Source organism: Elephas maximus, chromosome 18, assembly GCF_024166365.1.
Source record: "Elephas maximus indicus isolate mEleMax1 chromosome 18, mEleMax1 primary haplotype, whole genome shotgun sequence".
NCBI classification, from domain to species: Eukaryota; Metazoa; Chordata; class Mammalia; order Proboscidea; family Elephantidae; genus Elephas; species Elephas maximus.
The window spans coordinates 70,264,668-70,508,460 of NC_064836.1; the positions used below are offsets into that span (position 1 = coordinate 70,264,668).

Genomic DNA, 243,793 nt, shown 5'->3' on the forward strand with positions numbered 1-243,793 from the left:
GACCTGCACTAACATAGACCATAACAGTCTTGCTAAAGCTGTAATCTTTGAGTGTTCTGCAGATGATTACTGAGGATCTGTTATTTACCAAGTTGCTGTAAAAGAAAACAAGAGCAATCAATCAAGTATCTACCCTCAAGTATCTTACAACCTAGCAAGACAATTGGTGTGTACAAAAAATAAGCTATCAGATGTCTGTCTGATGTGCCAGAAGGAGTGACTACATTGGGAGGTCAGTCTCCATCCTTTTGTGTTTTATGCTATCATCAGTGGCAATTCCATGCATGCTCCCTGGCAATGAGTTTCTTGGAAATTTTGGTTCTAAACCCAATATCAAACTGTGGTTTTTTGAATCCTAAGTGAAAATGGCTTGGCAGGAAGAAAAAATGAGCCAGCTGTCTTTATCCAACTGTTTAAAATATGTATTTTCCAAGCTTCCCATTCTTTCCACTATTTTTTCAACAACGACCCCACTCTTTCCCACAAAATATGTTTGCACTCAGGAAGTCCTCCTCTCCTGTGAGGCAGATGAAGGCAGCCACAAAACCATTAGTCTAAAGCATTTCTTTTATTTATGTAACAAACTACTATATGTATATCCCCTCACCCAAAAGAAAGAAAAATATTTTTCCTGAAATTTTCTGATGTAGATATTTGACCAGGTTTCTTTTCTTTTCAAGTAAAGAATTCTTGGGACATATGTGAGCTACAGAGCAGAGAGAAACAGAGACTGCTACTTGCCATTGATGTCAGGCCTGAAACGTATCTTGCACAAGTTAAGAATTCAGCAATGAAAGACAGTTCCAATTTTCTACCATTTTCTTGTTTGAAGTCAGTCATGAGCTTTTTGTTTAAAATATAATGACCAAAAAGAAAATCCTAAAAATTAACAACCAGCTTTTGAACATTACAGGGTCTATAAACCAAAAACCAAACCCATTGCCGTCGAGTCAAGTCCAACTCATAGCAATCCTATAGGACAGAGTGGAACTGCCCCACAGAGTTTCCAAGGAGTAGCTGGTGGATTTAAACTGCCAATCGTTTGGTTAGCAGCAGTAGTACTTCACCACTATGCCACCAGGGTTTCCACAGAGCCTAGAGCCTATAGCAACTAATTAATCACTTTGGAAACAGGATGAAGAGTCTAGAGATAAATCATTTTAGTAACTTGCAGAACTGCTAAGTCAATCGCCTGAATGATTCAAGTGATTTCTTACTTTTGGTATGTTATTTTTAAAAACCTTCTGTCAAATTATTACCTGAAGGGCATAGGGAGCCCCCAAAGCTTTACAATGTCTTCCCAACTGGCAGGATGCCCCTGTTTGTACTGAAAACTGCCTATAAAATTTAGGCAAGAGGTTAAAAGAGAAAGCCTCTGCTTTTCTTGGGGTCTCTAAATTATGAGGCCAGATGTCTTCAGTTATTATACTAGTGGCATCTAGCTGATTCCAAGAATCCCAGCATGAATTCTGACAAGAACTCAATAAAACATCAGACTCAAGACATAGCCCCTCTGTTATTACTCCAAGTGATATCTCACCAAACATGACCTCTCAGAAGCCTCTATCTTCTGCCTGGCAGAAATTCCCACTGGAAGTGTTCAGGATACTTACTAAGCTGAAGGCACAGACTTTCTCTACTAGTACACTTCAGACACCTCAAGTAATTATCCTTATTTGAAAATAGTTCTTTACAAAAGTGGAAGAAAAATAGAGTTCAAAACTCAATAAAATGAGTAAGAGGACCATCTCTGGTCAATTTTACAAACTTTATTAGGGTTCAAGAAAAGCCTATCCTTTTTTCTTGAGAGAAATGTTCTACTGATTATATACCAGAATCTGTTTTAACACACTGTGTTGTTTTTGTTGAGTTGATTCTGGCCCGTGGCAAGCCCATGTGTGCAGCCAGAGCTGTTTTCCAAGGCACCTCTGGGTGGGTTTGAACCACCAATCTTTCACTAGTAGTAGAACACTTAGCTGTTGGTGCCATCCAGGGACTCCAAAGCCTTTCCTTTTTATAGAGCCTCATCTCCCTTCTCAACGGTCTTTAAAATTTCACAGTCTTAGCATGTAATTGAGTCTCAATTTGTTCTAAATGTGCTGTTCGGGTCTTCCTTTAACATATTGTTCCATGGGGATAAGAATCAGCGTGTATCCTCCGTCCCTTAGCCCGCCTTACCCAGTGATGTGCATGACGGTCTGCATTTAGTAGGCTATCAATAAATAAATAAATAAAAATTCTCCAGAAAGACAAATCAACTAATTTTGCCTTCAGGTATTATATTAATTTCTTAGAGTTGCTGTAACAAAGCACCACAAACTAGGTAGTTTTCAAACAACACAAATGTATTCTCTCATGACTCTGGAGGCTAGAAATCCACATTCAAGGTGTCAGCAGGGCCAGGCTCTCTCCAGAGACTCTAGTGGGAGAGATTCCTTTTTCTCCTTCAGCTTCCAGCAGCCCCAGGCCTTCCTTGGCTGGTGGCAGCGTAACTCCAGTCTCTGCCTCCGTTGTCATGTGGTGTCTTCCCTCTGCGTGTCTCTCTTCTCCTCTTTTTATAAGGACACCAGTCGTATTGGACTAGAACCTACCCCATTCCAGTATGACCTCATATTAACTCAACTAATTATATCTCCAAAGACTATTTCCAAACAAGTTCTCATTCACAGATGCCAGAGATTAGGATTTGAATAGTATCTTTTGGGGGGACACAAATCAACCCATAACAAGCACATTTTAACTTTCTGTACTACTAACTGATGGTCAAACTATTAAATGATGAAAATAACAAAAATTCAAAAAAAAATCCTTTCTATAAAAAATATACATAGCCATTTTCTAAATCAAATAATACTTGTTTTTCAATTTCCGTCATCAAAAGAATCTATGTGATCACAAAAAAGATTGTTAAGTGGTTACTTTTGCTCTGAGACCCTCTACAGTAATATTTATTTATTTATTTATTTTCTTTCTCTTTAAGCTTTCCTGGCTTACTGTCTTTCAGTAAGACTTTCTGGAAATTTCCCCTTTCACACTGGGTCAACCAAAAGAATACCAAACCAGTTGCCATCAAGTTGATTTCAACTCATGACAATTCCATGTGTGCACAGTAGAACTGCACTCCATAGGGTTTTCATGTTTATAACATTTTTTGGAAGAAGATTGCTAGGCTTTTCTTCTGAGGGACTTCTGGGTGGGCTCAAACCGATAACCTTTCAGTTAGTACCTGCATGCTCAACAATTTGTGCCACCCAGGGACTCCACCATTGAGTCAAAAGGCTGGGGATGTCCTGGTTTCAGTGAGACAGACAACCAAAACCCAAACCCACTGCCATCAAGTCAATTCACAGTCATAGCAACCCTATAGGACAAGAGTAGAACTGTCCCATAGAGTTTCCAAGGAGCACCTGGCAGATCTGAACTGCCAGCCTCTTGGTTAGTAGTGGTAGCACTTAACCACTACGCCACCAAGGTTTCTGAGACAGACAACAGGAGGAAAATATTAGCTGACTAGGAAGAGTAGAGATAGTATTCCTTTGGAAAACTAGTTGAGCTTCAAGAGGCAGTCCTTAAGCTTATGTGGAACAACACTGTGGGGTGGTTAAGTGAAAATTGTTATTGAAAGGAATCAAGATTATAGTAGAATGTTAAAGCATTCAAATATGAGGCAATGCTGATCGCTGATTCCTTCTGGGAAGCAATTCTGATGCCACAAGCAGTATTTGCCAGTGCACATATTTTGCTTCATGCTCAGAGGTTTTTGAAAGGAGTTGATAAGAGAAGAGGCAGGATAGGAGGAGAGAAGGTGCTGAAAGAAAGTTTGCCATTATCAACTATTTTTCTCTTCCTTTATAGGTTTCCATCATTAACCAAGAAACCATGGAAACCCTGGTGGTATAATGGTTAAGGGCTATAGCTGCTAACCAAAAGGCCAGCAGTTCAAATCCGTCAGGTGTTCCTTGGAAACCACATAGGGGAGCTCTACTCTCCTATTGGGTCACTATGAGTCAGAATTGATTTGACAGCAATGGGTTTGATTTTATTTTTTTTCAATAAGCAAGAAACCATAATCCTTATTAAAGACAAATCCAAAAGGGACCATTTTCACCTGAGAAGAATTGCATTCCGGGAGTTTAAGCCACCACAGGCTTTTTCTAACACATTTGATGTTAATAACGGCCTGTAATATTGAAAGGTTTTTCTACCATCAGACAAAAGTAGAAGTGGCCACATAAGTAGGCAACACTAAAGTGAATTTTTAGCACATGGATATTCCAGTAATTGAGGTGGCCCAGAGCACTTCAGTCCGTTACTAAGCACAGACTAGCACAGAAGGGGTTTCCACGATTTGCAGATTCGTTCTCTGCCTCATCTCACGTCTACTCCCTGGGGGAAGAACACCGGGCTCGAAGTTCCAAGACCGGAAATTGAATTCCAGCTAGCATTTACTATCGTGTAATTTGGCACAAATAACTTTGTTTCTCCAAGCCTGAATTCCCGTACTTATAAAATTGGAATATTTTACCTGCGTTACCAAGAAAGAGGGTTTTTGTGAGGCTCGAAGGAGAAAGTTGATGTGAAACCATTTCATAAATGACAAAGCACTGTACGAGAGATGTGTTAAATGGATTAGTTGTTGGTTGGGGGTGCTTTGATGATCTTTGCTTGAATTCCACTAACCATAAGGGAGTTGGGGGTTCCTGACCACACCATCATCCAGTCCTTGGACAGAGCTTCCATTGCTGAATCCAGAACTGGGTGGAGCATGAGTGAGGAAACAAAGTCAAATCTATGTTCTCCTGTTCCTGGCAAATCTCCTGGTAATTAGCATTCTAGAGTTGTTTTCAAAAATAAAAATTGGAAGATAAACTGCAATTTTATTTGTTTATGTCTTTAAGCTATAGGGAATTGTCTGTTTCATGTTTTGTAGGAATTGTTTATTAAATGATTTTTGGAGAACCCAAATTAAATGATATAATCATGGTGTGTGTGTTCTATAAGAAAGTATGTACATGTTAATGTTCCTTGCTCAAGTTCTAGAAAACTTTTGTGAAAATTATTCCTTTGCCCCTTGGATTTCAGTAAAGATGTTTTATTCTTCCTACTAAATCATTTCAAATTATGGGCTATGCCAGTGGTGTACATTAGATATCCTGCCAGTCAATAGCTAGATTGCAATGGCTTTCATCCAGATTCTCATTTTTAGCATAAAGGACATTAAAACACTTTCTCTATGTTACACCCTAATCTCATTCTGGCCCAGCAAAATACACGATTCAATATCACACAAATAATATTACGATGAGAAAAGTTACCAAGGAGTCAGAATGGTGTTATAAAGTCTTACTATAAAATCATATTGTTACTCCGAAAATGTTCCACGTAAGCGTGAGAAGCTATGACAGTTTAAAGTGGTACTGAAAAGGTCAAATCAAGTAGTAGGAAGGCTGGCGAAACCAAAGCATATGCAAAAAAAATAGCCAAAAGAGTATCATGACTCCTGTAAAGAATCCTATATAACATGAGGCCCAAATTTCTAGCTCCAAACTTAATATACTTCTTCTCATAGCAAAGGCCCAATATCCTTACTAGAAACATTGGAAAGCAAGGTAATGTCGGTATTGTGCGTCTGCACTAAGTCAAATCAAAGGAAATTTTAGCCACAAAATACCTTCCTTAGAATTAATAAATAGGAACACCTAAATTTTAGATCCCCCCACATACCAAGATTTTACAAGTCCATCCGCAATTTAAGTTAGTAACTGCAATGAGACTTCTCCATGTGTGTACTTGAATAGGTTTTCTATACAAGCTGGCTGCTGGCTGTCTTAGAACAATGTTCAGACCAGGTTATTGGTGTATATTCTCATGTGATACTTTGTGCAGGAAAAATCTCTTAAAATAAGTTTTGCTTAATTAACTGAAACTTTAAATGTGCAACTTTATAAAGGGGCCCTGAAGGGTTTGCCAAGGTCTTGTAACTATTTTAAATTTATGGTTTATCACAACATCATGCCTGTATTGTACCATGTGCCCATATTCTGGAAGGAAAAATTGAGGCAGAAAAGGAGGACTTCAATTGAGAGCATCCAGTGATTGACTCCAGCAACCGAACTCACGTTTCCAAATTCCTTACTCCTATGATGATAGTTTTCTGGAGCTGCCTTCGAAGACTTTGTTCCAGGCATGATCAGGACTCTGACAAACAATGAACTGCTTTTTTAAAAAAAAGAGATATTTGACTGCTGTACTCCCTCTAATTGGCATGAGTGAAATCAAAAGCCAGTAGAACCAAATAAGCTTGGCTTGGGCTGCATGAAAATTCTAACAGTAAAATTCTGAAACACAAACATTCAACCATCCAGCACAAAATAAATAAATAGATAAAAAGCTTTAACATGTCTCTCAACTCAACATAAATCAAAATAAACAATCAAAAAGCCATGAAATGCTTTCAAACTGGGCTGGATGAAGCCAATCACTAAGCTGCAGTGTAAAACAATTGAGAAGTCCTCTTCTTGCATCTGAACAGAGAATCTCAGGGTAACATGCCTTTCCCTCTTCAAAGTTTCCTCCCAGGAACGTGGCCACCTGACTGAGTCTGAAACAGGGCTACCGCCTTGTGTGCCGGGTCCAGCTGAAAGCTGTAGCCAACCTCCAACTTCCCTTTAAATGAGAATAGGAGTCAACAAAGTATTTAATCAGACATTTCTATCTTGAGGAAAAGGACAAGAAAAAAAAAAGGACTCAGAAATCATAGGCAGAATGTCGAATATCCTAGTATTTCCATACCGTAGAATGAGAAGCTGGAATAACGACAGGAAAAGATTGAATTTTGAGGATTCTTTGGTTTTGTGGTTACTGCTAAGTATCCTTATATTTCAATTCAAAGGTTATTTTATTCTTACAGCAACATTAGTAGCAATGAGTACAAAGGAATTGGCGTTTCTTTTTTTTTTTTCTTCCAAAATTGGGAGACTGTGTCTCAAAAATTACCCTATAAAGTAGAATTATAAAAAAGCATAAAAGAAAACAATGATTGTCTCAATGCTCAGTTGTAAGCCAACAAAAATAATAGCAATAGAAATAAAAATCCTAATTCAGAGACACTATTCTTTCCCTTCAGCAATATTTGTTACAGCATAGGTATAATTTTATGTTTACCTTGTAGTGATTTTCATAACAAGTTCTATTTCAGTGGAGGTGCCATTTTGAAAATATTTTGATTTATTCAAGAATTCATCATGAATTTAAAAATCTGAAAGCAAATTTTATATGGCTCTAAGTCTTAAATCTAAACTGAGAGTCATTCACAGAAATTGTCTGTTCATTTATATACAAGATTCTGTTAAAAATGCATGAGTCTTTTTAAAGAGAACTGTCCATAAAGATCACAGACTCATAAACCTGTTAAGCTAAAGGACTTCAAAGACCACCTATCACAATCCTCTCAATGGAAAATATGAGACTAGGTCAATGAGCCAAACATGATAGCTTCAAATAGGAAAAAAAAAAATCTATTAGCAAGTTGCTAATGACTTTTTGAAAATATATCACAGTTTCTTGCTCTTCTCTCAAAGCCACATTCCAATCCTTTCTCATTAACTTCAAAAGAGAAAAGAAATCAGGTCTGACATCCTGCAACTTGCCCCCTAAACTCCAGAAGCCATATGTACGCACAGTGAGTTCTTTTTAGGTAAGATTTTCATAAATTTTTATTTCTATTTTCTTAACCCTTAAGATGCCTTTTTTCAAGTTGTGTATGTGGGGTGTGTGTGTGTATGTGTTTCAGAAGTATCATGAGCACAGGGGAACCATAAGTAGATGCCTCTTGGTGGCCACTTGTAGAGAAAAAGAATTAGTATTTGTGGCTGCATGTAATGAATTTTTACTCTGGAAATCATTGTGGCATTTTAAGCAAAAAAAAGTCTCAAAATTTCTGAGTGATTATCATAAATGCATCAGAAACAATACCGACTTGTTGTACTTTCTTCCTGTGACGAGAATGTGCAGGATTGGTGGGCATGAGCGGATATACTAGAATGTGCCAGCTCATGGATACGCTTTCACTGAAAGAAGGGATTTCATTTGGTAACTATTCTTTTGTGTCATGTAAATCCAGACTTTGAAAGTCTGTATTTCAACAAAGTCAAAGGACAGACACAAAGCAGCATGACTCCTAAAAAAGCCTTGAAAATAAATTGGAAGCTTTTCAGTCAGAGAATTATAGAACCTTAGAACTTGGGGCCATCTCGTTCAGTATCCTCATTTCAAAAATGAGAATCCTCAGGACTAGAGAGGTGAAAGGGCTTGCTCAGTGTCACAGACGATGAAGCAGAGTTTACAGTTGAAACCCTGAAAGCCAATCTTCCTCTATGGTTCTTCTGGCTAATTGGCTGATTCAATGACAGAAGATAAGTGATATGGTTTACTGCAGTTTGTTCTGAAATCAGAATGCGAGCTAGTTGTTCACTCAAAATTCCTTTCTCAGATATGATTCTGGGTTTGTAGTCAACTGTTCCGGAATGCTTAATTGTGCTTATGTGCATCCTATACAGGATCAAGAGGCAGCTGTTTGAATAGAACAAGGGGATATTGCATGCGTGGTTTAAATTGGAAATGGAGAGCAGCAGGGTTGCATCCTTTCACCTTACTTATTCAGTCTGTATGCTGAAAAAATAATCTGAGAAGCTAGACTCTATGAAAAAGAACATGGCATCAGAATTAGAGAAAGACTCATTAACAACCTGCAGATGACACAACCTTGCTTATCAAAAGTAAAGACAACTGAAACACTTACTGACGAAGGTCAAAGACCACAGGCTTAAGTACGGATTACACCTGAACATAAAGAAAATGAAAATCCTCACAACTGTATCTGATAAACAGCATCATGATAAATGGTGAAGAAATAGAAGTTGTCAAGGATTTCATTCTACTTGGATCCACAATCAACGCCCAAGGAACCAGCAATAAAGAAATCAAATGGTGTAATGCAATGGGCAAATCTGTTGCAAAAGACCTCTTTAAAGTATTAAAAAGCAAAGATGTCACTTTGATGACTAAGGTGCACCTGACCCAAGCCATTTTCAGACACCTCATATGCATGTGAAAACTGGACAACAAAAAAAGAAGATCGAAGGAGAATTGACCCATTCGAATTGTGGCATTGGTAAAGAACATTGAATATACCACAGACTGCCAGAAGCATGAACAAATCTGTCTTGGAAGAAGTACTGCCAGAATGCTCTTCAGAAGGGAGGATGACAAGACTTTGTCTTGTTTATTTAGGACATAATATAGAAAAGCCCAATCTTCAGAAAAGGACATCACGTTTGGTAAAGCAGAGGGACAGCAAAGACAAGGGAAAACCTACAGGAGATGGATTGACAGGGTGAATGCAACAATGGGCTCAAACATACCAAAGATTGTGAGGATGGTGCAGGACTGGGCAGCGTTTGGTTATGTTATACGTAAGGTTGCCATGAATAGGAGCTGACTTGACGGTAACTAACAACAACAAAGTCCAGGAAACACAGCTGTTTATTTGATTGTCTGCCTCCAGCTTCTTGATCATTCATTCTTGATTTCTTTTATTTGTGTAAATTAAGTAACATCCTTGCTGCCTGCCCATCCCTCTTGTCTGCAGGAGCATAGAGTTCTGTTTACCATCTCTAGCTCTCTCTGCACGTCAGGTCCCCTGGCTGCCCCTCTGATCTTGTCACTCATCACAATAGTTACACCCACCTTCTTTCCGATGAAGAAACACTATCCTGATCTTTTTTTTTGGGGGGGGGGGATCCTGTAATTCCCATTGCTATCCTATAGTCCAGTTCTTTAACAGCATCTCCTGCCACTAAACCTGACCCAAAGAGGACAGCTATCACTGAGTTTTTTAGCCATAGTGGTACACCTTAGTAAATGGGATGTTGTCTGGACCCTCCTGTGGGACATAGTGTCATCTGGTGGGTATTCCAGCCTTGCTTATATATCTGTTCTAGCATGCCCTCTGGGGTCATAGGATCAACCTTTATATCCCTACCTCCACTGTCTGCCACAGGCATTCAGACATTTCTGCATCACTTAACGTGGGCTCTCATTGCTCCTAAGCTTCCAAGAGCCATCTTAGCAAGATTTTAGCTCCATCTCCTGTGATGCTTGATAGGGTTGTTAAATCCTATCCCCTGGAAGAGGGCTCTCATGGAGATAAATTCCCCCTCATCCAACTCTATGTTCCATCTCTATCCCTTGATACCGCAACCTCAGGATCAGGCCCATATACAACCTCCTGGCTCTAGCCAATACATATTACGATGATACAAATGGAGAAATCTATATGCTCAAATAAAAATGTAGAATATTAAAGCTATGAGAAATAAAAGTCAGTGTAATAAACAGACAGGTGACTATATTGTTACAATAAAAAAAACGTGGAAAAATTAATGCTGATACTAGTAAATAAAAACAAGGAGAAACCAACCAAGTGCTTTGGCTAAGTGATAGACTTTCTCATAGATATTCTGTCAACTGCACAACCTCCCCACCCCTGACTCTATCTCCAGCTTTAAGATGAAGTGTTGTGCCTGTATAAATTTTTATATTCCTACCTTCCATGCTACCACCAGCTGTTCCCAGCCTCATGGGCAGGAAACAGAAATAGTGGTGAAAGATTTGGGGCCCTAAAATGGATATCATATTGTACAATTCCACCAACTACTGTTCAGTCAGCGTTCTGCTTTAACTAGGAAAAAAAACCTAGTAAAGAGAAGGGGCTTAAATTACTTGAACCCTCCTCCCCCCAAGTCTGAGGGCTATTAATCAGCATAGATGATAGAAAATATGAATTTCAAAATTTTGTGGCCTAAGTGATCCTGACTGATGACCCAGATCAGTCTTCTACATTCAACCTGGTCTGTAAACTCCTCTAGTCAGAGACCATTGAGAGCCACTGGTCCCACAGCTCCTGTTTGCCACACCAGAGGAAATGCTTAACCCATTAATGGAGAGGATAGAACCATTTCCAATAAAGGGAGCAAAGTTAGGTAGTTTCTAAACTTTGGTAAAGTCATAGATAAATCATCATGCTATAAAAAGTATGTTATTATTATTAGCTTTCCATAATATTTTTTTTTTCCGTAAAGTCAGCTCCGACTCATATTGACCCCGTGTACAACAGAACAAAATATTCCCAAGCCAGCACCATCTTCACAATTGCTGGTATGCTTGAGTTCACTGTTGCAGCCAGTACGAATTTTAAATGTCTTCCAAGCTACAGGGGAAACCCTGGTGGTGTAACGATTAAGTTCTACGGCTGCTAACCAAAAGGTTGGCAGTTCGAATCCATCAGGCACTCCATGGAAACTCTGTGGGGCAATTCTACTCTGTCCTAGAGGGTCCCTATGAGTCGGAATCCACTCGATGGCAACAGGTTTGGTTTTTGTTTTTTTTTAAACTAGGGGACTCATCTTCCAGTACTAGATCAGACAATATTCCGTTGTGATCCATATGGTTTCCATTGGCTAATTTTCAGAAGCAGTTCACCAGGCCTTTCTTCTTTGCTGTAGACTGGAAGCTCTGCTGAAACCTGTGCACTGTGGGTGACTCTGCCAGTATCTGAAACACCAAAGGCATAGATTCCAGCATCATAGCAAAACACAAGCCACCACAGGAAGACAAACTGACAGATGGGTGGTAAATAAAAACTACAGAAATTATCATATTATAAATATAACTATTCCAGTAGCCCACCCAATAGCCAACTGTCAACCCATGATGAAAACTGTCAATGTGATCTTGTGTGGTCTTTGGATTTCAATAAACCTGAGTTCTCGCCCTGGCTCTGCTACTTATTAGCTTTGTTTTCATGGGCAAATTATTTAACTTCTCTAGGTCTCTGATGGAAACTCATAGTGGTTGAGAGCCACGGCTGCTGACCAAAAAGTCAGCAGTTCAAATCCACCAGGTGCTTCTTGGAAACCTTATGGGGCAGTTCTACTCTGTCCTATAGGGTCGCTATGAGTTGCAATTGACTTGACAGCAATGGGTCTGGTTTTTTTGTCATTGTTTAAGTCTCTGTTGCCACATTCATAAAGTGGACATATTTAATGCCACCTACTTTTTTTTTTTTTTTACTTCATAGAGTTGCAATAAGGATTATTTAACAATAACATAAACAATTAGCATAGCACCTGGTGTGGAGAAAATCTTTAGTAAATGATGCCTGAGTTAATTAAAGTTATTTTTAGCATAATGATTATTACTTGTATTTGTTTCAGTCACAGTGAAGTTCTTTTTTTAAAATGCTCTTGGGTTTAAGGACACAGACTAACAGAAGCAAGGGGTAGTTTTCAGTGTTTTAAATTGTGGATCTCCAGAGGACCAGCAACCCAGTTGTGCTTGTTTAATGTGGTTTGTTCTGTGCCATATGCGTGTGGGCTTTTAATAAATGCTGTTTGATTATGATGATGAGTTCCTGGAGACAAGGCTGTGTTCAGCAATCACTACGTTATGCTTGGCCTGGCTTTCTACTACTCAACTCCAGGAATGCTCTTGTGAGCAGCACAGAAACTTCTGAAATTTCCATTTGAGGTGAAGTACCACAGCCAGCAAGCCTCATGAAGAGAGTCATTAACCCTCCCCCTTTTTTCTTGTGGCTCCTTCCAAACTGACCCTCAGAAGGGCTCTCTCAGCGGGCTGCCCTGGGTTTCTCAGCAGCCCTGTGCATTCTACGGCAGCGCTATCTCAGTGCTCCCCAAGAAAAGGGCCAACAGCCTCTGAGCTCAGTGGGCTGACTCCCAAAGTCCAAGCTATGGAGAACAGTTTATTACCACTCCACCAAAAGGAAAAACAAAACCAAGGACTCCCAGCCTACAGTTCCTAATTGATACAAAATGAGCTTACCGCTCCGGGGACTCAAACAGGGCTTAAACATTTTTGAAATGTTTGTATTAAAAACAGTCCTAAATGAAAACACTAGGCCTGAAAACTAAGATCAAAAGCAAAGCAGTTTTCTCCACATATATTAAAGTGATGGAGAGGTATGAGGAACTTTCCTTCCAATGGGGATTGGGCTGTTTTTCAAAAAAGCCCAAACTTTTTCATAGGTAACTCATTTTCCAATCCAAGATGGGCCTTTTGGCTGACTTTTTCCTTGGTAAGTTCTACCCAATATTGACAAATATATTTATTAACAGCATTTAAGCTAAATGTTTCTTTCTTTCTTTCTTTCTTTTTTCAGATGTGGCCCTTCATTTTAAAGATAAATGATTTCTTCTTTGGGTGAAGAAGTCCCTGGGTGGTACAAATGGTTAACATGCTCAGCTGATACCCAAAAGTTTGGAACTTTGAGTCCACCAAGAGGTACCTCAGAAGACCAGAAAATAAGCCATTGAAAACTCCATGGAGCACAGTTTTACTCTGACACACATAGGGTTGCCATGAGTTGGAATTGACTCCATGGCGACTGGTTACTTGGGTAAAACCTTAACTTTCTTACCTATGAAATTTCCATCCTTCTCCTCAAGAGTTGTTGTAGTTGGAAAGGATCTAGTAACCTCTGGTAAAATCTTTCCAACTAGATGCTTTGGACAACGCGCTTTAAATGAACAGTGTTTCTTTTCAGACTGCCTGGGTTCTCCAAACACAGAGACAGCTGTGATGCTTTGCCAGATCAAGAGAGAGCGCCATGTTTAACAGTGATGACCTACACTTTCAGCAACATCGTGAGCTTTGCGGACAGTCTGTGCAGGTTTACACCTGGTTTCCAAGGTTCCTTGAGACTATTGCCTAAAATCACAGGGAAGAGTAAAAGAAGAGACTCAGGTCAGAAGGACATCAAATTGCATGTGAGGGCAGAGAGGGTACAAGGGGAGGCTTAAAAAACTGTTCCTTTACTTGGAAAATAACAACAATAAGACTAAGAGTTTAGTATTGCCAAAATCACTGAAATGAGAAATCTTTCCTTCCAGCACCCAAGTTTCTGTGTTTGCTGTTACACTCCAAGTCACTCTTCCATCCATTTAATCAAGTTTTACAGCCATTTGATCACTCATTTCATCGAGATTCTTAATTCATCCACAGAGACTTTGCAATAATATTCCAGGTTTTTTTTTTTTTTTGCTTGCTTGCTTGCTTTTTTGTATTGTGGACAAGTCTGTTGTTACTGGCAATGTGTGTAGGAACCAGTCCTAGTGAACTCTCTATGAACCTACCAAAAAGTCAAAATTTGCAATTTCTTGTTCAGTGTAAAAGTGAGCTTTGACCTTGAGGACTTTGTTGTGGTGACTTTCCCTAGGAAATCAAAGAGAACGGTCATTTCCCAAGCCCTCAGAAGCAGTTCTGTTGTGCGAATCTCTCAGGGACCTCTGAGTAAATCTTCCAACTTATGGTTCAAGTACAAGTTTTTATTGGTAAACAGGTTGTAGCCTAAATCTCAAGTCTTTCAAGAGGTGGCAGGAAGACAAAGAGAGAGAGAAAAGGAAACTCAGAGGTATAAACAAGTAGTGGGAAGAGTTCTGTTTGTGCTTCATGAGCCTATCAGTCTTTCCATCTTTTTGGAACATCTCATTTCTTTTGTCAGGTCCCCTTCCATTGTTCTTGCTGGTTCTTCTCATACAGACAGCAAACGCTTTCTCTGTCAATTCCAATTCAATCTCTTACACCTCTGCTGGGAGCATTCTGTAGGTTGGACTTTATTCCAATTGACTCAGATGCCCTTCCTGATGGCCTTATTTTCCTTGTGTCTCAGTCATAAGCCCTTCCTCAGAAGTTAGGTACAGCTACCTCACTTAGACGTTGACGTAACTTTTATCACCAGCAGCTCTTCTTGTTGAAAGGAATTATGTGTGCTCTCAGATACCCAGATCCCAGAAGATCATCTTGATGATATACTTTAGTGAAATGCTCAATTTGTAGATTTATTCACCCATATCCTTCTCTGTTAGTTTGCTCAACCTCTGGAACTACTTCTCTCCTTCAAAACACTTGGCTTTGTGAGGGCCAGGATCAGTCAGTAAGTATTTATTAAATGAGAACCCATTGTAGGCCAAAATTGTGTGAGAGAAACAAAATATAAATAAGCCACAATATTTTCAATCACCTCATATGCAAGTGAAAGCTGGACATTGAATAAGGAAAACTGAAGAAGAATTGATGCCTTTGAATTATGGTGCTGGTGGAGAATATTGACTATACCATGGACTGCCAGGAAAATGAACAAGCTTGTCTTGGAAGAAGTACAGCTAGAGCGCTCCTTGGAAGCGAGGATGGTGAGATTTCATATCATGTACTTTGGACATGTTATCAGGAGGGACCAGTTCCTGGAGAAGGACATCATGGTCGGTAAGGTAGAGAGACAGCAAATAAGAGGAAGACCCTCAATGAAATAGATTGACACAGTGGCTACAACAATGGGCTCAAACATAGCAATGGTTGTGAGGATGATGCAGGACTGGGCGCTGTTTCTTTCCTTTGTACGTGGGGTCACTATGAGTCAGAACTGACTCAATGGCACCTAACAACAACAACAACAAATAATGAACATTAGAGTGGGAAAGTCTCAGAGACATTTCACGTCTCAGACAATGAAATTGAGATCCAGAAATGTAAAGTGATTTTCTCAATCATCCTACAATACTGTGGCAGATATAGAAGAAGAAAATAGTCTTATCACAATTGCTGGGCTATCACATGTCCATGGGGCTTCCAGTTTAGTTGCAATGACAACTTAAATTCCCTAACATTATAACCCCAAAACATTTCCATATAAGTTTACATGGGCCTTCTAGTTAAAAATGTCTATCCTGTTTGAAAATGCTTATGGCTTCTTCATCTTCACTAAGCCTTCCCACAAAAAACAAACTCTAAAGAGAAAGCTGATGAGTTTGCCTCAATGAAAATTTTTTGTGGAATAACTACAATGTACAGAATATGCATTGCCATTGAGTCAATTCTGACTCATAGTGACCCTACAGAATAGAGTAGAACTGCCCCATAGTGCTTCCAAGGAGAGGCTGGTGGATTCGAACTGACGACCTTTTTAGGTAGCAGCTGAGCTTTTAAATGAGAGGCATGGTGCCTGTATTAGGAGTCATCTTGCTCAGCCCTCAAACCCACCTGCCTTCATCCAAATGTTCCACCTTTAGATTAGGGTCAGCATATCCCAGGTGTTAAGAAGGAGACATAAAGAGCAGCCCCTACTTCAAATTTCTTCTTTCAGTACTTATTCTATGCTGAGGTTTTATTCTTGCTTTTGGTGTGTGGTGCCACTATTTCAGATTGTTTGAGTCATATCTTTAATCTCTTGTACAAGCTGTTGGCTTGGGCTACTGAGCTATATTGCCTGATACTGTCTGGATGCTTGAGTCCTTCAAGGTTTCTCAGTTTCCTGGCTTTGGTCACCAGTCCCTACAGCCTCCATCACTTCTTTCCTCTAGCCAAAGACATCTGATTGCTGTCCCTGGACTTGGCCTATGGTGCCCTTGATACAGTAAGCAATAACCCCTTTCTGACTTTCTAACCAAATCTTCTATTCCTGATGTTTGAAAAGGAAATTCATCTTGACAAACAGAGGACATGTGGGTAGAATCGAAGGATATCAAGCTGTGGATAAAGTTCTCTGGGCACCTTTTGGTCATTAATAAATGATAATATGATGATCGTAATAAAGGATCAAAAGTAATTCATTAAGATTTAGAGAAGCTCTTAAATTAGCAGAACCTACTTAACTCTACCCTTTAAGTAACTCGGCTATTTTTAACATGTTTAGCTTTTTGTCAGAAAAATTAATAGTCATTAAAACAAACTAATATAAGAAACTTTGGCTAAAAATACCTTCCTAAGTGTATGTCCTGGGGTCAGTACACATTCAGAATTATCTCTTGCTTTCTATATGTACTATTTCCAGAGTCTCAGGCTAATGATCCTGGAGCAAGGACAGTCTCTAACTCACTGGTGAAACACAGCCTTGTGAAAACTAAAGTCAGAGCATGCATTGACATATATTAGGATAATTTTCAATACTAAAAGTTTGATCCCTTAATCAGCAAAAACTGATTAGCTAAGCAACACTAACTTCTAATAATCCAGTTAATGGAGAATTTAAAATTTTAGTACACTAGAGATCCATTATAACCTGCTTTATTAAGTGATATTTTTATATTGAGAACTGAGCATTAGTTCCCTAAAATACACCTACACTGAGACGACAGCACGAATCCTGATCCTACCAGTAACTGTACTTCACCAAGTCATTTAAAGTCTTTAAGCTTCAGTTTACATATGCGTAAAACAAGTGTGGGCAGGTGTTCCACTATGAAAAGTTATATGATTATGTGAATCCTATAACACTTTGCCTATCACCCAAATATTCATCATGTTTTCTGACAATGAAAAAAAAAAAACAACACATACACACACAAAATAAAGTTTCATCAGGCTTCTGCAGTGTGTTAAAAGCCTGTGAATCTCATTGACTCTAAAAGGAATTCTGTAGATGTGGGAGCAAGAACATAGCAGATCCCTGCCGGGGCAAAGCGAAGGTAATGAGTACCCAGGGGCAATCTCTAGGTATGCACCCCCCACAATTCTAGTGTCCAGAGTCAGACTCTAAGTTGCGCCCCCCCCACCTCCCGCCCAACTTCAAGATGAATAGACATTGATAGCAGGGACCCATCAGCAGAAACGCCTTCCCCCCTCTTGTCTGGCTGCCTCAGTCAGGTACCTTTAATATTTGTCGCACCTTGGAACACCATTCTGCATCTGGTTTGTGTCCCCCTTGGGCTTTTGCCCGGGTACAAGTGTTCCCTCAGCTTCCCCCTGTTACTATGCCTCTGGCGTCTGCAAAGACAAACTGAATGACTGGAAACCAGCCAGCTGCACCACGAGTAAGTTCGCTAGAGCTGGAATTTGATACCCGTTTTTTTTTTTTTTTAACTCAGTAAGCTATGCCACAATCTTTGATCCCACTTTATTCGTAACAAGAGTTTTGCAGACCCAAGGGAGAGTATTTATTTGCCTGTAAGACATGAGATTGAGAGGTACCACAAATAACTTCCAAATCATAGTAAATTTCTCAGAAAAGAAAGATTGGCTAGGTTTTTCTGTTTCGTTTTGTTTTAAACCAGTATCTAGTGGAGCATCTCAATAGGTACCAGACACAGACTCTGTGATGACAGAAGGATAAATAAGGCACAGGTCTTGCTCTCAATTCTGCAGAATAGATAAGACTACACACAAATAGGTACGGTACAATGCAGTATGGGTTGACCCACATGTAACTGTTCCAAGTTCTCTAAGAATTCCGGGGAGATTTTTGGGTAGACACCAACTCCCATTATCAAGTCATTATGACATATATCATGTAGATATAAATTATATATACACATATACATGTATTATTATAAACACATGTACATGTCATTATATACACATATATTATATTTATACCTATTTACACACACGAAACACATACCTATTTGTTGCAAGTCAGGAAATATGACCATGGTCATTAAAAATTTTAAGAAAAACTGGAATGAACAAGCTTGGTGAAAATTTAGTAAAGCATGAAATTATAAACCTAGTGACCTTGTTTGATTCCATTAATAAAAAGTGTTGACACTTGGTGTTGTAGCAGAGATTAGCAAATCTGATTAAAGTAAGTAGACATTTCATACATGCCACTCTATTAAATGAAATGTTTCTTTGAAACACTACATTAAAAGCAAAATGAATGATGCTGCCCCCAAATCTGTTTCCCGCAATTTTTTAACTATCTTGTTTAATATGGAAACCCTGGTGGTGTAGTGGTTAAGTGCTACAGCTGCTAACTAAAGGGTCGGCACTTTGAATCCGCCAGGCGCTCCTTGGAAACTCTGGGGCAGTTCTACTCTGTCCTACAGGGTCACTACGAGTTGGAATCGACTCAGTGGCACTGGGTTGGTTTGGTTTTGGTTGTTTAATACGTAAAGCATTACAATTTCTAAATCACATTGTCTTTTAATATAAATAATTTTTTCTTCCTTTCCTGTCTTTTTTTTTAATTGTACTCTAGATGAAGATTTACAGAGCAAATTAGTTTCTCGTTAAACAATTAATGCACATATTGTTTTATGACATTCGTTGCCAACCCCACGACGTGTCAACACTCTCCCCTTCTCAACCTTGAGTTCGCCTTTACCAGCTTTCCCTTCTCATCTTTCCCCAAAGATGCCTTCTCATATTTCCCCAAGGCTAATGTACCCATTTAGCCTTGTTTTTGTTTTATGGGCCTTTCTAATCTTTGACTGAAGAGTGAACCTCAGGAGTGACTTCAGTACTGAGTTAAAAGGGTATCTGAGGGGCCATATTCTCAGGGTTCCTCCAGTCTCTGCCAGAACAGTAAGTCTGGTCTTTTTGGTGAGTTAGAATTTTGTTCTGTATTTTTCTACAGCTATGTCCCAGACCCTCTATCATGATCCCTGTCAGAGCAAGTTGGTGGTGGTAGCCACGTACCATATGGTTGTGCTGGACTCAGTCTGATGGAGGCAACGATAGTTGTGGTCCATTAGCCCTTTGGACTAATCTTTCTCTTGTGTCTTTCATTTTCTTCCTTCTCCCTTGCTCCAGAAATGGTGGAATCAGTGGAGTATCTTAGCCAGTCCCAAGGTTTTAAGACCCCAGATGCTACTCACCAACGTAGGATGTAGAATATTTTCTTTATAAACTATGTTGTGGCAGTTGAGCTAGATGTCCCTTGGGAGCATGGTCCCCACAGCCCTCAGCCCAGTAATTCGGTCCCTTATGGAGTTTGGATGTGTCTATGAAGCTATAGGGTCACTATGAGTCAGAATCAACTTGACAGCACTGGGTTTGGTTTTGGTTTTTTTATGAAGCTTCCATGGCCTTGCCTTGGTCAAGTTGTACTGACCTTCCAAGTATTGTGTACTGTCTTACCCTTCACCAAAGTTACCAGTTATCTATGGTCTATTTAATGTTGTTCCGTCCTAACCCCTCCTTTCCCCACTGTCAACAATTGTTTCTTTCTGTGTAAACCTTTTCACGAGTTTTTATAATATTGGTCTCATACAGTATTTGTCATTTTGTGATTGACTTAGTTCACTTGGCATAATGTCCTACAGATTCATCCATGTTGTGAGATATTTCCCAGATTCATCATTGCTCTTTATTGTTACCTGGTACTCCATTGTGTGTTATGTACCATAGTTTGTTTACCCATTCATCTGTTGATGGGCACTGAGGTTATTTCCATCTTTTTGCTATTGTGAATAATGCTGCAATGAACATGGGTATGCGTATGTCTATTTGTATGATGGCACCTGTTTCTCTAGAACATGTTCCTAGGAGCAGGATTGCTGCATCATGTGGTATTTCTATTCCTAGGTTTTTTAAGGAACCGCTATATCGTTTTTCAAAATGATTGTACCATTTTACATTCCCACCAGAAGTGCGTAAGAGTTTCAATCGCCTTGCAGCCTCTCTAACATTTATTTTCTGTTTTCTTGATTCATGCCAGTAATGTCAGATTGAGATGGTATCTGATTGTAGTTTTAATTTGCATTTCTCTAATGGCTAGTGATCACTTACATTTCCTCATGTGTCTGCTGGCCACCTGAATGTCTTCTTTGGTGAAGTGTCTGTTCATATCCTTTGCCCATTTTTTTTATTGGATTATTTGTCTTTTTGTTGTAAAGGTGTTGGATTTTCCTATAGACTTAGATATTAGACCTTCCTCAGATTTATCACAGACAAATTTTTTTTCCTTGTCTGTGGGTTCTCTTTTTACTCTTTTGGTGAAGTCTTTAGATGAGCATAGGTGTGTAATTTTTAAGAAATCCCAGTTATCTAGCTTATCTAGCTGGGATTTCTTAAATACTGGTTTTTTTTTGTTTTTTTTTTTTTATGTATTGTTAGTTATGGTTTGTGTAATATTTATGCTGTGTATTAAGTCCTCAAGCATTCGTCCTATGTTTCCTCCTATAATCTTTATAGTTTGTGGGTTTATATTTAGGTCTTCAATCCATTTTGAATTAATTTTTGTGTATAGTGTGAGGTATGGGCCCTGTTTCATTTTTTTACAGATGGACTCCAGTTTTGCAGTATCATTGGTTAAAAAGACTGTCTTTTCCCTATTTAATGGACTTTGGACCTTTGTCAAAGATCAGGTGACTATAGGTGGATGGATTTACATCTGGGTAAACTTGTCTGTCATTGTACCAGTACCAGGCTATTTTGACTACCATAGCTGCATAGTAGGTTCTGAGGTCAGGTAGTTTTGTGGCTCTGCCCAAATTTTCAACCTCCGTGTTAGTTTAGGTAGGTAGTGTGTTTCTAGAAATTTGTCCGTTTCCTCTAGGTTTCCAAATTCATTTGAGTATAGTTTTTCATAGCACTCTGTTATGATCCTTTTTATTTCAGTTAGGTCTGTTGTAATGTCACTCATTTCATTTACTAGGTTTATTTGTGTACTCTCCTTTTTTTTCTTTTGTCAATTTGGCCATTAGTTTGTAGATTTTGTTGGTCTTTTCAAAGAACCAACTTTTGGTTTTGTTGATTCTTTTCTGTTGTTTTTCTGTTCTCTGTTTTGTTTATCTCTGCTCTGATCTTTATTATCTTTTCCTCTAGTGGCTGTAGGCTTCTTTTGCTCTTCTCTTTCTATTTGTTCAAGTTGGACAGCTGATGTTTCAGTTTTATCCCTTTCTTCATTTTTGATGTGTACATCTATTGCCTTTGCTGTGTTCCAATGGTTTTGATATGATATGTTTTCATTCTCGTTTGAGCCTAGGAATTTTTTTATTCCATCTTTGATTTCTTCTATTATGCACTGGTTTTTAAGCAAGGTGTTATTCAGTTTCCAAGTATTTTATTTTTTTCCTTGCTCTCCCTGTTATTAATTTCTTCTTTTACGGCATTGTGATCAGAGAACATGCTTTTTGTTATCTCAATGATTTGGGTTTGCTGACGTTGCCCTGTGGTCTAAGATGTGGTCTATTCTGGAGAACATTCCATGTGCCTTGGAAAAGAATGTGTACTTTGTTGCTGTTGGGTGGAGTGTTTATATATGTCTCTGAGGTCAAGTTGGTTGACTGTGACCTTTAGATCTTCTGTATCTTTGTTGAGTTTCTTTCTAGATGTTCTGTCCTTTACCAAAAATGGTATATTGAAGTCTCTTACTATTATTGTGGAACTATTAATTTCTCTTTTCGATGCTGTTAGAGTTTTTGTTTTATGTATTTTGGAGCCCTATCATTGGGTGTGTAGATACTTATCATGGCTATGTCCTCATGGTGGATTGTCTCTTTAATCATTATATAATGTCCTTCCTTGTCTTTTATTGTGGCTTTTGTTTTAAAGTCCATTTTATCTGAGATTCGTATTGCCACTCCTATTCGTTTTTGGTTGCTGTTTGCTTGATATATTTTTTCCATCCTTTGATTTTTAATGTGTTTATGTCTTTGTTTCTAAGGTGTATCTCATGTAGACAGAATAGTGATGGGTCATGTTTTTTATCCATTCTGTCACTCTCTCTTTATGGGCACATTTAAGCCACTTATGTTCAGTGTGATCATTGATAGGTGTAAGCTTATTGCTGTCATTTTGTAGTACTTTTGTGTGTGTGTGTGATGCCTGTGTTGAAATCCTTTTGTTTTTTGGATTTTTTGTTGTTTGTTTCGTTTTATAGATCTTGTACTTACTGAGACTCTGTTTTTCTTCTTTATTTTGATTAGTTGGTTTATTAGCTTTCTTTGTGGTTACCTTGAAATTTACCCCTAATTTCCTAACTTTAAACCAGTCTTTTATTACCTGATATTGCCTTGACTCCCCCTCAGTTTGAAAGCTCTGCACCTATCCCATTTATTCCCGGTCTTATTTCTGACATTGTTGTCATTTACAGAGTGAACTCTCTGGTTCTCCACTGTAACTCTTTTAGTTGCTTTATCCCTGAGAGTTCCTTACCTAGGTTGGCATCTGGTTGATGATGTCCTGTATCCTTGATTCAGGTTTTTGTCTGATGTTGTTGATTCTCTAACTGAGGACTCCTTTTAATAATCCTTGTAAGTTTGCTTTGGTTTTTACATATTTCCTTAATTTCTGTTTATTTTGAAATATCCCAATTTTGCCATTATACTTAAGCAAGAGTTTTTCAGGATATATTATTCTTGGTTGGCAATTTTTTCTTTCAAGGTTTTATATATGTCATCCCATTGCCTTCTTGCCTGTGTTTTTTCTGCTGAGTAATCAGAGCTTAGTTTTATTGTTTCCCCTTTGTATGTGACTTTTTGTTTTTCTCAAGCTGCTCTCAGGATTCTTTCTTTGTCTTTGATTTTAGCTAGTGTGATCATGATACGTCTTATTGACTTCTTTTGGGGTCTTTCCTATATGGAGTTCATTGAGCTTCTTAGATGGTCAGCTGGTCATCTTTCATGATATTAGGGGAGCTTTCTGTCAGTAAATCTTCAATGATCCTATTTATGTTTTCCATTTTCTCCTCCTGTTTTAGAACTCCAATCATGTACAAATTTTTGCTTTTGATTGTACCCCACATGTTCTCAGATTTTCTTTATTTTTCTTCATTCTTTTCTCTGATTTTTCCTCAAAAAAAAGTGGTATCCAAAGATTTGTCTTCAATTTTGCTGATCCTCTCTTCCATTTGCTTGTTTCAGGTTGGCTCCTAAAACCTCTATTGCACTGTCCATTTCTGAAATCTTGTTATCTTTTGGATTTCTAATTGCTGTTTTTGTATGATTTCTAGTTGTTTATTTACTTTGACATTTTGTTCCTGTATTTTTTTTTTTTACTGAATTCTTCCATTGCTTTGTCTATGTGTTCCCTGATTTTGTCTCTACTTTCCATGATTTTGTCTATTTTTTTGTAATTTTTCATCTGTGTTTTCCTTCATCTCTTGGAGAGCCCTGAATATTCGAGTTTTGAGTTCCCTATCATGTAGTTCCAGTGACTTTTCTTCTACCAGAAGGTCATTTAGTGTTTCATTTTTGTTGCTTTCTGGAGCCATCCTGTCCTATTTTTTAATATGTTTTAATATTGACTGCTGTCTCCATGACACTCAAGAATTATTTTATTTATTTATTTATTGTAGCTTTATTTCTTCTTATTTTTTGTTGTGGGAAAGGAAAAAGGAGAAGGTGAAAGATAAAGAAAATAAAAAGTATAGCACTTAGGGAGCTGGCCTCTGGGGGTGGCACAGACCTGGGAGGCTGTGTGCCAAAGGCTCTCCAGCTGTATGGTACAGCACAACCTGCCAAGAATGGGAGCTGATGGCACACGGAGCTAGGTGGGTGGGAGAAAGGAAGGGGAGGAAGGGAGAGAGAGAGAGAGAATAAACAACAACAATAAAAAGAAAGCAAGCAAACAATAAATAAATAAAATGGGCTGAGGGAGCTGGTTGGTGATGGTGGTGTTGATCCAGGAAGACTGCACACCAGTGCCTCTCCAGCTGAGCAGTGCAGCATGTTGCCTTCAGAAGGGGTGCAAGCAGTACCCAGAGCTAGGTGGGTGTGAGAAAGGAAAAGGAGGAAAGGAGAGAGAGAAAAGAAACAGAAAAAAAAGAATAAAGCGAACAAACCAAAACCTATGGCACTGAGCTAACTGGTTGGTGGGGGTAGCACAGACCCAGGGAGGACATGTGCCAGTGCCCCCCCCAGCCATGCAATGTAGTAAGAACCTGTTGAGAATGGGGCAGAGAAAACATATGGGGCCAGGTGGATGATAGAAAAGAAAAGAAGTAAGGGATAGAGAAGAAACAAAAAGTACAAATGAAAACAATAACAACAAAGAAAATAATATGGCACCAAGGGAGCTCACCATCAAGGGTGCCCCAGACCCACAGAGTCCGGGTGCCAGTGGCTCTGTAGTCAAGTGATGCAACACTGCCCACTGAGAAGGGGCAGAAGAGCTATGGGCCTAGATGGACTGGAGAAAGGAAAGCAAAAAGGGAGAGAGAGAGAAGAAGCCAGAAAAGAAAAGAAAAAAAAAAAAAAAGGCAGTGAGGAAGCCTGACAGAGGCTCGTGGCACTGACCCATGGAGGCTTTGCATCAGTGGCTCTCTAGCAGAGTGATGTGGCACTGCCCACAAAGAAGGGGTAGGGATATCACACAGGGCTAGGTGGCTGGGAGAAAGGAAAGGAAGGAAGGAAGAGAGAGGTAAGAAACCGGGAAAAATAATAATAATAAAATAAAAAGTGGTGCTGAAGGGGCCTGCCAGTGGGGGTTGTGCAAACCCAGAGCAGCTGGGAAGGGAGAGAGAGAGAAGTAGCAACAACAACAAAAAAAGGCCAAAAGAAAAAACAAAAACAAAAAATGGTGCTGAAGGGGCCTGGCTATAGGGGCAGGGCAGACCCAGATGGCAGTGAGCTGGTGTCTCTTGGGCCGAGCCACTGTGGCCCACTGGAAAGGAGCCAAGGCCAAGTACAAGGAACAATGGTGGTTGGGGGGGAAGTGTATATCCCTGGTTACTCTGTCTCTTTCTTGGAAGTCCAGGGAGTTGCCTTCCCATATTCTATGTTGTCAGTCCTTGGTGGCTGAGGTTCAACATGGTGAACCTAGGTGACAATGAGCTGGCATCTCTCTGGCCAAGCGGCCTCAGCCTGTTGGAAAGCAGTGGAGGCCACATACAGGGAAGAAGGGTAGGGAGCAGGAAAGCATGTATCCCTGGTTACCAGGTGCTCTGTCTCCTGTTAGGAGTTCCGTGAAATTGCCTTCCTGTACTCCCTGTCTGCGTTCCTTGGTGGCTGTAGTAAAAGATAGTGAATCCATGCCACTTAACTAGTAGGGGACCTCCATGCCATAGCTCTCCCTGTTCTCTGTTCACTGTCCATTTCTTATTCCATTCAGTGCTTCATTGAGTTCTTTATTCCTTCATTTTATGTTTAGGGTTCCTGGATTTATGTTTGTATTGGTTTTACTTAGTTTTTTGGGTCTTTGCTGCAGTAGGATGGCATGATGCTTCTGTCTATAGTGCCAGGTTGGCTCAGCTTCCTAATCTAAATAATTCTTAATGTAATCTTCAGGATCTTTAGTGAAAACAGTATATGCTTCCTTACAAGCATGTCAGATTGACCACATGCATATATCTCCTCTCTCTCCAAAAATGTGACTACGATATCAGTAAAGGTATAAAAATATACCCGTCCTACAAAGAAAAAAAAAAGAGAGAGAGAAAGAAAACATCAGAGTACGAGAGACTTCACAACTTCTTGGAAAGCTGACAGAGTAGTGACAAGCAGCCTAGCTGATGGAGGAGTAGTAACTAAATTAACTATTATATGAAGTTCCTGAAGAGGAGTGCCCTAGATCCGGCTCCTTAAAAGCAGAGTCTGAAATGAGGGTTCATTTCCTTTACGTGTTTAAATGATGACAAGCTCGCAGGAGAAACTTTTAGGGAAATGGGCTAGAGCAGAAGAAAAAGCTAGGGAAAAATGTAATTTCAGAAAAAGTCTAACCTCAGCTTGATCCCATGAGGAGATCTGGAGGATAAATTGCACCAAAATGTGTCCCAAACACATGGAAGGGGATTGGGCTGTTATACCTCTGCTTCGGCCAGCCATTGGCCATGGGGCTGCCCAAGCAAAGAGAGAGGAGTGTAATCTCTCATGTATCTCTAAGCTAAGGGGCACCCATTAGCCAAGGACAGTCTGTCAAAGAAGTGTGCAAGTGTGAGCCATTAGTGGTCAGCATCTGCAGCATATGGGGGCTAGAGCATGCCCCCAGTAAAGATGATCTGGGCAAAACACCAACAGTATCTTCTATAGTTCATCCCTTGCACAGTTCAGTCTACTTACTTCCTTATTTCTCATACAAAATTTATCCCTCTGGTAACTGCTTTTTCCAAGATTCTACTTGGCAGAAATTTCCAATAAAACTTATAGGAGAGTTAGAGGGATGAGCTACTGTGCCATCACTGAAGTTGGTTCCAAGGCCATAACTGACACACAACATCTCCCTCCTCTTCTACTCTTCTACATTTCCCTCCTTGTTATGGATTGAGCAGTGTCCTTGGAAAACATGTATTAAAGTCTTGGCTCCTTACCTGTGGATGTGACCCTGTTTGGAAATAGGGTTTTCTTTGTTATGTTAATTAGGTAATGCCCAAGTAGGGTGGTCCTAAACAAATGCCAAGGAACACCAAGAAATTTCATGGAACTGCTAGGGTTATCAGGAAAAAAGGACCCTGCCCAGATGAAATCATGTGGATGGGTAGTAAAAATATTTGCATAATATTTGCAATAGCTAATGAGTTGGAATCATCTCGACGGCAATGGGTTTCCTAATATTATGATGATCCCTGTCTTCTAATTTAACTAATATCGGGATGATATATGGCTAATGTCATGTAAAAGATCTAAATTTTCACCTATTATAAGAGCAAGTCAATGGAAAAAGTCTAAAATGGATAACACCCTGATTTGGACTTCTTCAGAACTGTGAGAAAATAAATCTCTGTTCTTTAAAGTGACCTACTTGTGGCATTTCTGTCACAGCAGCTAGACAACTAAGAACTCCCCCTCTCCTAGCACTTCTGATACCTAAACAACTCATCTAGTGGGATGGCCCAGGCTCTTGTCCTTGAGGGGTCTGAATCCCTGATTATCATGCCTTTATTGCTTTCCTGGCCAATTTGCAGTTAAACTTGGACATTGGGAATATCAAGAGCTATCCCAAGTGGATTATCTGAGTGCCAAACGTATTCCTCCCTGCCCCTATTATATCAGTGACTTTACCACCTTGTGATTATCAGGGGCACAATTAACCCTGCAAACATGGCAATTCCTTTTTTTGCCTACTGGTCTGCTGGGATAGGAAGTTCAAAATGCCAGGTGGCTTCTTTAACATTAAGTTGAACTCCTATTGTGTTTCCAGATGGAATATTTGCTCTCCTGGGAACCAGGATCTGTATTCTCACAGAGCTAGAATTACATAGTGATGGTGAGTTGAGTCATCCTTATTTACACCATTAGTTCCCAGATCTATGTGGTTTCCTTACTGGGGACAATATAACATATAATAGTCATTGGTTTAGGGTATATACCGAATGATGGAGGAAAGGGTCAAAACTTGCAGGTGTCATCTTCAGCAGGTCCTTCAGTTGCACCATGAAGAGGTCATTCCAACACTTCATCAGGCCAGCAGCTTCCAGGGAAGAGGGCAGATATAAGCCATTTGCAGGCAACACCTACTGAAGCTGGGGAATATGTGCACCAGCCCTAGTAGTGGAATCTGGCAGGGCAACAACAGCATCTGCTACAGGAAAATCAACAAGAATTAAAAACTAAAGTGGTTCATATTGCAGAACCCTCTAAAGGCTAAGGACTCAGAGGAAACAGTGGTAATACAAAGAACAAAAAAAAAATCATCAAAAACTTAAAATTCTCAAAAAGGTGAATAAATAAATGACATTAATTAAACTATAAGGGGTGCTTTGAAAAAGAAACAATCCAAAAATAATAAACTTTAGAAAGTAGAAATGTAATAGACAAGATTTTTTAAAAGCCAATGGAAATCTAGAAGATAAACCAAAGATATATCTCAGAAAATGAACAAGATGATAACCCAAACCCAGTGCCGTCGATGATAAAAACCTGAAAAAAATATGATAGCTAGAATGATAAATTCAAGATATTCCAACACTTGACTAATTGGAGTTCCAGAAATACATAACAAAAGAAATAAGGAGAGAAAATTATGAATGAAATAATTAAAGAAGATTTCCCCAATCAGGACATGCCTCCACAGGTTGGGAGACTTCACTAAATTCTCATACAGCAAGGCCCACATCATTACAAACATCCAAAAGCATCCAGTATACATAGAAGAGTGCAGAATCTTCCATAGAGGGAAAAGACGGGTGAATAGAGTCACATACAAAAAAAAAAATTTATTAGAAATTCTCAAGAGCAAAATCAGATGGTAAAATACAGTGGAAAATTGCCTTCAAAATTCTGAGGAAATATTATTTTCTACGTAGGATTTCATATCTATCTACACCGTCAATCAAGAATAAGGGAACAATAAATTTTACTGTCCTTGCATTCTTTATTGGAAAGCTGCTAGAGAATATGCTCCAGCCAAAGAAGAAAAGCCAGAATCAAAGATATGAAACACCTAGGATAGGAAAACTAATATGTAGGTAAATACCAATATAGTAGTTGTACAGCAGGCTTAAATAGGAAGCAGCCTGGAAAGGGGCAAAAGAACAGAGAACTCAAGGAGAAAGCCTGCAAGGGAGGAAAAGTAATTAGCAGATTAACCAAAATAGTTGAGCATTTGGAGAAAAAAATCACTGATGGTATGTAATTAACCTGATGGAGCAACTGGAAAATAGTAAAAAATAGGCACAAAGAAAACTATGTAGGATGGAAGGTGCAAAGAAATGTTTAACTGCAGGAAAAACAGAAAAATGTACAAGAAAGGAAATAGAATCATAGAAATTACATAGACAGGAGAAATAGCTACATAATAATAAATATTTTCATGGTGATCCCTGTCTTCTAATTTAACTAATATTGGGATGATATATATGGAAGATGTTATATATGGAAGATGTCATGTAAAAGATCTAAATCTTCATCTATTATAAGAGCAAGTCAATGGATATAGTTTAAAATGGATAACCCTCTATAAGGACTATCATTTTAAAATATAGAGATAATTTACCAGAATAAGCACCAAAAAGAGTTGAAGTGATTGTTTCTGAGGGTGATGAGAGATGGGTCAGAGAATTACTGATTTTCTTTATAAGTCTTATCTATAAATACCGTATTATCTGTGTGTATGTATTACCTTGAAAAAATTTTCAATATTAAGACTCTGGGACAAACTACAGTAACAAAAATATGTTTCATATTTCTAACTGCCCTGTAGAAGTAAGACAGACAATTCTTGACATGTTAAGAAGGGATATATGTGCTAAGTGCTTAAAAAAAAAACCAAAGGTGATCCATATTAGGCCCTGAAAGCCTTGACTTGACCGCAATAATTTCTATGCTTGAGAGAGCACTGATCTTCATTTTTCTTCAGCATTATTGCTATAAGCTTGAGTTGAAGTACTATTATTTACTAGTAATTACTGCTATAATGTATTTTATAAGGTGCTTAGGACTATATCACATAACTTCACAAACCAAAGTGCACGGAAGAATATTTATAAAGCATATATATAATAAAGAACTTGTATGCAAAGTATACAAAAAAAAAACTCCCAAAACTCAGTAAGAAAGCAAACAACCAAATTAAAACATAGGCAAAAGATTTGAACAGACTCTTCACCAAAGAAGATGTATAAATGGAAAATAAGCACGTGAAAAGATGCTCAGTGTAATAAGTTTTTAAACCAAAACCAAACCAGCTGCTGTCAAGTCAATTCCAACTCGTGGTGACCCCCTGTGTGTCAGAGTAGAACTGTGCTTCATAGGATTTTCAATGGCTGTGATCTTTCAGAAGCAGGTAGCCAGGCTTTTCTTCTGAAGCACCTGTGGCTGGGTGCAAACCTTCAATCTTTAGGTTAGTAGCTGAGCACTTAACCATTTGCACCACCCAGGGGCTCCAACCGGTCTTTCCAAAACCCAAAGCCAAACCCGTTGCCATCAAGTCAATTCCCGCTCATAACGACCCTACAGGACAGAGTAGAATTGCCCCATAGAGTTTCCAAAGAGCTCCTGGTGCATTCGAGCGGCCAACCTTTTGGTTAGCAGTGTAGCTCTTAACCACTACGCCACCAAGTTTTCCCAATTGGTCTTTAGAGAAATGCAAATTAAAACCACAATAAGATACCACTATACACCTATTACAATGCCTAAAATTAAAAAAAAAAAAAAAACTACCCATACCAAGTGTTGATAAGGAAGTGGAAGAATTGGAAGGCTCAGAGACTGCTGGTAAAAATGTCAAATGATACAGTCACTTTGGGAAACAGTTTTTAATTTTAAGCATATACCATATTTAAGCATCATACTACATGATCCTGTCATTCTATTCCTACGTAATTACCCAGGAGAAAAGGAAGCGTATATCCGTACAGAAACTTTTACACGAATGTTCATAGCAGCTTTATGTGTAATTGCCCAAAATTAGAAGCAACCCAAATGTTCATCAACAGGTGAAAATGGATAAACAAATTGTGGTAGATCTGTTCAACGGAATACTACTCAGCAATGAAAATGAATGAACTTCAAAAAATAAGGCATGAACTATTGAGGCACATAACAGCACAAAAACATGCATGAATCTCAAGATACCCATGCCAGTGAAAGAAGCCGGATCTAAAAAATAATAATAAAAATACTACACGAGGTAGGATTTCTTTTCTCTAAAACTCTAGAAAATGAAAACGAATCAATAGTGACAGAAATATTAATGGTAGGAGCTACAGGGAGAGACAGGATGAAGGGACTATAGAGAGGCACAAGGAAGCGTTTTGGTATGATGTATATGTTCACTATCTTGATTGTGATGGTGGTTTCATGAGTGTATACACATGTATACAAAATGTACACTCTAAATACATGTAGGTTGTTTATAGTCCGTTTTAACTCAATAAAGCCCTTAAAATAAAAAAAAAAAGAAAAAGTTAAAAATAAATATAGGAAATAAGTAACCCATATTATTCAGATACAGTCGCTAATTCATTCACTCAACAGTTACTGTGTGGCTACTCTGCCAGCATTGTGCTAGATGCTGGGGGCAGAAAGATCTCTACAACGTGATGCCCCTTTCCCAGGAGTTCATAGGTTTTCTACCTTTTGGGAACTGTAAGCTATGATATTTGTTTCAAAAAAGATGATAGTTAATGTTACTTACACTATAAAAATATTGAATAAATATAATAAATGATGTCAGCAACCCCTGTTCATGAAAAGCCTTCTTTCATTAATAGCTTTCTCTTATTGTTTTCACTTTGTTACCCATATACTCTTTGGATCATAATAACATCTTTCCTTTTCGATACTAGTTCATTAATATTCCCAAATCATCATTACTTATTGACCATCACTAATATTACAGCCAACTCTCAATTTTGATAGTGGATTTTTCAGACACCTGGCTCTGGTCCTTGCATCCTCCTGCTACTTGCACTTGGGGGTATTTCATGGCTTGTTATCACCTCTATCAAGGGAGTTCAGTAGGAAAGAGGACGTAAAATTCAAACCCATCCAGTATTCTACTGAGAATCATAAAATCTTAAAGTTGGAAGCCACCTTCAAAGTTATTTATTCCAACTCCCACTCAATGCTGGAATCTCCGCTATCCTATCCCGGACAGATACTCAAGCCAGATTCTGCTTGAACACTTTGAACAATAACAGAGCCAATCCTCAGTCACTTCAATAGTACATTTTATTGTCTTCTGGTTTAAATTTTTTTCCATGTTAACAGTTCAAATAGGGAGCCCTGGTGGCACAGTGGTTAAAAGCTTGGCTGCTAACCAAAATGTCAGCAGTTTGAATCTATCAGCTGCTCCTTGGAAACTCTATGGGATAGTTCTACTCTGTCCTGTAGGGTCACTATGAGTTGGAATTGACTCGAAGGCAACAGATTTGGTTTTGGGGTTTTTTCTTTGTTCAGACAGAAGCTCTGAGAGGTGGTTAAAAACAATATTTAAACTCAGGCATTACGTATTTCAGTCATAAACACATAAGCACACATAATATTCCTTAGATAAAAAAAAAAAGGAACTCTTCTAAAATATTATGTTATAAATACCCTACCCCAGGTATTCCCTACAAGTGAGGCAGAAAAGGAAGGGAAGAGGAAAATGTTAAACTGAAGGACAAATGCGTTATCTTAGGAAGATTTTTTTAAAGCCTCTCGAGGAATTTGTTAGAACTCGAAATACTTTCTTGGCCACCGCAGGTCAATTCATTTCTGTTCAGACCAGTAGTTTAATCTTTTTAATTTTTATGAAAGAGATTTTTTTTTTAATGTGTAAGAGGCAGGAAAACAGTTAAATGGGAGACAGAATGCCCAGGTTTTGGATTTGTATTTGCCACGACCATTGGATATAAGTGATTCTCAGTTCCTCTTCTATAAACATGAATGGCTGGAATTTTAAATGACTCCCAAGCTCCCCCAGATCCAGAGAATTTTCCAAATCTTCAAATCTAAATGGACCTTGTGCTATTGTAGAAAAAGGAACAGATTTGTAATCAGTTTGGCAGAATGTGTAAAGAACCATTGAACTGGGGAATGATAAGTGCCTGCTAACTGAGAACATTACAGAACACTCCAAAAAGAAGCTGATTTTTTTTTTAGTTCAGGATTAAAGTGTTTTAGTAGTTTATATTCTTATTATTTGTGGCTCCAGCATGAAAGGAGAAATTACATTGGAGGCCTCTAAATTATAGTTTGTAATCTCCCCTTCTGTCTAACATCATTCGTTTATCCAGCATACATTAGGGACTGGGATACAAAGAAAAATAAAGCTTGGCCCCACTCCTGGAAGTTAAGAATTGAGGAGAACTCCATTAGGCAGAGTTTTTCTAATGAACTCGATAAACCTAAATAACTGCAGGGCTGCATTTCTTGATGAGCAAGATAATCTCCCCCATTTAATACAATTAAATGTTCACAGTGAGAAGACAGAATATCATAGACTCAGGGAATTAGGGAAGGCACTTCAGAGACCCTCTTCAAAGACCCTCTTCACTGAAGTCGCTTCAGAGGGCTCCAAGCACAGCAAGCTGCTCCCTTGTTGGGGCTTTCACAGTATTTGGTTCTCTTCCCTGTAACTGCATCTTGTTATATTTTAATGCTCATTTAAACATGTCTAGACTTCAATTGGGCATCAAGCAGACCAGCCAAGACCTATTTATCTATGTTCCAAGGGTTTTCGATACGTCTGGTACATAGCAGGTACATGGTACTGTTCCTAGATTAAGAAAATAAACCTGGTTGAATCTTTTCCATCACTGGATGTGGAGGCTAAGACTCACAGATACTCGTCCAAGGCCTCACAGATAAATCGTTGCAGAGCCAGGACAAGGCCCCAGATCTCAGGTTCACAGTTAGGATTTTTACAGTTATATCTTGTGATTAAGGGAGAGCGACTTCACTCGAACTCCAAGTGTGTGTCCCTTTGGGAGTGATCAGAAAGTCTATCACTATAATAAGAAAAGAAAAACTTAAAACAAGAGGAGATGGTGCAAAAAGAAAGGCAACTGATTTGAATAGACGTTTCTCCAAAGAATATATTCAAATGGCCAATGAGCACATGAAAAAAAAACTCAATATCATTAGTCATAAGGAAAATGCAGATCAAAACTACAGGATACCACTTCATTCCCACCACACCAAACAAAAAGCAAACTTGTTGCAGTTGAATAAATCCCACTAATAGTGACCCTATAGGGCAAGGTAGAACTGCCCCACAGGGTTCCCAAGGAGAGGCTGGTAGCTTTGAACTACCAAATTTTTGGCTAGCAGCCGAGCTCTTAACCACTGTGCCATCAGGTCTCCTTATACCCATCAGGGTGGTTGTAATAAAAAGATGGATAATAACAAGTGTGGAGAAATTAAAACCCTCATACATACACTGCTGGTGGGGATATAAAATGGTGCAGCCATGGTAGGAAACAGTTTCACACATTCTAAAAAGTTAAACATAGAATTACCGTATGACCCAGCAATCCCACTCCTAGGTATCCATCCATGAGAAATAAGAACATATGTCCACACAAAAACTTGCACATGAATGTTCATAGCAGCATTATTCATAATAGCCAAAAAGTACAAACGCAAATATCCATCGCCTGATTAACGGATAAACAGAATATGGTCTAGCCATACAGTAGAATGTTGTTGTTGTTGCTAGGTGCCATTGTGCTGGTTCCAACTCATAGCGTCCCCATGTACAACAGAACCAAACACTACCCAGTCCTGCACCATCCTCACAATAGTTGTTATGCTTGAGCCCGTTGTTAACAGTTGTGTCAACCCATCTCGTTGACGATCTTCCTCTTTTTCACTAACCCTCTACCAAGCATGATGTCCTTCTCCAGAGACAGAGAGATCCCTCCTGATAACATGTCCGAAGTATGTGATTCATAGAATATTATTTGGCAATAAAAATGGATGAACTACAAATACATGCTATAGCATGAGTTAACCCTGAGAACATTCTGTTAAGCAGGCAGAGCCATCATGATGCTATGGACAGAAGCACTATGCCTTCCCTCTGCAGCAAAGACCTGAAAAACTAAGTAAAACAGATACAAGCGTTTTGCCTGATCATCATGACGTGGTAAAGTGACTAAAGTAACAGGCGGGGAGTACTGCGTTTGGCCCTCAGATGATCCACTGGGACAGCTTTTGATATTCCCCTGTCCAAACTTAACTGCAAACTGGCAAGCAAAGTAATCATTGTTGCTGTTGTTGTTAGCTGCCGTCGCGTAGGTTCTGACTCATAGTGACCCCATGCACAACAGAAAGCAAAGCAATATAGGCCTGATAATCACGGATTCAGACCCCTCAAGGACCAGGGCCTGGGTCATCCCACTAGATGAGTTGTTCAGATATCAGAAGTGCCAGCAGAGGGGGAGTGTCTTTGATGCCTAGTGGTGCTGTAATAGAAATGCCGTAAGTAGGTGACTTTAAAGAATTGAAATTTATTTTCTCACGGTTCTGAAGAAGTCAAACTCAGGAGGTTATCCATTTTAGACTTTATGTATTGACCTGCTGTTATAAGAGATGAAGATTTAGATCTTTTACACAGCATCATCCACACATCATCCCAAAATTAGTTAAATTAGAAGACAGGGATCATCATAATATTTGCTATTGAAAATATTATGCAAATATTTTTACTACCCATGCACATGATTTCATCTGGGCCGGGTCCTTTTTTGCTGATAACCCTAGCAGTTCCATGAAGTTTCTTAGTGTTCCTTGGCATTTGTCTTCTCTCTGTATGTGTTTCTGTGTCTATTCTGCTCTTTTTGTAAGTCAGAAGTGATTAGGTTTAGGACCCACCCTACTTGGGCATTATCTAATTAACATAACAAAGAAAACCCTATTTCCAAACAGGATCACATCCACAGGTAAGGGGCCAAGACTTTAATACATGTTTTCCAGGGACACTGCTCAATCCATAACAGGGAGGGAACTGTAGAAGGGTAGAAGAGGAGGGAGATGTTGTGTGTCAGTTATGGCCTTGGAACCAACTTCAGTGATGGCACAGTAGCTCATCCCTCTAACTCTCCTATAAGTTTTATTGGAAATTTCTGCCAACTAGAATCTTGGAAAAAGCAGTTACCAGACGGAATAAATTGTATCTGAGAAATAAGGAAGTAAATAGACCAAACTGTGCAAGGGATGAACTATAGAAGATACTGTTGGTGTTTTGCCCAGATCATCTTTACTGGGGGCATGCTCTAGCCCCCATATGCTGCAGATGCTGACTGCTAATGGCTCACACTTGCACACTTCTTTGACAGATTGTCCTTGGCTAATGGGTGCCTCTTAGCTTAGAGATACATGAGAGATTACACTCCTCTCTCTTTGCTTGGGCAGCCCCATGGCCAATGGCTGGTTGAAGCAGAGGTATAACAACCCAATCCCCTTCCATGTGTTTGGGACACATTTTGGTGCAATTTATCCTCCAGGTCTCCTTGTGGGATCAAGCTGAGGTTAGACTTTCTCTGAAATCACATTTTCCCCTAGCTTTTTCTTTTTTTTCTTCTGCTCTTGCCCATTTCCCTAATTTTCCTATAAGTTTCTCCTGAAAGCTTATCATCAATTAAACACATAAAGGAAATGATTCTTCAGTTCAGACTCTGCTTTAAGGAGCCTGATCTAGGGCACTCCTCTTCAGGAACTTCATATAGTAGTTAATTTAGTTACTACTTCTCCATCAGCTAGGCTACTCGTCTCTGTTCTGTCAGCTTTCCAAGAAGTTGTTGAAGTTTCTCATACTCTAATGTTTTCTCTCTCATTTTTTTTCTTTGTAGGAAGGATATATTTTTATACCTTTACTGATATTTTAGTCACATTTTTGGAGAGAGAAGATTTATATGCATGCAGTCATTCTGACATGCTTGTAAGGATGGGTGTACTGTTTCCACTAAAGATCCTGAAGATTCCATTAAAAATTATTCAAATTAGGAAGTGGAGCCAACCTGGCACTATAGACAGAAGCCCTATGCTGTCCTTCTGCAGCAAAGGCCAGAAAGACTAAGTAAAATGGATACAAGGATCAATCCTGGAACCCTAAGCATCAAATGAAGGAATAAAAAACTCAATGAAGCACTGAATGGAATAAGAAACTGACAAAAGAAAGAGAGATACAGAGTGGAGGTCTCTACCAGTTAACCAGCATGGATTCGCCATCTTAGACGATAGCCACCAAGGAGTGCAGACAGGGAGTATGAGAAAGCATCTTCACGGAGCTTCCAACAGGGGATAGAAAAAAAGTACCCAATAACCAGGGATACACTATTTCCCACCCTCTATCCTTCTTTCCTGTATGAGGCTGCTGCAGTTTCTAAGGGTCCATGGTCACTTGGCTGGAGAGACACCAGCTCAGTGGCATCTTGGACCTCAGCCACCAAGGACTGCAGACAGCGAGTACAGGAAGGCAACTCCATGTAGCTCCCGATAGGAGACAGAGCGACTGTAACCAGGGATATATGCTTTCCACCACCCACCATTCTTTCCTGTACATGGCTTCTGCTACTTTCCAAGGGGCCACGGTTGCTTGGCCAGAGAGACACCAGTTCACTGCCACCTGGGTCTGCCCTGTCCCCACCAGCCAACTCCTTCAGCACCATTTTTGTTTGTTTGTTTGTTTGTTTTAACTTTTTGTGTTGTTTTCTCTCTCGCCCTTCCTGGCTGCCCTGGGTCTGTACCACCCCTGCTGGTAGGCTCCCTCAGTGCCATTTTTTATTTTATTTATCTGGTCTCTTTCCTCTCGCTTCCTCCCTTCTTTTCTCCCACCCACTTAGCCCTGTGTAACATCCCTACCCCTTCATGGTAGGCTGTGCCACATCACACAGTTAGAGAGCCACTGATGCAGAGCCTCCCTGGTTCCATGCCACAGGCCTCTGACAGTCTCTCTCAGGGCCTTTTTTTTTCTTTTTTTGCTTTTCTTTTCTGGTTTCTTCTCTCTCTCTTCCTTCCTTACTTTCCTTTCTCCAGCACAGCGAGGCCCATAGCTCCCCCGCCCATTCTCAATGGGCAGTGTTGAACCTCTCAACTACAGAGGCACTGGCACCCAGCCATTGCAGGTCTGGGCCACCCTTGAAGGTAAGCTACTTCAGTGCTGTATTTTTCTCTTTGCTGTTATTGTTTTTCTTTTTTCTCTTTGTTTCTTCTCTCTCTATTCCTTCCTTCCTTTCCTTTCTCCCATCCACTTAGCCCCATATGTCATCTCTGCCTCTTCTCAACAGGTCTTACTGCACTGCATGGCTGGGGGGCCACAAGCACACAGCCTCCCTAGGTCTGTTACCCCCACCAAATGGTTCACTCAGTACCATAGTTTTTTGTTTCATTTGCTTTCTTCTATTTTTTCTTTTTTTCTGTTTCTCCTCTCTCTCTCTTTTCCTTTCTCCCACCCACCTAGCCCTGTGTACCAACCCAGGCCCCATCTTGAGGGGACATGCTGCACTGCTCAGCTGAAGAGGCACTGGCATGCAGCCTCCCTGGGTCTGCAGTACCATGACCAACCAGTTCCCTCAGTGACATTTTATTTATTTTTTGTTTGTTTGTTTCTTGTTGTTGTTTCTTCTCTCTCCCTCCCTCCCTTCCCTTCTTTTCTCCCACCCATCTAGTCCCATGCACCTCCCACCCTTCTTGGCAGACTGTACTGTATCATGCAGCTGGAGAGCCTCTGGCATACTGCCTCCAGGGTTTGTGCCACCCCCACAGTCTGGCTCCCTCAGTGCTATATTTTTTATCTTTTCCCTTCTCCCTCCCACAAAAAAAGCAGGATGAAACAAACAAATACAATCAATAAATGAAGAAAATAATTCCTGAATGTCACAGAGACAGCAGTTAGTATCAAAACATATTTAAAAAAAAAAAAAAAAAAGGACAGGATGGCTCAAGAAAGCAACCAAAATAAAATGCCAGGTGACATTCTGGTAGAAAAAACGGCACTTGAACTACATGATAGGGAACTTAAAATGCTAATATTCAGGGCTTTCCAAGAAATGAAGGAAAATCCAGACAAAAAATAAGGAAAAAATAGGCAAAATTCTGGACAGTATAGACAAAAATCAGGGAAAACAGGAACACAGCAATGGAAGAATTCAGTAAAATAATACAGAAACAAAACGTCAAAATAAATAAACAAGTACAAATCATACAAAAACAGCAATTAGAAATTCAAACATAAAAAATAAGATTTAAGAAACAGGCAGTGCAATAGAGGGCTTTAGGAGCAAATTTGAAACAACCAAATGGAAGAAAGGATCAGCAAAACTGAAGACAAATCCTTGGATACCAATTTGTTTGAGAAAAAAATGAAGAAAAATAAAGAAAACTTGAGAACTATGTGGGATACAATCAAAAGCAAAAATTTGTGTATAATCAGAGTTCCAGAGCAGGCAGGAGAAAATGGAAAATATAAATAGGATCACGGAAGATTTATTGAAAGAAAGCTTCCCTAATATCATGAAAGATGAAAAGCTGACTATCTAAGAAGCTCAATGAACTCCATATAGGAAAGATCCCAAAAGAAAGTCATAAGACATCATTGTCACACTAGCCAAAACCAAAAACAAAGAAAGAATCCTAAGAGCAGCTCGAGAAAAACAAAAAGTCACATACAAAGGGGAAACAATAAGGCTATGCTCTGATTACTTGATAGAAACCACACAGGCAAGAAGGCAACCGGATGGCATATGTAAAACCTTGAAAGAAAAAAATTGCCAACCGAGAATAATATATCCTGAAAAACTCTCACTCAAGTATGATGGCAAAATTAGGATATTTCAAAATAAACAGAAATTAAGGAAATACGTAAAAACCAAAGCAAACTTACAAGAATTATTAAAGGGAGTCGTTCGGTTAGAAAACCAACAACATCAGACAACAACCTGAATCAAGGACACAGAACAGTATCAATCAGATACCAACCTAGGTAAGGATCTCTTGAGGATAAAACAAAACTAAAAGGTTTACGACAGGGAACCAGAGAGGTCAATCTGTAAATGACAAGTTCAGAAATAAGAGAGGGAATAAAAAGTATAGATACGAACTTTCAGAGTGAGAAGAAGTCAAGGCAATATCAAGTAATAAGACAGGTTTAAACTTAGGAAGACGGGTAAATTTCAAGGTAACCACAAAGAAACTTAACAAACCAAATTCATCAAAATAAAGAAGAAAAACAGAGAGTCTCAGTAAATACAAGATCTACAAAGACAAAAGAAACAAAAACCCACAAACAAAAGGATTCAGCACAGGAGAGTAAGAGAAACAAAGGAAATGTCAGCATCACAAAAAAAAAAAAAAGGCATTAAAAAATGACAGCAATAAACTTATACCTATCAATAATCACACTGAATGTAAGTGGCTTAAATGCACCCATAAAGAGATAGAAAGTGACAGAATGGATAAAAAACATGATCCATCTTTTATCAATATGCTGTCTACAGGAGACAACCCTAGAAACAAAGACATAAACACATTAAAAATCAAAGGATGGAAAAAAATATATCAAGCAAACAGCAACCAAAAAAGAGCAGGAGTGGCAATACTAATCTCAGATAAGATAGGCTTTAAAGCAAAATCCACCATAAAAGACAAGGAATGATTAAAAGGAAAATCCACTTTGAGGATATAACCATAATAAGTATCTATGCACCCGATGACAGGGCTTCAAAACTCATAAAACAAATTCTAACAGCACTGAAAAGAGAAATTTACATTTCCACAGCAATAATAGGAGACTTCAACCCACCACTTTCTCTAAAGGACAGAACATCTAGAAAGAAATTCAACAAAGATACAGAAGACCTAAAGGCCACGATCAACCAACTTGAACTCACAGACATATATAGAACACTCCACCCAACAGCAGCAAAGTACACATTATTTTCCAGCACACATGGAACATTCTCCAGAATGGACTACATCTTAGGCCACAAAGGAACCCTCAACAAAATCCAAAACACTAAGATAATAAAAAGCATCTTCTCTGATCACAATGCTGTAAATGTAGAAATTAATAACAGGGAGAGCAGGCAAAAAATCAAATACATGAAACTGAATAAAATCTTGCTTAAAAATCACTGAGTACTAGAAGAAATTAAAGATGGAATAAAAAAAAATTCCTAGAATCAAACAACAATGAAGACACATCATACCAAAACCTTTGGGACACAGCAAAGGCAGTGCTCAGAGGTCGATTTATAGCAATAGATGCACATTTTGAAAAAAAAGGGAAAAATCAAAACATTAGCTATACAACTCGAAGAAATAGAAAGAGAAAAGCAAAAGGAGTCTACAGGCACTAGAAGAAAAGAAATAATAAAGATCAGAGCAGAGATAACTGAAAAGACACTAGAAAGAATCAACAAAAGCAAAAGCTGGCTCTTTGAGAAGATCAACAAAATCTACAAACCACTGGCCAAAATGACAAAAGAAAAAGAGGAGAGGACACAAATAGTCCTAATAAGAAATTAAATGAGGAACATTATAACAGAAAAAAAAGGATCATGAAAAACTATACTCAAACAAATTTGGAAACCTAGAGGAAATGCACAAATTTCTAGAAACATGCTACCTACCTTAATTAACAGAGGATGAAAATCTGAACAGACCCACAAAACTTCCTGACCTCAGAACATGTTATGCAGTTATAGTAGTCAAAACACCCTGGTACTGGTTCAACGACAGACACATTTACCAATGGGACAGAATGGAGAACCCACATGTAAACCCATCCACCTACGGTCACCTGATCTTTGACAAAGGCCCGAAGTCCATTAAATAGGGAAAAGACAGTCTCTTTAAGAAATAGTACTGGCAAAACTGGATGTCCATCTGTAAGAAAATGAAAGAGGACCCATACCTCACACTATACACAAAAACTAATTCAAAATGATCGAATACCTAAATATAAAACCAACAAATATAAAGATCGTAGAAGAAAAAATAGGGTCAATGCTAGAGGCCTTAATACACGGCATAAATAGCATACAAACCATAACTAACAATACACAAACACCAGAAGATAAGTTAGATAACTGGGATCTTCTAAATATTACACACTTATGCTTACTTAAAGACTGCACCAAAAGAGTAAAAAGAGAACCTACAGACTGGGAAAAAAATTTGGGCTATGGCATATTCGACAATGATCCAATCTCTAAAATCTATTTAAAAAAAAAAAAATCTATAGGAAAATCCAATACCTCTACAATAAAAAGACAAGTGATCCAATTAAAAAATGTGCAAAGGATATAAACAGATACTTCACCAAAGAAGACATCCAGGTAGCTAACAGACACATGAGGAAATGCTAGTAATCACTAGCTATTAGAGAAATACAAATCAAAACTACAATGATGTACCATCTCACCTCAACATTACTGGCACAAATCAAAAACAACAAAAATACACAAATTTTGGAGAGGCTACAAGGAGATTGGAACTCCTACGCACTTCCAGTGGAAATGTAAAATACTACAATCATTTTAGGAAACAATACGGCACTTCCTTAAAAAGCTAGAAATAGAAATGATCCAGCAATCTCACTGCTAAGACTATATCCTAGATAAATAAGTGTCATCACGTGAATAGACATATGCACACCCATGTTCATTGCAGCATTATTCACAATAGTGAAAAGATGGAAACAACCTAAGGGACATGTCCATCGACAGATGACTAAACCATGGTATGTACACACAATGGAATACTATGAAACAGTAAAGAACAATGATGAATGTGGGAAATATCTCATAACACCGATGAATCTGGAGGGCATTAAAAAAAAAAATTTTTTTTTTTTTTTTTTTTGCTGAGTGAAATAAATCAATCACGAGAGGACAAATACTATATAAGACCTCTATCATAAAAACTCATGAAAAGGTTTATACACAAAAAAAACCAGTCTTTGATGGTTACAACAGAGGGGAGGGGTGGAAAGGGAAAAACACTAAATGGATAGTAGATAAGTGGTAACCTTGGTGAAGGGTAAGACAGTACACAATACTGGGGAAGTCAGGGCAACCTGACGAAGGCAAGGTCAGGAAGCTTCAGAGACACATCCAAACTCCCTGAGGGACCACATTACTGGGCTGAAGGCTATGGGGACCATGGTCTTGGGGAACACCTAGCTCAACTGGCATAACATAGTTTATAAAGAAAGTGTTCTACATCCTACTTTGGTGAGCAGTGTGTGGGGTCTTTAAAGCTTAGGAGTGGCCATCTAGGATGTTCCACTCGTCCCACCCTGTGTGGAGCAAGGGAGAATGAAGACAACCAAAGACACAAGGGAAAGTTTAGCCCAAAGGACTAATGGACCACAACTACCACAGCCTCCACCAGACTGAGTCCAGCACAACTAGATAGTGCCTGACTACCACCACCAACTGCTCTGACAGGAATCACAGTAGGGGGTCCCGGACAGAGCTGGAGAAAAATGTAGAACAAAATTCTAACTCACACACAAAAAAGACCAGACTTACTGGTCTGACAGAGACTGCAGAAACCCTGAGAGTATGGCCCATGGACACCCTTGTAACTCAGTACTGAAGTCACTCCTGAGGTTCACCCTTCAGCCAAAGATTAGACAGGTCCATAAAACAAACAATAATACATATAGCTCAACCGCATATATGAGACTAAATGGGCACACCAGCTCAGGGGCAAGGGCAAGTAGGCAAGATGGGACAGGAAAACTGGATGAATGGAAATGGGGAATCCAAGGTCGAGAAGGGGAGAATGTTGGTTGACACATGGCAAGTATGGCAACCAATGTCAGAAAACAATGTGTTTCTTAATTGTTTAATGAGAAATTAATTTCCTCTGTAAACCTTCATCTAAAGCATGATAAAAAAATAAAAATAAAACATTATGTTATATGAAACAGGCCAGATACAAAAGACATAGATTGGATGGCTTCACTTATGAAAATGCCCAGAATAGGCAAATTAATTGAGGCAGAAAGTAGACTAGTGATACCCCGGGGTTAGGGAGCAGGAGGAATGGGCAGTTACTGCTAATGGTTTTTGGGTGGTGAAAATATTATGGACTTAGTGGTCATGGTTGTACAACTTTGTGAATATACTAAAAGCCTCTGACTTACACACATTAAAAGGGTGAATATTACAGTGTATGAATATCTCAATAAAAAATACAAAAAAAAAGAGGAAACTACATAGAACAGCCAAACTTATGCAAAATAAATATCCTATAGAACATCTTCTAAAAATGGTTCTATGTAGAACTTGGTACAAAGCGAACTCTTAGTACCTATTGTGCCCCGTGAGGGACATTGAAGGAAAAGTGTTTATGCAGAGCCTACAACTCGATGGCAACAGGTTTGGTTTTTTTTAGTATATGTCAGGTCCCAGGCTAAGTTTATTTCCTGTTTTTTTTTCTTAAAATCTTTTGAGGAAGTTATCACTCATTTTACTGATGAGGAAACCAAGCCCCAGAGATGTTAAGTAATTTGCCCAAGATTACACAGTAATGTAGCGCAGGCCTGGAACTGAGTTCAGATGTGCCTAGTTCCGAAGTGTGTATTCATTCCTCTCTATAGTAATACTTCTTTAAACAGTTTTCAAATTCCATAAAATTCAGTTTCTTGTACATTCCTCCAGAATTTGTGAAGTAAACTAGACCGTTTGCTTCACCTTCAAAAGCCAAAAATTCAAATATTAGACAAAATTGATAAGCCCAGCACCCTCCATTACTCATTCCACTTATTTCCTGACGACCTCCTTCATGATTGCTGAAGTTGGAGAGAACAGTTTATATCAACGCCTTTGCCTGCACCTAATGGACACTGCATCCCTGCACGGTGTCTGATTCATCATTTTAGTCCTCAACGCATTTGTCTGTACTTTACATTTAGACTGTGGCTGTTGAACGAACAAGCACGTTCCTTCCCTTAAAGTTCTTGTAAGACGAGAAGATGGGGACACAGTAAAATAACCACTTTACTGTTACATGATCAGATGCATCCCAGGAAACCTCTTTTGCAGGACAGAGTAGCTATAAACAGTCGATAAATGTGAAGATACACCCCAATCTTTCTTGTAGAGAGTTATAGACTGATGGCAATAGCCATCTTTCAGGTAATGGTAGGCTTACACTTCATAGCTCTCCTGGGTGGGACCATGTGGCTAGTGCTAGACAATGTGTTGCCAGCCAAAGGGACAGGTGTTACTTCTGGGCTGAGCATAATTGGTGATCTCATACAGAGCTCTCTTCTGCTGGAGAGTCACCAGAAACTGCTGAGATGGTAGCTTCTCCATCAGGCACACGAGGACCTGTAGAGCAGAGCCCTCAGCTACCCCACTTGAATATTTCATAAACCATTAAAATGTTGAGGTCATTTTTGTTACCACGGTATAACTATCGTGTCCTGGGGGATAGGAGTCTCTACAATACAGATTGTGTGCAAGAGCAGTAAGAAGTGAAATTTCACAGGAACACGCTTGACAATGAGGAGAAGGAAAGGGTAGAATCAGGAATATAGTTTGGGGTGAGATAATATGAAGCCATGAAACCCAGGCTAGTGTCGAAGATATATTGGAGGAGGAAAGTTCTACAGGCAGGGAAAAGTTAGACGGGTAAGTCCAGAGAAATTGTGGCAGAAAAGAAACTAAAAGTGGGGCATACGCAGTGTTAGATACCAAGGCTGGATAATGTCTTCAATTTGAGATACAAGAGATAGGGTTGAAGGTAGGTAACAGAGGTCAGTATTCAGAGGCTACCAGGAAGGAGATGCCAAAAAATGAAGTAGTACCAAAAGCCCACGGCTAGGAAGGGAGCTGCATTAGTTTTCTATTGCTGCCATATCAAATTACCACAAATTTAGTGGCTTAAAAAAATACAAATTTATTATTTTACAGATCTATAAGTTAAAATCTGATAAGAATCTAGTTGGGTTCTAATCAAGGTGTCAGAAGGGCTCTATTCCTTTCTGGAGGCTCCAGAGGGTAATCCATTTCCTTGCCCTTTCTGGTTTTTAGAGGCTACCTGCATTACTTGGCTTGTAGGCGCTTCCTCCATTTCGAAAGCCAGTAATGTACCATCTCTCTGGTCTTTCTTCTGTGTCACACCTCTTTCTCACCCCAGCTAGGTCAGTCCTTTTAAGGACTCATGTGGTTGGATAGAGCTCACCTGAGTAATCTTGGATAATCTCCCCATCTCAAAATTCTTAATCATCTCTGCAAAGTACATTTTGCCACATACAGTAACATATTCACAGGTGCTGGGGATTAGGACTTGGCCATTGTTATGCATTGAATTGTGTCCCCTAAAAGTGTGCTTCAATTTGGCTAGGACATGATTCCCAGTATTGTGTGGTTGTCCAACATTTTGTCATCTGATGTGATTATCCTGTGTGTTGTAAATCCTACCTCTATGATGTTAATGAGGCAGGTTTACAGGCAGTTGTGTTAATGAGGCAGGACTCTATCTACAAGATTAGATTGTATCTGGAGTCAATCTCTTTTGGGATATAAATGAGAGAGAGAGTAGAGAGACAGGGGCACCTCATGCCAACAAGAATGAAGAACTAGGAGGGGAGTTCATCCTTTGGGCCCAGGGTCCCTGCACTGAGAGGCTCGTAGACTGGGGAAGATTGATGACAAGGACCTTCTTCCAGAGCTGAAAGAGAGAGAGAGCTTCCCCTGGAGCTGGAACCCTGAATTTAGACTTCTAGCCTCCTAGACTGAGAGGGAATAAATTTCTCATTGTTAAAGTCACCCACTTGTGATATTCCTGTTCGAGCAGTCCTAGATAACTAAGACAGCCATCTTTGGGAGGTTATCATTCTGTCTACCCCAGGAGCTGAGTATTAAGATTAAGGAAGATAGTTATGTACTAAGAAACAGGGATATGGTACTGGACAGGAGGATGGCTCCATTTTTATGTATTCTGAACTATAGCAGTCCAGCCCTGTATATAGCAGCTTTTGTTCTGATGCCTCTAAAGCCTGCTGATTGGCAGCTGCAAGGAAAGGGTAAATTCAATGACTCAAATGATTGGTGATTAGGCCTAAATTTGGCAAATGATTGGGAATGGAGCATTGCAGAGGGCCGCGCCGAAATGCTTTGAGATTATTCCTTTCTATCTCTCTGTCTTCCTAGTATATTCACAATGCCTGGCACAAAGTAGGGGCTCAATAAAAGTCTAACTGAATGGATGAGTGAGTGAGGTAGTCAAATAAACAGGGCTTGGCAACAGTCTGAATACAGAAGGCAAAGCAGAGAGATGAATAAAAATATTTTACAGTCAATAGAGTAGTTAGAAGAGGTTCAAAGATAGACATTGAAAAAAAAAAATAGAAGACTGGTTAGATGGAATATCTTCCCAACTATGCTCTGAAAAAGTCATTGTCAAGTACCAGAATTTAATCTTTTACAAAGCCAGAGGAATTAATATATTGGCAAATAGATATAAGCTAAAGAAATGCAAGAAATTATATTAATCATGTATTTAGAAAAAGATTGTTGGCCAGATGTTTTTCCGGAAATCAAAAACTAGACATAATATTTGTGAAACGGAATTGGAATTTCTTATTAGTAGAGTAGGATACCTTTTAAAGGAGATTTTATCATTAAAGAAACCAAAATAGGGAGAACCATGTCTGAATTATGAAACAATATTTTTGAAAGTGTATCCCTTAGGTCTCCACAGTGGAAGTATGTTGAATCTGAGGCCACTCGATCCGGTAAAATGTAGTAAAAACTGAAAACTGTAATAAATCACAACCTCTGTGAGCAACACCTGATAAAATTTCTTTCTGGCTTTTGCACAATGGTGGCAATGGCTGTAATCCAGAACATAAACAAAAACTCATATGGAAGCAACAAACACATTTAAAAAAAAACCATATTATTCCTTAGTCCAAAGAACTCTTTGTCGAGGACTATGTCTGTGATTTATTTATATTACTGAGTAATTCCACCCAGTGAACATGAAGCACAGATGATTACAAAAAGGCAGCATTTACATAGTCTAATGGTTCTCATATATGGATGATAGATGTGTATGCCAAGAAGTTTGGCAATTCCTTTTTGGAAATTGACTTAATGAGATGGTGACAAGTGAAGTGTGTACAATGTCAGTTCCATGATAACCCTGGCATTTATACTCTCATCTCTAGAAAGTCAAGCCACTCATTCTCCATTACCAATAAGCTTTAAGCCAACATGTAAAGAATGGGCAAACTGCCACAAGTTGAACTTGCTAAAAACAGTCCCATGACATAAATAGAAACCAGAGCTAGAACCACTACTAATGCAATATGATAGTTGCTGAGAACAGTGCAAGTCTTAAACCTCTTGCTTTTTGAAGATATTCTAGGGACTTGAAAAACAATGATAAACGAGGACCAGAAAAAATCAATTTGGTCTGCCACTTTAATAATGGGTTCTTCCAGATCTCCAAACTGATTATCCTACTAATATAGATTGTCTCTGCCTAGATTTTTAACTTTGGCTTTCCCTGCCTCCCACCACATCCTTGTTTACTGTGCATTTGTGCTACTCCTCTCATTTATTCAGATGGGAGATGAAACAAAATTTAACATCCCCTCGGGTCTCCCTATTTCAGACATCACTCTTTACCAATATCTAAAGGGATTTGCATAATTGGGGATTTTAAAAAGATGAGTCAAGAAGGGCTGATGCCATGCAATGAAAAAGTTAACAAGCACACAGTGGTCTACAATAAGTACTGGTATAACATAAAATCATAAGAGGATGTACCTGGAGATTACCACCAATCCTTTTATCCTTTTTAAGGGTGAGTATTTTTTTTTACAGTCATACTCTCAACATAGTCTTGGTCTTCTCCAGTTTCTGTTCTCCACTCACTAGGGCATTTTTTAGTCCAAATACAACCCAGCATTATGAAGTTTTAGCTCTCCACCCTTGGTCCCCTCTTTGACTCTTGGCACCATACCCTGATTTCCATCCTGCCTGTACCCTTCAGACTTAACATTTTTATTTTGGTCCCCCAGCCATTTTTATTCATGCATCCATTTTTCCGTAAATATTTATTGAGCATGACTTTGTGCCAGGCACAGTGGTAGGCACTAGAGATTTATTAGAGAACAAGACTCAGATGTATGACTCTCAACTTTCCCTGAGGGATCAAGTCTCAGCCTGATTCTTCTAGCTCCACCCTCTCCGTCATGAAGAATTCACTATTCAAAAGGACTATTGGATCACTGGAGCCCTGTTGGAGAAGTTGTTAAGAGCCAAGGCTGCTAATCAAGAGGTTGCCAGTTTGAATCCACCAGCCACTCCTTGGAAACCGTACAGGGCAGTTCTTCTCTGTCCTATAGGGTCACTATGAGTCAGAATAGGTTATTAGATGGCTACCCTGCTACTGATCACTAGCCAAGCTGATTGTGATCCTTCCATGAGGCGAGAAAGGAGATCTGTACAATGGGAGGATCTCGGCCTGAGTTGTCGTTTCAGTATCTTACACTCTAGTGTCTATTCTTGGTGTCAGGGTGAATTAGAGTGTTAATTTAAAAAAAAAAAAAAAATTGCAAAGCATTTTTAACCCCTCGGCCTGTAATTGCTCAAAGGTCAATGCCTAAACCAGGTTCAAGAACTCTATCTTACTTATTCTTCTACTTTCGTAGTTTTTGTTCCTGTCCTTAATGGCATTCCAAAAGTCTTTGCAAGGCAGGAACACCAGGAAATGAATCTCTTTGAAACCACTTGCTCCTTTTGCATAGTGCTAATGCTTCAAGGAAAGAAGGATATACAGGGAAAATGAATTTAAGTGGGGGAAAAAAATGCCTTCTTGGGTGAATTTTAGTCTGGAAGACTCACTCCCATTACTCACAAGTCCTTTTCTGTCTGTCTCTCTCCAAACGTCCCTTCTAGGAAAATGCTCGCACACACACACACACACACACACACACACACAAGTTACTAAACTAAGCTTATTGGACCCAGTGAATTGCTGTTTAACTTTTGTTCTACCACAATATTTTGTTTACACTCAACCAGAGAAAGTATCTTCAGGTTACTGTCAAATGAAGAAAAATCATAAGCAATAATGAGAATTTAGTACAAACTACACACACGCACACATCAAAAATAAATAAATTTCCAAATACAATTGGGAACTAAAGGAAGTTTCCAAACCACCCCTTCAGAGTTGTCTATATTCAGAATTTCTAACAAATCCAAACAAAATTATCTGCTATAAATGAGATCCTTTGGCTGGATATCAACAAAGACACCTTTTTCCTCAGTGTCATTATGGTCTAACATTGAGTCCATCTGTCTTACACAGGCAGATGCATTTGACACATTGACACCAAGTAAAGCCATCTGAACCATCTCCTTCTTCGCAGGAGTATCTGAAATAGTTCCCATATCACCACACACATTACAAAATCTTCCTCTGAATGGAGTGCTGAAAGGGTACAAAATGAATGCAAGACAGAAAACAGAGAAAAATTCTACTCTTTATAATTACAAGGGTCCTCCAACCATGGATCTATGTTCTCTTTACCTGAATGCAATTTAATAATTCTCTGACATCCTAAGACAGCAACTGTTGGGATTTTGTGTCTCATTTTTTCTCATCTAGTAAGTTTAAAAGTGGGGGCAATGGTGGTTCAGTGATAGAATTCCCTCCTTCCATGCAGAAGACCTGGGTTCAATTCCTAATCAATGCACGTCATGCACAGCTGTCGCCCATCTGTCAGTGGTGGATTGTCTGTTACTGTGATGATCCTGTAAAGATTATAGCCTAGAAAACCCTATGGGGCAGTTCTACTCTTCACATGAGGTAGCTGTGAGTCGAAATCGACTCTATGGCACCTAACAACAACCAATGATGCCGAACAAGTTTTAGCAGAGCTTCCAGACTAAGACAGACTAGGAAGAATGGCCTGGCAATACATTCCTAAAAAATCAGCCAACGAGTCACAATGGTTTGATCACAACAGATCATGGGGTTGGCACAGGACCAGGTGGCATTGTGTGTTGTTGTACATGGGGGTTGCCATGAGTCAAGGGCCAAGTCAATGGCAGGTAACAACAACATGTTAACATATATAATACTTACTCTGCTCTTATTAGAGTCAATGAAAATGAAATGCCTTGAAAAGCTCAAATGCTGTCCACTTGTAAGAGGGACTGGTAGTGTTAAGAGTGGATGTCGTCCTAGTGGTACAAGTATAGCAGTTGTTCTGACAGGATTTTCCAACTTAAGGTCCACAGAGCACTAGTTCTCTGAGAAATCCCTTAAAGTATGGGCAGAGTATGGGGTCAGTTCTGTAGTCAAATAATCTTAGACTCTGTGTAATATCTACTTTTTTTGAATTTTGAAAAGGCACATTACCTATTCAAGAATTGGAATGGCACTGTAATAGAGAAATCTACTTAATTTTAATAATTCAGAATTTCTGAAACATAAATAGATTTGTGACATTTATTATTATTATTCAGCAAGAAGAGAGGATTTGATGCTCACCTGGACCAAGTGTCCATTTAACAGGCCCCCTCTTTGCCTTCCTGCAACCCTACACTCTTGTCTATACTAACAACATAGAAAGGCAGGATTCCTCGTTTATGAACAAAACCAGTAAAATCAACATCCCCTTCAAAATTAAGACATGGATTTGAAATCTAAACAAGATGTCCCGAATACCTACCATTCACCACTTGTTTACATATATGCTTATAATACGTTTGCTACCAAGAGGAAAATACAGAAGAAAATATAATCATGGATTTTAATGACGTGTGTCCTCATTGTTTCTAAATAGAAATCAATCAACAAATGTTTATTAGTTTAGTCTTTTTGACTTCTCAATTTGAGAACATTGTGATCTAGAAGGCTAAAGGAGGAAAAGATGACACAAATTAAAATGCTAATTAATATACACCTGGGAGACAAGATAATGTATGAACAGGTTTTTTTTTTTTTTTTTTTTTTTCCAGAAATATCACCAATAGCAGGTCCAGTCAAGAGCTAAGCCAAGGTCTAAAAAACAAAAAACCACGTATGTCAGAGCAGAACTGTGCTCCCGAGGGTTTCCAATGGCTGACTTTTCAGAAGTGGATTCACTAGGCCTTTTTTCTGAGGTGCCTCTGGGTGGACTGGAACCTCTAACCTTTGGGTTAGCAGCCTAGCCCATTAACCATTTGCGCCACCCAGGGACTTCACAGTGAACTATTATTTCTTTAATATCCTTGAAGGCTTTTACTTTCCCCCTCCTTCTGAGTGAGAAAAAAATCCCTGGGCTATATTCATCCCCCCTCCATGGCACTGCTCCCATGAGAGAGGAATAGAAAAATGGTTAGGGTGAATTTGGGGGGTGGGTTATGGGGAGGGTGGGAACTGGAAAAATGTTCGGAGCCCCCAGTAAAAGTCTAATTTGGGAGAAAATTAGAAAGAGCTACAATAATTCAGTTGATAGCAAAAAGAGCAACCAAAGCTTTTCTAATTAAAGAAACAAAGAGTGATAGGGAGGAATTCACAGGAGTAGAGTAGAGAGCTTCTTCGGATTTCAAACCAATTTACTTGGACATCAAGTAAATCTGGCACAACAGAGAGGATTTTTGGAAACCAGAGATCCATGTGATATGGTTACAGTGTCATCAATCAAAAGGAGAATTACTACTTGATTCAGAAGAAGAGAGGTAAAAAATGTTGAGGTTCAGAGGCCGGTGGCTGGATCTGGGCAATTTCTTGGTTAGAGAACCAGTGGTTACAGCTAAGGGTTAGTTAAGAGACAGTAACTTAAGACACAATGGTACAACCCTACCTTTTTGAATTCTCTGTCTAGAACACAGACGAGGTTTAATGTTCGGTGTAATCCCCTTGCAGTAATCACCGAACTAATGTATTATGAGCACATATTCCCACGCCTAAAATTGTGCACACGTTCCACCGAATGTTGGATTGACTTCATGAGTCCGTTTAACAGAGCGTCCAATGACTGGCTCACAGCAGGCATCTGAAAGGTGCAAAGAACTTTAGTGTCTGGCTAAGCCACCTTAGTTTACAAATACGGACACTAAATCCAAAAAGTATAAAATATCTGCCCCAAGTTTCCACGGGTAGTTAGTTAGGGGCAGAGTCGTGCCTAGCCTCAGATTTCCTGACTCTGCATCCAGTGCTCTTTATAAAGCCAGCGGGAGCTGTGAAGCCGTCATCTGTGGGATCACCTGCGTCAGTCAGCTCTCTGCCATCTGGCCCAACAGGAAACAGTGACTCACAAAACCCAAAGTTCCTTCGGAATGCATTAGAGGTGTGCCTTTCTTCTGTGCTGTAAGTGTTTTAAATTTTTGTAAATAAAGACCTATTTTAAATGCCCTAGGAGAGCTGGCAAATTTTCAGTGCTTTGCAGGCCAAAGTCATGCTTGCCAATGTTTAACACAGTATTAAACTGACTGGCTGATGGGTCATTTGATAGATGGAGAGCGAAAATTTTACACCCATATTTCAAAGTGTCAGATTTACTTTAAGTGCGCACACCTGTCTGTGATCGTGCCTCAACCAAAAACTACAATAATTTGCATTTTGAAGTATTTAGGAGTGGCAGGAAGAATCAGAACTTGAAATATGCCAAGGGTAACACACAGAAAAATAATTGAAGGTTAGCTGTTTTGAGAAAATAGGTATGACTACATGGCTTTTAAGGCCAGGTTCCTTTGTTCTGTAATTCAGCAACCCTTGAAAACTCAAGGGTTTCACACATGAAGCATATTACCTGGTGATATGTATATATTGTGATAACCTTAAAACCTGTAACAGGCAAAGAAGCAGCAAGGCTCCTCCAACCCTCTAAGTAGATACCATTCTTCATATCAATCCCATCTGTCATCCTAGCCACACCCTGGGAGAGTCCTGCCTTCCTATCTTATAGTTACAGAGCAGGGACACTCCAGGTGAGACTCACCACTGTTCCTGCCAACTTCGCACAGGCCTCCAAGTCTACAGGACGCAGACACTCAGTCTTCTCTGTTTCCAAGTATGCGAACAGCCCTGGACATGCTGGGAAAGCTACTATAAAAACCCTATTCGAAGCAAAATGAAATCTTGACGATATGCTACTTCCATTATGCCATTCTACTGCTCAGAATTCCTCAATGGCTCCGTTTCGCCCAGAGAATACAGTTCCCACTCCCTGGGTGATATTTAAGGTCTTCTACAGGCTGACCCCACTTCTCCTGCCTTGTCTTTAGCCTCCTTTCTCTGCAACATGGACCCTCCCCTTGATTCCTGCTGGTCAACTCTCCCTGCTCTGAACAGTGCTGTGTTCACGGCTGGTTCAGTTCCACGCATTCCTTTTCTTGCCTGGAATACACTCCTGTTCTTCACCTTCTATCCAAATGCCACTTTCCATGGCTCAGCTCAAATGCCACCTCCTCCCTGAAGTCTCTTTACTACCCAACTCACAGGATTTCATGTGAACTTTGTTTTTTTTCATGAAAACAGCTCTACATCCCTGTTTTCCTCTGCTTTGCATACCTCACACTGCCTGGTGTCCATTCTCAATAAATATTGGTTAAATGATCAATTCTAAATAAGCAAAAATAAACAGGCATCATATGTTCAAAGCTCCTGAAAATAAGGTAATCATCTGCGTCGTCGTCGTTGTTAGGTGCCATCAAGTCAGTTCCGACCTACGTAGAGCAAAACGAAATGCCGCCCAGTCCTGCGCCATCCTCACAATCCTATGTTTGAGCCCATTGTTGCAGCCACTGTGTCAGTTATCTGTGGTTGTTATTATATCCACACAATGGAAACTTCAGAGCATCTAGTATGTTGTCATTAGATTCCTTTGTTTCCACAGAAGAGAAGCTGGGTCATTTTAAACCTCAATCACCTTCAGAGAGACTATAGGAAGGGTAAGCTAAGAGTCAGGAAAGAGATCACATTCCTGGATTCCTGACCTGTTGTCCAGATCTGCTACTGAATCAGATTCAGGCAAGTGTGAACTACTGGAGAAATGAACTAATCATTAGCAACATCCAAGATGAAATGAAAGGAGCTCTTTTGTTATGTTGGCTGGATATTCAAGTTTGAAAGGAGGCAGTGAAGAATGAGAAAGAAGAAAAATACAGATATCGAGTGCTTTCCCTTTGCAGGTGATTTTCTTACCTTTTCTGTTTCTGTCTTTCCCAACTGTGTGATGGAACTGGAATGTTTGGGAGGCGTGAATTCAGGATTGAAAAGTTGATTCGTTATAATAGGATGAGAATATTAAGTAACACGCTTTATCACCCAGACCCTCTTCTAAATGGGGCCTGTTTGGGGTGCCCAGACCACACTTCTTTACTAAGTTAAGAAGTGCTGGGAGTAGTACCCAACCTATAAAATCACATCTGATTTCAGGGTTCTGCCCCAGAATAGGTAATGCACTCCTATTTCTAGGCTCAGTAACAAGCTTTATTCATTTCACAGACTTCATGGGTTTGGCCACATCCTCAAAAAACAAACATACTATTTGGAAAGAGGAAAATTGAGTTATGGAGGGTAAATATAGAGTACAACCAATTAGAAAATGAGCAGAAAAAAATGATGTTGAAAGTTTCAGCTTTCTAAGGCATTCCTTAATTCTCTTATCCATTCATTCAGCTAGCAAGTACTGGCCATCCTCTCTCTTTCAATGCGCAGTAGCATCACTTATTTAGCCAGGCTATTTTTTATATGTATTTATTGAACACTTGTTTTCTGCAAGCTAACAAAGCACTATATATAACTTCACAGCCAAAAAGTTGCTGAATATAATTTGAATAGGGGAATATCTTAGTTTCTTAATCTTGCTATACCAGAAATACCACAAGTGGGTGGCTTTAACAAACAGAAATTTATTTTCTCACAGTTTAGGAGGCTATAATTCCGAATTCAGGGCACCAGCTGTAGGGGAAGGCTTTCTCTCTCTGTTGGCTTGGGGGGAAGGCTCTTGTTTCTCTTCAGCTTCTGTTTCTTGGAGATCTTCACATGGCATGGCATTTATCTTGCCCCATCTGCGCTTGCTGCTTTCTATGTCTCTCTGCTGCTGTATATCTCACAAATGAGTAGTTAAGACACAGCCTACACTGACATGGTCTCATTAACATAACAAAGAAAACCCTAGTCCAAATGGGATTACATACATAGGTATAGGGATTAAGATTTACAACACATAGTTTTGGGGGACACAATTCAATCCCTGAGAGGGGAGTAAAAATGGAAAATTATAAATATTAAGACAAAATAATCAAATGTCACAAAACATAATGAGTTACATTTGCATAGTTATTTTAATGTCAAATTTATGTTTATGACAAAGATCTTTAAATTTTCATTTCAGATGTCATTAATCTTCCTTCAGGCACATGGGTTTCTATTTTGCTGACTCCCAGGTGGTACACAATTGAGAATAAAATGAGTTACAAAAGAAGCAGTGGGTGCGAGTATTACTATTATCCAAATGGCACGACTGAGCATTTTCTTGATGGATTCCTTTAAAATGCTTTTGACAGTTTCAGACATTCTCTAAATCAGTGGTTCTCAGTGGGTGCGAGGGGTCAGTTTTGGCCCCCCAAAGGACATTTGGCAATGTCTAGAGACATTTTTGATTATCCCCATATGGGAGTGGGGGTGTAGGGAGTACTACCTGTGTCTACTGGGTAGGGATGGAGGATGCTGCCCAACATTCTACAAAGCACAGAGCAGTTCCCCATGGCCAGGAATTATCCGGTCCAAAATATCAACAGAGCCAAACCCAACCCAACTCAACCCATTGCTGTCGAGTAAATAGTAAAATGTTGGTCCCCTTATTCTTCCCAGCCCACCCACCCATCCGCAGCCCCTCCTTTCCCCTCTCACTACCCCCACTGCCAAGTCTCAAGTTCTATCTTTAAAAATGCTTTTTCTTTCCTTTGGTGGCAAAAATCAAACTTGGACTGGGAAGTGAGTCACCACCCGGCAGCGAAAGAAGCTTGTTATTATTTCTTAGGAATTTCAGCCTGCTCCTTCAGCCGCTGTTGGTTGAATCCTTTCTTAATGTTTAAGGCACCCTGAGAGAGGGAGGGCTGTGGCATCAAGACCTTTGCCAATTGTTAGGAACGAGAGTTTTTTCAATACTGAAAATCACCAGAAGGCAGAGAGCCCTGAAATCCTATGTTACATAAGCAGATGCTGGAGGACTCAGGCCGATTCTGGGGTTCCTTTTCCCACAAGCCCATCTCCGCTGATTCTCCCCAACTTTTGCGGGATTCCGTGAGTGCTACAGAAGTCTCAGAGGGGCCGCTGGATGCTGCACAGCCCAGGCTGCACAGGGAGAACTTTCCTGTCAGAGACGCACGGCCGGGAGTGACAGCGATGGGGACCGGTGGGACGCGGGCTCCGGGCGCAGGAGGGCTGCCGGGCTCCGGCCGCGTCCTTCTCCTCCGCGCTCCCGGCCGGCCTCCTGGGCCTCGCTTTTGGACCCTGCCGTTTGCCCGAACTGTGAGTTAGCTTTTCGCATTCACAGAAAACACCTTTAGTAATACCGGCACCCACAACTCCTCCTCCTCTAAAAAGTCACGCGAAAACCAAAATAATCCCGTTCCCCTTTCCTCCCAGGTCGTGCGTTTTTGAGTGTCTGTCTCCTGTTCGTTTTCACTCCAACCTTTTTCCCATCTGTGGTCTGGATCTCCTTCTCTGTTTCCTCTTCCTTATCTTCCTCCCCGCCCCCCCATCTCTCTTTTTCCCTTCCACTCCGGTAACCACTGCTTCCTCGGCTCCTACCGGCCCCCTGCCTTCTCTCTCTACTCTATTCTTCTCTCCCCTTCTTCCCTTTCCCTTCCTTCCTTCCCCTTCGCTTTCCTCCCCTCCTTCCCCTTCCCTCTCCTCCCTTCTTTCCCCTTCCCTTTCCTCCTTTCTCTTCCCTCCCCTCTCCTCCTTCCCTCACTTTCTTTTCCTTCCTTCCTTCCCTCCCCTCCTCGTTTCCTTCCTCTCCTTTCCCTTCCCTTCCCTCCCCTCCTTTTCCTCCCCTTCCCTACCCTCCTTTCCTTTCCCTTTCTTTCCTTCCCTCCCCTTCCCTCCCTTCCCTCCCTTCCTCCCCTCCTTTCCTCCCCCCATTTCTCTTCTCTTCCCAGTCCCTCCTCCCTTTTTGCCAGCTCCTTACTCTGCCCTCACCCGCCCCTCCCCAGAGGAGAGCGTCCAGCTCCTCTCGGGGGCTGCCTGCCCGCTGCTCCTTCTCTGCCCACCTACTATGAGGAGCAGCTCCTCCCACCTGCACATAAAAGCCAAGTGCATGTTACCAGCAGCAGATCAGAGCACTTTCCCGGTCCTCTCCTGTGGGAGCCCCTGAGCCTCTCTGCCCGGATCTTACGTGCTCAAGGTAAGATACCACCCTGCAGGCATCTGACCTACTAGGGGTTGCTTCGGGGAGTAAGTCCCGTCTGGGCAAAAGGCTGTTTGCTTAGAGCTGCCTTTTCAGGATGCCAGATCAGCTGCTCCTTTAACTAGCAACTGGTTTGAAAACAAACTTCTGTTTGAACGGTAAAATAAAAGCTCATTTTAGACAGAAGCAGCAGCATAAATATTGCAAAACCTTTTTTCATTTTTAAACTTCTTTTTCCCCCTGTTGCTGAGGTTAAAATGTATCCTTTTGGAGGTGTTTTACTAACGTTTTTAATTGTAAATATTTCACATATCAGTGGGGACAGGGAAAACTTTGTCCCATTGTCAAAAACATCCTTTAAAAGAACACAATTAGCTTCCTAAAATAGCACCGTCAAAAGTTCTGCTAACAACTTTGCAATGTTTTCCAAACCCCTAAGACAGCTTCTGTGAGTCCTTTAAAAAATATCTTTCCAGGTTTAAGCGTGTGGAAAAAATGATGAGAATGGGTGCCCTTTGCACCAGGACAGTAATCAGGTGGCTGGTAGATAGGAAAGAATAAATCCAAACTTACAAGCTGGAGCAGAATGTGTTCTCACAAAGCTATCTTTTCAATCCGTCCTAAAATGGGAATTGTGTTGGAACTAAGAAAGTATGTAAAAGAACTTCATGAATTCTATACACACACCTAAACATAAAGCGTTTCAATATGTTTCACAGTAAGAGAAGAATACAGGCCAGATTATATAGAACTTCTGTGTACACCAGACAGCTATAAAGATCAACTAGAAAGGCTTGTGGGAGTTTTAATCTGACTTGCCATCCTCTCTTCCCTCATCTAGTAAATTAAAATCTACCTGACTAGCCCTGGCTTCTCAGAGAGAGAGTTATCCGGGCTTTTTTTCTTTTTTAAAAGACTGACCTACCTACCTTCTTCATTCCGAGGTCCAGGAATGAATCTGGTGCACCTGTGGAAAGAAAAACACACTCTGCAGTTCGGTCTGTAAAAACAGACACTTGGTCCATGAAGTCTGGCATCGAATTCTGTGGGCTTTGTGGATGGAGCTCTCTCATGTGGGAGAAAAACCCTCTTCAAATGTTTCCTCTCGGGGAATTGAACAAGACCTCTTAGAGAAGGCAAACCAAAGCTGCCAGTCAGGAAACCAAACCACTATTTTAGCCCTTAAGGTTCTTAAAGCCAGTAGAAGGGAGAAAGTTTCACTTTTTTGGTTCGTTTATATTGTTTCATGGGAAAAGGAAAAACTCACAGAAGCTGTCAAAAACTCTCCCCTATTAAAGAAACTAAAATCATCAGAAGTTTAACTGAGGATCCTCCAAACCATTTCTCTTTACTCTACATATCAAAAAGGACATTTACAAAGACATTTTAAAATTCTGGAGGGAACTCAGCGCTATTATTCCAGTGAAAGAGTTGTATGGAAACCTTTCTGTCACTGGAAATGTTGCTTCATTGAAAAAAATGGTTGCAAGGAGTACAGTTTTCTTAAAGAAAATGATCTGAGATTACTATTGGCCAAAATAATATATGACCTGAGCATATTAAAGTATCTTTTATCTCACGCCACAGTGCAGACTGCTTGCTTCGTATCTGATGTAAGTGGGTAATCAACCATGACAAGAACACAGGTATGAGACAAAACCAAACCAAGTGTGTGGTATGTCCAAGTTCATTCTTCCTTTATGGCAGTGCCTGACTCATGCCGGTCATAAGGATGAAAATACACCATTTCATTCACCAGATCCCCTTGAGAGAAGTTGTCTTTTTTGGAGGGGGAAAAAAAGTTCCCAGTGTAAAAGAGCTCCCTGTTATTCCTAAATTTGAGAATAAAAAGTGTTCTCCGAGGATCTGCTTCTGCTTTTCCTGGCAGTTAATCCACTCTACAGCTATGAGCCATTTAACAGTGATTGCCTTCCCTACGTTCAACCAGCTAAGTAACTGGGTGACATCATCTTAGATTATCCATGATCTAATTCCCCTAGGGGTCTTTACCAGAGACTTAAAGTGATTCTTTTCCATAAGGCACATATCAGGCAAGATGACACTTCCCTTCTTAATTTTTAGAAAAATCAGTGGTGGGGTTTCATGTAATACCCTGTCTTCCACTCACTCACCTTTTGCACAGGCTATGGAAACCTACGGTGAATCTCCTCTTTATGCCAGTACATAGATGCCCTTGGACTGGGCTCATGGTCATACCTATGTAACACTATTCCAACAGGCTTTCAAAGACTGATGTTTCTTAAAAGAGAAAAGGTGAAGGGCTACGTCTTTCACTAGAGAGCTGGGGAGGGTGCTCTGCTGTTATAGAAGGCCTGTTCTACCCAGGGAAAAACACATTTAGATTTTCTATTATTCTCGAAATTACAAAGTGGTGTTCTTTCCAGGATCAGAAAGTGTATCCCACTTTATTCCCATTTGTGGAAAAAAAAAAAAAAAATCAAGGAGAGGAGGACAGAGATGAGTAGGGAATTGAGAAAAATCTAGGAGAAATCACAAATGTCTCCTAGTGGAGGCAAAAAATCAGGGTCTCTGAAACAAATTCTTATTAAAGTCATTTATGTGGCATATAGGGGGTTGGGGAAGGGAAATAAAAAATTCTGCTTTTTTTTTTTCTTTAATCAATGGGAGTGTTTCCACTAATAAGTTGAAATCCATCTCTTCTGCCTTCTCCTAGTGCCCCTTTTTTAATGGAAAGGAACAGCTGAGTTCGAAAAGCCAGACTGATTTCCCGTCCGCCCCTACATTAAAACCCACAGGGTTTTGGCAGTTATAATTTCAAAAAGTTATGTTATGGGTATAAAACCCTCAGAACTTAACTAATGGGTGGTTCATGTCAACAAAACCAATCCTAACTCTCTCGAAGGATGCAATGCAGAGTTAGAAGCAGCAGTTGACTCCCTCTCTGTAGTCACCCACCTTGATACAGCAACTTGCAGAGTCACTGAGACACAGCCACCTTTACCAGGGTCTAGTCCCCCAGGTAACCCTCTGAAAGTCAGGTCTCTCTTCCTGGACTTCCTTCTCTTCAACCAAACCAAAACCTGTTGCCATCGAGTCAACTCTGACTCATGGTGGTCCCATGTGTGTCAGAGTGGAACTGTGTTCCATAGGGTTTTTCAGTGGCTGATTTTTTGGAAGTAGATCGCCAGGCCTTTCTCCCAAGGCACTTCTGGGTTAACTCCAGCTGAGTGCATTCACCATTCGCACTTCTCACCCAGGGACTCCGTGTCTTCAAACAGCCCCCATAAACGGCCCCCATAAACATATACGTCTTAATAGAATGTAGTAGGGATGTGAGACTAGAGTGCAGCCTCAAAAGAGCTGCGCTGTTGTAGCTGTCGAGTGAAGAGAAACGTCAAAGGAGAATGCCCTTTGGCATTTAGAGAATCTTTCATTTTAGCACTGTATGAAAAGGACCTCTCACTATCTAAACCAAAAAAACCAAACCCAGTGCCGTCGAGTCCATTCTGACTCATAGCGACCCTATAGGACAGAGTAGAACTGCGCCATAGAGTCCCCAAGGAGCGCCTGGTGGATTCAAACTGCCGACCTCTTGGTTAGCAGCCGTAGCACTTAACCACTACACCACCAGGGTTTCCACACTAGCTAAATCATCGGGGAATAAATGAAGGACCTGTTTCCAGTAGTTACAAAAAGGTTAGGGATATAATGAAAAAGATCTTCCAGTGAACTGGCAGTCATAACATCAGTTTCAACCGCACCGCTCTAAATCACGGCTCTGCTGAACTTCCTGCTTTCTAGACAGACAGGGAGTGAAGAGTGGGAGAGAGAGTTAACTGCCTTTCAGCACCAACTGAGAGGAGCCGCTAACCCCAGATTCCACTATCACTTCAGTAACTGTCATTGCCCTCTGAGGAAGGACGTCCTTCATAGCCATTCCTCAAACACGTAGATTTGCAGTAAGGGGGCTACAGAGAGTCACTCAAGGTTGGAATGTTTATAATCTGGGGGCCCTGTGTACTCAAATCCACAAAGCCAGTGAAATTGCATCGAACCAAACTAAAGTGAATAAAATGAAAATGTTCCCCAAAAAACTCATCCTAGCATAGTCAACTAAAAAGATAATTCTTACTCCTAACTGCAGCGTAAAAGCAAAAGTAACTCACAGCAACGATAGCTGTTTATATAAAATATGAAGACACTCGTCATGTATCACCTTAGATCTCCTCTTTGATTTTGGGCTCTCTTCCATCGTCCTTCTTGAAAAACAAAAGTTGACCCTTCTCTCCCTCAGCACAACCTTTTAGGTACTTGCAGATACAGCCACAGCCCCTCTGTGCCATCTTTTTTTTTTTTTTTCCAGTGGAAGAAACCTAACTCTTTTCATTTCTTAAAGATCAAGTTTCCGGAGTACCACTCATACTTGTGGGTTTTCTCATTACCAGAAAGTCTCCTCATATTTCCCTTAAATAGTATGTAAATTTTCACTCCATCAAATAAAAAGGTTTCACATTTTTCTCAACCTTAATAACTCATATACCCAGAAGAAAGTTAATTTAAAATTGCTCCTTAACCTCCAACAGACTCTAAGGGAGGTTTTTAAGCACTTGCACTTTTCTCACTTATCTAGGCCCTATTCAAGCTTCTGGGGATTAAAAAAACTTATTTAGAGAATCACAAAATACAAATGCCAGAAAGGATCTTGAAGCAAATTTTAACTACATGTTAATTTTACAGATGAGAAAAGGCCAGAAGAGTTGATGTCTTGGCCAAGGTCATCCAGATGGGTTGTAGCGAATCAGGGCTGGAGTCTGTGTAGCCAGACTCTCTGATCAATGCTCTTGAATAACTCTAATGTGTCTGCCCGTGCGGGATGAATCTAAGACATCTCTGACTGTACTGAGCATTCTTTACGAACTTAACATAGGAGTGATGACATGTGTTTAGGGTTTTCAGAAACCACAGCCCGGTAGAGGTTTTGGGCTACAGCTGTACCTATACTATAGGATATGTGTACAACACGGACACAAAACCCTGTGAAGAGTGAAATCACTGACCTTCACCATCACAGGAACCTCGTCTGTTTTTTCCCACTCCAGGGCCTGGCACATAGTGACTGCTCAGTATATCTGTGTTGAGTGGGTGAGTGATGGGGGACAGGGACAGGGAAAACTTAAGTATAGCATATGTTATACTTCTATATAAGTCCCTATAAGGAGTCTATGTCCCTGAGTGGTGCAGATGGTTAAACGCTAGGCTACTGACTGAAAGTTTGACAGTCTGAATCCACCCATCTCGGGAGGAAGGTTTGGCAATCTACTTCTGAAAGGTCTTGAAAACACTGTGGAGTGCAGTTGTACTCTGCGCACATGGGGTCAACCATGAGTCAGAATGAACTCGACCGTAAGTGGTTTGGCTTTTATTTTATATATATATAAGGAGCCCTAGTTGTCCAGTGGTTAGTTCAGTTGCTAGGGGTTCAAAGCCACGCTGCAGGAAAAAAGACTCTGTCCTTTCTCAATTCTACTCTGTTCTGTAGGTCGGCTAAGAGTCAGAATCGACTCGATGGCAACAGATTTGGCTTTGTTTAGTACAGGGACTTTTAGGACTCGTCTGAAATGTATCAAACTTGAGATTCTCCCTTGCCTTAGGGAATACACCCACTGCCTTTGAGTTGATTCCGACTCATAGCAACCCAATAGGACAGAGTAGAACTGCCCCATAGAGTTTCCAAGGAGTGGCTCATGGATTCAAACTGCCAACGTTTTGGTTAGCAGCCATAGCTCTTAACCCACTGAACCACCAGGGCTCGTTAGGAAATATAGGAGGGTTCATTCCCTTTATCAGTGGCTAAAATGTTTCTCTGACTACAGTACTTTCACTCATTCTTCCCACATTTACCTGAGTTCTAGAAATTATTTATTATAGCAGGCTTGAAGTCAAGCTCCAGTATTTACGTGGCAGGACAAATGTATTAACACGTGATGGTTTACAGCATAACTTTCCTCTTCTCCCACCCAATAAACAGTGTGTTGCCAACGGGGTCGTTCATGAGAGAAGGAAAAAATATGCTAAATGGAAAACCATAGAGGACACTGAGGGTGGTTGGGGAGTATAGGCATGAGATGTGGTAGGACAGAGGGGAAGCGTGGTCAAAGGACTCCACCACGGTAGAGACAGGATAGTACAGCTATACAGTTCATTCTTCTGAGACAGAAGGAGAGACTCCGTAGAGTTTGGAGGTGCTAGGAAAGTGATTTTAATATGATTATCTGAATTCCATCAAAACTCATTGCTGTAGAATCAATTTCAACTCATAGGAACCCTGTAGGACAGAGTAGAGCTGCCCCAGAGGGTTTCCAAGGCTGTAAATCTTCACAGAAGCAGACGGCCACATCTTTCTCCCACAGAGTGGCTGGTGGGTTCGAATTGTTGACCTTCCAGTTAGCAACTGAGCACTTTAACTACTGTGCCACCAGGGCTCCTTTATCTGAACCCAACCCTCTCAAATGTTTGGGAGATGAATTTCTGTTTGTGTCAGGCTTAAGTACAGCACCACTTAGGGACTGGGTCACATTGGTCAAGGCTTAATAAGCATTACCTCGATTAAAATTCTTCTTAACCCCTGACTAGACTTCAACAGGGAAAAGCCTCTTTTGACCTCATTTTAGACTTGACTCTGGCCCAGGAGAGTAAGCCCATGGACGTCCAGTCGTCAAAATGTTTTTTGCTATGATCATTACAAAATTATGGGTGACACAAAAAGGTATTTCAATATAGAAAGTGATGAAGGCAAAAAAGAATATTCTTATATCATTTCTTGAAACAGTTTACCCCATATGAGAGTACAGAGGTTACCCCAGATGCTTCTTCGCTTTCTTATAAAGCATGCTGACAATTGTTTGCATATCTTTGAAACAGCAATTGTGTTTCTGAAATTGATTTATTCTGTGTTAAAAGTTAGTTGGTCTATGACTAAGCATCATTGTGAAAACATTCTTTTAAGTAAGTCTTCCTTGAAGACTGCCTCTCTTCAGCTCTGTTGATGTTGTTTACCTCACAGGATATTTAAGCATTGGCATCATTTGATGTGTTAAGGCTAAAGCTAATTAATCACTTCACCTGCTACTTTTCCAACTCTAACTGAATCAGCCTGGGTGTGGGTGTCAGCTGTTGGCTTCCCCAGGAAAGAAAATGTATCCAGCCTGTTGCAAAGCTTCTCCAGTCTCCTCTGTTAGCTAGTTAAAAGAGGGTGTGTGTGCATGTGTGTTTGTGTGTGTTTTTCCTGGAAGTATGAGCCAATGGCCTCCATAATAGAGACTTCATGGGCTAAGGCAACTATGGCTGCTGTATGCAGAAATTCCACCACCAGGCAGCAGAAGAGCTAAGCCACAGCTGCCTTTAGTTCAATAGGAGAACACTGAATCTTGAGCCTCTGCTGGAGAGCACTGCCGTGGAGCACAGGGGGAACATTTTACCAGCTATCGTCCCATTTAGTATGTTCCTCCAACTATCATGCCACGTGTAAACCAAATCAAACCCATTGCCGTTGAGTCAGTTCCGACTCATAGCGAGTCTGTAGGACAGAGTAGAAGTGCCCCATAGAGTTTCCAAGGAGCCCTTGGTGGATCTGAACTGCCAACCTTTTGGTTAGCAGCTGAACCTTTAACCACTACGCCGCCAGGGTTTCCATGCCGTGTGTACTCTAAAATAACCCTAAACTTGGTTGATAAATTCAAAGCGATGACTGTACATGATTATATTTCTTCAAAGATCTCTACTTAGGAATTGCCCATTCATGAAATCCAGGGGTCACAGAGATTATTCGTGTTTTAAACCCAAACAAGCAGCCTTTTGTTAAAAGGCGGACGTAAGACGTGGCCAAGAAGTACATGAAGGGCGACACTAGGTGGAGCTAAGAATTTGTGACTTAGGTGGCCAAGATTGTTGAGGTTAGAAGAATGAGGAAAGAAAAGGGATCTGCAGCACAAATAAGCTATTGAATCCACGGTTCAACTACGTTTCCAGTCCTGCTCCTGGCTCCCAGGTTACTCCAGTCCCCTGCTGACCAAATGAGTGGGGAGGGAGGTCGTTGACCAGTAGAGGGAGCCATGGGGCTGAGTGTATTAGTCTAGAAAGTTGTCCTGTTTCCAGACAGGGGTCAAATGCAGAGCAAGGTGCCCTTTGGAGCCAGTGGCTAACCTGACCATGGTGGTGCATCACTTTGCTCGTTCTTTTTTTTTTAAAAAAAAAAGATCATCATTTAAACCTCTACGAATGTTATTTTTAGGTTCCTTTGAGTAAAAAAAAAAAATTTTTTTGTTTTGAGTTGGTTCTGACCAGGGCTTGAACCAGTTTGTTCTGGTTCGAACCTCTGCTGAAAATTTGCATTTCTAACCAGTTCCCTGCTGAGAATTTGCATTTCTAACAAGTGCCCAGAAAGTTTATACATAAAAATCGCCTGGAAATCTTGTTAAAATTTACATTCTTATTCAATCAGGCAGCTTGTTAGAACTGAAAATTCTCAGCAGGGGTTCCAACTGGAACGAACCAGTTTGAAGACCTGGTTCTGACTCATAGCAACCCGATGTACAATAGAACGAAACACTGCCCAGTCCTGTACCATCCTCACAATCATTGCTATGTTTGAGCCCATTGTTGCAGTCACCATGTTAGTCCATCTCGTTGAGGGTCTTCTTTTTCGCTGACCCTCTGCCAAGCATGATGTCCTTTTCCAGGGACTGGTTCCTCCTGATAACACTTGCAAAGTAAGTGAGATGAAGTCTTGCCATCCTCATGTCTAAGGAGCATTCTGGCTGTACTTCTTCCAAGGCAGATTTATTTGTTCTTCTCAGTTCATGGTATATTCAAGATTTTTCATCAGTGCTGTAATTCAAATACATCAATTCTTCTTTGGTCTTCCTTGTTCGTTGTCCAGCTTTCGCATGCTGATGAGGTGATTGAAAATACCATGGCTTTGGTCAGGCGCACCTTAGTCCTCAAGGTAACATCTTTGCTTTTTCAACACTTTTAAGAGGTGTTTTGCAGCACATTTGCCCAATGCAGTACGTCATTTGATTTCTTGATGGCTGCTTCCATGGGTGTTGATTGCGAATCCAAGTAAAATGAAATCCTTGACAACTTCAGTCTTTTCTCTGTTTATCATAATGTTGCTTATTGGTCCAGTTGTGAGGATTTTTGCTTTATGTTGAGGTATAATCTATACTGAAGGCTGTAGGCTTTGACCTTCATCAGTAGGTGCTTCAGGTCCTTTTCACTCTCAGCAAGCAAGGTTGTGTCATCTGCGTATAACCACCCCCCCCCAAAAAAACCTGTTGCCGTCAAGTTGATTCCGACTCATAGCTACCCTATAGGACAGAGTAGAACTGCCCCATAGGGTTTCCAAGGAGCGACTGGTGGTTTTGAACTGCCTACCTTTGGCTTAGCAGCCAAACTCTTTACCACTGCACCAGCATGGTTCCTTGCAAGTTGTCAATGAGTCTTCCTCCAATCCTGATGCCCCATTCTTTTTCATATACTTCAGCTTCTTGGATTATTTGCTCATATAGATTGACTAAGAATGGAGAAAGGATACAACCCTGACACACACCTTTCCTGATTTTAAACCATGCAGCATTTTCTTGTTCTATTGTTCCGTTGAACGTTTCCATTGCACAGCTATGTGGGGATGGCTTGTTAAGACTTGAGACACTTGCATAATTCAGAGCCCTTTGGGGAACAGAGATCAATTAGGACCATAAAAAAAAAAAAAAAGAAAGAAAAGAAAAAGAAAATCTCTGGTACATCAGAGAAGGGCTGCTTGCTTTGTAAATTTTGTAAAATTATGACATTCACAGTAAAACAGAGCAATCCTCACTCTAAGGCTATTTCTGATGTCAATAGAGATGAAGCTATAGAGTTGGTGTGTGTGTGCCTGGGAACCCGCCGTTACAGAAAAACTTCAAGGTTCTAATCTCAATAATACCTTGACTCTCTGGGACCTGTGGAAGGTTACTGACCATCTCTGAGCCATTTTTTTTTTTTGTTTTGAATCTTAAGAGCATTTCTCAAATAGCCACACTCTTTACCATTTAGAGACATGTGAGGTCATAAAAGTATTTTAGAGAATGATGCTCTTTAAGCATACATTGTCACTGTTATTTAGTGTGCTGAATGGGTTATACAAATGGACACCTGGGAGTGGCTCATGGAATTTATACAGAACCAAGTCAAAATGGAATAAAATTCCAACAAGAAGCAAGAGCATTCTTGTTTCTTGGAAGACAGAGGGCAATCTCACACGTCTTCAAAAGGCCAGATAAGGTCAAGGGTAAGTGAGAAATGGAAAAATAGTAATTAAATAATGGCTTCAAAGGTCTCAAAGACCTCTGTGCTCACCTGTCCATATTTGGTATCAGCCAAAAGGGAATTCCTCACACTTAAAACAAGGTTTTGAGATCTAAAAATTCTATTTGAACCAAAGGAAGAGGACTTTTGTGATATTTTTAATATTGTGTAAAATCTCTGCATCCCCCTACTTCAGCATTTTCCAAAGCATGTTTTAATTTTAAAAGGTTGTTGTTACAATTATAGGGAGAGTAACTGGGGTCCCATAACAGTATGTGTATAAATGTTTGTATGAGAAACTAACTTGAACTGTAAACTTTCACTTAAAGCACAATAAAAAAAAAGTTAAAAAAATAAGAAGAGCAGATTAGACATAGAGAAGCAAGCACGAGTGGGGGAAGACAGATACCATGTCACTGGAACAGAACTTGAGAAGAGACAAGGACCTTCCCCTAGAACAGACAGAGAGAGATTTCCCCTAGGGAGGGTGCCCTGAATTCGGACTTCACACTGGGTGACTGGGTTAGCCTTCTAAAGTGGAAGAAAATTAATTTCTGTTCATTATAAAAAAAAAAAGTTGTTGTTAGTTGCCATCTAACCCACCAAAAATCTAGTCAGCTACAATTCATGGTGACTCCACATACCACAGAACAAAACAGTGCTCGCTCAGTCCTGCACCATCTTCACAATCATTTGTGTGCAGACACTGTGTGTGTTCAGTGCCTTCCAATGCAGGGGGCTCACCTTCCAGCACCAAACCAGACAGTATTCTGTTGTGATCCATAGGGTTTCCGTTGGCTAGTTTTCAGAAGTAGATCAGCAGACCTTTCTTCCTAGTCTGTCTAAGTCTGGAAGCTCTGCTAAAGCCTGTCCACCATAAGCCATCCTGCCAATATTTGAAATACTGGTAGCATAGCTTCCGGCATCATGACAACATACCACACAGTATAACAAACTGACAGACAGGTAGTGGCCAAGAACAGTACTACCTGGGATTTTAGTAGGTGTTTATGAGAAAAAAAAAAAAAAAAGTTCTGTGGTAAATTAAGTTTTAGAAACGTTCTGTGAAAAAAACGATGAAATAACTTTATTCACTGCAAGATTTCACAGAGACCTTAATGTGGTAAATATGTTTTCATTCTCCAAAGTAGTCACAGTAAAATGTTCTCTAAATTTATGTAATGACGGATCTCGCCTGTCTGAGAGCATCTCTTGGGACTGATATTAAAAGGGACAACTTGGGAACAGTGCAGAAATTATTGCCCTATTTCAAGATCTACTGCAACACAGTATTCTAGTAATGCTAATTAGTGTGTCATACACATTGAATCTCAGTATAGCTTGCGCGCTGTGTAGCCTGTAAAAGGAGAAACAATCACAGTGCGATAGATTTCCAAATCAAGGTGAAAAAGAAACAAAAGAAGCGGATGAACACGTCTTACTTCTCTGACTCGGTTCCTTATAATAATAGCAGAAAGGCTAGAATTATTTAAGTATTTCCCAATCCCTCCCGCCCTTTCCCTCTCCTTCTATCTCCTTCTCCATATCTTTGACCTCCATTTCTACCAAAAAAAAAAAAAATCATTAGAATATTGGACAGATCGAAATTATCTCTTCTTTCTCTCTTCTTTCCTACTCCCTGGATATTATGTTATAAACAGAGAAATGGCCAACGATGAGCAATAAGTTCAATAAACAAGGAGTTTAGATAATTCCATGAACTAGTTCATCAATCCTTGAACAGTTAATCCTGTTTATCTTCACCATCATTAATTAACCTAGATCATGAGCCACACATCTTCCTTTAGTATTTGCGTTCTCCCCATCAATAGGGAACTAATTCCTATAACAGTAATGCACCAACTGATTCCCTAGTGTGTCTTGCTACATCAGAGGACGCTTGGCGTCTATAACGCTCAGACCTCGCCCCTCAGTCAAATTTACCATTTCTCTTGAAGCCCTGCTCTGGGGAGTCCTGGTATTACAAAAGAGTCAGAGTTGACCATCCTCTCCTTTAAGAAAGTAGGGAGAAGGGGGAAACTCAACCATATCACTAATAGTTGTAATAACAGATATTATTTATGAAGTGTCTAATATGAACAGACGCTGTGCTGGTCCCATTACCTCTTGTCCTCATTTGAACCTTACAAGGTAAATATTATCATTCCTATTTTAAAGACAAAAAAAAGAAAAAGAAAAAAACAGCCTCTGTCTGGTCAAGCAGATTGCCTAGGGTCACAGAGCTAGTAGGTGTGGTGCTGGTACTCCCATCCAGATCACACTCCAAAGTCTGTAATCTTCCAGTCTCATCCTGTCATAACCAACCAACCCATTGCCTTTGAGTCGATTTCGACTCATAGCGACCCTGCAGGACAGAGGGTAGAACTGCCCCATAGGGTTTCCAAGGAGTGCCTGGTGGATTTGAACTGCTGACATTTTGGTTAGCAGCCGAGGTCAGTAGGCCTTCTGTCCTGTCATACGGAGAGTGAAAGCATCGACTCCTGATGACATTGCCTCTGACTCATAAAGAAAGTAAGAGAATCCCGGTGGCTCTGCTTCTAGACACTGCTGACTGGCTCTGTTTCTTGTTTCATACAGTGATTTTAATTTCTCTTTCTTTTTGTATTTTTTTCTAGAAGCATGCTGTCATTGCAGAGCCAAAAAAGTAAGGGCTGTGTAACCAGGAAAGTAAAAAAGCTATCATTTCTCTCAAGGGTAATTTTCAAGGGCTAAAGTTTCCCCCATAAACTCTCCCCAGGTGATCACAACTTGCTTGGCCCCAATCTAGCAAAGAGAGTGACAGCCTAGCCTGCCATTCCTTAGGCAGCAGAAATTACCATGATTCTTTAAGAAACAGCCTAGAACAAAGGCGCTACAGCACATTACACAAACTTGATCCTGGCTTCCCAGATTGTTCCCTTTGGCATGACTTTACTGTAATCCCCATCCAGATAAGGAGAGTCAAGACAGCTTACATGATTCCCCCAAGCCATGTGAGTCACCTAGACAAATGACTATGCTGTCTACATCAGCTGCTTAACCTGCAGTGAGGGTGTATATAGAAATAAGTAGATCTTCCTCTGTGCTTTGCCAAAGTCAAAAGAGGAAGCAAAATCCAGCTCCTTTCATATGCTCACATTCTGCCATACTTCTTTGCTTTTCTACTTGGTCTTCCCTCTCTGTGCATAGTATACCCCACTTCATTTACTAAATTAACCTGTGCTTGTCCTCCCAGCCTCAGATCGAGCATCTTCTGCCCTGAGCCAGCTCACCCCAGGCTGGATTGGGCACCTCCTGTATGCTCCCATAGTGCTGTGTGTACAGCCTGGTAATGGGCATTTCCACTCCGTAATGGCATTGGCTTGATTTGTCTTTCTGTCTCCTTACACGACTGTGAGTTCCTTGCAGAATGAATCGTGTCTCATTCATGTCTTCACCCACAATGCTTAGAACATAAGAAAACAAAAAATAGTTGTTGTTGAGTTGATTTCAACTCATGGTGACCCAATGTGTGTCAGAGTGGAACTCCATAGGGTTTCAGTGGCTGGTTTTTTGGAAGTACATTACCAAGCCTTTCTTCCAAGATACCTCTGGGTAGGCTCGAACCGCCAACCTTTCAGGTAACAGCTCAGCTCATTAACCATTTGCGTCACCCAGGAACTCCCTTAGCACATGAGAGGAGCTTAGTAAAAGTGAAAAGGAAGAAGAAAAAAAAAAAAATGGGGATAGGAGAATAAAATGGGGTTACAGTGAATGGGAAGGCTCTAAGTATGCTTTTCTCTATCCCCTCTGTCTCTACATTCTAAGACACAATTTGACATAAGTCCATTTTTGAAGCCTTTATATAATCAGGGTGTTTCCAAGCATGCTAGAAGTTCTTTCCATTCTGAAAACTTCTTTGTCCAAAATGAACACCCAGGGATGTCTAGGAAGGAGCAAAGTTCTGAATCAAACAGAATATCCTGACTTGTCTGTGAGTTCCTGAAGTGACTAACAGCTGAGCTCTGGATTTCCTGTGGCTTTCTGAGATGACCAAGAACTAAGCTTCCGGATCTCCCCTCCTTTAATAGAACTGCCACCCATAGCAAGCACATACACACGTGCACACACACAGTGTTAACAGGCTTTGACTAGACTCTGGAGCTAACCGTAGGCCACAGGGTGAACATCCATTGGGTGTTGATATTAAATAATGGCCTTTTCTACCAAATTACATAAAGAAAAATGATTTTCTGAGTCATACCACTGTCCCAGGACTGTCAATACCATGCTCAAAATATTTAGCAGCATCACAGAATACAGAACAACTGCCTCATCCTGACATTCAAGTCCTTCAACCTATCTTACCACCCATCTTTATCCCCCACTGGCCTTTAACAGGAATTTCACCTAAGCTTGACGAAATATTATTCCCCCAAATAGGCCTTTTTTCTTTTTTCTCCTGAAAACGTTCCCCACTCTCCTCTTCACCTGTCAAAATCTCCATAATCTAAGGTCCTATGGAAGCCTTCTGAAATCTTGAAGCCCACATCGATCCTCCCCTTTTTAACCACTACACAGTTACTGCCTTTGTTGGGAACGTGTTGTCTGTATGCTGTATTGAATAAATCAGGGCTGTCAGTTAGAACAGTCCACCATGATGCAAATGTTCTGAGCTGTTCAATATGGTGACCACCAGCCACATATGTCTACCAAGCCCTTTAAGCTTGGCTAGGGTGACAGAAGTATTGAAATTTTAACGTATTTAATTTTAATCTATTTAAATTTAAAATTAAATAGCCACCTGTGGCTTGTGGCTACTGTATGGGACAGCACTGACTAACTTGTCATGTGCTGTATTTTGCATCCCTGTGAAAATATAAACTGCCGAAAAAATTGAATGAGATATGCTTTTTTGTATTCCTGCGAATGCTATCACTGCAGTGTTGTTGTTAGGTGCCGTCGAGTCGGTAGTGTTCATTAAATGTTGTGTTCAATTCACTGCTTGACTACTGGGTCTGTCTCTAACCATTATGTCGCATTAGAGAAGCCCTCTCCCCTATGTCTGTAATTAGTTGTTATTAGTTGCTATTGAGTCAGCTCCAATTCACGGAAATTCCACGTACAATGGAAAGAAGCGTTGCCTAGTCATGCGTCGTTTTCACCATGGTTGGTGTGCTTGAGTTCATTGTTGCGGCCACTGGGTATTTTGAGTATCTTCCAACCTAGGGGGCTTATCCTCCAGCACTGTATGCTGTGATCCACGGTTTTCTTTGGCTAATTTTCAGAAGTAGATTGGCAGGCCTTTCTTCCTAATCTGTCTTATTCTGGAAGCTGCATTGAAACCTATCGACCATGGGTGACCCTGTTAGTATTTGAAATACCAGTACATTAAGCTTTCAGCTTCATAGCAACACACAAGCCACCACAGTATGACAAACTGACAGACAGGTGGTGGATATAATTATAAAGTAGCATAACTAGTATTTCCCAGAATGGCACTGTACCACTCCCTGGATCTTTTATTATTCTATACAAGCAAAGTGAAATGAGGGCTAGACCTCTGAGAGGCAGAATTACATTCTTCATTACTATCACTTCTCTTTTCCCTTTCCAGAAAAAAAGCATGTTTTAAATACTTCCTGAGACAGAGAATTGTTTCGATCTGCAGTATGACCATTTCTACAGAGAAATATTATCCCCAGGTATCTGAAACAAGTTCAGCTAAAAGATCCTTGCTTTTCTTTCCCCCTGAAACCTTGCTGTTTTCTGAATGATGATAGCCCTGAGTCATAGATTTTCCCTGAACAGCTTTGTCTCTGCTGATGTGTTCTGCATTGAACAACCCGAGGCACTTTGAAGGAGGCTAAACCCTCTGTAAGCAGGTCAGAGGAGGTAGCCTGGCTTTGGAATTTGACAATGATGTGCTTACCGACTTGCTGTCTTACCGACGGCCCTTTAGGAATCACTGTGCCAACGGGCCAACCATGCAATAAAACCCTGTGCCTGGCAAAGCCAAGTGCAAAGTAATCCAACAGCCAGGCCACAGTTTAGATCCTGACTTATTAATAAGCCTTTAGAAAATAAGCCAGAGTGAGTCTCTAACAGCAACAGTTTACAGGAGATGTTTAATGATTTCAGAGGCTGGCCGCCCCGCATGCCTTCCCTCTGACTCAGCAAAGAGCCCGACAAGGGCAAAAGAGCCGCTCGAGAAGCCAGGGCAATCAGCTGTATCTTTTCCATTCACAGCTAAGTTTATTCGGAATGACTGGAAAACCCTTCAATGAAAACTTCTTATAATAAAATAAAAGAATGTATTCTGCTATCATGAGCCAGACATCAAGAAATAATTATGGGTGTGTATTTTCCCTTGCCTTGTAAAATATTTACAAATTGTATCATAAGCAACGTCTAGGGTCCATGGTAAAGATAGCAATAACATTTAACTTGTGAATGTTTTATATTTACCCATAAAAGAATCACCATGTGTTTAAATTACATTTGAATGCATAAAAATAATATTCTCATCTGCAGACGTGAGCCGGTGGCTACAGAAAAATCTATGACTCCTTTTCAACAGAGCAGGCACACTGAAGATGTTTGGTATTTTGTTTTTATGTAATAGAATTCACGGTCACCAAATCAGCAAAGGAATATTAGCAAGGATCTTAACTTGAGAACTTTTAAACATGAACATAACCTGATTGTATAATAATTAGCCTTTGTACAGAAATTGACAGTCTACAACATGTATATTTTTATGCATTTGTTCGTTTGAATTAGGTAGGGAAGAATTTTATCTACATTTTACAAGTGAAAAACTGGAGGCTTAGCGAGATTAAGTAAATGGCTCAAAATTACGTAGTTGAGTGTTGGAGCTGGTTCATCCCATTCCTGAAGCCATGTTCTTTCCACTAATCCATGCTGAGCCTTAACAATGTCCCATCCAGGAATGGCTCACAGCATCTTGGAAGCATACATAAGCAACTGCAAATGAAGGAATCAGAATGACACACAAAGGTTACTTAGGGAGCCATATTCAGTGATCAAGAATATGCTTTTTAAGAATAGAATCCAAATTCTCAACGATAACAATACAGTAAAACCTGCAAAAACTGGAACCTCTAAGGCAGAAACCTGTCAGAGAAGGAAAACTCAAATATTTGTCACTGAAACAAGTGATAGAAAAGTGGTCAGACTGCACCTTGTCAAAGACGGAAAACTTGGGAGGCCTGGAAAAACCAGGCAGTCCCGTCGCATTCCGACTCTCGCAAGTTTCACTGTAGAAGCTAACGTGTATTGAAGCTTCACCCTGTACCAGGCAGAATGCTGAGAGCTTTTGTTTATAGCATTTATCCTGATGACTGAGACAGGAAACCTGTGAGCGAGGCTAAGTCACTTCACTACATCTCTTCCCAGAGAGGTTAAGTCACTTCCCCAAGATCACACGGCTTTACGCAAAGAACCTAGGAGGTGAGACCAGTAGATCATATTTCTCAGCTCTCCTCTCATTGACATTTTGTCCCCAAAGAATCGTTCACCTAGCTCTATAAAAATCTGTGGATGGATCTGCAGCAGCAGAATGGCTGGCGGCATAAGAAATGCCTGATAATTGGGCAGAAATAGTTTTGTAGGTTGTCCTCTGTGTAGTTTATGACTTTTGAGGACACCCAATCCATTTTATCTGCCTATAAGTATTGTTAAGGATATTTTTAAATCCTTCTTTTAATTAATGCCCAAATATATGCCGTTTATGGAAAAATAATAAGACACTTTAAATCATCTATGGGAAGTCACTATAGTGTCATAAATTGTTGTTAATGGCCATGGTGTTGATTTCACGTGTGCAGAGTGGAACTGCTCCATAGGGTTTTCAAGACTGTGGCCTTTTGGAAGCAGATCACCAGGCCTGTCTTCCGAGGAGCCTCTGTGTGCATTTGAACCGACAGTCTTTCAGCTAGTAGTCGAGTGCTTAACTGATGGCATCGCTCAGGGACTTCTAGTGTCATACATAAAAGCACTGAATTTAGTGTAAGCAGTTCATTTTTTTTTTTTTTTTAGTTGTGGGGTCCAGTGCCACTTCTACCATCTAGCAACACTGCCACCCTGAGCTACACAGTGAGCCTCACCGAATCTATTTCCTCTGCTCTAAAATAATTCTACACTCAGGGTTGTCATGAAAGTTAAATAAGGTATGAGAAAGTGGCTGGAACACAGAAGGTGCTCAGTAAAACTTATTTAGTAATAAAACCAAACCAGTTGCCATCAGGTTGATTTAGACAGCACCTGGTTTGGCTTTGGTTTTATCCTTAAATAAAAAATGATAAACAGACACACCCCAGGTGTGTCAGAGTAGAACAGGGCTCCACAGGGTTTTCAGTGGCTAATTTTTTGGAAGCAGATCACCAGACCTTTCTTCCAAGGCACCTCTGGGTGAACTCAAACCTCCCACCTTTCAGTTAGCATTCGAGCACAGTAACCATTTGCATCACCCAGTTGGTTTAATGGTAATGATTACCAGTGACTGAACGCTCACTTCAGTGCCAGCGCAGTGGGCACGTAGAAAGGAGAAGCTTCTAGCGTTGCTTTCTACACGTTACAAATGAGTGCGCTCAGGATCTCTTCGCCTCGGAGCTCATTTCGTGGACTCTCAACGCCCACTGCAGGGTACTGCTACGAGCTGGTCGTAGTGATAACCCCACTGCCGTCAAGTCAATTCTGACTCATAGGGACCCCATAGGGTTTCCAAGTCTGAAATCTCTACAGAAGCAGACTGCCACATTGTTCTCCCACGGAGTCACCGGTAGTTCCGAACCACTGACCTTTCAGTTAGCAGTAGATCGCTTTAACCACCGTGCCACCAGGGCTCCTTGGTCATAGTGATAGCATGGGCTATTTAGGACTGATTTATGTTTCCGGTCTCTTTGTTTATGTTTCTGATCTCTTTGTTTTTCCGTGGGGTTTTTGGAGGCGGACCGGGTGTTGTCGTTGTGTTTCTTAGTTTGCACTGGATGACACTACTTCAATTTCCCCACCAGTTCTCCAAAGGAGGGCATTTCCAAGATTGCACAATCCCCTCCCGGTGCAATGCCACCCCCCTCCCGGCACCATAGCAGTCTGCTCATGGCAGAAAGGCAGTTGTGGTATCATCATGAAAGAGCTGGCTGTCCCAGGTCTTAGCTAAGGTCATAGCTCATCCCACGGGCTCCTGGGATTTTATCCAGCTATGCTTTACAGCACTCTCATTGAGGTTGCCAATGTCCCAAATGCATCCTGGTCCCTATATTGGGTTGCAGTAATATCCCTTCTTCAGCCATCTGCCTACTCCCTACAACATTCAGTGTCAGCACAACAGAATCCTACCTTACAGAAATTCTACTTTTCTGTTAAAAAGGTTAAGACTTTTTTACTCCTATTCCTTAATTATCAAGACATCTGTAAAGCCAAGCTTCCCTGTAAAGCCTTATTCCCTCAAGAATAAGGAAAATCGTAAATGGTAGAGGAACCTATTTCAGTTCATAATGACAAAGGGAAAGGACCATGAGATTTTAAAAGACTACCTCTCAAGCTCAGTTATCCCAATTTTGTCTGGTTAGGGCTCCAATCTCAACTTCACTTATTTATTCATTCAGTGTATAGCTATGGGCAACCTACCATGTGGAACACCCTGTGCAAGATACCATCAAGGACTGTTCCACCTCTGCACCCATGGTATGTGGCTGAAAGGTATACCCACTGGCATGGAGTCGATTCCACCTCACAGTGACCCTACAGGACAGAGTAGAATTGCCCCATAGGGTTTCTGAGGCTGTAATCTTTACGGAAGCAGACTGTCAAATCTCCCTCCCTTGGAGCGGCTGGTGGGTTCGAACCACTGACCTTTCGGTTAGCAGCGGAGGGTTTAACCACTGCACCAGAAGGGCTCCTTTTTTGTTGAATAGAAACCAGTAAAAGCCACTTGGAGCATAAATGCATCAGGGAATGGAAGAATCCCCTTTTTTCTTCTTTTTCTTCAAGTAGGGGGGCACTTTTTGTGCATTTTCCACACCAGTGAAGGTATTGTCAGCTTTGCCTGGGGCAGTGTTCTCTCATAGCATGCCCGTCCCCACACAGCAAAAGGCTCCGCCTCAATGACCATCAAGGAGAATAAATCTCAGCCCATTTCGCCCCACCAAGCCAAAAAAAATAACAAGACGTCATGTTAATTGATGTCTTTTCAGACATTCGACACACGCATACATAAAAATGTATAAAACAGTAAACTATATTTCTTCTGGTATTCTTTCAACTAAAATTGTTATGAAGTCATCTTAATTTTGTTGTCAACAAGGTACAAAAACCACTGATGGTCTCAAGGATGACCCTAAAACCCTGAGAGATTTGAGATGCTGGCACAGAGCCAGGCACTTAGCATTCAACAAATGCTTGTTGGATGAATACTATCTGAATCACTGGAGAAAAGTTAAATAACTCCAAGTATAGTTTTTGAGGTAAAATATATTTAAGGTAACCTTTCGTTTATCTAGAAGTCCAATTGCTGAACATTTTAACTCTGCAAAACACAGCTGAGAACAGAAAGTTAGCCAGAAGTGCTTGGGGAATACGATAGTGCTCACTAAGGTTCGTATTCATAAGGAATTACATAAGTCCTCTCTTGAAGCCTATTTACTTCTATTTTACAAATAATTCTAACTAACATGGTTCTCTGGTTTCTAAGAGCATGGCCGACTTGAAGCACCTAACTAGAAAAGGGAAAGGAACTACAACTACTGTACTGATGGCAGGTGGAAATAGAAGTATGGAAGCCTGGCAATAAAGGAAGAGAAAAAGAAGTCATAGAAATATAACAATTTAAAAGTCATAATGACATTCATTGGGCAGACAAATAGTGGAAAAACTTTAGGAAGTTCCTGAGGGAATCATGAATCACAGCTAGTATAATTACTGGCATACCTGTTGTCAGTTGCCATCGAGCCAATTTTGACTTATGGCAATCCCTTTTGTGTCAGAATAGAGCTGCTCCGTAGAGTTTTCAAGGCTGTGACCTTTAGGAAACAGATCGCTAGGCCTGTCTTCTGAGGTACCTCTGGGTAGGTTCAAACCACCAATCTTTTGGCTAGTAGTCAAGCACTTAACCATACTACTTGATACCTCTAGTAGTATCTACTTAAAAATTAAGGAAACTATATTTACACATGTCAAAACAAACATATTTTGATTCTTAAGGATGCGAACTGTCAGCTATTGGGAAAATTTTAATTATCCAGTATGTCTCAATCTCTAAAGATTCTAGAAAATCAAGGTTATTCTAATATGTGTGTGTGCGTATGCACAACACACACACACACACATGCATATAAAGCATTTTAAGTAGACTTCCTGTTAAGTTAGAAAGCTTCTTTTCCCCTAACATGCAGTATAACAGGTGATTAACTTTTTGGTTGTCAGCTTCCAATAAAAGCATGATCAAAGTGGTTACCTGGAATCCAAACCCTTGAGTTCATTTCTTTTCATCTAATGCAATCGAGACCAAGGAAATTACCTCACTGTTCAGTGACTCAATTTATATATTTGTGTAATGAGAAAAACAAAAGCTTACCTCAGAAGGGGTCTGGTGGACTTTGTTCCTGTTTCAAAACTTGGAAATGCTTAATATAAATCCCGATAATAGTCTAGTTTGGGGTTATTATTTTTAAGCAAACATCCCCCAAGAAAAAGATGCAAAGGAAGGCAGTCTTTCTTTCCCTGCTTTTCTTTCCTTAAAGTCTTTCCTTTCCAAAGACACGAAGAGCCAAACACATTGACTCACGTCTTTTTCTAACGGTGTTGTGGTCAATTTGCTCCTGCATAAAAAAGTAGTAGTGAGGCTTTGAACTCTGGGTTTTGGAAGGCCAAGAGTGGAAAAACGTCTTTAGCAGAAAGAACGGCACATTCCAAATCTGTCTATTCCTAGGCATTTGTGAGAAAAGTCTACTTGGTTGTGCCACCCCCGTTGAAGCCCTTTTCTGTTGTCAGAACTTTCTGAGAAAAGAAGGGGCTGAACTTTGCCTCTCAATGAAAATCTTGAATATTTTTTCAGGCCTCACTCACCCAAACCTTAAGTTGGTTTCCCAGCTTGAACTTGGTTTTAGGACAAATAAGAAAATGCCGTAGCTTTGTGCCTGGAAAAGCTGGCTCCATCCCTCTTCAGGAAGAAAAGCTCTAAGTGGCTTGGAGAGCCTTCACTAAGGGATTTTCATACAAAAATCAGTCACGACATCCCCAGGGTTGTCAGATGTCATATTTTTTATTTTCTTAGATGTTGCTTTCTTCGAATCTACCATAATCGAACACGGTCATATAGCCTTATAGTTTACAGAGGGCTTTCACCCCGAATTCTTAATATTTCTTTAATTTATTGCTTTTTTTCCCCTCTTAAGCATTTTCTTTTATTTTTATTGTGATTTAAGTGAAAGTTACAGAGCAAATTAGTTTCTCATTAAACAGTTAATGCACAACTTGTTTTGCGACATTGATTGCCAACCCTGTGATGTGTAAAAACTCTCCTGTTCTCTGCCCCTGTCTCCGTTTGTCCGGTTTTCCTGTCCCTTCCTGCCGTCTCGTCTTTGCTTTGGGGCTGGTGTGCCCATTCGTCTCATACACACAATTGAACTATGAAGCATGTCCCTCATGTGTGTTATTGCTGGCCCTATATAGACCTGTCTAATCTTTGGCTAAAGGGTGAACCTCAGGAGTGACTTTAGTACTGAGTTAAAAGGGCGTCCTGAGGTTTATATATATATATAATAAAATAAAAATCATTGTACATTCTAGCCACAGTTCTCTTGAAAGTACCATAAACCCATTGCTGTCGAGTCAATTTTGACTCAAAGCAACTCTGTAAGACAGAGTAGAACTGCCTCATAGGGTTTCCAAGGATCAGGGGGTGGATTTAAACTGCCAGCCTTTCAGTTAGCAATTACTTTAACCAGTGCACCACCAGGCTTCCATGAAAGTACCATATCTCACATCTTTTAAGCGCTGTCATCTACACTCTTCATTCTGCCTGGAATACTCTGTCTTCCCAACTCCCCTGACTCATTAAGGAGATACTGCACCCAAATGTGATCCATTCTCCTGTTTGAGGTGTGGTCCAATGTAATCCATCTGCCCATTGTGTCTGAACAGATGACTATTTAACCAACATTCAGTAAAACAATATTCCCTTCCTTGACATCTGGGACTAGATTAAGTGGCTTGCTGTGTGATCTCACTTTGCACTAACCTCCCTCTATGACATCTAGCACACTCGTTGTAACTGTTTAATTAACTGACTGCCCCCTAACCCGTTGCCACTGAGTCAATTCCAACTCATAGCGGACCCAATAGGACAAAGTAGAACTGCCCCATAGAGTTTCCAAGGAGTGCCTAGTAGATTCAAACTGCAGACCTTTTGGCTAGTAGCTGTAGCTCTTAACCACTACACCACCAGGGTTTTCGACTGCCTCTTTAAAAAAAAAAAAAAAAAATTTAGTGGCCCATAAATCCCGTTGTGGCCTGAATTGAATCTGTTTTTCTAAGCTATGAGTCTCCAAGTGGAGGTACTCAATATTGGTTGATAAAAGAATGAATGAAGGACATTCAAATGGCAATCAGAGGAGCAAAGATATCAGAGACAAAGCATCAGTTTCAGGGGTCAACCAAGGTTCTAGAAGTAAAGCAAGTAAGTGGTCAAAAGTCTGGTCACAGAAGTCAGAAATCAAGAAGTCCTTAGCAACCAATAGTGCAAGACAGGTCTAGGGTAGGAACTTAGCAACTAGTAATTGCAACACCCCAGATTTAGCTGTTGTTATTCCCTCTGATCCCCATCCTGAGCAGAGTTTCCCGGAGTTTTTCGAAGTGTGGCCTGTATCATGATTCTGTATCTGCAACTAGCCTTCCTGGATAAGAATCTCAGGGGTGTAGGCCAGAAACATGTATTATGAACCAACATCCCAGGTGATTCTTATGCACCTTAAGGTCCTAGTGAGGAAGTACAGACAACCCCAATGGCTGGTTGAGTAGGGAGAACAAGAACAGGAGGCCACGTGCAGTGTATGACTCATGGGTAAGGATATCCTTCCCCTGTTTTATCTATGATGAGTTAATGCATAGCTTACTCAGAGTTGGCCCCCAAAAGCACCAACAAGGGTCATGTGTGGGGGGGGGTGGAGGTGCCTTCATGGCCCTTTAGTTTTCACCCCCACTGGCTTCTCACTGGTGCCTCCATTCTCCCGTGTGAGGCGTGGCCCAGTGTAATGCACCTGCCTCCATTCTCCTGCCTGAGGCCCAGCCCAGTGTAATCCATCTACCCATTGTGTCTGAACAAATGGACATTTAAACAGCATTCAATAAAAGAGCATTCCCTTGCCCAGGATCTGGACAAAGGACTGATAATAATAACTATGGATTCTTTGTATGTTATTATTCCTCTAAGGAAAACCAAAACGTCTCTGTTAGCCCCCACTGAGTCTGTGGTTTTCAAGCTCTTTCCAATCTTGCATTGTTGTCAAAGAAAAATAATTAGATATGGCTGACTGACAAAAGCATCTAGAAAGTTCTATCTGAGGAAAAGAGGTCCACCTCAAACCAGCATTTCCTGTTTTGATCTTGTGTTCCAAGCAGTCTCATTTTTTCCTTTGGGTTTTACATATAGTTGTGTCATTTATGGTCATGCTCATAATCTGTCATGCTCACAGTGAGTCCAGAATAAACATTCGATTTCTGTTACTCTTCAGCTATTTATAGTTTAAGATTATTCTTAACCTTTCTCCCAAGACTCTGTTTGGTCACTTGACTTCAGTGCACTGGACCTTAAGTCCACGATAAACTAGAACGTATGTAATGTGGGCAGGAAAAACAATGCATCTTGACTTTCCCAAAGTAGTTTGAATCAAATGTTATAAGTATAATTGAAAACATATTCTCACAAGCAAATACAGCCAATAAACTAGAAAAGCTGTATGGAAGCACCAGGCCCAACTTCTCTGCTTTTTAATAAACCGCAATGGAGAGGACCTTGGGAACAGTAAAACACTTGTGTTCCAACCCGGAATCATGCAGTGGGCTAAGCAAGCATGCTGCGTCACAAGCGCGCTGGACAAAAAGTTCCAGCAGGGAAAGAAGAGCAAGTATGTAAGGGCACCATGCTTTTTATAAGCTCCCTAATTTCAGTAGGGGTACTACATAGGACTTTACGCAGGTGGTGTGATTTAAGGGAGAGAACGTCGTTGCTCTTTCCCCCCTCGGGTCCCAAGGTTTAAAAGCATGATCATCTTCCTATAATTACTATTTTTTCAGTGTAACCACATAGGAAATATACTCCTGGGCCAGGTCCTTTTCTCAATCACAGTGACAACTACCAGCAAACTGTGGGGCATTGTCATCCTTCATCCCTGTGTCGGATTGTCTGGCCTTTCCAGTCCCTGAAACTAGGAGTCTCTGGTGGCTCTGTGGGGCTGGGAATGGAAAGAAGAATTTTGGGTCTATGAGACTGAATCCTTGGCATACACTGACTCCTTCTGGCATACTGGCTTCTCCTATAATTGCTCTCGCTATGAATAGGAGTCGATTTATTTACTCAATTTATAAAATGGCACCATTCATAAAGTAAATTACTTGAGGTAAAAGAACTAATTATAAAGCTTTTAGTTAAAAATAGAGTAAAAGCTTTTTACTCTATGGCAGGGGGCAGAACCAGTTTCTCAGTTAGACGCCATTATGTACGTGTTAAGTTTCAGGGAACACGATTTGACCCGAATTTGTTTAATAGGTAGCCATGGTGAAACAGGCTTTTACTGTTTCTACAACAGAGTGGCTATGTATAAAAATATTCTTTTCTATGTCAATTTTTAAAATACATCTCTTATGTAGTGCTGGCAAGGGAACAGAGATAGGCGTGGTCATACGCTGTTGGTAAAAGCTGTAGATTAAGCTAGTAATCCCACCTGGAGAATCTATCCTAAAGAAATACTTACATGTATGCCTTAGGATATAAAAATAGTTGTGTTTATTAGAATAATAGTGAAAAAATAGAGAAAACATTCAAGTCCTTCAAATGGGAAATAGCCATTGTAGAGAATTCCATACAACCATTAAAATGATGCTTTATATATGTATGTATTAACATGGAAAGATGTACAGGATATGTGTTTTTTAATTAAAAGCAATTTTCATAAAAATATACTTATAATGATCACATTTTTATTATTAGAAAAGCTGTGTACACAATACTGGGGAAGCCAGTACAACTTGTCCAAGGCAAGGTCATGGAAGCTCCACAGACATGTAGACACATCCAGACTCCCTGAGGGACTGAATTACTGGGCTAAGGGCTGTGGGGACCATGGTTTCAGGGGACACCTAGCTCAATTGGCATAACATAGTTCATAAAGAAAATGTTCTACACTCTAGTGAGTAGCGTCTGGGGTCTTAAGAGCTTGTGAGCAGCCATCTAAGATACTTCACTGGTCTCACCCCATCTGGAGCAAGAAAGAATGAAGAAAACCAAAGACACAAGGGAAAGATTAGTCCAAATGACTAATGGACCACAAGTACTACAGCCTCCACCAGACTGAGTCCAGAACACCCAGATGGTGCCCAGCTACTACCACCAACTGCTCTGACAGGAATCACAATAGGGGGTCCCGGACAGAGCTGGAGAAAAATGTAGAACAAAATTGTGACTCACAAAAAAAAAAAAAAGGAGACCAGACTTACTGGTCTGACAGAGACTGGAGAAACCCTGAGAACATGGCCCCTGGACACCTTTTTAACTCAGTAATGAAGTCACTCCTGAGGTTCACCCTCGAGCCAAAGATTAGACCAGACCGTAAAACAAAATGAGACTATATGGGAACACCGGCTCGAGACAAGGCCTAGAAGGCAGGAGGGGGCAGGAAAGCTGGTAACAGGGAACTCAAGATGGAAAAAGAGTGTTGACATATCGTGGGGCCGGCAACCAGTGTCACAAAACAATATGTGTACTGATTGTTTAATGAGAAGCTAGTTTGTTCTGTAAACCTTCATATAAAGTACAATTAAAAATACATATAAATCAATTAAAAAAAAAAGATTAGTGGAAGACTCATCAACAATCCGCGGCGTTATGCAGATGACGCAACCTTGCTTGTTAAAACCGAAGAGGAATTAAAACACTGGTGAAGATCAAAGACTACAGCCTTCAGTATAGATTACGCCTCAACATAAAGGAAACAAAGATCCTCACAACTGGACCAATAAGCAACATCATGATAAATGGAGAAAATACTGAAGTTGTCGGGGATTTCATTTTACTTGGATCCACAATCAATGCCCACAGAAGCAGCAGTAAGAAATCCAACAATGTATTGCATTAGGCAGATCTGTTGCAAAAGACCTCTTTAATGTGTTAAAAAGCAAAGGTGTCACTTTAAGGACTAAGGTGCAGCTGACGCTAGCCATGGTGTTTTCATTTGCCTCATATGCATACGAAAGTTGGGTAATGAATAAGGAAGACTGAAAGAAAAGCTGTGTACATATACACACACGTGTATATACGCGGGCGTGTGTGGATATGTGAAAGTCTGAAAATTACATGCAAAACTGCTAAGTGGGGTTACCCCTGGCAAATGGTGGGGATTAAGGAGGGCAACATGCAGTACTTACACCCTTTATTTCCATGCTTTTGAATTGATTGAAAAATGTTCAACAAGCGTGTATGCCTACTGCAAATTTAAAGAAGCCATTTAAAAGCTTTCTAATGACCTTATAGGAGTCCATCAAGGTAGATACTAGGCTGCCGTGGACATAAATGGTAACTACAACAATGAAGTGATCCAAAATTGTTGAAATACTTTTCAGATACCAATGTGCTGAACAGCAATATTTTATATGTGTCTTGAGAGTCAGTAGCAGAGTGGAAACAGCACTGAACTTGGAGTCTAGGCAGCCAGATGGAATCCATTTCAGGCACTGCTTGGCCATATAGCTTTCGGTTCTTAACCGCACTTGAATTTGCATTTTTATCTTCAAACATTTCTGTAAATTTGAGATATACAGTCTTTTGTTCTGTGTTTGTTCAGATATGGCTCACACATGTGTGCTGTGCATCACAATGAAATTTGACTAAGTTACCTAAAAGAGCCAACATCACTTCTCCCAAACAAAGATCTGAACACAGAGCCATTGGTCTGAATGGTGCACTTGAAGGCCAGCATAGCAGTGTTGTTTGTTGAGGCTGCCCAGTTCTTTCACTCCACCTCTGCTGGGTGCCTATAGCCCTGCAGGAAGGATAGCTGTGCACCCCAGACCCATATGCAGAGACAGAGCTCAACCCCCACAAGCCTTGTCACTCCACCAGGCCTCCCCGCGTTCCTTCGTTCAGTCAGGAAATAAATATTAAGTATTCACTATGAGCCAAGAGGAGTCCCTAGGTGCTGGAAACAGTTTATGTGCTCAGAGGTGCCTCTGAGGAAAGGCCTGGCAATCTACTTATGAAAATTCAGCCATTGAAAATCCTATGGAATACAGTTCTACTGTGACACACATAGAGTTTTGTTTTTGTTAGTTTTATGAGCCAAGACTATACCAGGCCCTGGGGAGTCATTGATTAGCAAAATAAACAGTCCCGATTCAGTTCAGCAAGGTTAAGCTCTTAGATGAGGCAGGAGCCTAGCGAGGATAAGACGCACCCAGAGGCGATCTCTAAGCTGCACCCCCTCCCCAATTTCAGGATGAATAAATGTTGATGGCAGTGATGCAAAAACAGTTTCTCCCCCTCTTGTCCAGCTGCCTCAGTCAGGCGCCTTTCATATTTGTGGCGCTTCAGAGTGCCATTCTGCCGCTCGTCTGGTGTCCCCTTGAACTTGCACCCAGGGGCAAATGCCCCCCTCGGCTCCACCCACTACACCTCTGAGGTGAGGCGGACAAGAAAACAAGCAATTATAAGACAACGTAAACTATGCTTTGGTAAAAGAATTACGGGGTGCTGGGGGAGCCCATCTCCCTGCGTGAGGGATTCTTAACTCAAATTTGAAGGTTTTCCAGCGGCTTCTTCTCTTCACAGAATTGCATCAACTCAGCTTTGAAATTGTGAGTTAGGTAATTTAGCCCACTACCCACTGGCTTCCCGAGATGTTGGCCTTTCTGTCGTGTGTTTGGCTGCTGGGGAGGAACACGGCTCCAGCAGTGAGTAGTTAAACTCCTGTGGTGCAGCTGCTCAAAGCAGAGAAACAAAGGCATCTCTGACGGGGATGCTGCCCTGCAACTTCCTGGGTGGCGCCATGTTTTCACTCTGGCAGGAGAACCAACTCTATGGAGTTGTAAAAGGATTTCAGATATTTAATCACAAAGTCTGAGAATAACGAAGAATACTTATTCCTTCACCGTCAGTGGCAACACCTACCATGTTGTTGCTGCTAGTTGCTGTTGAGTTGGCTCCAACTCATGGTGACCACGTGTACAGTAAAAACGTTGCCTGGTCCTGCGCCATCTTCACGGTCGCTGGTATGCAGCAGTCCATCGTTGCGGCCACTGTGTATCTGGAGTGACTTTCAACCTCTAGGGCGCATCTTCCAGCACGTTATCAGATGATATTATGTTGTGATCCATAGTGTTTTCATTGACTAAGTAGATCACCAGGCCTCTCTTCCTAGTCTTAGTCTGGAAGCTTCATTGAAACTTGTACACCATGGGTGACCCTGCTGGTATTTGAAGTACCAGTGGCACAGCTTCCAGTATCCTAGCAACACAGAAACTGGACACCACAGTGGGACAAACTAACAGACGAGTGGTGGAAACACCTACCATAGCCCAGTCCTAGCTTTTACTAACCGTGTACATCAAACGCAGTGTCCCTCTCAAAGTTCTGCCTGTTTTAGTTCCTTCAGACAAAACACATGCTTGGTGACAGCTCACATCCCTTTGCTGGTTTCTCTAAATTCCCCTCGGAATTCTTATTTCCTTTCCCCATACTGTGTCATAATGTCAGACCATGAAACTCAAGCACGTAGTCAGTTAAAAAGAAGAAATTCTGACCAAAGTGGTGGTGGTGGTGTTTCATTTTGTTTTTTCACCACAATAAACTATAAATTTACCAAATCCCAATGCGTGCTGGTGTCTGGTTCTTTGACCTTTAAATCTTATTTTTTCAACAATGCCCAGTGTCATTTTTTTTTCTTAATTGACTTCTGAAATCATGAGAAATCTATCCCACAGGCAATTAACATGGTAAGAAAGTGATTAAAATGTTGAGTTTTTTGAGGTAACCCTGTCCCCCCAACAGAGATACACCTGAGGTCCTTATTGACACCAGATTCCTTTGGATTTTTTTAAAATCTAGAATGTTTTAAAACATTTCCACATGCGTCTAAGAAAAAAGTTTCGTTTGTTTCCTTATCCATGGCATTCTTGGTTCATTAAACTATGAATTTCAGCAAGTTTGTCCTGATCCAATTATATAAACTCTCCTTCTGCAACTCTGTGAATACAATGGACACTTGATAACAATTCACTGATTTTTGCGAGTACGGGGCACAGTTCCAAAGGATAAGCCTACCCCTGGTTACTGAATGCTCGGTGCATAATAGCAGCCTTAGAGCTGAGCCTATCCATGGGGCCTAAGTAGAATTCTGTTCTATTGAATTAATTTTATAAGTACATCCTCCTGCCATCAGAAAGACACAGTTATACAGGTTTCCATGTACAACTATACTGTTGGTTGGTTGCCATTCACCGTGTTTCCCCACTAGAATGTAAGCGTATAGAGCAGGGACTTTTGTTTTGTTGACTGCTCTCACCCCCAGGCCTGGAACAGTGCCAAGGACAAAGGAGGCCCTCAACTACTATTTGGTGAATGAATGAATGAAACAAAGTTATTTTTCTCTAATTCACGGCTTTCAAACTAACTCTCCTGAATCATTGTTCAATGTGCCTTTAATGACATCTTGGGTAAATTCTCTAACTTTCTGGTCACTTTCAGCAATTAAAGGCTCAATCCAGTTGAAAATTTCAGCCTCAAATCCAATCCAAATCCTTCTCCTCTCCGTCCAGCAGCTAGATTTGTCCTCTGCTTTTATGCCTCTTAGCAGCTTGCAGCTTGCTGTGGATGTTGGTGAGCAAAACTTCAGACAAGTGTGGGAAGTTATTTGGTGAGGGGAGATTAATCTAATTTTGTTGGTTTCAACTTCTCATGAAACTTGTACAAAGCAGTGTCCTCTTGTACTTTTCCTTGTTCCTCGATAATAAGGGACCGTATCTACCTTTCTCAAACCCTGTGAGAATGAAGTGTAAGACAAAATTTAAATTTATGGAGGAAATCACCTTCTTGCCATCACACGTTTGCCCTGTGGCAAATCCTAAACTCTAGTCTTCAGTTTCCTCATCTGTAACTTCAGGGCCAGACGAATTTATTGTCCATTTATTGTTCATTCTGTACCAGTTCTGTAAAGAGCATTCATCATATATTATTATTTTATTTTGTGCTCAAAATGACTCTATATGATTAAAAAAAATATATATATGATAGAAATCATAATTTCCATTTTGTAGATGAAGAAACCGGTTGAGGAAGATAAAGTAACTTGCACAGCTAGTGGCCTGGCTGGTAAATAGTAGAACCTGAATTCAAAGCTCATTTATTTAGTTCCAAAACCCTAGTTCTGAATTGGTGCAATATTCTGTCACCCTAAATGAGCTCTGAGTTTCCTAAACTATTCCTGTGAGTTCCATATGTTGACTGTTGAAACTATATCATTTCATTACAAGAGGCATAATTAAAAAAAAAAAGAGGCATAATTACAAGAGGCATAATTAGTAAGTTATTATTACTGGTTCTGTACTTAATAATAATAATATGCCTTAACTTTAGTAGCTACTTCTGTCTTGCAAACTATGAAGATAAAAAAAATTAGGAAAACGTATCTTCTTTGACCTTTTTCTTGAAAAAAATACTTAAACAAATGGTTTTCTTCTTATTTTAATGATTCCCCCACATAGAGATGATACAGCCTTTTTCAGAGGCACGTCTATTATTGCTTACAACTGGGGAGGGAGAGTTTTTCTCTGTCTGATGGGACTCCCTTCTAATTTATTTTCAGTACCTTCAGAATGAATTTGATCATTGTTTCCTATCCCTCTCTTGTTATGGGAAAAACTAGGACAGGATGAGCTTAAGGGGAGATTCAAAAAATATTGTACTGAGACACCACAAGGAATGTTAATTCCCTCTCGCAGTCAGTATTTCAGGGGTTGTCTGCACGGATTAAAAAGAGACAGTATAAAATGCCCAAAGATGGACAGATGAGCAGCCTAAGGCTTCTGTAAAAGAAAAAGGAAAGTATAATTCATCATCTACCCTTCTTTTGTAGAACAAAAATGCAGTACCGTTAGTGTCTGTATTTTCCCTTGGAGAAATAATGCATAAGGAACAGAGTGGAGAGGAAGGAAAGATAGCTCTAATGGATAGATAATATCGATTTCATCAAGAGTCGTCTAATATGCTTATTAAGAATTATCTTCTCCATATGTGCTGTTCCAAGAAATGAAAAATGTCAGTCTTTGAAGGAGTGAATCATGATTTTCCTATCAGCTAAACACTCAGTGAAAGGAAAGAAACATTTGAAAAGATGATAGAGCAAACTAAAAAAAAAAAAAATCAGAAATGAATGCGATTTGTAGACCTCTCTTTTTCTTTTCCACTTTGGCAAAGCTATTATAAATAGCTTTTTTTTTTTTTTTTAAAGTCTGGCTAAAACAAAACAAATGTTTCCTGTCAGCATGGAAAAATAAATTCTTGTCTAAAATTGTGTTATCTCATTTTTAGTCCACTTAATTAAGAAAGCTGTTAAATGTCATGCTACATGTCATCAAATGCCCTTTGTAAAACTGATTTCCATTTTTCATGAGCTCATTCCAGTTTTTGTGTTCTCATTATTTAATCCTTTAGAGATTTCTTTTAAGTAGAATCATTTTTAAAAATCAAAGATATACTATTGTGCCATAACTATTTTTTGTGCATCAGAGTTAAAGAGATATCAGAATATAAAAATACATTGAAGATCGGGTCATCTATTCAAATGTAACACGGTTTCACACATATCGTTAATGCTTGTTTTGAAAGAAAAAAACTGATACATGAAACTGCCCAAGCTAAGTTATATTAACTCCAATTTTCATATGAAAAAAACTGAGACTCAGAACTTGTGACTAGCTGAAGGTCATAAACCGAGTGATGGGTAGCTGATCTCCTATCTACAAATCCAATGAACTTGCTTCGCTACTACATTGTTAATTTTTTTTTTTTTTTTTAAGTAGCTACTATATGCCAGGTACAGTGTTAGGGTCTGGTGACAGAAAGATGAAATAAGATAAGACATGGTGTCAGGTCTGAAGAAGTTTACAATCTAATGGGAGGGTAGGATAAATACGTGGATAATAAGTAAATTTCTGTGTAGTAAATGGCTTACAAACTTAGCAACTTAAAACAACATAAATTTATTATCTTATAACTTCAGTGAGTCAGGGCTCTGTGCCTGGCTTAGCTGAGTCCTCTGCTCAGTCTCGCACAAGGCTGCAGTCAAGGTGTCCACCAGGGCTGCAGTCTCATCTGAAAGTTCAACTGGAGAAGGATGTGTTTCCAAGCTCACATGATTGTTGTCAGGATTCAGGTCCTTGCAGTCTTTTGGATTGAGGGCCTCAGTGTGTTTGCTAGCTGTTGGCTGGAGGCCACTCTCAGTTCCTTACCACAGGGACCTCCCCAAGGTGACTGCTAGCTTTATCAAAGCATGCAAGTCAAGAAGGCAATAGAGACAGTCTGCTAAGACGGAAGTTACAATCTTACATATCACGAAAGTGACATATCTTTAGCATACTCTATGATTAGATGGAAGTCACAGATCCCACCCACACTCAAAGGGAAGAGATCACACCAGGCATAAATAGAAGGAGGTGGGGATGATTGGGGGTCATTTTAGAGTTTATCCACCACAGTTGGTTATGGTAAAACTTAATAAATGCTGTGAAAGAAGAGGCTCAGGGGATAACCTCTAAACCAGACTAAGGAGACTGGGCTGTAATTGGAGTTGAATTTTCAAGGATGAGATTAATGAAGAAGGAAAGAAGGCCAGTCCAGGCAGGAGCAGGATCTATAAATGCACAGGGGAATTTAAACTTTAGCTTTGTTAATGTCCTCACAGTTGAGTTGGAATGGCACAAGGCCAGAGAATTGGAAAGAGCTCTGCTTAAGATCAGCAAATGGTAGATGAAGAAGCTAAGGCTCAGAGACAATTAGCCTGCTATGTGGTAGATACTCAATAAATGTCAAAAGAACGCACCCATGCATGAATGGAATGCTGGGGTAGCACTAGAAATGAGATTCCACTACTATATCCCCTGTAAAAAAAAAAAAATTGCCATCAAGTCAACTTCAACTCATAGAGACCCTGAGGACAGAGTAGAACTGTCCTATAGGGTTTCTAAAGCTGTAATTTTTATGGAAGCAGACTGCCACATCTTTCTTCCACAGAGCAGCTGGTGGGTTCGAACCACTGACCTTTCAGTTATTTCAGTATAAGAGATTACTTTGAACATGAGGTAAAAACTAGGTAATATCACTCTGACACTAGCAGTAATTTTTTAAGTCATAACAATTCTGGAAAGTTTTTTGGACAAAAATGAATTTTCATGGTAATGGCCGTATGTCCTCTTGCGTGTCAAGTCTGATTGCGTGAAACGTATTGAATGGAATTACACATTTATAATTCTTCCATTCATAGAAGGTCAAACCTAATATTAGCTAAATTTAGTCATCCTACTATCCTAAGGCGATGGGTAAACCCACTTGGAACCATCTTTTGCAGAGAAAGCAGGGGACTGTTAGAGCCTGCTAGTGAAAACAACCTATTTTTACTGCCGTAAGAGACAGTACATCGACCAATAGATTTGCTTCTTTAGGTATTGAATTGTTTGACTGCTTTTCTTTTCTAGTTGTGGCACTCAATCTCTTCTGGTGTGTGTGGGGATGGGGAGCAGTCTTTAAAAATTTGTAATTTCTTTCTGCTAATTCTCAATAAACCCACAACAGAACCAAAATCCTTGAGGGAAAAAAAAAATTGCTAAAAGACATGGAGCATGAACCTGTGGGAAGGAAGGTAATTTCAAAGGAATAGGGGTAAAATTATAAGAAGAAATATGAAAAAATAGAGGTAATAATTTGGAGCCCTGGTGGCAAAGTGGTTAAGAGCCCAGCCTCAGCTGCTAACCAAAAGGTCGGCATTTCAAATCCACCAGCCACTCCTTGGAAACCCTGTGGAGCAGTTCTACTGTGTCCTATCATAGGGTTACTATGGGTCAGACTCAATGGCAACAGGTTTGGTTTTTATATAACATACTTATTTTTAAGACTCTTCTAGAGAATTACATTATTAATTGGGTTGAGTCTACTGAATGTATAATTTTGAGTTATCCACTTTAAAGTCTGAGAGCTTTAAACAGAAAAGACAAAAGTAATTAAGAACTGATGAAACTTGTAGGACCCTACAGAGGTAAACACAAAACTAACCCATTGGGAGTTTCTATAGTTCAGAGTAGGAAAAATTGAATAACTTTCACGTTTTCAGAAAAACTACTGAAAAGTAGAAGTATAAAACCTATTCTGTATTTCATGGGGAGAGATGACACCTTTTTCCCTTCTATGTAAAAATATAACTGCTACTTTGATTCATAAGAAGGATTTTGGTATTTCTATTACATTTTTTTTTTTTATTACATGTATCTTGGAACTATTCATTTCTTTCCTATCTTCCTTTTTTTTTTTTTTTTGACATCTTTTATATTTTCCCTCTATTTCTTTGGAATACATTCTGAGTGCTTTCTCCTGTGTTTTCAGCTTATCTAATCCTTTTTTTAACCCACCTCTTGAGTTTTTAGTTTATAACACTTTCATTCTTAATATTTCATTTCTAGAATTTATATCTGGTTCTCGTTTTAAAACCTGTCCTTTTTTTTAATATACTCTCTTTTTTATTTTATGAACTTTATTCATCACATTATCTCTGATCATTCTTAATATACTTATTTTTAAGTCTCTTTTAGATAATTCTACTATCAATAGTTTAATTAATTTATCTAGAAGAATTCTTCCATTAGTTGCATCAGCCAACTCTCAGGTAGTGAGTTTGTATTTGTGCTTTGGAATTTTGGTCCATGAGCTCATCTTCAGAAATTTGCCTCTCACCTGTCTCCTGATTGTACCTTGAGGTGTGAAGCCTCTCTTTGGGGTGGTTTTGCATTTATATCTGCTCACGCTCTACAGGTTTTGCCAATTTTAGACTTATTTTACCTTAGGGTTGTGTTTCTGTACTGATTGAATTCTGTAAATTCAGGTTCCTCAAGCAGCCCAGATTTGGACTTCTAATTTCCACAGGAATTTTTCCACCCTGGGCCCAGGGCATATGGTCCATTTCCACACCACATCCTCATTGCTGTATCCCAGATCTGTCTCTGGACCAGAGTTTTCTATCTCCCTTCTTAAATAGGGTCGCTATGAGTCAGAGTCAGAATCAAATTGACGGCAATGGGTTTTCTTAAACTGGATGGACAATTTCCAGATATAGGCTCTCCACGTAGCACAAATGGCTAAGTGCTCAACTATTAGCTGAAAAAGTTGGCAGTTCAAAACCACCCAGAGGCGCCCCAGAAGGCAGGCCTGGTGATGTGCTTCCAAAAGGTCACGGCCTTGAAAACCCTGTAGAGCAGTTCTACTCTGCACACATGGAGCTGTCATGAGTTAGAATGGACTTGATGGCAACTAACAACAGCAACATTTCCAGATATATTTCTCCATTGTACAAACATCTTTAGACATTAGCTTCTAATGCATGTATTCACGCTGATACTCTTGGCATCAGCCACTACTCATTACGTTGACTTAAGTTCTGTCTGTTTCCTGCCACTTAAAGATTTCCCTTTCTGACTTTTGAACTCAACATCGTAGCTAAAAAATACCTTTTTCTTTATATTGTACCTGACATTACTATGTATTTCAAGTTAGAAGACATGCTTCCCACATCTTCTTAATCAGCTAAGCATCTTAGAAAACAAGAAACATGTGGGAAATGGAAAAGTTAAATTTGGGGATTTTTGTAGCTGAATACCTTGTTGAAGTAGTGTTTTACAAGTAAGTAGACTCACTTCTTTGAGTTATTGAACTTTCATTTTCATTGATTCATTTGTGTGTGTGTGTGGACTTTTTTTTTTTTTAACACTTAGGAAACTCTTTGTAGTGATAAATGATACTAGGCTATAAATCCATCAAAATTGCCACAGGTGATTTGGTGGATAGGCAACACACAGCATAGTATCACTTCCTTTGGCACCGAGAGATGAAAAGGAAGGGCTTGGCTGCCCTTTTTGAAGGGAGAATTCCTTAAATTTTCTAGCCAGAGAGTATCTTAATGACTTTCCAGCCTCAGATATTAGGGACATCCTGCTTCCCTTCAAAATCCATTCTGAGACTGCTATCCATAAATTTCTCTAAATCATTTTATGTCTCTTTATATATTAAAAGTTTCTTGCCTTTGGTATAAAGAACATGATCTTATTGTTCACTGTTTTAAACAGTATTTCCTATTATTAGTTATTAACTTTGACATAAAAGTAAATTTTTGAAGAACAATGGGGGGGATCCTTTTTCTTATTTTTTACTATTATTTTATCTTCCTGTCATTCTTTCACTCTGGTTGTGAGGCAGTTGTTGGCCTTCAGCTGTTTCTCTTAAAATCTCATTTTATCTATTCTTTTTAAAGAAGTAGCACAGCATAGATGGTAATATTCCTGGCTCTAGAGCCAGACTGTCTGAGTTTGAATTCAGCCTCCACCCATTTCTACTAATTGTTCAACCAAGGGCAAGTTTCTTAAAAAAGCGCTATCTCTTTGCCTCAATTTCCACATCCGGATAAAGGAGATAATGATGTTGACAACTGTACCTACCACATAGGGTTGTTACAAGGATAAAATGAGTTAATACAAATAGAGCACCCCTCAGTATATGTTAGTTATTATTGTTACAGTTTAAATTTCTACGGGGCTTTTTGCACAGGCATCTCTAAGAGAATGTTTCTAACCATAACTTAACTAATGGTTTCATGGTTTTATGGAAAAATCTCAAGGCACAATGTCTCAAGGCACAAATAAAATAATTTGATGCTATCACTTTTCATGATCTCTTGTATTTTTCATGAATGATTGCCTTGAAGGCAATAAACCCAAATAACACTTCCTTTTTTCTATCAAGAGCCTTTGTGGAGACTATTTAAGGATATCGCTTAGGAATAGAGTGAGTTTGGGCAAAAAAAGGACCTTGTAGCTTTATGGCCAGAGAGCGCTCTCACACCCCCTGTTGGTCCTGTGGGCCAAGACAAACACGTTTGGTAAAGAGCGCCTTGCTCACTCCACCCTATCGACTCTGAGGTGAAAGTTTTGGACTGCGGTATTACTACTCCACCCAACTCCTGTTCCATTTTCAATATACCTTTGTGATAAAATGTATGCATTAAAAAAAAAAGTCTTGAAGGTGGGGCTGACAAGAAGGAAAGCAATATCCTGCCACTGCCTCACACATGAAAGGCTCCCCGGCCCCAGATCATGGCCCACCTTCTCCATCCTGGCTGTACAGCACAGGCTTCACATTTTGTTCAGTAAAATCAAGGACATTCACATATCCCACCCCGGGGAAAATGCCAGAAATTGTCCCTAGCTGTGTGTACCCTGGCAAGCACCCAGGTATGTGGCTGAGCTCACAATGACCAGTCACAGAAAGAGTAGCAGCACACCTTGCTTTCCTCGACAGATGTGTTGCTGAAACTTTGCATGAAAATCAAATGTTTGCAAGTTGAGTCACATCTTCTACTTAATGAAAGCCGCGGAAAGTCACTTATTTAACAGTAAAATTCACTCGTAAAGTAATAATGAACACTTAATTTGTTTCTCAGGTTTGGAATTTTGAAATCTGGGTTCCCTTAAAGCAAAATATACCCATAGCATTAGTTTCTCCACTACAGGGGACACTTAACCTCTGGGTGCTTAGTTTTCTTTGGGAGAATATTAGGGCACCAGACTCAGTGGCTTCTGTTGTCCTTTCTGGATCAAAATTCACTGCCTTAATAAGGCGGTCTAGGAATAATCAGAGGCATGTTGTCTCGTCTGGTAATCGTTTCTGATTTTCTGGTTCCATCCGTAGCCTGATGGAGTGTGTGTTTCCATTATCAGTTTCTCACATGGCTTCATTTGAGATCTCACAGGCTTTGGTAGACATGGTGTAGAGAGCTACACCCATAGTAAATGGAGGTTTTGAAGGTCCCTCAGAGAACTCTTCCTATCGCAACTTTTCCTGCTTTATTTTTGGCCCTGAGAGAAATCATTATAAAAGATCTGGAGTGCCTCTAACAACTTCACAGATTAGAGGTCTACTCTCAAGATTTTCCCTGGAGTATAAGGCACTAAATCAAAACCAAACCCATTGCTGTCGATTCGACGCCAATTCATAGTGACCCTATAAGGCACTACGTGACAATATTTCATTATTCGTTATGAGCCCTAGTGATGCAACACAGAGAAAAATTGTATTAACTCCACTTCATATACTGAGAAAGAGCAATACAAGACAATCAGTTACTTGCCCAAGTCACCCAACAGGTTAGTAATTGTCTTAGTTATCTAGGGCTGCTATAACAGAAATACCACAAGTGGATGGCTATAACAAACAGAAATTTATTCTCTCACAGTCCAGGAGGCTAAAAGTTCAAAATCAGGGTGCCAGCTCCAGGGGAAGGCTCTGGGGGAAGGTCCTTGTCATCAATCTTCCCCTGGTCTAGGAGCTTTTCAGTGCAGGGACCCTGGGTCCATAGGGTCCTGGCTCTTCTTGCTTGGTGGTGATGAGATTCCCCTGTCTCTCTGCTAGCTTCTCTCTTTTATGTCTCAAAAGAGATTGATTTAAGACACAACCTAATCTTGTAGATTGAGTTTTGCCTCATGAGTTTAGCTGCCTCTAATCTTGCCTCAATTAATATCACAAAGGCAGGATTTACAACACAGAAGAAAATCATATCAGATCACAAAATTGTAGGTAGTCATGGCAATCGTGGTCTAGCCAAGTTGACACACACTTTGGGGGACACAATTCAATCCATAACAGTAATGAATCTAAAGATGCTTAATTCTGTGACAGAATTAACAGGCTAGCTATGCTGCTTAAAGACAGAATGCCTAACACCAGATATATTTTATTTAGTGGTATTTCTTTATCACCTCCACTGTAGGGCACACGCTTCATGCAGAGAGTTCACACATTCACCAACTCATCCTTGGGATAATCTTAAGAACAAAAAGCAGTTGAAATGTATTATTTTAAACATTAATGAGACATTAGCTTTGTGCCTCAGTTCACCCAGGCCACAAACCTGCAAACACAAATACAACTACTGTTTTGACTCCCTCTGTGGCTGGATAAGTACTGCCACATCAGTGTAAGCGCTTGAAGTCATAAAGATCAAAACAGTGTGTGGGTCACGTCAGTATGATTTTAATCTCATTTAATAGAATAAATAAATATAACATGAAATAGCTTGACAAAATTCAAATAACTGATAATAATATTTAGAATTGTTAGTGTTTGCAGAAATAGTAGCATTTGTAAACTATCAGCTGACATTAAAACGATGATTATAAGTTACTACAAAAAACTTTATGCAACAACTATGGCGATTTATATAAAATTATTAGTGAACTGAAACAAAAAAAAACAAAACATCTAAATAGCCCTATATTACTAAAGAAATTTAATCTGTTATTATAAATCTTCCACAAAGCTCTGCATCCAGATAGTTTCATGAGTGAATCCTTCCAGATTTAAAGATTTGAAAAAAAAAAAACAAAAGGAATCCACTGCTGTTGAGTCAATTCTAACTCATAGCAACCTCACAGGGTTTCCAAGGCCGTAAATCTTTACAGAAGCTGACTGCCACATCTTCCTCCCTTAGGGCAGCTGGTAGTTTCAAACCACCAACCTTTTGGTTAGTGGTTGATCACTTTAACCACTGAGCCATCAGGGCTTCTTAAAGAAGAAATAACACCAGTCTTATACAAACACTTCCAGAGAACAGAAAAAAAAGGGAGGGAAATGCCATTTCCTTCTGCTTTAACAGACCAGCAAAATCTCAATGCCAAAACCTGACAGGAACATTATAAGAAAGGAAACCAGCAAAATACATGGGTACAAAATCATAAACACCAATATTAGCATGACCAAGTGGGATTTTTTTTCTAAGAATGCAGGTGTGTTTTATATTTTTAAAAATCAGTCAATTTAATTTATTGCATTAACAGAAAAAAAAATACATAATAAATTTAATAGACTCAGAAAAAGCATTTGATGAAATTTAACATTCATTCATGACAAATAGTGCTCAGCAAACTAGGAGAACTTCCTTAGTCTCGCAGAGTACATACAGAAATTCTACAACAAGGACACTTTAGCGTGGCTTCTGGGACAAGAAGAGAAGGCCCACTATCACCACTTTTTTTCAGTTGATAGTGTTTCTTAAACCAAAACCAAACAAAACCCATTGCCATCGAGTTGATTCCAACTCATAGCATCCCTGTAGGACAGAGTAGAACTGCCCCACAGAGTTTCTAAGGAGCTCCTAGTGGATTCGAACTGCTGACCTTTTGGTTAGCAACTGTAGCACCTAACCACTACACCACCAGGGCTTCCATAGTGTTTCTTTAGCTAACGCAGTAAGTCAAGAAACAGAAATGAAAAGTATAAAGATTAGAAGTGAAAAAAATACCACCTTAATTATTAGAATTAGAATTAATAAATGCATTTATCAATTTTTTTTATGAATACAAGGTCAATATTCAAAAATTAATAGTATTTCTATATGTTGTTGTTGTTGTTAGGTGCCATTGAGTCACTTCTGACTCATAGCAGCCCCGTGCACAACAGAACGAAACACTGCCCGGTCCTGCACCATCTTCACAATTGTTTCTATGCTTGAGCCCCTTGTTGTAGCCACTGTGTCAGTCCATCTCATTGAGGGTCTTCCTCTTTTTCACTGACCCTCTACTTTACCATGGATGATGTTCTTCTCTGGGGACTGATCCTTCCTGATAACCTGTCCAAAGTATGTGAGGTGTAGTCTCACCATCCTTGCTTCTAATAAGCATTCTGGTTGTACTTCTTCTAACACAGATTTGTTTGTTCTTTTGGCAGCCTATGGTATTTTCAATATTCTTCGCCAACACCATAATTCAAAGGCCTCAATTCTTCGGTCTTCCTTATTCGTTGTCCAACTTTGCATGTATATGATGTGATTGAAAATACCATGGCATGGGTCAGGCGCACCTTAGTCTTCAAGGTGACATTTTTGCTTTTCAACAGTTTAAAGAGGTCTTTTGCAGCAGATTTACCCAATGCAATGCGTCTTGACTTCTTGACTGATGCTTCCATGGGTGTAGGAATTGAAACTTTTTTTTAATGCTGTTTGCAATAACATTAAAAACGTCAGTTTGAGCAGGCATGTTTAAAGTAATTTAAAGAATAAGCATCAAGAGAAATGACTGTTTTTAGAGTAATAATGGTGTGATGGAAAAAGTCCATAAAAATAGGCCCAAAATCCATGTAAACATAACTAGCTTTAATAATCATTTTCCAAAACCATTATCCATATTTTTCTTCCTCTTCCTCTCTTTTTTTTAGCTGCTACGTTTCTCAAAATTAAGATATCATAGCTATTTTCAAATACACTGGTGATTCCCTATTAACATCAGATGATTAGAATGGCCTTCAGAAAACTTTTCCTGGGAGCTACTGATTTTAAATAGTTTTATGTCGTAGAGGGAAAGTACCAAAAGAGAATAAATCAACATATTATAGTCAAAGGTCTTTCTTGCTCTTTTTTCTTTTTTTTTAATTTTTTTATTGTACTTTAGATGAAGGTTTGCAGAGCAAATTAGTTTCTCATTAAACAATTAATATACATATTATTTTATGATTTTGGCTGCCAACCCCATGATATGTCAACACTCTCCCCTTCTCCACCCTGGGTTCCCCATTACTAGATTTTCTGTCCCCTCCTGCCTTCACGTCTTTGCCCCTGGGCTGGTGCGCCCATTTAGTCCTGTCTTGTTTTATGGGCCTGTCTGATTTTTGGCTGAAGGGTGACCCTCAGGAGTGACTTCAGTACTGAGTTAAAAGGGTGTCCTGGGGCCATATCTTGGGGTTTCTCCATTCTCTGTCAGACCAATAAGTTGGTCTTTCTTTCTAGCCCTCTTAATTGCTTAATCCAACATGAAATCAGATAGCTCCTTAATGTAAAACATCTTACAGTGTACCACATGAAAATATACAAGACCTTTAGAGGAAAATTTTGTACTACTAGAGAACTTCTGAAAACTGCCTCAGGTAAAGTTCAGAGTTATGTGACTTAGTGATGAATTTGCTAGACCCCAAGGCCAACTTCAGATCTTCTTCCACACTCCTCCAGACTTCTCCAGGCAATAACGCACTCAGAAGAGCTCCAGCTGCCTATGGGAAGGCCCCGTAAGAAGAGAGCTAGGATTTGGCCATCTACACACAGACCACAAATGAATTACCCAGAGCATGCTGGCAGAGGGACTTGAACTTAAGGACGTGGGAAAATCGGCATAGGTTGCCAATGGTTTGTGAGAATTGTGAGAAAAGGGAAATTAAAAAAAAAATCTTATTCATGTTGGACAACACAAGCACATTCCAGCCAACCCACTTCATAGACATGATCTCACTGGGCTCCCCAACATCCCTACAAGGAAATGAGGGGGATGAGTATGACTATACCCTTTAGACCAAAACTCCAGCATTCACTCCCACTTGTGGCTAGAAGTGGGTGGAACACATTTATATGGGGGAACAAATTAGCATCTTTTTTTTGCTTTCTGACCCCTCAACATGTGAGTGAACAAGTTTGCCTTTCCCTCGTTGAGGCCACACAATTCCCCAAACAACTTGTCTGAAATGCTGGGGACTGAGTCATTGGCCAGTGATAACTCTTGAACAACTGCTCGTTTGTTTCTCAGCCATTGCTTGGTCATACTGACTTGGACACAATACACCACGTAATGTAGGTGTCTGAGATGGTATTTTCCAGGAGGAAACTTTTCAAGAAAAAGGTAAATATGGAAGGGGAAGCGTTTTGCACTTCTGTACTAGAAGGATATTTTGCCAACACTACGCTCATCTATCAAAACCAAACCAAGCCTGTTGCTGTCAAGTCGATTCTGACTCATAGAGACCCTATGAGACGGAGTAGAGCTGCCCCACAGGGTTTCCAGGGAGTGCCTGGCGGATTCAAACTGCCAACCTTTTGATTAGCATCTGAGCTCTTAACCACTACACCACCAGGTCTCCATGCTCATCTAGAAGAGAAGCTTTGAGACCAGAAAAAGGAAGCACAGTGAGCAGCCAGAAGTTCTCGCAGTTAACAAACTAGATCACTACTATTTTGTATTTTTTTCTGCAGCCTTATTGCCTCTCAAGACTGACTTCATTTCTCCCTTACGTGTGCTATGGAAAAAAAAAAAAAAAAAAAACCGCTGCAGCATAATTGCTTATCTCATCAAAACACAGTTACTAGTAATTAGAATGTTGGGGAGGGGTCATTACAAAAGATAACAAACAACAAAAATGTATTGGAGTTTTTAGTATTTTTTACATTAGGAAACAAGTCATTAAGGGGGATTTTCACCACCTCTCAAGGACAGATAGGATGCCAATATTGGTGGTGGTGTCAGCTGCTGTCAAGTCAAACTGCAAAGAGAAGCTGCCCGGTCCTGCACCACCCATGATTGGTTAAAGATAGACCATCGTGATCCATGGGGTTTTCATTGGCTGATTTTCAGAAGTAGATTGCTGGGCCTTTCTTCCTAGTCCATTTTAGTTTGAAAGCTCTGCTGAGATCTGTTCAGCATCATAGTCTCCATTGACAGGTGGTGGCTGTACACGAGGTGCATTGGTTAGGAATTGAACCCAGGTCTCCCATGTGGAAGGTGAGAATTATACCACTGAACCACTACTGCTAATATTAGCTCACATGTTCTGAAGGAGTCTGTATTCAGGCTAGGAGTTCCTGGGTGGTGCCAATAATTAACACTCTTGGCTGCTAAATGAAAGGTTGGAGGTTCTAGTCTTCCCCAAAGGCACCTCAGAAGAAAGGCCTGCCTGGTGATCTACCCCTGAAAAATCAGCCATTGAAACCCAGTGGAGCACGGTTCTACTCTGACACACATGGTGTCACCATGAGTCGGAATCAACTTGATGGCAACCAGTGATGGTGGCTGTGTACTCAGAATTTGTGCTCAGTTCTTTGTATTCGTTCTCTTCCTTCGCCTTCACAGCAGTCCCATGAGAAAAGTGGTACTGTTATTCTCATTTTATAGATGAGAAAACTAAAGTTTGGCCACTCAGCTAGCAAGCAGAGGAGAGCTGTGACTTAACGTCATTGGACTCAGAACCAGCATTCTTCACCATTAGCCTCTACTGCCTTTCTGCAATTGATTGATTCTTACCTAGCTAGGTACAGTTTTATTTGAAATAAGAAAGGGAAGTGATTGGATTTGACCTCCGAGTGTAGGAAGATCTTTTATACAGAGAAATATAATCTGACAATCTCCAGAATAATTGGAAATGGCTGAAGTGCTTTGGAGTTGTGTAAAGACCTCAGAACGTGTGAGAACTTTCTGGCTGTGTCACCTTGGGCATGTCACTTAACTTTTCTTAGCCCAATTTCCTCTTTTACCTATTAATTATGATTCATTGAGTACCTACATACATCATAAATTCAACAGTGAAAAAAATCTGAAAAATGGGAAAAATAAGTACCTCTAGTGTGCTTCCTCAGCGAGTGTGAACTCCCCCCCCACACACACACACTTTCCCAAGGGATTTAGGTTACAGAGGAAGAACTCTCTAAGTTTTATGAAATATGTTCCTACATGTACACAGGAGAAAAGAGGATTGTTATCTCATGAATACAAGTCCAGAGAGAAAAATCTCCAGGGTTTTTATTTGCTTTCTCCTTTGGACCCTCATAGAATTTTTTCATACCTCTCTTACAGTGCACGTATGAGTCAGAATCAACTCAACCACAATGGGTCTTATTACAGTACTGGTCATATTCTAATTATTCTTTTATGCATCTTTCACCCCCAAGAGACTCTGGATTCTAGAATACAAAGTCTCTTCTTTGCTCGTTTCTGTCTTTACATAAATTCAAGTCAAGCCCAGGGCCTGACATCTAGTAGACACTTTATATTTGTTGAATGAATGAAAGGATAAAAAATAAATGAATGAATGCTGCCAGTTGGGAAAGAAGAGGAGAAGAATCACTGGAGTGAAAATATTAATTAGAACTTTATTCACATTCTAAGACTGATAAACCATTCACTGAAAACGGAAATGACTTTTTGTTTTACTTAGATGTGGGCAGCGCTATAACTCGGCACAATATGTAACAGTCTTTGATGATTGTTTAAAACCTCCAGAACTCCCTTCTGGGCAGCTCTTGAGGGACAGGATGAATTCTTATTTTTGAAAGGGAGTGGGTGGTCCTGCTGGGAAGCAGGTGGAGAGGACCACATGATTTCTTCCAGCCTGAGCTTCAGTGACTCAGTGATTCCAGACAAAGCCTCGGGAATCCTTCCAATCAGATGATTCTTTCCAGTTAGCCTGAATGTGTGGCGAACAAGCTCACATTGAAAGAAGAGCCTAAATATTTAACCCGGTATTGTCACATTGCAAAGAGTCCATTTTTACATAAGCAGATGCTTGCAGCCAAGCAAGTGGGCTAGCAGGGACTGGAGCTTTGTCTCTTAAGTCCAAAAAACGTTTTGTGAAACCAAGTTTGGGGTCAAGGACTGGAATGGTCTTTTTTTTTTTTAAGTAAACTTTTCAGGAGAGTCAAACAAGTCCAGATCCCTGGACCTTACCTTGGTGTCATCAGGTCTGCAGTCACATGGGGTCCTGCATTCACTCAGGCCTTTCATGGACCCGGTGGTACAAGACGAATGTGCCGGGGGATCGCATTTAGAGCATGAATCCATAAGAAAGGCTGCCTTCTCAAGTTTACTCACTGCATACCAGAGCACCTCTGGGTATCTGAGACTGTAGTACACATTTTATGTACATTCCCTATAACCCTCAAAACAACCCTGGAAGGTAGGTATCATTGTTCTCAATTCATGTGTGGAAATTGGACTTAAGAGGCGTGAAGCAAATTGCCCAAGGCTGACCAGATACCAAGTTAGAGTCCAGATTCCGACTCAAATGTTTCTCTCTGCTTGCATTCCAAAAGTAGGAGGGCAGAGCTCATGTTTGATCATTTTCAGGCATCCAGGCCTGAAAGCCATGGAAAGACCGATGGGAAGACAGAAAGAAAGCATTATTGAATGAGCAGTTGCCATTCCTTAGTGAGAGTCTATCAGGTGGTTCAATCCAGTTGTACATCTTTTTCGTACTGAATGGAGAACTCTCAGATCTCAGTAACCATTTCCCATTGCTTTCTGCACATTTTCAGTATTACTTTCATGACAGAATCGTTTTTACGGGAAGATTGTGTTTTTTCTAATGTCTGAATTTGGCACCTTATAGAATAACTTTCTGAGCAGTAATTGTGCTTCCATTACCTAATTGCACAAAGTTGCCAAAATTTAGAAAGGCACTGGGATGGGGCAGCCAGGGCAAGAATTAAGGTGGATCTCAAGGTCCCGGCCTTAGAAGAACTGGAAATTTGGCGACTGGGCTGTCAGTCTACTTAAAATTGCAACCGAAGGGGAGACTATGAGGCAGGGCTTCCCCACTTTCTCCCTTAATACCTAAAACTCAAAGACAGTCCTTCTGAATATTTTGCAGATTTTACAACCTTTCAGAAAATAGTAATATACTACTAGTTCAGCACCCCATTCTGAGGAATAAATAAATGTATTCTTAGTGTCGTAAAGCCTCTAAGAAGAAAAATTACATCAACCAACTAAAGCAAAAGCTGAGTTGAGTCCAAAGGACTCAGGGACCACATCTACCAACGCCTCCACCAGACTGGGTCCAGTACAAGATGGTGCCTGGCTACCACCACTGCCTGCTCTGACAGGAATCACAATAGAGGGTCCCGGACAGAGCTGGAGAAAAATGGAGAACAAAATTCCAACTTAAAAAGGAAGACCAGACTTGCTGGCCTGACAGAGACTGGAGAAAGCCTGAGAGTATGGCACCCGGACACCCTTTCAGCTCAGTAATGAGGCCACTCCCCGGATATACTTCAGCCAAAGATTAAACAGGCCCATGGAATAAAACAAGACTAAAGGGGCACACCAGCCCTGGGACAGGGACTAGAAGGTAGGAGGGAAGAGGAAAGCTGGTGCTAGGGAATCCAGGGTTGAAAAGAGAGAGTGTTGGCATGTCATGGGGTTGTTAACCAATGTCATACAACAATATGTGTACTGTTTGATGAGAAACTAGTTTGTTTTGTAAACCTTCATCTAAAGTTCAATAAATAAATGAAAGCTTATGCAGTAGCAGGACAAATGCAAATGATACAGAATACAGCTCTGCACTCTAAGGGAAGGAATGCTGCGTAACACCGTCACACCGTCATCAAAAGTGTTGGGAAGAAGGAATAAGAACTTGTATGCCCTCTTTCTGCACAAAATATGAATACCTTCCAAATGTCAGACATTTTAACCTTCTATTTTGAATTTTATATATATATAATCATGAAAAATATTAAGTCACATTCTACTGCATAGAAAAATTAGCATGATATTATTTCCATCCTTCTTAATCTTTCAGTTTTCTTCCTAAACTTAAAAATTTGCGAAATAAAAATTTGTCATTGTGAAGGAGAGAGATTTGCCCTTTCATGCTGTCTATATATATTTTATGTCAATGTGCATTTTAATCCCTTTTCTATATGCCTTGTGTTATAGAATTTTTAAAGACTTTTTAAAAATTCTCCTATGTTTTTTCCATATATAATTCTCCTTCTGATGGTTTCTCACATAGAGCAGAATATTTGGTTTTCAATCCAAGCATGTAGAACTTACTTCTGAATACTGAAAGCCTGTGGCCAAGTTGGAAACCCTGGTGACATAGTGGTTATGAGCTTGGGTACTAACCAAAAGGTCAGCAGTTCAAATCCACCAGGCGCTCTTTGGAAACCCTATGGAGCAGTTTTACTCTGTACTGTAGGATCACTATGAGTCAGAATCAATCAGTGGCAATGGGTTATGGCCAAGGCATATTGACTTTATTCATTTAAGTCTGAAATTTGATAGTAAATAGAGAAATTTTTTTTAATAATTTATTTTGTGTTTGTTGTTGGAAATTTACACAGGCGAACATACAGCAATTCAACAATTTCTACATGTACAATTCAGTGACATTGATTACATTCTTCAAATTGTGCACCCATTCTTACCCTCCTTATCCAAATTGTTCTTCCTTCAGTAGCATAAATTCACTGCCCCCTAACCTTCCTATCTGACCTTGAGTTGCTGTTTGATCCCATATAGACAGTTCTTTACTATCCAGTAGAATATGAGCTTTAAAAATGCAATGCTCAAGGCAGACATTCTTTACTAATTTAAGTTAAACTATTATTTGGTTTAAAGAAGACTTCAAGAGATATTTTTGGTTTAAGGTCTAAAGATTACCTGAAGACAATAGCTTTGTGGGTTCATCTAGGCTCAATGGCTCCAGAAATTCTGGACTCCATGAGAATTTTAAATTCTTTTCCACATTTCCCCCCTTTTGATCAGGATTCTTTGATAGAATCTTTGATCAAAGGAGTCAGTAGTGGTAGCCAGGCACCATCCAGTTCTTCTGGTCTCATGGCAAAAGAGGCAGTTATTCATGGGAGCAATTAGCCATATATTCCATTTCCTCCTCTTATTCCTGACTCCTTCTTCCTCTGTTGTCCCAAGAATAAGTTCTTAATAAGAGTACTAGTGGCATGACTATTATATGGGTATAATAGTCGGGCTACCTTATTGTGTGAGGTGTACAGCTAGGAACTTGGCAGCTTCTTCAACCATACAATGGTTTTTATTTTTGTCTTTTTATTTTCAATATCACATACAGTAATTTTGGTTCTAATAAACACCGTAATATTATCATTCTTCTTCATCAAATGCTGGAACAGAAATACCCCCAAAGGTAGCTACTTTTTAAAAATTCATATGAAACTAAAATGATTGATTACAGGCATCAACCTCCCTTATTAGAACTAACTGTGTAGTCCTAAATCACTCCTAAAAACTTCCCAGATGAGGCAAAATAAATTAACACGATATGTTGACTCTTCAAAGCAATAATAGAATCAAAGGTTATGTTTTTAACCAAACTCTTAATAGACTTTATCACAATACCATATAATATTAATAAGACACCTCACTCTGTTTAATTTAAAGCTTTTTACTATGTCTGGAAATGAAGAAAAGAGAGCAATGAAGTAGCCAATCATTCATTTCCATTTATGTTGGTGTATTTAATAGATTTCAGAGAGAGTTAATCCATAGAAAGGTCTACAAAGTAACAACCAGAGGATTCTGGGGAGAAGACTATACCAAAGCCAAAAGCCAGAGAAATACCTTTTTTACTGTACTCGAAGGAGAAGAAACAGGGGCAGTGATGGTTCAGGGGTAGAATTCTCACCTTCCACGTGGGAGACCCAGCCAGTGTACCTCATGTGCAGCCACTACTTGTACCTTGGTGGAGGCTTGCAGTGGACGCTTGTACATTGTTATGATGCTGAACACGTTTCAGTGGAGCCTCTAGACTAAGATGGACTAGGACAAAAGGCCTGGAGATCTACTTCTGAAAACTAGCCAGTGAAACCTCTATGGATCACCACCACCCAACCTGCAACGGGTCATGGGTATTGGCATAGGACCGGGCAGTATTTAACTCTGTTGTGCATGAGGTTCCCGTGAGTTGGGGGCCAACTTGACAGCAGCTAACAACAACAACAAATGAGAACAGTGAAGTTCAAGAGGAGGTCCCCAAGGCCCAAGAGGAGTTTCTCTGAGGCAGAGAAATTAAGTCTTAAGAGCAGGAGAGCATCAGAAGCAAACTGACTGGTCCACATATTGGGCGCTCCTGCTGTAAGTGCTCAGTGTAATCACGATGCTGACCTTGGCCAAGCTCTTTAACAGTAAACCTCTGCAAGTCCAAAGGCCCTGTGGAGCCACCTATTAGCAGGAAGAGTAGTGGTTTTCAAGTCAGAGAAATAAAATTTGCGTCCTACCTCCATGGCTTACTGCCTTAGACAAGTCACTGAAACTCTTTTAGCTGCCACTTTCTAATCTGTAAACTATCGATAATAGCAGTGGTTGTGCTAAGGATTACAAGACAGTGAAGATAAAAAGCACTTCGTGTGCTGTTAGACACAATACGAATGATAGTTATCCTTATCTGGTTGTGTGTGTGTGTGTGTGTGTGTGTGTACCACTAACGTGAACTAAAAGATTCTGAAACTGTCATCACAAATGAAGAGGGGCAGATAAGAGAACCATACTCCATGTGATGAGTTTGGGTGTGGAGAGCTTTGCTGGACAGGAGGCTGCAGATGTGCACGCAGGTACACCATGAATACATACGCTGAATGTCGACAGTTGTAAGACTCCATGCTGCACGTTGGCTGGCATCTCATTGCTTCCAAACGTCCCAGATATGGACCAGAAAGAAACCTGTTTCTATCTTTATTTGGGGTTCAAACTGAAAGTGGTCCTGCCGGTGAGCCTTACATTTCTTGTCTTAGAACAATTAATTTAACATGCTCTTTGTGAAAATAATGAGACAGTCGATGTGAGAGCATCACAAATGTTCATAACTTTGGCGATTTGTATGAATACTTGGATAGCCACTGTCACAGTGGTTCCTTGTACTCTGCATCTTTCAACACTCTTACTGATGAATTACTTCACCATAAATTGCCTGTAAAAAAAGGCAGCATAGAAGTTGACTTACTTAATATTCTATCAACCAGTTGTTACACCCACCAGCACTTCACGATCATTGATGTTCATAATTGTGACTGAGGCTTGGCAAAACCCCAGGGTGTCTCGCATGCCCTCAGAAAAAGAATTGTTCCAAATGGCTATAGGTTTAAGTGTATTTTGTATTTTAATACAGTAAAAATCTGAAACCTAGTTATGCTATATATGGATATACATATCTATTCTCAAACTATGCCAAATGATAGTGTATTAGTTTCCTATTGTTGCTGTAACAAAAAATTACAAAGTTAGTGGCTTAAAAAGACACAAACGTATTATCTTACAGTTCCGAAAGAGGTCTTAAATGAGTCTTAAAAAAAAATATTGCCGTGGAGTTGATTTCGACTCATAGCCACCTTATATGAGTCTTACAGAGCTAAAATCAAGGTGTCAGCAAGACTATGTTCCTTCTGGAAGGCTCCAGGAGAAAATCTGTTTTCTTGCCTTTTCCACCTTCTAGAGGTTGCCTGCATTCCTTGTCTTATGACCCCTCCCCATTGTCAGGAAGAATTGACGCCTTTGAATTATGGTGTTGGTGAAGAATATTGAATATACCGTGGACTGCCAGAAGAGTGAACAAATCTGTCTTGGAAGAAGTACAACCAGAATGCTCCTTAGAAGCGAGGATGGTGAGACTTCATCTTATGTACTTTGGACATGTTATCAGAAGGGATCAGTCCCTGGAGTAGGACATCATGTGTGGTAAAGTTGAGAGAGTCAGTGAAAAGGAAGATGACACTCAACAAGATGGACTGACACAGTGGCTGCGACAATGGGCTGAAGCATAACAAAGATTGTGAGGATGGCACAGTACCGGGCAGTGTTTTGTTCTGTTGTACATAGGGTTGCTCTGAGTCGGAACCAACTTGACGGCACCTAGCAACAATAACCCATAATCGGTGTATATCGCTCCAACCTCTACTTTCTTTGTCACATCTCCATTTCTGACTCTGACCCTTCTGTCACCCTGTCATAGGGATCCTTATGATTACATTGGATCCACCTGGAAAAATCCAAGATAATCTCATCTCAAGAACCTTAACTTAATCACATCTGCAATTCCCTTTTGCCATGTAAGATAACACGTTCACAGTTTCCAGGGATTAGGACATAAACATTTGGGGTGCAGTTATTTAGTCTATGACAGATAGTTTACTGTACTATTGTTATTTCTTCCCTGAAAGAGAACATAAAAGCTTTTGTTCAAATATACCTAATGAGCCTGTGATACTGAGCTTTACAGTCATTATGTCTAATTCTTCCTCCCTAAGTCAGTGTAACGTAGAGTTTCTCAACCTCAGCACTGTTGACATTTTGGGCGCATATTTCTTTATTGTGGAGAGGTGTCCTGTGCATTGTAGAATTTGTAGAAACATCCTTAGCTCTACCCACTAGATGTCAGCAGCACCTCCTCCCAGTTGTGACAACCAAAAATGTCTCCACACATTGTCAAATATCCCCTTAGTGGCCAAGTTAGCCACAGTGGACAATCACTGGTATAACAGAAAGCACCTAAATTATTGCAGCGACCTTTCTAAAAGGAGCCCTGCTGATGTAGTGGTTAAGAGCTCGGCTGCTAATCAAAAGGTTGGCAGTTCGAATCTACCAGCTCCTTCTAGGAGAACCTATGGGGCAGTTCTCCTTTGTCCTATAGGGTTGCTATGAGTTGAAATCAACTCAACGGGCAATGGTTTTTTTTTTTTTAGGTAATAACTCATAGAAGGCAACCGATCCGGTGGTATCAATTGATGACTAATCTTAAGGCAGATGTGAGTGAGTCATCTATCTGCATTATAGGCTAAATTTACTACTAATTTTATTTGCCAAAAAAGAAACGCAAAAGAGTTGGATCTTATTCATTGACACTAACTCATCCATGTGACGCTTACAAGCCTAGGGTTGCGTATGAGGCTTCTAATTATGTGAGTATTAGGCTGAGAGTGTCGCCTGAATACCCAGTGTCTTCCAAAGACTTTGAGCCCTTCAGCAGCAGGAATCCTGTCTTCTTACCTGTTTCTCTAGACCATAATCTCCTCAATCTAAATCCAGCATCCTTTCCCTTATACTGTGATAGTTCTCAGACATAAGGATGATACCCCCAAAAAAACAAACCCGTTGAGGTCAAGTCGATTCCGACTCATAACGACCCTGTAGGACAGAGGTTAGAGTTTCCAAGGAGCAGCCGGTGGATTCAAACTGCCCACCTTTTGGTTAGCAGCTGAGCTCTTAACTACTGCGCCACCGGGGCTCCGTAGGGGTGATGGTGTTTCTGAAAGGAGACAGGCCGGGTCCTGGAAATCACACGCTGTGACATCACAGGACTCAGGCAGCGATTCCCACGCCTCAGCCATTGGTGCGCGCCTATCACAATTTTTTTTGCTATTATTTACTTCCTATTTGTCTTATTTTTTCAAACATAAATACTACTTTAGCAATAATATACATGAAACCATGTGTTTAGGATGCTACTATATCTTTTCAAAAGCACACTAAATTAAATCTGTAACTATGCCTTTTTTAATGTTTGTCCATGTGCCGTTTAAAAGTATTTCACCGTTAGATACACGTGCAGTACTTTGTGAAATGCTGCCCTGGAGGCAACCGCAGCAGCAAAAGGCTGATGTTTATTTTTAATTCTAATAATGCCTTTCTCATCTATTCAACTTTTTAGCAGCTTAGGGAACATCAAAGTAATAGCAAATTACACTGCTCACGGAGAGACGCTGCAAGCGCTCACGACCAGAGAAAACGGCAGGCTACTGTGTGTTTACACATGCTCTGAAAATCTTCATTTTGTTTTAAATAGACAATAGTTAAAATGTGTGCCATTAAAAACAGCATGGCCAGGAAGTTTGCATTTATTTGTTTCATGTAAGACACAAATCGGATAGCCACGGATAAAACAAATGGAAAAAACTGGGGCAAATAATCTGGACTGGCACTTCCAATGTGTCTTCCGCAGAACGTTCGCTTCATGGATCTTAAAAAATGTTACATGAAAACATGTGTGTGGTGGCGGAAGACTCAGAGTCACATAATTTGGGGAAATGCTGTTACACAAACCTGAATAAATTTCTCTACTGTAAAGACCTTAATGATCTATTGTGCTTTGTGAAACTTCAAGAGAGATGTATACTAAGCAGCCTGTCCTAAATTTATTTGATGACAGAATCTCCCCTGCCCCCCAAAAGCATGTTCTAAGGAACATATTTTGGGAAATGCTGATTTAGGTTGATGAGAGAAAATTTTATCTTCCTCAGGGGAAGGAGAACAAACTTGAGGTTAATGGATATTGTTAAATGTGTGCTATCTTATTTTTAAGAAGTATGCACCTAGAGGATTAGGTTTGTTAATCACTGCCTTGCACCCCCAGGGACTCAAGAAATATTATCGGGTGGGGATGGTAAATGAACGTAAGAGACAATGCGGAAATTATTTTACCAGCGATAGCGTGGTTTGTGATGGCTACCTACCTCTTTGCTTTGAGAAGTAGTTAACTTCTTTTTATTTTGACTCACAAAGCTCCAAAGAATGTGGGTCCTGAAAATCCAGCAATCTTTGCTGAAGCTGGTGTCACCTGACAAGCATTCGTGGACAGCTGTTAAAATTCATGGAATCAGCAAACAGGATACTGTCCCTGGCTGACTCTGACTTTCTCTCTGTGTGAGCTATATAAACATGCACTGGCAATTTTAAATGGAGAATAGAGTTATGAATTTAAAATTAGTTAATTTATCAAATTTAATTTTTCTAGAAACTATTGTATGTGGTTTGAGTTGAAGCCTGTGCTTACGTTGCTTACTGGGTCATCCATCCCTGTCAGGGATTGTAAATTTGACAAGAGGCTTTGATTTTGTAGGAGGGGGTTGTGGGGTTGGAAGAGAGATGGCAGGCATACCTAGGGGCAGAATCTTCCCTGTGGTAAAAAATTGTGAAATTGTTCACCGATTATCTGATAAGCAAAGTAAGCACTGTGCTTAGCTTGCCTATTGGTTAATCCTCCCCTGGAGATGAAATTGTGAGTGTGAGTGAGATAGTGTGGCCAAAACACTGAGCCCAGAGTGCCACCTGTGAAAAGGGAAGCCGCAAAATATAGAACAGAGGTTTTTGCATTGGAAGGGAGATGAAAGACTTATAACAGTGACACTCTATCAGACTGACAGCCGTGATACCAGAGTTCTTGAACGGAGTGTATACTCAATTGTTGCGTGAGCTGGGGCAAATCACTCTGCTTTTCTGGGGCCCAGTTTCATCCATTGAATGAGAAGACGGGAAAATCATGCAGCACTTTGTTACTCATTGTGTGGTCCATAGACCAACATCGTCAGCATCACCTGGGGGCTTGTTGGCAATACAGAAACTCAAGCTCCACTCCAAAGTGACCGGGTCAGAATCTGCATTTTAACAATTTTAAAGCTTATGTCCATTAGAGTTGTATGAAGAGCTGAGCACTAGTTTCTGACTACTGTTCCCAGTACCTCTAGTCCCAGACCTATTCCTCATCCAGCCCTACTCCAACCCAGTCGCCCTCATGGATGGGGGAATCTATGGGCGGAATTAGCAGTAAGGATTAATTTCTTTTTTTTTAATCCCTAGTAATCCAAACTCTCTCTTTTGACAGATAAAGAAACTGAGGCCCAGAGAGGTAAAGTGAATTTTCTGAAACCACACAGCTAATTAGTAGCAGAGCCCAGATTTCATTAGTTTTTCCAGTGCGGTTGATCTGTACTGTTTCAAGAGAGAATGCTACCAAAGTGGTGGGATTAAATTGCCAAGTGTTAATGTTACAACAAATGAACAGCAATGCCTTTCTTCTCGTGGAAAAGTCTTTTTTTTTTTTCTTTTGTAAGTTTAAAAATTACTGCTTTTTAATGAAATTGTGTTATTCCTGGAGGTACTTAGGGAAGAATCGGGTTACAGGGTGTCTCATTCTTCCAGGCGGTGGGAAAGCCTCTATACTCCGGCCAGATGCTTACTCTTTCCCCTTCCCTCCCTCTCTCACCAGCACATCTAATTCACATGAGTGCATGGGCCAGGATGCTCACAAGTCCAGTGTTAATCAATAACCCCTTCAGCAGCCAGCATTCCCCTTGTCCAAAACAACGGCAACCTTCTGTAGCTTGAAAGTCAAATACATCTCAGTCACTGAAAAATGAATGGATAAAAGCTTAAGAAATAAATTTTATGACCACATTTAAACAAAGTCTGCCAATACTTACCAAAATCACATATAGTGGATATTTGTAGATTTTCCTGGTGACAAGCCCTGCTTTTCACCTTGGACCAATCTTTTCTTTTTTCCCCATTTTCACTATCTTTATTGAGTGGTGTCCTGAAAACAAGGGACATTAGTACTAGCCGAATTGGGAAAAGTAAGAAAACCATTTGAAAGAACAATTGAGCGTACTGTATTTGGCTTTAACAAGTCAGATACATTCTTCAGTTTGTCTCAAGATTATTCTGGTTTTTGCTGGAATAAAAATATTTAAAACAAAGGAAAAAAATTGCATAGTGCCATGTTTAAAAAATAAAAATGTTTACCCTTTGAAAATTATTTTTTATTTTCCTTCTCCCTCATAGCATTTAATAGGATTATCATTTGACAATTGTCAAACCAAATGTGCCAAGCCAAAAGTTAATTTCAGTATTTCTTTTATGCCTCGTCGATTTCTAAAGTACCTTCCTAACTTTTTCTATTCTTGCTATCTGTAAACCTTTATTAATTTGAGGGGTTCTTAGTGTTTAATCTTTTTCATATACAAAGTGGTAGCGTTTTTGATAGATCAGCGGTCCTCACTGTGACAGGATTACGTGACTTTTCAATATTAAAGCTGCCAGACAACTAACAAGTATGAAACATCCAGTGTGTGGATAGGAAGCTAAGAGCAGAGCAAGACATTTTGGACTATTGGCAGAAGAAAAAACTGCTGTAAATTCTTATAAAAGGCAGAGGTTAAGGGATGTAATTAACATCCTCTCCAACCAAATTATATCTTTTTTTTTCCAGCAGTAGTTCTTAAGCGTTCACGTTTCGAACCACAATCCATCCAAATAATAAATAACCTTTCATACCAAGATTCTATAGCAGTGCCGTTCAACATAAATATGAGAGCCTCATATGTAATTACAAATTTTCTAGTAGCCACAATTTACAAAAAGTAAAATGAAACAGGTAAAATTAATGTAATAGTAGATCTTAATTTAACCTATTATATTTGAAATATTATAATTTCAACATGTGATCAATATTAAAAAATATTAATGGGATATTCTACATTCTTTTATTTTATTTTTGTACTAAGTCTTCAAAACCTGGTATGTATTTATCATTCTGGGCTAGCCACATTTCAGGTGTTCAGTAGCTCCATGTGACTAGTGACTACTGTATGGGGCAGCGCATGTCTATCACATTCCCAAAACTAACAAAAAAAGCAAACATTTACCTATGCAAATGTGGTTATAGAGAAATGTATGAAAAGCACGTATCCTAAGTAACCAGAGATAGAATTCAGTGATGGATGGGGAAGTCTAGTGAAAACAATTAGAAAACCTCTGCAGTCAGGAGAGGTTAGTCATTGTCGGCTCCCCAAAGCGTGTCAGTTTTAGGAGATGTGGAGGAGGGAATGGTTAGAATTTAGAGAAAAGCATAAAGGGTTTAAACAGTTTTAAAAAAGCCATTCTTTGTAATAAACAAGCCTAAGCCCTCAGATAATCTAATGGTACCGATGTCTTGTTTTTGTATCAATAAATCCCAAAAGAAAACTAAAAGTTTTTTTTATCACCAATTACTTATATTTATGTGAGTGAAATTTGCAGTTAGTGGTCAGATTTCTCCAAAAACATCAGAAGACCAACTAATGTCTGTCTCTGTCTTTCTGCCTTATTCTATCTCATTTTCTCTCTCTAACCTTTTAATTATATCCATCATATCACTACCATAATTTGTAATTGTTTTACTCATTCATTGGTTGCCTTCTTTTTCAAGTGTATCGCACCAGAATATAAGCTCCTCATGGGCAGGAACAGTATGTCCTGTTCACCGTTGTATCTGTAGTATCTGATACCCTGCCTGGTACATGGTAATCACTCAATATTTGTCAAAGGGATTAAAAACAAATGAAGGAACATTGGCTAGGAAAGAATAAAGTTTTTTATTTTTTTAAATTAAAAATAACCTGTTGCCATCCAGTCGATTCCGACTCATAGCAACCCCATATGACAGAGTAGAACTGCCCGGTTGGGTTTCCAAGGCTGTAATCTTTGTGGAAGCAGACTGCCACATCCTTCTCCCGAGGAGTGGCTGGTAGGTTACAACCACTGACCTTTTGGTTAGCTGGCAAGCGCTTACATGGCACCACCATGGCTCCTTTTCATTAGAAATACACACTAAAATTCTAAATATTGTTTATACTAACATCTGAATTTAAGAGAGCAGAGAGAGTAAACATGTTCACAGTTTGAACTTGTATAGCACTTTCTATTCCTAAAAGTTTAATAACTTCTTCCAAGTGTTCTCAAGATTAACAAGATTTAGAGTATATCCAGGTCCTCCCCTCGGGACTAGAAGGGATGTGGTGGGGGCACCTATCATGAGAAGCCTGAACCACGGAGGAAGTTTCTGGAAGTCAGGATATTTTCACCCAGAACAGGAAACAGCAGCTAAGCTGGGGAGAGTTTGAAACATGATCAAAGAGGGAAACTAAAGATGGAAGACCAGGGCTGAATATCCACTCTGAGAGGGCACACAAAGGACAGAGCACCAGGAGGACTTGGAGTCCCGTTTTCATGTGACTAATGGCGGGGTGGTTAAGAGCTATGGCTGCTAACCAAAAGGTCGGCAGTTTGAATCCACCAGCTGCTTCTTGGGAACCGAGTGGAGCAGTTCTTCTCTGTCCTATGGGGCTACTATGAGTTGGAATCGACTCTACGGCAACAGGTTTTTTAGTTTTTTTAATGGCTGTGGGAAGAAAAGCTCTGTCAGGACTCCCCTACACAGAGACACTGAGAAGCCTTTCATCGTTACCCAGAACACAACCGCTCGTACACTAGATTTTAACTATCAGATGTTAAGGTGGTAACTATCACAGAAGTTAAAAAACACCCATAGTTGCCAGAGAGTCACTTCTGACTCATGGCGACCCCATGTGTGACCACATGTGTGTCAGAGTAGAACTGTACTTAATAGGGTTTTCAATGGCTTTTTTGGAAGTAGATCTCCAGGCCTTTCTTTTGAAGCCTGATGAGGACTAAGGTCCACCTGACCTAAGCCATGGTATTTTCAGTTGTCTCATATGCATGCAGAAACTGGCCAATGAATAAGAAAAACCAGAGACGAACTGATAGTGTTCTTTGAATTATGGTGTTGGTGAAGAATTAGGGTGTTAGCAAAGAATATTGACTATACCGTGGACTGCCAGAAGAATGAACAAGTCTGACCTGGAAGAAGTATAGCCAGAATGCTCTTTAGAAGTGAGGTAGTGATATTTTGTCTCACATACTTTTGACATGCTATCAGTAGGGCCCAGTCCCTGGAGATGAACATCATGCTTGTAGAGAGTCATCAAAAAAGAGGAAGACCCTCAGTTAGATGGATTGACATAACGGCTGCAACAATGGGCTCAAACGCGGCAACAATTTTGAGGATGGCACAGGACTGGGCAGTGTTTATTTCTGTTGTACACAGGGTCGCTATGAGTCAGAACTGGCTCGATGGCACCTAACAACAACAACAACAACTAGGCAGACTTAAACCTCCAGTCTCTCAGTTAGCAACTGAGGGTGTTAACTATTTGCATCATCCAAGGATTCTACCGCAGAAACAGGGGTATTTGCTTTAGAATTCTTCTGACAGATTCAGTCATAACTGAGTCAGATCAATTTTGTTATATTTCCGCTACCCCCCTCTTAAGCCTACTTTTTTCTTTAGCTTTTGTATTAAATTTTTTAAAATATTTTAATATGTAGAAATTTAGCCCGTTTGCTATAAATCCATGACTGAAATATACAAAAATAAAGTAACACAAAAAAATGGGGATGCTTATTTGGGATGTGAAATGTTTCCTGTTGACTACATGAGACATTAACAGAGTAGCTGCTTGGGGGTGATTAGATCTGCTAATAAACTTTATAGGTTTATGACTCAGAATTAAATTAATCACATTAAGAACTTAAAAGAAAAACAAATGTTAAAAATGCTGGCCTCTCCTAAAAAGACTGGGGAAGCTGAGATAAAAGCATTTTTTAGGGAGTTAACTGAAAATGCTTTGGCACTAGAGAGGTGGTTTTTGAGAATCTTTCAGCACCTAGGAGTGACTCCAGCTTGAAAAGTACACAGTTCTAACAATGAAGGTTATAAATTCTCCCTGCAAACTGATAGTCAAAGGAGACTTGAGAGACTCAAGAGTCCATATGTTGCTTACATCTTGAAGGCTGATTTCTCTGGAGGGTTTGTGGATACAAGCCTGTGCATGTTCATCTCAACTTCCTAACATACAACCCTCTTCATACCAAATTGTATCTTTTTTTCCCTACGCTGATAGCTGCTGCTACATGACCAGCTCAGGATGCAGATATACGGGAAACACCAGAATTAATAATAGGAAAATATCTCAAATAAGCACTCAACAGCCATTTGTTTATTCAAAAAGAAATTTGATAAGACCTTACTTGGCCATTGGTAAACCACTCTGTGTTTTGAGGAATGCCAAAGTAACATAAGATGGGATGCCTACCCTGAAGGAACTTATAATCTAGTTGGGAAGATAGAGCACACACAATGAGAAGCTAAGCCACTCCATAAACTACAATTCAATAATAGCCCCCGGTTTCTATCATGTCATCCTACTTTATTTTACTTATAGCCCTTGTCATTAGCTGAAATTACTTTGTATGTTTATATATTGTTAATGGTAGGTCTTGTCCACTAGAATGTATGCTCCACGGAGGGACTCCATGCCTAGAGCAATGCCTCACCCATAGTCTGTTTAAAAATGGCTTGAGACCAGAAGAACTAGATGGTACCCAGCTACAACCAATGACTGCCCTGACAGGGAATACCACAGAGAACCCCCGAGAGAAGAGGAGAGCAGTGGGATGTGGACCTCAAATTCTCATAAAAAGACCAGACTTAATGGTCTGACTGAGACTAGAAGGACCCTGGAGGTCATGGTCCCCAGACCTTCTATTAGCCCAAGATAGGAACCATTCCCCAAACCAACTCTTCAGACAGGGATTGGACTGAACTATAGGATAGAAAATGATACTGGTGAGGAGTAAGCTTCTTCAATCAAGTAGACACATGAGACTATGTAGGCAGCTCCTGACTGGGGGTGAGATGACAAGGCAGAAAGGATTGGAAGCTGGCTGAATGGACACAAAAATAGAGGGTAGAGAGAAGAAGTGTGCCGTCTCATTTAGGGGGAGAGAAACTAGGAGTATATAGCAAGGTGTATATAAATTTTTATATGAGAGACTGACTTGATTTGTAAACTTTCACTTAAAGCACAATAAAAATTTTTTAAAAAATGGCTTGGGGGCAATGTCCGACCTCCACCAACCCCACCAGGGGTAAGGAGAGCCAAGATCAACAGCCCAAGGCTGACTCCTAGGTAGTGGAGGGTTGGGTACCAACTCCTCTCTTCACCATCCTTACCAATTCTAGCACCAACCGTCCCTTGCACAGCACTCTCTACTTCTCTGCTGGGTTTGATAATTCATTGCAGTGGCCACACAAAACTCACAATCCATACTCATGATTATGGGGTTTTTAGGGAGTTAATAGTTACAATTCAGGCTCAGGAACACTCAGGACACAGTCATTCCATCAGGACAGCCTCTCACCAGCTGTGTTCATAGGCATGCTTCTCCCTGGCCCTAGGCCTTTCCTCAAAGGCTCTCAATTTTCTGTCTCCGTGGGCTAGGAAGCCCACCATGCCATCTCCGCTGCCAGGACTCTGCTATTGGGTCTCTCCTACCACTGCTTCTCACCATCTTCAGGATTACAGCTTGTTCTCTCTCTCTCTCTCTGGGTCTTCTGCTTCCAGGAGCTTCTCAGCACAGGGATCCTGGGTCCAAAGGACAAGCTCTCTGCTCCCCAGCTGTTCTTCCTTGGTGGTGGTAGGATCCTCCTCTCTGCTCTGGAACTGACTCTCTTTTAAGGCAAAACTGACCGATCCCCTTGGTGAGCCATAATTACCTTATCACCCAATCACCTGGGTGGGTGTTACAAGACCATGGCTAGAAAGGCCACTCAGAAGTAATTGATTGCACTGCAGCAGGTTCTCAATCAACATTAGTAGAATGAGCGTATTAATAATGAATAAAATAGATCACTTAGAGTCGTATATTGTTAAGTACTTGAGTGATAGAGATAATATGAGCTCTAAGAATTAGGAGGAAGAGTAAAGTGAGCTTTTATAGCCAAGGAAGGCTCCGCAGAAGAGGTGAAGCCATGAAGATGACTAAAAAGAGGACCATTGCCAAAGTGAGGCAGAATGTGAAAAGCAGAAACAAGCACCGCTGGTAGAATAGTTATAGACTGGGTCCTGAATTTCTTCATGTGAGAAATGTTCAAAACTAAATTCTTCTGTCGCCATACCCTTCTCTTCCATTGAAAATACCATTCTCTCCATCATCACATGTGCCCCTAATTCTACAGCAATCTAAGAATCCTCTCCTTGTTTAACCATTACCTTACAAAGAGTGTCCAAGTTCTAAAGACTCTTCTTTTGCCATTTCTCTCATATCTATACCCTCTCTCTACCTAAACCGCCAATATTTTGGTTAAGCTCTTATTAACATTTGCTCGGACCATTGCGACAGCCTCCTAAGTGGTCTTTAAAGGCCTCAATCTTTTATCTTCTCAAATACATTTTTAGAGAACTGTGCCCTTTGGCAGTTTCACTACTAATAGAATATAACACATGCCAACAAGGATCTGAGCACAGAGCTTTTTCCATCCTGGGTTGTTGTTTGTTGAGTGTGTGTGTGTTTCTCTCTGTCTGAACACACACACACATTCTCTCATTTCTTTTAAGTGTAGATTAAATAGTCTATTCATAGTCAGTAAAGACTTATACATATAATATACATTGAAATTAATGATTATTGGAGAAATAATTAGATAAATAGACTATTAGAGCAATGTTTCTCAAATGTTAACGCGCATGTATCGTCTAGAGATCTTGTGAAAATACAGATTCTGATGCACTTAGTCTGGGGTGAGGTCTGAGACTCTGCATTTCTAACAAACTCGCAGGTGAGGTAGGTGGTGTTTCTCTGAGAGCCAAGGTTTTAAGCAGGAAGGTATGAAAGAACAAGGGAAGCTTAGCCACCATCCCATCAAACCACTTTGTTTTCACAGGTGAGAAAAGTTGAGGTCAGAGTGGTGAAATAGCCCGCTCTGGGTCCCACAGCTAGCATCAGAAGTAGGGCCAGCACAGATTCCAAGACCTCCCGCTCTGAACCGAGTGCGGCTCCAGCCCCACGCTGCCCTGGCGCAGTGTAGACGCCACCCGGACTCTCCCTTACCCCACAGGCTGTATCGAATAAGTTACACTTTTAGAAAAGCAGACTATTTCTCACAGCTTCTGTGAGAAGAGGTAAATCCTCAAATCCCATCCTTCTCGTTCAGCAACCTCAGAGAAAGAATTAGGTGGGATATTCTTAATCTGCTGAATCAGTTTGAGTTCCTTTTCCCATTTTTCCCCACAACTTTGACAAAATCTTGAGAGAAAGAATTTTTTTTTTTTAACTGTTCCGAGGCCAGCTGACTGTAAAACCTGAAGGTCCAAAGTTTAGACACATCATCACTACCAAACAGCATTGCTGAGGCCTCCTTTGAGTTGTGTTATATGAATACACATGTGTGCACACATGCACACCGAGCATGTGTGCTGGGCATCTGGATCACATTGTTTCCTTGGTGAAAGCTCCATGTCTACAGACATGTGAGCTGAGCCTGAGTTACATTTAGAAAGTTCCGGAAGTTTCCCATGTATAGGCCCTTCCACCCTTTTCTTCATAGCTCCACAATTTTGCGTTGGGCTCCTAAATTCAGAAGGGACTTATAAGAAGAAAGGCAAAACAAGAGGAATATTCATAAAATACTATGAATTTCTTTTCCTCTGCTAAGAACCAGAGGTCACAGCTCACTGAGAAAGTATCTAAAACCACCACAAGGCCTGGCCGAGGAAACTGGGAAGCAGAGCACTCACTTTTAGTCAAAATTTAGTCTGTTGAGCTTTGTTAAGAAAAATATCAGCTTTGACTTCATTTGGTTTCAATTTACCTTTCACAAAACCATATATAATGAAAGATCTTGGGTTTGTGTTTTCCTTTCTGCTTGCAAATTTCACCCCACTTAAAATGTAAAAGGAGAAAAATAATGGCGCTGACTAGGGCCAAACACAATATCAGTGGGCACAGCACAAACTTTCCCTTAGAATGCTCTACCTTTGGACTTAGTGGGTGAGATTATTTTCTTAATAGAAAAAGAAAGGCATGCCCTTTGGCAATAGACCATTATCTGTCGATAGAACAGGCACAGCACATGTCCAAGGATCTGTGTTCTCCTTAACTTTTTGGAATCCAGACTCTGTAGTACGGAAGAGAAAACTGGATACATGAGTAAGCAGAGGTTTCACTGACTGAGAAAAGTCTCATCCTAATTCTGTCCACTGGAAAACAAGTTTAATCGTTATTCTTGAATTTCTGGGCCCTTTTTCAGTCTGCTTTGGAGTCCTCTTGTACTGTAACCTGTGACATTTACAAAACTTGCGCCAACCCTCTCCTCCTGCCATAAAAGCAAAACAAAACAAAAACCTAGCTATTAAATTTCACTTAGTTATGGAACCCTAGAAGTCACAGACTTCAGAACTGGAAGAACATTGGAGATCCTTAACCATGTGTGTGTGACTGAGATTTTTTCCACCAAAAAAAAAAAAAAAAAAAACCCCAAACCCTTTGCCATCGAGTTGATTCCAATGCATATTGACCCTGTGATACAGAGGAGGACTGCCCCACAGAATTTCCAAGGAGCGCCTGGCAGATTCAAACTGCTGACCCTTGGGTTGGCAGCTGTAGTACTTAACCACCACACCACCTGGGTTTCCAAGATCCTTTCCAGTAAAATGTTAATATTAATCAGAGGCAGGGCCAGGGTTCCTAATTCACAATCCCATTTCACTACACCTGTTCTACATGAAAGAGCAAAAGCATTAATTTGAAAGCATTTTGATGTTACTGGAGCCTGTAATTGTCCCCTATCCTCTCATCCTTTGGTTCTGCAGAAAGAATGAGCCTGTGAGTGAAGAACGAGGTGACCTAAGCCACTAGCTATTCACTAACCACAGAAATTGTCTCCTTCATAATGTGATTGGCAGGGCACCAGCAAGGCCTCCCCTGGCTCCTCTCCAGCCCCACCACATACCCATGGGTTCATTAGAGGTTCTGAACTTCAGGCTGAGCACTCATGGCCTCTCCGTAGTGTCCTTTTCTAAAATTCAACACTCCTAAGAGCTCTGGTGGTGCAGTGGTTAAGAGCTTGGCTGCTAACCAAAAGGTTGGCAGTTTGAATCCACCATCTGCTCCTTGGAAACCCTATAGGGCAGTAACTCTATCCTATAGGATTGCTATGCCTCGAAATCGACTCAGCAGCAATATGTTGTTGTTTTGACAACAGATGGTATTTTAACAGCTGACTCTGAATCTGTTGATAAGATGACCTCTCTCCATGATGGGAGAAATAGGTCCTGGGCAGGAGTGACAGAGAACTCAGAAAAGAGGGACAAGTGCAGAAAAGAGAGATGAAGTGTGCCGAACTTAATCTGCATCAGTTTGCTTAGACCAGGGCTTGCCCGCATTAGAAACATCTGGACATTCCATAGTACACAGGGGCAAAATCAATGCAGAGCCTGGTCACCTCTAGTAAATGTAGCCGAGGAATGACCGATGCCCAAAGGGAATATAAATGAAGATTAGTTGTCTTTTCCAATTGAAGCAAGTGTTTATTTTTGTTACTAATATTTCAGAGACAATCCAGGAGAGGTTTCGATTCATATGAGGTGATGATGATAGCTAGTGTCTGGTGTACCAGGTTCTGTACCAAGTACTTCCACTCATTCATTCAGCAAACACTCCCTGAATACCTCCTATGCTGGGGATTTGTGGTGAAACAAAACAAAACAAAAAGGCCAGCTTGTATCTTCATGAAGCTTGCATTCTAGTGAGGTGGCAGGTAACAATCAAGTAGCTGCAACCGAATATGCCAGATGGTTTAAAGTGCTATAGAGAAAAGTGAAGTAGATAAGGGAACAGTGTTGTCAGATGAAGTTACTTTTTTGTAGATATCATCAGGGAAGACCTCGGTGTAAAGGTCACATTCGAGCTAAGACCTAAAGGAAAGGAGGAAGTGAGTTTGAAGATTTCTAGAGAAGCATTTTTCAAGCAGAGGGAATGACGGGTGCATATGTCCTGGCCGAGGGACATACCTGGTGTGTTTGAGAGAAAGCAAGGAAGCCAGAGGGACCAGGCGAGTCAGAGAGGTGTCAGGAGCCCTCAGCGTGCAGCCTTGCAGGCCATCGCCAGGACCTTGGCTTTGGCACTAACGGAGCTGGAGAACCACTGGGGGCTTGAGCAGAAGAGCCATGTGATCTGACAGGTGTTTTAAAAGGATCATTCCGGCTGCCCTGTTTAGATTAGGCTTTTTGGAGGCGTGGATACAAGCTCGTATTAACTCCTTTAAGCCCCAGGAGTAATGACACTTTACTATTGCTGTCCCCCTTTACAGGTGACAAAACTGAGACAGAGAAGCCTCACAGGTTAACAGCTCAGTAGCCTGGCCCCAGAGGTCATGCTTTTAACCTCTCTGCTCTACTACTTCTCAAGAAAGATGTCAAATGCTGAGATAAGGAAAACTGATACAAATATCATTGAATGGAGACTACTGGGGTGGTTCTAATGGGGGGAAGAAGGACCGTTTTCCCTCACGCCATCTCCATTATTTCACAACTGTAAAGCACATCGTAGACAGTGAGTCAGAAATACGTGGCTTTGTCACATTGTTAGAGAGAGTCTGGTACAAGTCAGGAATATAGGAGTCACTAGCAGAACCTAAAAATGACTTTATAGCAGTTACCAAACCTGTCAACTGCAGCCCGGGAAGGAGAACGTGTACCTTTGCCGCCCCACACAGCAGAGTTAGGAGAACATGAGAAGGACCAAGGTTCCCTTTCAGTGATCACCCCATTTATGTTCCTGGTCAATTATTCTCTATCCTCAGTCCCAGACAACCACATTTCATTAATTATTTAAAATTCTCCATAAAATATATGTTTTTAATCACTTCAGTTCTCCTCTACAATTTTAAAAATTAAATGCCTGGTTGCCAAAATTTCCAAGAGAAGATTATATCATTAAATATTGACAACACCATCTTTGAACAAAAAGTAATGAAACTAAATTAGCCTTTTTAAAAATAGGACCCTCAAAATTACAATGTGTAGTAAAAAGCTATCTTTTATTCCCAAGTAAGTAGTTATGTAATAAAGGTTTTACATCAGACATGGTATTTTTTCTCATTTTTTAGAGATTGTCAAGTTAATGAGTGAATTCCAGCAGGCAACCAAGAACCTTATTCAGCTCAGGAAGAATCTCTTGAATGCCTTAAGACTTAAAAGGCAAAGCTAAACAAGTACATAGAGGGTTTTCCTATACTCAGGGAATTTATAACCTTGTCAGAAGGCCAAGGCTTACGTATCTTATATCAAAAAGAAAAAATGTGCAAACATGGTAGTTATAAGAGGGAAGTCTTGGGGACAGCTTCCAGGCAGCCCTGGCCTGCCTCAGCACTCACTCCCTCCTGCCAGTCAGTTCTCATCCATTCTACCCCTCTGGCTGAAAACAACCTGGATCATTTTACCTTGTATTATCACATTTCCAAACTGCCGATTTGAATCTTGTAAAATACATACATACATGTTGTTATTAGCTGCCGTTGAGTTGGCCCCTGACTCATTGCAACCCCATGTACAAGGGGATTAGACCATTGTGCTCCATGGAGTTTTCATTGGCTGATTTTGGGGAGTAGGTTGCCAGGCCTTTCTTCCTAGTCTTAGTCTAGAAGTTCTGCTAACAGCCTATATAGGAGTGTTAAGGGGAGAGCCCCTAAACTGACAGAGCAGGAGTTTTCATGGATTTGAGAGGAACTGAACCAGGCAATTTTGAACATGGATCCCATGAGCAGGCTGGCAGTCCCAGGCAAGGTACCCAGTAGACACTTTAGGACAGCAAGAAGGTTACTAGATGTCTGGAAGTTTCAGAAAGAGAATATTAAGAGGCGGAAGAGGAGCCCAATAAGGAAGGTAGAAGGGTGGTATCTTTCAAATTTGATAGGCAGTGCTCTATATCTAGAAAATCGTGTCACGTGTTACTCTGCTTCCAGCCTCCGTAGTACAAGCTAACAGTAGCTATTTGGTTCCAAAATCTGGCTTCCCATTAGCAGCCCCAGGTAGTTCTGATGCACAGCCAGATTTGGGATTCACTTTGAGAGTTTATTTATCCATTTAACAAACTTATTTAGCTCCTGTTTTTTTTTTTTCTGAGGACTAGCCTGGAGCCCAACCTCCATCGTTTCTGTATCTGTGTACTGAGTTCCATATAACTGATTAATGCCATTGGAAAGAAACTCTTCTAGTGATAAAGAGTGTTTCTTGTGTTCTTTCTGTGTTAGAATTTACAGGACGCTTTCTCTTAATTTAAGGACAGCATGGAAGTCCTGAAGAAGGAACTGCAGACTGCTTGGTTTTATTCATTTCTCTCCCTTTCATTGCACTTAAATTATTTGCATGCTGGGAAAAGCTCGTGAGATGGCCTATTTATAAAGGTCCCGGGGTAGGTAACTATCACACCACCAGTTAAGAAAACGATTATACAAGGCAGATCATTTGATTTACATAACAGTTGGCACATAAAGAACATGTTTTATTTCCCCCCCTAAAATGAGAAGCTAAAAATTTACTTATTTGTAAGAAGCAGATGTTTTTGTTCCAATGTGGGGAATGAATAAACTCCTACCCCCAGGTTTAATCCTTCTGGGGGCATAATGAACAAAATAAAAAATGAATAATTACATAATTAATTCAGTTCACCCAATGTAAACATCTTTCCTGCAGAGAAAAAATATGATGATAAATAATTGACAATAGCTGTAAATAATTTTTTTTTAGCACATATTATATTCCTGCATGTCTTTCTAGTCTATATTTTGATAACTATCTTAGGCATTTTAGGGAAAAAATCCAAATTGCACTATCCTCAATCATAATGACAGTCAACTGAGTAATAGGTTAATAAATTATTGTTGGGTAAGGAAAAATATGTAGCCTATGTACACACTTTGGAAAGAAACAGTCAACATAGTCTTGTCCTCTCCACGACCCCACCCACCCCGCAGAAAGCCCCACACAGGTTTGTGCTGGTTCTTGCCCTCACAGTACTGGAAACACAGTGACAGTGTAAACTGTTGACGGGTGAAAAGGAGGTTAATCCCTAGTTCAGGTCTTCTGTTTTTCTAACATAAACCAGCTTTGTTTCCAGGGTAGTTTTTTTCTTTTTTTCCTTACCTAAAAAACCCAGCCAAAACCAGTTGCCATCTAGTTGATTCTGATTCAAGGCGATCCCGTGTTGTTTCAGAGTAGAACTGCTTCATAGGGTTTTCATGACTGACCTTTCAGAAGCAGATCACCAGGCCTGTCTTCCAGGACACCTCTGGGCGGGTTTGAACCACCAATCTTTTAGGTAGTGCTGATCACTTCACCGTTTGTGCCATCCAGAGACTCCTTTCCTCACCTAGACCCCACCTGAGGGGTGGTGGAAGTCCAGAGTCATTCTCTCAAGTTGTTGTTGTTAGTCACTGTTGACTCCTACTCATGGTGCCCCATGTGTGCCCGAGTAGAACTGTGAGCCTTAGGGTTTTCAAGGCTGTGACCTTTCAGGAGCAGATCACTGAAACACCTCTAGGTGGGTTTGAACCCTAACCTTTTGGCTACTAGTCAAGCGCTTAACCGTTTGCACCGCCCAGGGACTCCATTTTCTTAAATAGACGTTGCTAAACCAGACCTGAGAGAGTCATTCTTTCCCCCAAAGAAAAATTACTGAACCCTGTATAGAATTCCAGAGTTAGAAGCCCAAGGATACAATTCCAAAACTTTAAACACACTTTCAGGCTGATGGCTTCATGTTACCAGATGTCCTTTATGTTTGACTGTGATGAACAGCTCTGAATTATTGGCTGGTTAGGACTAGCAGGCTGAAGTTTGCCAGCTGTGTTCGCTATAGAACATAAGTTATACCGACTGAGTAATCTTGACGTGCATTTTTTCTTGTCATTCCTAGATAATTAATTCACACTTGACATTTATACCTCTGTGATGGTAGATTGCGTAACTACTTAAGAAAGGAATATAAACTATGTTGTTTTTGAGTAATATTGGGTTTTCTTGGAATCACTGCAAAAGGGATGCCCTCATATAAGCTATCAAGGAAGAGAACTAAGTATAAATAAGGGAGCTGCCAGGTCCACACCAATCTTGTTTGATGATCAGTGCCTCAGATTGATTTATATATGTGTTTTTTAAAACTTTAACTTCCCTTTTCCAAAAGGATTTGGACCACCTTAAAGTAATGCAGACAATGTTGTTGTTGTTAGTTGCCACTGAGCCAGCTCCAGCTCTGTGGCCTTGTGTATAGCAGAATGAAATGTTGTGCAGTCCCGCCCCGTCTTCATGCTTGTTGATATGTTTGAGACCATTGATGCAGCTATTGTGTCCATTAATCTCATTGAGGGCTTCCCCAGTTTTCCTTGGCCATTTATTTTGCCCAACGTGATCTCCTCTTCTAGTGGTTGATCTTTCTTGATGATGTGTCCAAATTAAGTGAGTTAAAGTCTCACCATCCTTGCTTCTAAGGAACATCCTGGTTGTGTTTCTTCTAAGACTTTGTTCGTTCTTCTGGGAGTCCACAGTATGTTCAACACTCTTCACCAACACCACCATTTGAATGCATTAAATCTTCTTCTGTCTTCCTTTTTCATTATCCAACTTTCACATAAGAGGTGATTGAAAAGATCATGGCTTTGGTCAGATGCAACTTAGTCATCAAAGTAACATCTTTGCTTCTCAAAACTTTAAAGAGGCCTTTTGCAGCAGATTTGCCCAATGCAATACATCATTTGACTTCTTGATTTCTGCTTCCATGGACATCAGGCAATAGTCTCTTGTGATTCATGGGGTTTTCGTTGGCTAATTTTCAGAAGCAGATCACCAGGCCTTTCTTCCTAGTCTGTTTGAGTCTGGAGGTTTCACTGAAACCTGTCCACCATGGGTGACCCTGCTGGTATTTGAAATACTAGTGGCATAGCTTCCAGCATCCTAAGAATGGGTAAGCCACCACAATCCAGCACACGAACAGATGGGTGGTGGACAATGCAATAAGATTTAAAAATAAATAAATAAACCCATTGCCATTGAGTTGAGTCCAACTCATAGCAACCCTATAGGATGGAGTAGAGCTGCCCCATAGAGTTTCGAAGGAGTACCTGGTGGATTTGAACTGCTGACCTTTTGGTTAGCAGCCCTAGCTCTTAACCACTACGCCACCAGCGTTTCCGCAGTAAGATAGAGTAGATTAAAAATAAGTGAAGAGGATATATCAAAGGAGAATGAAGGGTAGGAAAGCAAACTGCAGGATGGAGACAGGGGAAACAGCGGACATGTATCATGACACACTGCATTTTTACGAGGAGCAGACCACAGGGAGAGCCCGGACCTTTCTAGCAGGCCATGTGAAAAGGGAAACACCATCAGTGATAAAAACTCGCACACACGTAAAGTTAGCCAGCTGCTCACAAGAGGAACCACCATTGCTAACACTGCAGAGGTAGAACTGTGCTGGTCCAAGAAGGATGGCAATGCAGCACACCTGAGCAGAACAACCTGGCGCTCAGACAAACCGTCACACAGCATCAGGTGTTGGTTCAATTTTACAATCAACACGGAGACCACCGTCTGCTTTGTGTCGGTGGTGAAAGCTGGGCGCTTCAAACCTCGGTGAGCTGCACATGATCCTCCTTGCTTCTGCCTGGGACTGTCATCATTTCTCAGGGGGTGCACTTCCGCACCTGTCTCCCTGACAAGTCTGGAAAGTGTGTTTAGGAAGAGGTCACTGGGCTGCCCCTTGCTTCATTTTTATTTTGGTCCTGGTTCGAAACGTATGAGGTTAGGAAAGTCACAGGATCTGCATGATTGGGCTCCGGCCCTGTCTACCTTTGGGGTATTCTCAGGGAGGAAATTGGAGAAAGTCCCATCAAGTAAGAAAATAGAATAATAAATAAAAAGTCTGCTTGTCTATACCCATATATGTTTAGCAAAATTATACAACCAGTTGCCATCAAGTTGACACGGACTCATGGAGACCCCATTGTGTCAGAGTAGAACTGCACTCTATAGGGTTTTCAATGGCTTTTTTTTTTTTCAGATGTAGATCGCCAGTTCTTTCTTTCGATGCACCTCCAACGTTTTTTTTTTTTAGCAGGCAAAACCCTGGTGGCGTGGTGGTTAAGAGCTACAGCTGCTAACCAGAGGTTAGCAGTTGAATCCACCAGGTGCTCCTTGGAAACCCTATGGGGCAGCTCTGCTGTGTCTGATAGGGCTGCTATGGGTCGGAATCGACTTGACAGCGTCGGGTTTGTTTGTTTGTTTGTTAACCATTTGCACTACTCAGGGACTTAATAAAATATTTAAAAAAAAACTCAGTTGCCATTGAGTCCTTTCAGCTCATGGTGACCTCATATTTGTCCGAGTAGAACGTGCCCTATAGGATTTTCAGTGACTAATTTTTTGGAAGTAGATTGCCAGGTCTTTCTTCCTATGTGCTTCTGGGTGAATCTCAACCTAATAAAAATAATAGTTAACATTTACTGAGCACTTAGTATGTACAGAGCTTTACATTTAATTCATTGAATCCTCCCAACAACCCTATGTGGTAGATACTGTTACTTGTTTGGTAGAGAAAGAAACTGAGGCACAAAGGGATTAGGTGACCTCCTCTAAATCACACAGCCAGTAAGTGGCACAGTCAGAATTTGAACCGCAGGAGTCTTCTGCCAGAGCTGCTCTCTAGCTATAAACTCTAAAACCTCTCTTACCTCCACCTCCACCCTTTAACACACACCCCTGGAACTACCATTTCTGACTTTTTTTTTTCCTCCTCGTTTTAGCCTGATTTCCCCTCTACAAAAAAAAAAAAAATCTTCGGGGAAATTCCCAGAGCGTTATTTTTGCTGCCCTTACATTCTTGCCAGCCCTCTTCCCAGAGACACCCCTGCATGTGGTTCATGGTGAGCAGGTGCCTGAGGAGGCACTGAGCAAAGCCTGTTCTAAAACTGGAGACAAAAGAAGATGTCAAGTTCACGAAGACAGCCTGTGGTCCGAGGCATAAGTCAGGAGGAATGGTGGCTTCTCTCTTCTTCCCACCTCAAAACCAAACTCATTGCTGTCGAGTCAATTCCGACTCACAGCTACTCTAGAGGACAGAGTAGAACTGCCCCACAGGATTTCCAAGTCTGTAATCTTTACCGAAGCAGACTGCCACATCTTTCTCCCTCAGAATGGCTAGTGGGTTTGAATCCCTGACCTTTCAGTGAGCAGCCAAATGCTTAACCACTACACTACCAGGGCTGCTTTCCCGCCTCACAAATTCAGATAATTCACTTCTCAGACTAGGCCGGTTGGCTTGGCTTGCCAGAAAATCACCAGCTTGAATTATTCTGATGATAAAACCTTCCACCTGAGGTTGAAGCCCACTTCCTCTGCCCTTCTTTGGTCTCTGCAGACTTTTTCTTTTTTGGAAAAACCATACTGGCAAGCTGGCCAAACGCCTTCCACATACTTGAGATTTTACAGTGGCTTTTTTGGACCTCCAACGTATTTTACATGTCAGCCGATCTCTGCTGGATAGAGCCCCATGAGGACCTGTTGACACCTCACGGCAGAATTTCACAAAATGTTCTAGGAAGAGATAATTTTCTAATTATACCACCAAATTCTGCTTATGAAGGCATTTTCCAACCACTGGTTCCAGTGGTGGGAATAGTCTGAGAGTGAAATTAGACCCGGAGTGCATACTTTCCTTCACTTTCTCCCTGTTTAACTTTTTTTTTTTTTTTTGGTACTAGGAAGTAAAGCCTGGAAAACTAGGCCTTGGTTTCCAAGTGCTTACCTAACAATGCAACCTTAAAGAAATGTTATTTTTCTCAGACTAACACTTGGAAGCAGTGGAGCTAGGGCTCTTTCCCTGGACCACTGATTTAGGGCCTCAAAGGAGTCCATCCAATCATTGTGTGTGTGTCGTTCGCCTCCTCTCTACAACGTTTCTTTCTGCTCTCCTTCTGCCTCAACAGCTCTTCCTCCAGCCACTAGTTAGAAAGGCAACTTCTTCTCATCCTGTAGACCTTGGTTATGCCTCGCTTCTTAAGGCAGCCCTCGCTAATCCACTCTAACGGGTCTCCCGAAATTGGCCTGTAGACCACTTGCACTTAAGGCCCAGATACCTGAATTTTAACAAACCCCCAGGAGATTCTTATGTAAGTGAGAGTGTGAGAACCTCTGGCCTGTACGGAGTCAAATCCTGTGCTCCACCCTCCCATCCACCACCTGCCATCAGCTTGCCCTACTGTGGTGGCATGCGTGTTGCTGTGATGCTGGAAGCTATGGCACTAGCAGTTCAGATACCAGCAGGGTCACCTATGGCACACAGCTTTCAGTGGAGGTTCCAGATTAAGACAGATGGGAAAAAAGGTCTGGCAATCTACTTCCAAAAATAAGCCAGTGAAAACCCTATGGATCACAACAGAACACTGGCTGATATAGTGCTGGAAGATGAGCCCCCTAGATTGGAAGGCACTCAAAATACACACTGAATGTAGGCATACCAATGATTGTAAAAATGGTGCAGGGCTGAGCAGTGTTTTTTTCTGTTCTACATGGGCTCACCATGAATCAGAGTTAACTCGATAGCAACTACCTGCAACAACACCCTCCTCCCGTAGGCCCTACTGGAACTCCCCCTCCCACCCCCCAGACCGTTGTACTGGTAGCTAACCTATTTAACAACTGTCTTTTATACCAACCATAAGCTCCATCTATGCAGGTACCATTTTTATTGACATAGCTGAGTTTCCAGTTCAGTAAAGATTTATTACCCTTGATAAATATTTGCTGAACTGGATTGAATCAAATCAGTTTTTCATCACTGTTTAAAAAAACTCAATTTAAGGAATTACTTAAATTCCACTTTTAAAAGAAAGGGATAAAGCAATTGAAACAAGTTTATAATCAGAATTTAGTCAGAAAACAGTACTCACAGAATGCTTTGTGTCTTTCTATATTTAATTCAACCTCTACATGTTTTGTTTGACCTGTGTGGTCACCATCAACTTTCAGAATCACAGCAGAGATGCTGATGGTAAAAACTGATTTTTGCCCAAACGGTGAACCTTTGGTTGTGATGTTTTTTTGAAAGATTTTTAATAACGAAGCTTGAAACAAAGAATTCTCATATCAAAATTCAGTTAAAGAGAGACCATGATATATAAGGAAATTTCCTTTTTAATCACACACCCAACTCCCTTGCCATGTGTGAGAAGGGCCGGCTGTCAGGCTTTATTTTTTTCTTTTTTTTAGGGGGAGGGGAGGAGACACAGGACCCAATTATTAAATCACCCATTTATTAAACTGCCATTTAACTCAGTGTTTTGTGAGGAGTGTGCATATGTGTGTCTGTGTGTATATTTAACTCACTAAAAAATGACATTGCTGAAAGAAAATTCTGGATTGTAAAGCTAGAAAAACTGACCTAGGAACCCCAGAGCAAAGCAGCACCACTGTCGTCAGTGAACTGGAATATTTCCCAGACCTCAGGCTACTCCCCAACTATTCTCTGTCCTCACCCCTCCCCCACAAGAGAGGTGGCGTCCGTGGGGAGCAGCAGGCCGTGACACAGTGAAAGCCACAGTCCATAGAAAATAAGCCAGTACCACTGTCTCCATACATTTCCCTCCAGGCACCATATAATAATAAAAAAAAAAAAAAAAATCATTGTCTTTGAGTCGATTCTGACGCATAGCGACCCTGTAGGACAGAGTAGAACTGCCCCATTAGGTTTCCAAGGAGCAGCTAGTGGATTCGAACTGCCAACCTTTTGGTTAGCAGCCAAGCTCTTAACCACTGCGCCACCAGGGCTCCAAGCACCAATAGAAGGATTTAATACAGAAAAATAATAAAATTGCATCTCTCTTAAGGAATGCCACCTATGTCAGAATAAAAGGGAGATCTTCAAGCGAAGTTTCCTATGCTCCATAAACATAGTTCACTGAATGAACTGAAGCTGAGGATATAGTTCCATTAAAGAAAGAAGTTTTCACTGACCTTCGCGGAGTTCAAGCCACTTGATCAGGTGTCAGGAGGAATGGCTAGTCCGTTGACTTTTAATCATAATTTTTGTGCCAGCACAGCTATGCTAACATTTGTACCAGGTACAGGTATTTATTATTATCATTATCATCCCTATTTTGTAGTTGAGAAGATAGGCTTAGAGAAATTTTGTAACCAGCCCACAGTCACACAGATGGTAATGGTAGTAGAGTTAACATCCAGAATCAGGCTGTGTGAGTCCAAGGCCCGTGGTCTCTATGCTGTTAAAAACTGGAAACTTCTGCTGTTAAGTCATAATTCCTTGGTGAGCTGGGCAAGTGTGAGGTTAAAAAAAAAAAAAAATACTCTATTTTCTTGACATAATTGCTGGCTCCCCTCCCGGGCCTTATCTCTAAGGAGATGAAATTCACCATTTTGGAACTCTTCCTGCTTACTAAAAGGCAAAGTTGTCCTCTAACCATAAATGGCAGAGGGGAAGGTCCTGAGAAAGTTTGACCGCCCTGGGCAATTCATTGTGACAGTTCCGAAGGCTCTTTTCTAGACTTTTTTTTTCCTCAGTTGCAAATCAGTCTTTGCAGTGATCAGGTTCTGCCATTTCATCTTATCATCTCACACACAGTATCACTTCCTTTTCTGGATTAGGAGTAAGGAAGCAATTCGAAAAGCCTTCTGACTTGGAGAAACAACAACAAAAATCAGAAAGCAAAGAAAAAAACAATGTGATAGTTATTCAGTAGTTACATAAAAATTATAGTCTCAAAATGCAGGGAAAATGAGTCACTCTTTACAGGGACAAATGTAATAGTCACAATATGATTAATTGTTTTGTTTTCAGCCTTTATATTTTCTTCTCAAAAACCCACTCCCCCTTTACTTTTTTCCCCAAAGCTCTTGGGACTCTTTTGCACATCTGCAAACCCACTGTCAGTTCCAGGTTCCTCTTCTGCTGTTGAACCACTCTGGCTTCCAGCCTCTGAAAAGGAAGCCAGTTCTCACCAGACAAGCAAACAGAGGTGACCTAATACCTGGGGGAGGCAGGGTGGGGCCTCTGCCTGGTAAACGGTGAAGGATTTCAGGCCTGTCTGGTCCTTAAACCACTGACAAACTAAATCATTTCAGAGTTCGCAGGCAACCGGATGGGGTCATGGAAAAACAGGTGATTTTTACTTTCTGAGCAGAGGGCAAGAATATGGGATAGAGAGAATTATAGGATTAAGCTGAGCAGTGATGGTTCTTTTTTCTTTCTTTCTCTTTTTTTTAGTGATGGTTCTTTTAAACAGTATGTTTTTCAGGAAAAAAGATGAGCAAAGTGGGAATAATATTTTCTACCTATCTACCTACCTAACGACAATGATGATCTCCTGAGACTATTCAAAAAGAAAAAAAAAAAAGCATTTTGAGGCTACCAATAAATAGAAGGTATGCTCTCAGTTTGTGACTTTTCTTTTCACTGAATAAAAACACTTGAGCCTTTGGGCTTTTGTTAACCTCTGTTATATTCAGGTAAACTTGGAAGAGAGCAAAACAGAAAATCTATGCTCTTTGAAAAGGGATAAAGTCATACTTTGGGATGAGAAATTTTAAAAGGTTAGGAACGGATACATTTAAGGGCCATTTGGGGCAAAAACCAAAATCAGACCTTTCTATCCTCACCAAGGACTATGAAGAAAAATTGAGTTATTTGTCACTATTCAAGTGGTACTTTCTTTGAAAAGAAAGCTTCCAAACAATTCCTGGAAACCCTCCCTGTCTAAGATGATGGCATTTTTGTGAATTGAGGGCAAAAGCACCAGCAACATATGGAGTACATTTTCCCTTATAACACTGAGCTGTTTAAAATTGACGGGAAAACCACTTGGCAAGGTGCACTGGCCAAGCCAATGGCAAAAGTCATTTCAGTTTATCCTGATTCCTTTCCATGTCCACCTCCCAGCCTGCCGGACATCCATGCCCAGGATTTATTTCAAGCCCTGAATTGAAAACCAAGCAGCCTGGGATACCTGAAAGAAGCCACTTTCTCTTGGCATGGGAAAAATGGCGCTGCCTTTTGCCCCATGTCTGCTGAGATGACATACGGGGGAAAAGCTGGAGACTTTCCAGAAATGAGGTGCATTTCAAAAAGCCTCAGAAGTGACTGTTTTTGAATGAGTACCTAATATAAGGAAGACCTCATGGAACTGTCAATCAGACTTGTGACCTGACTCCAAAGGCAGAGGGACTAGATCACTCCAGGTTTTAGCACTGAAGTCCCTAGGTATTGGGCACCCAAATAGGTGACTTTGGATGCCTTTGTGGCTCAAATGTTGAGGAAAAAAAGTAACATTGAGAGCAACTTGTCTAACCTGAGTAAAGATGAAAAGAGTAATAAAATCTCTAATAATAGTAGCCAACATTTACCGAGTCCTTGTTTTGTGTCAGGCCTTTGCTAGGCATTATACAAACATTATTTTGGTTAATTCTGATTACAGCCCTGAGAGTTCCTTATTACTGTCCCCGTTCTACAGGTAAGGGGACTGAAGAACTGAGAAATTCAAGTAACTCGCCCAATTTCACACAAATAGTAAGGTTAGAGCTGAAATGAATATTCACGAAGTACATTGAAATCAACAAAGAGCCACTTCCAACACTCAAAAGTCTTCTGATAGCATGCCTGCAGCCTCCTCAGGTATTAAGACGGAATTAGAACAGGCCACATTTCTCCTTTGCTGCTGTCCCAGGAACTTACTAGATGCCAGATGTGCCCTCAGGAACTGACTAAGGAAGACAGAAACCGGTAAAGCTAAGGCTTGTTAAATGGCAATTGGTTTAGCACCTCCTAAAACAGAATCCACCAGCTTCCATGGAATAAAGCTGTAAGCTCCTACAGCAAGGCTGCTTGAAACCTGCATCAGTTAAGACCTTCAATAGTTTCTATCCAAAGCATTCTTTGAACCGCTGATCCCGAGCCCAGCTCAGCCTCTTGTGAGTTAAGCACCCTGCCAGACGGCTGCCAGAGCCCTGTTTAATCCCTCTCCCAAGGAACAGGCATAGTGTTTGAATAAAATTGCTGCTATAATTACTTGTCTTACCATTTAAGAGTATTACAGGCTCTGGGAGTGGATTGAGAAGAAAATACAATTAAAAGCAATTGTAACACTGTTCTATTGAGACACAGAGCCTGTGATTGCACAAGGGGCGACACCTGGCCCCCAGCCTAGCCTTCGGAGGGTTTATCTCCTGGAGAGAAGCAGTTTTACTTAATTTGGTTTCCTGTATGAAAACAGGATGCCTGGAGCTTGTGGCTCTGGTCAGAGGGGAGGAGAAAGGGAAGTCCGGACATAGCTCCAGATTAACATTGAAAACCAGGGCAAATGGAAAACACACCCAACTGGGAGGCTAACCATAGATATACTTGGATGACAAAATCAGACTTTCACTTTTTAAAGGCGAGCCCTGACCTGTCTATCCCTGGTCATGTCTAAAAGCACATGTATTTATAATTAATGGACCCAGAGACCACCACCACGCAATTGTGGCTGTCATGTAAGTAGCTCCGTCTTTTTTTTTTGTTGTTGTTATTAGTGCTAATTTTTTGAATTAGTGCTCTACTGGACTTCTTAAAACTTGACCCACCTCAAAGTCAGAACCAGAGTATTATATTCTATTTCCCCCACGGGCGCCTTCCACTCTGAAAGTAAAGCGTAAGCATTAGGAGCAGCTGTCTGAGGAAGCAATTTCTAAAGCCTACCCTTTTTTCTGGGTACCCCATAAAGTTTCCAGAAGTCTGAAGGAAACAAATGACTCAGGAAGTGCTTGATTTAACTATTTCTACTGCTTCCCAAAATTTCAACAAAAGTATTGACAAACTGGAATCTATCTGAAAACTGACCTCTGTTCTGGAGCTATTACGACTTAAACACGGTTCTGTATCCTACTGGCCACCTGTGAGCAGCTTTCTTTGTATTCCTTGGCAATAGTCCCAGGAATCCATTTCCATTCGTTCTTCCATCATTCACCCGTTCATTTATTCATTCAACAACTATATGCAGCTGTGGGCGTACAGCAAAGAACAAGGGAGACAATTTTTCACTCTAAAGGAGCTCACGCTGTAGTACGGGAGACAGACAATAGACGAGAAAGCAAATCATAAACAGAAGCTATTTGGATAGCAACAAGCGCCATCAAAAATAAGTAAGGAAATGTCATAGAAAGTGACATGGGGAAGAAGGAACCCCTTTACATAGGGAAGGCCCCTCTGAGAAAATGACATTGGAGCTGAGACTGCATGATGTAAAAATTGCAAGAAGCCTATTCCATGACAAAGGACCTATAAACACAAATTCCTTGGGGCCCCAATAAGCTTGGTATATTCCAGGAACAGCAAGGTTATTGTGGTTGTAGAAAAATAAGCACATTTTAGCTGGGTATACTTGGAGTTGGAGGTTCATATAGAGTTTTCTAGACTAAAGGGAGTTTGTATTTTGTTTGACCAGAAAGCCATTGGAGGGGTAGGAGGTGGGAATGATGGTATGCTCTGATTTATCATTTTAATGAATCCATCAGACAGCTGGGTAGAGCATGAAATGTCAGGTGGAATGGGGGATACAAGAGTAGTAACAGAGAAGAACAATTAGGAGACTGTTGAAGTAAACAAATGAAAATAATGGTGGCTTGGAACTAGTAGAGGACATAGCGAGACGTGGCTATATTAGGGATATATTCTGAAGGTAGAGGAGACAGGTACGATAGATGGATTAGATGAGAGAATGAGGGAAGAGAAGAATCAGGAATAACTCTGAGATGTTGGGCTTAAACCACTGGATGGGTGTTTGTACCATTTCCTGAGACTTTAGTTGTTGTAGTCGGCTTTACCGCATGACGTACAACAGAATAAAACATTGTACAGGTCCTGCTCCATCTTCGTGATCACAGGCATGTTTGAGTCCATTGTTGTAGCTATTGTGCCAATCCATCTCACTGGGGGTTTCCCTCGATTTTGTTGGCCTTCTACTTTACCAAACATGAAGTCCTTTTCTAGCGATTGGTCTTTCCTGATAACTAACATGTCCCAAGTAAGGAAGCCTAAGTCTTACCATCCGTGCTTTTAAGGAGCATTCTAAGGTTGATTGTTTTTCTGGAAATTCATAGTAAATTCAATATTCTTTGCCAACACCACAATTTGAATACCTCAGTTCTTCTTTTGTCTTCCTTTTTCATTGTCCAGCTTTTGCACACATACCAAACCAAAAACCAAACCCAGTGCCATCGAGTCGATTCCGACTCCTAGCGACCCTATAGAACAGAGTAGAGCTGCCCCATAAGGTTTCTAAGGAGTGCCTGGCGGATTCGAACTGCTGACCCTTTGGTTAGCAGCCGTAGCACTTAATCACTATGCCACCGGGGTTTCCTTTGCACACATATGAGGTTTAAAAGACCATGGCTTAGGTCAGGAGCACCTTAGTCATCAAAGTGACATCTTTATTTTTTAAAACTTCAAAGAGGTCATTTGTAGCAGATTCGCCCAGTATAGTACGTTGTTTGATTTCTTGACTGCTGCTTGCATGAACTTGTATTATTAATCCAAGGAGAACTGATCCTCCCTAAATAATCTTAATCCAGGTAGCTAGAACAAGTCCTGCTCACTGTTCTCTATTTTATCCCATGTTTTCTTGAAATGGAAGAGGCTAATTGTGCTTCCAGAATTTGTGTCTGTAATGACAGCCCCCAGCCATTTAAAGTAACCGTCTTCTGCACATATCTCAGAACAAGCAGAAAATTGTTGGAGCCAGAGCTACCTAAATTGTCAGCAAAGAGAGAATAATCTCCCTAGTATCTGAGAAAACGAGAGAATAAACAAAGCCATGCATTTTAATTTTGCCATCCTTCTCTTGAAAGGAGCAACTTGATTGGGTCATTAGTATGTGGCAATGCTAAAGAGGGGGTGGGGTGAGGACCTGAACTGTTTATTCTCTAGACCAATCTGCAAAGCCTAGTGGACTCCTGGAGATTGCTTCTCTGAACAGTCTATTGTATTTTCATATTTCATGGAGTCTGTGAGAGAGAATTAAAAGTTCTTATGCTCACTGTTGAGCACTTTTCAGATTGCCTTTATTAAAATAATTACACTTTACACTAGTATAACTCCTTTCATCTAAAGGTGAAAGACTTTGCAATCAGCAAACTACTTGCTCTGTGGTACCCATCTGAGTTCAAATTAAACCCAGTTGTGGAACATCTCAGTTTGCCGTACTCTGGCATATATGGGTTGGTAATTATAGAACCAGAAATAACCCGGTATAGAGAAGGGTAATAGTTCTCTTAGTACATTTATGGACTACAGTTGGCTGGTGCATGAACATACACAAATAACTTTTTCTGAGCATTCTAGTTCTCATGTAAGTTGGGGAGCAGTTTATCTGAATTTTTACAGCGTGTGAAAGTCTGTCCAGCAGACCAGCATCTTGAACAAGCACCAGGGAGTTGCGCTGGATTAAATGACTTCTAAGGCAAACATTCCATCAGAATGGTTAGAAGCAAAATGCAAACTCATTGACTCCCTGAAGATAATGCATAGATCCATTTCATAACACTGATGGTGGAATCTTTATATGCATGCTTTAAAATGTGCTGCAAAAGAAAGCTTATTTAATAAGAATTTCAATCAGCGCACCTTATCGACAATGCTGAACAGAATAGAAGCCCAGACAGAAAGCATAGTAAGTGGCCTTCCTGTCATATCAGATGGTTCGTGACCCCCCAGAAGACCTATTAGTGGTATAAGCCACAATTGCAGTCCATCATCAACATTTCTTTGCATGGCATTTAAATTTAAGGAAAAAGGACTTGCTAACTCCCTGATGCTGAATGTTTGACCTTGAAGCTTGCTGTTTGCTCCTTTTTTGTCTCAATCCTCATGACTACAAATGCCATTATTAGTCATAAGATTATTCAGCCTCTTTTAAATTCCAGCCATGGTATTTGACTCTCTGGTTTAAACATATAAGGAATTCAAAAATCCTAATTATTTTCAATGTGCCTAATTCTTCAGCCTTTACGGTATACTGAGAATTTTGTTAGCTTCATACGGAATTAAGTTCTATGTAAGTTTTAGCAATTTTATGCCCCTGAATCCTTCATTGAGCAAGGAGATATCATTCATAGTGGGAATCATATAGGTTTGTGCTTGGAAAGACCTGGAACTGGATCCCAGCCCTGCCACTGGTGAGCTAGGAGAGCGTAGGGGAGCCATCGAACCTCTCTTTTGTGGGCTATAAATAGAATACAATATTTACATGCAGGACTATTATATAGATAACACATGATCCATGTAAAACTCCTGGCATGAAGTAAGCATGCAGTAAATCCAGACAGTATTCAGTATCGCCATCATCAACAACATCACTACATTTATGTGAAGATAACAACTGAGTCAGCACTGTTTTCCATTTTAGCCTACGTCTGGCAAGGCTTGTTTTAGCCTTAAAGTCTTTGATCTTATGATTTGACTGTTTATGGCCCCACAAAGGAATGACACATTGAACATATCATTTAGAACAATCCATTTAGGAGAAACCCAGACTGTTAGTTGAGTTTAGTCTGAAAATCCATCCTAGTTCATTTATCATAAAAGATCACCTGGGTGCAGAAAATTGCAAAAGGAATCATAAAGCTATAAATCTTAGAGCTCAGTGTCCTTTTAGAAACAAGATGTTTCAACCCCTATTATTTACAGATATGAAAACCAAGGCCCAACTGAGTCAAGCAACTTTAACAAGGTCATGCAATTTAGTGATGAGTTAATGTCAGGAAAAGGCCCAAGTCTCAATTAGGTTTAGAACTTAAAACCCTCCTGTTCTGAGGGAGGGAAGGGGTGGGAGGAAAAAAACACCAACTAGGTAATGGATAGGTGGTAACTTTGGTGAAGGGTAAGACTGTACACAATACCGGTATACTGTGAAGTCAGCACAACTTGACCAAGGCAAGGTCATGGAAGCTTCACAGGCACATCCAAACTCCCTGAGACACTAAATTTACTGGGCTGAGAGCTGTGGGGACCATAGTCTTGGGGAACATCTAGCTCAGTTGGCATAACATAGGTTATAAATACAATGTTCTACATCCTACTTTGGTGAGTAGCGTCTGGGGTCTTTAAAGCTTGTGGATGGCCATCTAAGATACTCCACAGGTCCCAACCTGTCTGGAGCAAAGGGGAATGAAGAAATCCAAACACACAAGGGAAAGATGAATGCAAAGTACTAATGGATCGCAACTACCACAGCCTCCACCAGATTAAGTCCAGCACAACTAGATGGTGCCCAGATACCACCACCAAGTGCTCTGACAGGGATCACAATAGAGGATCCTGGACAGAGCTAGAGAAAAATGAAGATTTTTCTAACTCGCAGAAAAAGACCAGACTTACTGGTCTGACAGAGACTGGAGAAACCCGGAGAGTATGGCCCCTGGACACCCTTTTAACTCAGTACTGAAGTCACTCCTGAGGTTCACCCTTCAGCCCAAAATTAGAAAGGCCCATAAAACAAAATGAGACTAAATGGGCACACCAACCCAAGGGCAAGGACAAGAAGGCAGGAGGGGTCAGGAAAGCTGGTAACAGGGAACCCAAGGTCAAGAAGGAGAGAGTGTTGACATGTCGTGGGTTTGGCAACAAATGTCACAAAACAATATGTATTAATTGTTTCATGAGGAACTAATTTGCTCTGTAAACCTTCATCTAAAGTACAATTAAAAAAAAAAAGAAAACTCCTATTCCAATGATGTTTCTTTTACTGTTTAAAAAAAAAAAAAGTTTAACTAGTGTTAATTCTTCCGAAAGATCGACATGCTCAGAATCAAAAACTAGTGATAGAGTCGGAGCTAGATCGTTTGTTGTTGACAGAATTTCCCAATTTAGATACTCTTGAAGGGACACATATTTAACTTCATGGACACTTTTTTTTGTTATTATTATTGTACTTTAGATGAAGGTTTACAGAACAAACTAGCTTCTCATTAAACAATTAGTACACATATTGTTTTGTGACATTGGCTACCAACCCCATGACATGTCAACACTCTCCCCTTCTCGACCTTGTGTTCCCCATTACCGGCTTTCCTGTTTGGACGTATATTGTTCAGTAGTCTGCAAAATGTTCCTTGTGTCCTAGCCAGACCAGCGTCCTTACCATCAAAACATCCGTTCAATTGCTAAATCTTTCCCCATATGTACAATGACTCCCATTTCTTCTCTGTTTATCCAACTCTTATTCACTCTGCAAGACCCAGTTTACTGCCCCTTTGTCTATGATATCTTCCCTCCCTCGCATCTCTGGCCTTCATGAATCTCCCTTTTTTTCCTGAACTCCTACAATCCCTAAGCCTAGTCCACACAACTGAGGAATCAATTACCTATTGTGTACGTTGTTTCCCTTTTGCTCTTTGTGCACATCTTGTCTTCTCAAGAGACTGACGGCCCTGTGATGCCAAGTACCATGTCTTAGGCTTATCTGATGCTGTGGAGTAGAACACCATGATGGACGAACTCATGGTAGATATTCAACTCATACGCAGTGCATGGGCGGGGGAGGAATAAAACGGGGAACAACTATTTTCTTGTTTCTCTAACCACTCTTTGTTAAACCCTGAGAGTCCACAAAAACTAATACAAAAACTGAAAATGGGCAAGATTGATTGTGTTCTTGAGCTAATTAGAATTAATCAGGAAGAGCAGGGAAGGAAAGCAGGTAGGCTACTTCTAATCCTATCCTACAATCGTCTCTTGGAAATGCAGAGAAAATCCACTTGAGACTGCCCAGTGACTGATATTTGTTTCTCAGTGAGGTTTCCATTTTCTGCAAAGTCGATTTCGGGCAATAACTCCTATCCTTTTTCCTGGAGTAAGAAAGACTTTATGGAAGCCATTTTTTTTTTTTATGTGATAGAAGATGAATGCTGTATTTTATGCAAATAACGCACATCTTCTGTTTGTTTGCCAGCTACTTCTTTCCCCTCCCACCAGGTATTTTTGTAAATGTGCTATGCTAATTTTTTTCAGCAACATGTAAAAAAACAAAAAAATTGGCATAGAGGCACTTATGAAAACACCTCACAAGGGGAGGGAGTAGTTGGCAAACAAACATAGAAGGTGTGTATTATTTGCATAAAAATACAGTAATATGGAGCTCTATAAGCAAAAATTAGTAAAGCTTCAATTGCATACTTACTTGTACCAGAATGCCGCACCTTCACTATATAAACGGGAAAGTGACGTTAGACACAGCTCAGGAAAAGAGTTCTTATTCTGACCTCGTTTTATTTAGCATATACTTACTGATTGCATCATGACAATAATAATGATGATAATACCAAAAACAAAAACAAACCCAGTTGCCAACTCACAGGAACCCCATGTGTGTCAGAGTAGAGCTGTGCTCCATACGGTTTTCAGTGAGTGATTTTGGGGGAATAGATTGCCAGGCCTCACCTCTAAGGCACCTTTGGGTGAACTCAAACCTCCAACCTTCTCGTTTGCAGTGAGAGCGTTAACCGTTTGCACCACCCAGAGACTCTATGATGATGATAATAGTAATAATTAAATTTTAAAGAAATATAGTAGAATGTTTAAGAGCCCAGGGTTAAGAGTCATACAGTCCAAGTTTGAATTCTGGGTCCATAGCTGAGTAACTGTGTGGGTAAGCTACTTAACATTCTGTGCCTCAGTTTCCTCACTTGTTAAGTAGGGATAGTAAGTACTAACTCAGGGATTTTTTTATAAAGATTCAGCGAGATAATTCATGAAGAGCACTGAAGTGTCTAGCACATAGTAAGCACTCAAATACTGACTTTATTACTGACTAATAATTTAAGGAGCCCTGGTGGCGCAGCAGTTAAAGCCATCAACTGCTAACCGAAAGGTTGCTGGTTTGAAACCACCAATGACTCCATGAAAGAAAGAGGTGACAGCCTGCCTCCATGGAGATTTACAGCCTCGGAAACCCGACGGGATCATTTTGAGTCAGAATCAACTCAATGGCAGTGGGTTTGGTTTTTGGTAATAATTTAATATTATTATTAAGTACTGACTAATAATTTATTATTATTATTAAGGACTTAATCACATGTCAGACACCTTGCTTGAGTAATTATCCATTTAGCAGATACAAATTTTAAGAATATACTTTTTATTCACTTCGGGCTTCAAACACCAAGACCAGTGCCTGACCTATATAGTAGGCACTCAATAAATGCTTTTGTTTTGAATGAGTGATACTTTATTTGCTCCTCACAACAGCCTCAGAATGAGGCTGGCACTGTGCTAGACTCTCAGGATATAACAGTGAACAAGACAAGAGTCCTAACCTGCAGGTCTGACGTGGAGGAATGAAGTTGTGCAGGGAGGAATGACAAGCCGACCAGCAGTTCTACACAGGGTGATTGCTACGCTGCAGGAGGACACGGCATTTGTGAATAAACACAAAAAGCACCTAATTTAAACTTAATGGAACAGGGGCTTTCTGGAGGAAGTGACATCCAGGCTGAGACGTGAAGGCTGAGTAGGAGTTAGCCTGGCAGAACCCTGAGGTGTATTCACTAGGTCCTGTCAGGTTAAACGTGGAGGGAGAAGAACAACCCAGAGGACTAGGCAGCCTGCTGCGAGATGAGGCAGGACCTGCTCACTGGCCCAACGGCACAGGAGGATGAGGCAGGCAGAAGCACCCTGACGGCAAAAGCAGGTGAAGAGAGCAGAGGAAACCACGTGGGCTCTGGAGCTAGCCTGCTCAGATTCAAACCGCAGGTCCTCCAAGTACTAGCTGTGTGACCCTGGATAAGGCATTGAGCTTCTGTGTGCCTCAGTTTCATCTCTGTGACATGGAGACAATTATAGTACTATATCTGTGCTGGATGTAAGGGTTGGATGGGTTAACACAGGCCAAGTACTTACAACGGTATCTGGCACAAAGTAAGAACATAATAAATGTTAGTTATAAAAAATAAAGAGAAAAAAAGAAAAGAGCCTGGCAAATTAGAGGTAACAGCACGTGGCAGGTCCAGGAGGCAGGAGAGCATAGTGAGCTCCTTTAACTGTGTGTAGTTCTATACAGCTGAAGTGAGAGAAGAGAGGAAGCTGAAGCCACCAATGCAGTACCGGGGGTCTGGACTTGGTCCTGATGGCAACGGGGCTGTGTAAATTACTTAAGCAGGTGAGTGACATGGGCTTCCTCCATCCCACTGGGTTCTCAGAGTTCTAATATCTGCTTTGAGCTAGATCAACTGTGATATTCCTTTGCATATTTGCACATGTGTGAATCTACATCGCTAGAATTATAATCATTTATGGTGTTCAGACCCAGGCTTGTCTTTGATCATCTTTGGAACAGTGAGTCAGTAATACCAAAGCTAGCCTGAACTTTATGGACCCAAAGTTTGTAGGTAGGAAGTTCTTACAGGAAGTAGGTCCACTTAAACCTGTGACTTGTGCCATGGAATTTCTCACTTGATCACACCCCTGATACCATATTGTGATTCAACCAGTAGATCCATCTCTGCTGAGGTTTTAGCAGAGGAGGCAAGTTAACTTTTTGTACATGGTTGCATCAGCCTCTGCATGAGTATATCTTATGTTATTTTCTAATAGTAAATGGCAGGTAGAAATTTTTAAGACAAGGAGGTAGAGCAAGAAAGCTTAAGATTTCTGTACATCTTTTAACATGTTCTCAATGCCAGTTTTTAATGCATATGTGTACTGTATTACTGTGGGCGAGTTTGTATATTCAGCTAACCCGAATTTTCTCTCTCGGAATTTAAGATGATAAACATTAAAAAAAAAAAAAAAAATTAGATAAGGATAATAATGATCTTCAGCAGGGGATTTCAAGGGAGTCATACTTACCAAAGCAGCCCTTGCACATAAACGTATCGTGTAATCTGGCGTATGCACCCAAGAGAACTTAAAACAATCTTCCCTCACTCTGAGCCATGTGTGAATTGGTTTATCCTCGCAGAATGAGCTACTTAGTACTTACTATGTTTGGAAAATGAAAAAACAGGCCAGGTGTTCAGAACATAGTGGAATGAAGCTGGGACCTAGTGCTGGACTATGAGCTAAGAAAAAGCAGTGTTTTGGGAATTAAAACCGAGGAAAACATCATTTAAGTTAAGAGTTGAAAAGAATGGGGAGAAGTTTCTGAGAACCAAAGCAAATGGGGGGAAAGACCCTCATAACGAGTCTCCTACCCCAGCTCTTCCCTGTCTGCTTTGTTCGCACTTTCTGCATAGTGGGAGGGATGAGGGGCAAACAAGGAGCACAAGAGAAATGGTGAACTGGAAGCGAGACAGAGAGAAGATAAAAGCAGTGGCAGAGAGCATTTTCTAAGCCATTCAGAATGTCAGGCTAGAATTAAAAATAATGAAAGAGCCAGAATGCCATCCCTCTCACTCACCACCAACTCCTACGCCGTGTTGGGCGACAGCCAGCAGGCACTGCTATTGGTGGAAAAGTGCAAATGTTACTCAGGGACATGTACAGTATGTGGTGTAAGAAGGGACCAAAGCTTACAAAAAGTGTTAAGAAATTTCAGCTGACCGATAAGCAGACAAGTCAGCCAGCCAGTGAGCCCAGCACGCTTGCTTTGTGTCCTGTCTGGAGGGGGCGGGCTGAGGAGACAGAAAGAGGGGCACGGTGATGCCCACAGGGCAATGGAAAGAACAAATCATGGTGGCCACAACCCAAAGGTGAACAGCGTATAAACCAGGTAGATGTGTTGTTTGAGATGGAAAATAAATTGCTGGACACCTGCTTGCAAAATAAGAGTGGCTCAAGTTTATACAAATATGTTTTGATATCTGGAGAATGACTAAATTCAGACTTCCCTTCTTTAATTAGCTATTAAGCTTGATGAAGTACTTTTTTCAAGTCAAGTAGAAAATGACTTTAAAGGTGTGTCTCCAAGAAAGGGGGCAAGGGAAGGCCAGGCTGATACATGAAAAGGCAGGAGAAAACAGCCACATTTATGGCAAAGCCTCTGAGAATGTTTCAGCAAGCACTGGGTTTTAAGTGATGCCGGTGATGTGGCTAAACCTGATGTGCCTGTCGAAGGTGCTTAATTTGGAGCAAAAGTTTAAAGGGAGTGAGGTGAAATTGGTCACTCCATAAATAATCACCTGAGAAAAATATCCACCTCCAAAGCTATTTCTGCCATGGGCTTTTTTCAAGGCCCTCCTTTTTTTGGACTTCTTTCAATTCAATATTAAGTTTTTTGAGTGAAGGAATTCTCTTTTCAAGGAAACTATGTCCCATCAGGAAACCCTGGTGGCGTACTGGTTAAGTGCTATGGCTGCTAACCAAAGGGTTGGCAGTTCAAATCCGCCAGGCGCTTCTTGGAAACTCCTTGGGCAGTTCTACTCTGTCCTACAGGGTCGCTATGAGTTGGAATCAACTCGACGGCACTGGGTTTGGTTTTTCTTTTGGTATGTGCCATCATATTTTGTTAGTATGTGTTTAAAAGGATCCCAGGGCGTGAAAGATGGAAAACATATCCATGTGGATAGAGGAGAGTGAGAATTGCCAGCTCTCTGCCAGTAGACTAAACGTTACTTAATAAAACTGCTCATATATGATATTAGGGGCCTGGCAAAACATACAGGCAATAATAAACTAAAACATGAGTCAGCTTGTGTAAAAACTCTGAGATCTAAGCTTAAGTCCCGTGATGTTAATGTATCATATTCACAAAAGTAGGTAATTGGGACAACTTATATTAAAATATGTAAGCTATACCTCAGTAAAAAAAAAAAAATTAAAAACATATACTCAAGATTCTTGCTTGAAAAATCAGTGGTAGCATGACACGGATTAATCACTGTGATAGACACGGTCGGTTAAAATATTGGTCGTTACATCAAGAGACCCCCCAATAAAAGCTCTGGACACAACCTCCATTAGCTTCCTGGTTGGTAAAAGACATTTGTTCTTGGGAGAATGACATGCCCTTTTTGACATGTGGAAGCTTCACGTTGGGGACCTCCCCAGACCTTGCCCTACGTGTCTCTTCTTGTATCCTTTGTTTAAAAACAAAACAAAACTATAATCGTATCACAAAATATATATCCAAGCCAGTGCTGTGGATATATATATATATAATCAGTAGTTGAGGGAAAATAGCTGCCCTTTTGGCCAAAGAACTAGTCAGAACATAGTCATAGAATTGTTGAATGTTAACGGTAGATAAAACCTTGAAATTACTTTGTCCATCTCATTTTATATTTGAGAAAAACAAGGCATTCATCTCACTGTGATATCTAGAGATAAATTGCTTGTCCAAGCTGTTAAGAGCTAGGAAGTGGCCATCAGCATCTTGAGACTACCACCTCATCAGCTCCAGAAAAGCATGAAGTATAAATTAGATTTTTTATGACCTAATAAATAAGGTCCAATTGGAAGCAGAGAAATGGGACATACCGACCTGTCAATATTCTTAGAATGAGACTCATGAAATCAATTACGGGAACTCACAATTTATAGAGATCCTAGCAGGCTATCTTATCTTGAGGAAAAGCGAGAGGCAAAAACAAACAAAAAAAAATTGTAAATAGATGACATCCTAAACGGAAGTTGTGTGTATCCAGGAAAGACGTCTGTGGTGTGTTTTTGACAGCTGTCTTTAGAGGAATGGCTATCATCAGGGGTAATACCCTCTTCTCTAATGAGGAAAGAAGAAGAGGAAATGAATTTAAACTACAACCAAAGAAATTTCAGTCAGATGGAAAGATCTTATTGGCAGTAAAGGTTTTATAAACCCTGGAAAAGATTCGTGGGGAGGTTTTCAAATTTCTTATCTGGATATATTTAAAAAGAAGAGAGATAACTATCAGCCCAGGGTGGCTGAGGTAGAGACCTGCCTGGAATTCCCTTTCAGCTGAATTCTACGATTCCAGATTAATTTCTGACAATGTTCAGGATGTCAAAGGCAGTAAATGCTAGACAATCGCAACAAAAATGTTGCCCCTTAAAAAAAAAATCACCCGAGGTAATCATTTCCTTGGAAAATAATTGGCATAGGCTAGTTGCTTATAAGTGGAACATACAATTATAATATATTCTGGTTTTTATTTTCTTTTTAGCCTGGTTTCCAGTGCAAAGACAGCTTATGAACTCTCTGGCAGGCTGTGTCCTGCATAATATTTTTTGTTTTCTTCCTCTAGGCTGGTTACAACAGAGTTTCTTAAAAGGAACCCTGAGCTGAGTAACAATACATGTGCCCTCAAAGTACATACCAGGGAAGGAAAAAAGTCCTCTCCTCCCACGCCAAAAGAAAGCTTCTTTCCCTTTTAACTGACAGAAGCAGAATGGTTCCACCAACTCCATCACCCTTTTCTTGCCCCTGGCACAGACTCCAGCGAGTTCTCCACAACCTGCAGAATTTCCCCTTTATTTCCAGCACACAAACAGCACATGCGCTAACCTCTTGTACCAAAATTCTATAATTGGTTGTACTTCTCTGTTTATACAGCTGTGTGTCTGTTTGCCCCATTCTGCTTGCCACGTCTATTGTCTAGTTTTTACTGAGAGTTCCCAGAGGGGAGGAACGAAGTACATCTCACTGGCCTTGCACAGCACTGCGCATGCACACACAGGTGGGCACCATGTGATTATGTTTGACAGTGATGGTCCTTGCATGACTGGATGCTAAAAAAAAAATCTCATGGGATTAATCAAAGCTGGAGAGAGAGTCTGTGTCATCCTATGAGCCTTCCATTCCCAGCACACCATAGCCATAATGGGGGGTTTCGGGAAAATGAGCAGTGTGGACAAGGGTCCACTCATCAACTGGACGATCAAATACACCAGGGCCTCAAGTGCACGGAAAACAAGGCTGTCTGGGAGCCTGCTCTCCACCGTGACCCTCCTTCCCCTTGTATGTGAGCTGGATCTTGCTGGGATCCTTAGCTCACAGCATCGCTGGGTCCATTCCCTTTGAAGTTGTTATAGCTCAGACACCCCAGGGAAGACTGTCAAATTCACAGTATCTTGGCTTTCTTATTTCTTTATTTTTTTTAACCCAAAGGCAACGAAAGTCATTTTCATCAGAATTAATTATTCTTCCTTCCCAGCAATCCACACACAGCCCCTTCTAATCTTCCTCCCTTTACCATAGCCTTCCTTACAGACCCAAGAACCCAGAGATGAGTCAATCCACATTTCTTAGTTGGGTTAAAAATTTGTAATACCTATTCATACCCGTGGGACGAGTCCCTTGTCTTCGTTAAGACTGAGTTTATTCATCCATAAAACAGAAATTCTAATCTATCCCACAAAGCTGTTTGTACCCACCAAACCAAACTAAACCCACTGCCACTGAGTCAATTCCACCTCATAGCAACCTACAGGACAGAGTAGAACTGCCCCATAGAGTTTCCAAAGCCATAATCTCTAAGAAGCAGACCACCACATCGTTCTCTCATGGATTGGCTGGTGGGTTTGAACTCGGGCTTGGAACCAGTTCATTTTGACTCAAACCTCTGCTGAGAATTTGCATTTCCATCCCAGGTATACTGAATCAAAATCTACGTTTTAACAAGTGCATTAAATTTTGAGAACCACTGTTCTACTAGTGGTTCTCAGAATTGGTCCATAACCAGCAGTATTAGCATCGCCTGGGGACTTGTTGGAAATGCAAATTCTCAGCAGGTGTTTGGACCACTGACCTTCCAGTTAGTAGCTGAGTGATTAACCTCTGCACCACCTATAGGTGTCTTCAAAGTTAGGTTTTCAAAGGACAAAATGATTGATGAAATCCTTTCCTCGGGAAAGCACAGAAAATGACATTTCATTTAATTCAACAAATATTTCCTAGGCACCGATTATTAGCCACTCACTGCGTAGTGGGGAGAGAGAAGCGAACCAGATATAAACTCTGTCTTTAAAATGTGCGTGTACATGTGTGTATATGTGTGTGTGTATACATGCACACACACACACACATATCTATAGAGAGAGTTAACTTAAGGTTTTCTTAAATATAAGAGGAATCCCTGAGTGGTACAAATGGTTAACATACTCAGCTGCTAACCAGAAAGTTGGAGGTTTGAGTTCACCCAGTGGTGCCTCAGAAGAAAGGCCTGGCAATCTACTGAAAAATCAGCCATTGAAAACCCTATGGAGCACAGTTTTACTCTGACACACATGAGGTTGCCATAAGTCAGAATCAACTCAATGGCAGCTGGGTCAAAAATAAGAAGAATGCTTTATTTTACGGTTGCGGTCAGGATTATATGAGATAATATATATAAAGTATACTTAACACAGAGCCTGTCATATAAGACATACTCAGTGAATAATAATTACTATTATTTATGTTATGGTTTAATTTAGAACATTTTTCCCCAAAGGGCTTTCTCTGGAAATCAAATTTTACCTTGGATTATAGGCAACATAGTTTGATTGTTTGGGGGCGGGGGGGTGGTAGGTAAGCATCACGCTCAAATGCAAAAAAAAAAAAAACCAAAACTAGTATCTGGAACATACTAGGTCTTGACGTGCTGAGACAATCTACTCCTGGTTCCCCATTCTGCTCGTCCCACCAAGGTTATGGACTGTTTTCAGAACCTCAGTCAATATCCCAGACACACCACAGCACAGTGCTTCCTCCTTTCGGCTTCCTCCTCCTTGGGCTACCCTTGTAGTTGTTCCACAGGACAAGTGACTGCAAAGACACTTGAAATTTCTCACTTTGTTTTGAGGGTACGTACAATGATTATTTCAGAGTATCACATTAGTGAGTTAACTGTACTGAACCAGTATCATTGACTAGTCTTAAACAGGAATAAACCAACTTTTAACAGGAGGGAAAACTGAGTTAAATTTACTTGCCCAAGGCATTTTTTAAAAAAATTGCCCAAACCAAGTTGCTTCCCAGGTCATCCAGTGATTACAGATCCATCAGCCCGTCAGCAACTTGAGAGTAAGAACTGAGCTTTGCTCATTTAATTCTGCCTTTTCATCTTTAGTGAGTTATAATGTTGGTTTAATCAATCAGTTATTCTACAAATTAATTGTATGGATGAACAAATTAATGAATTAGAATGCAAGTAAGAAGATGACTTGAATACAGGATGTCATAATGTAGCTAGCCCCAGCAAAGAAATCCACTTACCTCTGACTTTGGGGTTCAATCCGAGCATTTCTCATAAAATGCCAAATGTCTGTATAACTGAAATAAGATTTCATGTCAGGTTATCCGTGAACATTTACCACTATGAAGATTTAGCCTTAGACTCTTTAGTGAACTCTGTCATTTAGAAGGCCTCTGACAATGTGTTAAACCTGCATTATGTTCTCTATACTTTATCCCATCTGAAGTTTCATCTAATGGTTTCATTTAGAAAGGTCTATAATTTCACCTTCCATATTTCTTTAGCAAGGACAAGGAACTTCTGGGAAGCATTTGACTATTACTATCCGTTGTAAAAGCATCAAAAGGATGCACCTGGAATGAAAATCTCATAGACTATTTCCTGGTAAATATCATCTCTTAAGTTGTATGATGAGGGCCTAATTTTTAGATTCTTGAAGGTTCTTCTCTCCAGCTCTCTAAATTAAAGTAATTATTTCTCAAATATAATCACATAATGAAGTGCTAGTTTCTCACCCCACCTTTTGTATTCCAAACTAATGGAATCTAAGATATCCAGATAGACTTTAAATATTTAGGTCTTGTCAGTCCTTTCATTGACCAGATCACTTAGACTGAGCTTCTTTGAACTTTCTGACCATTAAATGTGGTCGTTAGACAATAATAATTTACTTTATTGCAAATAAAGGAAAATGAATGTCTCTCTAACCATAACGTAGAAGTCCCCAGGTGACACAAACAGTTAAGTGTTTCACTACTAACTGAAGGATTAGCGGTTCAAACCCACCTAGAGACTCCTTGGAAGAAAGACCGGGAAATCTGCTCCAAAAATTACAGCCTGAAAATGCTATGAAGAAATACTGCACACATGGGGTCACCATGGGTTGGAATCAACTCAATTGCAACAGATTTGGTTTTTTTTGTTTGTTTTGATTTAACCATAGTACACTGAAAAGAAGTTCAGTGATTTGGCAATGCAAATCCTCAATGTTGGCTTGGGACAATCTTAGGAATTTTTTTTCTTTTCTAATTTATCAGGATTGAGTTGTTAATTCAGAATTGATCCTGTTTTAGTAGAAATGAGTTTAACAGTCCTAGAGTTTTATCCGATAATGAACAATTTTGAGTTTTCATGAAAATCAGCTGGAAGACTAAAGAGCTCCTTCTGATGGATGGAGAAAGGGAAATGCCTCTCCCCCTTCTCCCTCCAGCTCTCAAGCATTATCCAGAAGTAATGGAACCGAATCACATGCTCTGCTCTGTGAGAACTAAGGATAGCTTCTAGGAACCTCAAGGTGCCTCACCCGGTTATCTTTTTCTAAGTCCTGGCCTCTCTAAAACCTCACATGTGCAGTTCCTGAGCAAATCTTAGGTCCAATTTAATAGTATTGTTGATCGATGAACATTTGTCATGCTCCAGGCAACTGCCATGAATCAGTAAAATACAGTATCCCTTAAAACTAACTCTGGGGTAATGTCAATGGGATATGAATAGTCAGTTCCTCCATTTTGCCAATCCCTGACTCACCCACCTTCTCCTTCAACAATGTGTGAAAGAATAAAATTTGTCTTCTCATTGCCTTTACTTGCTTATCGCACAATTGTAAAGATTAAATGAGACTGTGCAGATAACACCCTTAACAAGGAAACTGGCCCCAAGTACATGTTTAATAAACATGCATTTCCTTTTCCTTCAAGAATCAGGAAAATGTGTCCACCCTGTTTTGTAGAGGAAATTCAAACATGGCGGGGATAGGCTATGTGGAAAACAAAGCTTATGGCTGAGTGTCTGAGTGAATGTGAGCTATGTACTTTCTGAAATGTTATGGAGTATCTATAAGTAACAATTTAGATTTTCCCATGGGCTCTACAGAAATAGATCTCATTATGTAAAATCTTGAGATCATACCTGGCCATTAAGGCCCAACCACCAAGGTTCCAGCATCCCGCAGAGCGGATGATACCAAGAGGGACAGCTTTAACTCCCATCCAGTCAACAAGAGGTGATCAAGACATGTCCTCATTCTAGAGGTTTGTGCTAAGCCAGCCTACAAAGCTTTCAATGTTTTCAACGCTTTCAGTAATGAAGGGAGGAACCTTTTACTAAGACTCGTTCCTTAGCCAGTAAATAAATCACACGTTCAGCAGCAATAAAAATGTTGGTGGGAGGCGAACATTACTCATTTCAAAGCAACGAGCCTGTTGAGTAGTGGTCTGGTTTCAGAAGTATCTGGTTTGACAGGGAAGCTCTCATCGCGCTCCTGAGATCATTGTACATTTTGTGATTTTGTCTGTGGCTCTTCTTTTTCTTTTTTAAATTAAAGCAACGTAGTTAGCTCTAATCAGAACCATCAAAGCCTTTAAAGATGCCCATATAATTTACAAATTCTGTTTCTGAAAGAACGTCAGATGCTGTTTCTCCTGCAGTGCTGAGTTTCGTGTTTCAGAAGTACCAGAAGCGTTTGCAAGGCATCCAGCAAATATTTATTACCTACCGTGTGCCAGGCCTGGCTCTGGTTACAGAGGATATCACAGTAAACAAAACGAGTTCCTTGCTGTCAGGGAGGGGTTGGAGAGTGAGGAAGGCGTGATGATAAGGTGGACTATCAGTGAATAAAATGGAGGTATAACTGCTAAAAGAGGATTAGATTACGCAAATGTGAATATGAGTGGGCTGACTTTAGATAAGATGGTCAAGAAAGACCTCCCTGAGAAGGTGATGTTCAAGTTGGACTTCAGTGGTGAAAGGCCCAGCCATGCAATGCTCTGGGGGGAGAGTATTCCAGGCAGAAGAATAGCAAAGGCCCGAGGAGGGGACCAGCACGTGTTCCATGGAAAATTAAGAAGAAGTGTGGCTGGAGACCCAAGAGTGAGGAGAGAGGAGGTGAGGCCTGAAACAGACAAGTAGGAAGTCAGAAGAGAAGTTTAGGTTTGCTCTAAGTGCTATGGGGAGTGAGTGGAGAGGGGCAAGAATTAAGCAGGATGATGGCACCATCCAATTTACATTTCTGAAATTCACCTCATCTGCTGCTCGGAGGGTCGGGCAACAGCAGATGCAAGAGAACAGGCTAATTTATGATTTTTATCGTGGTAAAATGTGCATAACTTAAAATTTACCATTTTAACCGTCTTAAAGTGGACAATTTGGTGGCACATTCACAGTGTCGTACAACCATCCACCGCTATCTGGTTCTAGAACATTTTTTATCATCCCAAAAGAAAATCCCATGTCCGTGAAGCAGTCACTCCCCATCCGCCCCTCCTTTGCCCCCTACAGCCACCAGTCTGCTTTCTGTCCCCATGGATGTGCCTGTACTGGAGATTTCACGTAAATGGAATCATACACTCGGTGGCCTTCTGAGACTGTTTCTTTCACCGAGCATAACGTTTTCAAGGTTCATGCTTGTTGTGACGTGTCCGTCCTTTTTATGGCTGAATAATATTCCATTGTATGGTTATACCACAGTTTGTTTTTCCATTTATCAGAGCTAATTCATTTCTGTTGTCGTCTTTAAGAACACTCTGACTATGGCGGAGGGAACGGTGGGAAAGGTGCATAGAGGGGGCAAGAGTGGAAGAAATTTTAGTGAATTTGGAAAATGGTGTGGGATTGGATATGGAACTCAGATGGTAACTTGAGATCATGAGAAGGGAAACAATGTTTACTGAGGAACTGCATTTTTCCAGGTACTTACTACCATGTACATAATTTCCTCTAGTCATTACTACACCCAGTGGTATAGGCACTTAGCCCAATTTTCCTTATTAGGAAACTGAAAGAGAGTTAAACCAAATTTCCAAAGATTCAGCAAAAGTAAATAGCAAAGCAGGATTCAAGTCCGGTGTATTTGCCCATAAAGTCTCATCTCTTTCTACTCTGCTCTGGTGTCTGCAGAGCCCTGGTAGCAAAGTGGTTAAGAGCTTAGCAGTTTGAACCCACCAGCCACTCCTTGGAAACCCTGTGGAGCAGCTCTGCTCTGTCCTATAGGGTCACTACAAGTCGGAATCAACTCAACGGCAACAGGCTTGGGTTACCGTGTCAGCAGTTCAGAATGAACAAATGAAACGTTTTGAAAATTTCATTCGAAATAATGAAACAATGTTTTGCAATACAAAGTGCACAATTTAACTGTGTATTGATTGACACTTAGACTGTTTCTATATTTTTGCTCCTATTAATAGAATTGTGATAAACACTTTATATAGTACTTTACCTCCTTTCTAATTATTTTCTTAACTGAATTCCTAGATTCCTAGAAAAGTCAAAACATATGGATATTTTAAAAGCTCTTGATATACAATATGAACTTTTCTTTCAGAAAGTTTGTGCCATTTTCTACTCCCGTTTAACCCAAAATAAATATTATTTTTTAATCTTGCCAATTTGAGAACCAACTTTTCAATCCATTGTTTAACTAACATTCCTTAAATTACTAATGAGGTTGAAGATTCCTTTACATGTTTATTAGCCTTTTTTTTCATATTTTGTGAATTATCTGTTCATTTCCTTGTCCATCTTCCTATTACGGTGTTAGTATTTTTTTCTTGGAGCTTTTTATATAAGAAGGATATTAAGACTATAAATTTTTGCAAATAACTTTTCTCAGTGTGTCTTCTACATTCAATTTTTTTTTAATTTTATTATTGATGATTCATACATACAAGAAGATATATTTCAGATATCTATTCTACCTAAGAAACCACATCAAAACCAGTGAATTAAAACAACAAACATCTTATCTCACAATTGTATGGGTCAGGAATTCACATAGGTCTCACCTGGGAGGTTTTTCTGTTCTTCCTGGTGTACTCACCTGGCAGATGGGCTGGTCTGAAGGTGGCTTTACTTACCTGTCTAGTGCCTTGGCAGGAATGGAAGGAAGGCTGGACTCTGCTGGCACTGCCAACCGGAGCACCTACAAGTGGCCTCCCCAGCATGGTGGTCTCAGGTAGTCAGATTTCTTACTTGGCGGCTCAGGGCTCGGGAGAACAGGGTTCTTGCTCCAGCCACCAAGGCAGCAACTGTGTGGCCTTTTATGACCCACCTCAGAAGTTATATAGTACCACTTCCACTGTGCTCTGTTGGTCAAGGCAGTCATAAGCTGGTCCAGATGCAAGGAGAGGGAACACAGATGATTGTCAAAGAATTTTCATCCATATTTTGCAACCTCCATGTGTGGTGGTTGTTTTTAGGTGGAGTCAAGTCAATTCTGACTCATAGCAACCCCATGTGAGAAAGCAGAACTGCCCCATAGGGTTTTCTTAGCTGTAATCTTTACAGAAGCAGATTGCCAGGTCTTTCTCCCGAGGAGCTGCTGGATGGGTTCGAACTGTTAGCAGCCAAGAGCTTAGCCATTTGCACCACCTGGGCTCCTTAAAACCTCCATAGGGTATAAAAACTTTTAAAGAGTAAAGCAAACTCCCCTTCACTTTTTCATTTTGTTCAGTATAGAGTTCTTATATACAAATAGTTCTAAAGTATTTATATAAATAAATTTCTTTACAGTTTCTTTTATTGCTCTATAATTTATATATTTTTGATTATTTTCAAAGTGCCTGTCTACTAAATCAAGGGTAGTATCAATTTATATATTCAGAGAAATGACTTTATGGTCTTCAGGTCCTTTAAGCACTATGTGTTGTGGATGAATTAATTTAATTCTCTTCTTAAATTTCCATAGTGACACAACTGAGAATTTACCTAACCAGTTCAGGTTGGACCGTACATTTAATTAGGTAGTTTCTGTGTGGAGAAGAAAGAGAATCTGACTGTATAGTTCTAGTTTAGTACTTTGCCATATTTCTGGCTCATTCTTTCAAGATGAATTGAAATACAATGAGCTACGTATTGCCTGTGTAGCTAATAGTTCCCTTCATGTCTTGCTGTGGTGCTTGGATATTGAATAATTTGATGACTTCATAAATGGCAATTGTATCACTGTTTCTTACAAATGTTATGAATCGCAAAGTTTTTTAAAAAAAAAGTATCATCACACAAGACCAACAAAAAAATCTTTTAATTAATAATTACTTTAAAGAACATTCTTCTGGTTCATAGAGAAGAAAATAAATGTGAAATAAATGTAGAATGACAATACTCATATCATGTTCTAAAAATGTCAATTTTCTCTGCCTCAAATGTTGCATTTCAAAAAAAAGCTTGGCCATCTACCTGGGTATGGGTCTTCAGCATTTCTATTTTCTCTGTATACCTTTCCACCATCTTATTTCACCACATCCAGAAAAAAAAAAAAGAATTTTAGAAGACAACGTTGGAAAAAAATCTTACTGTCTAATACAGTAAAGCATCTTCAGAGGGCAGGGGTTGCATCCAGTTTTTTTCAACACTATATCCCTAGCACTAAGCATTGTGCCTTGCACATAGTAGGTGCTTGGTAAATATTTATGGAAGAATGATACGGAGAGAGGCACAAAAATATTTATTGGCCTGTTCGGTTGCTCAGTGAAATGTCAGCAATTCAAACCAACCAGTCACTCCATGGGAGAAAGATATGGCAGTCTCCTCCCATAAAAATTACAGCCCCGGAAACCCCATTGGGCAGTTCTGCTCTGTCCTATAGGGTCACTGTGAGTCAGAATCAACTCGACGACAGTGGGTTTGGTTTGAGTTTGGTCCGGCTATCCAGTCTGAATCTGAGTATCTTTTTCATGGAGGGAGCTCTGCTTATGGAGTGTCTCCTACCTGTCTGTCTCTATTACCTATCAGTCTTCTTCAAGGAGTCATACCACATGAGCAGTGGACTGGAAAAGCCAAGGTCTTGAGTCCATTTACCTTCACTGAACTTTATTGCTAAAGATAATTTGAGATCCCACAGCTTTCCAGGACAAAAGGTTCTCATATCGCCTAGGGTTAACTCAAACTTTGTTTATGTCTGAGTACCTACTAGCTGAGCCAAAGTTCAAGCATCGTGAGCTTCATAAGGAAGGCCACGTGCCTGAGCCTTATGTTTTAGTAGCATTCCTGTTTTATAGACATTCAGCAGCTGACGGGCATTCAAGTATTTCTTCATTTTATCGTTAACACTAGACACAGATAAACTGTAGAACAACGCTCTCCAGTAGGTAGCCACTAGCCACAAGTGGCTATTTAAATTCAAATTAATTAAAAGTAAACTAAAAATTCCGTTCTTCAATAGCACTAGCCACTAAATGCTCAATAGCAATGTGGCCAGTGGCCACTGTACTGAACAGTGCAAATACATTAGGACAGAAAGTTTGTTGAACAGTGCTATTCTAGAATATACCACTTGTATCACATTGCAGAAATTCCTAACTGAATACTCAATTCTTCACTTATTCTCTATTCAAGGAAACCCTGGTGGTGTGGTGAAGTGCTACAGCTGCTAACCAAGGTGTCAGCAGTTCAAATCCACCAGGCGCTCCTTGGAAAACCTATGGGGCAGTTCTACTCTGTCCTGTAGGTTCGCTCTGAGTTGGAATCGACTCCATGGCACTAGGTTTGTTTTTTTTTTTTTTCCTGGCTTTCAAATCTTTTTATTTACCTGAATGTCTGAAGTTGCTCGTGTTTAAATCTTTATTGAACAGCAAAGTAGATAATATTTCCAAAACAAGTCCCTGTGGAACACACCAAACAAAACAGTATTTAGTTCTCAAAACAGAGTTAAATTTCTGAAATTTGGTTCAGAGCTGGAAGAAGTCTCACGTGGTATTAATATCCCCATACAGATGTCTATAATTTAGAAATTAATGGAAGTTGAATTAATGAGATCTTAGCACATAATACAACCATGCAATAAAGATGTACCTGTTGCCATAGAGTCTATTCCAACTCATAGCAACCTTCTAGGACAGAGTAGAACTGCCCCATAAGGTTTCCAAGGAGCGGCTGGTGGATTCGAACTGCACCACCAGGGCTCCAATAAAGACATACAACAAATTATTTATTTGGACTAAAATTATATGTAGTATATGCATAAAAATAAGTAAATGCATACTTACAAATACAGAAACACACACAAAAAAATATTCTCTCTTCTAATCAGCCTACAATATCCCCTAAAGTCCACTTAAATTTTGATAAATAATAGCATGTCTTATAGAAGTGTGTTTTTGTACATTCTTAGGGTGTAATTTCTCCTGTGATCCAAAAACGAGACACTGGACAATAATTGGGCTTCTCCTTGTCTTTCCACCTGAGTGAGTGTCCCCTTTGTTCTTTTTCAGGAGCAGTTCTGCAGGTGGAGCAGCCTCTGCTGAGGAGACAGAGCCCAGCCCCGTTGTGTCACCAAAAGGCAGGAGCAGGGACCGTGGTCCTCAGTGCTGCAAGCCGGCCAGGTCTAACTGTGAGTGGGAGAAGCGAGGGAGGGCGGGGCAGTGGCAGCAGCCGCTGGGTGGTCCCCAGGTGAAGGGTTCAGTCGTTCAGATACCAGTCTCCAGGGCTCTCCCTGGCACAGTGGGAGCAGGGCAGTGGGTTGGCAGATACCCAGGGATTGGGCCTGCCTGTGCGTCTTACCTCCCATCCCCATCTCTGCCTCAGCAAAAGCCTGGAGACCGTCGCTGCTGAGTCCAGGCTGTCAAATCCCTGATAGTAAAATACATGTGCAGAGTGTGATCCTAGCTAATTTTTAAGCTCAGGCAAGCTGAATAGAATTTTAAAGTAATCATTTCCATAGGAGCTGACTGGGCGTCCAAGTGTTCACCAGATGGGAGTAGCTCGATTTTGCAGAGGAAATTTGCTAACTTAAGCTTCTTTTCATGATTCAGCAGAGGGTTTTAAGTAATACAAAATCTGGAGATTTGTAAAATAAATAATTCAAGTGCAAATGGGAAAATTAAAATAATCTTATCATCTCCCAGTCATGTCCATATGTGCTTTTGTACCATGATCAGATTTCTCTTAATTGGGCCAACTTTTTTTTTTTTTTTTCTGGCTCATATTTTATAGTTTTAAGTTATGAGCTGTAATGAAGAAATGATTCCTTTCATATGACTGAAGTGACGTGTACAAAATGTTCCTAAAGGTGATCTAGGATGTAAGAAACAGAGCGCCATGTAACAAATATGGTTTTATTCCCATGTGATATTGAATATATCCACAGTAAAATCTAATAATAATAACAGCATGCCAGAGACCTTTTTACGGCTTGATTGATCCCTCACTAGATGCAATAAAAATATAGAGTACATCATTAACTTTCGAACTTTGATGGAAAAAAAATCATACTATCCATTTCTGACAAGCAGACATTATCTCATAGTATCCACAGCCCTCCTATAGTTAAGACCGTTGCCTGGTCTTAAGTGTGACTTTTGGACAGGCAACTCAATATTTCCCAGTATGTGATAACACAATGACTCTTTATAGTCTATTTAGTTTGATTTCGTACTTGAAAGGATGAATAATTAAGATTCCTCAGATTTCTGAGTTCTTGATGAAGGCGCATCTGTACAAAAAGAAAAGCCCAGTGTGTAGCCCTATAGTGAAGGCCATGTGACCATTCTGTCTGGAATGAATGCACTCTGAGCTCCTGAAGACATGCAAATACATTAAGGATTTTCCTATGGTATATTTTTCCTGTAGGTACCACTAGTTATTTTGGGTGGATTCCATCAAAGCTAGATGTTATCCAAATGAAATGTTTGTACTGCAAAATCATTGAATGAAAAATATATGCTCAGCTAAGCAACAGGTTAGAGGACTCAAGCCGGTAAAGTATTTTGGAGAAGCTGGTGCAGGAGGCAAGGCTCGGGTTACATTCATAACGTCAGGGTAAGGCTCTGAACTCAATCCAGAGAAACTTTACAATTGTTACAACCAAGGACAGGCTCAGCTTCTGGAGTTCTTGTAACAAAATCTGGCTGCGAAGGGCCTCGATGGGCTCACCCAGTAAAAATTACAACAATAATGTTAAACTAAATCATTAAAAGGCAGAAGGTGGTTATGACAGGGCAGAGGAGAAGAACTGCTGGTAAAGTTATGGTGGAAATATGGAAAAGATACTTTATTGGGCTTTTAAAAAATTAAACTCTGTTTTTAAACTAGGGCGCAAAAGCGTTAAAATGTAAAGGTTACTCAATAAACTATTTCATTCAATGGTCAACAGCAGTGATTCAGCAAGTGAAAATAAAAATTGCTTTAATTCAACATGGCTGTCAATTCCAGCAGGACGGAAACTTACACAGGATAGTTTTCTAATAAAAATAACCAGCTGAAAGCCATTTTTAAGAAGGCATTCTTGTCAAAAAAGAAAAAAGAGCTTTTTGAATGTATGTCTTTTTCTCAGTAAAAATTTCACCTAGTATAAAACTCTAAATATTTTACGTGGTTTTAAAATTCTGTGAAGAAATTCACTTTAAACAAATGTATAAAATGACAAAAACCTTTTAAATACAAAAACCATGATACACATACAATTAAAACCTGTTGCTGCAGAGTCAATTCCGATTCATAGTGACCCTCTAGGACAGGGTAGAACTGTCCCATAGGGTTTCCAAGGAGTGCCTGGTGGATTTGAACTGCCGACCTTTTGGTTAGTAGCCATAGCTCTCAAGTATAGCACCATCAGGGCTCCACACAGACAATTAGGGAAATGGAAATAGATTATGATAACTAGTTCTGTGTGCCCTGCAAAAGGAGAGGTGTAACTTTTTTTTTAAATAATCTGGAGCTTCCTTTCTGATCATCTGTTTACCTTCTGGAAATAGAGTCCTGAATCAGATATCAGACATATTGTTAGATTCCATATTTTCCTCAAATTAATTAACATACATCTGTAAGGGAAGTTATCACAGAAACAAATTCCCTTTGTTCATTAAAATATCAAACGTGCCTTACACACAATAGGCACTAAGTACTGCAGATTGAACTGAACGATTCCACTTTCCGTTCAGAGATTCATGTGTCTCTTGGATTCACAGTGAAGAGGAGGTGTTTCACACATGGGCATTAATGAGCTACCTCTGTAACCAAAAATAGCCCTGGAAAACCGCCTGAACTGATTCATATATGTTTTATTAATCAGGCACGCTACAGAAGGACTTCCTTGTGGTTGTACCACATCTTGGAGATAAATAGACTGGGCAAACCACAGTTCAATTTAGAAGTTCTTTGAAACTTTGAAGAATATGAGTTTTTATATGACAGCAATAAAGTCCAATCCTTGCTGGCTGTAATTCTGAGTACATATATATTCTCTCTATATATTTTTACTGCAGAACATTATGACAGTGACCAAGAAGACGCTAATATTTAATCTGGAATTTACTACTCTTCTAGTCCCCAAATTTTACTTTTTTTTAATGAAAAGTTCTTTTTTTTTTAAAGCTAGCTTGGTATGAACAACCTTTAGTTGAAGCAGATGGCTGCAAGTCCAGAAGCCTCAGATTCTATCCTTGATTCTCCTACCAACTTGGAATGTGGCCTTGGGCAAGTCATGAGAGTAAATCTACATTAAAAAGAGTAATAATGCTTTACATGTGTATGGGCTTTATGATCTAACAGCACTTTCACATACAATATCTTAATCTTCCAGAGAGGAGTTATGGCAGTTATTAACAACCCCCATGATGAAGACTAGGAATTTGAGACTCAGAGAAATTAAATCACTTGCTCACAGTCACATTAATATCAAATGTCAGAGCCAGGAACATGATCCTGGGCTGGTCTTTGTCTTCTTTCCTCTACACCGACCTGCCTTCTCCGTTGCCTAAATAGAGGCAAATGGGGAATGACTAGAGCCATGCTGTCCAGTAGGGCAGCCATTAGCCACGGGTGATTATTGAGCACTGTCTAAGCCATCTAGGGCTACTATAACAGAAGTTCCACAAGTGGATGGTTTTAACAAACAGAAATTTATTCACGCACAGTCTAGTAGGCTAGAAGTCTGAATTCCGGGTGCCAGCTCCAGGGGAAGGCTTTCTCTCTCTGTTAGCTCTGGGGGAGTGTCCTTGTCATGAATATTTCCCTGGTCTAGCAGATTCTCAGTGCAGGGACCCTGGGTCCAAAGGACACACTCCTCCTGGCACTACTTACTTGGTGGTATGAGGTCCCTCTTCTCTCTGCTCAATTCTCTCTTTTATATCTCAAAAGTAATATACAACCTAATCCAGTAGATTGAGTCCTACCTCATTAACATAACTGTCTGTATTCCTGCCTCATTAACATCTAGAGGTTTTAGGATTTACAACACAGGATAATCACACCAGACCACGAAATGGCAGACAACCACACAATACTGGGAATCATTCTGGGGGGACACAATTCAATCTATAGCAAGCTCTTGAAACGTGACTAGTCCCAATTGAGATGTGTTGTGAGTGTAAAATACAAGCCAGATTTCTAAAACTTCGTATGAAAGAAGAATGTAAAATATCTCACTAGTACTTTTTCATATTTGTTGCATGTTGAAATGATAATGTTTTCAGTATATTGAGTTAAAAAATATATACTATTAAAATTTTTATCTGTTTTGTTTTACTTTTTTTAAATGTGGCTACTAGAAAATGTAAGGATCCCTGCTGGCACTATGATTAAGTGTTCGGCTGCTAACAGAAAGGTCAGTGGTTCGAACCTACCAGCAGCTCTGAGGCAGAAAAGACCTGGTGATTTGCTCCCATAGAGATTACAACCTAGGAAGCCATATGGGGCAGCTCTACTCTGTTCTACAGGATCACTATGAGGCAGAATGGGCTCAACAGCACACAACACAACAACAACTAGAAAATGTAGGGTTACATACGTGGCTCCCATTTTATATCTACTGGACAGTGATGGACTAGAGGATCCCATTGTGCTGTGTCCACAGTACTGATATCAGATGCCAGTGGTGGGCAATCTCTGTTGTTTGTGCACCTGTCTCCGTGTGGCTGAGAGCAATTTCCAAAGATACTGTGAAACATAGAGCAGCGTGGATTAGCAGCAATGACTCATTTGTTCTCACACATCTGCCACATGCAGAGAAAAAGTCAGACTTAACCGGTTGATGCCTCAAATCGCTCATTCATTAAATGGGTTCATTTTATACTTGCTCAAGTCTTGAAAGGCTTAGAGGAAAAGTGTCATAGAAAGAACAACTCTATATTTATGGCTCTGCAGTGAACCCTATTTTAAAAACATGCTCCCATTAATCATTATGAGCAAATATATCATTGGACTGTTAGGCAATGTAAGATAATAATTATGTGTAAGTGTCTCGTAATATATAGTTCTTGCCCCACCAAGTCTTCAAGGTATTTTATATATAACCCCTAAAGCAGCTCACTGCTCTTTTGAAAAAAATCTAACTGAAACTCCTCAGTAAAAATAGGTTCTTATTTAGAAAATATATATACATTAGTAAAAAAAAATAATTGGGCAAATTTGCTGCAAAAGACCTCCTTAAAATGTTAAAAAGCAAAGACGTCACTTTAAGGACTAAGGTGTGCCATGGTGTTTTCAGCCATCTCATGTGCATGCGAAAGCTGGATAATGTATAAAGAATACCAAAGAAGAATTGATGCCTTTGAATTACAGTGTTGACAAAGAATATTGAACATACCACAGACTGCTAGAAAAATGAACAAATCTGCCTTGGAAGAAGTACAGCCAGAATGCTCCTTAGAAGCAAAGATGGCAAGACTTCGTCTCATGTACTTTGGACGTGTTAGCAGGAAGGACCAGTCCCTGTAGAAGGACATCATTTTGGTCAGCAAAAAAAAGGAAGACCCTCCATGAGACGGATTGGTACAGTGGCTGCAACAATGGGCTCAAGCAGAGCAACAATTGTGAGGATGGCACAGGACCAGGCAGTGTTTTGTTCTGTTGTGCCTAGGGTCGCTATGAGTCTGAATGGACTTCACAGTACCTAACAACAACAAAAAATAACCGTAATCAATAAACGGTAACACCTATTTAGAATTTAATATTTGGGTTAAGCACTCTGCTAAGAGGTGGACTAAAATTACCTCATTCATCAAAGGACTTTAAAAAGTTAGCAACCAGGAGTAGGACCAAAGCCCTCCACCATCACTACCTCTCAGTATGATGCTATTTAAATCACAATGCAACCTACTGTGGTAGAATTGGGGTTTTTGATATTGATTCCATATTATTCACTTCCCCTCAACAAGTATTTATCTAGCACATACAATGGACCAAGAAGAGTTCTAGATACAGAGAGAATACTGAGCAATGAAATAGGGGCTCTGCCCTCAAAGAGTGTACACATTGGTAGGCTTGTGAACATGCATTTGAAGATGCATACTTAAAAAAGATTATATTAAGAGGGAGTTCACTTTCTAAAGGGTTTCTTTATGTTGCAGTAAATATCTTTACAGCATCTTCCACCAGTGTGTTAAAATTTACTTATTGTTTATAAAACAAAGCTCTCGGGTAAAAACAAAAACTATGTAGTATAAATTTTAGAAGTTTGCTTCACTTTGTATATTATACCCACTTTGAATAAAAATGGAAACCATGGCGGCATAGTGGTTAAGTGCTATGGCTGCTAACCCAAAGGTCAGCAGTTCGAATCCACCAGGTGCTCCTTGGAAACTCTAGGGGGCAGTTCTACGGCAATGGGTTTTTGGTTGGGTTTTTGAATAAAGCGAGCTGAAATTACCTTAAATATTTTCAGGAACAAGGAGGGATGAAAACAAAGAGGACCTAAATCAAAATGGCACTAAAAATAACCAAACAGCTAAAATCAAAAGTTTTATAACTTTTTATACGATAGTCATAATACGTTTTCTTTGAAAGTTGTTGCTATTGCTGTTAGGTGCTGTCGAGTTGATTTTTGCGTCACAGAGACCCGATGAGACAGAGTAGAACTGCCCTATTGGGTTTTCTAGGTGGCACACAGCAACAACAATCTTCGTTGTTGTGGTTGTTAGGTGCCGTCAGTTCGGTTCTGACTCATAGCGACCCTATGCACAACAGAACGAAATACTGCCCGGTCCTGCGCCATCCTCACAATCAATGTTATGCTTAAGCCCATTGTTACAGCCACTGTGCCAATCCACCTCGTTGAGGGTCTTCCTCTTTTCCGCTGACCCTGTACTCTGCCAAGCATGATGTCCTTCTCCAGGGACTCATCCCTCCTGACGACATGTCCAAAGTATGTAACACGCAGTCTCGCCATCCTTGCCCCTAAGGAGCGTTCTGGCCGCACTTCGTCCAAGACAGATTTGTTCATTCTTTTGGCAGTCCATGGTATATTCAATATTCTTTGCCAACACCACAATTCAAAGGCGTCAACTCTTCTTCAGTCTTCCTTATTCATTGTCCAGCTTTCACATGCATATGATGCGATTGAAAATACCACGGCTTGGGTCAGGCGCACCTTAGTCTTCAAGGTGACACCTTTGCTCCCCGACACTTTAAAGAGGTCCTTTGCAGCAGATTTACCCAATGCAATGCGTCTTTTGATTTCCTGACTGCTGCTTCCATGGCTGTTGATTGTGGAGCCAAGTAAAATGAAATCCTTGACAACTTCAATCTTTTCTCCGTTCATCATGATGTTGCTCATTGGTCCAGTTGTGCATCAGTCTTCAGAGGAGCAGATTGCTAGGTCTTTCTCGCTCGGACCCACTGGGTGGGTTCTAAATGCCAACCTTTTGATTAGCAGCCAAGTACTTAACCACTGCACCACCAAGTCTCCTTATCTTTGAAAGTGGAGTTTAAAAGTTATCTAGATAAGCTAATTATATATTAATTTTAAGAAGACATTCTGAAATAAAATGTACAACTCATTGCCAAGTTCTTAATGTTCATGCTTACCTAGATGTGCAAACGTCATGTGTGAATGTATCATATAATCGTGTCTTTGAGCTGGTTAGGGGCAGAGTGATCCTAGAAAGTAGATGTAAAGCTGCTTCAGGAGTACCATTTTAAAAACCATGGAGAAATACTTGGTCTGATAACTTCTTTTATAAAAACAACACAAAAATTTTACTGTGTACAAAGAAAACTGAAATGAGTTCATGGTGCCACTTGATCATTAAGTCATAAATTCACAGATTGTCAGAGCTTCTACATTATCTCATCTGATACCAATATTTTGCAGATGACAAAACCAAAACTATTTACTCAGAAAGTGAAATCACTCAAAACTATCCCAAAGAATCCAATAACTTCCAGAAGGTTATCTAGGAAGGACTAGGTGTTTCAAATCCTAATAGACCTTTAATTATAACTTGAATTTTTAGTTTGGTTGTAGATGCTCCTATACTAGGAAGGAAAGGTGCTGATACTGACTGTGAAAAGTACAGTTACATTCACATGAATATACCAAAGGCAATGATTTCAGACCAGATCACTCACCCATTACTCAGCTTCCCTCCTTCAGTGAGTCAGATAATTGAAATGTACGTTCCTTGCCACTTTTCAGACACAAATCATCTATTGTCATGAGAAATTGACTATTTCCAAAGTTGCTAATAGACCAAAGAGTAATGCAACATTCCTTAAGTGAAAAAAGAAAGGATGTAAAACTTCTCCTGACTTTATGCATTAAAAAAAAATGCTTATAAAAAATTATATGTATTAAGGACATAGTCCTCGTCCCCACAAATACATACTTACTTCATATCATGGAGATGGTTCTGGCACAAGTAAATAATAAAGCTCTTTTTTCTAAGTTCAATGGCTATCTAAGAAATGGGAATAGTAACACTTGATTTTAAGGAAAATAGAATAGTATATCCATGTCTACTATCATCCGTGAAATAGAGATAGGAGTTCTTGTGTGCCCACCCTATAGGACAGAGTGGGGTTTCCAAGGCTGTAATCTTTATGGAAGCAGACTATCTTCCGTTATCTTTCTCCTGCAGAGTGGTTGGTGGGTTCAAACCACTGACCTTTCTGTCAGCAGCCGAGCGCTTAGCCACTGTACCACCAGGACTCCTAGGGATAAGAGTAGACTCTTGCAAACTTGTTTATGGATTAAATCAGTTAATAAACTAGTTGCCATCGAGTCAATTCCAGCTCACCCCATGTGTGTCGGAGTAGAGCTGTGTCCCACAGGGTTCTCAGTGGCTGTGGTCCTTCAGAAGCAAATCGCCAGGCCTTTTTTCCCCGGGAGATGCCTCTGGGTGGATTCGAACTGCCAACTTTTCAATTAGTAACCGAGAGCTTAACCACTTGCACCACCCACCCAGGGACTCCTAAATCAATGAATAATAGTAAAATGCTCAGTAAAGTGAGTGGTCCATAGTTAACATTCAATAGATGTCAGTTATTAGTTGTAGTAGTAATGCTATTGTTATTTATAATATGTTACCTCCTCCAGTACGCCTTCTCAACCAGACCAAACCCTTGTGGTGTCCCACTGTTCCATGGCTCCATGCCCTGGTACATGCTGCTCCCTCTTTCCAAATGTTCTGTGTCTCTTCTCCACCTGGAGACCTCCTACTCATCGCCTGAAGTTTAACCCTGAAGCTCCTTCCTCTTGGTTGTCTTTCCTAATCTCCACGTCTGACTTAGGTGGCTCACCCATTTCCCAGGTTAGGCCTGGGATGGGGCCCAAGAATTTGCATTTCTAACAAGTTCCCAGTTGATGCTGAGGCTACGGGGGGGTGGGACCCCACTTTGATTAATCTGACTGATTCAGGATCATGACACTACTGGCTGTCACCTGGCTGAGAGCACTCCTGATGTGAAAATTCACGGTAGGCTGGAGGCTGCCATCAGGAGAACTGGTCACCTGTGGGAGCCCCGGAGCAGCCTCAGAAAACAAATTTTGTTGATGCAATGCTTTTGTTAAAGGCCCACCTTGTGGGGAAGCCTGTGTTCATGATGCCACAGGGCACGGAAGACACTGATTCCTGGGTTTGACCCATCTGTTCTAACCTGCTGAAGCCGCAGTCACATGAATCATTGTCGCCATCTAGTGATGGGTTCAAATTACTGCATGGAGAGACTACAGAGCGAAATGATGCTTCCATTTGGAAATTGCCTTTTTATAAAACTATGTTCAAGATGGGAAACTCTAAGAATAAGCTCTAATGTCTTCTGGCCTTATCTGCATTGGTATCTCAGTACTGTGAAAATAAACACTTATATAGCACTTAATGCTTAGGCACTGTTCTAAAACACGATATATGTTAGGTTATTCACAGCAAGCAAATCATTGCCATGGAGTTGATTCTGACTCATGGAGACCACATCTGTTACAGAGCAGAACTGAGTTCTTTGCTATAATCTTTAGGAAACGGATCGCCAGGCCTTTCTTCTGCAGCATAGCTGGGTGGGCTTGAACCACCAACCTTTCTGTTAGTAGCTAAGAGGACACCATTTGCACCACCCAAGGACCTTCATACCATTTTACCGACAAGTTATATAACTGCAAAGGTACAAAACAATTACCTGGAATAACATAAAGAAACTCACCTGAGGTTGCAGAGCCGGGATTTGAACCTTGGAGGGATGTTACAGTAGCCAGCCTCTCTTATATCAGTGACTTAAAATATAGTTGCTGAAACAATTGGTACCCATAAGTCGTTATCAGTTCCTAGAGATGGGTCTGCAAAATTTTATAAAATACACACTGAAGCAATGCATACTTTTCTGATGCTTTCAAATGAAATATGCTCACGTGCAATAATAGAGGGAATGTTTTTACCTTCATGAAGCCACTGGAATACAATGGAAAGGGCGCCAGACTTGGATTCAAACAGACTTGGAATCAACTAAGCTTGGAAACAATTTCCAACTGGCCATGCAACCTTGAACAAGTCACTTAACCTCTCTGGGCTCCTCTTTTTCCATCTATAAAATAGAAAAAAAAAAAAGTAATTTACATAGTTTGGGAGTTCTTCAAGGCCATATTAAATTTTAGAGTAATTGCTTGAATTGGCCAGCGAATGTGATCCTGAGAGCAAACAGAGAAAGCAGGGGCAGTCGTCATCATGGGTTTCCCCAAATTGTCTGTCCAGTGCAAAGAGAGGTGACAAAGCCAGAGTGCAGCTTTGATCCTAGGTCCGTTGTCCAGAAGTGCTAGCAGTGAACAGTAACATGCTTGCATCTGCATGAGGAGTAAAAAGCTCTGCCTGGGAGATCCGTGTTTTGGTTCTCTTCCAGGATGTTGTCCTTGGCTTGTGCTCCTGAACCCTGCACCCCTGCCTCCCCTCTGCCTCCCAAGAGTCCTTACCAAAGGATCCCTGTGGGAAAGTCACATCTTTGTCACTTGGTTCCAGTTCCACTGCCTTCACTCCGGCCTTTTGTATCAGAGCTCTCTGGAGATTTAAAAAGTAGTTTCCTGATAATTCTTTTAGCCTCTTATCTAAAACTTCTCAGTTACCAACACACTTCTTACCTCAATAAGTGTGTTAAAAACCAATCAAACACTACAAGTTGGTTATCAGACCAAAGTACTAGTGGTTTCTTTGCATGTGTGCGTGTACAGTGTTGTGCTAAGAGCCAGTGGTATAAAAATTCATGGTAATGAAGGAAGATAAACACATAGAGCTAAAAGATTAAAGGGTAATAATTAAAATATAGTAGAGAAAAATATCGGTATCTCATTTTAATAGATTTCTTTATGTTATTCCAAGTATTTGCCTATATTTAATCATCACAGAAAACCCCAATTTAGGCTAGGTGAGTTTCATGATCAACTCTATTTGAGAAGTGAAGGAAATTCACGCACAGAAATTTTAACCGATTTGAACAAATAAGTGAATGACTGAAGCTCCACATGGCGCAGATATTAAGCCTCTACTTGCCCCACAATTATAATTTAACAGTAAAATCCTGATGCAAGATGATTGCCCTTGGTACTTGAGTTAGAAAGAAGGTGCAAATATGGTAGAAGTAAAAGATTAGTTAGACTAATCTTTTAAAAGATAATCAAAACTCTGTATGAATTCACTCAGCAAATACTTATCGAAAATCTGTTGTGTGCCTGGCACCATTTTAGGTGCTGGGAATTGTGCAGTGAACGAAGCCAAGAATGGCATGGTACACAGCGCGTGCATTCCATCTAGTTGGGGAGAAGACAGTAAACAAGAAAGCAAGCAAATGTGTAATAAAAGGTCTGATTATGAAGAAAAACAAAGTAAGGTAACATTTGAGAATGATGGGGGCTGCTCTAAATTGGATGGTCAAGGCAGACCTCTCTAAGAAGGTGCTGTTTGACCAGAGGCTGAAAGAGGCAAAGCTGTGCAAAGATCTAGAAGGCATTTCGGGCAGAGGGAACAGCCAATGTGAAGCCCCAGGGTTGGGTGTCAGCTTGGTTTGTTACTGGGATAATAAGACCACTGTGACCGGAGCACAGCTACTAAGGAGCTGGTGTCAAAGAAGAGGGCAGGGGCCAGATCAAGCTGGCCTTGAGGCTGTGGCCAGAAGTCCAGAGTTTACACTAACTGGGGCAGGGAGCCATGGAGCGTTTTGAGCAGAGGAGTGTTGGGGCCTCATCTGTACATCTTTAAGCCATCATGCTGGCTGCTCTGAGAGAATGGACTGGGGACAAGAGTGGAGGCAGGGACTCCATCCAGTTAAGTGACTATTGCGGTGGTGCAGGAGAAATTGATGGTGCCACAGTGATAGTGACTCAGGATACATTTTTATGGGAGAGACCACAAAACTTGCCAATGCGCTGGATGTGTGAGAAAGAGCCTGAGAAATGGATAAATACAGTAAGACCACTCGCCAAAACAGGAGAGCCCGTGGTACAATTAGTCTTCTGAAACTTATAACTGTATAACTGTACTAATTATTTTGATTTCAGAATCAATTTTTGAAATTGAAAAGAATGTTTAATTCGAGCATCCCTGTAATATGCCACCACCTCTTTGAGGAAAAGCCATGTCTAGCAGCAGCGATGTTCTGCTACCACATGGTACTTAATCGCATACAGAATCCTGAAGCCGACAGTCGCCCTGATCTGGTGGGGTATTTCTAAATGTGCTTATGTAAAATAGTCTCAAAGACCCAGGACTAAAGAATTAGAAAACCATGCCTTCTGGTTAGGACATGTTTATTAATATGAGTAATGGAAGCTTAAACCCTCTACTCTTCTAAGAAGTACAAGGTGAAAGTCCACGGTTCAGTTCAAACGAATGTTAAACATCTGCCTGAGATTTATACTCTCGAGAGGGAAATGTTACAGTGGAAATGGGGTAGAAATGTGCTTTCTTTATAATCCAGTGGCTCTTTTGTGGGGCTTGGAATCTCGAATGTCCAGAAAGCTGTGTAGTACTGAGCTATAATCCTTGGCCTCAAAGATACGGGGACAGTGCCATCACTACCCAAGCATGATTGATAAGAGCAAGGAGACACTGGGGCATAGTTAGCCCAAATCAGGCACAGAGCCAGAACTATATAAATGACAATGATGGACACAGAAACTATTTGACTCATATGCCGAGAAAACTGAAGGCAGAGTAAATTCCAAGAAAATGTGGTTCCTTTGTCAGTCCGTACTTTTACAGAGAAGGACTCCTTTTCAACATTTTAGCTTTGTCTGATGGATACTAATTAGCTATCATCATTTTTTGAGATGAAGAAGAGAGAAAGTTCTAATGGAATATAAACTCTGTAAGGTCAAGATCTTTCTGTCTCATTTTTTGCTGTGTCACCAGCACTTGGAACTGTGCCAAGCGCACATACTTAGCACTCAGTAAATGTTTGTTGAATGAATGAATAAAGGAAAGTTTGGTTAAATTGATAAATCTAAGGGAAAAATATAATATGGAAAGGAATCTTTTCCTTCTGTTTCTTTTTATACAAAAAGCTATGTTGTCAGTTGAAACCTAATAAAAAATTCAGAAGAAACTTTTTTTCTCAGAGGAGCAGCTTGCATCTAATACCACTCTCTTTCTCTGGTGTTTCATTTGAGGCTCTGTTGCCCTACATACTTCTGTCATTCACTGACTGAGCATTAGCAGATCTTCGTCTTGGGTTCCACCAGTTTTTATATGGTTTACATTTCTCATCCATTCTTCATACTCTTCATTGGGTGACACTGCCAACCAGAATGTTAAGCAAATAAATGAAAAGGTGGTAGGCTGTCAACCCCCAAAGCTGGCTTCTTTTGACCTCTCTGTCAATTCTAAGATTCTAAGATCTATGTTGAAGAATCCAACTTACATCAGCTCAATAATCTGTTCTGACCTCCTGTTCATCACCATCACTTTATCTGCCCATAGCTATTGGGTAGCTATGGATGGACACCAGCAAAGAGGGAAGAATGCGAAATGAAAAAGAAATGGGATGGAATACATTCTGTTCCCAGACCAAGCTCCCTTTAGGAAGGCATTTGGTGGGAAAACAAGCCTCACCCTTGCACTGCATAGGCTGGCCTGGAATCTGGTCTAGATCTTAGAAAATGTTATCACTCATCCTCAAGTAACAAGTAGCTCAGTATAAATCTGTCCTTGTTTCCAACATTCTTTGAGTTCTTTGGATTTAAGACCGTTTAGAATGTGTATAAAAAGTCATTCTAAAGTGAGAAAATGAATAGGATACATTCAAGTTGAAAGCCAAGGAGAGATAGTAAGTCTTTCTTATCTCCCTTTTCGGTGACATTACATTTTAAAAATAGGTATGGGGAGGACCCCAAGGGAGGAGTTTTGGTAAAGCTAATCTACTTACAAGTAGAACTTCTTCCAGAATGCAAGAGCCTTTGGTAAATAGTGGTTGGCACATTCTTCCTAAAAGGTAAAAACTTCCTCTCACCCTTTGGCAGGTTTTAAATGACACTTAAGAGAATCAGGCAAAACTTCAAGCCATTGCTAAAAGCTAGTTAATCCAAAACACACAACATCTCCAGCCAGCTGAGGACCAACAAAAAGTTAGGCCTAAGGATTGCAGGATGTTAACAAAAAGTTAGGCCTAAGGATTGCAGGATGTTAATTATGAGCCATAGTTCTGTGATATTTATGGCTTCATGAACCAGACAGAGCTACTCCTGAGTATCATGAAGTGTTCTTTGCAGTGGGGCAATTGCTTACATTTGATGCAAAACTATATACTGTAATGGAAAGAACAACAGTTTTAGTCACAGTGTATTAATTAGGACAGTGACTTTCAAACTTTAGTGCAGATAAAAATCAACTGGGGCAAGTTTGTAGGAAATGCAAATTTCTAGTCTCCACCCAAAGCCTACCCTAAACTCCCTGGGAAGGAAATTAACCCACTTATTTAACATGGAGGAAACCCTGGTGGCATAGTGGTTAAGTGCTACGGCTGCTAATCAAAGGGTCGACAGTTCAAATCCGCCAGGCGCTCCTTGGAAACTCTATGGGGCAGTTCTACTCTGTCCTATAGGGCCGCTATGAGTCGGAATTGACTTGAGGGCACTGGGTTTGGTTGTTGTTTTGATATTTAACATGGAAGACCAGTGAGTCCGTTGCAGATGGTCTGTAAACCACACATTGAGAAACTCTGAACTGGAGTCTGAAGTGAGCGCCTGAGGCCAGGACCCTACACTCAACTCTGAATTACCAGGACCAAGCACTGAGGCTGGAACATGGTAGATGCTCAGTGAATATTTGAGAAATGAAGAGCGGTGAGCATTTATGGTTGCTGGGCCCTGTTCTAAACACTCTACATATATTAATTTATTTAATTCTCACGATAAAATATATACATATATATGTGTGTATATTTATATATATAGCCATCAAGTCAATTCCAACTCATGGTGACCCCGTGTGTTACAGAATAGAACCGCTGTAATCTTTATGGAAGCAGATCAGGTCTCTTTTTCGCAGTGCTGCTGGGTGGGTTTGAACTGCCAACCTTTAGGTTAGAAATCAGGACTGTTATTAGGCTTGGCACTTGCTGGGTGCGCAGCCTGCACACTGTCCAGAAGTTTCACATGGCTGGCTCCTTTGTTACATTCAGCTGTCACCTCCTCAGGTGACCCTCCCTGACCACCTAGCTAAAGTAACATCAATCCTCGCCCCTTCCCATGACTCTGCTCCTTTTCTTTATAGCACTTTACTTTCTAAAATTATCTCGTTTAGCCTATCATCTGACTTCCACCACTAAGATACAAACCCAGGTGGTGTAGTGGTTAAGTGCTACAGCTGCTAACCAAAAGGTCAGCAGTTCGAATCCCCCAGGTGCTCCTAAGAAACCCTATGGGGCAGCTCTGCTGTTTCCTTTATGGTTGCCAAGGCACTGCCAGTGCCTGACTCTGGCAGACACTGCGGAAATGTTTGTTAAATGGATGCATTAACAAATGCATTAGTAAATGCAAACTAAAGGAGTTGTACTTGCTATAGCATTTTGTAGTTCTCTCAGAGCTTCCATAATGTATCATGATAAGAATAAAAAAAACAAAGACTTTTAACCCAAAAATGCCCTCAAAGTTATTTCCTTATCTACTCTGTCCCAAGTCATAACATAAACAGGAGGAAAGGGAGAACTAAATAAGGGTTAAAATGGGAACTCTGCATAGGGTTTTCACCCTATGGCTTCAATATTTTGTTTGAAATGAGCTTCAGGACATCAGATACACTCATGTTCAAACGTTAGTAAAAAACACATCCCCAAACCAAATGTACATGATTTTTAGATTAGCCAGCATTTTCGTTAGCCACACAGTGACTCTGCTTTACGAGTTCAAAAGGCTGTATCTGCACGACACCAAAAGAGCTAGTTAAATCAGTGAAAGTCAGTTGTTCCAAAGGCACGAAGATCAGATAGAATTTGGAGTTCACTCCAAATGACGGATGTGTCAGAATCATTGATTGTGTTGCCACTGCCAAAAAATCATAATCAAGAGCTGATGATCAGGGACTTCGAAAACCCATTGCTGTCGAGTTGGAAAAAGAGGGAAAAAAAAAATTTCCTATTAAATGGGTTTCTCATATGGTATTTTTTTTTTCTTTTCTTCATATGGTATGCCCTAAAACCGTGATTTCTGGAAAAAGGGCTGCTTGCCAGCTGAGGTCATAGCAATACAAACCAAACTCCCAGCGTCTTCCTACCCCTGGTGATCAGGTCACTCTCCTCCTCTTAATGACCGTGGGTTTCAGGCGAAGAAGGTCACTCTCCTCCTCTTAATGACCGTGGGTTTCAGGCGAAGAAGGTCACTCTCCTCCTCTTAATGACCGTGGGTTTCAGGCGAAGAAGGTCACTCTCCTCCTCTTAATGACCGTGGGTTTCAGGCGAAGAAGGTCACTCTCCTCCTCTTAATGACCGTGGGTTTCAGGCGAAGAAGGTCACTCTCCTCCTCTTAATGACCGTGGGTTTCAGGCGAAGAAGGTCACTCTCCTCCTCTTAATGACCGTGGGTTTCAGGCGAAGAAGGTCACTCTCCTCCTCTTAATGACTGTGGGTTTCAGGCAAAGAAGAACTAGGGCCTAGGAATCGCTGCTGAATGAAGCTTTCTGTTCCAAACAAGTTTTACCACTTCCACTGAGATGCCAGACAGTAAGTGTTGAGGTGATGTTGTTGGCTGGAAAATACTCAAAATCAACTAGAAGCTTAAAAAGAAAAAATCTTTCTAAGCTGTTTTCCTTGTTTTTATTCAAGAATGTCTTTTTGCTGTGATCATGCAAAGAGCTGGCCAGACCTGGGTTAGTGTCATTAGTCATCTCAGAGCGTGTGTGTGTGTGTGTGTGTGTGTGTGTAGATCATGGAAAATCCTTTCCACTTTTTGAGGAATTGCTGAGCACCAATCACATTCATTGCAGTCAGTCATGGAAGGGCCGTAGGAAACTTGGAAATGCCAAAGTGGACGAGGAGATGGCGTAGAGGAAGGGGTGTAAGCAGTCACGAGGTCATTCTTACTACAGGAAGGCAAAGATCTTTGCTGAGGCCTTTACCGTGGAAGAATTTTGCCATCCCCCACCCCTTGAGAAAGATTTAGTCAGGATATTTAAAAAAGACAGAGAGGAATTTGTTTTCATACTAAAAAATTCCAAGTGCAATCTGGTCAAAAACAAAGATAATTTCTATCCTCATCACCGAAGCCCTCAAAATCATCAGGGTTAACTCAAAGCCAGGTTTGGGTACTTTTTGTTCTCCCATTTATGAGCAAAACATGATTTGGATTACCAATTTCTCTATGAGGTTCATGTGTAAAGCTGAAAAGCTCTGTCATTTCTTTATCAGAAGCAATAGGAGAAATTCCAAATATGAAGACTCACAGAGATTTATTGCCTCAATTCCCAGCCTGACACTTGGCTCAGTGCAGAGGGTAAGCCGCCAAAAAGAAATCCTCCACAAGGATATGAAGGGAACTGGCCGCTTGCGAAGTCCAGACGTGGGAGTGACACAAACGGGTTTGGGCTTTTACACGGACAACAAAACCCAGTCTGTTTGAAGTCGTATCAATTGATTTCTTGGACATTTCAAATAAGCAAAATTCTGCAGAAAATGGGAGCCAGATGCATTTTTAACTCAGGAGTTCCTTGGAAAAGAGGCAGAAACCAGTCAAACAACATCCTCTACTCTCCTTCTAGCCATCCCCGTAGACTTCCTCTCCAAGCTAGACCCCCAACACGTCTGTGGAGACGATGCTTGAATGACTTTGCCGAGAGGGACAGGGAGAAATTTTTATTCAGATAAAAAGATGAAATGGTATATCTGACTTAAATGTACACCATTTCTTAAAAAAGACCGCATCGAGTTTGGAGAGGCTGCAAACATTTAGCAAGTATAATTTACCGTGAAGCAGGCCCTGTGCTGGCAATTTTTACGGTAACTCTGAGGCGGTGGTGGTTGTTAGCTGCTGTCGAGTCAGCTCCTGACTCATAGCGACCCCATGCACAACAGAAGGAAATGCTGCCTGGTCCTGCGCCATCCCCACGATCTGTTGCAGGTTGCGCTGTTGTGACCCGTAGGGTTTACATAGCTGATTTTCAGAACTAGATCACTGGGCCTTTCTTCTTAGTCTGTCTTGGTCTGGAAGCTCTGCTGAAACCTGTTCAGCATCATAACAACACACAAGCTCACACTAACAGACAGGTGCTCGCTGAGCATGAGATGCCTCGGCCAGGAATCGAACGAGGCCTCCACATGGAAAGCAAAAACTGTGTTGCTGAACCACCGATGCCCCCGTTTAGTGAGGTAGTCGTCGTTGGCTGCCATCAGGTCAGCCCTTGACTCATGAAGACTCCAGGTACAATGAGAAGAGACCATCGTGGTCCATAGGATTTCCTTTTTTTTTTTTTTTTATTGTGAGGCAGAGTGTTGTTATTCCCGTTGCACATCTGGAGAAGCGGAAGCTTATTGAGATTCAGTGATTTGTCAGAGGACACAATGATTGTAAATGGAGAGGATGGGGTTAACTTATCCCAAATTGATCCACGGGGGTTGGAATCCAAATGGAAAGAACCTGATTTCTAAAATTAAGTTTCTTCTACCCTAGCTGCAGTTCTCACCTCCTTGCAGGTGTACAGGAATAAACGGGCAGCCTACGTTCAACCAGGACAGGAGGGGTGTGCAGTTTGTGTGCGCGCTAAGCAGACGATGTAGCACAGAAGCAATCTTCCCCATGGCTCTAACGGGAGGAGAAAGAGGTTTCTCTCCTCTCCCCAATAAGCTTTAGCTTCAGAGATTTAGAATACAAGGAAGCTGTAAGGAAGAAAACAGACTCACCCTGTCATACCTAGCTGCCACCTCGTGAACACCTTGTCCTTTGTACTTGTGACTTTCACGGAAGAGGAAATATTTCTTTCCTCTTAATTGCACATCTGCTGCCCAGAAGCCCCCAAGTTTCCTGGAATTTTTATTAAGCATTCTAGATATTCCAGCATTAATTCTCAGACACCACAGCCTTGGCTGGCAGAGAGCAGGTACGTACCGCGTTCGGTAGAGTCAGTCTCTGGGGATTCTCCCCCTGCTTTCTTTTGCTTTTTCATCCAGTGAAACGGTGCCATTACCGGTTTTTTTTTTGTGTTTTTTTTGGCATGCCAGTACCACCAGAATGGTTTTATTTTGTTGTTGTTGCTGATAACATGCACAACATGGCAATTATATCATTACTTTGATTTACTTTACTATTTCTGAAGTATGCATTAAAAATATATGTTTACACTTTAGAAATGTAACACATTAGAGAAGTCCTCTGTAAACATAACTCTTTCTCAATACATTTTCCTGCTTTGTTCCATACATAAATAACTTAATCTACAAAGTCATAAATAAAACTATCAGCTCTTATGGCCTAAAACTATATATAAACTTTGCTTTATTTTATGAGCTTAATGAAAGTGATTTTTATTTTATAAATAACATGCAGTATTTGCAGTTTTTATTATGAATCAAATGATTTATCATCACAATTATTATTGTCTACCAGTTACGCCAATAATAGACTTTGCAGTGCACTTGATAAAGATGTCGTGTGTTTAAAAAGTCAGAATGACCAAATGATGCAATTCTTAAAACAACTGTAGAGAATATTGCTATTCAAATACTACTAAGGCTTATTAAAATCACTTCATCATGTCTAAAAGAACAAAAACTACAACTAAAGAGTGAAGGCTTGTCCCATCATTAACTACAGAAACACAAGCTTAAACAAATCTAAAACTTAAGAAACAATAATATCAGATTAAGACCATATTAGTTTCAGGAAAAATATGCCATTGAGATTCTGTTGCGGAAACAAAAACTTTTTCTAAAATTTATTTTTAATGCTCACTTTGGTTAGTTAAAACATTCAGGGTAAAAATAATGACACACGGAATTGATCTTAGAAAGACATAATTATGATTGCTCATATAGAACACTTGATTATTCAGTTTATGTTTAATGACTTAAAAAAAAAAAAACCTGTTGCCACTGAGTCGATTCTGACTCATAGCAACCCTTTAGGACAGAGCAGAACTGTCCCATAGAATTTTCAAGGAGAAGCTGGTGGATTCCAACGGCCAATCTTTTGGTTAGCAGCCAAGCTCTTAACCACTGTGCCACCAGGGCTCCAGTTTAATGACTAGAAACCCTTATTTCTTCAGGAAAAAAGGTAACATTTTTTTGGTCTGAAAGACACTTCCTACCTAATGATTTATGAGATAACCACTCAAGATTTATTAGGTAAGCACTCAAATTACTTTTATGTAATAAAAGTAAAAACGAATTTTGCAAGTTGGGTATGTTTCATTTTATACCTTTTTTTAGGCCTTTATTTATAGGGTATAAAACTTAGAGAAACATTCTCAACTAATATCTTCATTAGATTTAAATGATTCAAACTACAAGCAATACTAAGTTGAACACTGTCATTACTTTTAAAATCTAAGTCTCTAAAAGTTTTATTTTTCAATACAAAAGTGATCTGGTTCACATTAACTGCCAGCCAAACTTTATGTTTAAAAAACTAAACACTCTTTGTTAAAGGGCAGATTATAAGAAATGTTTTTCATGCTCACACAGAAAACAGGAATATGATATACATAATGAATCTAAATAAAAATTCACAAATGGTGGCTGAAATTCTGTCAACTTTCAGCTGAGTACAACATAAATCCACAGTTATTATTCATAAACAATTCAAAATTAAAGTTTATAATGGAAATGTCAACAAGTCATAACTACTTCATCACTACTGATGGGTTCTACCATGCTTTCAACCACACACTGCAGAAGTGCACATCTGATAGACAGACTGTTTAGAAAATTAAAGCTATCAGAGCTATAAATAAGGGATACATAAATGCGATATACGGCGATGCCAATGCATTAGGGCTGTTAAAAAAAAAAAAAAAAGAATAAGATGTGACGTGAACCCATCTGATAGTTCTCTCCATGAGCCACTTTCCACTCATTTATAAAGCTATGGTTCTGTAATTCTTTTAAAGAGGAAAATGTTTCTACACTGCTGCATGCGGTAATTTCATCCTACATTCTTGACTACAAGGCAATCTTCAAATACTCTTGCAAAGCTGGACATATATCAAGATTTCTTCAGAAAGTCAGCTTGTCATATTTTCAACAGCCGTCCATGGTCTCCCTCACCGCAGTCAGATTGGCTGCCGCTGAGGCCGCCCCAGGGCCACAACCACTCGCCATGGCTGAGGCCGATCAGGCCGACGGAGGCGAGGAAGGGCCTGACCCGGAACTGGAGCGCCTTCCTTTCTCCTGCCCATTACTGGTTTTGATGTATTAATTAGGATAGGATTTCCCATCCCAGAAATCTCATCTGCAAGATAAGGAAAGAATAAAAAATGCTAACAGATAGTCATCGCAGGTATTTGGTTATTTCTCTGCTCTTGATTTTGAATTCTCATCTCTATTTCTTGGGCACTTATGTGTCAGCAAAGAAAGTCATGGACATTTTGGCATGGTGTGTGTGTGTGTGTGTGTGTGTAATCAGACCTGCTCCTGACATTTGTGGTGCTAGCATGGTGTGTGTGTCTGTGTGTGTGTGTATAATCAGACCTGCTCCTGACATTTGTGGTGCTAGCTAGCATGATGTATGTCTGCGTGTGTGTGTGTGTGTATTCAGACCTGCTCCTGATATTGTGGCGCTAGCATGGTGTGTGTGTAATCAGACCTGCTCCTGACATTTGTGGTGCTAGCATGGTGTGTGTTTGTGTGTGTGTGTGTGTGTGTGTGTGTGTGTGTGTGTGTAATCAGACCTGCTCCTGACATTTGTGGTGCTTTGGGCAAAAGTACACCTGAAGGCCCACAAACCATATACCTAAATATTTAAAATTTATAAATCAAGAAAATAAACTGTTAAATAGAATATGCTGTATTTCTCCACCTTGGCAAATATGACTATACAGTGACCTGGAAAGCCAGGTTTGGGTTTAGAATTCTCAGATTCCTTGGAGTTCTGCACCAGAGTGCAGTGGTGCAGGGAGATCCGCCTGCCCCTCGTTCTTTTGTTCCCACCCTCAGCTCTGCAATGCATCACAACCAGCTCCACAGCCATGCCGACCACATGGTCCACACAGCCAAGTTCCATCCTCAATGCCTAGCAAACACCAGCTTTCTGGCCCACATTGAGCCCAGGGGTGCACATCCCACTGATGCAGTCCACCTCAGAATGTCAGACCCCGAGAAAAAGCCTTTGCAGGCTCCAAAAAAAAAGAGGCTCAAGGTCATTTGGGTAGGGAATTTCAGGGCCCTGTGTATCCAGAGGAGCCCTGATCGTGCAGTGGTTAAGAGCTCAGCTGCTAACCAAAAGATCGGCAGTTCAAATTCACCAGCTTTGAAATCCTGTGGGGCAGTTCTACTCTCTCCTGTAGGGTCATTATGAGTCGGGATCGACTTGACAGCAATTGGTTTATGTATCCAGAGCACGGTCTCAAAGGACGCAGGCTCTGAACGGCTTCTCATCCCACAGTGGTTGGGGGAGGCAGGCTAGAGGAAGGCCAGAGCGGAGCCCTCCACTGTGGAGTCCAGAGCAGAGGCACCTCTTGGCCTGATCTGGGTGGTACTTGGAATTAATGTCCCCTTTTGTTAACATGGTTAAGTGAGAATCGATCTTATTCACTGGACACCTTTCATCCATAGCTATCAGGGAGCAGTGAAAGGCATCTCAGAGGAAAATCTGGAACAAGAGGCACCAGATACGTAGCTTCACATAGGGCAGGACTGGATGTCAGTGAGGATTATGCAATTTGCTCTTAGAATTGCGTGTCTACTCCTCTGATTTCCTCTTCCAGTTTCAAATGATCCAAAGCCAATGAAGAAGCAGAGCCTGTTAAATATTCTGAAGGAGTCACCATTAACAATGCGTTATTATCTAACCTGGAAATAACTTTAATTAAGAGGAGGGAGTACAAGCACATATTTCACTGTCATAAATTTCTTTAGAGGATGAAACAGGCAGGAGGCAGAGAAATACGTTCTGAAAGATTTGAGGGAGGGAAGAGTTTCTTGGGATTACATTTGTTCCAAGTGAGGGTGGCTGTGAGCCCCTGCCTGTCTAAGCCCCTGAGATCCTTTCCTGCCTCTATCAGTGATAATAACAGCAATAATAATAAAAACCAAACCAAACCCGGTGCCATCGCGTAGATTCTGACTCACAGCTACCCTATAGGACAGAGTCGAACTGCCCCATAGAGTTTCCAAGGAGCGCCTGGCGGATTCAAACTGCCAGCCCTTTGGTTAGCAGCCGTGGCACTTAACCACTGCACCACCGGTGTTTCGCTAATACTTAAATGGTACTTACTCTTTGTCAGGCACTGTTCTAAAGGTTTTACATATATTTACTTTTTAATTTGCACAAAAGCCCTATAAAGTATTATTATTGTTCTCATTTTACAGAGGAGGAAAGTGAGGCACATAAAGGTTAAAAAAAAAAGAACTTCCCTAAGGTCACATAAGGAGTCCCTGGGTAGCATAAATAATAAAGCGCTTGACTACTAAATGAAAAGTTGGCTGTTCCACCCACCCAGAAGTACATCAGAGGAAAGGCCTAAAAGTCTGTTTCCAAAAGGTCTTGAAAACCCTGTGGAGTACAGTTCCACTCTACACACAAGGGGTTGCCATAAATCACAATCAGTCCAACAGCAACTGTTTTCTCGTTGTTGTTGTTGTTGTTGAGGTCACATAGACAATAAAGTCCAATGCTGGGATTTGAACCCAGTCAGCTTGGTTTTGTGCACCCAGCAACAGTTTCTACCGCTTCTTCAGAAAGTCTATCACCCAGGGACCAGCCAGCTCAGCCACTTGGTCACCCTCCACTCTGCCCTGCCTCCCCAGGTAACCATGCATTTACTCCTGACAGTTGGAGGTTTGGCCTGAAGAGTAGTTGTCTCTTTCGCTGACCTGGCACTTTCTTCTTCCTGCGGGATGAGTACACCTCCTCCTTCTCAGGTCCAATAGCCATGACCTACCAGAGCCAACGAAACCCTAACATTCCAAAATTCTCTCCACACCTAACTGGACTTAAGAGGAGCTTTGTGCAAGAGGATTTATTCAGTCTTTGGTCTTCTTTTTTTTTTTTTTGGTCTTTAAGGTTTTCAATAAATTAGGGACTGCGTCTTATTTTTCTTTATTCCAGCTCCTAGTAGAGTTCTTTGCACATAAGAGGTGTACAAAAATGATTAAATAAATGAAGTTTTACTGTATTCTCAAATAAGCCTGGGTTTTAATCTGGCAGTTGAATGGCTATAAAAAGCACAACAGCATTTGTATAAGAATTCCAAATTCAGTCCTCATGGATGGGCATGAATATGGAAAGTGTATATGTAACCCATTGCTGTCGAGTCGATTCTGACTCATAGCGACCCTATAGGACAGAGTAGGACTGTCTCATAGGGTTTCCAAGGAGTGCTTGGTGGATTCGAACTGCCGACCTTTTGGTTAGCATCCGTACCTCTTAACCACTACGCCACCAGGGTTTACAGAGTATATGTATGAGGGTCTATATTTAAAGTACCTATTCAAAGAGGTGATATTGTATACTAGTTAAGTGCCTAGACCCTAGAGACAAATTCCCTGCTACTTACTGGCTGTGATGGTTAAGATTGTGCGTCAGTTTGACTGGGCCTTGATTCTCAGTGGTTTGCAGTTATGTAATGATGTAGTTTGGCAGTTATGTAATGCTGCAATTTGGAAATTGTGTAATGATGTAGTCATCCTCCATTATGTGATCTGACGTGATCAGCCAATCATTTGTAAGAGGAGTCTCCTTATGGGTGTGGCCTGCATCCAATATATATATGGATGTTCTGGCAAAGCTTGCTTGCTTGCTCTGAATCCTATTTCTGGCTCATCATCACCTGATGTCCGGTTCTAGGGACTTGAACCAGCAGCCTATCACCTGATCTGCTGACCTTGGGATTCCTCAGCTTATGCAGCCCTGTGAGCCAGCAGCCTCTCATCTAACCTGCCAAATCTGGGTTCATCAGCCCCTGCAATCACGTGAGTCAGGAGAAGTCTCCAGCCAATGCCTGACCCATGGACCTTAGGACTTCCCAGCTGCCACAACAGCATGAGCCATTTCCTTGAGATAAGTCGATAGATAGATAGATGGATAGATGAGATAGATTAGATTAGATAGATAGACAGACAGACAGATAGATAGATGATGGGTAGGTAGGTAGGTAGATTAGATTAGATAAGATACATAACATACAGAGATAGATGCTTCTCTGGAGAACCCAGTCTAAGACACTGGCTGTGGGACTTTGGCATGTTATTTAAACACTTTGTGCCTTGGTTTCTTTGTCACAGTGATGATGATACTAGCTGCCACTCCAGGGGAATATTGCTGAGGATTAACTGAATTAATCAAAGGAAAGCACTTTGAACAGTACCTGGCAAATAGTAAGTCCTCTGTGAATGTTAGCTGTCATGCCAAACCATCCCATAATTTAAGCACAAATAGGGCATCTTTCAACATATAGAATAGTTGCATTTTTTAAGGGACTGGTAAAGTAGTTAACCATATTTTCTCTTTATGGTTATTAAGAGAACAATTAATAATAACAGTTAAAAGGATTTAACCAGAGATAAAAGAATGTAATAAATGCTGCATTAGCCACCAAGTGTTGCCAGTGTAACAGCTACATGGAGGAAACACAGCTTGCAGAGACAGGGTCTTGGCTATAGTAGTATTAGCTGACCCACTACTCTCCTTCCTCCTGTGAGCAGGCTTCACCCTTCTGAAAATAACAAGGAGCAAGGACATCAGTCTTAGCTCTAGTCTGCTACTGTTGCTCCAGGCTCACTCCAACAAACACCAAGAGAATAAACCCGACCCTTCCCAGACCAGTGTCTCATCCATTCAGCCAAGGCAATTGGCACAACAGGTGATACAATGGGAATCCACAAATGTATTTGTTCACATTTTCCACACTGAAGCCAGAGGGAATTGGGCAGGACTGCAATATCCAAGATGTCCTGAAATATAGAAGCCAGTTTAAACCCTTTTTGGAGTCCAGATTCCTTCCCTCGTTATCCTAACTTTTGCTGTGGGAACCCTTTCTCGGACATTCTCCAAGGCGAAGCTTGGAGCACCTTTAGTACATCTAGCCAGTTGCCATGGAGTCGATTCAGACTCATTGTGACCCCGTGTGTGTCAGAGTAGAACTGTGCTTCTTGGGGTTTTCAATGGCTGATTTTTTTGGAAGTAGGTCCCCAGGCCTTTCTTCCAAGGTGCCTCTGGGAGGACTCAAACTCCCAGTATATTGGTTAGCAGTCAAGCATGTTAACAATTTGTACCACCTAGTTACTGCTTAGAGCCCCAGTGGCACAGTGGTTCAGAGCTTGACCGCTGACCGAAATGTCGGCAGTTCTAACTCCCTAGCCACTCTGCGGGAGAAAGATTGGCAGTCCGCCTCTGTAAAGATTATAATTACCGCCTTGGAAACCCTACGGGGCAGCTCTACTCTGTCCTGTAGGGTCACTATGAGTTGCAATCAACTAAACAGCATACAACAGGAAGTTACTGCTTATTTCATTGACTTGTGGGTTTCTCATTATAATATCATTTCTGTTGGCACGGTAACCAGTGTAATGTCGAACTGGTCCTTTAACTCGTTTTAGGTCACATCCATGTTCTTGGCCTCCCATCTAAGAATGTTAACATTTCATTGTTTCCTCCTACTTCTTTTGTATGTTTCTCCACAAGGACTCATTGGCCTGATAATGTTTTTCCTAAATTTATTACCATTTTATCTTATTTCTACTAGATATATTTAATACCTTTCTCTTCCCCAACACAACAGACTACTCCTCTGATACCTATTCAAAAGCATCGAAGTCACATTTTTATTTCAGCGAAGTGTTCCAAACATCATTCAGTGCAAGGTGAGGTGACTGTTACCACGGGTAGTTTTTATACATCAGATGCTAGCTCAACAAATTCGGAACAGATTATTTCTTTTAAGAGCGATTTTGCTTACAGATGTGCCTAAGATACCAGAATTGGTTGGTAAAATGTATAGTATTATATTTTCACACAAATAATGTGCGTCTTCTATCTGTTTGCCAACTTCACCCTCCCTGCTTCAAGGTATTTTTTTACATGTTGCTGTAAAAAAAAAAAAAAAAATTAGCATGCCACACTTACAAAAATACCTCAGGAGGAAGGGCAAGGTGGGCAAACAAAAGGAGACGGTGCACTTATTTGTGTAAAAATACGGTAATACCCTATTGGATCCTGGAGGAATTCCTGGGTATAAATGATTAAGAGCTAGGCTGCTAATTGAAAGGTTGAAGGTTTGAGTTTACCCAGAGGTGCCTTGGAAAAAAGACCTGGTGACCTGCTTCTGAAAAATCAGCCATTGAAGACCCTCTGGAGCGCGGTTTTACTCTGACACACATGGGGTCACCATAAGTCGGAGTCAAATCCACGGCAACTGGTTGGTGTTTTGGATCCTGGAGCCATAGTGATAGCAAGAACGCAGAGCTTTATGACACTTATAAATTAAATTAAATTAAAAACACAAACCCATTGCCTTTGAGTCAATTCCGACTCATCTCCACCCTTTTTAGCTGTCCTTTATTGAGTTTCTGCTCATTGCCTGGCAACTATCAGACATTTGCTATCAAATTTGATCTCTGCAAGGACTACTGTTCCTATTCTCCAGGCTAAGAGATGGAGGTTCCTATGGTAACACAGCTGGTAAGTGAAAGCACCAGGGTCCAAAACCAGGTGGCTCAGACCACAGCTCACAGGCTCTTTCTACTCTGCAGCCAGCCTCTCAGCACGAGGTCCCTCATCCCTGCAGCACACTTGGGAAAGGAGAGCTGAAATTCAAAGAGCCCTTCCAATTTGTGCATTTAAGGTTGGGAAAAAAATGGTCACTGCAATGAACCGTGAAAGGGAAATGAAACTTTTAGATTGCTGGTTGATTGACTAATCCTTCAACAGTACTTCATTTACCCCCAGTGTTTTCCTCCAGAAAGAAAGTAATAAACTTCAAGGAAAAATGTAATGCTATTAAAATTTATACTCACTAAAACAATTGGACTTGACTTTCGGAAGTCAGTGATACTGATAAGATGTCCTCAAGGGGAGGGAGACTCTCGAGATAAATAGAAGCCTCGAAGATTTGTGTGAGGCATTACATGTTTTTGGCTTATTCACATCTTTTTTTTTTTTTGCACTGAAATCAGTTGCCATTGAGGCGATTCTGACACGTGGCTACCCCATGTGTGTCAGAGTTGACTTGTGCTCCACAGAGTTTTCAGTGGCTGATTTTTTAGGGTAGATGGCCAGGCCTTTTTTCCATGGTTGCTCTACATGGACTCAAAAGTCCAACCTTTCTGTAAACAGCCGAGCATGTTAACCATTTGTGGTATAATACTGTCATACCTTCCAAGAGACGATGTCTACCCTAAACCCAAAAACACCACGGTCCATCTTTCCCCTATGAGTTTTATCCCTCAGCTCAGACAGCGACACCTTTTACAATGTATAGAATCCCCCTTTAGCGATTCCTTTTTCTGATGATTTGAGATCTTACCTATTTTACCACGTTTTATTAATCCTGGAGCTCCTCAGACACAAGGTTTTCATTTAATATTTAACTTTGGCACAGAGTACATTTTTAAGTTTCTCCAGCCCAAAGCTTGGAAAAGAGCTAAGGAAAAGTAGCCAGGAGAACTCTACAACAATATTTTTTAAACCCTCATATGTCCAGATTTTAAAATGCATACATTTATCTTTTCTTCAGGAGCAGCAATAACTCTAAGCTGACAATATTTTTATTAATGCTCTTGGTAACAGCTGGTGGACCCAATGTGTTTTTAAAAAAAAAAAATGAAGAAAGAAAGAAACCTCAAATACTTCCCATTTACCCCTGATGACCTGGCTCAGTCTGTGAGAGGGTTAGGAGTCTTTCTTTCATAAAATCACATTTCATTAGGATGAAAGTTTTATTCCCACACAAATACATTGCCGCCCATCATCACCGCTTCAGTCGATTATCAAAAAGGCGGATCAATGTATGCTGCACCCTGCCACAGAGCCTCTGAATCACCTGGGCACGCCAAGCACGGAGGTCCGTGATGTTCAGAAGACAAGCAGATGTCCCAAAATAAAGAAGTGAGAAGTAAAGATAATAATAACAGTAACAAGTCCTACTTATCAGAATGAGTTAGCATGAGAAAGCAACATTAGAATTATTTCAAATTCTGAGATCTGTCAAAGGACTGTGTCTCCTCATCCTCCTTTTGATTGTGATATAGATTGTCACAAGCTAGCATACCTGCACGTAATGAAAATTTTATTGAGATTAGAATATAATTAACCCAATTTCAGATTCAAATCAAAAATATAATTTGGTGACGTGAATGCAGAGTTTTAGGGGCAAAATAAATGTTCCTTTTAGCCAAAAAGGCCCTACATTTCTGGATATGGGAACCCCATAAACCCAAACTCTAGAAAGCTAAAGAAAGCCACAAAAGAGACTATTGGTTTTTTGTTTCGTTTGCACAGTTCTCCCCACAATCAAGCACCAAGCCACCTGGGCTCATTTTACACATCCTAAAACGACCACAGGAGACTCATCTCCTGATTGCTGAGTGGGACCTTCAGGTGGTGTGGACAGACGCACACCAAGAGCTGATATTTATGAATCACTAGCTACCAGGCTTGTGGACACAGATAGCAGGCTGGATTGACACAGTGGCTGCAACAATGGGCTCGAACATACCAATGATTATAAGGATGGCACGGGACCAGGCAAAGTTTCGTTCTGTTATATGTAAGATATGAGTTGGAGCCAACTTGACAGCAGCTAACAACAACAAGTTATCAAGCATTGTATATGGAAAATATCACTCCTGACAACACTCAAGTGTAGTACATACTACTAGTTATCACTAGTTATACAAGAGTGTGAGGTGCAGGAGGTGAGGCACTTGGCCAAAGTCACAGACCGCGAACAGCAGAGGCAGCATTTAAACCTAAGGGGTTGGTCCAGATCCCACACACGTAACCCCCTCGCCATGCTGTTTCTCACCAGCGTGGCCTAGCCCTGAAACTCTCGCCCGACCCTACATCTTCTCGTCCCTGAGGTGTCACACCCTCAGAAACGCTCCACCTGCCCAGCCCTCAATTCCAGGTTGTCCCTTATTCCTTCTCACTGGAAGAGTTGTCTCTATTAGAGAATGCCACCACTCCCAGTTGCTGTCAAGTCAATCCCACTTATGGTGACCCCACGTGTGTCAGGGTAGAATTGTGCTCCTGATTTTTTCGAAAGTAGATCTCTAGGCCTTTCTTCTGAGATGCCTCTGGGCGAGCTCCATCTGCCAGCCTTTCAGTGGTCAACTGAGCTCTAATGGTTTGTACCACCCAGGAACCCCCTGTTAAAGAATAAAAATGAGAAAAAAACAAACCTGTTGCCATCAAGTCAATTCCAACTCAGTGACCCTATAGGACAGAGTAGAACTGCTCCATAGGGTTTCCAAGAAGCACCTGGTGGATTCAAACTATCAACCCATTGGTTTGCAGCTGTAGCTCTTAACCACTAAGCTACCAAGGTTTCTTGTTGAAGAAGAGGTAAAAGTTAATCTTATCAACAGTATCTCCAATGTGAGACTGACATAGTAGGTTAACCTTATCAAAAAGTATTTGCATGTCAAAAGAGGGTTTGGCTAACCCAAATTAACAGTACACAAGAGGATTTTGTTGTATCTTGGTTGTTTTTGTGGTGTCTTTAGTATTAAAAGCACAGCATTAGGCATAAGAAAGACGTTGAAATCCTAGCTCTGCCAATATCAGCTACATGAGGTGAGGCAAATAACATAATATTCTGAGTCTCTATTTCCTCGTCTGTTTAAAATTAAAAAAAAAAAGTGATAACACTTCACAGGACTGTTATCCTAATAGAATAAGATGCTGTAGGTCAAGCACCTAAAGCAGGGACTGGCATGTGGGAGGCATTCAGTTCATGTCAGTCCTTACCCTGTTCTCCCAGAACTTTCCAGAACACCAGAGCTTTGAGGTTAACATGACATAGACTGTCATCATTTTGCCAGGGAAACTGGATTGGCAATGTTTTTCCTTGTTAATACAAACGGGTCAGCCATTCTGCTATCTGCCTTCTTGGCAGCCTGCATTCCATTCATATGCTTGCTGGAAAAGGAGAACTGGTCAGCATAGACTTTGGAGGGGCACTGCAGCATCACTCAGGAGACCTGTATTCACAATCTTGGTGTGTTGCTAGATTATATGCCAAAATGGCATAGACTGCTTTTGAAAGAGATTCATCAGCATCACCTACAATCTTATCCATATTAACTACTATGTCCCAGGTGTTGGCTAAGGCCTGCAGAATGCAGAAATAAAAGCCAGTGACCTGAGTTCAGCGTCAGAAACGCATCAGAGCAACACTGGCGCCGGACGTCCCGGTTCTTCCCAGAATGGCCTGGAAGGACAATTGGCAGAATTGGCCTGGAAGGAGGAATGTAGGGGCAGTCTAAGCTCGGGGGCATTGAATAGAGTAACGGATGAAGTGCTTGACATGTATGGCCTTTTCCAGACCGCCACATCTTTCTCCTGATGACAGAAGCATCTCCAAGCAGCTGATGGGGTTGCTATAAGTTGGAATTGACTCGACTGACACCTAACAACAACAACAGCAACCTTAAGGAGCCCTGGTGGTACAAAGGTCAGCCGCTCACCTATTAACCCAAAGGCTAATAGCTGGAACCCACTGGCAGCTCTGAGGGAGAAAAGACCTGTAAAGATGACAGCCGAGAAAACCCTCTGGGGCACATGGGGTCGCTGCATCAAGTAGAGCATGGAATTCACTTTTTAAAAAGTAATTTTGTGGAGGCGGTGCCAAGATGGCGGACTAGGTGGACGCTACCGCGGATCCCTCTTTCAACAAAGACTCAGAAAAACAAGTGAATCGATCACATACATAACAATCTACGAACTCTGAACAACAAGCACAGACTTAGAGACGGAAAAACGAACAAATACGGGCAGACAGCGACTGTTTTCAGAACTAGGAGCCAGCGTACCAGGCAGGTGACCTTTGGAGCCCGATCTGGGGCAGAGCCCGGGGGGGCAGACGGCACAGACAAGGGGCCCAGCCCTACCCCCCCAAACCCATCCCAGGACGGAGTCTAGCTGGTTGGCACGGGCGGCGTAGCGGCGCAGCCGGAGGGAGAAGCACCCGGGAGGCAGTGACTGATCTTGGAGCGGGGAGAGCAGCGTCCCAGCTGGGGAGCCGTCCCGCCGGGAGTTTGGCGGGAAGCGGGCGGGGCACGAGTGGGGGGGTCAGCTATATTTCCCTAAAGCGACCCCGGGGCGGGGCCCACACGTTCGTGCGCGGGGACGCCCACCCAGTTCGCTTGTGTGGCGCGGCGCACTGGAGGGAGAAGTCCCCGGGAGGAAGTGACTGGTCTTGGAGAGGGGAGAGCAGTGTCCCAGCCGGGGAGCCGTCCCGCTGGGATTTTGGCGAAAGCGGGCGGGGTGTGAGTGCGGGGTCCAATTATATTCCCCCGAATTGATCCAGGGGGCGGCCAACCTGGTCGTGCGGGTGATGCCCACCCAGTTCGCGCGAGCGGTGCAGCGCACCGGAGGGAGAAGTCCCCGGGAGGAAGTGACTGGTCTCGGAGCGGGGAAAGCAGCGTCCGAGCCAGGGAGCCGTCCCGCTGGGATTTTGGCTAAAGCGGGCGGGGCGTGAGTGCGGGGTCCAATTATATTCTCCTGAATAGACCCTGGGGGCGGGCCCACCCGTTCGTGCGGGAGACGCCCACCCAGTTCGCGTGACCGGTGCCGCACACCGGAGGGAGAAGTCCCCGGGAGGAAGTGACTGGTCTCGGAGAGGGGAGAGTAGCGTCCCAACCGGGGAGCCGTCCCGCCCGGATTTTGGCGGACGGGGGCGGAGCGTGAACGCGGGGATCAGCTCTATATTCTGTGGTGCTACACTCGTAGCTCTCTGATCCCTCCCCCACCCTCCCCAGGCGGCTCCATTAACATCCGAATACCCGGAGCCAGAGGGAGAATTCAGATAGGGATCTGACTGCATTTTTTTTAGCTGATTACCTGGAAAATCTAGTTTCCCAGTGATGGCTCGGAGACAGCAGTCCATATCAAACCACATAAAGAAACAGACCATGACAGCTTCTCCAACCCCCCAAACAAAAGAATCAAAATCTTTCCCAAATGAAGATACAATCCTGGAATTATCAGATACAGAATATAAAAAACTAATTTACAGAATGCTTAAAGATATCACAAATGAAATTAGGATAAATGCAGAAAAAGCCAAGGAACACACTGATAAAACTGTTGAAGAACTCAAAAAGATTATTCAAGAACATAGTGGAAAAATTAGTAAGTTGCAAGAATGCATAGAGAGACAGCATGTAGAAATCCAAAAGATTAACAATAAAATTACAGAATTAGACAACGCAATAGAAAGTCAGAGGAGCAGACTCGAGCAATTAGAATGTAGACTGGGACTTCTGGAGGACCAGGGAAGCAACACCAACATAGCTGAAAAAAAATCAGATAAAAGAATTTAAAAAAATGAAGAAACCCTAAGAATCATGTGGGACTCTATCAAGAAGAATAACTTGCGAGTGATTGGAGTCCCAGAACAGGGAGGGGGGACAGAAAACACAGAGAAAATAGTTGAAGAACTCCTGACAGAAAACTTCCCTGACATCATGAAAGACGAAAGGATATCTATCCAAGATGCTCATCGAACCCCATTTAAGATTGATCCAAAAAGAAAAACACCAAGACATATTATCATCAAACTTGCCAAAACCAAAGACAAACAGAAAATTTTAAAAGCAGCCAGGGAGAAAAGAAAGGTTTCCTTCAAGGGAGAATCAATAAGAATAAGTTCAGACTACTCAGCAGAAACCATGCAGGCAAGAAGGGAATGGGACGACGTATACAGAGCACTGAAGGAGAAAAACTGCAAACCAAGGATCATATATCCAGCAAAACTCTCTCTGAAATATGAAGGAGAAATTAAGATATTTACAGATAAACACAAGTTTAGGGAATTTGCAAAAACTAAACCAAGACTGCAAAAAATGCTAAAGGAGATTGTTTGGCCTGATGACCAATAATATCAGGTACCAGCACAATACAACGTCACAAAACAGAACGTCCTGATATCAACGCAACTCAAATAGGGAAAGCACAAAAACAAACAAATTAAGATTAATTCTAAAAAATAAATAAATAAACAAAATAATACACATAACAGGAAATCATGGAAATCAATAGATAAACGATCACAATAATCAAAAAGAGGGACTAAATACAGGAGGCATTGAACTGCCAGATGGAGAGTGATACAAGGCGATATAGAAGGATACAAGTTAGGTTTTTACTTAGAAAAATAAATAATAAGGTAACCACAAAAAGGAATATCAATTCCATAACTCAAGAAAAAAGCCAAGAAAAACGTAACGACTCAACAAACACAAAATTAAACATTATGAAAATGAGGATCTCACAAGCTACTAAGAAAAACGTCTCTGCACAAAAAAGCATGTGGAAAAATGAAATGGCCAACAACACACATGAAAAGGCATCAAAATGACAGCACTAAAAACTTATTTATCTATAATTACGCTGAATGTAAATGGACTAAATGCACCAATAAAGAGACAGAGAGTCACGGACTGGATAAAGAAACACGATCCATCTATATGCTGCCTACAAGAGACACACCTTAGACTTAGAGACACAAACAAACTAAAACTCAAAGGATGGAAAAAAAATATATCAAGCAAACAATAAGCAAAAAAGAAGAGGAGTAGCAATATTAATTTCTGACAAAATAGACTTTAGACTTAAATCCGCCACAAAGGATAAAGAAGGACACTATATAATGATAAAAGGGACAATTGATCAGGAAGACATAACCATATTAAATATTTACGCACCCAATGACAGGGCTGCAAGATACATAAATCAAATTTTAACAGAATTGAAAAGTGAGATAGACACCTCCACATTTATAGTAGGAGACTTCAACACACCACTTACGGAGAAGGACAGGACATCCAGTAAGAAGCTCAATAGAGACACGGAAGACCTACTTACAACAATCAACCAACTTGACCTCATTGACTTATACAGAACTCTCCACCCAACTGCTGCAAAATATACTTTTTTTTCTAGTGTACATGGAACATTCTCTAGAATAGACCACATATTAGGTCATAAAACAAATCTTTGCAGAATCCAAAACATCGAAATATTACAAGGCATCTTCTCAGACCACAAGGCAATGAAGCTAGAAATCAATAACAGAAAAACTAGGGAAAAGAAATCACATACTTGGAAAATGAACAATACCCTCCTGAAAAAAGACTGGGTTATAGAAGACATCAAGGAGGGAATAAGGAAATTCTTAGAAAGCAACGAGAATGAAAATACTTCCTATCAAAACCTCTGGGACACAGCAAAAGCAGTGCTCAGAGGCCAATTTATATCAATAAATGCACACATACAAAAAGAAGAAAGAGCCAAAATCAGAGAATTGTCCCGACAACTTGAACAAATAGAAAGTGAGCAACAAAAGAACCCATCAGGCACCAGAAGAAAACAAATAATAAAAATTAGAGCTGAACTAAATGAATTAGAGAACAGAAAAACAATTGAAAGAATTAACAAAGCCAAAAGCTGGTTCTTTGAAAAAATTAACAAAATTGATAAACCATTGGCTAGACTGACTAAAGAAAAACAGGAAAGGAAACAAATAACCCAAATAAGAAACGAGAAGGACCACATCACAACAGAGCCAAATGAAATTAAAAGAATCATTTCAGATTACTATGTAAAATTGTACTCTAACAAATTTGAAAACCTAGAAGAAATGGATAAATTCTTGGAACGATACTACCTACCTAAACTAACACATTCAGAAGTAGAACAACTAAATAGACCCATAACAAAAAAAGAGATTGAAACGGTAATCAAAAAACTTCCAACAAAAAAAAGTCCTGGCCCAGACGGCTTCACTGCAGAGTTCTACCAAACCTTCAGAGAAGACTTAACACCACTACTACTGAAGGTATTTCAAAGCATAGAAAAGGACGGAATACTACCCAACTCATTCTATGAAGCTACCATCTCCCTGATACCAAAACCAGGTAAAGACATTACAAAAAAAGAAAATTTTAGACCTATATCCCTCATGAACATAGATGCAAAAATCCTCAACAAAATTCTAGCCAATAGAATGCAACAACACATCAAAAAAATAATTCACCCTGATCAAGTGGGATTTATACCAGGTATGCAAGGCTGGTTTAATATCAGAAAAACCATTAATGTAATCCATCACATAAATAAAACAAAAGATAAAAACCACATGATCTTATCAATAGATGCAGAAAGGCATTTGACAAAGTTCAACACCCATTTATGATAAAAACTCTTACCAAAATAGGAATCGAAGGAAAATTCCTCAACATAATAAAGGGCATCTATGCAAAGCCAACGGCCAATATCACTCTAAATGGAGAGAACCTGAAAGCATTTCCCTTGAGAACGGGAACCAGACAAGGATGCCCTTTATCACCGCTCTTATTCAACATCGTACTTGAAGTCCTAGCCAGGGCAATTAGGCTAGACAAAGAAATAAAGGGTATCCAGATTGGTAAGGAGGAAGTAAAGCTATCACTATTTGCAGATGACATGATCGTATACATGGAAAACCCTAAGGAATCCTCCAGAAAACTATTGAAACTAATAGAAGAGTTTGGAAGAGTCTCAGGTTATAAAATAAACATACAAAAATCACTTGGATTCCTCTACATCAACAAAAAGAACACCGAAGAGGAAATAACCAAATCAATACCATTCACAGTAGCCCCCAAGAAGATAAAATACTTAGGAATAAATTTTACCAAGGATGTAAAAGACCTATACAAAGAAAACTATAAAACTCTGCTACAAGAAATTCAAAAGGACATACTTAAGTGGAAAAACATACCCTGCTCATGGATAGGAAGACTTAACATAGTAAAAATGTCTATTCTACCAAAAGCCATCTATACATATAACGCACTTCCAATCCAAATACCAATGTCATATTTTAAGGGGTTGGAGAAACAAATCACTAATTTCATATGGAAGGGAAAGAACCCCCGGATAAGCAAAGCATTACTGAAAAAGAAGAAGAAAGTGAGAGGCCTCACTCTACCTGATTTCAGAACCTATTATACAGCCACAGTAGTCAAAACAGCCTGGTACTGGTACAACAACAGGCACATAGACCAATGGAACAGAATTGAGAACCCAGATATAAATCCATCCACGTATGAGCAGCTGATATTTGACAAAGGCCCAGTGTCAGTCAATTGGGGAAATGATAGTCTTTTTAACAAATGGTGCTGGCATAACTGGATATCCATTTGCAAAAAAAATGAAACAGGACCCATACCTCACACCATGCACAAAAACTAACTCCAAGTGGATCAAAGACCTAAACATAAAGACTAAAACGATAAAGATCATGGAAGAAAAAATAAGATCAACCCTAGGAGCCCTAATACAGGGCATAAACAGAATACAAAACATTACCAAAAATGATGACGAGAAACCAGATAACTGGGAGCTCCTAAAAATCAAACACCTATGCTCATCTAAAGACTTCACCAAAAGAGTAAAAAGACCACCTACAGACTGGGAAAGAATATTCAGCTATGACATCTCAGACCAGTGCCTGATCTCTAAAATCTACATGATTCTGTCAAAACTCAACCACAAAAAGACAAACGACCCAATCTAGAAGTGGGCAAAGGATATGAACACACATTTCACTAAAGAAGATATTCAGGTAGCCAACAGATACATGAGAAAATGCTCCCAATCATTAGCCATTAGAGAAATGCAAATTAAAACTACGATGAGATTCCATCTCACACCAACTAGACTGGCATTAATCCAAAAAAACACAAAATAATAAATGTTGGAGAGGCTGCGGAGAGATTGGAACTCTCATACACTGCTGGTGGGAATGTAAAATGGTACAACCACTTTGGAAATCCATCTGGCGTTATCTTAAACAGTTAGAAATAGAACTACCATACAACCCAGAAATCCCACTCCTCGGAATATACCCTAGAGATACAAGAGCCCTCACACAAACAGATATATGCACACCCATGTTTATTGCAGCTCTGTTTACAATAGCAAAAAGCTGGAAGCAACCAAGATGTCCGTCAACGGATGAATGGGTAAATAAATTGTGGTATATTCACACAATGGAATACTACGCATCGATAAAGAACAGTGACGAATCTCTGAAACATTTCATAACATTTCTGGAAGGCATTATGCTGAGCGAAATGAGTCAGTTGCAAAAGGACAAATATTGTATAAGACCACTATTATAAGATCTTGAGAAATAGAAAAAACGGAGAAGAACACATACTTTTGTGGTTACGAGGGGGGGAGGGAGGGAGGGAGGGAGAGGGCTTTTTATTGATCAATCAGTAGATAAGAACTGCTTTGGGTGAAGGGAAAGACAACACTCAATACAGGGAAGGTCAGCCTAATTGGACTGGACTAAAAGCAAAGAGGTTTCCGGGATAAAATGAAAGCTTCAAAGGTCAGCGGAGCAGGGGCTGGGGTCTGGGGAACTTGGTTTGAGGAGACTTCTAAGTCAATGGGCAAAATAATTCTATTATGAAAACATTCTGCATCCCACTTTGAATTGTGGCGCCTGGGGTCCTAAATGCCAACAAGCGGCCATCTAAGATACATCAATTGGTCTCAACCCACCTGGAGCAAAGGCAAAGGAAGAACACCAAGGTCACACGACAACTAAGAACCCAAGAGACAGAAAGGGCCACATGAACCAGAGACCTACAGTATCCTGAGACCAGAAGAACTAGTTGGTGCCTGGCCACAATCGATGTCTACCCTGTCAGGGAGCACAACAGACAACTCCTGAGGGAGCAGGAGACCAATGGGATACAGACCCCAAATTCTCATAAAAAGACCATACCTAATGGTATGACTGCGACGAGAGGAATCCCAGAGACAATGCTCCCCAGAACTTCTGATGGCACAGGACAGGAACCATCCCCGAAGACAAATCATCAGGCATGAAAAGGACTGGTCAGTTGGGGGGAGAGAGATGCTGATGAAGAGTGAGCTAATTAAATCAGGTGGACACTGGAGAGTGTGTTGACAAGTCTTGACTGGAGGGGGGATGGGAAGATAGAGAGGGAAGATGGCAAAATTGGCACGAAATGAGAGACTGAAAGGGCTGACTCAATAGGGGGAGAGCAAGTGGGAGAAGGGAGTAAGATGTATGTAAACCTACATGTGACAGACTGATTGGAATGGTAAATGTTCACTTGAAGCTTAATAAAAATTAATTAAAAAAAAAAAAAAAAGCCAGTGACCTGCCATGTGCCACCTGGTGACAGCAAAAGATAGAGAGAGGTGGTTCCCCCTAGAGCAGCTCAGATGCATGCACACCCGAGAAACGGCATTGTACTTAGACAACAGCGATTGCAGTCCCTGGTGTCATCCACTCAGTCATTCAACCCATTTTTTTGTGCCTACTGTGTGCCAGCCAGTGAGGGAACAGCACAGTGAATGAGACAGGCCAGGTCCCTTCTCTCACAGGGCTTAGAGACGTAGCAGGGGAGATGTTGTTGTTAGGTGCCGTGGAGTCGATTTCGACTCACGGCAACCCCATGTGACAGAGTAGAACTGCCCCCATAGGGTTTCGTAGGCTGTAGTCTTCGCAGAAGCAGATGGCCAGGTGTTTTTCCTGCAGAGGAGATAGGTAAGAATAACCTAAATAAGCAGGATCATTTCAGCTATTGAGAAGTGGTTGGATAGACAGTGAATGGGGTTGGGGACTGCCTTGGCAGAGTGTCCAGGGAAGGCTTCTCTGAGGGGATGGCATTTAGCTGAGACCTGCATAACACGAAAAGGAGCCAGCCATGTGCAGAGAGGGGAAAAGACCATGTGGACAGAAAGAAAATCATGGGCAAAGACGCTGTCAGGATCTAATTGGTGAATTCAAAGAACAGAGAGAAGATCAGTGTATCTGGAGCTTAGTCATTTGGTGGAGGTAGACTAAGAGACAGGCAAGGACCAGGTGACACAGAGACCTGTAAGCCGTGGAAGGGAATTTGGATTTTATTCAAAGAGTAATAGGAAGACATTGGAGGGTTTTAAGCTGAGGAGTGCCATGATTTGATTTACATTTTTTTTAAATCCTAAAGAATATTTGTTTAATTATACCCTAACAAAGCTAAGTAGGTTCAGGAAGAATAATTATTTTATCACATTGTACATACACTGATTACCAATTTTCAAATACTTGTTATAAAATGTACTAACTCTAACTAAAAGTATAGTTTTAGCATCACCACATTGATGTAATGATTCAGAAGTCATTTCCAGGAATATTTCGGTGTCTCAGGGGTTCATAATGACCTTTATTACTCAGGTGAGGCAAAGAAAGTATCCTTTAACAAACTCTGACCAAGAAGATGCCAAGCAGGGTAAACTTGATTTAAATACTCCTCAAGCCAAAAAAATTTTTTTTCTTTTCTTTCAAGCCTAGTGTTCTTTCTACAAAACAGGCAAGTTTGAGCTGGAGCCTTTCTAGCTCATCAGGCTAGGTTTGTGATTTGCGTTAATTGTGCACAGTGAGAGGAAAAGGAAGCCAGAGCCTCTTCTGAAGTTTCCATTTGTGAAAATCCCAGTGTTAACTGTGAGGATCCTAATACAGTACCACCAGGCAGATGGGCGAGGAACCTTAGCTTGTGTCCTCTCTGGCATTGAGGTGCCCATGTGGGGTGATCCAAGGGGTGTAAGGAGGCCACCTTCCCCAAAGACCTTCTGAGTGGTCCTCACATATCTGGGTTTCCTCATCGGTATTTCCTCCTCGGGGTGACTGGAAGTCTATTAAAACACAACACGTTTAATCCTGGAGGAGTAACCCATTAATACTACCAATACCCTCCAATAATTGTATTGTTAAATTACTTGGTTGTTACCTAGCAGATCCCACGTGCATTGTTTTTTAATCAGAGGAGAAGTTCAGGAAGTCCAAAATGTGGCTTTAGAAAGGGTACGTTTGTGTGGAGGGTCTCAGTGAGAAATCCTGGGTAGTGGGGTGTGCACGCCAAAGAGGATTCAGGGGTCACTGGAGAGAAGAGACCCCTGACTACATACACCATCTGTGATTTCCCCTGGACATTAGCTCTGTGTGGACCAGGCCTGAGGACATGGAGAGGAGCGTTGCCAGCTTTCCTGGCAATATTTATACTAAAGGGGACAAGCAACCCAAATATAACTAGGGTCTTAGTGATACTTTTTAAGGACTTAGTTGAACTACTTCTTGAGATACTGATGCCATAGACTCTTCTAGTGGCTTTAATCCAGAATAGTCTTGAAAGTGAGGCTTCTAGAAATAGACTGTCAGGTTCAAATCCTGCTGTGCTACCTCCTAGCTGTGTGACAGCCTTGGACAAGTTAACTTCTTTGGACCCTCATCTCCTCCCCTACAAAATGAATATAGTCCTAGTACCTGTCCCTCAGTGTTGTTGGGGTTTTAAATGAGATTATTTATGTAAAGCACCTAGCACAGTGTCTGATACTTGGTAAACATTCATTCAAAGTTTGTTGCTTTTAATATTGTTATTGCTAACAGAGCTTATTTTTGTTGTTGTTGTTAGTTGCCACTGAGTCAGCCCCCAACTCATGGTAAGCCCATGCACGATGGCATAAAATGCTTCCTGGTCTCCTGAGCCTACCCCATGATTGGTTATGGATTAGATCATTGTGATCCATAGGATTTTTACTGGCTGATTTTTGGAATGAGATTGCATTTCTTCTGGAATTAGGCCTTTCTTCCTAGTTCATCTTAGTCTGGAAGCTCCACTGAAACCCGTTCAGCATCAGAGCAACACACAGGTCTCCACTACAAACAGGTAGTGACTGCGTATGCAGTACATTGGCCAGGAATCAAACCAGGGTCTCCAGCATGGAAGGTGAGAATTTTACCCCTGAACCACCAATACCCCAACAGACTCTAGCAGTGCTTAAAACACTCTAAGCCCTTGTTGTAGTTATCTAGTGCTGCTATCACCGAAATACAAGTGGGTGACTTTAATGAATAGAAATTTTCTCACTGTTTAGCAGCTAGAAGTCTGAGTTCAGGGTGCCATCTCTGGGGAAAGGCTCTCTCTCTCTCTGTCTACTCTGGGGGAAGGTCCTTGTCTTTTTCAGTTTCTATTCCTTGGCTCTTTGGTGATCTTCATGTGGCATGACATCTGTCTTCCCCCATCTCCGCTTAATGTGCTCTTTTATATCTCAAAAGAGATTGACTCAAGACACACCCTACACTAATACTGTCTCGTTAACGTAACAAAGAAAACCCATTCCCAAAGAGGATTATAACCACAGATATCCCAACCAGAAGGAAACCCATTGCCGTTTAGTCTATTCCAACTCACAGCGACACTATAGGACAGAGTAGAGTAGCCCATAAAGTAGCTAAGGCTGTAATCTGGAAGCAGACTGCCACATCTTTCTCACAAGAAGCATGTGGTGAGTTTGAGCTGTCCACCTTTCGGTTAGCAGCCAAGTGCTTAAGCGTGTGCCATCGGGGTTCCTTACAACCACAGGTATAGGTGTTAGGATTTACAACACATATTTTGGGGAGATACAATTCAATCCATAACAGCCCTCACTAAATATTTCTTCAATGAATTGTTAAGAATAACAGGACTTCATGTGAGTGGCCCCCTAAGATACTTCACTGTTTCTCACCCCTTAAGGAGCAAGGAAGAATGAAGAAAATTAAACACACAAGGGAAAGATTAGTCCAAAGAACTAAAGGACCACATCTACCACGACCTCCACCAGACTGAGTCCAGTACAACTAGATGGTGCCCAGCTACCACCACTGACCGCTCTGGCAGGGATCACAATAGAGGGTCCCGGACAGAGCTGGAGAGAAACGTAGAACAAAATTCTGACTCACAAAAAAAAACCCAGATTCACTGGCCTGACAGAGACTGGAGAAACCCTGAGAATATGGCCCCTGGACACCCTTGTAGCTCAGTAATGAGGTCATTCCTGAGCTTCACCCTTCGGCAAAAGATTAGACAGGCTTATAAAGCAAAATGAGACTAAAGGGGTACAACAGCCCAGGGGCAAGGACTAGAAGGCAGTAGGGGACAGGAGAGCTGGTAGTATGGAACCCAAGGTTGAGAAGAGAGAGTGTTGACATTTCGTGGGGTTGTTAACCAATGTCATGAAACAATATGTGTACTAACTGTTTAATGAGACACTAGTTTGCTCTGTAAACCTTCATCTAAAGTATAATTTAAAATAATGACAATAATAACAGGACTTCAGTTAACCCCTAGTAGTACCAATACAGGGTTGCTGTGACTTGGAATCAACTCAACAGCAACGGGTAACCAGGTAGTGCCAGTATGGAGCCCTGGTGGCACAGTGGTTAAGAGCTTGGCTGCTAACCAGAAAGGTCACCAGTTTGACCAGCTGCTGCTTGGAAACCCCATGGGGCAATTCTACTCTGTCCTATAGGGTCGTATGAGTCCGAATCCACTGGACAGCAATGGGTTTGTTTTTTGTTTTTTTTTTTTGGTTTAGTGCCAGTATCAAGGAGCCCTGCTGGTGCCACAGTTAAGAGTTCAGCTGCTATCCAGAAGGTTGGTGGTTTGCACCCACTCAGCAGCTCCACAGGAGGAAGACCTGACAATCAGCTCTTGTAAAGATTACAGCCTGGGACACCATCCCGGGCAGTCTGACTCTGTCACGTGGAGTCAGTGCGAGTCGAGAATCGACAGCCCCTAGAAACAACAACAACAGTGCCAGTGTCAAGGGCTACAGAGGCTGCCTGGCTTCCATATCACAGTGAGCAGGAGGTTCCAGACCTTAAGGACAATGGTGGCCAGGAGTGACCCAAGCCCTCCTCTAACGAGATTCTACCACACGTTAGCATGATTTTTCTGCTCTGATGTTATTTACACCTATGTGTTCCAGGAATCTGACAAGACACAAAATAACTGAAAATTCAAGCTATTACGATTTCAATTTACATAGGATCTTTATTTTGAGCATGTTTTAAAAAGTAACTTTGTAGCAATTTGAGCTCTTTGAAGGAAAAGTCTCATGTAAATTGTAAAATGTAATTATATTTTATATGTTTGATTCCAAGGATCCTTTAACAGATGCTTAAATTCTCTTTTCTATACCCAAGTACATAACTAACCTTTGTGTCTCTGTGGAGTCCCTGGGTGATACAGTTAACGCAATCAGCTGCTAATCGAAAGGCTGGAGGTCCAGGCCCACCCAGAGGTGCCTTGGAAGAAAGACCTACTGACCTACTTCTGAAAAACCAGTCGTTGAAAACCCTGTGGAGCACAGTTCTGCTCTGACACACATGGGGTTGCCATGAGTCAGAACTGACTTTCAGAAAGTGGGGTGTGTGTGTGTGTGTGTGTGTGTGTGTGTCTGTACTGCTTTGCCCACATGGATAACTCTAGGTAGGTCAGGAGAAAAATAGTAGATTGGAAGATGAGTGAATAGGTGGGTAGGTAGGTAACTTAAAGTTAGGTGGATGATAGACATATATAAAGAGGAATTTTGTTCACCATTATGGAGTCATTTGATTTTGGTAGAAGCTAGAGGAAGTACAGCTGGGCCATAAGAACCTAGTATGATTCCTCTGGAAGTCCAGAATATCATTATATGCCAAATAGCATGCTGAGCTGGTGATTTTTTGCCAGCCTCAGAGTTTTTATAGCTATCCCATTCTTTTTTTCGATGTGCTTCTGTATAAGGCCAGATACTCATAGAGATCATTCGGAGGTCATTATATTTGCTATGCAATGTCTTCTGTTTGCATTCTTTGCAAGTGTTGTTCAGACTGATAGTAAAATAAGTTTGTTGTTTGTGGATACACATCAAGGCCTGGAGTGCAGAGGAAGCTTAATCGCACACTGGGAGGCGAAGGGAAGCCAGAGTGAGGGTGTAAAATGCTGGCAGCTATCATCCGAGTGAGCTGGTCAGCCCAAACAGTGACTGTTTCCCTATTACTAATTTCACAGAGATGGAAAATGACGCAGGGCGTGAGGCTGAGCAGTGAACTCCTCGGCCAGACAGCCCCTCTAGACTGTGAGTTATTCAAGGACAGGGACCTCATTCTCCACTCCTTGACACTGTTGTGTCTCCAACACCTGGCACAGTACTTGGCACTTGCTAAGTACTGAAGAGTGTTGAATGGATGGATCGATCAATTAGTTAATTGACAGGTGAGAGCATTTCTCTGAAGCCTTCATTTCTTAGAGTTCTCATCCCCGAGTAAAGCACTGGAGTAGAATCTGGAGTTTCCTGTGTAAAGGCAAGTGGCCAAACAGCGTTTATTGGAAAAATTTACAGAGAGGAGCAGTAGCAGGTGTGAGGGTCCCCTGTTGTCTTTGGCATACCCCAGGCTAGGGTTGTGCACAAAAATGGATCCAGGAGAAGGACCCTGCCCCTTGGCCTGGAAGGCTTTTAAACTGCATGACTAGGAAAGCATCAGCCTTTCCCCTGGTGTGATCAGAGGCTAAAATAAAATAGCAATGTGACCTGGCAGAACCTTGGCTCCAGCCCTCTTCTGGCCACTCATCAATCGTTGGGGTCCAAGCCTTGCAACTCCAGCTGTCTAATGTAGTAAGCTGGTGGCAGCATTTGCCCCTTGGTGTGCATGTTTGGGGAAGCTCCAGCCTTTCTCCTGGCATGATGAGGGGAGGGAGGGCTGGGTCCCAGCCTTGAAGATGACCATGATTGTTCATCTTAAGCACATCTTAGCCAGTTTCATTGAGCTTTGTGGGAGGTCAACTTTCCTGGGAGGCCAGCCTGTGGGGGATCCTTTATGAACATACTCAGTCTTGCCTCACTGTGGTGATGTGGTAGATGCAAATTAATCACACCTTTATGACCAGGCTTTCCCCCCAGGAGCTGCTAGAGAGGTTTCCTGGTGAGGCGCTTCAGGCCTTCATCTTACGCCTCTGCACTCCCTAAGATACCTGTTACTTTGAACCTTACTCTCTACCTATTCCCAACCAGGGCGACCCACTCAGGCCTCCTAGACTGCCTCAGGGCATATGTTCGTAAATCCCCTGAGTCCCAGTACCTGGGGCCCTGTTCTCCATATGGGTCTGTCATCTGTCGTAAAAACCTTCCAGTGTATTAGCTTTCCCAGATCCTGGTACTTTAATAGAAATTTCAAGCACATGGCAGACCTATTGTCATCATTATGTGTCATCAAGTCGGTTCCAACTCATAGCGTTGCTATGTTTGAGTCCATTGTTGCAGCCACTGTGTCAATCCATCATATTGAGGATCTTTTGGTTCTAGGTAGGGGTGGGTACTCTTAAATGCCACCTTAATCATACCACCATCATACCATATCAAAGATTATGAAGATGGTTCATGACCAGGCAACATTTCATTCTGTTACGCATAAGGTCACCAAGCATAAGAGCCAACTCACTGGTGACTAACAACAGCAATAGTCATACCATGTGGGTACTTTCTCCTTGCTTACAAGAAGTCTGCCTTTAAATTCAGTGAGGAGGAGGGATAATTTTGATTCATGGGTTCCACTTAAAAAAAAAACAAAGCACAAATAAATGAAAATATATAGTGTTTGTCTTAGTTATCTAGTACAGAAATACCACACATGGGTGGCTTTAACAAACAAATTTATTTTCTCACAGATTAGGAGGCTAGAAGTCTAAATTTAGGGTGCCGGCTCTAGGGGAAGGCTTTCTTTCTCTGTCATCTCTGGAAGAATGTCCTTGTGTCTTTAAGCTTGTGCTCCCGGGCAGTCTTCACATGGCTTGGCGTCTCTCTTCCCCCCATCTCTGCTTAATCTGCTCTTTCATATCTCAAAAGAGATCGACTCAAGATACACCCTGCACTATTCCTGCCTCATTAGCATAACAAAGACAACCCATTCCCAAATGGGATTGTATTCACAGGCCTAGAGGTTAGGATTTACAACACATGTTTTGGGGGGACATTATTCAACCCATAACATTCCACACTTTGGCCCCCCCAAAATCATGTCCTTGCTACATGCAACACATATTCACCCCATCACATTATCCCAAAAGTCTTAAATAAACTCCAAGTTCAGAATCTCATCTTCTGAATCATCTAAATCAAATATGGGTGAGACTTTAGGTATGTTCCATTTTGGGGCAAAATTCCTTTTCTTATGTGAACTTGTGAAATCGAGACTACAAGTTGTCTGTTTCCAAAGTACAATGGTGGAACAGACACAAGGTAGACATTTCCATTAAAAATGGGAGAAATTGGAGGAAAAGAAGGGATAACAGGCACCAAAAAAGCCAAACCCATTGCCGGCGACTCGATTCCGACTCAAAGCAACCCTATAGGACAGAGTAGAACTGCCCCACAGGGTTTCCAAGGAGTGCCTGGTGGATTCGAACTGCTGACCTTTTGGTTAGCAGCTGTAGCACTTAACCACTACACCACCAGAGTTTCCAAAACAGGCACCAAGCAAATCCAAAACCCAGAAGAACAAATTGCTTTAGCTCTCGAGGCTTGAAAATAATCCTCTATTGTCTGAGACCATCTGGGCAGTGGCCCTGCCCTCCAGATTCTGGGTGTTGGCCACGCCCTCTGCATTCTGAGTGGAGGCCCTTAGGCCCTGGGCTTCAACTCCGCCTTCCAGGCCTACTGGGATGACACCTCTGTTCCCTCCCTCAGCTTTAAGCAGTCCATTTTCCTACTTCATCTGAGGGGTGACCCCATCCCCTCAGCCCCAGTAGGCCCCATTCTTCTGTCCCTTGGGCATGGCAGCCCCACTCCCTCAACTTTGGGTGGCAGCCGCATCCCGCTGGCAGCCCCAGACTCCAGAACCAAGTTGTCGAACTTCCAACTCTTTGAGATATCAGAGACCATGGTCCCATCCTTTGAAATCCAGAAGGCTCTGCTTCCAATGCTCCTTCCAACAGTTCTGTTGATCTTCAGGCTGCTCCAGGGATGATACTTTTCTTTCCTTGGAAGACAACAGATGTAGCTCCTTTGGCCTGTTTCCTGTCTACAGCATTCCAAGAGGCAGACAGCATTCTTTCCTTTTGTTCTTTTTCTGTCCCCTTCTGTCTAAGCTGATGGATTTTCTGCTGGGGTAGTCAGATAGATCCATCAGTCACAGGCTTAATCTCTTTAGCAAAAGATTGTATAGCCATATCCTTGGTGCACATTCTAGGACACGTGTCCTGAGTTTATACAGCAGAATTTTTCAGATCTTTAAGTTCTGTTTCCATTTTGCACAGTTCATTTTTAAGTCCATCTCTTTCCTCCATATTTTACCATAAGTGGCAAGGAGAAACCACGTGGCCCTTTAAGAGCTTGCTTGGAAATCTTATCAGCCAGATAGCCAAGTTTATCTCTTACAAATTCCGTCTTCCACCAAACATTTGAACATAATTCAGACAAGTTCTCTGCCACTGCATAAAAAGCTTCACCTTTCGTCCATTGTCCAGTCACAGGTTCATCAGTTTCTTTTAAAGCCTCACCAGAAGCACATTCAATGTCTGCATTTCTAGAAATATTCTGTTGCTGGTGTCATATGTATCCTCTAAGACGACAGAGACTCTCTCTACAGCTCTCCTCACTTCCTTTTGAACCCTCATCAGAATCACATTTGATGTCCATAATTCTACAAACAGTCTCTTCAAGGCAATCTAGGATTTTACCGTTAGGCACCTTCATACACTTCCAGCCGCCACCCGTTACCCAGTTCTAAAACTGCTTCTACATTTTAGGTATCTGTTAGAACACCACCCCACTCTGCCAGTACCAAATTCTGTCTTAGTTATCCAGTGCTGCTATAAAAGAAACACCATGGATGGGTGGTTTTAACAAACAAATTTATTTTCTCATAGTTTAGGAGGCTAGAAGTTTAGAATTTAGGGTGCTGACTCTAGCGGAAGGCTTTTCTTTCTGTTAGCTCTGGAGGAAGATCTTTGTATCCTGGGCAATCCTCATGTGGCTTGGCATCTCTCTTGCCCTGTGTTGGCTTGCTCAGAAAAAAGCCAAACCCATTGCCATCGGGTCAATGCCGACTCATAGCAACCTTATAGGACAGAGTAGAACTGCCCCATAGAGTTTTCAAGGAGCGGCTGGTGGATTCAAACTGCCGACTACTACACCACCAGGGCTTCCAAACGTTGGCTTGCTAGTTTGCCTTTAATCTTTTTTATATCTCAAAAGAGATTGACTCATGGTACACCCTACACTAATCCTGCTTCATTAACATAACAAAGACAACCCCTTCCCAAATGAGATTATAACCATGGGCATAGAGGTTAAGATTTAAACACATACTTTCGGGAGATACAATTCAATCCATAATAGATTTATTGGAGCAGTTATCTCTGTGCATGTAGGGAGACCATTTGTTTCTAAAAAAAAAAAAAAAAAAACAGATGACTTAAAGCAGGCTAGCTATAATGAAGTTTTTAAGGACAAGAGAAGAAAATAAAATGGAAAATTAACCAAGATTGATTGATCCATGTCCCCCCTTACTGAGCTCAGCTGGTATCAAGTTACTAGGTGGTCTCTGGCCTGGCTGTCTCCCCCATTCATTTGCACAAATCTTCAGGTGTAACTGGAGGTTTTAAAATACTAAAGATAGCTTAATTGTTCAGGGAACTCCAAGGGTTATCTCTCAGTAAGCAAGGAGATCTAAGGTTAAATTCTTTGCATAAGATAAACGTCGAGCTAATTTATGATTAACAGATGTCTTTGTCACAAAGGGGAATCTGCTGAACTTAATGGTCACTGTGTCTCCACATTATTTCTTTTGTCTGTTTTGGGGTATATTTTATGATGGCCAGTGACTTTTGTGAATCTTCTATGCACTCAGGGGAATCTGTCAATTTAGGCCTCAGTTTCTCTCTTGAACACACTATAATTTTGAAGAACATTAGTCTTTATTCTGGCTCAGGTTTAAAATGGACTGGTTTGTACTAGGTGGAAATCAGAGACCTGGGAAAGAGCAAAGGAATTAGAGATGGAGATGAGAAAGGACAATGAAAGAAAAGAAGCAGGTAGAGAAGAAAGAGGAAAACTGAAAGCCTGATAGGAAAAGGAAGTAGGGCCAGGGTCTTTGTATTTTTTTCCTATATGCCTATCTTTGCCTGGGTATCTGGGTGGTGCAAACGGTTTAGCGATCAACTAGTAGCTGAAAGGTTAGTGGTTAAAACCCCCTCAGAAGTACCTTGGAAGCCTTGAAAACCCTATGGAGTAGTTCTCCTCTACATACTACCCTACACACATGACAAAGAGTCGGAATTGACTGAACAGCAACTAAAACAACCATCTTTGCCTTGGATTTCCACTGAAGCAGAAGCGGTATCCTAGTCATGCTTACATTCACCATAGTTCCTGGCACAGCAGTTCAAAATCTGTTTGTTGAATGAGATAAACAGGAAAACTAAAATGGAATGTGTTAATGAGCTCCATGAAACAGGTCATGGTGACACTACCCCAATCTAACTGCGTATCACTTGGTAAACTTCACTTTTTAAGCAAACAAAATAAAGAATGAAAGAAAATAGCCCATTCTAGTGGTTTGGGCTTCTGGAGTGGTTCTTTCCATGACAGTGTGCCTCTCTTTGGGAAAAAATTTCCTCAATATCCAGATTCTATTACTGTGTTACCGCAGAGAAGCCAGGAGCCTAGAGACTCTGAGCGACTTACCCAAGGCCACAGAGAGGTCAGTGTCAGGCTCAGGATTAAAAAAAAAAAACACCCTGCTCTCGAGTCGATGCTGACGCACGGCGACCCTAGAAGACAGTAGAACTGCCTCATAAGGTTTCCAAGAAGTAGCTGGTAGATTCAAACTGCCTACCTTTTGGTTAGCAGCCCAACGCTTAACCACTGCGCCACCAGGGCTCCGTGAGAAGAGGAAACTGAACCTCATAGAAAATTCTGTCCCAAAGGTGACCCAGATTAAATATGGGATTCCGATGAATAAATAAAGTATAAAGCGTGGGGAAGGTAAAAACAAATTGCAGACTATACAAAGTAGAAATGAGATCCTGGCAATGGATCCCTAATCTGTTTCCTCTTAGGGTGAGAAACAAGATGGTGTTCTGCTCTTTTGAAATTCAGACACACGTTTTGTTATTTAAGGGAGTACAAGGAAAGCTCACACAGGTGGGCCTGGGAAAAATATTACTGAAAAAATGGTGAATTTGTCTTCTGACAGTACTTTCCAGACGTATTTTTTTATTGTTAGCAAAGCTCTTTTGGAGTGTGTTGTGGATTGAATTATGTCCCCCAAAACTACATGTTGCAAATCCTAACCTCTAGGCCTGTGGTTATAATCCCAGTTGGGAATGAGTTGTCTTTGTTATGTTAATGAGGCAGGAGTAGTGTAGGGTGTATTTTGAGTTAATCTCTTTTGAGATATAAAAAAAGAGCAGATTAAGCAGAGATGCGGGAAGACAGATGCCAAGCCACAGGAGGCAGGAGCAGAAGCTCAAAGAGAGAAGGACCTTCCTCCAGAGCAGACAGAGAACGCCTTCCCCTAGAGCCGGCGCTCTGAATTCAGACTTCTAGCCTCCCAAACTGTGAGAAAATAAATTTCTGTTTGTCAAAACCACCCACTTGTAGTACTTTTGTTATAGCAGCACTAGGTGACTAAGACAGAGTGTAGCTAAGAGTGTCTGAGAAGCGGTAACTTTAAAGCAAAAAAACCCAAAACCAAACCCGGTGCCGTCGAGTCAATTCCGACTCATAGTGATCCTATAGGGCAGAGTAGAACTGCCCCACAGAGTTTCTAAGAAGCACCTGGTAGATTTGAACAGCTGACCTTTTGGTTAGCAGCCGTAGCACTTAACCACTACACCACCAGGGTTTCCTCTTTAAAGCAAAGAGAAGGAAAATTTCAATAAGAACCAAGCTGCCCCAGCTCCCTCTTTTGTTTTTAAACAGAACCATCAAAGGGCAGCTAACGGAAATATACTTAAGTGGCATTAATTCATTCCTAAGAGGATGCTCCAAGAGTTTTATTGCTACGTAAGGGAAAACCATAAACCAGCAGGAGGAGAAAGCAAAGAAAATAAGTCTGGGGAGTCGCCTTGTGTAAGAAAGTGAGCAGGTGGTCAGTGATGTATCTTGGCCAGTTTCTACAGGCAGGAGACAGAAATTCATGGCAAGGATGCGGCCCACAACACAGGCAGTCACAGGGAAAAGAATCCCAGAACTCTACAAAGTGCCGATGAAGGGTTCACATGAGTATGAAATAATTCAACGCTCATGTCTCCCCCTCCTTCTCACCACCACCCCCTGTCCTGTTAATCCTCGACTCCACAGCCTGATGCCTGACTCTTTCCAGTCCCTGGCACTATTAGAACAGAGCAACAATAGCAAAAAAGGACTGGGTGGGATAGAGTCAAGGACAGCGGAATTTTTAGACCTGAAAGTAACTCTAGAGATCCCTTAGTCCAACGCTTTCAGTTTTACAAACAAGGAAACGGAGACTCAGGTTACCATTGTAGAGGGAGAGAACTTCGGAGATTTACTTGAGGCATTGAGTGCTAGCCAAACTGAAGACTTAGAAAAGATGCCTCCATAGTTCTGTCACTCAGCTCCGGTCAAGCCCAATGAGAATAGCTATATAGAATCTTTCAATCATCCCACAAATTAATAAAAATTATCACCAATCTCATGATTATTTTACAGTCAGTCAAGCCTTTCCTGTTCTTTATAGGTTTTTTAAAACTATGTAGCACTCTTTATTAATTTCTAAGGAAAATTTTAATTCATTTCTTTATTAATTTTTAAGGAAATCTGAGACTTTTCATATTTGTGAGCCAGTAGCAGGCACCAAGATGCAAAATCAGGACAGTGAAAATGAAAGTAGTAGGCAGAGAAAAGAATGTCAATTCAGTGTTCAAGAGCCAGGGTGCTGCTGTCTTAGCCATCATACCTTCCAAGATCTTAATTTAACATTCAGAAAAGGGGAACAGACAGGATGAAAATACAGTGCCATTCATACACTCATTTGACAAGCACTTATAAGACCTATTTCATATACAGTTTTGAACTAGATGCAAAGAGAATTCCCAAAGATAAAAACCTGATCCTCCAGACACACGAAAGAACACTTACATGCAGTGTCCTTGCCCATGACCCTCTCCTAGAGTTTATGACCAGGAGTCCATTTTTCAAAATACACTACAGAATTGCTTCATTATTTGGAAATTAACATTTCATATTTAAATAAATGCTCATGACTAAAAACAGTTTGGGATTCATTTGATATTTTGGATTTGAGGTTACCAACTTGCACTGGAAACCCTGGTGGCATAGTGGTTAAGAGCTACAGCTGCTAACCAAAAAGTCAGCGGTTCTAACCCACCAGGCTTTTCTTGTAAACCCTATGGGGCAGTTCTACTCTGTCCTATAGGGTCTCTGTGAGTCGAAATCTATTCGACACCAATGGGTTTGGGTTTTTTGGTTTTTTGCCTTGCATTAGGAGCTCTGATGGCACAGTGGTTAAGAGCTCAGCTACTAACCAAGAAGTCAGTGGTTCGAATCCACCAGCCTCTCCTTGGAAACCCTATGGGACAGTTCTTCTCTGTCCTATAGGGTTGCTATGAGTCGAAATTGACTCGATGGCAATGGATTTACCTTGCATTAAGGAACCCTGGTGGCATAGTGGTTAAGTGCTTGGCTGCTAACCAGAATGTTAGTGGTTCCAACCCAACAGTCAGTATGTGGGAGAAAGATGTGGTAGTCTGCTTCCATAAAGATTTACAGCCTTGGAAACCCTATGGGACAATTCTACTCTGTCCTAAAGGGTTGCTATGAGTCAGAATCGACTACAGTGGGTTTTTTCATATGCATTTTTTCATATGCAAAACTTAATGTAGTTCTGAATTACACAGAGCCCTATGGAAGGACACATTCCTGCAACATACTAAATGCTAAACCAAAAAAACCCCAAACCCATTGCCGATGAATCAGTTTCAACTCATAGCAGCCCTACAGGATAGAGTGGACCTGCCTCATTGGGATCCCAAGGAGCAGCTGGTGGATTTGAACTGCTAACCTTCTGGTTAGCTGCCGAGCTCTTAACCACTGTGCCACCAGGGCTCCTACTAAACACTACACGAGTGTAAACTATCAATATTATTATTATTCAAGTCCTCGAAAATGACATGGAAGGTCAAGCATCTAAAAAGTGACTCTATGTTGATTATTGTCCTGACCTAGCAAGTTTATAGCTATTATTACTTGCTAATTTTACTTCTGTCAGTAGAATGTAGCCTAAGTCTCGCAGTTACTCCCACAAGGCCAACCTGTTGCTATCACCTCACAGAAATGTCCTCAGTTCTCTGAATTTCAAGGCCAAATCCTTTGCAGTCAGTACAACCAAGGCTGTGGAGTGACCAGGCCTCGCTGAGGGAAGTGAATCAGGAGGGATCCAGGATTTCAACTAGTGTTTGCATATGGCAAACAGGCTGGGGCTTGCTGCACCGGGAGGTGGAAAGCAGACACGGGACTTGTTCCCACTTATTAGGAACTATCTTAGTTTCCTAGTGCTACTGTAACAGAAATACTACAAGTAGGTGCCTTTACAGAACAGAAATTTATCTTCTCAGTTTGGAGGCTGAAAGTCCAAATTAGGGTCTTGGCCATGTCGATTCCTTCTTCATAGGTAGTACTAGGCGTTCCTTGGTTCCTTGGCTTGTTGACAACCCTCACATGGGTCTCCCCATTCCTTCTCCACACTGTGTCTAATCTGCTCCTTTTATAACTCAGAAGTGACTAGATTTGGAACCCACCATACTGGGGTATGATCTAATTAACGTAATTAAAAAAAAAATCCAAAGAGGATTACATCCACAGGTTAGGATTCTAACACATATTTTGGAGGACACAATTTAATCCATAACAGTAACTGTCTCTGCCTTGCCTGTCTGGAATCTCAGCCAAGTGGACAATTAGTCACCCTAGTTTTCATATTAGGTCTGGAGCAGAGTGAGAACAAAAATCATTATCTTTCAGATTCTTCAAAAACAAGAATGTAATAAAGCAAAGTGTTGTGGACTGTGTACTGGAGGTCCCCTCTTCTTTTAATTTAAGTATTGGAGTGCTTAGGAGCCCTGGTGGTGCAGTGGTTAAGAGCTCAGCTGCTAACCAAAAGGTCAGCAGTTTGAATCCACCAGCTGCTTTTTGGAAACCCTATGGAGCAGTTCTACTCTGTCCTACAGGGTTGCTATGAGTCGGAATCAACTTGATGGCAACGAGTTTGGTTGTTTTTTTTTTTTTTAATAGAGTGCTTACTATACCTGGGCACGTTCTAAGTACTTTACTTGTATTAATTACCTTAATCCCCTCAACAATCTCATAAGCCAGGGAGATATATCCTTATCTCAAATGTATGGAGAAGAAACTGAGGCACAGCGAAATCACAGAGCTAGTAAGTAATGGAATTAGGGTTTAATTCAGGCAGTTTAGCTCAGAATTGCTGCTCTTAACCATTACCCTATTTGGCCACTCTAATGCTTTCATATGATTTTGATGAAGGACAAGAAATACATTGCATTTCCCTCCCTCCTTTGCTGGACAACCTCATTTATCCTTCAAGCATTAGTCCTGGCACTGTCCCTCAGGACCTTGTCCCTGAATAAGGCCAGTCTCCCAACCCCATCCGGGTTAAAGTCTATCTTTATCGAAGCACTTATCATACTAGATTGAAATCTTACCTGCAACAGTTGACTGGAAGCTTCTTAAGAGTAGGTCGTTGTTTCACTTTCACTTGTTTTTGTGTATTTTCAGACACTAACATGGTGCCCAAAAATTCAATATGAGCTTGTTGAATTAGTTAACTAACAAATGGACATGGTAAAGAGAAACGACAGGACTTAGAAATTTAAGCAAATAAAGACATGTAAAATCCCCCATACATTTAGAAGGAGAGAGATGTTAAAAACCACCTGGTACAAAGATCTGCATCCTGCCCACAGAGGGATTTTTTTTTTTTCAACTAGACAGTATTAAAATGAAAAATTGAGCCAAAATTTAAAAATGAAGAGGTTTCCCAAAGTGTCCAGATTTTCGGCTTCTCTTGAAAGATTGGAAACCCTGCCCAAACTAGGCGCACATGGCCGAGATCAAGAGGCAGTGAGTTGTTCAGCAGCTACCCCCTCTGGATGGGGCAGTTGCTCACAGGTTCACCATTGACTAAGTTATCTAGTGCTGCTGTAACAGAAACACCACAAGTGGGTGGTTTTAAAGAGCAGACATTTCTTTTCTTACTGCTCAGGAGACTGGAAGTCCAAATTCAGCATGTGGCTCTAGGGGGAGGTCCTTTCTTTATCTATTTCCACTCCAAGTAGCCAATGCTCTTGGGATTTCAGATTCACCTGCCTCTGTCATTATAAGATAGAATGTGTCTTCCCCAGTAAGTGCTTCCTTTTCTCTGTCTATAAAACCAAAAACTAAACCCATTGCCGCCAAATTGATTACAACTCACAGAGACACTGTAGGACAGAGTACAACTGCCCCATAGAGTTTCCAAGGCTGTAATCTTTACAAAAGCAGCTGCTGGCGAACTCTTTATATAACTCAGAGGTGATTAGGTTTAGGACACACCCTACAACTGATACGGCCTCACTAACACAACAAAAAAGTCATATTCCCAAACGGGATTACATCAAAAGGTATTAAAAAATACAATCCAAACCCATTGCCCTTGAGTTGATTCTGACTCATAGCGACCCTGTAGGACAGAGTAGTACTGCCCCATATGTTTCCAAGGAGCGCCTGGTGAATTCAAACTGCTGACCTTTTAGTTAGCAGCTGTAGCTCTTAACCATTACGCCACCAGGGTTAGGATTCCAACACATAGCAACCCTATGGGACGGCGAGGGCACTGGGTTTTTTAGGAAGAGTAGAACTGCCCCATAGGGTTTCCAGGGAGTGCCTGGTGGATTTGAACTGCCAACCTTTTGGTTAGTAGAATAGCTCTTAACCACTACGCCACCAGCATTTCCAACACATATTTTAGGCGACCATAATTCCATCCTTAACAAACACAAACCTTGGTCCTCCAATTCCATTCACCCATGCTCCTCCTGCTTTCTCCAGGCTTTTGGACTTCCCACCCCAAACTAACTCATTCCTCTCATTTTATAGTTGAGGAAAAGGAGGCCCTGAAATGCACATAAGGACATAATGACTAAGAAGTGACTGCAACCCGAGTCTCTCATCTCCAATTCAGTTTTCCATTCACATTCTAAGTCCTAAGAAATAACATTTGGGAAGCATGTTTATCAGTGGAATTCCACAGGTTTTTATGAATACTTGTGCTTTGAAGCAAACTTTGCTCCTAAAAAGAAAACTCTCTTACACATTCCCAGCCTCCCTAACTGATGTCTCCACAGGAACTGGCATTTATTCCGTAATTCTTTGTCCTTGCCTTTCTCCACTTCCATTTTCCCTGAAAAATGTTCAGTGGCTTAACTGTGAAAATCTTATGATTTTTCCTCCCAGACAGCACATCCATCTCTCTCTCCCTCAAAATAAATTCCACCCGCTAAATAAATGAAACTTCCAATACCAAGATAACTGTGGTTTGGTTGCCTTCTGCGCGTTGCCTGTGTTCAAAGGGCAGGATGTTACCACGCAGGCTAATTATCTAGATGGAGCTGTGGCTGAAAGGAGGTAGATTGTAGAGACTGCCCTCTCTGTGGCTGAGAATTTATCAAAATGTGGTGTTTTAGGCTGAGCCCCAGCTCAAGAACTACATTTTTCAAAAATTTAAATTCATTTTTGGAAACAGTCCTGTGGAATGATCTCTGCTACTCTGGCACTAAGTATCAGAGAGAGAACAAATTGACATTTTCCCTGACCAAGAAATTGTCAGATTTTTTAAGTTCTTTTATTATTCAGAAATTTCCAGGACTGAGTACTGCAACTTTAGTAGGATTGCTGTTCTGACTGAAGGTTAGCTCAGTGGAAGGGTAGGTGGAGCCAAATTTGGTAGAAATTAATTATTTTCCAAGTGCTGTTGATTTCATTTTATATGTTTTGCTTATATGTGATAGAAACTCTAGGGCTTGATATTTAATATCGGGTAATTCAAGGTTATGTGGCTTAAGATAATCTTAGGTAAAATAAAACGGCAACAACTAGACCCCTAAACAACCAGCTCAAAAGTGAAAAAAAGGTCAGCGATTGGCTGTTTGATGCCCCCTACCTCCCACTTCTAAACCTATAAAAAGACACATGTGCCCACACAGTAATTTAATTAATTTTATTTTCAATGAACTGAAAGACTGGTGTAAATATTTTAGTATTTTGGAGAGATGGATTAGGCTAGGATTTATTTCTTGATTCAGGGAATTTTTATTTATTTTACAGTTTCCTATAAAAATACAAAAGTGAACAGTCTACTGCCTTAAGAGCCTGTTAATAGAAAGAGAATGCTAGCACAGGAAGTTGACTTGCTGGCTTCATCTTCTGAATATACTTACAGACTAAGTACAAGGTGCCAAACAGGACGGCGCAGAGAAAAGAGCATTTCTGGTGCTCTTCAGTCCTTCCTTGCCACGCTTCTAGGAAAGAAGTGGGAGAAACGTCCATAGTGGCAAAGGGCTCTCCGTCCTGCTTCTGGGACGTGCTGTGCCGGCCGAGAACTGAGCCTACTGTACTTTATATTTCAACTTTCTCAATTTTCAACACTTGTGCCAAAACTTCCAACATGAAGAAGCGCCATTAACTCATTTGAGTTTCAGCTAATCTCTCAATGTTCTTCAGTAAGGTGCTGATACATAGTGAAGTATCTAGAAGGCACACAGAATTACAGAAATGGACAAAAGCAAGAGCTTCTCATATGATGGCCTTGCTCAGGGAAAGTCTGAATCTGTGACCAAGCAGTCTCCCCTCCCTGACCCTCCCCCCACAGCTACGTGCTGCCTCAGGACCACCCACTCCCTAACGCTCAGGACCTAGACGGAGGTCGTTCAGAAAACCAGTTATCTGCTTTTATCATCTTGATTAACTTGCTTTAAACTTTCTCGTCTCTCAAACTTTAGATATTTTGAAAATGTGTGTAATTTTATCATTTTACTTTTTCAATTCATCCAGGTTATTTAAAAAGGACCACTTCAACAACTGAGTGTTAACTATGCATTAAACAAGGACGTTGCTGAGTTCTGTTTGGCTGAACTCACTTGTAACCCCATCGGCCAGCACCAGAGTTCAGGATGAGATAGAAGTGCTTGCAGTAAAGAAATGTTCCAAGAAATGGATACTTTTCCAATGTTCGGATCAATGGATTGCATTAGATGACATATCCCCACACACATCTCTCTCTCGTTGTTAGTTGTAAGTTGCCATCGAGTTAGCTCTGACTCATGGTGACCCATGTACAACAGAACGGAACATTGCCTGGTCCTGCACCATCTTCATGATTGTTGGTGTGCCTGAGTCCATTGTGGCCACTGTGTATTTTGAGTGACTTTCAACATAGGGGACTTATCTTCTGTAACAGAGAATATTCTGTTGTGATCCATAGGGTTTTTATTGGCTAATTTTCAGTAGATTGCCAGGCCTTTCTTCCTACTCTATCTTAGTCTGGAAGTTCTACCGAAACCTGTGCAGTATGGGTGACCCTGCTGGTATTTGAAATACTAGTGGCATAGCTTCCAGGACCATAGCAACATACGAGCCACCACAGTACGACAAACTGACAGACGGATGATGTTCTCTCTCCTTTACAAGGCCTGAAATCACTTTTATTTTACATTTTGTTGTTTACACAAACTACACTAGTGCAGAGAAGGTAGAAGGATGCTTATATGAGCAATAGAGAGCTCTACCATGATTCTTGGGTCAACCAGCAAGGAATTTACCTTTCTGCACATTGCTAGGTCCATGGAACTATGGAAAGGGGGGGCCTTATTCTTGGGCAGCCCTCACCATTGCCTACTTTGCTTTACTGTAGCACTGCCTCTGGATTTTGGATCTTCAGTTTTGTATTCAAAATGAAAATTATTGTAGCTCCTAAAACATGACTATGTCACACCCATTGACTACCCACTTCCCCTTCCCGAGATGCACACTTTGTATTCTGTTATCATTCTTATCACAGGAGGCACAGCACCAATACCTGCTGAATGGCCCCAGGGGACTTATGAACCCACATGCTGAAGGAAGCGTTTTATCATTTGTAGCCACTTTTTAAAGATTGCACAGTAGGCTTCACGTTTTTATTCAACCTTTAAATATGTTTTGAAAATGATTTTTTGCCCCTAAACTTTGTTTCTTATTTAGACTCTTTCTTTGACTTCTGGTCAGGTACACCTAAATATTTCACCGGAGGAGTAGGGGGTTCATTCAAGCTCTTCATGTTCCATCTCTAACTGTGAAGAAACCAAAACCAAAAACCAAACTTGCCATCGACTCATAGTGACCCTACAGGACAGAGTAGAACTGCCCCATAGAGTGTCCAAGGAGCGGCTGATGGATTCAAACTACCGACCTTTTGGTTAGCAGCCGAACTCTTAACCACTGTGCCACCAGGGCTCCAACTGTGAGAAACGAGAGTGAAATATTGAAAAGTAATTGGGAGTGTGAGATTAGTCTTTCTGATATCCAAAGGCTTGACTGTTTACTGTCATGAACTCATTTATCTATAAAGTGTGGTCATGCTCTTCATGTTCACAGTGACCAAGTGTCTTAGTCATCTAGTGCTGCTACAACAGAAATACCACAAATGGATGGTTTTAACAAAGAGAAGTTTATTCTCTCACAGTCCAGGAGGCTAGAAGTCCAAATCAGGGTGCTGGCTCCAAAGGAAGGCTTTCTCTCTGTCGGCTGCGGAGGAAGGTCCTTGTCATCAGTCTTCCCTCAGTCTGGGAGCATCTCACCACTGGAACCTCAGGTCCAAAGGGCACGCATTCTGCTCCCAGTGCTGCTTTCTCGGTGGTATGAGGTCCCCACTGTCTGCTAGCTTCCCTTTTATCTCTTGAGAGATAAAAGGCGGTGCAGGCCACACCCCAGGGAAAATTCCTTTACTTTGGATCAGGGATGTGTCCTTAGAAACGGTGTTACAATCCCACCCTGATCCTCTTTAACATAAAATTACAATCACAAAATGGAGGACAACCACGGAATACGGGGAATCATGGCCTAACCAGGTTAATACACAAATTTTGGGGGGGACATAATTCAATTCATGACACCAGGAAATGTTAGAAATGGAGGGGACCATGAAGTCATCTAGCCAATATCCCCATTCTGCAAATGTGGGAACTGATGCAGAGTTAGGACAGTGACTTGCTTAAGTCAAGCCTAGAACTCAGGCACTCTACACTCTGAGAACAGCGATATTTTCTTATTTTGGGAAATAAAAAAGATTTTATTTTAGAAGTTTCTCTTTTAGGGGTTCTCTCAAGTGTTTTATAGACTGTTTTAGCAGCTGACATTATTCCAGTTAGAGAAACAAAAGGAGTTAATTGCTGACTTCAAATATGTGAGCTATTATTTTAAGGAAAATGTTCTCCAGATGTTTCCCACCTCCTCTGAGAATGGAAATAAGCTTAAAGTTCAACAGGAGAGATTCAGATTAGATATTAGGGAATTTATGTCTGTGAAATCCTGCAACTGGTTACTGCAGAATGTGAAATCTCCTTCTCGAAAGAAGTTTTGGAATCTGGTGGTGGGCCATCAGCGTGTGTGTGGAGGGGAGGGGGCACATCTAACTGACATCTCAAGTTCCTATCGGTCCCAGAAGGTCATGCTGTCCCTATAACTATAGCTAGTAGGTGGGGCGGTTGGCCACTGTTAATTATAGGAGAATTCAAGATTCCTCAGGCAAGCATATAATTCAGATCCAGTTTTATATTTACATCAGTCTTGATAGATATAAATGGGAAAATCAACTAAAACTAAAGAAAGTTTACTGAATGGTCCTGCCCGTTGCCTCAATTGGATTGGTTGACCAACATCTGATCGGCTTATTTCTTTGTGCTCCATTTCAGCATATTCACCTTGCCAATGGCTTTCTGCCTTCATGAATGCCTTCTAAGCTTGTGTTCCTCCTTAGTCCAAAAAGAGTAAAGAACCTAGTCCAGGGTCTTATTCTATATATCAGAGAAATACTTCATTTTAACCAAAAAGACAGCCTTCATAATTGGTGGACAAGATGGAGAAAAACGACAATAAAGTTAGATCTAGTTTACTTTGCAAAACAAAGTAGAAAGATTTATTAATTAATGTATGAAATAACAGCTCCTAAAAGTAATCAAATAATAATTTTAAATTTCAAACTTGAAATGTAACAGAGATAAATATACAGTCTTGATTTCAGTAAAATAATTGATTATATAAATGTTTTTTTTTTAAATTGCTGTCGAGTAGATTTCCGCTCATAGCGACCCTATAGGACAGAGAAGAACTACCCCATAGGGTTTCCAAGGCTGTAAATCTTTACAGAAGCAGACTGCTACATCTTTCTCCCATGTAGTACCTGGTAGATTCAAACTGCTGACCTTTCTGTTAACAGCGGAGCACTTAACTGCTGCATCACTAGTGCTCAGGACTGATGATGTAACATATTTGAAGTATGTTCATGGTGCTGACTGACACAAAGTAAGCGCTCAAAAACGTAACTAACACTGTCATACTTAGATGTTCCCTATCTCCCAACCTGCTTTTCTACTGTAGCCATCCTTTGGCTCCAGTTTTCTCACATACAGTCACTGATTTTGCCCAATGCCAATCAACATGAACCACCCTTCCACCCTTCTAGCTACCCAAAAATAATTCATTCCCACAAAAGGATTAGGTTTTCTGAAGATTTTAATTTAGGGGAAATGAAGGAGGGAATTTGCAATACATTTTTTTTTTTTTTTTTATCCTGTAACAAACATAAAAAGCCCCATTTGAAATGAGGTCTTCCCTTCTGGACTGCTCCTTCACTGGGGATCTCCTTTTTTTCTGATTTTCCCCTCCCACCCCCCATGCAGCAGTCAACTCTGCTCACAGTTAACCTCCTCCGTATTCCCCCAAAAGGCCAATGTTCTGTGTCCTTTATTACTTCGAGTTGCTTTGATCTTCCTTGACTGCCCAGGTGCCAGTCCACCCAGGCTCGAAGACTCAGTTTCCACCCTAAAATAAGTTTCAGAGAGCATCATCTTAGCAAATGATAACCACCTTTTCTCCACCCTCCAATTTTGGGATACATTTTCTTAATTTCCCTTCCCCTTACTAAAATAAGCTACTTATGTACTGTCATATAGAAATCAAAAAAGGTGTGTCTTCCCTACAGGCTGCTCAGATAATAAAAATAGCAACACAAGTTTGTACAACAAGGTAATAAGTTGCCTTGTGAAAGTCAAGCAAGAAGTATGATGGCTTTCTGTGGGACTTCTAAATGGGGAGTGAGGTTGAATTAGATATTTTTAAAAGCCCCTGTCAACGCTAAAGTTTTTGATTGTGAAGACCCATTAGTAAACACTGAGAAAGACAAAAAAAAAAAAAAAAAAATCACACATTTCCCTTGCCCTCAGAAAGCTTATAATCATGTAGAGGCCTGAGGACAAAAACAAGCAACCAAACAAACATAAGCTTGATTAGAATGACATTCAATTGAGTCATTCTTTTAAGAGGACTAGAAGACAATAATGGTTGAGAAGGTGAGGAAGGCTTCATAGAAGAGGTAGGGATTGATTCAGTCTGGAGGAATGTTGGTGTAGTGGTTACGAGCTCGGCTGCTCACCAAAAGGTCGGCAGTTTGAATCCACCAGCTGCTCTCTGGAAACACTGTGGGGCAGTCCTACTCTGTCCTATAGGGTCACTATGAGTCAAAATCGACTGGACAGGATGACAACAGGTTTGGTTTTTTTGTTTTGGAGAAATGGTAGGATTTTAATCTGTAAAGGGATAAAAAATAATAATAATTCCCCAGGAAACTGAAGAACATATTTTGGAAACAGAATTTTATATTGTTGTTGTTAGGTGCCATCGAGTCAATTCCGACTCATAGTGACCCTATGGACAACAGAACGAAACACTGCCCGGTCCTGTGCCATCCTCACAATCGTGGTTTTGCCTAAGCCCACTGTTGCAGCCACTGTGTCAATCCACCTCATTGAGGGTCTTCCTCTTTTTCGCTGACCCTCTACTTTACCAAGCATGATGTCCTTCTCCAGGGACTGATTCCTCCTGACAACATGGCCAAAGGATATGAGACGTAGTCTCACCATCCTTGCTTCTAAGGAGCGTTCCGGTTGTAGTTCTGGTTATATATTAGTGAAAGGTATTTACAACTACCATTGTAAGACAATTGACTTTTTTTTTTTTAATTGTGTCTTAAGAGAGAGACATTAAAATGAAGCAACTTAAATGAGAATATTGTGCCTCAGCGATGGTAAATGCTTTTGTTTTGTTCCATTTAGCTACCAACAATCTTGAGTGGGGTCACCTCTCTTTGTGACAGACGTCTCACTGGAGATAAGTTATGCATCAATGAGGAGATGACAGTCTGACAGAACAAGACGCTTATCCATTGCTAGACAAAGGGTTCTACCAACAACCTCCCTCCTGGGTACACGGAAAAAGAAAAATTTCACACCTGATTCTCTAAAGCAAGCAGGCTTACACCATATGGAATATGCATCTAATAGCTTATCTCCCCCTGGACAGATTTTAATGGCCCCAGATGCCCAGCTGACTTCTTCTCAACAGTCTTACCTCTGTATACAATTCACTTCCTTCCTTTTCAAAATAGTTTCTTCTGCCTCAAGTCATTCTCTAGCCTTTTACCCTGGCTTGGTTTCTCCGTAGCACTCAAATCTGAAATTATAACATTTATTTTTAACTTGTTTATTGTCTGTCTCCTCTCATTAGAATGTGAGTTCAATAAGATCAGGGACCTCATCTCTCTCTCTTATTCACCACTGTAATTCTGGTACCCAGAACAGTTCCTAACACTTAGTAGGTACTTAATAAATATCTATATCTCGTGAGTGAATTGCCCTATGAAATGCAATCAGGAGAGATTTTCCTTGAGAGGCATGAAAAAGCCAGGAAGACAATTCTGGTGAATACTGCCGTGGGATTCTGCCTGTTTCCCTTGTTTCGGGGGGGGGGGGGGGGGGGGTAAGTCTGAGGCTCTGGAGAAATGACAGATCTTGTGCAGGGGGCAAATAAGGGGCACAGAGGAAGAGCAGCCCAGGAATATCAGAGAGATTTGTGCATACCACACATGTGCACGCACGCACACACACACGCACACAGACACAGACATGCTGTGTTAACCTTAAAAACGTGATAGAGAAATTTGGATTTAGGATATATTTGAAAGGATTGAAGGTTTACATACGTAAACATTCTTTTGGACAGCAAGCCAAATTCTCAAGAGGCTAAATGTGCAAATAGAATGGTAAGGAGCATCTAAAATAATGTAGCTCACATTACTCTGTTATATGCATTACAGGTCACGTAAGGAAACTTAAACCTTCTGCAGCCTTTCTCAAATGCAGGAAACCATTAGGGCTGTTCACAACGGTCAGCATGGGTGACTCTGACACCCAGGATAAATGATTGCCTTGGTTCAGCTGTTCTTTGTGCCATTTTTTACAAGTACATTTTAATGGCCATAATTGTTTTACTCATGTTAGCTTTGTCATTATTGCAGTTAACCTCACGTTTACTTTGGCTAGTAATCTTCTTTGAAAGTTTTTCACATTTCAGTTGATTTTGTCTTTTTGGTCAAACTCCATTAATAATAACTTAAATTTGAAGAGTGCTTTTCGGCTTATAAAGAACTCATGTTATCATTTGTACCCCTCTGTGGGTACGAAAAGGAGCCCTAGTGACTCAGTGCTTAAAGCACTTGGCTGCTAACCAAAAGGTCGGCAGTTTGAACCCACCAACTGCTCCAAGGAAGAAAGATATGGCAGTCTCCTTCCGCAAAGATTTACAGCCTTGGAAACCCTGTGGGGCAGTACTACTCTGTCCTCTAGGGTCGCTGTGAGTCAGGATTGACTTGATGGCGGTGGGTTAGGTTTGGCTTGGTGGGTACAAACAGCTCTGTGGGATCGGCAATGATTAGAATTTCTGTTTTATAAATGAGGAAACTGAGACTTAGCAAAGAAAAGAACTTGTCCAAGGTCTTAGACATGGAGAATGGCAGAGCTGAACCTAAAATCCAGGTCTTTCGCTTTTTCTGTGATGCTTTTTCCATATTACATGACACCCATCGCTAAGCCCCTGGCTGGCAAAGATCCAGTATCCGTACACTTCAGATGTTTGTGTTCACGTATACATTTATGCCTGTGCACCTATGCTTGCACACGCACACACGCACAGACACACACGCGCACACATCAGTTGCCAAACAAACGGAAACCCAAGAAAGCATCAGACAGAACCCAGAACATTATTGTGTGCTGTATCCTCAGGGAAAGAAAAAAAGACCAGAAAACCCATTACCACCATTCCTTTCCAACAGGAATTCCAAAGCTCCTTCTTCCCCCACCAGATGTCTGTAGAGTGTTCCCCAACTTTGACGTTCTTTGGAGTGATTTGGGAAGTACCACCACGCCACTGTGACCACCAGAAATATCCTCAGGTACAGGGGAAATGAGTCAGGATAAGCCAAGCAGTAAGTTCTAACCAGGGGCCCTACATAAATATTCAAGTGAAAGCAGAACAAAGTGTATTTAAACAAATAGCAGATGGCAGGCCTAGGGAGGTGATTCAGGGGAAAGAAAGGCCAAGTGCACGAGAGGAAATAATTGCAGTAAGGCAGAATCCCACCGGGCTTTTGGTACTCACCTGGTCTTCCCCCAGGCATTTCACCTCCCTCCAGGTTTCCAGTATTTCATTAGCTTGTCCTGCTTTAGAGATTATTAAGTATGATCTGTCCAGTGAGTTGATAGAAGGCTGAAGAGCTAACCACACTAGCTTATTATTAAAGATACCACCACAAGATTAGGGTTCAATGATTAAATTCATTCAACCCCAAAGGTAGAATTAAGTCCCAGCTTATACATTACCATGTATCATCACATATTTCTGGATTAACACTTTCAGCTCTCTAGTGACTACCTGAGAAACACTGAGCATTAGAGCTGGCTGGGATATTAGAGAGCAACTAGGCCTTTTTTTTTTTTAACAAATGAAGTTGAAGGGATTTTTCCAATACACATTCCTAAAATGAGAAATAAGGTCAGAAATGCTGGACTTCTGAGTGTAAAAAGCAAGGAAAAGAAGTGTGCATGGTATACTGTAATCGGTCTTTTTAAAGGAGTGTGTATTATAGTATGTTTGCATATTCATAGACTCTCTGGGAAAACATGGAGGAAAAACAAAAAAAGTGATTGCTTCAAAGGGAAGGGATTTTAGAACTGGAGATCGGAAGGAAGCAGGAGAGAAATTTACTTTTTTCTGGATATTCTTTGCTACTCATTAATGGTTTACACATCTGTCTCTTCTACTAAAAGTGTGCAAGCTCCTTGAGGGCAGGGCCTGCTGATCACATTTTATCCTTCTTTGTAAGCCCTGGCCTAGCACTGTTCCTGGTAAGCACTGAGCAGATTATTGTTGTGTGAATGTTTATGACACGTGTTCTTTTTCCATCTAAAAGTAACTTTACTCTAAATGAGCGTAAATCAATGTTAATTTTGTGGCTGTTTCCAAATGGTTTATAACAATCATTCTTAGAATGACAAAAAATAGTAGTTTTCTATCTTCTTCCACTTTACCGGAAAAGATTATTTAGAGTATCCTTAAAGTAAACAGTTCCTGAACTGTTCTGATTTATGAAACGGCGGAAGTGTTATCATTTTGCTGACAAATGCTTCTTCATTTTTCCCCGAAGTCGGGAAAAAAGTCTGTTTAGAAAAAGTTGCGAAGCAGTGAACTCTGTGGTAGGGATTTGTAATAAATATTTTCTCAGGTGCTTTTTATTAATCAATCGTTTTGCGGCCTGCTCACACTCCTGGCAGTATACTTGAATAGGATGTCACATAGTCAGTGCACATTTTCTAAAAAGTGGTGAACTGTGGTCTAGAATTAAGTAAGGCAGAAGCAAAAAAAAAAAAAAAAAACTCCCATGAGAATGGAAATTATTTAGAGTGTTGCGAGGATTTTCCAGAAGACAACGTTGAATGTTGTGAGGAACTTGCCATTTCTCTCTTTCTCTCTCTCTGAACAATGGGCATTATCGTGACACCCTACTTGGGATTCCGGTTCTCTCGAAGCCCCTTAGTAAGGGAGTAAGAGCGTGGCTCGTGCCTTCCCACCCTTAACGTCACGGAGGGGCCCCTGAGCAGACTTGCGTGTACTGCGCCTGCCCTCTAGTGGGTATTGGGGCTAACATTGCATTTCCCTGAGCTGCTAAGCCTTCCGCCTACGTTTCCCAAAAAAAAAAAAATAGAGGTCTTTTCAAGAGGCTTTTTACAAACAGATAAAAAGCAAAACCAAACGCATTGTCATAAAGTCGATTTCGACTCACAGCGACCCAAAATCGATAGGACAGAGTAGAACTGCCCCATAGGGTTTCCGAGGCTGTAAATCTTGAGAGAAGCCGATTGCCACATCTTTTTCCCTCAGAGCATGGGTGGGTGTGAACCATCACCTTTCAGTCAGCAGCTGAGCACTTAACCTCTGCGCCACCAGGGCTCCGTATAAACAGATAAGCCCTGTTTATATTTACTGTATTAACTGCTCATTTGCAAAGAGTACTATTACCGAGCTTAGAAACAATTTTTTTTTGAGGAAACAAACATCTCCCTCTATCACATTTATACAAATAACTTGTATTAAATAATAGTACATAATAGTTTCATGGAAACCCCGGTGGTTAAGTGCTACAGCTGCTAATCAAAAGGTCGGTGGTTCGAATCCACCAGGTGCTCCTTGAAACCCTGTGGGGCAGTTCTACTCTGTCCTATAGGGTTGCTATGAGTCAGAATGGACTGGATGGCAATGGGTTTGGTTTTGGGTTTAATACTTTCATAATACTATGAAGATAAACTTTAATCTACAGCAATCCCAGTTAGCCAAATTCTAAACTAATGACTTCATAATATTTAACCAGAAGAAAGAACTAGTATATATACATAATTGTGACAGTGATATTTAAATGACATTTTGGAACTGTCACGAAGCACCTTTTCTTTAATTCAGAAACCTGTAGTTTTTGTCGTTCTTGTTTAACTTTTACATTTATTTGTGACCACAAGGAAGCAACCAAAGGCATCTGACAGATGAAAATTTTCTGCTCCTGGGCTAAAGCCGATAAATTACTGACTGTCTCCAGTTAGAGTAGAATTTTGGCACTTATTAACAGAGCCTCACTTGCCAACAAGTTTGCCTTCTTTTAACAGAATCTAGCCTATCCATTAGGATTAGGTTTGGTGTACATGACAACACCCAAAATGATAGTGGCTTAAACAAGATAGAATTTTACTTCTCTCTTGAGTACACAAAGTCCAAAGTTCAGAATGAGGAGGAAGACTCCCTGTTCAGCCAGGGCTGAGGCCACTCCCAGCTTGTTACTCTGCCATCCTCGGTGCTCAGCTCTCACCTCGTAACCCAACATCTCTGGTCCCTTTCCAGGGAACACATCCACAGTCCGGCCAACAGGCAGGAGGAAACAGAGAACAGGAGCACTCCCTTTTAGGACCCTTCTTGGCAACCGCACACATTACTGTTACACCCAGTTGGCCCAGACTTGGTCACGTGGCCACACCGAGCTGTCGTCTTCATTCGGGCTGCTCTGTTGCCAGCTGAAAATCAGTGGTTATGATACTATGGAGGAAGGGCAGAATTGATATTTGGGGCAACTAGCCATTTCTCCTGTAGTCTGTGTTCTCACCAGTGGCCAGATCCTACTCATTTTTCTTGTGCATGTGTGTTTATTTGTTTGAATGGGTTTTGGTTTTTTTTCTTTTTTTGGTTTGGTTTTTTCCTATTGAAAAATAGCATTTTTATATTCATTAGCTTCCATCCATGAAGTTTTTATGATGAAGACTGTTTCCCTTTTTATGTTTTTCCCTCTGTCTCTAAATAAACCTTGGTCACTCAGCCTACAGGCTTTCACCATGTTGGTGCATTCCTCCCTTTGCAGGTGATGGCTGGGCCGCCCACCCCTCTGCAGCTGCTGGGAGTGCTGCTTACCATTGCCCTGGGCTACGTTAGGCTCATTCAGGCTGGTGCCTACTATGGAATCAAGCCACTGCCACCTCAAATTCCTCCTCAGATCCCACCGCAAATTCCGCAGTACCAGCCTCTGGGCCAGCAAGTACCTCACATGCCTTTGGGCAAAGACGGCCTCACCATGGGCAAAGAGTATCCACAACTACCCCAATATATGAAGGAAATTCCATCGGGGCCAAGAATGGGCAAGGAAGCAGCACCCAAGAAAGGCAAAGGTAACATTATCGAATGGTCATGTTCTAGTGATGTTTAAAACAGCAGTTGTTCAAAATCTTAAATTATGGGATAAAAAAAAACCAAACCAGTTGCCGTCAAGTTGATTCTGACTCATAGCAACCATACAGGCCACAGTAGAACTGCCCCATAGAGTTTCCAAGGAATGCCTGGTGGATTTGAACTGCTGACCTTCTGGTTAGCAGCCGTAGCTCTTAACTACTAGGCCACCAGGGTTTCCAAATAGGGTTGCTATGACTCAGAATCGATTTGACAGCTGTGGGTTAAATTATGGGACCGGGCGGCGGGGGAGGGGGGCTAGATTTGAGACACTTTTACTTTAGCGCTTGTTACTGACATTTATTAAACACCTTGCTATTGTTAACTGCCTTCAAGTCAGCCCCTTGGGGGCCCCAAGCACAGTGGGATTGGACCACTGTGCTGAAACCTGGTCAGTATCACAGCAACATGTGAGTCTCCACTGGCAAATGGGTGGCTGTGCATGGCCAGGAACTGAACCCGGGTCTCCTGCATGAAACACGAGAGTTCTACCATTGAACCACCACTGCCCTGTTCAAGTTCTAAGGAAAGATACGGATAAAATTATTATTTTATGTTTTGCCTGATTATTTCAACTAGTATCAAATGAAGCAAAATATCTTTGATAACAAATGATTGATGACCTTATTATTTATTTGTTCACACATTTAGCAGCTATTTAATGAGCATCTACTTTGTGGCCAGGCTGTGGGCCAGACTCTGAGGGATAAGGCAGTGAAAAAATAAACACAGAAAGTGACAAGTCAGTCTTCTGAATTAGGAGAAGAATGTAAGGATGTGCTGTGTTTAAAAAAAAGAGGGAGAAGAAGGAAGAAAAGAAAAACCATGTAAAAGCATTGTGTGAATAAGAAACAAAAAACCAAACCTGTTGTTAATATGAGATAATTCCCACTCATAGAGACCCCACAGGACAAAGTAGAACTGCCCCATAGGGTTTCCAAGGCTATGATCTTTACGGAAGGGGACTGCCACATCTTTTACCCACAGCGGCTGGTGGGTTCAAACCACCGATCTTTCAGTTAGCCGCCAAGCTCTTAACCACTGCACCGTCAGAGCTCCTTTTTTTGTGAGTTGGGTTCTATATGAATGCAAGTGTTTTTAATATTTCATAACTAAGCTACTACACATGTCAATCAATAAATGGACAGACAGAAACAAGAGGGTAGAGACTGCATCTAGAGATGACACCTGGAAGTATCTCCCATTCTAGGCATATTTATTAGTTATTCAGCACCTACAAAGTACCTGGCACTGACACTCTTCCTATAAATTCCTTGGTTTATCTGCAGTTCTAGGAAACCTAACATTTGTAGCCAAACAGCTGTCTCGGAGTAGCCATTCTCTTTGAGGAAATGGAGGCCATTCCCATTAGTGCCTGCACTCGCAGGAAGCTCTGTCTCTGGAGAACCACTGGACTTAGCAGTAAAAGTCAGTCCTAGATGCCAAAAATGAGGGAGACTTAGTCATTTAACCTCTCTGAGCCTCCTTTCTTCATGCATAAAATAAAGTTGTCGAAAAAATCAATGACATAAGGTGAGTAAAAGTGGTGAATAAATGCCAAAGCACCACAGGTCCTTCAACAGCTGGTGTTGAACAGCAGGTCTTTCAACAAATCCTCAGTAAGAGCAGAGAATATTCCAGGCACTATGCTAGACACCAGAAAATCATGACTAATAAGACGTGATCCTCCCCAGATGTTGTTCTGTTGTTGTTAGGTGCTGTCGAGCTTGTTGCGACTCCGAGAGACCCTACGTACAACAGAACAAACACTGCCCAGTTCTGTGTCATCCTCACAATCATTGCTATGCCTGGGCCCACTGTTGTATTCACTACGTCAGTCTATCTCGTTGAGGGTCTCCCTCTTTCTCACTGACCCTCTACTTTACCAAGCATGATGTCCTTCTCCAGGGACTGTTCCCTCCTGATAACATGTTCAAAGTACGTTAAGACAGAGACTCACCATCCTCCCTTCTAAGGAGCATTCTGGTTGTCCTTCTTCCAAGACAGATTTGTTTGTTCTTCTGGCAGTCCATGGTATATTCAACATTCTTCACCAAACCATAATTCAAAGGCATCAGTTCTTCGGTTTTCCTTACTCATAGTGCAGCTTTTCCATGCATATGAGGTGATTGAAAATAGCATAGTTTGGGTCAGGCAAGTGGTAGCTTCCCAGATGCTCCCTTGATATAGTAACAATGCAATTTGCTGCTTAGAAATAGCATTCTGTAATAACACTATAATAATATCTATTAGCATAAAGGAAGGAGCCTTGGTGGCAATGGTTAAGTGCTCGGCTGCTAGCCAAAAGGTCAGCAGTTTGAACCCACCCGGAGGCTCTGCAGGAGAAAAGACCTGGGATCTGCTCCCATAAAGATTATAGTCTAGGAAACCCTATGCGGTACTTCTCCTCTGTCATATAGGGTTGCTATGAGTCAGAATCAACTTGACAGCACACAACAACAACAGCATAAAAGAAGCATTCCCAATTTTCTTCTCTTTAGGAGCTGATATTCCACTTAGGGGATTGTTGAGGTCGTTTGTTTTTTCCTTCCTTTTGTGAATGGCTTGCCAGCCTTTTGGGACTTCCTGTACTTAGGCAGATGGGTACCAGAGAGCAAATCAGGGAATTTGAAAAGAATGTGAGTTCTATGGCTCTTTTGTTCCCTGCCAGTAGCTTAGTGAAAAATAAAGTGGTCAAAATTAAGATACTACTATTGGTTAACATAATACCTTGGGGCTATAAATTTCATTTCTTTGTGCTATCCATTACTGTCAGTAGCATGGAACATACAGAGTTGTGTCTCTTTGCAAGCTGATCATAATTGTTAATAACATGGGCTTTGTATTTCAGTGACAACTCCAGAAAGCACAACCCCTTTTACATCTGTTACCAGGTCCTGTAGTGTGGGTGTATTATTCTGGCTGTGCAGATAGGAACACAGAAGTGCTGACGGCTTAAGGGACAGGATCAAGGTCTCATGTCAAGGCCAGGAAGAGAAGCAGAGCTCCTTGCTCCCAAACCCAGCTCTCTCCCTTATCCCTACTGCTTGTCATCCCAAAATATCTCACTCACCCTTCCTGTTTAAAAACCAAATTTGAAAATGAGAAATAATTTATTAAAGAATGATACTTGAGGTTTATGAAATCCCACAGCACACTACAGAATTTAAGTAAATCTATTCGACTTTAGAGGACAGACATGGAAAGATATTATTAAACCATATGCAAAATAAAATACTTCTATTCTTCCCCAAGCCCCCCCGGTAATGACTTTCATCAAGCACATCATATCATATTTCAGCACAAGAGAAAATATCATTTAGCCAAAAATTACTATATAATAAAACTAAGGACATGAAAAAGTGCAGTATACCATTAAGTAGAAAAAATTAAAATGGAGAATGGCTCCAACATTGTTTAAGATACACATGCACACACACACACACACGAAAACATCTAGAACACACAAGACGGAAATACAAGCATGAGGTTGTTACCTCTGAATAGCGGAATTACAGGCAACTTTGATGTTTCTTTGAATTTTCCAAAATCCCTACAGTAAACATACCACAGTATCTCCAAGTTGTGTACTTGGAAAATGTTGCTTCATTATTTTTCAGCTTTTTACTTAACCAACACTGATAATAGCAGCTGCATATATCAGTTCTCAAAATAATGTCAAAGAAACTATGAGCTTGATTGTTCGTTAAGTGTTTACACTGCACAGTCCTGGAAGAGTTCATTAAGCGCTTACGCCATGCAGTCCTGGAAGATGAGCACATTAGTCTCCATCTTTCTTTCTGATAAGTAGGCAGATCTGTCAGAACTAAACCATGAATGTCATTACTTCATTCATTACTTCATTGATGTGAGAACTGATCAGCACTAATATTTCCCCGTCTCTCTCCTTCCTCTCCTTTTTCCCTGCAGAAATACCGTTAGCCAGTTTAAGAGGGGAACAAGGTCCCCGTGGAGAGCCTGGCCCCAGAGGACCCCCTGGGCCCCCTGGTTTACCAGGCCATGGGATACCTGGAATCAAAGGAAAGCCGGGGCCACAGGGATATCCAGGAATTGGAAAGCCAGGTATGCCTGGAATGCCAGGAAAACCAGGAGCCATGGGAATGCCTGGGGCAAAAGGCGAAATTGGACCCAAAGGGGAGATCGGTCCCATGGGGATCCCAGGACCACAAGGACCTCCGGGGCCTCATGGACTTCCTGGCATTGGGAAGCCAGGAGGGCCAGGGTTACCAGGGCAACCAGGAGCAAAGGGTGATCGAGGACCCAAAGGACCACCAGGACCTCCAGGCCTCCAGGGTCCTAAAGGAGAGAAGGGCTTTGGGATGCCAGGTTTGCCAGGGCTGAAAGGTCCTCCAGGGATGCACGGCCCTCCAGGCCCTGTTGGACTTCCAGGAGTGGGCAAACCAGGAGTGACAGGCTTCCCTGGGCCCCAGGGCCCTCTGGGAAAACCAGGCCCTCCAGGAGAACCTGGGCCACAGGGCCCTGTTGGAGTACCAGGGATTCAAGGACCTCCTGGGATACCTGGAGTTGGAAAACCAGGCCAGGACGGAATCCCTGGACAGCCAGGATTTCCAGGTGGCAAAGGGGAGCAAGGACTGCCAGGACTGCCAGGACCTCCAGGACTTCCAGGGATTGGGAAACCAGGCTTCCCTGGAGTCAAAGGTGACCGTGGCGTGGGGGGTATTCCTGGGCCTCTTGGGCCAAGAGGGGAGAAAGGACCAGTAGGTGCCCCTGGAATAGGAGGACCCCCAGGAGAACCAGGCCTGCCCGGAATCCCAGGTCCTATGGGCCCTCCAGGTGCTATTGGTTTTCCAGGACCCAAAGGAGAGGTTGGGGCTGGGGGGCCACAGGGACCGCCAGGTCCCAAGGGTGAGCCAGGACTTCAAGGCTTCCCAGGAAAGCCAGGTTTCCTTGGTGAAGTGGGGCCCCCTGGCGTAAGGGGTTTGCCAGGTCCCATAGGGCCCAAGGGGGAGGCTGGGCTCAAAGGTTTACCAGGGCTCCCTGGGGCTCCAGGGCTGCTTGGACCTAAGGGAGAACCTGGAATCCCAGGGGAGCAGGGTTTACAAGGCCCCCCAGGCATCCCAGGGATTACAGGCCCTAGTGGCCCCATTGGTCCACCTGGAATCCCAGGCCCCAAAGGGGAACCAGGCCTCCCAGGCCCCCCTGGGTTCCCTGGAGTAGGGAAACCGGGAGTGGCAGGACTTCATGGCCCCCCAGGGAAGCCTGGTGCCCTTGGTCCTCAAGGCCAGCCTGGTCTTCCGGGGCCCCCAGGCCCTCCAGGGCCCCCAGGCCCTCCAGCTGCAATGCCCCCTACACCACCACCCCATGGAGAGTATCTGCCAGATATGGGGCTGGGGATTGATGGCGTGAAAGCTCCCCATGCCTACGGGGTTAAGAAAGGCAAGGACGGAGGGCCAGCCTATGAGATGCCTGCATTTACTGCTGAGCTGACTGCACCTTTCCCCCCGGTGGGGGCCCCAGTGAAGTTTGACAAAGTTCTCTATAACGGCAGACAGAACTACAACCCACAGACAGGCGTCTTCACCTGTGAGGTCCCCGGTGTCTACTACTTTGCCTACCATGTTCACTGCAAGGGGGGCAACGTGTGGGTTGCTCTGTTCAAGAACAACGAGCCCATGATGTATACATATGACGAGTACAAAAAGGGCTTTCTGGACCAGGCGTCCGGGAGTGCGGTGCTGCTGCTCAGGCCCGGGGACCGGGTGTTCCTCCAGATGCCCTCAGAACAGGCTGCAGGACTCTACGCCGGGCAGTACATCCACTCCTCATTTTCAGGATATTTATTATATCCCATGTAAAAGAAAAGGAAGAGAGATTAAATAGAAGAAAAAAAGTGACAATGACGCACCAAAAAATCCAAATGAAAAACACACAACCGCTTCAAAATGTTTATACAGTTGGAAAGTTATATTGAAGTGAAAATTTGGACCATCATGTACAAATAAAAACTCAAATGCATGTTTAATGCTCTGCACAGCAGCTTGTAATTGAAAATAATGGGAAGAAATTTATGTATCAGATACTGACGTGTGTTGTACCCACTGGAATCGTATTTGCTGATGTATGTTATATGCTTCCATGGTAACCTGCTTACTCAGATCAGTCAAAATATTTCCGTATGAAGGATCATAGCTAATGAAAGTCACTCATATTGTTTATTTTCAAATATCTATAAGTACAGCTTAAAGACACAGAAATGAGAACAATTGCATACCGTATTTACTTGCATAATTTCCTCTGTATTTGTGCAGACACTTTGACATGGTTGGGGGGGAGCTGGGTATTACTGCCCCAGCAGGAGTGTATGGGATCGAGTGGTTGGGGGGCGGAGGGGGGAACCATGACACTGCTTTAGTCCAAAGGATACTTCTTTCTTGTCAGAGGCCGTGTCAATTAGCAATGGGAGTCCTACTCAAAATTGGGTCTCTCTAGAGACCCTGGGTGGTGCAAATCGTTAACCACTCAACTATTAGCTAAAAGGTTGACAGTTCAAGCCCACCCGGAGGCACCTCAGAAGACAGAGCTGGTGATCTGCTTCCAAAAACGTCAGAGCCTTGCAAACCCTATGGAGCAGTTCTACTCTGACACACATGGGGTCACCATGGGTTAGAATCACTTCAACAACCACCAGCAACAGGGTCTCTAAAAGGACAGGTGAACCAATCAACCATTGTGCATTTACTCAGTGCCCTCTGTGTGCCCAGCACTGCACGGGACACTTTTGTGGGGCATCAGACAGTGCCCCCCAAGGAGCTAGCAAGCCAGGTGGGAGACAGGAGCAGTGATTTACTCATCTGTTCCTCAAAGTCGGATTTTTTTCTTTCTGATTTTTTTTTTCTCTCCATGTAATTTCTACTGTGACCCAACTATTATAAACACTTGGAAGTTATTAGAAAAAAATAATAATAACCTCTCCCTCAATAACTTTCCAGTTTTGTGGAATGTTTACTATCAATAGAAGTTAGTAACTGTGTTTACGTGCATATAAAAATCCCTCCCCTGCTTGACTACACACGTAAATGACCACAATGAAGTTGCAACCGTGAAGGACATACCAATATTTCACAGTAGCTTTTAAGTTTCAAACGAATTTTCCTGTAGTATATATGTAAGTTGACTCATCCTCTGAGGTTCCGGAGTAGATTTTCAAAATCCACACCAGTCCTTATTTGGGAGAAAAAGTTTCAGGATTGCATAGCAAACTACATTTTTATTTGAAAAAACAATTTCGCAAGTTTAAAATCTGAAAATGGATGTGCTGCTTTCTGGTGTAGGTACTAAAATTGTAAGTGAAGAACTATTTTTTAGGAGCAATCTGTGTGGGAGCCATCTAGAATGTCAAAGGGCAAAGACCATCCACGCTTTTTAAGTTGCCTCGTATCCAGCCCATCGAGAGCCAGCTGGGCCCCATACATGTTTGTAAAAGAGAAATAAATATTTTTCCAGATTTTCACTTAGGCACATGCTAACTGCTTCAGGTATTCTAATCTGGCCTCAAAACACAGAAGCCATTTCAAGTCTGTTCTTCGCTTGCTGCTGACACGATGAGCTACTAGGGGAATTATGTGGGATTGTGGTGGTAGAATCTTGTTACCTTTTCCTCAAAATTAGATGGATACAGATGGGAAAATACACAAATAAATATGGTATAAATGCACGTGGAAATGTGTCTATGTCAAATCTGAATCATTTTTACCGTTAAGAAAATTCTCCTCTTGGCCTAATGTCTATCTTCTTATTCGGTATACAAGCACCATTTCGTCTCCATTTTTTAAAAAGACAAATGAGTTTATTATCACAGGATTTCTTATTCACTGTTAATTATATGACAAACTTTTCCCATTGAAAAGCTGTTCCAACCTTCATTTTCGAAGCCAACAGCATTTCTGTGGCCAAATGTCCTTTGGGTTGGTGGTGAAATAATTAATGAGGATGCTGGTGGGGGGCTGATAATCGAGGGGGCAACGTGGATTCACTGGGCTCCTGCTGAAGAGCTGCATTGAAATGGCTTGGAAGCAAATCAGATCAGCTCATTTGTGAAGCTGCATTTATCTGTACATGTGTGGGCTTGTAATTTCCCCAAGCAAGGGAGAAATTGTCTCTTTAGTTAAAACCAAATTTCACTTTTCAAAATATCTTCCAACTTATTTATTGGTTGTTGCTCAATTGCCTATCTATGTGTGTACATTATCAGGCATATGCTTCTAGTGTGTACATGGAAGAAAAGCAAAGTTTATGCCAGAGACTGTGTATTCTACAATGGTGCTAATCTAGAGCTAAATGAATTACTCCATTTAATTTAAAAAGAGTTTTAAGTAATTATCTATGTGTCTGTGTTTCCCTTTTGAGTATTGCACATCATGTTAACACATTAGTGTAAAAGCAGGTGAAACAGTCATGTGTTCTAAAGTCTAGGGATAGTGCTATACTCCCTATTTAATTCAAAATGAACTAGAACTTTTCCCTGTGAAATGGACTAAACTGGCATTATTGTTATTTAAATACAGAGTATTAATGCAGTGTGACATCCCACAGGGGAGAAGAATGTCTGTAAGGGGTGACTGTTCTCAAATATTTTACAGAACCCTATGAACGATGAACAGACTGGTAACTTTTTTTGAGTTTCCATGATAGATTTGAGACTTGTCAATAGCAAATCAATTTTGTATTTAAATTTTTGTACTGATTTGAAAAAAAAGTCTTATTAAATATCTTTAAAAGTATGTTTCTCATTTTGTTTATATCACTCAGCTGACATTGTTTGAACCTCATAACTTGTCTATCCCCTGTTGTATTAGCTGCTAAAATAAAACTCATTGCCATCCAGTCAATTCTGACTCACAAAGACCCTACAGGACAGAGTAGAACTGCCCCACAGGGTTTCCAAGGAGCCTGGTGGATTTGAACTGCTGACCTTTTGGTTAGCAGCCATAGCTCATAACCACTGTGCCACCAGGGCTCCTAAAATAGAAACCTAAAATAATTGTAGC

At 41.0% G+C, this 243,793-nt stretch overlaps 1 protein-coding gene across 5 annotated transcripts; it reads left to right on the forward strand.

The window, feature by feature from the left end:
- The first annotated feature begins 57,293 nt into the window (after window positions 1-57,293).
- COL8A1 (collagen type VIII alpha 1 chain) lies at window positions 57,294-243,485 on the forward strand. Of its 5 annotated transcripts, XM_049857922.1 has the most exons (5): window positions 139,450-139,874; window positions 163,667-163,785; window positions 189,072-189,196; window positions 234,403-234,706; window positions 238,695-243,485. In XM_049857922.1, the coding sequence occupies exons 4-5, from the start codon at window positions 234,406-234,408 to the stop codon at window positions 240,599-240,601; spliced, it is 2,208 nt and encodes a 735-aa protein (XP_049713879.1). In that variant the 5' UTR covers window positions 139,450-139,874; window positions 163,667-163,785; window positions 189,072-189,196; window positions 234,403-234,405; the 3' UTR covers window positions 240,602-243,485. The 5 variants fall into 5 exon arrangements, with proteins under 5 accessions (XP_049713878.1, XP_049713881.1, XP_049713879.1 ...); XM_049857921.1 differs by lacking the exons at window positions 139,450-139,874; window positions 189,072-189,196 and adding an exon at window positions 57,294-57,602; XM_049857924.1 differs by lacking the exons at window positions 139,450-139,874; window positions 189,072-189,196 and adding an exon at window positions 58,278-58,479.
- The last annotated feature ends 308 nt before the right edge of the window (window positions 243,486-243,793 follow it).

What these genes read in the sequence shown, in the direction of transcription:
- COL8A1 (XM_049857921.1), top strand. Translation starts at nt 234,406, where the DNA reads ATGGCTGGGCCGCCCACCCCTCTGCAGCTGCTGGGAGTGCTGCTTACC. An exon ending in AGCACCCAAGAAAGGCAAAG is followed by an intron (nt 234,707 to 238,694) that starts GTAACATTATCG and finishes TTTTCCCTGCAG; the next exon opens with AAATACCGTTAGCCAGTTTA.